The sequence below is a fragment of the Mauremys mutica genome, chromosome 7, assembly GCF_020497125.1.
Source record: "Mauremys mutica isolate MM-2020 ecotype Southern chromosome 7, ASM2049712v1, whole genome shotgun sequence".
NCBI lineage: Eukaryota > Metazoa > Chordata > Testudines > Geoemydidae > Mauremys > Mauremys mutica.
Window position 1 is genome coordinate 58,368,844 of NC_059078.1, and position 256,269 is coordinate 58,625,112.

Below are 256,269 nucleotides of genomic sequence, written 5' to 3' on the forward strand. Positions count from 1 at the left end.
ATCACTGGCACCGGTTCACTACCTCAGCACGGGCTGTGAACAGCTGCATACTAGCAAGAGGCCAGGAGGAGCTTTATGGCAAAACTAAAGCATTTCTGTGTCCACAAGAGCTCTGACTGCCCCACCCTGCTCAGTTCAGAGCCATTTCTTCTTAACTCTTTGCTGCCATTCTCCCCTGCAGCCTCTCTGCTGCAAGCCAACTTGGCAGCAACCTTCTAAAGGCTCCGTTCTCATTGGGGGTGTCCCACTGCACAGGGACATAGCCTGCTACATGCTGGGCCCAGCCAGCCTGGCACAGGGGGCAACACCCTTGCTCTTCCCAAAGCCCAGATATCAATGCCACTGACTTGAGAGAAAAGGAAGGAGCCACCAAGTCAGTGTGTTCATTTACAGGACATTTATTACACTGTAAAAAGTTCATTGGATTCCCAGCCATTTATTCCTTATGTACATTGTCTATCCCCTGCAGCTCTGGGTTTCCTCTGATTACAGAACACGCCGGCTCTGAGTCGCTCCCCGTTTCCAGTGGGATTTCTGCAATCAACCCGGAGAATTTATAAAACTAGTTCAGAAAACAGGAAGAACTGAGATATGGTACATTCCAGCTGGCTGGCTCCGCTTCGGGAAGGGATGGCAGAGAAGGTACCGGCATCCACAGCGTAGGGGAGAAGCAAAGTGCAATGCTGCCAGGGCTTTGCTGAGCTGCTGGAGCTTTGGGGGCAGGGAAGGAGGGAAGCTGAGCACCCCAACACCCACAGTGGGACTTGACAAGCAGCAGCCAGCTCCTCTCTCAAGCTAAGGAGCATGCAGGCCCGATGGCTGGAGAAGAGAGCACCTGCGGCTGGAAATAGGAAGGGGCCAGTGTAGTATCTAGGCAGGAGGATGCTGTTTATTTCATGGGAAGTTGCTCCCCAAGAGCTGCTGTGGGAGAGGCATTGCTGGGGCTGCTTTCAGCTGCTGGATTCCATCTAGTCCACCCAATAGCTAACACTGGTTGGATTCTCTCCCTCCTCCCAGAAAGGCCTCAGCGTGTGTCATTCAGACCCAGAGGGAGGGGGCAGAGTTGATCTCGCCAAGGGTGCCCACTCACGCCCTCTCGCCGCTGGGCTGAGGGAACTTGGTGATACGCTGCAGTCCGGAGCCAGGAGAGTGCAGCCTGCACACCACAGCCAGCAAGCTCAGAGCCATGCTGAGGGGGCTGTATGTTTCTGGGGAGAGGAACGAAAGCCAAACTCCTGCTGCATGGGGATGCCCAGGGCCTGCAACAAGAACTAGTGCCGAGGACAGTGGACATGGAAGATGAACCAGCTGGACTGAATGATCAGAGGGGTCCCAGGAACCCAGGCCTCTCTGCTCCCACAGCACGGAGCGTCCCTCTTCACCTGCTAACAGCAGTGGCTTGGTCACAGGCTGCTGGGTAAAGGTGGCTGCCTGGCCTCTGAGATTGCAAAGGCAAGGAGGCGCTCAGTGTTGGTCAGTGGCACTGAGCTCCCCCTCCATGGAAGGGAGCCAGTGACTCCTGAGCAGTAGCCATGAGAAGGGAGCAGAGGCCGACACGCTCCAGGGAGATTTTAGCAGCTGCCCTGCCAAGCACCCTGCTGCCCTTCTGCTCAAGCTACCGTCCTCTACAGCAAACGTGGCAACTACCAGGGAGGATCTAGCCAATGTCCTCCACCTGCAGCACTTCCTCAGCAAGCCGTCCTTGAGCCCCCTCACTCTAGTTGACTTCAGAGGTTGTCATGGGATCGGTGGGCCGTGCAGTGGCCAGGAGGGGAACAGGGGAAGTGGCCTCAATCAGGGCAGGGTTGAGAATGATTGGCAGAGTCATAGGCGGCACTCCGACCTGCAGGGGGGAAGCGAGAGGCTGCAGGATCAGTGGTGACTGTGCCATATGAGGAGGCACATCTGTGACGGGGCTCATCTTCACCGATGCCACCGCAGAGAGAGGGGAGCCAGAGGCGCCTCTGATGGCTGGACCGGGGCCTGGGGCTCTCTCAGAGTCTGTGGAAGGAATGGAGAGAACAATCCTTTGTATTAAACCCTCTCCCGACTAACCCCGAGGGAAGCAGGGATCACGGAGCCTGCCCCCATGCCAGCCTCCCACCCACGCCCATCAGGGATCGTAGGGCCTTCCTTGCACCACCCTCCCCTGAGCGGGGATCACAGGGCCGCCCACGGGCCAGCCTCCCCCCAAGCCAAGCGGAGATAGCGGGGCTTGCCAAGGCCAGCCTCCCTGAGCCAAGCAGGGATCACGGGGCCTTCCCCTGGGGCCAGCCTCCACCCAAGCCGAGCAGGGATCGTGGTGCCTTCCCCCGAGCCACCCTCTCCAGTCCCAGTCAGGCAGCCTGAGCAAAGACACAAGCCAGGCAGCTTGCGAGCACTCCCCCGTCACTACAACCGCAGAGGGATGGAGGCCTAGGCTTGTCCAATTGAAAACTGAAGCCCGCTCAACAGCTCAGAGCTTGCTCAGGAGACCCAGCCCCTGCAGACCCATCTGATTGAGGCTGAAAGTGGCTCCACTGAACCCAAGCCCAGCTGGACAATGCTGCTGGGGAGGGACAAGTGCTTGAGCCCACAGGAGACTCACCACTGGCACCCAGCTCAGAGGACTTCTCCGAGGGTGCTGGGTGGGCAGCAGAAGCAGGCAGGGCAGGGGCCACTGGTTTCTGAGGATGTGGCTCTGCTGGCACACTGGGGACGGGTTCTAGATACATAAAACAAGCAGTGAGCCTGCAGCCCCCCATGAGCCATACTCCCCCCAACCCCACCATCCAGCCTCTCACCACAGTGCCCTACTCACAAGACCCACCACCCCAAGCCTACGGGCTCACCAACAAATGCAAAAGGCATTCCCTCCATCCCAGGCTTTTGGGCTCACCAACATCCTGGCACTGGAGGAAGGCTCTCCCCCCTCCCCCCCAGGAAGCAAAGATCTGGCCTACAAGGGCCGGGCCGTGATGGCAATTCCCCAGCCCTGCATACCCTGGATGACTGTCTGTTTGAAGAGCTCATCACGCAGTCTGGGCAGGAAGCAATCTATCCGCTCCCAGGTGATCTCCCAGAGGTCCGAGTACCCTGTGCGTGAATCGGCACTATGGAATATTCCAGCTGTATCCATCACAAGCAGCATGTTCTTCAGAGACTCTGGGATGGCCTCTGGCTGCAAAGAGACACTCTTTAGAACAGATCTGGGGCAACTCAGGGACAGAGAAATGGAGGCACAGAACAGCTGACGGAGGGTCTTGGAGCACGAGACCACAGGGGGAGATGGGACCAGGAGGGTTTCAGAGCAGGGGCGGGGAGAGGAGGGAGCCAGGAGTAAGAGCGGGAAGAGAAGGCACCATGAGGCCCAGAGAACAGGGGAAGCATTGTAGCACCCACTCAGTGCCATACCAGTAAGTCGCTGGAGCCTGCATGCATGTACTTGTCCATGAAGTCCAGGATCGTCAGCCACAGAGCAGCGAACGTTGTCAAGGAAAGCAGCGGGGAGAGATGCTGCAGGAACACCTAGAGTAGCAACCACCACCACAGTAAGGGACACGAGTTAAGAAGAGGCAGCACCAAGCCACAGGGCTGCGACCCTCAGCTCTGGGGCCAAACCCTCCATCCCAGAGCCCTTCCTTTTTCTGGCAGGTTCAGGAGAGGGATAGGCAGGAATCCAGCCACAGGGCTCTGAGGGCTCCGGAGGCAGTGTCCAGGACCTGATCTCCCCTCCTTTACATCTCCAGCACATGCTGCTGCTCAGCTCTGACCTCCACACTTCCATGCCTTTGGGACCCACTTCCCCTGGGCCACGGGCCAAAAGCTGATCCAGGGCGTTATCACTGATCGCTCTGGAGGAGAGCGGAGTGTTAAGGTGCCTGTCTCCATCCTCTGAGAACAGGAATGTTTCTGAATGCTGGGATGAGGGGGACATGCTGCAGCCTGGCAGCAGGACACCCTCCTGGAAAGCAGGCACTGCACAGCAGCATTAAGTACAGCCTGTGCAGCTCAGTGAGGTGCCCATTGCCCAGGGCTAATGCCTGGCGAGATAACACACTGGCAGTCAACCTTCAAGCCCACCCCCACAACAGCAGAGTTGGGCAAAATCCAAGCACAACTTGTTAGCTAGACCCCAAGCAGAGTGTCGCCGAGCTGTCTGCCACAGAGCTCCGCACGCACAAGCGGAATGAGGCGCATCCTTGCCTTGGAGAGCAGTGTCGAGGCTCTCATTCTCGTCTCCTCCATCCCACCAACGTCAGCTGGACTGACGTTCTCCAGCAGTTTGGTCAGCAGAGGGAACAGCACCTAGTGGATCAATGACATGAACATGCTGGGGGTCACCACGGCAGAGGCGGTTGCTAACCTGGCCGGAGTGGCTGGCTCATGGCATTCTGGGGACTCTCACCCAGGCCAGCAAGCGCAGAGGCAGCTCAGGATATGAGAAGGACAGGGCTGCTTTCACACCTCAAAGAGGTTCGGCTGGGAGTCTGGACAAAGGGGTTTTCAGAGGGAGCCCAATCCCTCACTGTGAGTGGGCAGCTGCCTGGAACAGCTGCACTCCCATGCTAGCCTCAGGGCATGGGAAGCCAGTGCCCTCAGCCCCTGGACGACTTGCTCCTTGACTCCCCCATACAGCACTGCTAAAGCCAATAGGAAGCCAGCCAACTCCAGCTACAGTTCCCAGAGGCAGCGCTCCCCTGCTCAAGTGCACAGCCCAGCTGGGAGGTTACCTTATTGAAGCAGGACTCCCACTCCAGAGCATCCAGCGCCTGAAGGTCATGCACAAGGAGAGCCCGCTGCAGGTAGGTGAGCGCCTGCATCCGCACCTGGCGCCGGGCATCACAGCACAGCCAGGCGATACCTGCACACGGGTGAGAGTCAGAATCTCATTTCCGCATCAAACATAGGGTGGTGTCACATCCTCCTCTGCCACCCCGTGGGCGAGTGTAAAAGCTCATTCTAATGCAGAGCAACACTTTGCCGTGCAATCCGGAGCCTTGGGTGAGAAGTGCTAGGGAAGGGCATATGCTAACCCTTCTTCACCCCCCGGAGAGAGGCTATCCAGCACTGAGGTCACAGATGGGGAACCTGAGGCCTAGAATGATGAAGCGACAAGTCCAAAGTGAGCCAGTGGCAGCGATGCCAGGTTGGACTCGGCTCACTGCCCTGCTCGGAGCACTAAGTCACGTCTCTCTCCAGCCCCGTGGTGCTGGATGATGCTCAGCCCCGACCGTTCAGAACAGAAGTGCTGCTGCTCACTTAGTCACTGCGGCCCTTTCCCATGCTGCCCTGCAAGCTCATCTCAGCTGCCAGGCCCCTGGCCTGGGTGAAACAGGACGTTAGCCAGTGGGAGGTTACTGGTAGCAACAGCCATGTCAAAACAGCCAAGGAACAGGAGCAAACGCACTGATTTCTTCTCAAGCTGGGCCTGGACATCACTTGTCATACAGCTGCTGTCCAGTGTCCTTTTCCAGCTGGAGAGGACACGAGGAGCAGCCCTAGCTGAACTCTCCTCCTTCCCACCTCTGCAGGGCTTGGCCCTGTGTACCAGCCCCCACCCTGACACTGGAAATCTCCACCCCATCAGCACATGAAAAGGGGCGGGGGGAAAGAGGGGGAAGGAAGAGACTTTACCCTGCAGCAAGGGGCACCAGCAGTTGGACCACAGTGTTTGAGAGTCTGCTTCGATTTTCTTCCCTGCAGCCTCCAGGTGGCGCTGCTCCTCTGCCCAGGAGCTGTAGATGGTGGCAGCTCGTGTGTGGAGGGTGTGCATGAGGTCCAGCAACTGCAATTAAAAGCATCCAAGTAAGCAACACGCCAGGGATGCCGGGGGATGGGGGGGCAGGGAGAAACTTTAACCATGATTTCAGAGGCTACTTGGGCATCTGAAAACTAGGTGGTTTTTTTTCCAGATAACATCTTAGATACAGGTTTCAGAGTAGCAGCCGTGTTAGTCTGTATCCTCAAAAAGAACAGGAGTACTTGTGGCACCTTAAAGACTAACAAATTTATTTTAGCATGAGCTTTCGTGTGAGCTGCAGCTCACGAAAGCTCATGCTAAAATAAATTTGTTAATCTTAGATACAGTGCTCCTGTCAGATAATATATAAAGAAAGAAAATTAAATAAATATTATACCCACTCAGCTCTAATACTAACATGTTCTGATATCTTGTGTCAATTCACTTAATGGACACTGGTTTGGTTTAAAATTTTATTTGGTACTAATTCTTGAATACAACAATTGAAACAATTGTAGAAAAATCTAGATTACTTTCTATCACGTTTTTGCAGTTCATCAAGCTTGGGTCATTTAACTTTTGGAAACATCCTACTAGGGCCAGACCCCATGAGTTTATACTGCCTGGGGCTTTAGGGGTGTTACCCCACTACAAATAATAGACTAGAAACTGACTTTAAACAAGAGTGAAACTGACACTGTCAAGTCACTTTCATAGTATTGCCAACCCCAAAAGTTCATGAATCAGGCTCACCAAAAATCATGAGATTGGCTTTAAAAATAATGAGATTATGAATAAATAATACATTTGGTGTTTTTTATTTATATTCTGCTTTTTGAGCCTTTACAGTCAGTGCACTGGGGTCACATTTTGAAGCTTTCTCCACACCCACGAGGGCTAGAAACTTCACTTCTCTTTAAGAATGAAGGATGAAATCATCACGTATACACTTGACTCCAGGAGCTGGGGCTTTAAGGAAAACAATAATCATCATGAGACTCATGACAAAATCATGAGAGTTGGCAACACTGCCTTCTCTTTAGAGGCTAGTTATTTTCCAGAAGGGTCTTAAACACAAACACAACAGTGCTTGAGTTGCAGTTTTCACGGGAGAATATTTAAAACCAAACACCAAGAAAATTCCACATTTTAAAGCTGAGAAAAGAACTGAGACTTCTGAGGTATCTCAGGGCCAATGCAGGCAGGGAAGAAAAATAAACAGCACTGGAGTTCTCGGCAGCTCTTCCTCTTGAAAGAAAGTTGGAGGGTCAAATCTCCTAGACATTAATCAAGTAAAACTATTGCCCTCAGTGCCTCCACTCAGAGATATTAACATCACAGTGAACATAGATTACATGTGTAGTCAATAACTGTACACTTCATACTTAAATATCTGAGCCATCTTATCCAGAGTTACACACCATATATGCATTGGCTCAGGGACTACATTTTCCCACTAGGTGCCTTTGAAAATCTGGCCTTTTGTCTGTGTCCTAGAGTGACTAGACAGCAAGTTTGAAAAACTGGAACAAGGGGTGGAGGGTAATAGGCACCTATACAAGACAAAGCCCCAAATATCGGGACGGTCTCTATAAAATCGGGACATCTGGTCACCCTAGTGTGTCCCTCAGTGCCCCATCTGTACGATGGGGATAACAGCACTGCTGTACCTTACCGAGGGGCTGTGATGTGAGGCAGTCATACTGCGGTGATGGGGCCACATAAGTACCACAGATATAGAGAAGTTCCCACTCTATCTGCTATCCCTTCCCTGGGTTTTGGCTCCTTCTTTTTACATACCCCCTCACATCTCCCTCTTTTCTGAATAAAAACGGGGAATCTGGTGGCACTTTAAAGACTAGCAGATTTAGTTGGGCAAAAGCTTTGTGGGTAAAAACCCATTTCTTTTTTACCCATGAAAGCTTATGCCCAAATAAATCTGTTAATCTTACAGTGCCACCAGACTCCTGGTTGTTTTTGTGGATACAGACTAACACGCTACCTCTCTGATCTTTTCTGAATGTAAACTTGGCTCAAGGGCTTGGCTGTATTTCTTCTGAGTCCTCTGCTTTCTCTCTTCAACACCCCCCAGGGATTCCTGTTTTACAGGTTCATCTAAAGACTTCCAGATCCTTAATTTAATCACCAACCTTTCTTATCTTAATCACCCTGCCTCTTTTTGTAAACAAAACACGGACTCCCTGCCCCAAGGGCACAAGCTGCAAGAAGCACCTCTCCTCTGCGGAACTCACATTCCACACTAATTCTGTGAAGCTGAGAGGTCTGCCTGGGAACCCACCTCCTGTAGGGAACTCAGGGTGGGGCAAGACACTCCCGCCCTCCCTAACTGACGCCCTTGCAACTTGCAGGACTCGAGCGCCCAAAGCAATGCTATGCCCTGCCTTCCCCTAAACCAGGGCTAAAGACTTCCACTCCTCACCCCGATTCGCCCACACCAGTGCGCAGTGTCACCTCCCCCTATGCCCCCCACCATACACAAAGCACGTCTGGGTCATGCAAGAGAGGGGGACAGACACACTGGCAGAGATGAGCCTGTCTTTAAGGGATGAGAGGAAGAAGCAGTCCTCCGGGAGAAGGAGGGAGGATCAGGGGAAGGACTAGTGGGTCGCATGGGAAAGAATAGAGCCCTTCTAGGTACGTGGGGAGGGAGCGGTCCCGCTGGAGAGAGGGAGACAATTGCAGTCATGCTGACCAGGTACAGTCTGATCTTTTCTGCGTAAAGCCTGTAACAAGGCTATTGCTCAGGGACTAATGATTCAGTTACTGAACTCTACAGCATGACACCTAACTCCATCTCAGACACACCCCAGGGCTCACACATCCTTCATTCCTCTATCACAGACGTCCCTCACTATCTCATCACAAAATCCCCCCCCATCCCAGTCACATTCTTCAGTGACCCCCACAGCTCCAGACACAGCCTTCACCCCTCTTCATTAAACCTCCCCACCCCCACATCTGCCTGTGTCTCCCCTCATCACATAGGCATCTCCTACACTCCCCTTAACACTACGACCAGACACATACCTGCCCCCTAATTGAGCACTGATAGGGTGGGCAGCGGGGCCCCCAGATGGGAAAGGAAAGGAGGAAATCCTGGCTATACTTACGTCCTGACTAACCTGTAAAGACACAGTGTGGTAGCTGGCCGGAACACTCTCGTCGTCGTCCTCGTCGCTGTGGGAGTGGCTCTGGTGCTGGCTCGAGGCCCGCGAGCGCCTCAGCGAGTTCTCTTTTGGCTTCTTCTTGAACCGGTTGGATTTACCGTCATACTTATGGCTCTTCGCCCGCTTCTCCTGGGACTTGTACCCTAGGGAGCACCAGGGGCCATAACATACTCCATCATACACACTGGGATCCTAATGCAGACTGGCCTGCAAGCCCCTCTCAATCTACATGCTAACAACCATCTGAAGCAAAGGGCCCAACCTCATGAGGTGCCGAGTGCCACCCGAGGTCTGTGAATCCTCAGAGCCTGTTGGAACCAAGCCCCAGGAAGCAGCACCACCTGGCTGATGCTGCTCCTCTTTCTCTACATTGCAGTCACATGGTTCCCCTCACTGGCAGGAATGAGGGACAGGAAGGAGCTATGGAATGAGGTCAGCACTAGCTCACTACTCCAGCGCCCATGGCCGGACTGACCCCCATTGTGTGATCTGCCTGCTGCAGCCAGCCAAGCTTTAAAAGACCAAAGTGACAAGGCCTCCCCCGGCCTCCACCCCTGCCTCTGAGAAAATCCCACAGCCGGTTGGCTCTCCTCTGGGGGTGCGCTCTGCTTGTCCCTTGCTCCTCTATGTGCTGTTGCTGGACGCACCCTAACCAAGCCCCGCCTCACCTCCATTCAAACTCGCCTCTACAAAGATGCGGATGGTTTTGACGCAGAGCTCGAAGTTCTCTGGAGTGACATGAGCAGCATCTCGCACAATGAAGGACAGGGACTCCACGCACTTCATGAGAGATTTGGTGTCGTGTGGGCCCAGGTCCAGACCCACAGTCAGGCTATACTGGTTCACAAGAGGAGACGGACCCTGCCTGCTGAGCCCAGCCGTGGGTTTGGGGCTGTCAATGTCGTCCTTGCCAACCTGCAATGCGGGGCAACAGCAGTGTGAGAGGATGCAGCCCGGTGTGCACCGCACAGCACACATGCGTCAGCCCATCCCCAAGGCCAGAGGCAGGCCCTTTTCTCTATCGCCAACAGGAGGTACTGCTGCTGGCAGGACCCATCTCCCCTCCTTTCCACACTTGTCTCCTCCCGTTCACCCCCTCTCCACCTTTGCCTCTCATCCCCCTTTCCTCCCTTCACCCCCCTTGCTCTGTTCTCCAGTCCCACTCCCTTCAGACCCCATCCCACCCTCCACCCAGAGCTGTCAGAGAACTGCACCCACTCACTACAGGGCATGCACGAGATAGATGCACATTGAGGAGGATGGGATCTGTAGGGCAGGGAGCTCAATGACAGCTGCACCCTGACTCCAGTGGATACGTGTCCAGCTGTGGTGCTTACAGCTGTCTCACTTCTGTACACTCTGCTGCTACAGGGGATTGAGCCTTCGCCTCAGGCAGCCCTCGCCTCACTCACCACCAGCCAGCCGCTGTTCACAACATCCACGTCAGTCACGGAGCGATGCATCTTGCCTTGCTTGCTGTGATCAGCATACACCTCAGAATCAGAGGTGTAGCCACGGTCCAGGCTGACATCACTCGGGTGGTAGGACAAGGAGATCTCACTGTCAGACTGCGCACCTTCAAGAAGAAATGCATAGAAGTGAGCCAAAGCCAGAGCTCCAGAGGATACAAGCCAAAAGAGGCTGCTCCATCCCACAAGTTAGAGGAGAACCTGGCCAGGCCTCATCTCCTCTTGCTTTTCCCCCATGAGAGCAGCCATCAGAGCAGCACCCTCAGGGGAGAGAGAGAAAGACCAGATCTTTGTAACAGTTTATCCCTTCTGAGGGAACATGTGATTTATGCTGGGAACTCCCACAGGATTCCCCATGCTCCAGCTGGCTAACATGGCTGGGGACCTAGAAGGGGAGAAAGTCCAACGCTGAAGACTGGACAGATAAAGATGGAGCCCAGCCGGGGGTTCCCAAAACTGGCCTCCAGAATTGCATTTGCAAAATCTTTCTCTCATACACACACGCACGCACGTGCCCCCCGCACCCACACTGCCTGCTGCATAGCCACACTGAACAGGGGATACATGCAGATCCAACCAAAAACATGGCCTGAACCGCTGAGCCCCATTTGTACTCATGGAAGTGCTTTCATTCCAGGCTCCTCAGCAGCGCTCTACTCCAGGGGGACAGATCAGAAACATCACATGGAAAAGGGAAGTTTGAGGAGAATTACTGCAGTTGCTATGGTGGGACAGGGCAGCACAGCCAATGTGTTGGAGAATTTCATGCACCAGACAGGGCCTCAGGGTCATTCACCCAGCCCCACCTCTGCACTAATCTCATGCTCTCCAGTAGCCAGCAGTGTACTTTAGCGTGCTGTGTCATAGGGGCTCCCTTCTCTCCACCTGGCATTCAGTTTGATATCACACATTCCCAGCTAAGCAATCCTTGCTGGGGGCAGCACTGAAGCCAATGGAATCACTTATTTATGGGCAATTGCTGGGTGTTCTCCAGCATCCCACATTTGCTACAATCTAGCCAGCAGGGAGGGAGGTAGAGCTCGGCCCTGAATGTCCGAATGCATTTTGTGGTACAAGACTCATGGCAGAAGAGCTTATGGTCTGTAACATTGCCACTGGGTCTTGTTGTGTGCTTGTGCCACCAACAGATAGCAGTGCTAGAAGAGACCGTAGCAAACAATCCTGGGCTGGCCCCTGGAGAAGCCAAGATGAAAGGCCCACCAGCCCTGTCTCCAGCAGCTAGGAGTCTATGGCAGCAGGACTTGCCAAACCAGCAGGCATAATGCCCCAGGACCTCGCAAGTAAGAGCTGGGGAGAGGAAGGAGGCCCTGCATTGTAGCCTCTGACAATGAGAAGGCACATCATCAATCATTTTGCCATGTGCGGGGGGAGAGAGGGAGTTGGATTGGATTTGCCCACGCTCTCAACTGGATTGCTCTCACGTGATCGGTAAGTATCAAGGTGAGACAGTGGGGGACTGGTGAGCAGGTTTTGTATGAGTGGCCAGTGCCCTATCTATGCCCAAATGGATTCAGAATCACAAATGTTTGATTGCAGTTTCCCAGCACACTGCTCTTAAAACAGCCACAGATGAGCCAGTCTCTTCACTTCCTTGCTGTCTCCCCCTGTAAGAACATCTAGTAAGATGTGGACAATAGCTCAGTTTATATTACACCCCCGAAGAGGGGGATTAATCTGTACTGCCCAGGACAAGACCCCCCTCCCTCTCTTGGAACACAGCAGTCTCTCGCAGCAGCTGTGCAATCTCAGCTTCCCTTCCATTGTTCCCTCTGGTGCACGGGCTACTGCTCCAGGAGGAGATGGCAGAGCAGAGAAAGGGACAAATCATGAGTAGGAGTGAACAGCAGGTGCTGGCTTTTAATCTTGCTAATGTAGTTTAATATCAGCTTTGTTTTCCTGCAGTCCCCTTTGCTAATTGAAAAGCCCGGGGAAGCAGCTGCTTATCTGGCAAGCAGGCATCAGATTTCCTAGCAGCAGCCCTCTGTCTTACCTGTGTCGTTATCTGCCCTTGCTGTAACCTGCAGGGCTGGGGGCGGTTTCACCCCTGACCCGATACACTCCAGGAGGGTGAAGAGTGTGTACCAGTCATCCCCGGAGTGGATGTTGGCAGCATTGGTCTTCAGGAGCTCGTGGAGGCCATAGGCAACCTGGTGGCTAACTCTGGACAGCACGCTGGGCTTCATCATTAGCAGGATACGGAGTGAGAGGAGAACCTGGCCAGGGAAGGTGGCAGTGAGTGCTCACGGCCAGCGCTACATCCAGTCCCATTTCTTACCAGTCCTCCTCTCCCAGTTACTTAGAGCTAAAGGCTGCAGCTTCTCAGCAGAGTTGCGTGCACTGCAAAGCACTGTGAGATTAACCCAGCCCCCTTGCTCGCTGCTGTGCAGTAGTCACATACAGTGTCCTTAGGCCAGGCCCCTTAGTCCCTGGTGGTTGGCAGCAGACAATTTCTGTGAGCTAACCTGCTGTAGCAGGAGGTCAGCAAAGCAGCACAAGCAGGGACAAGGCCATTCAATGTGGTTTGTAAAGAGTATAAAACTCCCCATCACCCAGGCAGTGTGTTAGTACAGAGTGGCTACAAGCCCAGGGGATTGGAAGGGTGTCCCTTCAGGCACATAAGCTTCACACACAAACTTGGGTGAAAGCATTTTAATCACCACTGTTCCACACAACACCTTCAACCCCTAGAACTGAAAGGGTGGAGAAAACCATCCGTCTGCAGTTCAGTCTGTTCACTTGTCAAATGTGCTCTCAGATGCAAGTGCCCCACAGGGTGTGAATCTGTCAAGACCTGACACTACTTTTAACTGACTAGGCTTTAAGCAGAAGTGGTCCCTTTGGCTATGAGATTCCCCTCTCCCAGACCAGGTCCACCTACCCTCCTTCTCCATGACAAAGGGCATGTTCAGATGCCTTTGGGGGATGGGTCTCTCTCTTGCTAAGGGCCCTCATAGGGGAATTCTTCTCCCTCATCTTCATTGCTCTGAACCCATCAGACCAGACCTTTTAGCTGTAACTCTCCCATTCTTAGCAATTCAAACAGCTTCCAAAGTGCCCTGAAGTCTGCAGCAGGGCACCAAATCCCAAGACAAGTGAACAGGTGATGCCATGCTAGGATGACTAACAGCGGCAACAGATTCCTCATGGGCTGGTGAGTGTAGACACAAAACCCAGTGCACCGACCTCCACCACCCCCTTTACCTGGGCACTGATCTCCTCCCGGCGCAGGAGCCGAATGGCCAGCCTGAGCAGCCCTACCACCGCTCTTTCCACCAGGAAGCAGAACTCCAGAGCATGGACACACAGGTGATAGAGGTGGTCTCGTACTGCCTGCCAGACACATCCCACACGATCCCTAGCCAACACAGCAACAGGAGAAAGGGCAGGGTGAAGGGAGATGAACAGCAGGGCTGAGCGGCTTCTCTCAGAGACCTCGCAGGCCTGGTATCTCACTGCTTCAACTGGATGCTCCAGAAGAGTTACCAACAGCAGATCTATGGGAGCTCATTGCTTCATTATTCACAAGCCACCAGGTGAGGGAGGGCACCCTAAACTCAGCTTCCTTGGAACCTCCTGGCCCCTTTGCTCATTTTGCAAACCCCTTCCTCACCTCAAGTGTGCCAGACGCATGGGGGCTCCACCAGCCCCACCGGCCAGCCCTCCCATATTTAGCAGGAGATCTTTGCAACAGGCCACCCACCTCACCATCAAGGCGATGTGGGGGAAGGGTAATTCTTGATCATAAGACTTGGCACTGTGGCTACATTATCCTGCCACCGCTACTCTAGGAGTCAGGTCTCCCCAACCTCCCCATACTTAGCTGGGGCAGATATCATTTTAGTCTCCATGTCCTCTAGGTCTCCCTGTAGTAAGCAGAGATTCACAGGGGATGGCCCCTTTGTTTACAGGTACAGCTGGCAAACCAAGCCCATAAGGAACTGAGCCCCTGGACCTACACATCAGCTAGTCACTGCTGGAGCAGTTCTGGAGACTGCATTTGAAAGAAGGCATTGGCATACAGCTCAAAGAATCACCTATTCTCCAGCACGATCCTCAGCAGCATCTCCAAGCAGAAGGCAGCGTCTTCCTCATCATATGTCTCCTCATCAGGAGTCACGGAGATCAAAGCCTGAAAGAGCCAAAGATCATCAGTACCCATCATCACCTCTACATGCAGTAGAAACCCTCCCAGAGGGACCAGCTTGTGCATTCCCCCAGTCACACAGCACTTCGCAGCTTCTGCAACTGGATCAGCCACTTGGCAGAGCAGAGCCGCCAGATTCTTTTTCTGATGCGCTAACTAATGTTCAACTACACCTCTACCTCGATATAACACTGTCCTCGGGAGCCAAAAAAATCTTATCACGTTATAGGTGAAACCGCATTATATCAAACTTGCTTTGATCCTCTGGAGTGCGCGGCGCCCCCCCCCAGAGCACTGCTTTACCGCGTTATATCCAAATTTGTGTTATATCGGGTCGCGTTATATCGGGGTAGAGGTACCAGGCATTCAGGCATGCAGCTTGCCAAGGGAGGGCAAAAGGGAAGGCCCCAGGGCTCCTAGGCACAGCTAGCAGAGGCTTGATAACTTGCATGAGTCCCACAGTGATCCTTTAAGAAGCTATACAACAAATTAACACCTGGCTCTGCTCTTAAGGAAGTCCCTGGACCTAATTTCCCATCCCAGAGACAGTGAGAAACCTTGAGCCAAAAGCTGAACTGAGTGCTGTTCTTAAAGTACTCCTAGATAAGTCTTCTGTAGAAGGACCTGCCAGGGAAATATTCCACTGCAGTATGTGATACATGGCTGTAATTACAGTGTACGCTCCTGACCACTATCCTCCAGCTCTACAACCTGCCTGCGATGCCTCTCACCTTCATGAGCTCCTGGAGGGACTCCAGCTGGAGGAACTTGCTTTCAGTGATCAGCTTCTCGGGGTCACATTGCTGCAAAGAAGAGAAGGGAAAGGGAGAGTGCTGTGAGCAGGGACACAACCTGAAGAAACGCAGCTCATGCAGGTCTGCACACACAGAATAGATTGGAGAGGCCCATTTCAAGCCCATTTCTAGTAACTCAGTCCCCGTCCAACCAATACGCATCTCTAGAAGCCATTCCTCCTAAAGAACCTGGCCTCCACTGGGCAGATTTTAGGGGAGAGAACAAGTCACCTTCTGACTCACATCAAGGAAAATCTGTATTTGTTACAAATCTATTCTCAGCTTGTGCTTAGTTATGGGACTCTAAACTAGAGGGCACATCTCAGCTCCCTGTGGGAAAGCACCTGCATTTTTATGGACTTATGGAACGTGGCTCCCCCATGGGCGAGTGTTGTTAGACCTGTACGGAGTACACTACAGCTCCCTACAGCTTTGAATATGCAGGTATTCTTCAGGGTCTGTTAGGTCCTTGAAGTTTTCAAGTCCTCTGGGATCCTGGCTCCATCTAAATGGTCAACACTCCTCCACAGGAAGCGGGTACTTAAGAGTTACAGCCCCACTTCCCATTATCTGTAAAGATCTGTCCTCTCATACACACTGTGCTCAATGCATTGCACTCTGTGCCAGATTCTTTTCAGTCCTGTGCATTACCTTTATGCACTCCAGAGCCATTCGCTTTGCCTCCTGGTTCTCGGTAGATGGCCCCCTCATGCCAGATTGTTCTGTACCACTGAGTGTGAGCCAGCTAACAAAGCTCAGCACTGTGGATTCACCGCTGCAAACAGAACACACACACATCAACCACACAACAAGAAACCATGCATGTTCCCTAGCACCCACGAGGGACTCGCTGGGCTACATCTCCCTGTGCCACTCACCGGTTAGATGGGGTCTCTTCCCGCTGCAGAGAGATCTTGCCATTGGGATCCACAAAGTCTTCAACCTGGAAGTCAGACCAGAGTGCATGTCCCAGTGTTCACCTCTTTCAGCTCCGTCTTCTTCACATCCCCTAATCAATTTTCCACTCTACCTTCCCATTCCTGAAAGTCTACACTATCTGATCTATACACAGCAAATACCTCGGCCCCCACATACAGACACTGTAACCAAACCTGCAACCCCACAGGCAATACCACAGAATCGGGCCTTCTACAGTGCATTGTTGCAGTCCTCACACTATTGTATTTCCCCATACAGACATGTCTTGTCATTTATTTTAGCAGATGTCACAGTTGGAATTCATCAAATTCAGTTAAAAAAAAAAAAACAATCTGCCAATTTGAGAAGCAGGAGCCCACAGGTCACTACTGTGCTAACCTTTCAAGGGCTGTCTTGCTCTATATATGCCCTGCTAAAGCCATGTCTTTCCAAGTGGGCTCTCCTCCCCTTTGAACTGGGGCTCTGCAAAGTTGGGCTCCTCACTTGCCCTGTCTTGAATTAGCCAGGAGCTGGTTGTCATTACCTCCACCATGGCCTTTGGCAGCAGCTCTGCTCGGAAAAGCTGCAGCATGGCTTCCATGATGTTTTTCCAGCCCTCCCGCAGAATGTCGCCATGGCGATGTGCCAAGTGAAACACGGTCTTTGCTGCGATGTGGGCCTTGGGATTACTTCCAAAAACACTGGGCAGATTCTCGATAGACTGCAAGAGAGAAGAGTGGGTGGCGGTCTGTCAGCAAGACACATTTCCCTTTCAACACAACCCAGGACAGAGTGCATTGTGGACCCTGCTATGGGACAGACGATATTTCTAAGAAAGGCTATGGGTAAACTACAGCTAGCACTCAATTTTGGGGAAGGCTGGGATCAGCTGGCTTCTCTGACCCTTGCTGAAACATCGACGGAAGACAGACGCGCCTTTGTAGCACTTCAGTGACAACACTACTATGCTGACAGGAGGGGTTTTCCCGTTGGCATAGGTACTCCACCTACCTGAGAGGCGGTAGCTAGGTCAACGGGAGAATTCTGGGTTAGACTGATTTAACGATGTGTGGATTTTTCACATCCCTGAGCAACAAAGTTATACTAACCTAATTTCCTAGGGTAGACTTGACTTAAGACTTTGCACTACAGTAACTCATTCCAGGATCACAACGCTCTTTACTAATACTTCATTCAGCATCACAACTCCCCTGAGAGGCAGAAATTAACTTCTCTGTACCTCAGTCTTCCTCATCGCCCTGGTCTACATCAGGAAATTAGGTTGGTATAATTACATCATTAGGAGAGTGAAAAATCCACCTCCCTGAATGACAGTTAAACCAATCTAACCCACAGTGTAGACAGCACTAGGTCGGTGGGAGAATTCTCCTGTAGACCCAGCTACTTCTCAGGGAGGTGGAGTATCTATGCTGATGGGAGAACCTTTCCCAGCAGCATAGGTAGTACCTGCACTGATGCTCTACAGAGGCCCTGCTGCAGCATTTTAAGTCTAGACAAACCCTAAGTAACATGAGTATATAAGTGACTTGCTTAAGGGCACAATTATTCCCACCCAGTCAATGGCAGGGCTGGGAACAGAACCATGAGTCCTGATCTGAAGTCCCCTGTGCTAATTACTAGATCACAGTCCCTTCATAAAGGCAACCTGTCCAACAGACCCACAGCTTACCAACACAAAGTGTGTTATGCCATTCCATCAAACTGACCACATGCTGCAAAACTGAGTCGCTCAGTAAAGCAATATAGCAACCATATGAATAAGGGTCATAACTACTATGTCCAATGTTTTCGGGAAGCCCACCAACCTCTCAAGAGGAGGAACACTATGCCAAGAAATAGTCCGTGTAAGTAAGGAACAGAAAAGCCAATAACTCTGCTCTACTCCCAAGGCTAATTGAAAAGGGGTGAGAAAGATTGGACCAGTCAGAAGTGTGGCTCTTCAGATCTCATACTTGAAGCCCAGAAAACATGTGTCCCATTCTGTTATCCCATTGCCTCTGACAGAGGTCCAACTGCAAAACTACTTGCTTTGGCAGGGACTGCTGTCAGTGCTAGTGACAAGAGCTGTATTGCATGAGTGGGCTCTATGCGGCAAGCTTGGCAGGAAAGTTTCAGCTGCCTTTGTTCCATTTCCAGTGCTAGCCCCCATGTTATTATGACAGAACCATAGGAACAAACATCAGTGAGCTCTCACATCAAAATATGAAATTCAATATCCCTTGGCTTCCTCTGTGCACTGACCAGCCACATCCAACTCATCCCAACAGACAGCAACTCCAGAACACCCAGTGGGTGAGTGTCTAACTGCAGAGAAAGGCAAAAAGAATGAGACTACTGAATCCACTGGAGAGCAAGGTGATCTTGCTTACAACCAGCTGATTCCTTGCAGAGACCTCTTCCATCTCCTCTCTCACAACTGATCTCCAATATGGCAACATCTTGCAATTGCAGTGCCTCAGAAAAGATACCTGATCAATAAAATGTTTGCCTAGGGAAGTGGCTAACAGCTAACCTAAACTAAAATGGTCTCTCCTTACTTTTTCACTGTTGCTCTTAGTCATCTTCTCAACCCCTTGAAACACTGCCTTCCCCTCCACTATATTACCTCTCAAATATCTGTGGTCCCCAGGCTGTATGGAAATTTAGGGCTGCAGAATGTAATTAGTACAATTGGAATACAGCTAAGGATAAGACCCTATTTCTTGTGGAAGAGCTAGTGGCATTTTTCAGGACTAGAAGTCCTTGATTTTACATCTCCCACCAAAAGATACACTTGCTAAACTGCAACAGAACTCAGGTTGCAGCACGCCAAATTCCAGTCTCACATTTGAATGGGATGCAGCAAGCAATTGTTGGAGCCTTGCAGGGCTTAGTCTAGTAGTTTGGTACAGTGCTCTAAAAGGTTGGGATCAGCAGATTTACACAGTTCAACAGTTTTTTGATGGCATACACTCTCCTGCTTGCATTATCTACTGGCACTCTCCAAGCACTCCAGATCAGGACTATCAAGTGTTTCATCTTTATGGTCCTGATCTGTAGAAAAGGATGGAATCTAGAACACCCACTAATCTGATTTTATCTGCCTCTCTTTATAACCAAACTGGTAGGGTTTAATTGTTGCCATGCCACAATGCAAGTGCCCCCAAACACACAACGCAATGCTTGCACCCTTCTTCTCCTTCCCTCTGTTTCTTGAAGAAAAAAAAAAAAAAAGAAAATCCTCCAGCAACCCAGACTCATTTATCCGACCACGTTTCTGTAACGTCAGACAATAGAGAGAGAGAGAGAGTGAGTGTGTACACACACGTACTCTAGGAACTTCTTCAAATTCCTGCTCTATTATTTCCTAATAATATGTCTAAACTGCACATGCTTTACAGCAGGGTGGAGTATATACACCACTCCAGCACAGGTATAAACACCAATGCAGACAGTGAGACTCTGCTTAGGCGAGTATAGACACACCAGAACCTTATGATAGGTACCTCACATGGCTCTCTACAAGCCCAAGCAATGTCTTGTCTGTCCACATTGCTATTTTTAGCAGTGTAGTGTCCCGCTTTCTTCCTGCTGCCTGAGCTTTTCTCCACCTCAGGGAAAGACTCCAGCAGAGAGGAAAGGTTCTGGCAGAGGGAAGGCAGCAGGCAAAGGCTCCGGCAACTCTCCGCTGCTGGAGCCTTTCACTGCCACAGTTCCACACTGCCAGAGCCCTTCACTGATGCATGTAGATACATGCTGCAGTGTGGATGCAGCCTGTTTTTCACTGTGACATGTAGCCACACATACCCTACATGCTGCTGCCAGTGCTATGCTGGGTACGTCTACACTGAGTAGAAACTTCTGTGATTCAAGCCACCTGGCTAGTCTTCAGTCACAGAAGTTTGTTTTAGTTGCTTAAGTGTAAAGCATCCAGTCCAAACAGTTCCTTTTCTCTAGAAGAGGATCACCAACAATCCAAAATCCTCTTCACTGGATTCATTCCCAGGATCATCATCCTGCTCTCACCCAACAAGATTTCAGAGATCACTTGTCTTGATCTCTTTACTTCCCTGTGACAGTGCCTGATATCTTAAGTGATCCGGTGTGTTTTTTATCTGTGCACACAGTGTTCTTCTCAATGCGTTCAACTTGTAGGTTCATGAATCTTTCTTCAGCATCTTTGATCCTGGCATCAAAGTAGCATGCTGCTTCTGCTTAACATACTGCATGGTCCACCACTATCTATCAAATACACAGGGCCAGTGCAATCATTTAGGTGACCTAGGCGGTCGCCTAGGGCACTGGCATTTGGGGGGTGCCGTTTTCTTTGGCAGCGACCGTGGCAGCCAGATCTTCGGCTGCGCCAGTTGCCGCCAGCATTTAGGCGGAGGGAGCTGGGCAGGGGGGCGCGGGGAGGTCCGCCTGCAGCAAGTAACGGGGGAGGGCACGGCACGCAGGTGAACTCCCTGCCCTGCCTCCTCCCCGAGCACGCCATGGCCGCTTCACTTTCCCTCCTCCCAGGCTTGCGGCGCCAATCAGCTTAGGCACCGTAAGCCTGGGAGCCGGGAGAAGTGAAGCATGCTCGGGCAGGAGGCGGGGCAGGGGTGAGCTGCTCCACTTCTCCCGCCTCCCAGGCTTGCGGCGCCAATCAGCTTAGGTGCCACAAGCCTGGGAGGCGGGAGAAGTGAAGTGGCGACGGCGTGCTCGAGGTGCTCGTGCGCAGAGCAGGGGTGGGCTGGGGCGGGGAGGGTGCCTCAGGGCGGAGAGCTGCCGCAAGGGGGGTGCCAGGGCAGAGGGGGAGCTGTCGCGGGAGGGGGGGGCCTCAGGGCGGGGGCGCGGGGGAGGGCGCAAGGTGGAAGCTTCGCCTAGGGCGTGAAACATCCTTGCACCAGCCCTGCAAATACAGGATACCTTGGAAAACTTGGGCCAAGACTTACTAACCTGGGTAAGCAGAGGAAACTTCAGCCAAAAATGTATATAGGGCACCAAGCCCTGAATGTGACTATCTTCAGAGAACACCTCAGATTCACTGGCTTTAGCACTTGGGTTGGGCTGACTCACCTGATCTTCTCATCAGATTCTGTATATCAAGGGTCAGAATTCAGAGCATTTATTTTACTAACCCCCTAATACAAGGTAAATGCAGAACCCCTGCCACAGCACTTTACACTTAAGCAACTAAACTAAGGCATGTTTAAAAACATTTAGGTCAGAAAATGGCCATTCTCAGCACCAAATTACACTCAAAAGTTAAATTACAGGATGAACAGTTGCAATGTCTGCTCTGGTTTGGGATGTGTAAGGTCATGGCCTTGGTCACAGCAAGATGGACAGAAGTTTATTGAGTCCAAGCAAGAGGGACAGGGACTGCCACAAGTGATACCTTCCCATCCCTGACAAAGCCACTGCTGAAAATGCCACATAAGCAACACCTAGAAAGAAACAGTGGGGATATCAGGATATGCTGCTATGTGGAAACCCTACTTTATTACAGACAAATCACATTTCCCCATTCACTTGCACTGAAGAGTTCACTCCAGAAATCCCTGCACTGGGGCTGAAGAACGGGACAGACATACCTGCAGGGGGTGTCATCACTTGTAAAAGTTAACTCTCCAGAGCAGAGACTTTGAGACAGAAGATAATATATTACAAGTATTTGCTTCCAGACCCCTCCCCACAAACTCACCTCACTGCTGAGGGCAGTAAACTTGCAGAGAGAAATTATGAGATTGTCAAACACATCACTCAGGCCATAGTGTGCAGAAATCATTGCACATTTCCTGAAAGACAAACCACAAGCAATGTAACCACAACAGCACAGGATGTTCCCAATCTAGAACCCCAGGTCAGGTTCCCTCTCCACTGACAATGCAGGACCATTCTCCTGCATCTCACACCACCACCTCACAATGCATGAAAATGTTAGCAACCCACCTCTGTTCTGTGCTGCCACCCTCCAGCACAAACTACTGGCAGGTGCACAGAGATCCTGAAACCCTGATATTTCCTTGTGCTGGTACAGAAAACAAACTGCTGCCTCAGAGACCCATGCAGACAGGACCAAGGTCCCCAGTTCAACCCTTAACGTAAAAGTACAGGTGGTAAATTTGTTCATGGTGTTGAGGTTCAAAGTTCAAAAAGGCCCCAGCTACAATGGTGTAATAATTGAGCTTTTAAAATGTGCTTACACCTAATTTGAACTCAACTGTGACCAAAGATCCCCCAATACAGACTGCTCTGTCTAGGGAGGGATTTTTGCCAGACCATGGAATTTTGAGAACTAGGTTGGCCAAAAAACATGCTGGTTCCTACCCTGGCCACAACTAAGTTTAAATGGTACTCCGTCACTTTAAATAATTTATTACAACAATGTGGACCACACAAAGATTGAGTGGTACCAATCAGAAGTCTTTACGGATTGAATCCACACGAGCCCAGGGAAGAGCACTAGCCAGTACTATGGGGCTGCAGCCCTGGGAGCAAAAGCTTCTACGTTGCTAGGGAAAGCCAACAGCTGATCTTCTCTATGTGCCCTCCAGCTGGCAGACAGGAGACACTGCACAAAATGGGGATGATTTACACCCACAGACTGGAAGCCTACTAGATCTCTACGGAGGAAGAGTAGGGCTACCTGAAGCCAGAGATAGCCTTCTGGATGATTGTTTCATCTAAGCTCTTGTCAAAAACGTAGGATAGGGCTGCAATGGTGGGGCCCCAAGTCATGGTGAAGAGATCATGATCATAGCTTCCTGGAGGCATGTGCAGGAAGATGCCTTCATCAGTGGCACCACGATGCAGCAGTACATTCCATATGTAGTTTTCCTTCACCAGGCCCGTCTGCTCTTCTGGCATCACTATTTCATCATTTCTAGCAGGGATGGAAGGAAAGGTTAAGGTTTGGCTCAGAATGAAAAAAATCTAACATTACCCCAGCAAGCAATAGACATTGATCAAAACTACAACTTATTTGTTGAAATCTGGAGATGCCTCTTGAGGAACGTCTAGGTACTTAGCACAGGTGGCTGCATGACCCTCCTTCTGGAGGAGACTTGAAAGGCAGTCCCAGACTAAGAAGTCTGCCTCACTTCCAGACCTAGTTGTTGCATGCAATCACGGATTGAAACCAGCTGAGAGTCAGAGTCACATCCTGCCTCCTCAAAGCTGTAATCCCCTTAGCTTCGAAGTGGCTGGGCCTGGATTTACTGAATAGGATAATTTCTGAGCTGTTATTAAAGCCTCCTCACCCACAGCCAACTCTGCGCACGAAAGGACCACAGCAGTCAGGAATTCCCCCAAGCAGTGGTCTGTGTGCCAGGAGCCCCAGGCAGAGACCAGGAACAGACAGTTTCATGAGAAAGAAAGGGACAAATACAAAAGCAGAATATACAAGACCAAGACCTGGCCACACCATCTCAGGGCACCAATGCAGCATCAGAGAGGGACACTGCCTCCGGCACTACAAGTTCTAATACAGTTGGAAGCCTGACCCAGAGGAGTGGTTTCTTAGCTACAGTATTTCACATGTGCTGCTCTCACCCTGCCGTTCCTTCACATGTTGATACAAGCCATGTTCTTTTTAAAAAAATCTTTATCTTAAGCCTTGCGGATTAAAATACCATGGCAGGGATCCAACTATACAAATCCAATTCAGTAACTGTGACAAACCTATTAGCACAGCCCCAGATTGAGATGGAAGATGGTCCAAGGCAGACTGGCACATGATCAGCAGAGTTCTCTAACTGTGCTCCAGAGGTCTCACAGACCAAAACAGAGCCGCTATGCTCGGTGAGTACATGGAAATGCGATAGAGGCCCAAGTACTTACTTGATGGCGTGGTACATGTCCTCCAGTATGTCCTGTTCGAAGTCTTTGCCTCCATTCACCCCCTTCAAGTTCTTCCGGAATTCCTGGGAACATTACAGTTAGCACCAAGATGATTCTCTTAAGAATATTTCAAAAACGCTAACTTAAGTGGCACTCAGCAACTCAGAGGCCCATATGCAGCTTGCAGACTCCATGGGTCTGATTAATTGTCTGCTTGCCTTTCCTGGGACTCAAGAAACACTGACCAATACACTATAATTCAAGGAGTATTGAATAATCCTTTTAGTGGCATGGGAGCTTTCAGTAGCCTCCATCCCAGCTGCTGACAGGCAACGTTACATGGGGATGGTCCATTAATGTTACATGTGGTTAGCTTCAACTGTGCATCAGGATGACAAAATACACCACCTCTGTAAGAACACTGTGCCATCACTTTGAGCACTCTGCACTTCCCCAGTTGCTTATTCACTTAGCATCACTTCTCTAATCAACTAGTCTTTTTTCTATTGCTTCTTTTCACTCTTACTAGGTCTTATGATACAGCAGGTCACAAAACTGTGTTTACAGAGTAAAAGCAATTCAAACCTTCCCTGCATGTTACTGCTTAGCTTTCATTTCTTCAGACCGCGTCACTCTTGTACTTAACCCCAACACTACTGTTATTTACAGTACATCGAAGAGTGATGAGTGGGACAGACTAAACAGAAGATGGGAGGAACAGTAAACGAAAGAAAGCCAGAAAGGTGAAAATAGAACATAGTGCTATGAAAATGAAGAGAAGTAAGAGGCATCATAACAGCCACGTGCAGGGAATCTGCTCTCACCTCTAGGGTCATTGGAACATTCTGCTTGCGGACATTATGGTTATGCTGGTCAGTGTTCAGCATAATAACTGCGTAGGCCAGGGCAAAGCAGGCGTCACTACTAGCAAATGGAGAGCCATTTGATTTCTGAAAGGCAAATACAGCCACAAGTCAGATCCATGGGAGATAGATGCACACATGACCTGAGATCTCCATTTTCCTGCCAGCACAACAGAATCCAACAAATGGACTGTCCGAAAAATCAGAACTCTACTCCCAGCTTCTGGACAATGCCCCGGAAGAAGTCACTGTGCCATCCCCCACCTACACAGTAATGTTATAGAACACCGGGAGTTCAAAAGAAGTCAAATTCACACTGTGATATGACATGTCAAGGATGGCAAACATACAGAAGGGGTGGAGGGAGCATAATTTCTTCCCACCCAGTACGCACCCGCCAATGTTCTGTGAAGGCTTCCAATAGCCTCTGAATCACCGGTGCCTCTCCTGGTAAGCGAAATGCTTCTAAGTAAAGCCGTAATGCTTCATCCAGTCTTAAGCCTTGGAAATTGAAAGTCCTGCAATAAGAGCAAAATGCTATGAAAGACTGAAACAGACAGGAGAAGAGGGCAGAGCAGACAAAACAAGGCATGTGTGCACTCAGAGATTTACTGACTCGAAAACACTGACGATCAACATATAGGAACGAGCCATACTGACTGGTGGGCAGGGAGCAGAGGGAGATGGGCAAGAGTGGTAGGTGGAAGAAAGCGGAAGGAAAGGTCACCAATAACAGCCAGTGGATAGGAACAAGGAAGGAGGAACAGCGGTCATAGTAGCTGGTGATCTGTTTAGCTCCTGAATCAGTTCCCCTTTGTGACCAAATACAAGAAACAGATACCAACTATGGAAAAATACTCACCCCACAAAGCTCTCCAGCAAGTCTATGTTCTTACGGTCACTCACAAACTCCCCAATCATCTTCTTGTCTAGCCGGGGATTTTCTCGCAGCCACTGGGCCACCTCATTGTTGTCCATAGGGATGGCCAGAAGGTTCTTCTCCTGCAGAAACTGTATCCCTTTCCTTGGCTTCTGGTTGAACTGCTCTGTGCCAGTTATCAGGAGCTGCATGAGACAAGCCAACAGTTACCAGTTTGGTAGAAGAGCCCTATAAAGCGGAGAACCTCTCTATGGAGATTCACTTCCACTTTTTAATACAGGTGCTCTTGGGGGTCAAAAGCCACAAAACAAAATTACTTCAAAGGCACTGTGAAAAATATGACTGACTTCAGGACTGAATACGTTGCTATACTTGTGTGATCTTGCAAAAGGGATCACCCAAAGCCAGATCTGCAGACCTCCCTCCTCAGAGACGCAACAAAACAGTGAACAGCACAAACCACAAAAAGCTTCAAGTCTCACCCAGTGACCAATTCTGATACTACAGGGTATCCAGCCCTCCCCAACACTGTTAATCAACTAAAGCAGAGGAAGCCGCAAGATGAACTCCGAACAAATACCAGGAGATCAGGGCTACTCCTGTACAACAGTAGCCACTTTTATCCAGTTTTTTGGACTAGTGGAATCTCATTCTAAGCCACTTACAGGAGTGCAGGTAGCAAGAGTCCTATGCACCTATGTGGAACGCAGAATCAAGAGACACTGAGGGTTTGTCTACACTACCCAACGGGCAGTGATCGATCCAGCGGGAGTCGATTTATCGCATCTAGTCTAGACGCAATAAATCGACCCCTGAGCGCTCTCCCGCTGACTCATGTACTCCACTGGTGCAAGAGGTGCAGGCGGAGTTGACGGGGGAGTGGCAGCAGTCAACTCACTGCAGTGAGTAGATCTAAGTATTCACGTAGCCAAAGTAGTGTAACTTAGATCGATTCCCCTGCCCCCCCTCCCCTTAGTGTAGACTAGGCCTAAGGGCTTGGGGTATGTCTACACCTAAAACACTACAGCAGCATAGCTGCTGCACTTTAGTGTAGACACTACTTATGCCGATGGGAGGGGTTCTCCCGACAGTGTAGCTAATCCACCTCACTGAGAGGTAATAGCTAGGTCCATGGGAAAATTCTTCTATCAGCTTAGCACTGTCTATACCAGGGGTTACATTGGTACATGTGGATTTTTCACACACCTGAGACACACAGCTAGGCCAGTGTAAATTCCTAGTGTAGACCAGGTGTTAGAGAAGTAAGAACTATAAAGAGTTCAGCAGGTGAGACAGGAACATCTGGAGGTCCATAAGGACAAGCAAAACCAACTGAGAGTCTGGGATAACACAACAAAAATGGATTTTTTTTTAAAAAGATAACTCAATTCTGTTTATACTTACATGATTTGTGCTTCAGGACCAGGATTATATAACAAAATGTCTACAGTGCAATAGAGCACCCGGTTAAGGAAGGGTTAACTGAAGGTTTTGTCGTGTTAAGAAAACCAAATGCACAAACAGCTACATGAACTTTACTAAAGCCCCAGAATAAATGTCAGTTCCCTGTTAGTTCCCATCACCATGAAACCGCTAGCAATGACCTAGTGAACTAAATTCATGACCATCCCAATTCTAACTCCCCTGGGCTCTCAGTACCTCAGAGCCCATCCCCCACTCCTCTCTATCCCCCCATATATGCCTGTGTGAACTTTCTCAAAGTACAATGAGATACACAGCTCCTGTAGTGTAGAGAACACAGGGATGCAGTCAGGATAACATCTGTTAATGATTGTTAAGTGCTAGATGCTGCCGTGATGAAGCCCAAGTACCTACCTAGCCTGAGGGGTTACCTTGATATGGAAAACCATTACTATATATTTGGAGCTGCAGGACAAAAAGAGTTGCCTATTCCAGACTGTAGGAACCTTTGACAGTTATCTAACAAAAAAAAAAATTAATCATCTGTATGATATATGGCTAATTAAACCTCTGAGCAAAAGATGTGATCCACCTTTCTTAAACAATGATCCTCAAACAACCTCCTCTCCCCAACAGCCTCCATAAAAAGCAGCCTTACAGTGGGATGTGAAAGTCAACAAATTTGGTCCTTTTTAGACCAAGGGAGGAGAGCAAATTCCAAAGCGGCAAGGCCATTAGAGAGAATATCCTGCCAACAATTCCCTCTTTTATAACTGAGGGAGCGCAAACTACAGCTCTTACATTGGTTATGGGGAAGAAAGGGGGATCTGAGGTACTGCAAGACAGTCCCACACAGTTCAGAGCTGTCTAAATCAGAACCAATGCCTTAAACTCCGTTCAAACCCACAGGCAGACAAAGCGGATCATAAGGCACAGATGTAATGTGCTCACGATGAAATACCCTGCACATACACATTTTGTGACAATTTTGTTTCTGAATAGATGTAAGATAGCCCCAAGAAAGCACATTATTATCTAGTTGAGGTGACAAAGGCATGAATCACAGTAGTGAAATCTGCATTGGAGAGAAAAGGTTGCAGCCTTCTAGCCAGATGCATGTGTAAAAAGCCATCCTGGCCACCACTGAAAGCCAACTCATTCAACCCAAGTTGCAACCACCCATAAAGGGATAGTTAAAATCACCATATCTTTTGATTGCTTGCTCCAGCCTACCAACACCACCCTATTTTATCTGGACTGGGCCTCTGTCACTCATACTGAAATCATCATAACCCTGGCTTCCTCTCTAGGCCTCCTAACAGACTCATATATACGCTGAATGTATGTCTGCAGTACAACAGCTCAGCTACAGCGGTGCAGCTGTGCCACTGTAGTGCCATAATGTAGATGCTTCCTACATCAATGGAAGGAGTTCTTCCACTGATATGATTAATCTACCCCTCCAAGAGGTGGTATCTAGGTCTTCTGTTGACCTAGCTGGGTCTATAGTGGGGGTTAGGTCAACCTAACTACGTTACATGATATTTTTCACAGCCCTGAGCAACGTAGCTAGGTTGATCTAACTAAGGAGTAGACCAAGCCTGAGTGAGAGGGAAAACAAGACGGAACCCAGCAGAACTCCATACGAGCGCACCACTGAAAGAAGAGCAATTACCCAATGCTATCCTCTGGGATCTCTCTGAGCAGTCTCATCCATCTTGCTTTTGATATCAAAGACAGCTGATAGATCTAGCACTACCAGAATGGATACCTGACCTCCATCCAACTTGAGGAGGAGACCAACTACTAAGCAAGTGCAGTCTCCATGCCATACTCAGATTGGACTCAGATTAACAAGGGTCAAAGAAATTGAGGCATCTAGATATGGGAAGAGTTGTCTTGTCAAAATCTGTTAATCATCTTACCCATAAAGGGTACCCACAATTGGCCAGAATGCCATTTTCAAATGGGGACTTCTTGAGACCAGGCTGTACCAATGCTTCGATAAGAGTAGCAAGCAACCTACCCTTCTTGAGGGAGATGTTAACCATTTCCATTAACATTAGGCCCAGCAGTTTCCCCAATGGCCTCCAACAGCCTGGGGCACCACGGATCCAGAGTACAAGTTCAGGCATGAAATTTCCCCAACACTTCCAGTAACTAAGAGCACTACCAGAGTGAAACTCAAGTAGACACAAAGTAATATCTACTCCCTTAAGACACTGTCCTCCCTCCTTTGATGCAGTTTGGTCCTCAGTGTGACACTATGGAATTTATTATACACACAAAGGTCTCAAATGAACATTCTAAAGGTTTGATTAAATCAAGCCAAAATGTAAATACTTCATGGAGGAAGAAACAGGACAATGTGCAAAGAACCAATTTACAGTACGTTAACAGACCGCACCTTCTTTTTGCTCTTAATTTCCATCAGTTCCTGAGTTCTGGGCAGGAGGCCGGAAAACCTAGTAGGCTTCCTGGGGATGTTCTTCTCAGCTAGGAAGGAAAGTGAAAGTGTCATTACAGCCAACCTCTCCTCCACAACAGCATCGCTCACTATGGTGCACTGACTTATTTTTCAGTGCCCCCCTGCAATCACTAAGCTCTGCTGCACTGCCTTTTCTGCAAATGCCATAGTATCTCACTATACTACCTCCTGGTCCCTACCACACACAACCTTCCCGTCACTGCTCAGCAACTCCAGTACCATACATGTGCACAGGAGCGTCCCAGCCATGATAATTTCACACACCCTGTTTATTTTTCTGCCTCCTCTGGGGCTGTTGCAGCCTGAGAGTGATGATCCTGTCTTAGAGATTGCAGTGCTAACTGTGACTATCGGTTTTTGCTACAAGTAAAGGGGACCCACCAGTTCCAACCCTCTCCACACATACAAACATCAACAGTAGCCATGCTCTGTCAAATACACCACATCTAAAGTAACTTGAGCATCCCATGCACATGTGTTTCTGGCTCTGAGCAGGTTCCGTTAACACGTGTAGCACAGTCCACTATAAGTTATTAGTGCCAAAGAACATAGGTCTGAACCATTCCCTGCATGCAGATGTTCAGTCAGAGTCAAGATCCTGTGGGGACTATTACCTGCATCACTTCCTCCCTCCAAATCCTGGCAGCCCTGCTTCATCTGGTCAGCCATAAGACACCCACTGGTGGGTGGGCATGCCCCAGACAGCTCCGTGACCACATTGGGAGAGTTCCCTTCACTCACTCTCTCATTGTCTGTGGGCAAAAGAGAAGGCAAGAGAAATCAGCAATAGAAGATTGACAAGAGCTTCTGAATAATCATAATGCCTTTTACTTTAATTGCTGTTCACCACTTGAAGGGCTTTGCATGTCTTACCAAAATAAAAGACCAGTTACTGACCTTACAGGAACTGAGAGACTTTGAGATGTGTTGCCCTCATTGATTTTGTGACCCCACTCCTTCCCTGCCACTGCAGAGTCCTGCTCCTCTGGGATTCTGTATTGACAAAGGAACTGAGGGGCAGCTGGATCCACTCTGCCCTTTATATTCTTGGGTGAGTCAGTTTCTTCTCCAAGATTCTGCATTGGTGAAGGAACTGATGCATCCAAGGGTATTAAGAGCAGAATGGGTCTAAATGCTCCTCAGTTGCTTTTCCAATACAGAATCCCAGAGGAGCAGGACTTTGTAGCAGCAGGGAAGGAGGGCAGGTTGAGGAATCCATGTTGACAACACATCTCAAAGAACCTGTAAGATAGGTTACCATTTTTTCAAGTGATTTTCCACACAGATCCCACTCTTGGTGAGTAACAAGCAATTATCAGTTTGGTTGGAGATGGGTGCTAGGAGCCTTGTTTAAAACAATAACTGCAGGACAAAATAGGCATCTGATGTGGAGGCCTCTACCAAAGAATAGTGTTTTTTAAATGTTTGAACCAAGCTCTTTATAGCTGTCCCAGAAATTTCAGAAATAGGGACATTCTTCAAACTGGCAGCAGAGGCTGCATTAGGTCCAGTGAAATGAGCTCTAATGTGAGTAGGTGGATCTAACCTGGCTAATTTATAATATGTCCTTATACAATTGGAGAATTCTACCTGAATCGTAACACGCTCTGCAAAGATCACAGTCAGTCCAGGTGAGTTCCTGAATGATTTTGTCGTGGTAAGGTAGTACGACAATGCCCTTACTACATAATGTATGTGAAATTTAGCTTCCAGGAGGTTGAACGAGGCTTGGGGAAGAAGACTGGAAGATGAATAAATTGGTTCGTATGGAACCCTGAAACAACTTGGGGCAAGAACTTGGGATGAAGCCTAAGAGTGACCCTGTTCTTATCAAACACTATTATAAGGGGGACCCACCAGGCAGGTGTGACTCTTCCCTACCAGAGCTGATGTAATGGCTACAAAAAAGGAACTCTTCATTGTAGGTGGTAAAGGAAACAGGTTACTAAGGGCTCAAAGGAGAGACATCAACACATTAATACTACAGTGAGATCCCAAGAGGGTGAGGTCTCCCAAGCTGGAAGAAAAACACGAGTTAGGCTCTTAAGGAATCTAGCCACTGTAGGATGAGAAAATACAATGTGATCCAAGATTTGGGGGGGGGGGGGTGGAGGGGGGAGAGAGAGAGAATGTGCAAATATTGCTGCTAGTTGGATCCTTCTGGAATGAATAGAAGTCCCAACAGTTTCAGGGATAAAATAATCCAATATTGTTTAAATGAGTGTTGTCAAGGGAGACAGCTTGTGCTAAGATGCCTATATAGAACACCCCTTCCACTTAGCTTTGTAACTCAGTCTACTTGAGGCTCTCCTGCTACAGCTGAACAGCATGTTTGGACAGATATCAGCCAGCCAGCATCCAGGCTGTCTGACATAATGATCCTGGGTCAAGCTGTAGGATGTGACCATTGTTGTGCAAGACTACGTCAGGCACAGTGGGCAAAGTGACTGGGGGCTGCGATGAGAGGTTCCCTAGATCTGAATACCAGAACTGCCTTGCCCATGCCAGGGCTATCATGATCACTGATTCAGTAACTTGCCTCATTTCCTCAGTATCATGAGGATTGGGAGGGGGAAAAGCACATTGGTTCTAGTATTCAAAGGATGAGAAAGGCAAGTGACAGGGAGCCTAGACTGGAGACCACTCTAAAACAGATCTGTCCATTCTTGTTCTGAACTGTGGCAAACAAGTCTATTAATAGGTATACCACTTGCAAAAGATTCTGTATAACAAATGGTTATTTGCCTTATAGTAATTGTGGTATTTTGAGATGTTGTCATCTGTGCAGATCCCACTGTAAGAATAAAATTGTCAGACACATAGAAAAACAAACTGTTGAGCAATAGTCAACATGGTTTCTGTAAAGGGAAATCATGTCTTACTAATCTATTAGAGTTCTTTGAGGGGGTCAAACAAACATGTGGACAAGGGGAATCCAGTGGACATAGTGTACTTAGATTTCCAGAAAGCCTTTGACAAGGTCCCTCACCAAAGGCTCTTACATAAATTAAGCTGTCATGGGATAAAAGGGAAGGTCCTTTCATGGATTGAGAACTGGTTAAAAGACAGGGAACAAAGGGTAGGAATTAATGGTAAATTCTCAGAATGGAGAGGGGTAACTAATGGTGTTCCCCAAGGGTCAGTCCTCGGACCAATCCTATTCGACTTATTCATAAATGATCTGGAGAAAGGGGTAAACAGTGAGGTGGCAAAGTTTGCAGATGATACTAAACTGCTCAATATAGTTAAGACCAAAGAAGACTGTGAAGAACTTCAAAAAGATCTCACAAAACTAAGTGATTGGGCAACAAAATGGCAAATGAAATTTAATGTGGATAAATATAAAGTAATGCACATTGGAAAAAATAACCCCAACTATACATACAATATGATGGGGGCTAATTTAACTACAACGAGTCAGGAAAAAGATCTTGGAGTCATCGTGGATAGTTCTCTGAAGATGTCCACGCAGTGTGCAGAGATGGTCAAAAAAGCAAACAGGATGTTAGGAATCATTAAAAAGGGGACAGAGAATAAGACTGAGAATATATTATTGCCCTTATATAAATCAATGGTACGCCCACATCTCGAATACTGCGTACAGATGTGGTCTCCTCATCTCAAAAAAGATATACTGGCACTAGAAAAGGTTCAGAAAAAGGCAACTAAAATGATTAGGGGTTTGGAGAGGGTCCCATACGAGGAAAGATTAAAGAGGCTAGGACTCTTCAGCTTGGAAAAGAGGGGACTAAGGGGGGGATATGATAGAAGTATATAAAATCATGAGTGATGTGGAGAAAGTGGATAAGGAAAAGTTATTTACTTATTCCCATAATACAAGAACTAGGGGTCACCAAATGAAATTAATAGGCAGCAGGTTTAAAACAAATAAAAGGAAGTTCTTCTTCACGCAGCGCACAGTCAACTTGTGGAACTCCTTGCCTGAGGAGGTTGTGAAGGCTAGGACTATAACAGTGTTTAAAAGAGAACTGGATAAATTCATGGTGGTGAAGTCCATAAATGGCTATTAGCCAGGAAGGGTAAGGAATGGTGTCCTTAGCCTCTGTTTGTCAGAGGATGGAGATGGATGGCAGGAGAGAGATCACTTGATCATTGCCTGTTAGGTTCACTCTCTCTGGGGCACCTGGCATTGGCCACTGTCGGTAGACAGGATACTGGGCTAGATGGACCTTTGGTCTGACCCGGTACGGCCATTCTTATGTTATGTTCTTATACATGTGACACTGAAATCTTTTGAATAGCAGTATCTGTTGGGCTTCGCCTGCACCGTGCATAGCCTCCTACTTGAGGGCATTAAGGACAGAGTGACCACAACTGTCCCTCACTTCCTTTACTAATTCAGAGACCCAAATAATGGGGGTCCACACAGATGACACCACCTCAAAGAACCACAATCACTATTAGGGAAGTAACCTCTTCCTTTTCTTAGAAAATTTGACAGTGTAGATCCCACTGTAGGTGACTGCTAAGCAGTGCCCTATCTGGAAAGTGTGATTGAGGAGCCTTCATTGTCACTAACTGAATAGTGATGGTAACACTGCTCTACCACATTTTTGCATCTGATCTTGCATCCAGATCAAGGGCTTAGTGTTTAAATCAAAGAAAGGGGATTACTCCATATACTGCCTTGCAAATTTTGGATCTGCAATGCATAGGTTGCAGTTTTTGCTCTTGTGGAATGAGTTTTTAATATATGAAGGGAGAGGAATATCATAGACTATCATGTGATACATTGATGTACACTATGTGATCCGTTTTTATGTTCTCTGGGAAGAGATGGCTTGACCTTTGAAGCACCAGAGATGGCAATAAAAGTACAGGGAGACAGTCTGAAAGACTTTGCCCTCTGAAGATAGTAAACCAAGTCCCTTGAAATGGCCAAGATACAAAGTTCAGTCTCTCCCAGAGAGAAATGAGGTTTTAGAAAATAAACAGATACATTACAGATTGGTTTGAATGAAAGCCTGACAGAGCCCTCTGTAGAGTCCTTTCTTGACTACAATTATGCTACACAACGGGTGAGAGAGGGTACTTAGGAGATGAATCCCTACTGTGTTATGATGGGGATTAAGAGAAGTATACCTCTTCTAAAGATAGGCCTGTCCGTGTGCTGTGGTTCTGCTGTATCCTCCCTAATTGGGTAGGGGCTGATGTTGGTACTAGAGATATCTCCTTCATCTGCTGTACAGATGATTCAGTAACCATTGGCTACATTATCAACACCTTCAACCTCTCGAGAAGAAGTGACTCGAGTACCAGTTGTACAAATGGATCATTCAAGATTGAATATGCTCTAGGTACAGACCTGGGCAGTACTGAAGTGCTGGATACTTGACAAAGCATGGGCCATGGGTTTAGTAGGTACCACATGAACCAAAAAGAGCTATGTCAGGTCATTAGTTACCCTTCTGTTGAGCCCAAGACCTGTCAGATGCCTGCAGACTCTTGTGTCTTGACTTGGTAGGCAGCAAAGAGGGTGACCTATGCCTCGACTTATCTCTGGAGGGGTGCTCCTGCCTACTTCCATCTCAGAGTGACACTGGAATGAAGAAGACAACTGGGGCCTCTTGGTTGACTTAGCACAGGAGTTCAGGGTGGAATCTCAGCTGACTAGGGTGCTCATCGAGTGGGACTGGCCAGAGAAGCGAAGTCCAGCTGCGTCCTTCCTTTTGCCATCCAGAGGATTGCATAGATGGTCTAGCTTTCTGAGGCTACTTAGAGAAGGAATAATGTATGGAACATCACTCAGGGAATATGTCCCTCTCCTAGGCAAAAAAGGCACTTGGAGTGGACTTTTGCCAGAGTCAGTAAAAGACAGTTACTCACCGTTGTAACTGTTGTTCTTCGAGATGTGTTGCTCCTATCCATTCCAGTTAGGTGTGCGCGCGCCGCGTGCACGGCTCGTCGGAAGATTTTTACCCTAGCAACCCCCGGTGGGTCAGCTGGGCGCCCCCTGGAGTGGCGCTGCTATAGCGCTAGATATATACCCCAGCCGACCCGTCCGCTCCTCAGTTCCTTCTTGCCGGCTACTCCGACAGTGGGGAAGGAGGGCGGGTCTGGAATGGATAGGAGAAACATCTCGAAGAACAACAGTTACAACGGTGAGTAACCGTCTTTTCTTCTTCGAGTGATTGCTCCTATGCATTCCAGTTAGGTGATTCCCAAGCCTTACCTAGGCGGTGGGGTCGGAGTGAGACGTGGCAGAGTGTAAGACTGCTGAGCCGAAGGCTGCATCGTCTCGAGATTGTTGCACCAACGCGTAGTGGGAAGCAAAGGTGTGGACAGAAGACCAGGTAGCCGCCCGACAGATGTCCTGGATGGGGACGTGGGCCAGGAAGGCGGCAGAAGAGGCCTGCGCTCTCGTTGAGTGAGCGGTGAGACGGCGTGCTGGCACACGAGCAAGCTCGTAGCATGTCCTGGTACATGATGTCACCCAGGACGAGATCCTCTGCGAGGAGACTGGCTTGCCCTTCATGCGCTCAGCAACCGCTACGAATAGCTGGGGCGAAGTCCGGAAGGGTTTTGTTCGCTCTATGTAAAAGGCGAGGGCCCTACGCACGTCGAGGCTGTGAAGCTGCTGTTCACGACGTGATGCGTGCGGCTTCGGGAAAAAGACCGGGAGGAAGATGTCATGGTTTACGTGGAAAGCCGACACCACCTTTAGGAGGAAGGCGGGGTGTGCCCGAAGCTGCACCTTGTCTGCATGGAAGATGGTATACGGCAGGTCAGCCGTTAGGGCACGAAGCTCAGAAACTTGTCTCGCTGAAGTAATAGCGACGAGGAAGGCCGTTTTCCATGACAAATAGAGAAGGGAACACGTGGCCAAGGGTTCAAAGGGGGCTCCCATAAGCTTGGCTAAAACCAAGTTCAAATCCCAGGTAGGTGTAGGGCGCCGTATCGGCGGGTACAATCGTTCTAGCCCCTTAAGGAAGCAGGAAACCATCTGATTGGAGAAGATGGATCGTTCCCCTACGCCAGGTCGGAAGGCGGAAATGGCCGCCAGGTGCACCTTCAAGGAGGAGACCGCGAGCCCTTGCTCCTTGAGAGACCAGAGGTAGACCAGGATCGTAGGAATAGGGGCCACGAAAGGATTGAGACCCTTCTGATTGCACCAGAGTGCGAAACGCTTCCATTTGGTGAGGTAGGTGGACCGAGTGGAAGGCTTCCTGCTTTCCATCAGGACGTGCTGCACCACAGCCGAACAGTCACGCTCCGCTCGGGTCAGCCACGGAGGAACCAAGCTGTAAGATGGAGGGACTGCAGGTCCGGGTGGCGAAGCCTGCCGAAGTCCTTGTGTTATCAGGTCCGGCCATAAGAGGAGGGGGATTGGATCCCGTACCGAGAGCTCGAGCAGCCGGGTGTACCAGTGCTGTCTCGGCCAGGCCGGAGCAATAAGTATGAGGCGGGCCCTGTCCCTCTGGAGCTTGAGTAGCACCCGGTGCACGAGGGGAAACGGAGGGAAGGCATACAGCAGGTGACCCGTCCATGAGCGGAGGAATGCGTCCAACAGGGAGCCTTGCGAGCGACCTTGGTAAGAGCAGAACTGTTGGCACTTCCTGTTCTCTTTGGAGGCAAACAGGTCTATTTGGGGAAAGCCCCACCTTTGGAAAACTGTGTGGATAACATCTGGGCGAATCGACCACTCGTGGGAGAGGAATGATCTGCTGAGATGGTCGGCTAGCGTGTTCTGCACTCCTGGAAGAAACGATGCTACCAGGTGAATAGAGTGGGTTATGCAGAAGTCCCACAGTTGCATCGCTTCCGTGCAAAGCCGGGAGGAACGAGCTCCGCCCTGTTTGTTGACGTAAAACATCGCCGTCATGTTGTCCGTGAAAACGGTCACGCAGCGCCCTTGGAGATGGGCGCGGAAGATTTGACACACCAAGCGAATCGCCCGCAGCTCCCTGACATTGATATGTAGGGAGAGCTCTTGGGGCAACCAGAGACCCTGGGTGTGCAGGTCGTCGAGGTGCGCACCCCAGCCCAGTGCCGAGGCATCTGTGGTCAAGGTGACAGAGGGGTGGGGTGGGCAGAATGGACCTCCGGCACACACCACCTCTGGGTCCATCCACCAGTTGAGCGATGGAAGGGTTGAACTCGGGACTGTGACTACCATATCTATGGAGTCCCGGTGCGGTCGGTACACTGACGCCAGCCGTTTGAAAAGTGCGAAGAGGCAGTCTCGCGTACATGGTCACGAAAGTGCAGGCGGCCATGTGGCCCAGGAGGCTGAGGCAGGACCGCACCGTTGTCGTCGGAAAGGACTGGAGGTCTCGGACGAGGGAAGCTATGGTCTGGTGCCGAGCCCGAGGGAGGCAGGCCCTGGCTAAATTGGAATCCAGGACTGCACCGATGAACTCCACCCGCTGCGTCGGAGCTAAGGTAGACTTTTCGGCGTTGATCATAAGGCCTAGACGTTGAAACAGGGCCAAGATCTCGGTCATTTGACGCGTTACGAGTTGCCGGGATGAGCCGCGGACCAGCCAGTCGTCGAGGTACGGGTAAACATGTATGCGACGACGGCGTAGGGTCGCAGCAACCACTGCCATGCACTTGGTGAAGATCCTTGGTGCCGTGGAGAGGCCGAAGGGGAGCACCATAAACTGGTAGTGCATGCTGCTGACGACGAAGCGTAGGTAGCGTCGATGAGGGGGGTAAATTGCGATATGAAAGTATGCGTCCTTCATGTCGAGGGCGGCAAACCAGTCTCCCGGATCCAGGGAGGGAATAATGGTCCCCAGGGTTACCATGCGGAACTTGAACTTGAGCAGATATCTGTTGAGCTCTCGGAGGTCTAGTATAGGTCGTAGACCTCCCTTCGCCTTGGGGATTAGGAAGTATCGGGAATAAAATCCCCTGCCCCGCATGCCTTCCGGCACCTCCTCTATGGCACCCAAACTCAGAGTCTCGACCTCTTGCAAGAGGAATTGCTCGTGAGAGGGGTCTCTGAAGAGGGACGGGGAGGGTGGGTGGGAGGGAGGGGGTGAAATAAACTGGAGGCGGTAACCAAACTGCACCGTGCGAAGTACCCAGTTGTCTGTTGTTATCTGGGACCACGCCGGGAGGAAGTGGGAGAGACGGTTGAAAAACAACGGGGAAGGATCCAGGGAAGAAACTGGTGGGCCGTCCTCGGGCATCCCATCAAAAGTTGTGTTTGGGTCCCGAGGTTGGCTTAGAGGGCTGTTGGGACTGGTTTCCCTGGTTGCCCGATTGCCTGCGCCGGTTCACCCTGCCCCTGCGCCGATTATCGGGCCGCGGTCTGGGCTGGTTGAACGGGCGGTACGGTTGTGGCCGGAAGGATCTCCGCTGGGTAGCAGGAGTGTGCATGCCCAGGGAGCGAATGGTGACTCGGCCATCTTTGAGGGTCTGTAGCCTTGAGTCCGTTTTTATAGAAAATAGACCCTGGGCATCAAACGGCAAGTCCTGAATAGTGTGTTGGACCTCAGGCGGCAAGGTGGAGGCCTGCAGCCAAGAAATCCTCCTCATGGTCACCCCAGAGGCCAAAGCCCTGGCTCCTGAATCCACAGAGTCCAGAGAGGCTTGGAGGGACGACCGGGAGGCCTTTTTGCCCTCCTCAATAAGGGCCGAGAATTCAGGCTGGGAGTCTGTTGGCACCAGTTCAGTGAACTTTGACAGGGACACTAAGGTGTCATGGGTGTATCTACTGAGGAAGGCCAATTGATTGGCAATCCGCAGTTGGAGTCCACCGGCCGAATAGACCTTCCGTCCCAAAAGATCCATGCGTCGCGCCTCTTTCGATTTCGGCGCTGGAGCTGGCTGCCCATGCCGCTCACGATCGTTAACGGACTGCACTACCAACGAGTCTGGAGTCGGGTGTGTATACAAATACTCATACCCCTTGGATGGGACCGAGTATTTCCTTTCCACCCCCCGAGCAGTGGGAGGGATGGAAGCCGGCAACTGCCAAACTGTATCTGCATTTCGTTGGATCGTGCAAATAAAGGGCAAGGCCACCCGGATAGGGGCGTCAGCCCCGATTATGCTGACCACAGGGTCATCATCCTCTGCCACCTCCTCAACGGGGAGGTTAATGTTCTGGGCCACCCGTCGAAGTAGGTCCTGGTGGGCTTGCAGGTCAATCAGGGGAGGGCCCGATGACGATGCTCCCGCTACAGCCTCATCCGGTGAGGAAGACGAGGACAGGCCTGGAATCAGGGTGTCCGGCGGGGGCTCGTCAATCTGCTGCGAGGCCTCCGCAACTGGGGGATGCTCCCCAACGACAGGTGGCAGCGGTTCCTCTACCAATGACGTGGGAGGAGGTTGGCTGTCCGTAGCTTCAGGCGCCCTGTGGTCGGAAGTCCTGGGGCGCTGAGAGAAGGGCACCCCTTGAGCCTCATGATAGGCCCATGGGGTCCAGAAGCCCCATTGGGGGGGACCCTGGTCCTGCCCTTGAGGGTCGGCGCGTGGATCAGCTACACTGTCTGCTTGAGAGGAGACAGACGGCTGTCGGGAAGGCCACGGCGGGGCAGAGGCACTGTGGGACTGAGCCGTCGACGCTGCCGGTCTGTCCCTGGACGGTGCCGGGGAACGGTGCCGGTCGTCACGGTGCCGGGAGCGAGATCGGGACCATCGACCGTGCCGGTGCTGGGAGGTCGACCGAGATCTCGACTGTCGGCGGTGGGAGCGGCTGCGAGACGAACGGTACCGAGAATGGTACCGGGAGCCAGATCTGCGTCGGTACCGTCGGTCAGGAGAGCGGGACCGGGATCGTCTCCGGGAGTGCGACCGGTACCGCGATGGAGAGCGGTACCGGGACTGTGACCGGTGCCGAGAACTGGAACGGCGTGAAGGAGAACGTCTCCAGGACCGGGACCGGGAATACCGTCTCTCCTGTCTGTCAGGGGAAGGGGGCCGCATGATAGCCGGCTTGCCCACTGACTTCACAGCCCGCACCGGCGGTGCCGGGGGCTGGATACACGGTGGCTCGGTGAGCGCTATCAGCTCTCTCGCCGTCGAAAAGGTTTTGGGTGTCGACGGGAGAGGCAGCTCAACCACGGTTCGCACCGGGGAGCAAGGCGGTACCGGACTCAACGGCTCTTGCGGTGCCGGAGTCGACGGTACAGCGCACGATCTGGGCGCCGGCTGAGTCGGCGCCGGGGGTGTTGGAGCCGGCAGCTGGGCAGGCGGTCCTGGTGCAGATGCCTTGGAGGCCGTCTGCGCCGGCTTATGCTTCCTCGCTGGAGAGAGGGAACGGTGCCGGGACGTCGGTACCGGTAGCTGTTTTTTCATAGTCTCGGTACCGGACCGGCCAGGAACCGCTGGGGCACTCCGTACTGAAGAGGACTGTGGAGCGGCTGATGTCGGCACCGAAGGGCTAAGAGCCGACTCCATCAAGAGCTGCTTTAAACGAAAGTCTCTCTCTTTCTTTGTCCTCGGCTTGAAAGACTTGCAAATAGGGCACTTATCTACACGATGAGACTCTCCTAAGCACCGCAGGCAGGAGTCGTGAGGGTCTCCAATCGGCATGGGCCACTGACAGGCTGAGCAGGGCTTGAATCCCGGTGCCTTGGGCATGAGCCCGCACCGGTTCGGGAAAGGAAGGGTTAGGCCCCCCGAATTCCCGTAACTAACTAACTAATGAACTAATCTAACTATTTTTAAGAACTTTATACAATAACTACGAAGAAGAAATCAGAAAAAAGCTAGGTCTGTGGAGGTCAAAGGAGCACTCCACCGTTCCAACGGCCGTCACGGGCGATAAGAAGGAACTGAGGAGCGGACGGGTCGGCTGGGGTATATATCTAGCGCTATAGCGGCGCCACTCCAGGGGGCGCCCAGCCGACCCACCGGGGGTTGCTAGGGTAAAAATCTTCCAATGAGCCGTGCACGCGGCGCGCGCACACCTAACTGGAATGCATAGGAGCAATCACTCGAAGAAGAAATGGCACTGATTCTTCATGAGGGGCAGGAGGAGTGGAATCCATGTGGACAATCTCTCAAAGAACGGTATGTTTTCAAAGAAAGGGCAACATGCTCTAAGTGGAGCAACAACAGCAGCAAGGTTAGTGCACATGCGTATATACACAACATTAAACATTTTGTCCTGAAGGATGCCACAGATGGACTATAGCATTCACGGAACAGAAAAGCATTCCAGATATGTCTCTAGAACCGTTAACAGATAAGGCCATGCCTCCTGCCCTCTCCAGGCTGTATCTTGGGACAGACACTGAGCTCGATCTCCTTGATCTCAGTTGCCAGTGACTAAGTCCCTGAAGTGGAGTGATCTGACATCAAGGTTTTAAATGCTAAAGAGTATTGGAAAGCATGAAACTGGAAGAATGGAAATACATTATCTTGGAGTTCACTAGCTGAGCGACCAAAAGGAGGTATACAAGTGGGTTTAGAATAAAGCTAGGGCTGAACATGGAGATGTTAAAAAGAAAGGTCTCACTGTTGCTTGGTTCTTTGGTGCTACTGGCAGTTTCTGTGCTGGGTTTGACCACTTCCTTCTCCTGTTGGTGGATGTTGCTCAGCACTTTGGCTTGGCAGTGTGCTTCAGTGCTATCAATCACTGTCAGCAATGCTTCAAGAGACAGCAGATGGGTAGTGTAAAGTTGTCCAGAAACTGGAAAGGCATTCTGGGAAATCAAACAGTTGAATGTCAGATGGTCTCATATTTAACACCCTTCAAGGCGAGTGTGTCCCAGTGCTCTGAATACGTAAATGTACAATACAAACCCCCCAAAACTTTCCACATAACTTTTTGAGAACTCCCACTCATTTCCCCCCACTTAACCTTACTATACTTCTTCCACTTCTTTGATCTTCCAGAACCTAAGTGGTCTGTCTTAGCCATACAAAGCTGTTCAACCAGAACCTTTCATCCACCACCATCTGCTTCTCTCTCCTCCTCTCAGACTCTCTGCTATCCCTCTTCTAGAGGGACTTTCCTCTCCACATCCCCACCTACACCTCCCTCCCAGCCCTGTTCTAGCTCATGTTCTGAAGTCTGCAGCACTAGCTGAAGGGAAGGGCAAAGCAGAGCTTTTTCAGGACCTTGGAGAGCAGTTTGGTGAGGTCCTCAAAAAGGTTAGAGCAGTAGTAGTCACAGTCATAGTTTATATAAAGCTCAGTGACAAAGCTGGGGATCCTCCACAGCTGAACAATGGCCTCCAGGGCCATCTCCTTCATCTCATAGGGCATCTTGGGGTTCTCCACAGTGATGATCTCCATCAGCTTCTTTATGTACATCTGGCAGAAACACAGAACAGCTCAGGTTAGGGGAAGAGAAAGGAAAACAGGACAATACTGAGCTTTCAGGGCTATTTAAATGAAGATTTGCAAGTTCCCCTTTCACATGTGATTCACAGTGTGAAATCCTCCACATTTAGTGAATGCTCACGCCAGTGGAAGAACCTCTTCAGGTTCCTGTACATTTAGTAACTTCATACACATTTCAACAGCAAACTCTTAAGGTGCCACTGAATTATTTTACCATTCAGCGGACTGAGATTCACTATTCCAGAAAGCTAGAAGGAAGGCAAGGCAATGTGTAAGTTTCAAAAGCACTTTACTGTTTTAATAGGAAGGGACCCAGAATAGCCCTCAGAACCCCCCCATGCAGCTACTAATACCACTTTGGCTGTACCCTATTGAATCAGTGTATGTTGCCACCCCATTCTGTATACCCCTACATGTCAAGCAATTATTACTGACCTATCCCATGGGGACCATGTGGTTGTATTTCAAAAACTCACCTCCAGTTGGAACTTCAGGTGCTCTCTCATGCTCTCGAAGAGAAGGAAGCATACCCTGAGGGAGGCTGCATACAGATTGAGCCGTTCCACACTCAGCAGCTGAGCAACGAACAGAAACATAAGGAGTGAGAGGTCAAACCATACTATCTGCCCAGGTGAGTAGTGCTACTGTTGTATCACATAACAGATCTATTTTCTGGAAGCAATGCCCTCCTCATCTCAAGGTCTCTCCTGCTGTGAATGGCAATGGCCATGCTTCAAACACTCCTCCCCTGCTTTCAGGGAACTCTAATTTCTCCTTCAACTGCTACACTTGCTCTTTTGTAGAGCATGCATATCTCCTTTAAGCAGAAAGCTAGGTGACTAGCTGCCTGCAAGGATGCCACTCTAAAGAACGATTAAGTACTTATTTCCAAGTCTCCACCTGTTACCAGTCTGGTCACTTACCATCTTGGGGATGCATCTCAAAACCCCGTTTTCCCAGACTAAGCCATAGAGTGTTGTTACAAAGCTACTGAGACAATGGAACCAAGCCAATCACAACAGCTCATTAAAATCAGCTTCCTCACTCTCTACCTTGAGGTAAGAAAGGCAGAAGGTTTTCCACCTATTGCTTTAATGAGGGAGAGTGAAGACAGAGATCAAGAGGAGACATTTCTGCCCTTCAGAACCATTTGAGAATTTGATGAAGAGAAATGGTGAGGGGAAATTATCTGGTACCAGTTTGGGGGCTAGGGGTGATCCAACAGTGTTATCTGCTGTATGAGAGGAAAAGGATTCAGGAAAGGTCGGGGAGGAAGAGTGCCCATGTGTCATCTTCTCCCATATACAACAACAGTAAACTAATAGACTCTTGCATAAATTCTTATGAAGGCCTCTTTCTATCAGAGACACTCTCTCTCTCCTCTCACTGGGAGAGCAACCAGATTTGTGATCCTACATCACAGCTAACCTCACCTCAGTTTCCAAAATAAAAGTTCTAGCCAAAGTGAGCTGCGGGGGAGGTGTGTTGGGTTGCCATCATTCCCATCTGGTACACAGGGAAACTCACTAGCACAGCATACCCAGTAGCCAAGCCCAAACTCACTTGAAAAAGGTGCCGACACAACTCATCTTTCACAAGCCCCAGCAGAGACTGGCAGTTTGCAACAGGGGCCGACTCCAGAGCAACAGTGAGCAGCTGCAGTCCCATGTGGATCATCACCTCTGAGTTGTGGCGGTCGTGTGGGTTGGTGAGGGAGATGAGGAAGCGGAACAGCTCTCGTATACAAGGCAGACCGTAGGGGACCAGCGCTATTCCTGAGGAAATAAGAGCTGGTAAGAAAATGTAGAGCCTCTACAAGTTTGCTCCCATCTCTTACCGATGCCCATCTAGAAGTATGGAACAATTTGTTACAGAAAATAGTTCAGGAACTGGAACTCATCTCCCTCCTCTCAAGCTGTGGAGTAACACAGACAGAGGCAGAAAGGACACTGGCAGTATTCGAAAACTCTCACCTTCTTTTTGGGAGGACTGTGTAAAACGTACTCCTCGGGGATTGACATAGTCCATGTCATGAACAGAGGCAGAGTCAGAATGTTCTGCCACAGATGTGCACTCTTCTAGCACCTCTGGGATAGACTCTACTGAAGCCGACTGGATCTTCTCCACCCTGAGACCTTCATTCTTCATTCATACCAGTCATTTGGGAAGCAAGGAAAAAAACAGAGCAAGTATAAACTAATACTGCACCAGCTGCAGGTGAGGCTCATTCTCTTAGAGTGGCCAAAGTAGCACTGGGCACTCATGAGGGAGCAAAGTAGAACTCAAAATTCAGACAGAAGAAACCTTGTACATCACTTATAGTCCATCCCCCACAGCCAATGTGGGAACACCCTCTAGTGTGTGTCTCAGTCTGCTTTAGAAATGTCCACAATGATAGGCTTCAGCAGCTTCACTTGGAAGATTCTGCCACAGCCCAATCGATCTTACTGCTAGCAGAACAGATAAAAACTGATTTAAAAAGTAAAAACTGTATTTTTAAATTTAACACAGGTTTAGGTTTTAAAAATAAACCTATTTAAAATTACATTTGAAATTGACAATCCATATTATGGCCTAAATTCATTAGAATCTATCAGCGGCTAAAAGCCCATACTGTTGCATGGGTGTAATTCATAAAATCATGGGTGTAACAAAGCCAGAAATGGCTAAGAACTTAAAAGCTGGATGGTAACACACCACAAATCCCAGTGATGATTGAACCTGGGGATATTCTGAACAAAAAGGGCTATCAATAATCCTTGTTGCTGTTTCCATCACATCACACTGGCTCTACTGACATTCTAGGGTTCAGAGTGATACACACAGACAATCCTTGAACCTTCTTATATAGATTAAAATCATATAAATTACATATAAAAATAATATTAAGCAGTACATGTTTGTTGCCAAGTCTTAAAGAAACCACTGAAGACACCAGTTAAGCACCTGGAACCAGAATTTGCTGAAATGCTAAACCAACATTTGACGGCATTTGCCTCTTCTGAAAGCGCAGAGAAAATATTTTCATTTCAGTTTATTCAACTAGTTCATTTCAATGACTAGTTAATTCAAAGTTAAGAAACCAATTGGGAGTTCAAAAAGCAAGAAAGCTTGTTTTCCTCTTCCAATCTATGAATAAAACTAGGTGTGAGACGGTGAGATCTACTAGTTTTACAATCATGAAGGACATGGTTACCAAAAAGTCAGTTCAATTCACTAACTACAGATAATACTTCCTTTGTTTAAAAAAATCAGTTAATTCTAAATGCAAAACATGTTTTGAAAAAAAATTTGATAAAAACTTTTCTTCTTATTAATTCAGCACCTTTAAGGTTGCTCTGTTTAATTAAAAAAATTAAAATGCTGTTTGCGCATTTAACTGAATTTGAATTTCCACAAATTGACACAAATCACAAGTAAAAAACTTGATCTTCTAGTAAAGAAATGCATCATTCACCATTTTCTAACAATCAAAAAGGAGAAATTAAGAGTCTGAATAAATGCAAATTAAGGTATAATTGCTTAAATAAATGTATATAGATACAGTGTATCCTAGTTAGCAAAAAGAAGCAAACAATTTAGTGTAAAGGTTATCTTTAGTAGCAATTCAACATATTTTAAAGGTTACCAGCTAATGAGAATGAACCTTTCTTTAGGAAAATAACTAAAATGTACAAATGTAAAACATGATTAAAATCAATCATTTAAACCAAGGTTTCTGACTTGATGACTTGCATCACTTACATTTAAATCAATCTACTCGGCCTGCTAGTAAGTTTTTGATCTATACAAGTACACTTTTCTTTTTAATTGCACCACATTATATCTAGTCATACTCCCTGACTAGGCCAGACCAAATGCATGTGCACATGCACCAAGCAATCATCAAAAACTCCTCTACAAATTAAAAAATTGAGGCTGGAAAATTATTACTGAAGACAGCAAAAAGGAATCACAGCAGACTTCAGCCACCTCTGCCTTTATTAATTACTCCTTTAAGGCTGGCGTAATGGAAACATTGGAAAGGATACAGCTACACAGAAACTGGACCACACAGTTACTCTTTAACAGTCGCCAATGCCGGATAGTCTTGAGGAGAGTATGAACACATAATGCACCCAAACGATGCAATTCTATGCTATTAAGGGAAATTTCTTCCTGACCACTTTCTAAGCTCCTAACTATGTAGCACTAGTGACACTGACCAAAAGGAGGGCACAAATACAGACACTAGATCTACTGGGTTTGGAGTTGCCTCCTCTGCACAAGATCATGCTCATACCTGGGGTTCATGCTTGTGTGGATGCTCAGTAGCGCTGGGCTCAATTGAAGGCATTGCTGCACTAAGTCCCAAAGAGTTGATCTGCTCCAAGTCTGTAAGATCTTCCTTGGAGGTGGTTTGGGAGGACAGCTCTAAGCCACTGTCTGTAGCAGGACTGACTGCAGAGGAGGTGTTTTCTGAACTTCCAGATGAGATGGGAGAAGGAGCATCAATAAAAGTAACGCCATCTACTGAGAAGAAACAGCAGCAACAGGTTATTAAAACTGTGACACCACCCCTCCACCATCCTTATCATTACATGTCGAAACAGCAACAAATAACTGCTTTAACCTGGGTCATGCTGCATCACAAATGAACTCTCAAAATGACATAAGAATGCAGAAGACTCAGATGAATGAGGTATCAGCAAGTCAAACAGATCACAAGGAGAAAGACTGGCAACTCCCTGTTATCACATAGTAGATAGAATCTAGTAGACCTTGTGAACAAATGAAGATCATATTCAAACAGAATGCATACATTTAGTTAAAATGGGAGAGGGCAGGCAAAGTGCTTGTACTTGACACAATCTGGAGGGGAAACAGGGCAGAGCAGATGCCAGGAGGGATATCTATCAGAGACTGGAGACCCTGCAGGAGATGGTCCTTTCCCTGCACCCCAAGTTGTCTGAACTGGAGGTACAGACTAGCTTGTAGGGAGGCAGGGCAGGACAGACAGACACTTCATATGTCACAGCTACAAGGGGAAAGACCAGAGACGCTCCAGTCATAAGGCTTTAAGTACATTAAAATGTCTCCTTGCCCCTTCAAAGCATCGGTGGACACTGAGGGACTTTAAGGGAGGACTGGTTGGCGCATCCAGAAAAAGGAAGAAAGTCTAGAAGTGACAGCAAAGGACCTTCCGTACTCTGCAGTTGAGGCCAATATAGGATCGCTGTACCACTGCAGCTGCATTGCTGTAAGGTCTCCGTGTAGCCGTTCTATGTTGAGAGCTCTCCCGTTGACATAATTAAACCATCCCCAGTGAGCTGCAGTAGCTATGTCGGCAGGAGAGCATCTCCCGCCGACATAGCGTTGTCCACACCAGCGCTTTTGTTGGTGAAATTTATGCTGGCCAGGAGTGGTTTTTTCCACACCCCTGACTGATAAAACATTTTGCCAACAAAAGTGCTAGTGTAGACAAAGCCTTGCTGCGTACCAGCAGGGTCTGCCTGGGATAGTTAGAGCAAAGCATGTTAGAGTGCTTTAAAAATCACACCCATCTAGTGCATTTTGCCAGCACTGTATAGACAAGCTCTTATGCTCCTGTCAAGACCAAAGTTTGCATTTTCATTTTTCAATATTGCAACAATCCCTCTTGCCTTTAAGGACCCAAGTGCACAACCTTGCTCACCCAGAGAATTTACTCAATCTGAGACGTCCCCTTGGCTTCTCTGGTGCTACTGGCACAAGTGAGTGCCCTCCAGGAGTAAGAGTTGTACAACTGGGCCCTACATCACTGAACCCAAATCTATTTACTCCTGTAGCTACCCTCTGAGCAACATGTTAATCTGGCAAGTTTGCATCCTTATCAAAACTAGTCCAAATCATTCTTTCTCCCAACCTATCCAGGCCAGGTATGAAAAAATGCTCATGGTAAATAATTATTTGCCTGATTTATTTCGTCCCCATGGTCTGCTCAACTCTGAAGAGCTACACAAAAAAACAACAACAAAGCTTCCCAGATCCTAATTCTTTTCCTACTTTCAGTGGAAACATTCCAGAGAATTGCATACATGAGAAACTGGCCTGACTCACCTAGAATCTATTTTGAACAACACAGACTCTTGTATTGCTTCCGGCTCCAAATGTCTATGGTTAGAATAGCACGGGGGGTATACTACAGGACAGAAGGTTGATTAATGTTCTCAGGAATTACATTACCTCATTCTAGCGTTATTGCTGAAGCAGATGCAAGAGAAACTGTACACAATTATATATTATTCAACTCAGAAGCTCAGAAGCTAATTTATTCCCCCGGGTTGACCATGTCTGAAATGTGGCATACAAGTAGTGGACTGGAACCACTTGCGGTTGTTGTGCTTCCCACACTGGAGAAGACAACATCAACATTGTTCAACTATTTAGACCTTATAGGGCTTCTATTTAGAGAAGTGCCTGTACTACATGAGCTTCCTTCTTCAGTTAAGAACTACCTAAAACTGTTCCTTGGTGCAGCATGGAAAATAATCCTGGGACTGGATGGACTCTTCCCACCTTTATCGCTATTAGAGAGCAAACCTTGCAGGAACTGGTGACTTCTGTTCTTTATTCCTCTCCATAAACAGAATTTGAGACCATTTCTAAACTTTCTCCCTGAAACTATGTGAAAGGATGGCAGATTAAAGGAGAAATGAACTAGACAGATATGGAGGCATTTAGAGGGGGTGCTCGCACCTATTAAGGGAACATGATGGGTAGGAGCCTGAGTCTATTTATTTGCTTTCTATTCTTAACTTCATTTCAGCATATGACGAGCATGCAGATCCACACTGATCCATGCTTCCCTTCAACTTAATCAATAACTGTCATGAATATATAGAGTACCAAGATTAAATGAAAAATCCAGAGAAACAATATCTAATAATTTAGGACACAAGAATACAATATGCCTTGAAATAAGAGAAGGATGCATTTTCACCTTGCTCTACAGAATCTATAAAATCTGGCAGGTGTCTCAGATTCCAATGAAGTATGTTGGCATGACAAGAAAACTGAGTAGGAACTTTTGAAAGGAAAATGATTTAAAATAGAAAGGCAAGAGTTTTTCCTGTGATTCCTCAATCAAATTGAGTTTCAGCAGAAACCAAATGAACATGAGAAGAGTCAGAACATTTTCATCATCTCTACATGTCAGGTGGATGCTCCAGAATCTAAGTTTTCATTTAAGACAACCCCACACGTTTGTAGCCTTCATGGTTGTAAGGGAAAACCTTGAAAATGTGAAGCAAGTACTTAAAGTCAGACTGCAGAGCATGTTAACAGAATAAATGAACGAACCAGAGTTACACATTATAAATTTGCATATGAAACATGGGGTTTTGTTTAGTAGTGTATGTTGTACAGCTGAGCTGTTTTTTTTTTATTTTTTTTTAAGACAAAAGGCAAATATAAAAAAAAATACACAGACTTCTGCTACACAAGATAAATGGACTCTGGCGTCAACTTTGCATTTCCCCCCTCCCTGGTGTATATCCTTGTTGCAATTTAGAGATAATTGTTAAATAATGGCACAAGAGTGTCAGAGTTAAGGATCAGGAGTACTTGTGGCACCTTAAAGACTAACAAATTTATTTTAGCATGAGCTTTCGTGAGCTAAAGCTCACTTCTTCGGATGCATAGAATGGAACACACAGACAGGAGATATTTATACATACAGAGAAATATCTCCTGTCTGTGTGTTCCATTCTATGCATCCGAAGAAGTGAGCTTTAGCTCACGAAAGCTCATGCTAAAATAAATTTGTTAGTCTTTAAGGTGCCACAAGTACTCCTGGTTTTTTTGCGGATACAGACTAACACGGCTGCTACTCTGAAACCAGAGTTAAGGATGTGTGCCTCAGAAGGATTCATTTTTTTCATGTATGCACTGAGGGTGACAGATTGTTGAACTGAAATTGAATGTTAGAGAAGGTATTAATGTGTTGGTGCAAGGAGTAGGCTAATATTTGGATGTTTGTATTATGCTGGCTGTAATTTGCTCTACTTTATGATTTCCTTACTTTTCAATGTTTACACTGTTGTGAGGAAACACCCTAAATCAGTGGTTCTCAAACTTTTGTACTGGTGACCTCTTTCACATAGCAAGTCTCTGAGTACAACCCCCCTTATAAATTAAAAACACTTTTAAATATATTTAACATCATTATAAATGCTGGAGGCAAAGCGGGGTTGGGGTGGAGGCTGACAGCTTGCGACACCCAATGTAATAACCTCACAACCCCCTGAGGGGTCCAGACCCCCAGTTTGAGAACCCCTGCCCTAAATAGCCTTTTTGTGCATGCAGTATGCTTCAGAGCTGTGTACTCTACATAACTATAATAGCAACTTTCTTGTCTGCTTCCTTTCACTGCTATTGTTTACGTCTAATCTGTCAAAATTTAAAGAGTACATCAGACCAGAATCTACTCCACAGCCAACAGAACCCATGTACCCAAATTAAAGGTTAAAAACTGACACTGGGCAGTCTGTCTACTACAGAGCATACAAATTCTCCCTTCTCTCTGTATCACAGTGATACAGAGTAGCAGACTTTGTGGTTTCTGAAGGCAGAGCTTAAGAGACAAAAAAAGGGGCTCCTTGCATTTCTCTAGTCCCCTCACAAGTTCCCTCTGGGCCACTCTCACTTGGCCCTTCATTACAAGGACTTCCTGCAACTCCCCCCATCCTCATGCCAAGGGCTCTCTCCCCCTGACCTTCCATTCTTCCCCTTCCCTGAAAGCATGTGCCCCATCACATTCTCCTCTTCCCGTCTTGTGTGTTCCCATTCTCCCCTCCCCATCTCCACTCAAGGTCCATGCTTCCAAACCCACCTGCCCAATTCCCTCCTTTGGGTCTTTGCTTCCATCACCACCGCTACTTCCCACCCCGCATTCTCTTGCAGGTCTCTGCATGTCCCCCACCTTCCATCATGTCACTGTTTCCCCCACCTTCACCTAATCTCCCAATCTTCCCCAAGTCCCTGATTCCCCCCTTCCCCTTTGCTCCAGTCCCTGCAGCTTCCCCTCACCCCCACTATTCTCTCTATAAGGTTCATTACCAACAAACAGAGGAACGCTGTTGAGTTGCACATAGAGCAGTAAGTATTCCCTCTTTCTCATACACTTCTTTCTGGGCTTGGATCACTGTGGGATGTGTGCTTCTAGGATCTCTGAAGACTAACAGACTAAATACAGAAAAACTGAGTGGAAAAAGTGAAAAAAAAAATAAAGAGGTACAGCACAGGGCTACAAGATGGATGACACCCATCCTTTGGAAACAGGTTTCCACTTACCTGTGATGTTACTAGGCATAACAGTACCATTGGTGGCTGGTTGTTCTGTCCCTGGAGAGACCTTGGTTGCATGGCGAGTGGGCCTTGGGGATCTCTTCTGTTTTTTCCATTTAGATGAATCACTCATTCCTCCTGCTCTCATTTTCAGCTGTGAATAGTGAACACCAAGAACATCAAAACAGCAACATTGCGCAGCACAAAAGACCACAAAAATCTAGCCCAGAAAGGCTGCCCCAAAGGCACAAAAACAGGCACTCCACTATATCACACAAACCAAGCACCTCAAAGTCATGCAAACTAGCCCACAGCACCCTACTCCAAAAGTCCGCATCCCGACCCCAATTCAGGAGACAATTCACTTGGGCTTTGGCTACACTTACACTTCAAAGCGCTGCCGCGGCAGCGCTTTGAAGCGCTAAGTGTAGTCAAAGCGCCAGCGCTGGGAGAAAGCTCTCCCAGCGCTGTCCGTACTCCACCTCCCTGGAGCTGGGGCTTTGACCACACTGGCGCTTTGCAGCGCCGCAATTTGCAGCGCTGGAGAGGGTGTGTTTTCACACCCTGCTGCAGCGCTGCAAATTTGTAAGTGTAGCCAAGCCTTTAGTGTCCTTCAATCCAAGTCCCCAGACCCTATTTTTCACATCAATGTCTCCCTGCTTTACACTAAAATGCAGTCTTCTTTAAGACTGCCCTTCAGATGCATCTCAAACATTTTCACTTTTGCCTGTTAAGTCCCTGCTAATGTTTTAAGTAATACTGTCCTAACAACTCTAAAGACATTTAAGTAGGCACCAATTCAAACCTTTTAAGGGAGCTTCCATAAAAATGACACAGTAGAGTTAGGAATTAAGATTCTGTCATCCAGTGCAACTCCATATCTTTTGTAGTTCTCCTCAGTCACACTTATACCCTGTCATAGCTTACCTGACCTTGAATCTCTGCAGCAATGGGGCCTTCACTTTTTCCCTTTTGTCTGTTTCATTCATGATCAAGTCAATTTCCTTAATATCTTATTTTTCCTTTAGCTCTTGGGAAACTAATTCCTTTTCTTTGTTAATATTAACTTGATAGTATCAGACAGCAACCATGCCCCCCTTAATCTAGATTTTAACTTTTACTCCCCTTTGTTTCTACATCTAATCTAACCTTTGAATTGTTTTTGTCCTTTATACTTTTTCTAGTACTTGTATTCTTCCTAAGTTGTGCAGACTAAGACCATAGTACCTCAGAGACATCCAGACCAGGATTTGCAGTGTTGCACTATTACCCTGCTATGTCAACATCACACGCGCCCACACGTTCACATTTAGTAAATCTACGGCCACAGCTAGGTCTTGAAATGGCTACTTTCCAGACAGATGTCCCCCAGAGAGAGACTTAGTTCCTCTCACTGGGTCTAGGACTTAATGCTTGTTAGTACTGAATTTTGTTGCTACAGCCAACTGATCCAACCTCTACAGATCCCTTTACAGCAGGGTAGTTCTTCTGTGCAGCCATAACCACTCAGATTTGGGTGTTGTGAGCAGAGAGTTTCAACTAGGCAGCAAAAATATTAAACAGGTCCCAGTACTGATCCCTGGAGTTCCCTTAGTTGATGGTTTTTCCTTGCAAGCCTTACTATTATCCCTCTGTCAACCAATTTCTATTCCAGGCTTCAGTCCTTTATCTAGCTGGTATTTATCCAATTTTTCAGTTAACAATGTGGCAGTATATTGAATATCTGACTGAGATCCAGATGGACTATCCTCCACAAAAATGCACTTCTGATCAAATTTCTGTAGCATTAAGTCAAAGAAATTGCAAGTTAAGGCACAGAAACAGCCAGACCAACTCTATTTGCATGTTTTACCACCTGATCAACACACTTCCAAAGCCACTCAGACTCCTCACCTCCACAATTCCTCTCTGCGGCCACCAAAGCACCCATTCAATTGTTCAAGATCAGCCAGAAGTTCTGAGCTTGATGCAGAAATCATTTGGTTATATTCTATGGCCTATGAATAGAGGCCAGACTAAATAGCCTTAATGGAGCCTTCTGGCCTTAATCTATGAACCCTTAATTATGACCATATCATTATTAAGATCTTTTATCAAAAGACAGATTTGCCATGCCTATAACAGAGTTAAGGTTAGATCTCTTCTAAGCACAATTAAGTTTTAGAAGAACTGGATGTATACATTATGGCTTCCAGTATTTTTACCAATGTCATGAAAGCCTGCTCTTAGTAGCCTAGCACATTTGCAGTTGAATGTCTGTTGTGATAAAAGTACTAATTTCTCTATAGCATAGACACCCCACTGTATCTCACTGATCTAATGTTATCTAATGTAATTGTCCCCTTATTTTAGGTTTAAACTCTTTCATAGCATCTAAGGTATATTTTTTCCACTCTTCTCATTTTTCCATTTGCTATCAATTGTTTCGAGGGCTTCTTTCTTTCACCACCCATCCTTTCAGCCATTGTTTGAATCTTTGTATAACAGTTAGCATTTTGGAAAAAACAATACTGGAAGACCATCTCTCCCCACCCTCTCTTTTCTATCTAAGACTGTGTAACCCGTTTACATGGCCTATAATTTCTCTTATTTCAACAAAGCTTATGAAAATGTTATGTCCCAATGTGGCAACCCATTTGTGTAACTCTTCCTTGCACCACAAATTCTATTTGTTTGACTGCTAATCCCCAAGTTTTAGAGATGTTACAGTTTCCTTTGAGCTAGTTAATTAACAACAGATTTGGGACTGCACTGTCCCTTGCTATTTCCTCCAGTTTTTCAGTAAGAAACTACCCTTCCTTAGGTTGTAACTATTCCATACATGATAGAAAACATATACAATGTGAAATGTAACAGATCTCCATCATTTAAAAAGCTCACTGATAACATTTTTTCCATGTAGACATTCTGTTTGATGTCTCATCTCCCCTGCTTCCCAGTTCAGAGGGATACAAGCTATTATTCATTAACCTCCACGCTTGTTAATCCTTTATTTTAACCATAGGATTTCACTAGTATTTATTTGTGCTCCAGTGCTTACATACATAGCTTTGATCCACATCATTACACCAGCTGCTGATCTTTCCTATATAGACAATATCCTTCTATTCTGGTATTCTAGTCATGCACCTCATCCCACCGTGCCGCTGTATTGCCAGCATAGGTGCCTGCATGAGAATTTCCTGCTTAATGCCCTGACTTCTAGAATATAGCTAGACCGTAGACTTTTGCCAGTTCTCCTCCTTCATATTTCATCTCTACCAGTTGCATTTTCCTTTTTTAATTTCCCCAGAAATCCTTTAAGAGTCCCAATTTTCTCAATTATAAGGTCACTTCCTGGTTCTGTGCCCCTTAATGCTTGTAGAGGTTTGAAGACAGCTATCAAACCTGGTCAGTGTACTGTTATTTGATTATTTTATTAGAAATAAATAAGCTTAATTTCCTCATTTTTGGACCACATTTGAAAGATTTTTAGAGATTTTTATATGGTCAACTGCATGCCAAGAGGTGTAAGCATGAAAGAGAAAAATGGAAGCATTAACCATTAAACCCAGAAAGGTTTATTTCAAAGCAATTGTAAGATATCAGATTTTGCTTCTAGTTACTAAACCTTGTGCCTGTTTCCATGACTTGCCTAAGTAATTAACCATTCATTAACTGATTGGTAAAGAGTGAAAACAAAGTCAAGCCAAGCCAGTGGAACACAGAAACAAGATCTCTTATTGAAAACTAGCCATGTTGGTTTCACCTCTTCTACCCTTAATCAGGATTTTAAGAAACAGGGAACTTTACAAACACCATTTTAACATGGTTAACTTTAAAATATTTAAGATGCTAGTTTGATTGATCTAGCTCTGTAAACAGAAGTTTGCTTTAAATTCTATATCTTCCCCCATACACATATACAAACACACACTCTGCCAATTTGCACCACTTGCCAGAGGCTCAAATTCAACGCCATGAGCAGACATGTAACCTCTGGGCCAGGAACACAAGAGACTCAATGACATTTCTTTATGATTTAACTTTAACATTCATTCAAATATTATAAAATACAAACATATAAACCAAGGCCTATTTAAAACCTTTGGTTTTACAATTTAGGGGACAGTTAAGATTTACCCAGTAGGGCTTTTTCACCTCTACTCTCCAGAATTCCATATTCTGCTTCATTAGGAAAATAGTTTTATTAGGACATTTCTCAGGGAACTGGATAGCAAACGACTGCTGCTTAATCAGCACTGAATTAATGAGATTTATACTTACTGGGTACATGTTTGAAGAAGGTGTTACAGTATGAAATTCTATGTTTGGGAGGTTCTGACAGACAGTCAAATAAAGATGAAAAGTAAGATCCTTTTTGTTGTTCTTTTTGTATTGTACTTAATTTTAAAGGCGTCTCGCAAACAATTTAATAGTTTTATGCCCTCTTGCTTTATTATGAAAATATAAACACAACCTGAAAGGCTGTCCACAGCTTCTCCTCCTCCCAGAAGAGGTTCCCTTCCCTCATGCTTCTTTTTACATTGGAAATATCAACAACATAAAACCATGGTCTTTCCTGATTTTGCTAGATCATTTTGAACTTTTTTTTGGGTGGGAGTGGGGAAGAGGCTGAAGGAAGAGTATTCAAAAGCATATGTATTATTCCATCTGGCACCTTAAATAATGGGCAGGGGTGTTGAAACTTCAAAATATCCTTTCCACCCAAGGTTTATTAGGTATTGAAGTTGAATAGAATTTTAAAATGCTGTGTTTTAAACATTAAAATTTTCTTTCCCTCTTTAACTTTCAGCATCTTGTGATGTTATAATGTTAGAAGTTCTCCAGTCAACCAGTGTCCTTCAGAATAGCCCATAATGGAATTTCTAGAGTAAAAACAAGCAAAATGTGGAATTTGAAATAAAAAAAGGGAACAATCCTTTTTTTCCCATTTGCAAGTCAAGCTTCGGCTGGTTTGGATACATCCAGTGCAATCAATACGATATCTACAAGAATGTCCCAATTATACAGATTCCTCTACATTTGGGTTCCTTCAAACTCCAGTTATAACCAGGAAGTTTCTCCATCCTGCTAACTTGCTCTCTCCTCCTACTTTGTCTCCATGGCCACAACCCTCATCAGCTTACAGTCTGGGATAATTAGGGGAAATTGCCTCATGGTAAAAAAATCAATGTTTGATTTTCCTTTGCATAAAGAGAGGAAGTGCAACTAGCAGAGCCATGAGGCTCCCGCTCTTTCCTCCTTTGAACTGCCAGGCTTTGACAGTAAGATCCCAGCAGAGAGTTAGAAAAGTGGGGGTGTCCTACTACAGCTTTCTCTAAGAGGTCTGGGAGAGCCCATTATTCAACAAGCCACCTTACCTGCACACGTTTGGTTTTCCACAAGATATTGTAAGCCTCAAGAGAAAAGGGCAGGGGCCAATGATTAGTAACTAAAGCAATGAGACTAGCATGTGAGCTCATTCTAAATACAGCATGGAACTGGTCAGCGTACCGAGTGGCGTTCAAGACAATAGCATGCAGAGAGAATGCAGCCCCTGATCTGAGTCCTGCCCCAGTAAAGACACTGATGGGATCAGTCATCTCACACATCTCCACACCCTTGGGAAACATCATTTTACACATTTAATGACAGGTCCTTTCCCCGTTACCCTACCCCTGGAAAAACCCAGAAACACCAATCCCCATTCTCTCTTCTTCAGAGCAGGAAGTTCAACTACAATACCATCTATCAGCAAGAAAGGGGATTCACTTAAGTTTCATTCTTGTGCAACTCAGCATAAGTACCCCATTTGTGGAAGTAGCTCCAGCCATAGTCTTTCCAAACTGTCCTGACTACAGAGACAGATGAGGCAATGCTGAAGACCCCTATGCACTTTCATTTCTGCTCTATCAGGAGCAAAAGAAGATAGGCACAGTGAAAGAAGCTCAGCCTACACTGGTCTATGAACTCAATTTGAAAGCCAAAAAATGGCTCCAGCTAAATCGGTTTCTAATACTGTGTAGGGCCAATATGGACAGGGGCAAACTGTGGATCTAAAACACTTTTAAAAAATATTGTTCTAGTGGAAAGTATGGTTTCCAAGACATTTTTAATCCTGTTTGGCCCCATTCACACCCACTGGGCAGAATGGTTTAGCTAAGGCCATGTTAGAACAGATTAAATATGGCTCTCAAACACTATTCCAAAGTCAGTGAAGCCAGAACCAAAGAGACTTGGCCAATACATCACAGCCCCATTTGAATGTCTGGGAGGCAGATGAACTCCCCACCACTGTGCCATGTAAAGGTGCTTACAGTCTGAGTCTGCAAACCAGAGTTGTCTGACTGTGTCCTTGTCAAGTGACTCCTCCATCATGCTTCTGCAGCCATCACCCAAGAATGACATGCAAGACTTGGTCTTTGAGGAGTTACTTAGGCTGTGGGCAACAGGCTCCTTCTCTGTTTTCACTGGCCACTGGGATGATTCATCCCTTGCCCACGCCCTCCCACTTCTTTCCTTCTGAAGACTCCTCAACAGTGTCCCAATTCCCACTCACCAATACATTTAATGATCCAGTTAGAACAAGACTCTCTCCTTTCTGGTCCTGCCCCAGGCAGATCCACAACATTGGAAAGCAACCACTGCATGCATTCTCCCCAAAAGCCATGCTGTGTCAAAAGGGTACGGGGAGATTTGCTACACACAACATAACTCTATCCCAGGTGGTGTTTGCAGGAGAAAGGGAAGGAAGGAGAGATGGAGGGAGGAAGGGAGAGAGAGACCTTCAGGTTCTTAAAGAGCAGTACCCTCTCTAACTGGTTCAGGGCTTTGGGTTGTTCCCCACTACTTAGTTCCAGTTTGTTGAGGAGACATGGAGAGATCTGTGAAAGACAGGCAAATGCATGGTTTAAACAAAGCAAAATAAACCCAAAGAGAAAGAATAACCTGGCAGAGTGCAAGACTATGGGGGAGAATTGTAGCATGCGGTGAATAGACAGGACAAGGTGACAGTGTTTCAGAGATTGGACTTAGAGCATTGCCTTCATGAGCTGGGAGCAGCTATCACCTGATCACTGGATAGCTTGGGGGAGGATTTACTTACAGAAAATTACAGCTTGTGTATATGAGCATTAGGAATTCTGGCATTTAGAGTATGTCACATAGATCAGTTCTGATCTTTCCCTGTTCTCACTGTCCCATCTTATGCTCAGCACAAAATCTGTTGCTTCCTTCCATCAGAGAAGGAAACATGCAACAACAGTGTGTCACCATATGCTGCCATGGAAGTACCAGAGCCTCTGCTGGTTCAGATCCGTTATCATAAGCGCACACTGACAGCAGATTTTCCAGGACACCTCTATGTAGAGCACCAGTCTAAGAAGAGTGGTTCTAAAATGTCAAGGATCCAGAAGGAAAGAAAAGACGTATTACATTCTTAAACATGTGAGATCACATTTGTGGTATATACCCTACTGCATCCAGATGCTTAACACTCATTGGCAAGGCAGCTGCACATACAAGATGGTGCTAGGCAACAACCCAGAGCCCTACAGTCCCCTTTCTCCTCCAAGGGGGTGTGGAGGGGAGAAGGAACATCCTCTTCCAAAAGATAGAAGCCCTCTTCTGAGCTCAGATTTCCACCATGGAGCATCCCTCTCCTAGTTTCCTACCTCTTCATGAGAAAAGCCTCCAAAAACCTTGTCAACACTAGGGAATTTTTACAAAGTTTTCACAGTGCCTCACCTACCCTCAAGAAGGCTTCCTTTTTAGGTCGGGGAGCAGGAACAAGATGCACTGGTAAGCAATACAGACAAATGTTGTGAAAGGGAAGGATGAAAAAGAAGCCGAAGAGATGTCAGAAAGGGTTAAAACATTTGGAAGGCATCACCACCAAATCCCAGGGCCTGCAGGGGTTCTAGATGAGGAGCAGCTGTTGGCTACTGCCACAGCTCTGCCTGACTTGCCCAGGCAATAATTCATAGGCAAAATTCATTGCTGGAAAAAAGTGAGCACAACTCCACAGAGTTCAATAAAGCTGTGCCCATTTACACCAGTGGTGAATTCAGCCCTATGTTATTTAGCATGCTTTCTTCACTGAGCTAGAGATTTCCAGGAACAACATAACCATAGATGTGAAGGCAAAGAAGAGAGATGTGAGCAAGCAAGAGGAGGCGGAGGAGACAGCAGGGAGTGTACTGGCTCTTACCTTCTTCATGTTAGCCCCCACATAGCTTTTAGGTTCTTCCTTAAAGTGAGGCAATCTGAAAGACAAAGAACAAGCAGGAATGCACACAGCCTCCCGGGCACTGGTGCAGGAAGAGAACACCCTCTTCAGATCTGGCTGCAAACACTAAGGATGGAGGACCACCTTGGACCCAAGATGTTCTCCAGGAAGTGGCCCTCTCCCAGTTTCTTTCTGCTGTAGAGGATGCTATGGGAAAAGCCTTCTCTACACTACGGAACGTTCATAGAAAGCACCCCACTGCTGCTAACAGTGGTACAGCTACGCTGATGTTAATTGCTTCAGGAGCACTCATGTAGCAAATTCCAGCTGCTGGTTTCAGCACTGCAAATTAAACTTGTCCAGAGCAAGTCCAAGTAGCACATTGCTGAAAACGGCAGCAGGAGATCAAGAGCCACCTACACTAGGGCTCCCAATATTGTTAGTACCAGTGAACTGCGAATCAGTTTCTCTTCTCTCAGAAACAGCAGAGTCAGATTTAGAGTAGTTATTACTTTGAACTTATCCCACGGGACCATCTAGAAGTGGAGGATAACAGGACATTGCACAGTATATAGTCAGAAATCCAGCACTATTTTCTCCAGTCCTCAGCCTGAAAGCCTCACATTAAGCAGCCCCCTCATTGGGGGTAGAGTAGATGGGAAGGTCAGAGCTCGGCAGAGATGGGCAGCTTAAACCTGTCCTCCCAAATGATCTCTGCAATAAACAGCATTTACGTCTTTAACACCCACACACCTTGCTTCCTCTCATCTGGCTTCCTTACACTTCTGGCCTTCACATGCTGGGGAGACAGCAAGCCCATGCCCCAGCTTTGCCCAAGGACGAACAGACAAGGTAATATTCCAAAGGAAAGGCAAACAGAGCAAGCCCACCATCCAGAGGCAGTGCTCACCCTACTCATGCCCCAGTGACTGCCACAGGTATATACAAGTTCAGCTGCTCTCAGGAACTAGCCATGGTGGTGATATTTTCAAGTTAAATTGGGAGGGGGAAAGAAAGAGGAAGCTGCATATGGATTTGTGAATAAGAACTCTGCCAAGCTGCCAAATAAGTGAAAACAATACATTGATCGTTGTTCCTTTATCATACACTTGCTTCTGAACCTAGCCACAAAGACCCATAGACCACGGGGTGTTTGCATTCATCCAGTTATCTATGTAGTCAGAATCAGAGTCATATTTCAAGGCAGAAGGGACCAAAAGACCATCCAATATATCATACACCACGAACACCAACCCAACAACCAGAATTAGACCAAAGTATTACAGCCCACAGCAGGCAAAACTATTATGTGCCAGAAGCAGAGATTAGGCAGGGCCAAAGTGCACCAATACCCAAAGCACCCACAATGACTGGGAAATGATTACGTGAGAGATACTCAGAGAATCCTGGCAAGTGACCCACACCACACTCTGCAGATGAAGGCAAACTCTCCCCCCTGCCAGGTCACTGCCAATCTGACCTGGGGGAAAATTCCTTCCTGATCCCCCAAGTTAGACCTTTAGCATGTGAGCAAGAACCAGCCAGCCAACCATACAAGAAAGAGAATGCTCAGTCTACCTCCCAGCCCCTCTCCCCCCAATATCCCATTTCCAGCCATGGCCATCCCTGAGACTTCAGAGACAGGAGATTTTAAAAATCCAGAATACGTGGAGGGTATGGTCAGAAGGAATCCCTTCCTGACACCTGCAGGTCGCCAGCTGAAACCCCGAAGCTTGAGCTTTTAGAAATGTAAGACAAACTGGAATTGAGCCCGAGGGCTCCTGAGCCCTGACCCCCACAATCACAAGCAATCCTGTCAAACAATCGCACTCAAATTTGTCTCTTAAAATGAATTAAATTTTTGCCCTCAACTCCTAGTGGGAGGCTGTTCCAGAAACAACTCCTCCTGATGGTTAGAAACCTTTGAATTTCTAGCCTTTATTTATTTGTTTATGGTCTGTTTATGCCCATTTTTGTGCCAACATTGTCCTTTAGCTTAAATAGCTCTTCATCTCCCTGATATTTACCCCCGATGTATTTATAGAAAGCAATCATATCCCCTCAGCCTCCATTTTCTAACCTAAACAAGCAAAGATCTTCAAGTCTCCTCTCATAAGATAGACCCTTCCATTCTCCTGATCATCCTAGTATCTCCTCTGCACCTGTTCCAGTCTGAATTAATCTTTCTTGAACATGAGTGACCAGAATTGTACACAGTATTCCACATGAGGTCTTACAGGTGCCTTGTACAATGGCATTAATACTTCTCTGTCTCTACTGGAAATGCCTTGCTTGATACATCCTAAGATCAAACATGCTTTTTTCAGTCACATCATATTGGTGGCTCATACTCATCCTGTGATCAACCCACACGCCCAGGTCTCTCTCCTCCTCTGTTGCTTCCAATTGATGAGCCCCCAGCTTGTAGCAGAAATGCTTATTACTAGACCCTAAATGCATGACTTTTCACTTTTGTACTATTGAATTTCATCCCATTTCTGTCTCTCCAGGCCTCAAGGTCATCCAGATCTTCCTGTATAATATTCCAGTCCCAGATCTTATTGATCATCAATAATGCCTCCCAACTTTACTAATGAAATATGCTCATGATACAGACTCATACTTTCTGTGCTAGGGTCATCAATAAAAATACTGAATAAAGGTTGGTCCCAAGACTGATCTTTGAGGAACTCCACCAGTAACAGCAGCAAAGAGTCCTGTGGCACCTTATAGACTAACAGACGTATTGGAGCATGAGCTTTCATGGGTGAATACCCTCTTCGGCGGATGCATGTCAGATCCAGACTAACACAGCTACCCCTTTGATACTCCACTAGTAACTTCCCTCCAGTCAGGTAATTCACCTTTCTGCATAACCTGTTGCCTTTCTCCCCTTTAGCCAGTTCCTTATCTACCTTGTAATTCTTGTACTGGTCCCCATCTTCTCTAATTTAACTAATAATTTCCCACATGGTACCACGTCAAATGCTTTACTGAAGTCCAAGTATATTAGATCTACTCCATTGCCCTTATATAAAAAAATCTGCTATTTTCTAAAAGAAAGAAATAAGGTTAGCCTGCAATGATCTATGTTTGGTGAACCCATGTTGCTTTTCCTCCCCTTTATCATTTGCCTCCATGAATTTAATTATTTTTTCCTTCATAATTTGTTCTAAAGCCTGGAGTGCTACTGATGTTAGATTAACAAATCCAATTGCCCAGATCACATTTTCTCTCTCTCTCTTAAATATACGTATGACATTAGCAACTCTCCAGTCATACCGCATTACCTTTGAATAGATACATTTATTAAAAATCCTTGCTACTGGATTAGCAATTTCATGTGTCAGTTCTTTCAGTATTCTGGGATGGAAATTATCTAGTGCCACTGATCTGAGCCCATTAAACTCTTAAGTTTTTCTTCCACCTCAGATGTGGAACAGAGATGGGGCTAGCAGGGCCAGTTGCAGCGGCTCGGAATGTGGAAGATGGAAGGATGTGCTTGTGGGAACTGGGAGGGTTGAAAAAAAAGAGCAGAGGCACTGCATTCCCCAGTCAGCATTTCTTGGAACAAACTTACTGCACTGCTTCCTTTTGACCAGATCTCTATATTTGTATAATACCCAGAGAAAGGCTTTGATTATTTCATTGGCCAGGAAGAGGAGTTTAGGCATTGCTTACAAAAATGAATTAACGACTGAGTTTCAGAAGGAGAGGGAATCCTAGTTCAACACTTTGGCAGTGTTGGTCAGGGCACAAGATTCATCCAAATGACAAGCTGCCCCAAGTGACCCTGAAGCAGTTTAAATTCCTTTCAGCATCTGAGGTGAAACTCTGCTGGAATTAAGCATATGTCTATTTAACACGGTCTTTCTATTACAGTTTTAAAGAGAACTATACATTTTTAAAGCACAGAAATGGATTCTGGGTTTTTGAGTGGAATTTGCATTATCTGGCCAAAGAACCTTTTCTTAACCAAAAGTTCTTGTTTGGTTGTCTGTCTGTCCCTGAAGGGCACCTTAAATCATACAACTTGGTCTAACCCCCCCTCCAGTCTTGGTGAGACAGCCCAAGAGAGAAGGACCAAATCCTCCCTTCCCCACCACCCTGAAACCATGGTCTGATCAAACGGATTTTCTGTGGGCCCCTAAGTGGAAGTGTGGAATCTTCCTGTCCATAGAGGGCCATCTCAGCAATGCTGAGGCAAACACAAGCAGGTTTACCTTGTGAAGAGCAGCTGCACCATGTCGACCAGAGTGTGCTCTGCAGATTTTCTCAATAACTCTGCGAAGACAAAAACAAATAACACAGGTGTCATTACTCACTGTGATATTATCAAGAGGCTTCTCCAAGCAGACTCCCCTCCGAGCCTTGTTTACAGAGGATTATGGCAAATTTATTAAAACCAGCTCCAACTCTGCCTTGCTGCAAAATGGGCACATACTCACAAGGTGGCGCCACGGAGCCGGGGAAAAAAACAGAGGAGCCACTGAGCAAGAAGTTGTGCAGTGAACCTCTGACTAAGTTTCCATGAAACTGCAGAAGCTTGTGATGTTGTAAACTCAGCATATTCCCCTCGATGGATTTCATGCACTGGGCCTAGATGCAGAGGTCTGGAGAGCCCAGATCATTTATTAGGAGCCACCACCATGGGAATATGAAGAACAAACCTACCACTGAGTCTCATTTCAAAGCATATACGGAAGCAGGACTGCATGATCTCACACACTGACTCATTGGTGAGATGGGCTCCCACTGGAGTGAGCAGCAGGGTCCTCAAAACCTGCAAAAAGCAAAGTTTAAACGTAATGCAGCACCAATGCCATTCACCTGCACACTGAGACAGGGTCGAGGCACTCAGGAAAGGTCTGCTTGGAACCCAGGAATCACTGCCATGAGTGAAAGGAGGAGGGTTTCCAAAAGTCACTTCAAAGTGACTGTTGTGCTCAAGGGCAGGAAAGCTGGAGAGCAAGAGTGATGGCTCTGCTTATAGGCCTGGCACCTCACATGCTGCCCAACACTTGGGTTTGCTAAGATTCCTTAGCCCAAATGCAGATCCAAGCAATATACAACTCTAGGCTTGTCTCAGAATAACTCCTTTCACTCCCCCCTACAGCCCTCGGCTACCACCAAAGAAGCTGCTGGGTTCCCCATCCCTGCTTTCCCCACCACTGGAGAGGAACACACACAGGCTAGGATCAAGGCTATAGCACATCAAGAACTCTATTTAAAATCAATTCATTTAAGCTTTTAATTATTTTCATTTGGAAAAGCTTTTACCACAGGTACATGAGCCATCTGTTTAAAAATAAAGTCTGTCACTAAGCTCCTGCAGAGTCAAAACACTGCTCCCTCCCACCCGCATCTCCATGTAACTGGATCCACTCAGTGCCAGGCAGCAGCCATTATGGTAATTGCCACTTCTCTCCACTTACCTGCAGAATTTTCATCAGGACAACCTCATCGCTCGCCGGATCTGTGCCCACAAATCGGGCATGCGTGACGGCGTCCGCCATGTTCTCCATTCCCTCAGCTGTGCCCTCATGGCTGGGATCTGCACAAGAAAACAAAGAAGCCATGACAGGAAATGGAAACTGACAGGGAAAAGCCAGCTGCCGGCTGTCGCCTCTGTGCGGAGACACTGACCCAGAGCTGCTTCACTTACATCTGCTGTCTTTTTGTGTGGCTTGGGGGTAAACTCCTCTCCCTGTAGGGTCCACTCAACTTCCGTTAGCACTGATAGGCGTTTTGTTTATTGCTATACGTTTTCAGTATTGCACACAGGGCACTTAATTGGGGACAGGAACTGCCTTTTCTGTTTGCAAAGAGCTTATGTTCCAACAGACAAAGGACAGGGGAGAGGAGTAAGTGATTAAGCTGATTACGTCCCCTCGTCCCCCCCAGATCATGTTTTTGTTGGTAAGTTATAAGACTACTCCCCAAACACCCATGACCTAGTCAGCTGTTAACCGCATCACACTGGGGAGAGAAAAAATGTCAACATATGAAACCAGTTTCCATTTGCTAAACTCACTTCTACTACAGGCATAGGAGTCCCTGCCTGGGGTTTCTCCCCGACAGGGAAGGAAGCTGTCCTCTGCTGCCTGGGGTTTCTCCCAAGAGGCAAGAGAGGGAGAAGAGGCCAGCATCTCTCTCAGGGGGAAAAGGGTAGACAGACAGGACCATGGCTGAGATACCAGAGCTGCAACCCTCCCACTTCAATCAGTCATCAAGGCCCCTCTCTCCATTTCATTCTCTTGTATCTACAAACATGGGTGCAGCTGAGAGGGAGCTTTGGATTGGATTGTTGCCAGTAACCGTATTTTGTGCCACATTTCAGTGGCTTTGGGAAAGCTGCCTCTGGCTTTGATTTCATTCTCACTTAAACAATACCGCATTGAGCAAGAGTCTTGTTACCATCTTACCTAAACAGTCATTAGGAAAGAGAGGAGACAAACTAAACACTAGTTAATACCTCATTAATTGGGGACAGGGCTCCATGAACTCCAGCAAACACATATCTGGCAGAAGAGCCCTGGAAACGAATGGGCCTTGTGCACTTGGCGGAGAAGCTGCAGCAGATTCTCTCTTCAGCTCTAGTAGCATTCACACCTCAACCGCTAAAGTCTACATATTAAAGAAAGCTTCCCTTGTTGTGTTCCATGCCCTCCGTGTCCCTTCACGGAGAGCAGGCTCAATGGCGCTGTGCAGATTCTGAAAAGCTACTGTGTAAGAAATATTTTTCACAGCTACACGCACAGCAAGGGATGGCATCATGCTATGTAGCAGCCTGCCACTGGATGAGGCACAGATACTACTGGCTGAAGGGCAGTAGCCCACCAACACAGCATGCATCCCCATCTTATGCAGATCTTGCCTTCCTCTGATGGGTTTTGTTTTTACATATTTGGGCAATGCTTATATAACCCATCGTTATATAACGTCTTATTAAACTGATCAGAGTCTGTCAGAGATTTGGATTGGTCATTTATGACTCCATGTCAATGGCATCCTGTTGAGCACTGACACTTGGTGGCAAAAGGCAACACGTGGACCTAAATGTCAGAGAGGTGATAGAAACTATCTGGTGGCCTGACTTAAAAGTAGACCTTTCACTGCTTAGGATATACAATGGCTTCTACCATTGCTATCACCAGCTCAGCTCCACCCGTGGTGGTGCTAGTGCAGACTAACTGAGCTGGGTCAGGTGACCTTGTGGTTTTAACTACTGACTCTCATCTTTTGAGGAATTCAGGCAATTCAGGGGTCCTCTCAACAGGAGCTTTAAGGGAAGTGGAATAATCGGAGTGGGGAGAATATGCTTCAAACCTCTCAATAAGCAAGCTCTTCCGCAGCTACAAAGAGCAATGGAGCAAAGATAGGCACTTCCAAGTGACTCAAGTAGTAAATCAAACTAGCTGTAAAAACAGGTAGCATACCCAAGGTACAGTTGCTATAATTTATTCTCATCAATTCCACTGAGGAGGAATGTGGAAAAAGGAACAATTGAGTGTTTTTTATTTTAATAAATATGAGAAGGTTCAGGGACAATGCAGCATGTAAGAGTTAGGAACACAGAAAAAAAAAGCTTAAAGGCCTACCCACATGTTATCTAATAGATAGTCATAGCACAGCATGAAGTTAACTCATTCCCCAAAACTTGGACTAATTAGCTAGTCATTTATTACTGGTCAGACTGCTGTACAGGTTCTTAGTAGCAGATGTATACACCAGAAAATAAAACTAAAAAGAACCAGGTCAGAACTGGAAGGGGATTCTTATTCTCACCACAATATAAACCAATTCTACTACCGCAGGAGGTAGTTATTTCTCTCAATCTACACAAGATGGATCATCTCTACTGCAGCATACAAATTCAAAGAGTGGCTCCCCTGTGGTGCTGAAGATAGAGCTAAACTGGTGAAAATCCAGACTGCACCTATAGACATCAATGCTGAGCCCAGTGATGTTGAGAGTGAAAGTTTGTTTTAGAAGTGGAAATCTAGAAAGCTGCTATGAACATTCTGAAGTCCATGACATGTATGGTGATTGCAGCAAAGCAAATACATTTAAAAGGGAAAAGTAGAGAATATGCTTTTGAAATTCACTGCAAGCCTTGACTGAAGGTTAAGGACTACTCAAGACATCTAGATAGGTTTTGTGAAGTGCTGTGGAGGAGCCAGTGGTCATGGTACATGTTGGTACCAGTGAGGTAGAGAAAGGTAGGAGAGAGGTTCTAGACGCCAAATTTAGGTTGCTAGATAAAGAGAAGAAAGGATCTCCCTGGTAGCATTCTCTGAAATGCTTCTAGTTCCATGCCCAGGACCAGTTAGATAGGCAAAACTACAGGGTCTCAATGCGTGGATGAGACAGTGGTGTTGGAAGGAGGGATTCTGGTTTATTAGGAACTGGAAAACCCTGTGGGAAAGTGGAGCTTATATAGGAAGGATGGGCTCCATCTAAAGCAAAACGGAACCAGACTGCTGGCATGTAAAATGAAATAGGTTGCAAAGCAATTTTTAAACTAAGGGCTGGAAGAAAGCCCACAGGTGAAGAAGAGCACATGGCTTGGACACGGACATGCCTTCGGGGAGGGTTTATTAAAATGAGATACTCTATTACCCTTGTGAAGAGGAGAGGACAGAAGTTGAACACAGTACAGGCAGGAACTGAAGAGAAACAGTCAAATGAAAAAATCCCATTCAGTTACATTACATGAAGGTAGACAATTAAAAACTGACAAATTTAATAAATGCTTGTATACAAATGCTAGAAGTCTAAGTACTAAGATGGGTCAACTTGAGTGCCTTGTATCAAATTAGGATATTGATATAATAGGCATCACAGAAACTTATCAATGGAAAATGGTAATACCAGGGTACATAGAGTCAAATATAGTAAAAATCTTAAATGAATCAAATTGTACCACAGAATCTCTATAGATAGAAATTCTGTGCTTGAATAATAAGAGTATAGCAGTAGGAATATACTACTAACCTCCTGACCAGGATGGTGACTGTGAAATGCTCAGAGATTAGAGAGGCTACAAAAAAACAGAAAAAACTATAATAATGGGGGATCTCAACTCTCCCCATATTGACTGGGTATATGTCATTTCAGGACAGGATGCGGAGATAAAATTTGTAGACAATATTACTTTTGCTTCTTAGAGCAGCTAGTTCTAGAACCCACAAGAGGAGAGGCAATTGTTTAGTCCTAAGTGGATCACAGGATCTGGTCTGAGAGGTGACTATCTACCTGAACCAGTCTGTAACAGCAACCATAATGTAATTACATTTAGCATCCTTGTAAGGGAGAAAATACCAAAGACATTCACCACAGTAGCATTTAACTTCAAAAAGGGGAGCTACAAAAAAAAATGAGAAAGCTAGTTAAACAGAAATTAAAAGGAATAGTCACAAGGGTGAAATGCCTGCAAACTATTTAACAAAAACATACCAAAGGCTCAACTAAATGTGTATCCCAAATTAAAAAAAACAATGTGAGGAACAGCAGAGTAAAAGAGACAAAATGGAATCCTTTACAAATTGGAAGTCGAAGCCTACTGAGGAAAACAGAAAGGAGCATAAATTCTGGAAAGTCAATTGTCAAAAGTATAATTAGGCAGGCCAAAAAAGAATTTTAAGAGCAAGTAGCAAAAGACAAAAACTAATAGCAATTTTTTTGTTTAAGTATATCAGGGCTTGGCTACACTTGAAAGGTGCAGCGCTGGGAGTTACAGCGCTGGTCGTGCAGCTGTGCAGGGCCAGCGCTGGTGTGTGGCCACACTCACAGCTACCAGCGCTAGTGTGTGGCCACATTTGCAGCATTTACAGCGCTGTTGGGAGTGCTGCATTATGGGCAGCTATCCCAGCATTCAAGTGGCAACAACATGCTTTTCAAAAGAGGGGGGTGGAGGGTGGTGTACTGTGACAGGGAGCGGGGAAGATAGAGAGAGTGGATTTTTGGAGCCAACACTGTGTGTTAGCTTCCCTGGATTTAAAAATCACAAAATGTTTGCGAGCCCTTAGTCTTAACTCTTAATTGCAAACAGCCTGCCTCCAACACGGACTCCCCGCTGTTTCACTCACTCCCTGTGGTGTACTGTGACAGGGAGCGGGGAAGATAGAGAGAGTGGATTTTTGGAGCCAACACTGTGTGTTAGCTTCCCTGGATTGAAAAATCACAAAATGTTCGCGAACCCTTAGTCTTAATTGCAAACAGCCTGCATCCAACGCTGTTTCTCTGGGCTTGGCTACACTTACAAATTTGCAGTGCTGCAGCAGGGTGTGAAAACACACCCTCTCTAGCGCTGCAAATTGCGGCGCTGCAAAGCGCCAGTGTGGTCAAAGCCCCAGCGCTGGGAGCGCGGCTCCCAGCGCTGTCCGTTATTCCCCACAGGGAGGTGGAGTACGGACAGCGCTGGGAGAGCTTTCTCCCAGCGCTGGTGCTTTGACTACACTTAGCGCTTCAAAGCGCTACCACGGCAGCGCTTTGAAGTGCTAAGTGTAGCCACAGCCTCAGTCAAGCAAACTGCTTGCCTCTCATTTGATCGTTCACAGCCAGGTACAGATAGCTCCTGTTTGCTGTGATCAGTGTTTGTTTTTTAGATAAGCAGTTCAACGGAGCTCCGATCGGAGTTCACAACAAAACAAAGAGAGGCTGCATAACAAAACAAAGGAAGTAATTTAGTTAAAAGCATTCTGGGATATCTCCTTATTCCCTGGAGGCCAATAAAAGCGCTGGTGTGTGTCCACACTTGATGAGCAGCGCTGGATCACCAGCGCTGCAATCGCTACACCCCAACCTGGCCAGGTGTACAGCCAGCGCTGCAGCCAGGGAGTTGCAGCGCTGGATGTGCCTTGCAGGTGTGGACGGTTACTAATTGCAGCGCTGGAAAGCCTCTACCAGCGCTGCAACTTGCAAGTGTAGCCAAGTCCTCAGAAGCAGGAAGTCTGCCAAACAGTCAGTGGGGCCACTGGATGATCTAAATGCTAAAGGAGCACTTAAGGAAGACAAGGCCATTACAAAGAAACTAAATGAATTCTTTGCACTGGTCTTCAACACAAAGGATGTGTTGGAAGTTCCCACACCTCAGCCATTCTTTTTAGGCGACAAATCTAAGGAACTGTCCCAGACTGAGTGTCAATAGAGAAGTTTTTGGATAAATTGATAAATTAAAACAGTAGTAAGTCACCAGAACCAGATGGTATTCACCCAAGAGTTCTGAATGAACTCAACTATGAAATTACAGAACTACTAACTGTAGTATGTAACCTATCACTTAAATCAGCCTCTGGAATAGATGACAGAAGGATACTGAATGTGACATCGATTTTTTAAAAAGGCTCCCGAGGGGATCCTGGCAATTACAGGCCAGTAAGCCTAACTTCAGTACCAGGCAAATTGGTTGAAACTATAGTAAAGATCAAACACAATATGTTGGGGAAGAGTCAACATGGCTTTTGTAAAGGGAAACCATGCCTCACCAATCTATTAGAATTCTTTGAGAGGGTCAACACACACGTGGACCCAGGTGATCCAGTGGACACGATGTACTTGGACTATCAGAGAACCTTTGACAAGGTCCCACACCAAAGGCTCTTAAGCAAAGTAAGCAGTCATGGAATAAGAGGAAAGGTCCTCTCATAGATCAGTAACTGGTAAAAAGATAAAAACAAAGGGTAGGAATGAATGGTCAGTTTTTACAGTGAAGAGAGGTAAATAGCAGGTTCCCCCAAGGATCAGTACTGGGACCAGTGTTGTTTAACATATTCCATATGATATGGAAATAGGGATAAACAGCGCAATGGCAAAAATTTGCCAATACAAAATTACTCAAGATAGTTAAGTTCAAAGTAACGGATCTCACTAAACTGGGTGACGGGGTAACAAAATGGCACATGAAATTCAATATTGATAAGCGCAAAGTAATGCACTTTGAAAAACAATCCCAACTATACATACAAGAAGATTGGGGTCTAAATTTGCTGTTACCATTCAAGAAAGTTCTTGGAGTCATTATGGATAGTTCTCTGAAAACATCCGTTCAATGTGCAGAGACATTCAAAAAAGCTAACAGAATGTAAGGACTCTTTAGGAAAGAGATAGATAATAAAAGAGAAAATCTCATAATGCCACTATAGAAATTAATGGTATGCCCACACCTTGAATACTGTGCGTGCAGTTTTGGTTGCCCTATCTCAGAAAAGATATATCACAACTGGAAAAGTTTCAGAGAAGGGCATCAAAAATATTTAGGGGTATGGAACAGCTTCTGTATGAGGAGAGATTAAAAGACTCTTAGAAAAGAGATGACAAAGGGAGGATATGGTAGAGATCTATAAAACCATGCACAGTGTGGAGAAAGTGAATAGGGAAGTGTTATTTACCCATCTCATAACACAAGAACCAGGGCTCACCTGATGAAATTAACAGGCAGCAGGTTTAAAATAAACAAAAGGAAGTACTTCTTCATACAACACACAGTCAATCTGTGGAACTCGTTGCCAGGATATGTTGTGAAGGCCCAAAGTATAACTGGGTTCAAAAAAGAAAAACAAATTCATGGATGATAGTTTCATAAATGGCTATTAGTCAAGATGGTCAAGGACACAACCCCATGCTCTGGATCACTCGATAATTGCCTTGTTCTGTTCCCTCTGAAGTATCTGGCACTGGCCACGGTAGGAAGGCAGGATACTGGGCTAGATGCACCACTGGTCTGACCCAGTATGGCTGCTCTTATGTTCTCTACAGCGTCTATCAAAGAAATTGGTTGCTAGTCGTCCTATAGAAATAGCAAAGCTCAAAAAATAACTAATCCAAAAGCAAATGCACTGGGAAATAATGGAGATACATTCAACTGACGTTAATATTATCACAAGGTTTCCTGTTGCTGCAAAAAATTGCCATGGTATATACAAAATGTAAGTGTCCAAGCAAAGATGAAGTGTTTATTTCAGAGCAGAAGACAACCTGTGACCACATTCTGTAATAATGACTATTTCTACCAAAGTACATGCATGATGGATACTTAATTGTTTTACTTGTTTTGTTTTGTTTTTAAAACCATGATTACCTGTTCTGTTCATTCCCTCTGGGGCACCTGGCATTGGTCACTGTCGGGAGACAGGATACTGGGCTAGATGGACCTTTGGTCTGACCCAGTATGGTCATTCTTATGTTCTGACTGAACAGCAGACTTACAGGCTGCACGCTACACCATTAATAAATGGCTGCATTAATACCAACTCATAACAGACCTTTGCCAGTTGGAGATCAGATGTCAAAAAGTGCACTCAAGAACTGTGTTACTCTGAAGAGGATGTTTTCTGATTTAAGAGTTTTCAACCACTCTCTCTCAATACTGGTTAGACAACCAACCACCTGACTAGCTGGCAGAGATTCCATCTGAGAGAATGAGAAATACGTGTTGTCCACAAAATGCCTTTAGGAGTAGGAAGAGGGAGCTGTTTATAAACATACTGCATCTCAAGACAGCTCTTCAAACGTGTTGTCTTAAACACGCCAGTCCTTCCACTGCACGCTGGTCTTAAACCCCCAAGTGCAGAGCACAGGCCATCTGCTCCCACACAGATCTAACAAATGCCAATTTTGGAAAGGGTTCTGGTTTGGTCATTCAATTACCCAGAGTTAGAAAGCACAGCAAACATCAGCCACACTACATTTCCCCACTCTTGTTCCCTGTTTATAATCTGGGAAAAGCTTGCTTGTTAAGAAGAGTTTTACACTTTGTGTATCTTTATATAGCACTTTGATAGTTCCTGTGCTGGAGTGAAGTAAGTTAATATCACAAAAGGGAAGGTAAGAATGACAGGGCTTTCATATAACAATGCAGCCCCAGCCAGACATTCAATCAGCACCGTTAATCCCAGCCTCACTGATGTCTGGAGAAACACAAAAGGCAAGGCCCCTGCGAACATCACCTGAAGCAATCACTGAGAATTTGGATTACAGGTGCTGTTCCAAAACAAAAACCAAAGGATTCTGCCATTGCCTGCAAAAATCACACACCCCACACACTTTAGAGAGGGCCTCTTGCTGGGGAGCTCTGGTGTGACCTGTAGCTAATTAGGAAGTTAAAGAATGTTGTCAAACTCTCAATCATTTTCTGTCTAGCTTTGTTAAAATAAACAACTGAAATCCTAAACCAACTGTCTTTAGCCATTTATGCAGTTACTCTGCTGACTGAAACGCAGCATACCTACTGTACAGGTGACCCTACCTATTAAAACACAAAGCTAAAAGTGTATCTGACATTTTGGTCCTACTTCCCAGTTCACAAGCACACACACAGGAAGTCATTGTGTACTCATTCCACTTAGAAACAGTCATGTCCTCTTTCTACCAGGATACAAGAGCTGCACTGTTGCTTACATTTTCAAAGGTGCATGTGCTAGGAATGGTTTATGTGTTGCTAATGCATTTATTGTCACAGTACATTACACTAAAATTATATAAAAAGTTTGGAGATATCCCACCAGTTAAGCATTTAATTTTACCATTACACACACCACTGCAGAGACACCAAAGTACCAACCAGAAGAAACAGACTGAGATGCCCATTTTAATAGGTCACAAAGATCCCAGTTTCTTAGCATTTCTTTTCTTAACTTGGGGACTGGGTTTCTTATGTTGAAGTGATGATTAGATTCACCTACAATACAAAGCTTTCTGGTAACAAGTACCTGAAACCTAAGTAAGCAGGAGCTGTCATTTGTCACTAGATTCCAGCTCCACAACCACTCTACCCTATAAACACAAGATGTGGGAGACGACCTCAACTTTTTTCCATCCTTCAGATGCAATGCCTGGCTTTTTTGTTCCTGCTAGGTCTCTGCCACCTCAACACAAGCAGTGGCACATAGCATGTTCTGCGGTGATTGCTGAACACGACTCAGTGCATACAGCCACGAGGGGGTGCTACAGAACAACGCAACATGCACCACCCTCCACCTCTAATCTAGTGATGTTCCTAGAGTCTAGTAAGCACAGGAAGAGTTTCAAGTTTCCACTGAACCCTAATTTCCCAAATGGCTAATTTAAAAATATTAGTGACACAATTTGATATCCTCCCCACTGCTCCTAAAAAATACTCTCTCTTTATACAAACAAAGAAGTAATAGCAAAACTACTCCATGTCAACCGTGAGAAGAGAGTTTTTCAGGAGCTGACAGAGACAATGTAGGCCACTGGACAAGGACTGGACTATAAAAAAAACTACCCATCACAGAACCATCAAGATCTGGGAATACCTCCCCAAGTAACCTTGCTGAGTTTATTGTGTGTGTGAACCTATTATTGTAACCCTTGCCCTCATTTTCCACTCTCCCTTCCCACCTTGTTATACTGTGTCTGAAAGCACATGGCAAACACTCCAGTGCATGGATTGCTCCTTTATGTATTTCTGTGACATACCTAACACACTTCTAGGTGCTTAAAATAAATATTCCAAATGCCCTGAAATGCCTGCAATGGTTAGAAAAGACTAGAAGTCCTAGAGCTATTTACTACCATCTACTACCATTCTAAAGCTGTGAATGGCACTAGTCAGCATCACATGAACCAAGTTTACAGAAAACACACTTCCCCATTATTTCCTAAGTATTACTGAAGACTCTGTCACCCCCACACCGTCAGCCCAGGCAGACTTCAACCCTGCGAAGGCTGAAAATATGTATTACCCCATTATGCATGGGATTTCCAGAGCATACACTTGGCTGGCATTTTGGGAAATGCCAGTGATCCAAGCCCCATACCTATTAATGCGTATGAGAGGAACTTGTTCACAGATGTCAGGGCCAACCCAGTGATGGGACCTGTAGTGTCTTCAGAACGGATTACTTCCAGGAAGGGTCGGAGAAAGACGTTGGGTTCAATTTCCGAAAGCTCTGTAAGAAAAAGAGAACATCATTAGAGACTTAGTTTACCAATGGCCAGACCACAGAACTAAAAGCAACTTGTGCTAAAAACAAATTCTTGTAACAGGGGAGTAAGTTCTGTGGGACCTTGGTGTACAGCCAGGATGATCATCCCTTTGGTGACCGGCAGGATGATTCGAGCCTGAGACAATATGCTCGCAAACTCCAACAGCATACTACATACTAAGTCCTCACATTGCCAATTTGCTCATTAGTCTCATTCATTAGGTTGCATTTAATTTCCCCTCTAAGTAGCTGTCCAAGCTCAGTCTCTCAGGGAGGAAGCCGTATAAATGGCTCATTAGTCATTTCAGAAGATTGGTGGGAAGGTGGGGGCTGCTCCTAAAAAATGAGCACCGCAGAGAGAGGAAGGAGTTATGAAGCTCCTTAATTCTTATGCAAATGTAGTGATCTTCTAAACAGCCTTCTGGAGCCTCCTGTCTGAGCTCCCATTGTAAGAGCACTATGTAAACATCACAGAGCTGCTGCTCCTTATATTAATGCTTTAATTAATTGGCAGATATTGCAGCATTTTCCTTGGATGCCTGTAATGAGATCAAATTAGCTGTATAAAACCTGACTCATCCTTCCCCATTCCCTCACAATATTCACTATCTGTGTGCATAGTATATCCACCACCTACATCTACAGTGTGAATGAATACATGACCACATTTGGTGGGTGTGTCCCACGGGATTGTATTCAAGTCAGTGTTCTAGACCAATTTCATTTTTAGGCAAGAGAAACTGAGCCAAACCATTTTATACACCTTCCTCCCTCCCCCAAATAACCTTGGCCTTCAGACTATACATCTAAACTCGGGAGTGTAAAAGGGGCAGTTACTTACCTGTAACTGGAGGTTCTTCGAGATGAGTGGTCCCTATCTGTATTCCACTGAGGGTTATGCGCATGCGCCATGCACCCAGACCTTTTCAAAGTAGTAGCATCCATTAGCCCGTGTCTGTGCCCTTGCATTGCCTCGTGGTTTTGGCCAAGCAGATATAGGGCAGAGCAGACCAACCGCATCTTCAGTTCCTTCACTGCAGATCTACCAGATCCACAGCAGATGGGAAGGAGGATGGGATTGGAATACAGATAGGGATCACGAAGAACCTCCTGTTACGGTAAGTAACCACCCCTCCTTCTTCAAGTGATGAACCCCATTGTATTCCACTGAGGATTATTAACAAGCAGTAGTTAATTAGGAGGAGAGTGTGGGAAGATGACGGAACCATGGAACAGAGGACCATTGCACCGAATGAGAATCATGCACTAGAGCAGCAGTCACCAAAGTTTTGAGGGTTGCAACTCCCTTATTCTGCCCTCCCCCTTTCCCCCCCAGGAGTGGGGCTGCGTCACACGGGACGACACAAACAGGGTAAGGGGGCCGAGTCTGGGGTTGCAGCTGTTGGGGGGGTGGGGGGGGCTGGGGCCAGGGCTGGAGACAGGGATGGGAGCGGCCGCACTGCCGGGCTGTGGTGGGGCCCAGCACCAAGGTCCACAGCAAGGTGAGGCTCTACTCCCAGCCTGGGGCTGAGGCTGAGGCTGGGGGCAAGGCCAGGAACAGAGCCCCGGCCAGCAGACAAGGCTAGAGACGGGGCCAGGCACACGTGGGGCCGGTGGCTGGGGACACGGCTAGGGCCTGGATTGGAGCAGAGCTGAGGGTGGGGAGGGGCTGGGTGGTACTCCCACCCCACCTCTGTGGGGGCTGGTCCAGGCCCTGCCACACACCCCTCAGACGGCCCTCCACACCCCACAAGGGGGGGGGGGGGCACCTCACACTTTGGGGACCTCTGCACTAGAGCATAATGAGAAGAAAAAGTGTGTACTGGACTCCACGTGGCTGCCTTATATGTGTTTGTCATGGAGCACGGCAGTAGTTGTTGCCTGCGCTCTCATGGAATGGGCCTGTATCCCATCTGGTGGGGACTGTCCTGATAGTTGATTGCACAGTGTAATGCGCCCTAAGACCCACTTTGAGATTCTCTGGGTGGAGATGGCCTGCCCTTTAATTCTCTCCACTATAGCAATGAGTAGTCTAGATTTCTGGAAGGGCTTCATCCTGTATAGGTAAAAGGCCAGGGCTCTATGGACATTGAGAGAATGAAGCGGCTGTTCCTCATTTGAGGCATGTGATCTGGGAAAGAAGGTTGGCAAACATATGGGTTGGTTGAGGTGGAAGCGGGAAACCACTTTTGGTAGAAATTTGGGATGCAAGCACAGTGGTGCTTTCATCTATCCTTATGAAACGTGGTGAAAGGGAGGTTTACCATCATGACTCCAAGTTTGCGAACCCTCCTTACAGAGGTGATAGCCACAAGAAAAGCGACCTTCATGGAAAGGAGAGAAAGGGAGCAGGAGTTGAGAGCAAGCCCCAAGACCTTCAAAGAGAGGAAACAGTCCAAGAGAATAAGGATGCCAACAGCTTTTTGTTGGGCCCAGGAGGTGAAACGCACCCATTTAGCTCAGTAGGCTCATCTCATGGAACCCTTCCTACTACTGGAGAAGACATGTCATACTGCTGACGAACATTTTCATGCTAGCAGAGGAGTCCATCCAAAAAAACAGGCTGTCAGGTGAAGCATCTGTGGATTGAGGTATATGAGTCTGCCGTTGTGTTGTGAGAGCAGTTCCGGAAACGTTGGGAGTAGGAGTGGAGGATGTTTTGACATGCAGAGAAGCAGAGGAAACCAGAACTGGCAAGGTTAGAATGGAGCAATCAGAATGACCATTGCCTTCTCCCGTTGGAGTTTGTGAAAGATGCATTGCAAGAGTGGCAGGGGAGGAAAGACATCGCTGATCTGGTCCAACCAGTCGACTACCAGGGTGTCGCCTTCTGAATGGGCACTGACCCTTCCCCTTGTGCAGTACTGAATGCACCAAAGGAGGTAGGTTGGCAAGAGCACGGTGTGAAGTGGTTGATGGCTCTCTAGATGCACTCACAAATATTGCTTACACAAAAGCTAAGTGTGCTGCATGAAGGGCTGACCATCGGCAGACCAGGCAGGCAAGACCTGTGGACCTTCAGGCACTTCTGTGGAGGTTCGTAGGCTTGCTAGTGGTAGAATTGGGGAGTTCAATAGCATTATGTAGACGATGGCATATATATTTTCATTTCAGTGCTGGTGTATATTTGCCTTGGGATTGAAGGGTGGGTTTAGAGCAGGGGTCTCAAACATGTGGCCAGCCAAGCTCCCCGCTCCCCCACCCCCATCCCTCTGCCTACCCGCAGGATTGCCCCCTGTGGCGCTGCTAGCCCCACGCTGCTCCTCTGACGCAGCTGGCAGCACAACCCTTCGGTCTCGGGGGAGGGGGAAGGAGGCAGAGGGCTTCTGCATTGCCTCCTTCCAGGCACCGCCCCCCGCAGCTCCCATTGACCGGGAACAGGGAACCACAGCCAATGGGAGCTTCGTGGGAGGTACCTGGAGGAGCGGCAAGAGCAGCAGACACACAGAACTCTGAGCTCCTCCCTCTCCCCCAGGGGCTGCAGGGACACGGTTCCAGCTGCTTCCTGGAACAGAGCGGCACAGGGCCAGGGGCCAGGGCAGGCAGGCAGGGAGCCTGCCCTGGCCCCGGTGCGTGCTGCTGCCACCCCGGAGCCGCTCTAGGTAAGCGGTGCTGGGCTGGAGCTCGCACCCTGAACCCCTTCTGCACCCAACTCCCTGCCCTGAGCCCCATGCTGCATCGAGCACCCCTCCTGCACCCCATCTCCCTACCCTGAGCCCCATGCCGCATCGTGCACCCCTCCTGCACCCCAACTCCCTACCCTGAGCCCCTGCCACATCCCATACCCCTCCTGCACTCCCTGCCCTGAGCCACCTGCTGTACCCTGCACCCCGACCCCGTGCCGCAACCCTCTCTCTTTTGCACCCCACACACCAACTCCCTGCCCTGAGCCTCCGCTGCGTCCTGCACCCTTTCTGCACCCCCGGGGGAAGCGCTGGGGTGGGAACTTCGGGAAAGGGGTTGGAATGGGGCAGGGAAGGGGTGAGGCCTAATGGAAGGGGTGGGGGCGGGGCCAAAGGCAGCGAGGGGTGTGTGTCAGTGATGCGGCCCTTGGGTCAATGCACTAGTCCTCATGTGGCCCTCGTGGTCATTTGAGTTTGAGACCTCTGGTCTAGAGTCTTTCAGTGAGTGTAAAGAATTGCCAGTCTTCTGGTAGAAGAGGGTGATTCATCAAAAGGGAGGTCCTCAATTGTGCTCTATACCTCTCAAGGGAAGCCTGAGGAATGTAACCAGGATTCCCTCCTCATGCCTATTTCAGTCACCACTTTGTGTGAGGATATGTCCACGGAATCAACTGCAGCATGAAGTATGGTCCTGGAGACAAACTTGCCCTCCTCCAAAATAGCTTAGAAGCGAGCACAGTCCTGCTGAGTTAGCTTATCTGCAAAATCCACCATCTGCCTATAGTTCAAGAAGTCATATTTGGCCATCAGCGCTAGGTAGTTCAAGATACAGAACTGGAGGCTGGCTGAGGAAAAGACCTTTCTACCTATAACGTCAAACCTCTTGCCCTCTTTGTCAGAGAGGGTGGTGCATGTGTGCTGTTGTCTGGACCACTCCTTATCAGCCTGGATCGCCAGGGAATTAGGCAGAGGAGGGGAGAACAGAAACTCAGACCCCTTGGGGGGACACAGTACACCTCTTTTCTGCCCCCTTTGGGGTGGGGGTGCATGTGTCCACAGTATGCCACATGGTGCATGCCGGTTGGAGAATGGCATCGTTGATCAGTAGGGCCACTCCAGAGGATACTGATGCATGCAAGATGTTGAGTAGTTGGAGCTGACTGTCCTGCACCTCCTCCAACGGGATATGAAGAGCATTAGCTATTCTCCTGACCAGCTCCTGAAATTGATGGTAGTCATCCAGGTCAGAGGAGGACGTCAATGACATAGTCGCATCCAGGGACAATGAGGGGAACCTCTCTGGATCTGTCGGTACTGCCGGAGCTGGGCTGACTGGTGCAACGTCCAGACCCAGCTTCAAATGTCTCCTCAACGAAGCATGGGGGGATTCCTCTAGGGCTGAGCAAGACTGTTCTGAAGGCGAATATTGGAGCCAGGAGCTGAGTGCAGCCCCATAGCGACCTCCATGAGGTGCTTCTTAAGGTATAGGGCCCGGCCTTCCCAGGTACGAGAAGAGAAGGAGGCAGATATTGCACCTGGATACTACATGCACTTCTCCTAAGCAGTACAGCCACCACTGGTGCTTGTCATTCAGTGAAAATGAGCAAAGGCAGGAAGCACAGACTTTGAATCCCAGCATCTTTGGTATAATCCAGTGCCCCTGCACAGCTGGGGGTTGGTGGGAAACCACCAAAGCGGCGTCCCAAAGTCTTTAATCCTACAAAAATTACTATGAACACTAAAGCTACTACAAAAAAAATCAGTAAAATCCTAATTATGTACAAGAACAGAAACAGTTTTTCTGGAAAGTTTCGAAAGTGTGTCACCAAGCATAGTGTGTGTGGGCAGGGGGAGAGTGCTCGACCCCCACTCCGCCCCAGGCCCCGCCCCCACTCCACCTCTTCCCCCAATCCCGCACCTCTGCCCCCGCTCCACTCCCGGCCCCACCTCTTCCCGGCCCCGCTCTGCCCCCTTCCCTTCTTCCCAGTGCCTCCTGCACACCATGGAACAGCTGAACACAGAGGGCAGGAGCGCTGGGAAGGAAGGGGAGAAGTTGATTGGCAGGGTCATTGGTAGGTGGGAGGTGCTGGGGAGGAGCTGGCTGCCGGTGGGTGCTAAGCACCCAATTTTTTTTTTCTGTGAGTGCTCCGGCACTGGAGCACACACGGAGTCGGCATCTAAGTCACCAAGGACAAGAGAAAAGCAGAAGCTCCGACTCGGATTATGTGTTGGTGAGAAGGAACTGAAGACATGGTCAGTCAATCCTGCCCTTTATCACCTCGGGCGAAACCACGAGGCAATGCAAGGGCACATGTGCGGACCAACACACACGACTACTTTGAAAAGCTCTGGCTCTGGGTACATGGTGCATGAGCATAACCCTTAGTGGAATGCAATAGGGACCATCACTCGAAAAAGAATGTGCTATTACCCCAATTCTTGTTGCTTTGTACAACATCCCTGGCTGGGATGATTTAGTTGGGTTTGGTCCTGCTTTGAGCAGGGGGTTGGACTAGATGACCGCCTGAGGTCCCTTCCAACCCTGAGATTCTATGAAAAGGAGTTCTCTGTACAGCTGCCACAAAAACAGGTAGATGCATGGAGTTGTATGTTGAGAAGGGAACTTTCTACCTCGGCTTGGAGATGCTTTAAGTTTAGGCTTGTGAGTTACAACACAGGCATAACTTTGACTCAGATTGGAGCCCACTTACTTTTCAAGCTAAATCATTCTAGTGCTCATAGCTCTCCAATGTCTTCCCACAATTCCCCCTGAAGGACAGACAATTTATCCCACAGCTGACAGGGAAAGAATCCTAGAGTGTCTCAGCATACAGAACTAGAGGCAAGAGCAGAAACAGTGAGGACACAGTAACAAGGTTATGGCTTTGCAGTGGAATTGCTCACAGTAGGATTAGGACAACTTGGGCCCTCAGACCCAGATGCCAATTACCCAGGTTAACTGTGTAGACGTAGCCTAAAGCAAAGTAATATGGTTTCTTCTACTCCATTTGTAGTGAGAAAGAAACCCTGTAGACAAAAAACCACAAGGAGCACAGAAAGGGTAATATTCTGATATGACATTACAACTGTACGAATTCTCAATAGCTCATGGAAATGCAGAGATCATGAGACATGCTTTCAACAATGCTTAAGAGTAGGGCTACACTGCAATTAGACACCCACAGCTGACATGTGCCAGCTGACTCAGGGTTGCAGGGCTTGGGCTAAGAAGTTAATTGTGGCTTAGATGTTCTGTCTAAGGCTGCAGCACAAGCTCTAGGACTCTCTCACCCCACAGGGTCCTAGAGCTCTGGCTCCAGGCCAAGGCCCCACGTCTACACCACAATTAAACAGCCCTTTAGCCTGAGCCCCACGGACCCGATTCAGCTGGCACAGGCCAGCCATAGGTTTTAACTGCAGTGTAGACATATCCTAAATTTGCTTTATAGAATTGTCACAGGGTGACTGGCCCTTTAAGAGGGAGCAGGGCCAGTGCACCTGTGCCTGGTCATATGACCCTAGTTAGGCTTAAGAGTGCAGCTGGGGCTATAAAGAGTCAGAGAGAGACCCAGTGAGGGGGAACTGGCTGAGAAAGAGGCAGGAAGCTGCAGCAGCAGAAGCAGCAGGAACAAGAGCAGGACTGCCAGGGGAGGCAGTGAAAACCAAAAATGTAACGGGCGAGCTGAAGAGCCATTTTGTTTAAGTTTGGACAATAAATGTGCCTACAGGAGACCGAGGGCGTGGCAGTGAGTCATTAGCAAGCTGGGGAAAATCCCTGCCTTCTTATAAGCGCACTTTTCTAAGGTTACAGGCACCTATGCAATATTAAAAATATACAAAAAACTAACGGATCTATATTGACAGACTTAGGATCAGCTTTGAGGAGGATGGCTATCTATCAAAATAGTCACCAAGTTAATCAACCCATCGTACATACCTCCCAAACCATTCACCCCTCCCTTACAAGAATCCAGAAAGATAGAGGAGTTGTGCTCTGAATGTTAATAAATCAAGGTTTCATCAGGCCCGTGTATACTAACAGTCCCAGCGCTGAGGCTCACTCTCAGAAAGAGCCCTTAACATAACTAGACAGCTTCCTTTTAAGCCAAAGGCGGATCGCTCAGTGTCTGTTTCACATCTGCAACAGTACCACACTGGGAGAGAGTGGGTGTCTTAGGTACCCAAGACCCAAACCACTTGGGGCCTTTAAGATTGCTTGGCAAGAAAAGCAGAGATGAAAAAATTGCTCCTGCCCACCCAAAGGAAGCTTAGGACCTAACACAGTCCTGCCTCAGCATGGGAGGCTGACACACATGACATCTCAAGGTCCCTTCCAGCTTCACTTTTCGATGAATCCCAAATTGAGATCCTGAGTAACAAACAGATGCACTGCCTCAGTTAAGGGGACTTGTATAAATCTCTGCTGTTTCTTCCCTTACTAACAAGCTTCTCCTTAATCTTACCTGTGTGAAGCCTCAGTCAGCGAGTAACTAAACTGCATCAACTATATTGACAAGACAGAAACAAAGCTGGGTATCAGGATACAGAACACACCATAGATCACCTCTCGCTCTCTCTCTCTCTCTCTCTCTCAACAACCCAACAAAACACCACATATACTATTTGAACAGGAGGGATGAGCATACAGAGCCACAGTGTGTTAGTGCGTATCACACGGTAATACGTTTCTTTATCCCGCATCTAGCGTCTGGACCACATATAGGCCTTGTCTTCACTAAGGGCATGGCTACACTGGAAACTTCAAAGTGCTGTCATGGGAAAGCTCCCGCGGCAGTACTTTGAAGTGCGAGTGTGGTCACGTGCAAGCGCTGGGAGTACAGCTCCCAGCACTCGGAGCCTGTTTACACTACGGTGTTAAAGTGCTCAGACTAGCTGCGCTCAGGGGGTGATTTTTCATCCCCCTGAGCCAGAAAACTAGAGCGCTATAAAATGTAAGTGTAGACAAGCCCTAAGAAAAGAAAAAGAGATGTTCTCAATCCAATTTAACTCTGGTTAACGAAAATCCTAGTGAAGACAAGGCAGTCTGTAGCCTTCACATAAATTAGGAGTTTAAAAACGAGTCTCACTCAAACTATCTGCTACCTCATATGAAGGACTACAAACTGCCTTGTCTTCACTAGGATTTTATCTTTTGTTAATACACCATTTTCCCCACAGTGAAGACAAGATCACAGAAGATTACAAGTCTGCTACTGCCTTCAAGTTAGTGGACCTGATCATAAATCTTATGCTTTTACATCCAGAGGTCCTGGGTTTAATCCCCAAAGACAAGCCTATCCAGGAACATCACCTACATATTAGAAGCCTCAGGGTATATGAACCTTTATCTTTTGGGATGTCTCTGAAAGGGAGCACAGCCACTCGCTAGCAACCCCATCTTCTACTGCTAGAGACAGCAGCAGATGTGTCCAGCAATGTCACACAATCAACAGTATCACAGGCAACTGACAGATCAAAATGAATCAGCACTGACACCTGATCAGTCTTCAGAAGATCAACTAGTGTTGTTGCTCTATCATACCCAGGCCAGAAAACAAGAACCAAGAGAGACTAAAGTCCCCTATGCATGCAAAAGCCCAGGCTTATTTCTGGATACAGCACTCAGCTTCTAGGGTAGTGAGGTGTTTTACATGAAATTTGCTGTAAAAGACTTTACAATATAAATGAACACACTCTAAGCTGATGGTACTACTGTGGTACCAAAAGGCTCAGAAATATCAGAACCCACGGAACAAAGAGCTGCAAGCAAGTAATGCAAGCAACTCCGGTTCCATCTCTGACTAAATATTGGATTTTCCCTTAAAACCCTACAGAAAAGCACACAAGTCCTTAGCTCCTCAAAGGGCAACTCTCCTCCCCACACTTCTCCACTATTTAAATAGTCAAAACTGGCCCCCATCCCAGTGGGGGGAGAAGCCTTCTGTTCTCTACCTGCCTGCCCTCACCACTGGGCAGCGTTTTCAGCATGTTCTAGGGAAGCATCCTCTCCTCAGCTGCTGCTGGCTGGGCCACCTGACCCATACTGCAAGGGGGGCAGGATCCAGAAGCAGGAAAAGATGGGACAGAGTCAAACCAGCAGAGGACAGAGGTTCCCTGCCAGGAGAAGATGGAGCTGGATGGAACCAGGTGCACTCTAGATTCTCAACCAGTCTCTTCCTCCTCCCCAGTTCATCAGTCTCCTACAGGCACAAAACTCAGGTAACAAGCCATTTCTGAAGGTATACAACTACTCAGGATTGCCAACCTTCTTAAGAGTTAATTTGGGGATAATCACTCACTCGCTACACACTAAAATAACTGAAGGAGGCATAGTCTGAGAAGAAGATAATCTAAACCCTTTTTGTGAAAGTAGCATAGGGAAGGGAAGAAGGAAAACTACACGTTCCTTTTCCCACCAACAAACCAAAATCCAGAGCAGAAAGGCTTGTACAAAGATTCACAGCTAGCAATCTTCCCTTCCCTGTTGCAAAGAGATACTATTTGTGGGGAAGGAGAGAAGACGAGCAGACATTAGTAATCCCCTCCCAAAGACAACTGTTTGGGAGAGAATGGAAAGATTGGACTGACAAACTACTTGCCATTGCAAAATCAGTTGCTCTGTCAACTTCTCATTTGGGAATTTGAATATGAATAGAGCTTCTGATTTAAAGTTTGAACTAAACAATACTGTTAAACACCCCGATAAACAAAAAAAAAAATCTGTGTTTATCCAATAAACATCACATTAACACTGGAAATACTTACTTATATCTAAGGGCTTGTCTACAAGAAGCAGTAATGCAGATTACAGGGGTATGATTTGTACAGTGCACTAACATGTTGTGCATTAATAGGTCCATCTAGACCCTGCTGGTGCGCACTAAAGATTCCCTAGTGTGCTACAATGCAGTGCTGTTTGAAACAGTACTACATTAAAGGCCACTAGGAAACATTACAAAGAGATTAATCATTACAGCATATACTACTGTAATGAGTGAAGAATATAATATACATCAGAAAGTCCCCAAACCTCCAATTTTTGGACATCTACATAAGACTCACAAATTGCTAAAAATAAATATCCAAAAATAGAAGCTCTAATTATGAGATGGTGCTGTCTATCTTTGTTCCCCTTCTTCACTGAGTTCTCTATTAATATGATTTTTGCACTATTTAAAGATCTACTTCCATTAGGATCTCCATATATAGTTAAAAATATTAATATGCAAATAAAATGGTATTTGATATTTGGAGTAATTATCTATATTTTTTGGGAGGGGAGTGTAAGGAAAGGGATTGCTCCCTGAGCAAATCCAAGTACCTTCAGAGAGAGACTGAAACCCCCAGTGAAGTTTCTAGTGATCATCATCTGAAAGCTGTTCAGGGCCTGTGTGATATCTCTGGTCTCAGTCCAGTTCTTTAGAGGACTAGTGTCCATAATGTCATTAGAGGCCCCTTACTGGTTGCACTGGCAGATGCACCAAGGATTCAACATGCAGGATGACTGAAATCTTGTACCATCTTTTCATAAGAGGACTGAAGCTCAGTGGCAGTGCAGAGAAACCCATAAAAATAATTCTACATTTATTCAGAGCTATTGTGCTTTGATAATGTAGTTCAGAAGGTCTCCCATCAAAGGTTCACACAGCACTATAGCCAATATTGCAGAGAACTGTCAAGTTCAAAATCATATGCCCAGTACTTCCAGCCCACATATTGCAATTGCCATCTGTGCCCCTTCGATGTAGCTTTCTCAGCCACTACGCCAGGGGTTCTCAAACTGGGGGTCGGGACCCCTCTGGGGGTCATGAGGTTATTACATGGGGGGGTCGCAAGCTGTCAGCCTCCACCCCAACCCCGCTTTGCCTCCAGCATTTATAATGGTATTCAATATATTTTAAAGTGTTTTTAATTTATAAGGGGGGGGGGTCGCACTCAGAGGCTTGCTATGTGAAAGGGGTCACCAGTACAAAAGTTTGAGAACCACTGCACTACGCCCTCATCCAGTCTCTACTGATAACAAAAATTGGACAAAATATCAGAGGGGTAGCCGTGTTAGTCTGTATCCACAAAAATAATGAGGAGTGAAGAAGTATGTTTTTTACCCACAAAAGTTTATGCCCAAATAAATCTGTTAGTCTTTAAGGTGCCACCGGACTCCTTGTTGTTTTTGTAAAAATTGGACATTATCTTCCATTTCCCTGTTCTATTACTGGCTTAGGTTGAAGGTTCATGTACTGCTTGAGGGAGAAGGTAGGGGTCACATCCTTAAAGGAGTAGCTCAGCCCTGAAAGTTAATAGAGAAGAACTTTTGATCAAGAATTGGGGTGGGAAGGGAGACAAGGAGCTGAAAAGCAAAATTGTGCGATATCCTGGCAGCATGGGAACGTCAGGGAAGAGACAGTAAAACCCATTTCCAACCTTAGCCATCATAAAATCTGTTTAAACGAAGTATTGGGTGTTTGAAAGTTCAGACTTAAAAATTATGATAGCTAAGCCATTATTTAAAGCACTTTGGAAAGGCATTCATGTGTTCTTGTCCCTAGGGTTCCTGCTCTGCCAGGGTCAGATGTCACATCATTTTTCAGTGAAAGTGGCCACACCAGCAAGAGGCTCAGAAATACTGATAATTAAAGATGTCTCTCCAAGTGAGCTTTCCAGCAAGGGGCATCTCATTGCATGAGCTCTCAGAAACATGGGAAATTTCTCCTCTCATTGGGCACCTGATTTCAGCTGTGCAATAAAGACTGCAGCCACCACATTAATGTTGTGTACTATGGCGAACAACAAACTGAGTGACTGTCAAAAGCAGAAAAAAATCTCACCAAGGGTCCCCATTATCTGCAAACTGCTCAGAAGGGGTGGGGGGGAGCTATAGTAAAAATTGGGTTCTAGTGATCCATAGAGGGGTTGGGTCTCCTTTAGGAAACAGCTCCACGACACCTTCAACTAGCATTACCATACATCCCGGTTTTCCCAGACATTTCCTCTTCTTAGATCCTCCCCTCTCTGTCCAGGCGGATTTTTCAAATAAGAGAAAATGTCCACGCCGCAAAAATCCGGACATCACAGCTCAGAAAGAACTGGCTCTGTGTCCTGATTGGTCCCTCCGCTGCAGCTACTGGCTCCCAGCCCTGAGGAGCAGAAGAGGTAGGGAGGTGCTGATGGATAGTTGACACTGCATCCTAGGCCAGCCCATCTGCCTTGCCACCATGCCAGGGAGCGACAGTGCCCCCCATCTTGAGAGTGAGGCCGGAGGTACCACCTCTAGCACCCTGCAGGTACCCTTCCCAGTACACACATCCCCTCCAGCACCCCCCCCAAATACCTCTTCCCAGTACACACGCACTCCCTCCAGCACCCTGTTAAATACCCCTTCCAGTATCCTCAACTGTACCCCCATCCTCTTTTGGGGAACCTGAAAGATGGTAACCCTACCTCCAACTCTCCATTAACCAAAATTTCAGGAGTCACTGTAATGCAGCATCAAGAAGGCAAATAAAGACGCAAACCACAACAGCTCTGTGGTAGGCTCAGATGACCCAAGGCAGTGTGTGTGGATTGAGCAAGTAATGAAGGAAATGTCCCTAGTCACCTTAGTAACATATTAAAGCAGCTTAGCCAAAAGAGCCAGATTTTTAGTATGGAGTTAGAAACCCTGCAACCACCGTGCTTTCACTTTCAGATCCTCTGGACTATTTCCAGTTATGAGAACACCAGACCCATTCCGTTTCAGGTTGTGCTTTTACAACAAAGTTATAAACTCTCATTCACATTGCAGCACAGCTGTATAGTTAGGGACACTTATTCCTCACTGAAGCACTTGCTTTTATTGCAAGTTTAGATCTCTCTAGTACTGAAAAAAACTAGGAGTCATCCCACCACTGAGCTCCATTATATCATGCCACCTTCAATAGCAGACTAGAAACTATTCCTTCCTCTCCCTCTCTCTCCAAGCAATAGTTAATTTCACTGAGGGCAAACGTCAGTCTCCTCCTGTCAGGCGACAATCCCATCCAATTGCACTCCAGGGCCTAGCTGGTGAATCTAACAGCACCCCAGAAAACGAGGTGTATTAAGACCACTCATTCCCCTGCATTCCTGGTATAGAAGATTGGGTCCTTCTGTGAAGAGATTTCATCTCATTGCTGATACACTGTTGGCACATTCCTGATCTAAAATGCTCACATAAGCTGCTTTCTCTGGTAGTTAAACTCTTCACTCCTGAGTAACTCTTATCAGGGTCTGCTATGCGTTTCGAATCAGATTAGATGAGCAAGAAAAAATAGTTTATGACAAGTTATTTCAACATCATTTATCCACAGGACAGGCAACTGCAATGCAAACCACATGACCTGCCTGACCCTTTCCTATGCAACAGCTGTTACCCTTTGATGTTGAGCCTTAAGGAAGGCCGTTGAAACCTTCTTTATTATGTGCACCTCACTGTAACGCACACCAGACAACTCAGACAAGAACACAATGTTTCCAGCATGAGGCACTTTCCCTAATTAAGCATTGACTTACATTACGAACAGGTCTTTTTCTTATTAACCTGAGCAATCGGTAAAAGCAACACTAAAATTCAGGCAATTCATCCATTTGTTCCAGGACATGTGGTTTTTCCCGGTTGTGGTGCAGCCTAGTCTGAAGTGTCCCTGAACAAATGTTTGTGTAGTGTCTAGATTAGCTACTAAAGCAGGTCTGTAACTCAAGTTAGAGTGGAACAAAACATCTTGTCTAGACTAGGCCTCTGGAATCAAAAAGAGGACTGCTACTTCTACAAAGACTGATCCTACCTCAGTGAACTACCTGTTCATCTGGCCACAGAATCCCATAGCATGAATACCTTCAAAAAATGGTAACTGGGTGCCTAGGTATAGCCCTCGAGCCCAAGGAATCATAAGAGTCCCTCCAAAGAGAACTTGTAACCACCTGACCTTCCCTAATGGTCACCAAAAATGCACTCTCTCACCCCTACATAAACCCCCGAGGGGAAAAGATTGGGTTCTGCATCCACCCAAGCTGGCAGCAAGAGAAGAGACTGAGGGCCAGCTGTCAAGTGGGAGACTTTACACCCTTGGTTCTAGTATGCTGAAGAGAGGGCCATACACACATTCCCCCTGGGTGTTTTAAAATGGGTTCTGTTGCTGCATGGCAGAGCATGCGAGCTCACTGTGGGAATCTGCAGAAGCAATGTTGTGAGGGAGAACTCTTAGTTTGTAAATCTCTGAAGTCAATACTTCACAATAATAAATGGGAATATAACAGCAGGTTTGTATGGGGCAGAGATATATATGGGTCTAAAATGAAGGATGTCCCAGCTAATGAGGGAGAGCTGAGAGGTTAATTACCAATCCTTTTCAGAAAGTCTCTAAATACACTCTCCAAGTCTAATTCCCTGTGAATTAGCGCAGGCATTCAGGGGCCCTGCCTGTGTTACTGAAAGGAGAACGGTGCCATTCACAGCCACACATGAATGGAGGGCTACAATTACAAATGCGGTTTGACAGGGAGAACCCAGAGCTGCCAAGCCCGTTCTGTTTGCCTAATTTCATTACAATGGCACAAATGCTTTCATTTGTCAGATTGCAGCTTCATGCGTTTATCTCCTTTTCACTAAACATGACTTTAACAAATGACTGCTTCATTGTGCTGGGATCTCAAGAGCCGCTCAGAATTGAGATTTTATTTTGGGGGAAGGGGACATACAATATATAATGAACATTTGCCACTCTTGCTATCTTCTGGTCAGGACACCTTCGCTCATTTAAGGGCTTGTCTCCATTAGTGACTGTTAAAGTCTCCCACTTTAGCTACCGTTTGTACAACTCCACCAGCGGTAGCAATGCTAAGAGTCTGGCTTAGACTAGCTGCCGTGTTTTAGTTTTAATATCTGCTCCTCCTTATTAAAAATCCATTGACTTTTTTCATGAGCAGGCATTTGCCCTGGCATCCTCAGCTAAAATATTATAAAAACACTCCACCACCAACCCTGTTACACAACATGCTGTCCACCTGGCTGCAGTATTCTGCTCCAGAGGTGGATGCATTTCAGTGACATTATAAAAATTTGAAAAGTATTAATTACTCCTTCATAAGGAAAACAAATGTGTTAAACACCAACGGCAAGCATGGAGCTGTACAAAGCACAAACATTCCTTGTTCCTGCTCAGAGGTGCTTACAACATGGGAGACAAAAGAGAAGAAATGCCCTCCAGCGGAGGGCAACAAAAATGATTAGGGGGCTGGAACACATGACTTATGAGGAGAGGCTGAGGGAACTGGGATTGTTTAGTCTGCAGAAGAGAAGAATGAGGGGGGATTTGATAGCTGCTTTCAACTACCTGAAAGGGGGTTCCAAAGAGGATGGATCTAGACTGTTCTCAGTGGTAGAAGATGACAGAACAAGGAGTAATGGTCTCAAGTTGCAGAGGGGGAGGTTTAGGTTGGATATTAGGAAAAACTTTTTCACTAGTAGGGTGGTGAAGAACTGGAATGGGTTACCTAGGGAGGTGGTGGAATCTCCTTCCTTAGAGGTTTTTAAGGTCAGGCTTGACAAAGCCCTGGCTGGGATGATTTAGTTGGGTTTGGTCCTGCTTTGAGCAGGGGGTTGGACTAGATGACCTCCTGAGGTCCCTTCCAACCCTGAGATTCTATGATTCTATGATTTACAGACCAAGATGATACACCATTCACATTTCTTTGGATTAAAAAAACCCGGTGGTGGTGTTTTCCTGATAAATAGGATGACCAGACAGCAAATGTGAAAAATCAGGACAGGGGGTTGGGGGATAATAGGGGGTCTATATAAGAAAAAGACCCAAAAATTGGAACTGTCCCTATAAAATCGGGACATCTGGTCACCCTACTGATAAAGAATTGAATGCTTGGGCCTTGTAGAAGAAGTAGGTTTGGGGGTGGATTTTAATTCAGAAGTTGAAGAAACCTGTCTTAATTAATTGTGATCTTAATAATTAGCACTAAAGAAACACAGAATGGAATTACACCATAAAAACTTTTCCTTAAGCTATAGTTGATATGTAATTAGCTGGATGTCATGTCCAACTAGCTCTATTCCAGAACTAGGGCAGCAGTAAAACTGAACTGAATAGCTATTTGGCATGGAAAGGTTGAAGGTCACTGGTAGAAGGATTTAAAATTAATCCTATAGAGCTCACTCTCACCCTATGACCTGAATACCTCTTCAGTGACTTGGAGGCTTTTCTTAATCAAGTCAACAAATCAATTACTCTACACTATGCATTTGCCCAGTAATAATCTACTTGTACCATATAGCCTCTCTTTCAGATTCCTAGGGGAATACTGAGAACCCTTTATGAAGAGCGGTACCCACCTACATTAAAGTTTAGTTTAAGCATAGCTCCAACCCAGTTTCTAAGAACTTTCCTCTCTTATCGCATACAAGGTAGAAGTTGCGCACAACGATCAAACATTGCACTGCTGTATTCCAGGAAGAGAGACATTAGATCAGGGCACAATGTTTAAGACCCACAGATACAAACTCTATACACTGCTTCACAACTAGATCTCAACCTCAATCCTGGAGAGATCAATTGCCCTCAGGTCAAGAAAAGAATTCAGACAAGCTCATCCTCTCGCAGGTTCTAGAATACTAGTATTCTAGTTTTTTCGAAGACATCAATACATTTATAGTCTTAGCTCCCAATGGTACTGGAAAGGCCTCATTACCTACCCAAGGAACTGGTCTTTTGAAATTATCTTTCTTCACAAATGCTGGTGTGAGACCCTATTTTCAAGAGGCCTTTTTTGAAGAATTCTCTCCCAAAGGTGGAAAGTTACCTGAGAGACTTGGAATTGCAACCATCTTTCAGAGAAGATGGGTCTCATCTTCACCTTTGCTCCAAAGAAATTCTGTGAGCACAATGGGCAAATCAGGCTAAAAATTGAAGTCTTCATGGATACCTGAAAGTTTGAAATTGGGGGGGGGGGGGGGGAGTATCTGGGACTAGAGATGAAAAGTAGAATGTATTCAGAAGACAGCATATGTTAACAATAATGGTATAAAAACTCTCATGCACCTCTGTACTTTACCTGAAATACCTCATCAGTGGTAACTCATCAAAATCCTAGCATAGAAACACTGTCTACCATGTTACAACACCATGGTAGTTTTCAGGCTCTGTGCTATATGCTGATCCCTACACTGGATCATTATTGCCCTCCAAACAGTCACCAAGGCTTTGACTATACTTGACAAATTTGCCGTGACTAGCACTGCTGCTTCTCTTTGCATGACTGCAGTATACTCTGCTCCTACACACACGAGCGCTGCAATCATTTACTGAAGGTGGTATCAGCCATGCTGGCAGCTTACGCTCTTTTAGGGGTTATCAACTGAGCTTCAATCATTTGAAAGAGCATAAATATAGCTACAGAAGACTGGTACCATGCCTGAACCCTGCAGGGCTCAAGAACAGGGGATGAGTATTTCTCGGGGCAGGTTGGAGAGGAGGCATTTCTAAGCGGAGGGAATTGCAGCTGAAGCAATTTAGGACAGCGTAACTGTGGATACACAATAAGGCCTAGTCTATTCTAGGAAATTGGGTTGTTATAACTACACTGCAGAGGGGTGTGAAAAATCCAGGCCCCTGAACAATGCCATTAAACGGATCTGGCCCCCAGTGCGGACTGTTTCTCCCATTGACCTACCTGCCACTTCTTGGGGAGGTGAATTACCTATGCCAACAGGAGAAGCCATCCCACCAGTGTAGGTGATGTCTTCACTGAAGCGCTACAGCGGTGCAAGTGCGCCGCAGCAGTATTACAAGTGTAGACAAGTCCTAAGAGTCCCTCAACTGATTCAGTACAGCTAGAATAGATAAACTGAATCATTTGTGAAAAATCAGTGCAAAAACGATCAAGTGAATTACAAACTGTCTGCTCCTTCGTGTCAAGGCCCCAGAAGCAACCATGTCTGTGGGCTTAAATAAGGTTTTGTAAACTTTAGAGTTCATTAAAACAAGAGAAAAAAACTTTAACATTTTCTTTTAACTTGGTAACATTTCATGGCTACTTTAATAAAAAAGGCAAGATGATGTCTTAAAGACATTATTTTATCACTAAAATAAAAGCCATAAACTCACAGTAATGTACTTCACAAGAGGCACTATCATTTGATGTATTGGACAGCCATCTTTCTAGTCACTCTGGGGTCAACTCACTGTGATATACAACAACCACCTCACCTTACAGCAGATTTCTAATAGTGGTCTACAAAAATAAGGGCTTCCTATTCCGTCACTTGAAGGCCAGCAGTCAGTATTTACACTAGCTCAGCAGCACCAATTACTGAAAAGAAGAAAGGAAAGCATCATTTTGTAAACTGTTTTTCATAAATCACTATTGAAAATGGCCATAAAGCCAAGTTAAAGTGCACCAAAAGCACAGATAAGCTTCAAGCTGTCTCTGATTCCAACTAACTGAGACTGTCTGGGTAGATTTCTTACCCAAAGTAAATAAACACAGGAGACTGGCCAGCCCCTGGACTGAACTTGCCCCAGCTCCAAGCTTCAGTGCCCATGGCAAGCCAATACCCTCTGAGGTAGTGACTTTCAACTCCAAATGAAATTATTAAATCAGACTAAACCAAAGTAAAAGCAGCCACCCCATGACAAATTCATCTGCCCATGACCAAACACTGATAGTTATTGATCTTGCTCCTGTTGTGAATTAGGGCCAAGTTTCCCAAGGTTTCCTCCTAATATGAGAAAGAGAGAGCAGCCGCTTTAACAAGGCTAGCTGGGCTAAATGAAACCCACAGGGAATTGCATTGCGCACTGCCAAGTTCAGAGGATGGACTGATCCATCTATCTTACTGACAGCACAAGTTTGATGTGTGTCAACTTTAAGCACTCTTTTCCCCTTCTTCGAAAATTGGCACATGTCGAAGAAAGAGCAATTAGGTTGTAACACACTACAGAACTCTATTCAGTCACTGTATTCGTTCCACAGAGGCATTTTATACGTGCTTTGCACAATACCAGACGCAAACTAAGCAGGCAATTTGAAAGCCCAGGAGAAATTAAAACTTCTTCTACACCACTTTAAAGCACAGTAATTCTCCGCAGCTTTTTGTGACCAGCACACTATAAGTAGCTCTCTGATTGCAAATTCACCATGTTGTCAAAAGGAAAGCTCTATTGTTTTTGAGAGGCTGGAAAAGGAGAATTACAGTTTTATCATCAATTAGCTTTCTGGCTGTTACCTTGTTCTGTTTATGCCTTTCTCCTGGGAAGCACAGGAGCAGGAAGGGGAAAAATTAAAAGGAAATCAAAGGGAAAATTTCCAAACAAGTCAAGAGACTTTCTGATGCCAGAGAATCTGAAAAGCAACCGGTAAGCAAACAAAACCCCAATAACCAAAGAAGGGAGTGAAGAAAAACTTGATGAGCCCAAAAGGAAACAAAGGAGCTTTTTAATGGCATCATGTACGTCAGGCACAAAACAACTTCTTCACCTAGTCATTTTGACTTTTATACAACATATCTCTAGCAGACCTGTAAATAATGAAGGAGATGGATTGTGCTTCTGCACCTTGTTGCCATTAGCAATTCCAAATGCTAACAGCAAACATAAGTTCCATGAGTTCTGAATTGCCTAAATACCAATATTAACTTTTCATACATGCAAATGGATAAGCTTCAACAAAGGGACTTCAAAATACCTTAGAAACACTACAGCTCCAAACTTTTGGAGGTGGATGAGGGACATCAGAAAATAAAAGCAACACCAGACTGCCAGAGTGGGGATCTAGCGAATTTGGGCTTTAAGATGTTCCCATAATATAAAATGTTAACAGAATAAGAACAGTTTTAACATAGTAACAACTGAAGTGAGCATTATAAATGCAGCATAAAGGGCCCCAGAACAAAGTCCAAGCAGCAGGAGACTCCTATTAAAAAGGAAATGGGCTCCCGATCCTCAGAAAGCAACAAATAGATATTGCCAGACATTCTTAAAGATAGGTTAGGAAAGAAGGGAAAACTTCAGTGCCAATCCTGTGTGTTGTAGTGACCTGTTGGTAGAGTGCACTCGTGTGCAGGTTTGAACTATTAGCTCTGTCAGTAAACCAAGACTTACTTTGCTTCCATAGTACCTGTGAAACTGACTAGGCCCAGATACAATGAAAGAATGATAGGTCTGTGAATTCTTAGATTTCAGCTAGGATCCTCAACCAGAATAGTATGTGTTACCTCAATGCACCTGTATGTTAGGGAAATCACACCAGCTTCCTAGTCACTACATAGATCTTCCACCCCTCTCAGAACCAGGGCCAGAAGGCAGTTGTAAAGAGTTTAAATATCTACTATGTCTTAAAATGATCTCAAATCTAACACTGGTTAATGATTAAATTCCATTTAATAACAAAAAGGTATGTTGACTGGAACCTGAGCGTAGACCAGATGGGCTCCCTGCAGCCTAGACAATGGAGCAGGTGGGCACTGTATCAGTTAAGAGCCTGTGCTTTATCTTCTTCACATTCAGATATAGGGAATTATAATAATCCAGCCCCAAAATAAATGCATGTCACTATGGGCAGGTCTATATCCAGGAGGAAGGGGAAAAAAGTTTTCTGGCAAACTGGAAAAGAAGGTATTTTGAGACAGTTGACTACTTGACTACTCAAGTTTAGTGATGAGTCAAACAAGACCCTGAGGCTTCACACCACTTAGATGAATGAGGACTGAATTCCTTCAATGGAAAGTTGGGTCAGCATCTCCACATTGGTCTTGCCTGGGTTCAACTTAAGCCACCTCCTCTTCATCCAAGAGCTTATCTCTTGTAGATATTCTAACATCTTAAGAGTGGTGGTGGTTACATCAGTAGTGACAATGGTTAATGAGATCTAGTCTAGTATCAGCAGCATATTGTTTGTTGCCAGCTGAGCTTGTGGAATCTCACCATCTCTCCTACTGATTTCATACAGCTGTTGTACAAGAGGGGATAGTATGGATCCTTGCGGGACCCTGCAGGTGAGGCTTTCAAAGGAGCAGCAGCTAGCCATCACCATTAAGTTCTGTTGGAGAAGTGCGAGTGGAGCCACTATAAAGCAGAGTCATCCTTGTACTCCTGCCATGCCAGGTAGAGGTTAGTAATACCTTTCAGTCTACTGTATCAAAAGCTGCAGAGAGAGCCTGCAGCATGAACATGGTTACCTTGGCAGGAATAGGAAGGAAGGCAGGCTCTGACTTTGCCTGGAGTAGGAGGAGGTGGTGAGACCAAGACAGCAGTATGTTGGCGATGGGTCTTCAATGGCCACACCTCTGAAAACAGGATTGATCCAGTGTGTCCACAGCTACATGTTCAAGCCCACAGACCGTCTAGGAGAATCCTATTGTTTCCATTGGTCATGAGATTAACTACTGCTCTATACTTTACATTATCCGTAAAGGATGGAGTTCACCGAGGACTAAAAATTTGGAGTATTCCAGTACCATGCTCTACATAAGCTCCTCCAGGAAGTTGATACGGTTTCTATCTGGAGGTCTGCACACCACTATGAATATTATTTCAGATGCTGCCCCAGACAGCGAGCCACAACATGTAGCCTGTCGCCTACACCATCAACTTTTTGGCACAACCGTTAGAAAGAGGGCAAGTAGCCAATACACTCTGAGCAACACAGCAAGTGTGAGGAGTGACAGAAACTCTCCTGCACACAGGGCATTGGCACTGTAACCAGTTTACAGGATGAAGTTAGTGGTGAAGAAGCAAAATATTTGCAATTATATGTGTGGGCCAATAACTCCTCCAATCCTTCTACCCACAGCAGCTGAATCTGTGAATGTGCTTTGGAAGCTCAGCTGGGTGTCCTCCTCCTCACTTTATTAAGGCCATCATTGACTGGTTGGCCAGTGACAGCACAGCACACATTTTAATTCACACAGAGAAACAGAACCTGTTTGCTCAAGCCACCTCCCAATTCACACACTTGCGGGTTTCCTCATTTCCCCGCCTTCCCTTAGGGCACAGAACTGCCCAGCCCTCCAAATGAATTATAAAACACACATTTAATCTCCTTGCTTTAACCTCTCACCCTCAGAATTTTTGTTACCATGACCTTTGGGATAGAATCATTTATTTCAAAAATCCTGCTCAAATACAAAGAAAGGAGAGTTTCTTTCAAAACTCTAATCAAGATACCACATAATTTTGGCTCTGACAGTGCTGAAGTGTGTATACAGATAAGATAACCATCAGATGGTGACATGGTCCAGTGGAAAGAATACTAGACCAAGAATCTGGAGACTAGTTCTAATTTTGACTCTGCCACTTTCACCTCCTGGGTGATTTTGGGCAAGTCATGTCACTTCTGCTTCAGCTCCACATTCTTGCCTTTCTCTCTAAAGTGACTCAGTAGGTGAAATCAGACCAAGACCCCACCAACTTGCTGTTGAGACTGCATAGCAAAGAACTCCTCTCCCTACTTTCTCTGATACAGTGCATTTTTGCTGGGTGTTTCTAAGAAAACTGAGAGGAGGAAGGTACCTGGAAAAAAACACTTTGGAAGAGACATCACAGAACAATTACTCATCACAATCTAGATGCTTACATATCTATCCACACCCCCTATCCCCCCAGTTCCACTGGGTTTATTATATGGTATTTAGGATTCTCAGTGATTTCATCAGTTTTCTACTATATATATTATAATTACAATACTGAGTGTTATAGTGACCAGAAGTAAAAATTAAATGGAAAGTTTTTGTTGTTATTTTTAATAGTTTTGAAACCACTTCAAGATCTCAAGTCAATGCCGCCCCCTTCCCATACACCCCCCGTCAAAGCATCATTAGCTTAGAGATCATCTTGCTCAATTGGTTTCCAATCAAGGAAATAACCAAATACTGCAACATTAACACCCAGACCAAGCATAATTCATCTTTCTTCGATACCTCAGCAACTCCAGTGGGGATTTTATTTATTAATGGAAAAAGTATGGCCATCCTCACCCTCCAGCCTGCCTGCTAACATCCGCCTCTCCCCATTCAAACATCCTCTCTCCCCACTCCATCTTCCTAAAACCTGTTAACCCTGACAGCAGAAGTCCGTCACTCTGCAAATGTCTCTGATACACTGTTTAATCCTTGATAAATTATGCCAACATGCATGTCTGAAAGGAGAAGCAGGCAAGTTCCTGAGCAACATTTAGATCACTTTGTTGTATCAGGAGACTAGATATTATCATGATGGGCACATTATTGCCAAGCCCAAACATTCAAAAGTCATGAGCAAGGCTCCCCAAAAATGTGATTTTTAAAACAATAATAATAGTTTGGGGATCTTTTTGCCTTCTAGTCTGAGTCTCAGTTTACCAGTTTCTCTGGAATCATGAAAGCTAGAAAAAATGGTTACTCATCTTCTCGTAATTGTTGTTCTTCAAGATGTGTTGTTCATATCCATTCCAGGTATGTGCACGGTTGTCGGAACGTTTTCCCTTAGCAAGTCCAATTGGGTTGGCTGGGGAGCCCCCTGGAGTGGCGCCTTCATGGCGCTCAATATATAACCCTGCCAACCCGACCCTCCTTCAGTTCCTTCTTGCCGGCTACTCCAACAGAGGGGAAGGATGGTGGGTATTAGAATGGACATGAACACATCTCAAAGAACAACAGTTACGAGAAGGTGACTAACCGTTTTCTTCTTCTTCAAATGATTGTTCACATTGATTCCGATTAGGTGACTCCCACGCTCTGCCCCGGAGGTGGGGTCGGAGTTAAGGAATCGCTGACTGGAGCACCGCTCTGCCGAATGCCACATCATCTCTGGAATGCTGGGTGATAGCATAGTGAGTGGTAAACGTATGCACCAATGACCAGGTTGCCACTCTCCATATCTCCTGAATGGGGATCTGGGCTGAGAAGGCCACTGAAGAGGCTTGTGCCTTTGTGGAGTGTGCCATAATAGCCGGGGCTGGGACCTTATGTGGCTCATAACATGTGTGGATGTAGTCCGTGATCCAGGAAGAAATGCATTGGGAAGAGACTGGGAGCCCTTTCATCCGGTCTGCCACCACAACGAACAGTTGGTTCGATTTCCTGAAAGGTTTAGTATGCTTGATGTAGAATGCTAGTGCACACCTCTGCTCCTGTGCACTGTTATGAGGTTTGGGATAGAAGACTGGTAGAAAAATGTCTTGGCTAGTATGAAATTTGGATACTACCTTGAGAAGGAAGGCTGGGTGAGGTCTGAGTTGCATCTTGTTGTTGTGGAAAAGAGCGTAGGGTGGGTCAGAGGTTAGTGCTTTTAACTCAGACACCTCCCTAGCCGATGTGATGGCAATCAGGAATACCACCTTCCACAACAAATACAGAAGTGAGCAAGTCACCAATGGTTCGAAAAAGAGCCCCATTAGCTGGGAGAGGACCAGATTGAGGTCCCATGCAGGTACAGGTCGTCGAGTCTGTGGATATAATCTTTCCAAGACCATGAGGAAACATCCTACCATGGGGTTGGTGAACACGGAACGCTCCAACTCTCCCGGGTGGAAGGCCGAAAAAGCAGCGTGTATCCCGTTGGATGACCCTGCTAGGCCCTGTTTCAGGAGCAGGAGGTAATCCAGGACGAGTGGTATACGCCCTTGGAGTGGAGGTGTGCGATGTTGGGCACACCAGCAAGTGAACCTCTTCCACTTCACTAGGTAAGTGGCCTGGGTGGATGGTTTCCTGCTGCCGAGGAGAACCTGCCTTACCAGTTCAAAGCACAGGGGCTCCAGTGGGTTCAACCATGAAGTTTCCACGCTGTGAGATGGAAGGACTGGAGGTCTGGGTGGTGAAGACAACCTTGGTCCTGGGTGATGAGATCTGGGTAAAGCAATAGCAGGATTGGGGTGTCCACGGACAGCTCCAGAAGTGTGGTGTACCAACGTTGGTGTGGCCATGCTGAGGCCCACAGAATTATTTCTGACTTGTCTCTGCGGATCTTGAGCAGTACTTTGTGTACGAGTGGGACCATCGGAAAGGCATACACAAGATGGTCCCCCCAGGGTAGCATGAACACGTCTGAGATCGAGCCTGGGCTGCGTTTCCAGAAGGAGCAGAATGTTGGGCACTTTCTGTTGCTCCATGTAGCAAACAGATCTACCTGGAGAAACCCCCACCTTTGGAAGATGGAATGTAGGACATCTGGACAGATGGACCACTCGTGATTGCGGAACGACCTGCTGAGGTGATCCTCTAATTCATTCTGCACTCCCGGGAGATATGACGCCTCCACATGAATGGAGCAGGCTATTCACAACTCCCATAGCTGGAGGGCTTCCCGACATAGGGAGGAAGAACGGGCTCTGCCTTGTTTGTTGATGTAAAACATGGCAGTGGTGTTGGCGGTCATCACTGCCATGCACTGGCCTTGTACTCGGGACAGGAAGGTCTGGCAGGCTAGTCACACCACTCTGAGCTCCTCGATATTGATATGGAGTGAGAGCTTGTTCTGCAACCATAGGCCTTGCGTTCGGAGATCTCCCAGATGAGCCCCTTATCCCAGAGCTGACGTCCATTACTAGGGACAGAGAGGGTTGTGGGCTGTTGAAGGGCACTCCTTTGCACACTGACCGAAGGCTGAGCCAGCATCGGAGGGACTTGAGTACTTGCTCTGGCATGGTGACCACTGAGTCCAGGCTGTCATGCCCCAGGTGGTAGACCAATGCAAGCCACACTTCTAGGGGTCTGAGCCTCAATCTGGCATGTCGGACCACATAAGTGCAGGCTGCCAAGTGGCTGAGGACACTCCGGTATCCCCTTGGCTTTAGTGGCCGGGTACCGCCTGAGGTTTTGAATAATGTCTGTTATGGCTTGGAATGCCCTTGCCTATACTGAGTCCAGCATCGCCCCGATGAATTCTATTCTTTGGGTCGGTGATATGGTTGACTTGTTCACGTTGAGGAGGAATCCCAGTCTCTCGAAAGTGTCTCTGACTTATCGGACTTGAGACTCTACCTGCTCCCTGGAGTGTCCCTGTATTAACCAGTCGTTGAGTAGGGATATATCTGCACCTGCCTCCTACAGAGGAAGGCTGCTACAACTGACATACACTTGGTGAATACTCAGGGAGCCATTGCTAGACAGAATGGGAGGACTGACGTTTCAAACCATAGGAACCATCTGTTCACAGGCCAAATGGCTATATGAAAGTATGTATTTTTCATGTCGAGGGCACGTACCAGTCTCTCAAATCCAGGGAAGGGATGATTATGCTCAGGGAGACTATGTGGAACTTCAACTGCACCATGAACTGGTTGTGTCCTCACAGGTCTAAAAAAGGTCTGAGACCCCATTTTGCCTTGGGGAATAGGAAATAATGGGAGTAGAATCCCCTGCCCCATAGCTCCCAAGGAACCCCCTCCACTGCCCCTATGGCAAGGAGCGTTTGCCCCTCCTGGATAAGAGGTAGAGGAAAGGATGAATGCGGCAAACCCTCTTTGGATCTATTTCAACTTCTCTCAGTAGATCAACCTGTAGGTTAACCTGTTTCCAGATACACCAACTGTTTCAACAACCCAGACAGTTAACATGCTCCCATCACATGCTCAAATTTGCTTTCCAACCATCTCAATAATGATCACATACCTCAAAGAGGCATTTCAACACTAATCTACATCTACTAGCAGCAAGGAAAAACAGGAGCTAGGAGCAGGCAATTATTACTTCTCCCAGTGCAGAATTTCTAGATTCACACATAAAAAACACTCTGAAAAGATGCACATTTGGAAAACTGTATGGCCAACCAAGTATTACCCAGGGAAACAAAGTCTCACTCCTAGAAATCCACAGGGCACCTAACTGGCTAGAAAAGATGCAGGACCTGCAGAATAGCTGGGACCACCAGTTCCTACACCCACAGCTCAAGAATCAGAATTAAAATATAAAGCACTTGAAAAGGTTCTATTGAGAATAGCATATGCAGATATGTCAATATACAAAAAAAGATTTTGCTTAGTTTTGAGGCCATTTGTCTGAATGTCTGACTATAGGTAACAGAAGGACTTGGAAGGCCCTTCCAAAAAACTTGGGATGAAATCCCAAAGCTCTGAGAGAGCAGGCCCAGCACCTGTTTTCCTGAACAGTCCATTTTTTTATGCTGCATACTTTACACAGAAGCTGCATTATTCTGGCAAAGCTGAATTCCAGCCAAAAGTGCCCAGTTAATGTTTTTCACAGCCCCCAGCCTCCCGGTGATGGATGACCGTTTTATAATGAAATACTTTATGCTCAGTCAACTTACAAATAACGGATGTTTTATCACACTGAATTAAAAATTGACCGAAAAAAGAGCAACAGACAAGAGGAGCAGTGACGAGCAGAAGCAAGAGTTGTTCCTGGTAGAGGCGAGGGGAGAAGTGATGCAAGTGATATTCCACTTTAACTCTTTCACCACTCTCCTAAGTAGTATTAGGTCATGCTTCCATGTTACAGGAAAGTACCTACAGCTTAGTCCAGGTCCAGGTTATTCTGAGACACACAAGTACGCCAGACAGAGTTCTACCTGAGGGCTCTGATCTATAGAAGCAGACATCTGAACAAGAGACTTCCGCAGTTTTCATAAAACTAATAACTAAGCTATGAAAAAGGATAAGCTCCTCAAAACACTTTAATTTTTAACTCCCTCTTCTACCAGAGCAGTGTTATAAAAATCTTTGCTTAGACAACCCCCAACAGATTGTGGGGTTTTCTCCTCCAGTGATAGGAAGCTCTACTGATCTCTGCAGCCACAGTCTCACTAAGCAGTTACTTTCTCCAACAAGTACCCAAGAAAAGCCTGGCAAAGTTTCCAAGGATGTAAAATAGCCCAAACAAGGCAGAGGTGGAAATTCAGAAACACTTTCTACCTTTTATATATAGGAGATAATCACATCTCTCCAACAGGAAGAGTAAGGATCTCTAATTTTTGCTTACTCCAAAAGCAAATAGCTCTGCAACACTTTTTACACTAAGAGTGTGGTTTATTATACTATTCACTAACTTAAGCAATTCCCTTCTTCTCAGCCCCATTAATGGTCAATACCATGAGTAACAGAAAGCATGCTTTGTCTACACTTTAGCACCCTTGCCAAAAAAGTTGGTACCAGAAACAAACTCATAATTTTCTTACAAAGACTCCTAAACACAAATACAGAGTCAACAAAGGAACTCAAGCTTTTTCCCCACCCAAGAACCACATTAATAGCTTGCCAGAGTCTGAGGGCCTCACGTGAACTAGAATTAGTTGCTCTGGCTCTCTTGTTTAGGAGGTGTGGTGTGCAGAACTCAAAGCCCAAACATGGAATGCTCTGTTCTTGAGCCACATACCCATGTCTCAATACAAAAGATGAGCCACATCAGCTACACTGTAGCCAACCGTGATCTCCAAGAAAATGCAACACTATCAACAACCCATAGAATCTTTATTCTGCTGTGTGAGAGGATTAACAATATTAAACATGTTTATATTTTACTGGCAATAGAGGCCCCGTCCCCCACTCTCAGTTGAAAGCTGGCACTCAATGAATCACACCAATGGGGGAATAGGGTTTCCAGCACCTGCTTCAGCTTTTTAAGTGTCCAATTCAAACTGCTGTGATCTGGCAGCAGACAGCCTGAAGATGTGGTTTTCCAGCTCTGCTAAAGGCTCAACCTTAACGGAAAAAGAATCCAAATGCAGAATTGAGTGAAAAGAGCAGCAGCAGACAAAGAAGACCACATGACCTACATCAGTACAGCCAAAGAGAAAAGCAGCTGAAGAAAAGTGTGCCACAATGTCTCCACTCTAGAACTGGATGTGGTATTCACTCCCTGCCAAAGACTGCTTAATAGCGGGCACTATTAAATACATGCTGCTTTTCACACTAGTCATAACCGCATTTCAGAGTTTGGGGAAAAGGATTTCTATATAGCATGCCAATTGCTTTGGAATTCTTCAGAATGTAAAGAACCATATATATGTAAGTTATTACTAAAATGGGCTTAGATTTGGGCTCTCCCCCTCTCTCCTCCACTGACACAATCATAAATTTCAAATTTAAAGTTACAAAACTACATACCCTCTTTAGGTTTAAGTTTAGAGGGTTGGCTCATGGCGTCCATTTATCTCATATTTTATTCCAATGCACTAACAGGAAGTCTCCCACGTCTGGCTCAATAAATATACTGGTAACATGAAAACCTGCTTTAGAAGAAATGCCACTCCCACCCAAGGAAAGAAAAAATGCCAATACATTCATTCTTCGTCAGTAACATACTTAACAAGGGATATAAGAGGCATCTATCTGCATCAGACAGGAGAAAAACTGTACTCTTAGCACAGCACCTCTTACTTCAAGGAGAAGTAGTATAGGATCCCTTAGGCCTGGGGTGTACACAGTTTTTGTACCAGGATAACTATTTTGGTTAGGGATGTGATTTTACTGAAATAGCTATGGTGGTACAATTCCCAGCACAGATGCAGTTAAAAGTACTTACTCCAGTGTAACTGCATCCACATTTGGTAGTTTGTTCTGTTTTAATCATTCCAGTAAAGTTACTGCAGTACAACTTATTTGCAGGGTGATTGTAGTCATGTTGGTCCCTGGATATTAGAAAGTAACAAGGTGGGTGAGGCAGTACAAATTGTTTATAAATAAGCCCTTAGCATGTGCAGAAACGGAAGGCTAAAGGGAAAATGGTATATTAAGGTATGTATGAAAAAGGAAAACTTGTAATTCTCCATTATGTGAAGAAAACTAATAAGAGTATCCCCCAGCATGCCCTACCAATCAACCACAGCTTACTGTTTTCCCTTCTCCCAGTCAGATCACTAAAACTAAAATCTTGCCTCATTCTCTCAAGACTACTTTTGGCCTCAACCATTCCCCTCATTTTCCAAATATCCTGAACTACTGAAACAGAAGGAAGATGCAGAATGGGGAAAGGGTTAAAGCCACAGCTGGAGGAGAGTTTCCCTGGAAAATTGGAACACATGCTGTGGCTGTGACTAAATTTCACACTAGTTCTGTGAGTACAAACATCCACCAGTGTGTGCGTTTGAGAGAGACAGAGAAAAAGAAATGCTCCTTATACATTTGCTTCACCTGCTGGGTTCCTTCAGATGGATGACATGCTCTAGGGAATGCCAGAATCCTTTGCTACTCACTCCACATTTCAAGCAAGGATGAGGTGCCAGAGAAAGAGGGAGAATGAATGAGAGGAAGTAGCCTTCCTTTCCTCCTGCTCCCCTAGTTTTTCTGCAAACATACTATAAAGCCAAGACGAGAATCCGGAAGTGAAGACTCCATTACTAAAGATTAGATATGCCAGTACAGAGACCACATGAATCAAGAGATACGATGCACCTGTTCCACACATTACATTAAGAGATAAACTGACCACAATGACAAAAGTATGTCTATATTAATATACTATATTTTTCAACATCAACCTAACATGTTTTTAAACACTAAGACAGGGTTTAACCACTTCAAGAAGTATTAGCTGGTCATGGTCAACTGTGGGGGAAGCCTACTGTTGATCAGAACCAGTTAACACAGTTGTGGTGGTTGGGGGAAGGATGAAGTGGCCGAAAGTGCTAGGCAGTGAAAAGAACAGCCAAAACAGACTGGTTCTGCACCAACAATGGACAAGGCTATACTGTTCCCCTGGTTTCAGGGTTAAAATAATTTTGCTGTTACTCTGTACAAATTCAAATTGGTGAAGCTAACTCAGCTTGCCCCAGCATCGGGGCAAGGAATCCTTTACTAGTTGGACCAAACAGAATGGGGGTGTTGCAGAGGTGACATGCTGCCGCCTGTTCTTATTCATTCACAGAAATGGTGGGTAGGTGGAACTCTGGGGGGAGGGATAGCTCAGTGGTTTGAGCATTGGCCTGCTAAACCCAGGGTTGTGAGTTCAATCCTTGAGGAGGCCACTTAGGGATCTGGGGCAAAAATTGGTCCTGCTAGTGCAGGCAGGGGGCTGGACTTGATGACCTTTCAAGGTCCCTTCCAGTTCTAGGAGACTGGTATATCTCCAATTATTACCTTTATTACCTTTACCTTTATCCCCTACAGTGATAACTGTAGAAGGATGACAACTCTTCCTCTGGAGAGTCAGATTGCTGCTCTCAGGTAAAGAGCACTTCCAAGTCTGGAGAAAGGGATGATTGTAAAGAATAAACTGGCAGCTTTTCAAAGGTGTGGGGTTTTACCCCCACGAATCTCCACCTCAGCAGAAGACTCGTGATGTGTTTCTGACCCACACATGTTCTGTCAGAGTGACAGGGAAGGAATAAAAAAAAAAAAATTAAGTCAAGAAACTTATCAGGAAAAAACATCACAAGTTGATTGAAGTGGTCAGTTGCAAAAAGACAGGCACTGTCAGATGCAGAGACCTTTTATTGAAAAAACTAAGGAAGGTGTCATAAAAGTGACTGATTAAAGAGATAGGGAAAATATAAAAAAGACACAAAAGTGACCACCTGTACTCAGCCCAAAGCAGGGGTCTCAAACTCAAATGACCACGAGGGCCACATGAGGACTAGTACATTGGCCTGAGGGCCACATTTACTGACAACTCGGCCCCGCTCCCACTCCACCCCTTCCATGAAGCCGCGCCCCTGCCCCACCTCTCCCCACCCCTTCCCTGCTCCCATTCCAACCCCTTCCCCGAAATCCCCACACCAACTCTGCCCCCTCCCTGCCCCCAGGGAGTGCAGGAGGGGTGTGGGGTGTGGCAGGGGCTCAGGGCAGGGAGTTGGGGTGGGGGTGCAGGAGGGATGTGGGGTGCAGCAGGGGGTCAGGGTAGGGGGTCAGGGTGCAGGGTGCAGCAGGGGACTCAGGGCAGGGGGTCGGGGGGCAGGAGGGGTGCGGCAGGGGGTTCAGCTGCAGAACGGGTTCGGGGGGCGGGCTCCAGCCCGACGCACACCGGGGGCAGAGCAGGCTCCTTGCCTGCCTGCCCTTGTGCCACTCCGAATGGGGAATGGGGAATCACGGCCAATAGGAGCTGCTGGGGGCGGTGCCTAAAGCAACAGCCACACACACCCCTCCTTCCCCAGCTTCCGGATGCTTCCCGGAGCAGCGCTGGGGCAGGGCAGGCAGACAGGGAGCCTGCCCTGCCCCCGGTGCAGATCGGGCCAGAGCCACTCTAGGTAAACGCTGGGGAAGGGCCATGAGGAGCTCGCAGGCCACAGAAAATAACCTTTCGGACTGCATGTAGCCCGTGGGCCGCGTGTTTGAGACCCCTGGCCTAAAGCATGATCCACCAAAACATCCAATGACACACAAGAAAGTAGAAAAGCCTAAAGCTTAATATTGAAGCCAGGCACTGCCTAACCCATGCTGAGAAGTCCCCCCAGAACTTCTGCTCTGCCCTTATCCTACGAGATTACCAAAATCCCCCACCCAAAAGAATTAACAGTTTCCGCCTTCATTAAAAAGCACATAGTAACTCATTTGCAATGAAATTAACCATAATTTCACCATTAATGAGATTGTTCTTTAATGCACATTCTTTTCTTGACTCAGTCACAAACATTTGTGCAACAAAAAAGCCACTCCTCTCCCCCACATATTGGATTATATATCCCAGACTCACAAGAACCTAAGGTCAGATTCACACCATCTTCCTAGGTGTATATATACACAAATCCCCAGTTTCTGACTTTGTTTTGTGTCAATATCTGGCTTACCACTTCCCTTCCCCACCGCAAGGTTGGGCAAAAGAGTGTTGATCTCAAGTATCTACTTTCACCCTAAAACTCCTTTTACTTAAAATCCCCCCATCCCCAAAATATTTCCTCACTGGAACAAAATAAGACTTGGGTTAAAACAGGCATGATTCATCCCTAGGTCACACCAAAACAAGCATTCTGTTGGCTAGGTAAAGAAAATAACCACCAACGTTCACACACACAAACCCTTAGACATGCCAGTAGTGGCCCAAGCTTCTGCTACAATACACAGGCAATTACTGGATAATATTTATAGTGAATCTTTGAAAGCCAAATAAAAGAATAGCAAACTAATTAGCTAGTGACTCCCATGTCTCACATTCCTTCCTACCTAAGGGAAGAGTGGCCACCTGGCCTGTATTTTAAGAGGCATTTCTTACTGGATATGAGTGCTAGGGTGTTACTTACAAATAGGGAGTTACTATGTAGTATCTGATCAGCTTAACCTTAAAAGCATGTTTTCAAGCAAACAAGTAGCTCATCTCAGGCTCAATTAGCAATCAGGGCCCTGTTTGGCTAGGCTCTGTACACACATGTAGCAGAGTGAAGACAGTGACAGCGCGCACAATCTGGAGTTACACCCCCTATTGTAACTGTATTAATGGGTTACAATCGGTCACTAAGATAAAAGTATCTGCTTGGTAGTGATATCTTAAAACCTCCACATCCCATTCCAAAGTGAGACATTGCTGCTCAACAGTAGAATCTGTTTTTCTCCCTATGCAATAACTTCTGTTACTTTACCTGGAGATGTTCATGGCCTAATTCTAAAGAGCTCCCATACCCACTGAACAAAGTATGTAAAAAATATCAGATACTTGGATTGCATGTGATTGGTGCAGAACACAAAGGTGTCCTTTATAGATTAAAAAGTTTAAATCCATTTAGGGTTATTTTTATGAGGTGAGCAGTTATTTTAGAAATAACTGGTGACTAAAGTGCTAATAACAACCCGCTAAACCCAGAAGAAACCTTACCTTCTCCTTCTTCCTAAGCTGTTTAGCCACCACAATTGCTTTCATCTTGTTCTGCTCTACCTTAGCATTTCAATTTTCCAGAAAAAAACCTAGCTGGTTTCTTTACAATATAGCATGCTTGCAGATTAACAGCGATCCAGATTCTTCAATGTTTTACAATAACGTTCAGAGCAATCCTCCCCAAGTCGTGCTGAAGTTCACTATCAAGGTAGAACACTGCATGCTTAAGCATCATCACTCAAAAGATTATTTATCATTCTCTGAAAAGTTGCCGGAGCATCATGGAGTGCAAACTGAACAGTAAACTTTTCTTTTCTTTCTTTTTTTTTTTTTTTTTTAAACATGAGGCATTCAGCATTTGCCAATATCCTTTGGTAAGATCCAATATCTAGATTAAATTTAATGCCAACTGACCTGATAATTCATCACTTCTTGGCACTGGATAGCAACTAAACTGACATTAATCTTACAAAAAGTACTAAATTGCATCTGACCATCCCTTTTCAGAACCAAGACAACAGGCAAACACCAGAGACAGGGACATTTCAGTAAGTTTCATATCCAGCATATTTTGAATTTCCTTAGCTATAACCAGCTTTAGTCTTTCCAGATTTGTATATGGTCTCTGAAGAACTGGTGCATGAACTTGTCTAGCTTATGAAAAGTCACAGCTGTATTCCCACACTGACTGGTAAAAGCAACTGAATATTGGTGCAAAAAGTCCCATCCTCTCTTCAAAATAAGCTATAGCTACTTTCACTCATCTCTTCTCTAGAAAAAAATAGTTGCTACTTTTATAATTGGGCATTTCTAGCTTTCCAGTGCGTGCTTTAAAACAAAACATGTACTGTAGCTGAGCAGCCATTAGCCACTGATATGCCTGGTCATCCTATATTTGGTATGGCCACATCTCTGTTAGTGGAATACGAAGATCCCTGATTGGTAGCCACCTTGAGAGGGATAATTAACATAAGAGGTGTTGCCACCCCAGATAGCCAAATAACTGCTAAATACCAGAGGCCGCTGAAAACAAATGTCTGATACAAAGAGTCTGCTACCATAAGAGCACTGGAGGTTCAACAAACTTCACTTGCCTAGTTTGACAGATCCTTGTCCGGGATGCGAGAATGACAGGGATGCTTCTTTATTCTGAAACATGTAAACAGGCAGGAGAGGAAAAAACGGCACATCTATCACTAATAGGGTGACCAGATGTCCTGGTTTTATAGGGACAGTCCCAATTTTTGGGTCTTTTTCTTATATAGGCTCCTATTACCCCCCACCTCCTGTCCTGATTTTTCACACTTGCTGTCTGGTCACCCTATCTGTGAACAGGTTTCCCCATCAGCTCCTGAAAACCCTGGCTAGTAAGCCCTCTGTCAGTTAAGCAGCACATACAGTCTCCGTCAGGGTACCTCCACCAAGTAACTTTATTACTGTTTATGCTCTAGGTACACCACAACATAGCAGCAGATATGGGGGGCTCCCTTCTGCTTCCTGGCTCAGCCTTTTATACTGCTTGCTTTCTTCCCAGAGCTATCCAGCTAGTGAGCTAGTTACCTCATTAGTTCATCAGGCTTTCTACAGGAGTAAGTGTTCCCTTCTACCCTTCCAAGCCCAAACTACCTTAAGCCCCTCCTACTCTAACTACACGCAGAGCCCTGAGTGTTGTCAGTGACCAAGATGCTGGCTTCCAAAGAGCTCAATTTATAGCTGCTAACAGCACCCCGTCACACCTATGTAGAATAAAAAGGAAGCAGAAAGAATCAGAGCGGAGTTAAGGCCATACAGACATGTTTGAACAGGAGTGGGCAAACTTTTTAGCCCGAGAGCCACATCTGGGTGGGGAAATTGTATGCAGGGCTAGGGTGGGGGTGCGGTGTGTAGGAAGGGGCTCAGGGCAAGGGGGTGGGGTGCAGGAAGGGGCCCAGAGCAGGGGGTTGGGGGCTCAGGACAGGAGGTTGAAGTACAGGAGGCGGTACGGGATGGGGCTCAGGGCAGGGCATTGGGGTGCAGGAGGGGTGTGGCAGGGGGTTCAAGGAAGGGGGTTATGGTGTCATGGCAGGGGGTTGGAGTGCGGGGTGCAGGAGGGGTTTGGAGTGCAGGCTCCGGCCCAGCGTCACTTACCTCAAGCGGCTCTGGGGTGGCAGTGGCGCACAGCAGGGCCAAGGCAGGCTCCCTGCCTGCCCTGGCCCGCATCACTCCTGGAAGTGGCTCCTGGGGTGGAGTGGGGTGGGGCAGGGCAGGCAGGTCTGCCTCACTCTGCTCTCGCCTGTGGGCACCATCCCCAAAGCTCCCATTGGCTGCAGTTCCCCATTCCCGGCCAATGGGAGTTGCGGGCGGTGGTGCCTGCAGGCGAGGGCAGTGCAGAGAGCCCTCTGCCTTCCCAGGTGCTGCAGGGACATGGTGCTGGCTGCTTCCGGGAGCGGCGTGGGGCCAGGGCAGGCAGGGATCCTGCCTTAGCCCTGCTGCGCCACAGGGCTGGCAATCCCGGGGGCCGGATTGAAAGCCCTGACAGGCCAGTTTGCCCACCCGTGTTAGAAAGTTGTCTGCCTGAAGGCTGAAGTGTAAAGATCTAAGCAACTTACCTTGCACTTTGACAGCAGCTTTATGGACCTGCAGGCAGCATCAGTTAATACAAGGCTAGCCTTGCCAGCAGAAAGGTGAACACCAAGACTCTCCAATGACATAAATATATAAGACGTGATATATAGCTAAAACTTAGGTAAACCTAGTTTCGTCACTCACCCAGAGGGACACGGTTAAGACAACTTAAGCCAAGCTATAGACGCTGCTACGTCAACAGAAGAATTCTTCCGTTGACATAGGTACCAGCTCTTGAGGGGGTGCATTTACTACAGGGACAGAAAAAACCCTTCTGACACTGTAGCACATGTCTATACCACAGTGCTACAGCTGCAGCTGTACCATTATAGTGCTCGCACTGTAGACCTACCCTAAAAGTAACAGGAAGGATTTCATCTCCAGAACTCTGAAAAGAAAATATCAATACTACAGTTGTGCATTACTGTCTTCCTTCTGTTCTTTTACTGTGAACCATAAACAGTAGCAGGTTGACCCAGCTTCATTCTTGGCAGGGAATTTGTAGGGTTAACTCTCTGCATGGATTGTTGTGGCAGCTAATCTGTGTTCCAGGATCTCAGAGTGATCCATTAATATCCCTTTAATTTTCATGAAGAAAAGTTAGCAGGGAGATTTTTTTAAGCTACTTGCTCAACTCTTAAAGAAATGTAAACATGTTTTTAAGCTCTGTCAAGAACTGTTCATAATTTACACACATGCACATCCCCCCAGAACGAGAGGAGAAGGGAAGGAAGGGAGGGGGAAAGATGAAATAAGGGTGAAGCTTAAGACTGAGAGTCCAACAGGGCAAAGATTGTAACTGAGGAAAGGCCAGTAGTGCAGTAGCTGTCACAGGAAGATGCAGAGGTTAAACGGGGATTTGTGAAGCACACAGATAAAAAGGGGTGATTGCAAATTTTGTGGAGGCAAAAAAAAATGGAGAGAGAGTAGAAGAAATTAGAAGAAAATATGAAGATACCTGGGAAGGAGAGGAAAGAATGAGGTAGGGAAGAGGTGTGGTGAGCATAGTGGAAGAGTTTGGCAGCCATGATCAATGACCAGTGTGGCAGTCAAGTGAGTGAGTGACTGGCACCAAAATTAGCAAGTTGTCGCTAATGCTAATTTTTCTCCAGTGTACAGAAAGCCCTGGTCTGTTTATGTGACAATGAATAAAGCTCTAAATTCTCTAGGCAGGCACTTCAATATGAAATGCAATTTATGATTCCCACTAATTTTGGAGTGGAGTGAACTGGTAGGCTCCATTTCCCTCAAATGGGAGGCCCCATCCAACCTGACTCACTCTTTAAATATATGCCTCCTTCCTCACGTACTTTTTATTTTTCATTTTAACAGAAATCAAGAAGAAATACCTTCAATGTTGGAGTCATAGGTATTTTGAGATCTCTTGCTAATGTTAATTAGCCTAGTACTACTTAACTCACACCTTCCTACTCAATTGTTTGAATATCTGCAGAAAAGAGTTTTATTAATTGGCATATTCCACTGCCCTGTCCTGAATTTGAGGCTAGCAGGATTGGCTTTCTCCACACAGTATGCCAAAGATCTTGAACAGGTTTTCCTATGAAGTGCATAGCGTAAATTCCGCTGTGTTTCATTTACTTTCTAAATCCTTGGAGCAAAAATAAGTCTTACTTAAATGGCAGATTTTAGGAAGTTTCTTCTTACATTAAGCCCTCTATCCAAATTCACTTCTTGACATATGCAGCCTCCAGCTATGGAAGTCACTAACACTAATCCTAACAAGATAGAAACTAGTGAACTTTGCGATAAGCATCCCTTCCACTCCTGTTTCTTCCCAGCCTGTCCTGCAATTGTGTCCCAATCTGCCAGCATTAACACAGATACACAGAGGTATTTATTTGATGCCTATTCCACCAAACTGTATTCAGACTAAATCCTCCATGTGTATTTAATAAATCACACTAGTTAGGTGGGCAGGATTAGTTCCAAGTCACCTAATGACTATATCATGAGCTGCAGTATTAGAGGGATTAATATTAATCTTGGCCATTTCCATTCACTGAGAGAGGCTAGTGCCTGCTCCAACAGGAGCTGCAGCAGACAGCATGAGAAATCCTAAACAAGAGCAAGAAGATTAATGAGAGCTTCCTCATTCTGCCCAGGAGTCTTCACCCTCCGGGTGAATCCCCGGAAAAGACAGGCTCATAAATATATACACATCAGCACAAATACTTTGGGCAGCTGAGCCCAGCATAGGATTGTGTCCCCTCACTATATGCGTCTCCTGTAAGCCGCACCTCCGAGTGCACTCAGGAATTTAAAAGGCCTGCACAGTGGCTGGTTTGTTTTCTTTCACATAAGAGCACACACCTCATAAATTACTATAATTTTTAAATGGACTTGTGTGCAGAAATAACTGCTACAACAAGTTGTCTGTGCTCAGAGAGGGCCATAGCCCCTTGTTTTGAGTGCTGACACTAAGCAGAGCTGTGGGATGGGCATGAACACCTGTGAGCGTATTTCATTTTACAGAAGAAGTTAAAAGGATACGTAAGACTCCAAGCTATTGAATCTGCTTTATTCTCTGCAAGTCCAACTGTTACAAGTGGAGGTGGGGGTTAAACTTCATTACTGAAGCACTTTCCTGAGACATCAGAATGGTAAAACAGACGTGATTGTTAAGAGATCAGCTATCTAGACAAGTGTTGGCTTTCACTGTAGGCCTAGTCCCAGCAAAGCTCATAGACTATGTAATGATGGCGGTATCTATTTCTAATGATACTGAGCAACATCAGTAGAAAACTCTGGCACAAAAAGAGTTCCAGATACAAATCCTGGTTTATTTACATGTGGAGATTAAACTACATCTAGATGAAGGAGTAACCTTTTACAGATTCACAGTTATTCAGTGAGATGGACTGCAGAGAGCTTTTCAGAAAAAAAGTCAAACAGCTGCATTCTTAAGCATGGCTGAGAAAAAAAAATTGAAAGGGAGGACAGGAGTTAAAGCAGGCAGCATCTTTCTTTCACAGTGAAATTCCAAATCCTGTCAGGCACCACAGGTCTTGAATCCTGGCTCAAGGTGCTGAGCAGGAGCCTTACTCTTCCCCTGTCTGGGCTTTGCAGCGCAGTGGTGCAAAGGTCAACTGGTACCTTGCAAACAGAAGCGATACCCACAGACTCAGCAGGATCAGCTGACTAGCTGCCAACTGCTGATTGGTCACCTCCTAGCATAAAGCTTCCTGTTCCTGCCACACCTTTTGTCTGAGCAACTAGTTACTAGGCCTGCTGCTGACCAGATCCCTAAGACTAAGTTCCTGCCTCCTTGCCTGGTTCTCAATTCCTTGTTCCTGCTCCCACATCCTGACCCCAGTTATTGACTCCAGCTCCGACCCTTGGCATGGCTCCTGCCTCCGACTCAAGCTGTGAGCCTGAGTCTGACTTCTGACCATGATCCCAAGTCTACACTGGACTTTGATCATTAGGTCAGACTGTCCCGGTACATGCCCTGACAGATCCTTACTGAAGTCAGAACAGATAAATCGGGAGGGTAGGCCTATCAAAACTATTATTAACTCAACAGGTCTTCTCAGCCCACCAGCTACCTTAATAACTCAGTGGATACAGTACAGAGGTGAATACGGTATAGACACTGCAAACATGTGGCTTATAGCCAATAGAGTAAGAAAAAATACTACATTAAATAGAAGGACAGAATAAAGTCTTGAACTTTTGTTACACTAATGTGTAAGTGATATGAGGGACTGGTGCCAATTTATCTGAAGTTTATAAACTAAACGCCAGCAGACAGACAAAGTGGAGCTGCACTGCACACAGCTGAGCAGATGGGAAGAGATCCATTAAGTGCATTATCCAACAGTCCTAAAGGCAGAATGGAGCGGCAATGGAGTTGACATTTTCTGTATTTGTAAACATTCCACAGCACTTTCACATGAGAAATATCTGGCAGTGAGGAAGGGGCATGGCTCAGACTCTTACACCTGGCTTTTCTTTCTTTAAGTAAGACAATATCTAAGAATCTTGATTTTCATCTGAAATGCAGCACACACTAAAATAGTTGATTAGTCTGCAACGATTCAGAGAATTTCAATGCTTTGCCTACTTCTAACGTTATTCCCACAGACCTAGTTGCACATATATTCATGGAATTGTGATGGTCTCAGGGCAGCCCAGAACCGTAAGCCATTGTGTTACCTCACTGCCTTAGCAAGAAGGAGCTTCGATGGAGATTAGACTTTGTGTCAGCCACACCAGTCTGTCTGCTTCACTAGCAAACTGCTTGACACTCTGCCTGTCTAAACCTTGCCTTGCAAGTAACAATCAGCAAACCCCAGCTCCCGAGTTTCCCAGAGACGTCTCCCTGCAGTCTCCAGTCCCCCTCACTGGGCGCTCTCAGAAATCTATGTTTGCTGCCTCCAAAGAGACAGTGACAAAGACACATCAGACTGTTGGGTTAGCTGAAGACTCATACTTAGTGCTATTAAATTGAAGTGAGATGGTTTATAGTAAAACTAAGTTTATTAACAAAGAACAGAAATTTAAGGGACACTAAGCAAGAATAAAAAAAAAAGATATGCTTGAAAACAAAACATCTTTCTAGTGACTAAAAGTTAATTTTAGCAAGTTACAATCTTTGCCTAAGCAGTTTTCTTACTTACATCAATTTACTAGCACCCCTCCAACTTTTACAGGCTCAGAAAGTGACGTATCCTGTCCCCTAAGTGATGGTTGCTAAAATGGCCTTTTGCTTCTGCTTATATTTCCCAAAATTCATTGTTTTGTCCCCAGAGTCAGAATAACCTCCTGCTGGTCTGCCCTTCCTGTTGACTTCCCATCCCTCTATTGATTTGTGCACAAATGAGGCTTCCATTGTTTTGATTCCATAATGCTTAATTTACATTGGAGACAGGTAGACAGCTGCCTTCCCATCTGTTTGGAAGGGAACCTGTTTCTCCCTGTTTGGTCACAGAATAAGTATCCATAATTGTTCCTATAGCGTTAATGCATACATTACACAGGTATATAGAACAACAGTGTGTCACTGGCTTTCACAAAAGACCTTACTCAATACAGTTTTATAGTACAGTAATATTGTATACAACCAGTTGATTCAATTGCTTGTTTTCTGGGGTTCAGACCCTCTGTTCTCCCCCTACGGTATCTGGACCCTGACCATCACAGGAATACTAGAATGTTTCTGGTCCAATCTTTTCACTTATATGATCCTGTTTCACTAAAGTGGGGGTAGGGAGAAATCATCATCAAATACTCAAAAATATACCATCCAAAGCTCCTGTGGTGCAAGGCAACTGAAAAACTGTTTCAAGAAATTTGCAAGGCTTTTTGTTTAGCTGGCTTTATATTGTGTCCCCTTTTAGAATAAAACTCCTCGACTCTGCCATTCCATTTTCAGTAGTATGTTACATTTAGAACTTGTTAAGATATATGCAGATCTCTTAACAGATTTTCTTCTTTCATAGTCCTAGGACAAGTAAGTATAAAGCTAGCCTCACAAATGAAACCTTAACAGGTTTCAGTCCCAGTGTTGCCAAATTAAACATTCAAAAATCATGAGTTAGGCCCCCCAAAATCAGGCAATTATTAATTTTTAAATCCCATAATTAAGCCAAATTTGGGGCACTGGAGAAGGTATTTGCCTTCTGATTTGAGACTCTACGGTTCACATTTAAGATTCTCTTCAGAGCCATGAAGGCTAGCAACTTTCATTTTTTAAAAAGTAAGTTGTGATTCCCAGTCACACAACTAGGAGTTGGGCCTTTAAAAAAAGGCCTCAAAATCTCACGAGACTCATGTTAAAAACTGAGATATGACAACACTGCAGCTCTCAAAGAGAATGCCTGAGGAAAGGCCTCGCCAAGCCAATAGTAATAGCAACATCAGGATATTTAATTATAGAAGTTTACACAGATGAGTGAAGGCATCAAAACCTTTAGCAGTCCAATCATAATATTTTACATTCCTCTATGCCTTTCATCCTGCAAGACACTAGAGTGATTTACAAGCTTGATATTATACTTACACACACACACACACACACACACACACACGGGACAGCCAGACGGAGGCACCACTAGGACTGAAAAGAAAGCAGCACACTACATAGCACTGGGGAGTAGAGGGCAATTTTGGCCAAGGATTCATGGGCCAAAATGTTGTCATCCTATTACACCCCTACATTTACTTTTACAGTCCGTCTAGTTAAATGATTCAAACATACAAACATACTAAAAAGCTGTACAGTGGAAGATGTCCAGTAATTCTATTTACAGGGTCTTCTAAATGTGAAGAGGTTGTAAGGGCACAGTTTTCATCAGCTCTCTTTCAGAGGATCCCAATGGAAGATGGATGTTGAGCTTGCGGTGTGTTTTACCACTGAAAAACTGAGCAAGAGCTATACACCTCTACCCCGATATAATACTGTCCTCGGGAGCCAAAAAAATCTTACCACGTTATAGGTGAAACCGCATATCATCAAACTTGCTTTGATCCGCCGAAGTGCGCAGCCCCCCCGGAGCACTGCTTTACCGCATTATATCCGAATTCGCGTTATATCAGGGTAGAGGTGTAGTTCTAATATTCCTGATCACAACATTATGTATCACTTCAGCTGAATTAGCTGTTTCCTTCCACCTGTTCTATTAAATTGCACTGTGTAATGCTGTTTGTTACCCAGTATTCAAAGGAATAAAATAAGTTTAAATAACAGTTTCTGCACAGCTATTTTTGTTTGTTTGTTTTAAATCTTTGTGGTGGAGGAAAATTTTGATTTAGAGCCATCCCCCACACGTGGGACATAATCAGTAACTATCACAATATTGTGCATTAACAATGCAGTAAAGTCTGCTTACAGCTTCAGAGGTGGGGTGGGTGGTGGGGGTGTTTATAGCACTCTGGCAGAGACAATCCAGTAACAGACATTCTTGTACCCTTAACAGGCTGAAAAACCCTCATACGAAAGACGCTATTCAGACCTGCGGACACTGTATAAATATAGGCGTATGTGAGAAAAAATTTTGTGCACGATAGCAAATTTTTCCTCCACATAAAGTGCTCTATAGATGAACCCATTCTGCATGCTGCTGTGTCCACAGTCCATTCTGCACACACAAGGTCAGGCCCATCCAGTTGGGCTGCATCAGTCTCCTGGAATGCTGAAGTCCACATATTTACCATTCAACATGAAAACTGCTTTTCAAGTTCAATCAGCTATAAATGTTGCTTTGTTTTAATTTTCCACTGAACTTCCTGGAACCTATTATCAGACTGTCAGGGATGTATATTTAGCAATGGCAACACGGCCTCTCTGCCACTGCCCCATTGCTCATGTCACCTCCAATAAACAGAAAAACAATCCCACAGCAAATGGCGCTTTTTTTGCAAGCTGTTTACCACAAGTCCTGGATAGTGGGTGAAATGGGATATGGATGTTGAAGGGAGCCTCTATTCTCTCTCCTTTACACCAAGTGTTCCCTATGGAGAGGGACAAGCATAGTAATTTAGCTCTCACTCTTCAGGACTCTCCTACCGCTGCACTGAAGCTGATGCTTAACACAGCATCCAGGGGCTCTTAGGATTAAAAGTGAAAAATGTCTGTAGAGAAAAGCTGACTCAAAATAATCAAGATATGTTCTCTTTACTCCTGAAAATTTTGACATTTCAGAGAATTTCTTTGACCTGCCTCTTCTCCCCACTCGCACTAGAACAATCAGTGCTTTTGGGACACAACATTTTGGCCAGAAAGACCAACAAAACACTGGCATTCATAGAAGGGATTCTTCTCCCAAAGCATGGGAAATAGGTTCGTTGGTAGATCTGTTTGAGTGCAGGACCTAGACAACACTACATGACAGAGAATTTAAACACAAGTGAGGTGCAAGTTTCTCCCCTTAGTATTTTATACTGTCTCAGTGGAAAGGGTCACATTCATGTTATGGCTAAAAAGTGTTTACCTATAGAAACTGCTTTTTCCAAACTCCACAGGAGACATCTCCAATTTGAGCAGGACCTTGGTGGGGTGTATGAGCCACAGAAAAACTGATGGACAATGAAGCAATGGGATATACTTCATGCTAGATATAATTGTAACTTACCCCCTAAAAATGACTGAAGATGGAAAAGGAAGGATACCTCTTGCATCACTTTTTGGTCCCAAGCAGCAGCTAAGCTGCATGGTAAGCAGCATTGCTGAAATGCCTCCATATAAGCAATAGCAGCAGCAACATACAACTGACTCATGAATTTGAGTCCACCAGAGTAACCATCCATTCTTTTATTTATGGCACTCTTCACCTTAAAGCCTTACAGCAAACACTGCCTTAAACTTCTGAATTTATACAGTTAACCTTCTGGGTTAAGACATCAGAAGTTTAATCTCTATTCAGATTAAATTTCCAGATCTTGAACATGAAGAAATTAAAGGACATATACAGACCCTGTTGGTTATTTTAACTTCAAGTTTGCCTGAACAGTAGCACCTCAGTTAAGGAAAAGGAAGCCAGGGGAAAACAAAGACTGAGTGAGAAATTCCAAGATCTCTCAACAAATTGGTACAGTTTGAACAGTGCTTTAGTCTGCTGATAAATCAAAATCTGTACAGTATTTGGTAAACTTGCTGAATTATTGCTGTAATTGTTGTATTAATCTCCTGAAACAAACTGATTGCTACATACGTTTATTAATGTAATCTTTCCAAAATAAATTTGCCTCTGACATGCTTTCACTATCATCACAAATATATTGACATTAAAAGGCACACAGCAAGGGAAAGAAGGAACTGGCATGCCTTCCATCTCTCTTCCCCTCTCTATGCACCTTCCTTGGGTATCCTCGGCCACACAGAAGTCATTCTCCTTAATGCACAGGTAAAATGACAAGTTGAAAGGAGAAGTGCAACAGGCAAAAGGGTAAGATGAAAAAGTGGCAGAGAAGGCCAACTCCCCAGCGTTCAGCTTTCTCGGAGTTAACGGGCAGCTGCTGCACAATGACTAGCAAGAGTTTTTCATTATCGTGAACTATATCAGCCACAAAACTTCCTTGCCCATAGTACCTAATGCCAGCTAGCAAAAACCTTAGAGCAGCATGTTCAAGTCTTCCATTGCTAAGGTTCTCTTCAAATCACTTGCAGACTGATCAACAATTACAAAGAGGGCACCTATCCACAGTAGAGCACGGAGCAAAATTAAACTGGCATTTTAATGTGCCTAACTACTAGATAGTTTCTGCTGTGCAGTAAGTGTCCTTAACATCTCTCCATAAACAGTAATTGGCAGAAATAAGCTAATTGTATGCCATCTTCATTACTATCACCACAAGATGGCTAATCCTCCTTGCCTGACAATCAGATCCAATTCAGAGCCAGTCATTTCACATCAATTGCCCCTTCTCTAGTGGTCGGAACACTTTCGCTTTGATAACCACCTCTGCAAAAGTAGTGCAAACAGCAAGCATGAATTCTTGACTATATAGAAATCTACAAGCCTCAGTAATGCAAGAAATTAACCCTATCAAACAAGAAAAAACAGTGCAACTTCAAAAATGTGTATACTCAGATTAGAGGCCAGATTACATTTATGAACTGGAAAGAAAGCATTTCTGTTTTAGTCATTTTGATGAATGTCTTCCTGAAGGCCCACTTCAGGACATCTATAAGGCCCACTTTGTGACACCTACAAGAAATTAGCTGACTACATAATTTATATTTAGTGTACTTATGAGATAACGGTTTACACTGAGGAAACAGGCTGAACATTGGGTGAAACTCAAACTGAGATGGGGGTGGGGTAAAAACTGAATGGTGGAGAGAGATTTAATGCTGAATTTTTATTTTTTCTTACAAGTATGTACCTACCATGATGCCAACCTATGCTGTACCCCTTTCCTTCACAGCAAAGAATCTAAAAAGACAGTCCATTTCCTGTGTTTGCAAAACACCTCACAAACTGAGAAACGGTGCAACAACAATGTTCTTATACTAATACTTTCAGTGGAAGCAACTCAAAAGGTAGAAAGTATCATTAGAGGAAATATCCTAGTAATATTCATTGGTTTTGAATGATTACTCACGAGCTTAAAGTTAATCCCATTGACTTCAATGGGGCTCCACTCACTTGCTTAAAAATTAAGCATGTGTGTGTTTTTGCAGGATCAGGGCCTTAGAATGTAAACTCTTCTGGGAGTGTCTTTGGCTTTATTATGTTTATATAGCACCTAGCAAAATGGGCCCTTGATTCTGATTGGACCCTCTGGATGCTACTGCAATATAAATATACTAAACACATTCATCAAAAATACAATACAATGTGGGGCAGGAAGAGCTTAGTAAACACTCAGACCTCATGCAGCCAGATTAGTAAATGGAAATTCTATGTGAACTCTGAGTGAAATCTCCTTCCACCTTTCAAATAATTCATAGCTTAATGTCAGCTAAACATAGTAACTAATCCCATTTGTCCACTGAAAGTAAATTCTTGGCTGGTCTTCCAACGTCATTGCAGACATTGTTGTCAATCCCCAAAATGTGGCCTGTCCAATCAGAGTGTCAGCACTTACCTGCTGCTTGACACTCTGGACACATGGACTGTCATATCAGTCAGTGACTGATCAGGCGCAGAAATTAGAAAGAACCTCTCTTGACACCCAGATTTGATTAGAGTCCAAGCCATGCATCAGTCTCTGAAGCCTTACAAATGCATGCCAGCATTAGCAAAAGGCAGCTTGAATGTTTGTGCTGTGGGCTGTTGTCATCTTTGTGAACACTTGGGCAAAGCCAGACTAGGGAGGATAATGATAGTTGCAACAGCTTGAAACAAATTTTTAATTTACTTTATCTGCCCGCCCAGGAGACTGAAGTCCTTAGTAGACTCATGGACTGAGTAAAAGAACAAGCAGAGGCAGGGAACACATTCTCTAACTTCCCACTAGCAAGCTGTAAACTCTGAGCTGGAAGGGCCATCTCCAGAGTCAGGAGTTTAGTCTCCATCCCCACTCAGTCTTCGGCTTCTCTACCAAGAGCGTAAACAGTACCACATCAACTGAAAACTTGCACTAGAAACAGGACTAAGACCACCCATTTAATACAGGCCACTAAACAGCTGCAAGATTAATTCCAGTTACTAGTGACCTGACCAGGATTCATATCAGAACCACAGAGTTTAGAACAGTGGTTTTCAAAGTTCAGATCATGGAATGCAAGGCACTGGGTCACCTTGCTCAGCACCCAGGGACCCTGGCAGCTGGCCAGTAAAAACTAGTAGTAAAACTAGTAGTCCCTACCCAGAAGTGGCCAGCAGCAGGTCTGGCTCATAGGCAGGGGAGCCACAGGGCTCCGTGTGCTGCCCCTGCCCCGAGCACCGGCTCCACACTCCCATTGACCAGTTTCTGGCCAGTGGGAGTGGTGGTGATGCCTACGGACAAGAGCCACGCAGAGCCGCTTGTGCGCCTCCGCCTAGGGTCTGGACCTGCTGGCCGCTTCCGGGGCACCGCGCAGTCCGCGGTGCCAGGACAGGCGGGAAGCATGCCTCTGCACCCCAGCTGTGCCGCTGACTGGGAGCACTGGAGGTAAACCCATGTCCCAACCCCGTGCCCCAATCCCCTGCCCTGAGCCTCCCCCCAAACCTGGAGCCCCTTCCTGCACCTCAACCCCCCCATCGCTGGCTCCACCCCAGAGCCTGCACCCCCAGCCCAGAGCCCTGACCCCCTCCCGCACCCAACCCTGTGCCCCAGGCCAGAGCCCCCTCCCACACCCTGAACCCCTCATTCCCAGCCCCACGCTGCAGTCTCACCCCTGCACCCCAACTCTCTGCCCCAGCCCTGAGCCCCCAACCTAAACCCCTCATCCCCAGCTTCGTTGGATTGCGGGCACGAACAATTTTCTTCAACTGAGAGTCATCAGAAAAAAAAGTTTGAAAACCACTGGTTTAGAACACCACATCCATTTAACAAATGCTGAACCATCCCTTCCCCTGCCCTCAGCAACACTTGAATCAGTGACTTATTCCTTTACCAATCCATCAAGCTATTTATTACTAATTTTCACTTGTCACATTAGCAGATAGGATGGTGCAAAAATTAAAAATAGAATGCTCTATTTTCAATAACTCCAAGCTGTCAAACTGCCTTTTAACAAGCTTCTTTCGAATCTGGCACTCTTAACTATACCCTCAGTCTTTAATGACTGGATAACATCCTATTACTCAGTAATATACAACTGCTATACAACTTTAGACATGTGTACCACCTTATAATGTTGTGTACTACTTTGCACATGCCAGATAAACAGTCAATGGAAGTCATTCACATGCAACATCCAGCAGGAACAAGACAAGTGCTCCTTTGCAAGTTTGTGGAAAGCTATAAGCTGCTGATTCCTCACCTTCCTCAACCGAAGGCACCACTCAACAAAGGCAGGCTAAAAAGCATTACATGCAGCAGCTACTGACCCAACACACATCAACCCCAATAGGCAGCATGTCTTCAGGAAAAAGAGAATGATCTTCCAACCAGACTGACCTTAGCAGTGTTAAGGTCAACACTTCACTTCTGAACTTCCTCCTCCCACCACGAATGCAACAAGCCAATGCCAGGCTGACCTCAGATTATTTTAGCTCATGAGTCAAGTTTGCCCACTGCTGTCATCTTCTAATACAGTGCACGAGGCTAGCAGCAGGAAATGGCTCTAGAAGCCACAGCTGTTGCATAGTCCAGTCTTCATCTTCCAACTATGAGAATCACTTCATTTCCTTCTTTGATCAGCATGCCCAGAGCATAAGAACTAACCTACCATCAGCAAAAGGAGCTGTTCCCAGATAACCCCCATTGTAGAGGATCAAAGAAACCCACTTGCTGTAACAGTAACAAATCTCCACAGTGCATGCAGAGATTTCAGTGATATAAAAGGCGTTACAAGAATTAGCAACACACCTACTCACCCTCTGCAGAACTTCAAATCCTCAGCCAATCATATGTCTGTAGCACCGTAGATTCACATAGTGCCCAACAATCCAAAAAGCTCAGGAGGATGCAGTACAGATTACCACAAGAAGAACAATCCTCATTCTGTTCTGTGATAGCTGAATACTTCAGATAAAAGGTTTCAGAGTGATAGCCGTGTTAGTCTGTATCAGCAAAAAGAACTATAACTGGGTTCAATAAAGAATTAGATAAGTTCCTGGAGGATAGGTCCATCAATGGCTATTAGCCAAGACGGTCAGGGACACAGCCCCATATTCTGTGCCCTCCTAAACCTTGGACTGCCAGAAGCTGGGACAGGACAACAGGGGATAGATCACTTGATAATTGCCCTGTTCTGTTCATTCCCTCTGAAGCACCTGGCATTGGCCACTGTCAGAAGACAGGATACGGGGCTAGACAGACTACTGGTCTGACGCAGTATGGCCATTTTTATGTTTTTATATAGGCTTCTGTTCTTAAGAATTCTTCAGTCAACCTAGCGCTGTCTACACCAGGAGTTAGGTCAGCTTAATTACATCGCTCAGGGGTGTGGATTTTTCACACCCCTGAATGATGCAATTGGGTCAACCTAACTTTTTAGTATAGACCTGGCCTAATATGCTTGAACATCACACTTTTAGTTAGGCTTGGCCTACACATAAACGTTACATTGGTCAGAGGTGCGAAAAACACACTCCCCTGATCAACATACCTATGCCAACAAAACCCCCAATGTAGATGCAACTATGCCAGAGTCATTATAGTTAATGTCATTCAGAGAGCTGGGTTCCAACACTGACAAAACATTCCTCCTGCCAGCGTAGGCTGCATCTTCACAGATATCTATGCCAGCATAGGCTTTGTAGTGTAGATATACCTCTCTTAACTTTGAGAGTCCCTGTTGGGGGAGGGGGGAGGAGAGGACACAAAATATGGAACTTAACATGAATGGAGAATGGGATGTTCCTGAGGCCAGGTCTACAATAAAAAATTAGGTTGACCCTCCTATGTTGCTCAGAGGTATGAAAAATCCACACCCTGAGCAATGCAGCTAAAATGACATAATCCTCAGTGTCGACAGCGTTAGATCGATGGAAAAATTCATCTGTCAACCCAGCTATCCCATCTCATGGAGGTGGATTAACTATAGCGATGAGAGAACCCCTCCCCTTGCTGTAGTGAGTCTACACTGAAGCACTACAATGGCACAGCTATGCTTTCATCTCTACAGTGTTTCTAGAGAAGATGCAGCCTTACACTAACCACAGCACTCCCTTACTGAAGGAGACACAGGGCGCAAGGGAAGATCTGCATATAATTCTGTAATAGCACATTGTGATAGAAAGTCAAAGTGTTCTGAAGCATAAGTGCTAGTCTAGCAGCCCATGGGTGCCTTTAACTTACACTTCTAATTTATCCAAGGTCTCTAAAAGCTCAGGGGGTCAATTCTACTTTCTCTACCTCATTGCACATTGCTCTCCTCACTCCACCCTTTATTTACTTAAGTCCCCCAAGTTGCACTCAGCACTAGAAGGAAGGGCACCAACAGGGCGGGATCAGAACCAGAACTTCACCATCTTTTGGTTGCACACAGGTAATCCTCCAAATTTTGCTAGGCAACAATGAAATTAGGAAGATGCCCTTACTCAGTTATAGAACTGCTGGCCCAAACTTCCCCTTTCTCTCCTTGACTACACCATGGTATTATCTAACTGGAAAGGATATAGCATTAATCCTAATGGTTTCTGACAGCTGATCAGAATAAAGAAACACAAAGAGGCTTGGTGATGTGTTATTTAACGCATGATTGTTTTAATTGGGCTGTCTAACTTTGAGGCACAAGGCCCATATCCAGTGCCCCTCATAGCAACCCAGCAGTTATTTGCCACATTCCATTTGACACATCACATGATTGGACAATTGGCAGTTCCTGAAGTTTAGTTTAATTTTATATACTGCAATAATTTTCTGGGATAGAAAAGGTTAATCATCAGTACAACTGACAACAGCAGAAAAGTTGATTTATTGCAATATTATGAAGTTTTCACTGTCATACAGAAAAGCTCAATTTTTCTAGCATCAAGCTTTGATTAAAATTAATAGCTCTGCTATAGCAATTTTTCTCCATAGATCTGGAAGGTGGGTAGGCATCTTTATTGTCATTTTACAGATGGGAAAACTAAGGCAGAGAAAGAAGTGACTTCTCCAACTTCCCTTGGCAAGACAATGGCAAATCCTCAAATACCAGAAAATTAAGAATTAAGGGCTTGTCAAAGCAAGAAAGTTGCAATTTAAACAGGTCTTTAAAAAAATAAAAATAAAAAAAAAAATCACACTTTCATTTAAATCAGTGCAATCCCCTGCATGGACATTTATTTTGGTTTAAGACTGACTTACTCAGTTTAAATTACATTTTAAAACTACATCTTTGGGTTAAACTTGCGCAACTTTGTGTAGATAACTGTCTTTCACTCATATTATCCCTTGATATTTTATCAGATATTGATACACAGTATATGCAGTTTTAATAAGTAAGCATGGTGTGGTGAATGGAGGACAGAAACATAGTTAAAACATCCAAACAACCTTAACTCTGTCCTGTAGTGATAGCATTAGGAGAAAAATGTGAAAAAGTATTTAAAAATTAGTTTCCTCTTACTCTGAAGCACAAATACTAACATACCTTAATCACAACCGTGTGGTTATTGCCTGGCATCACTACAAGGCAGAGTTAAAGTTGTTTGGATGCCTCACTCTGTTTGATTTCTTTAAGTGTAACCTGACTTTCCTGGCACAGTAATACTTAGTTGTAACTATCCCAACATCCCTGTATGTTTACCTTAGAGTTGACAGTATATATAAAATATACTATATAATATATAATAATGACAAACTACATTTTAATAGTGTGTCTGGGGAATTCTTTAGATGTCATGTATTAATTAAAAACAAACTGCACAAAAATCCCAAGGAGTGTTATACCAGGTGATTTTCTTATGGTGTGAAGATATGTAATATCAACTTTAAATCTTATTTAAATTTTAACTTGCAAAGGTAGATTCTCTGATACACCAGAGCAGTGCAAAGCCGTCTAAGGGTTGGTCTACTAAAAGTTATGTTGGCATAGCTACACTGGTCAAAGGTGTGAAAAAACACACCCTTAACAGAAGTAGCTATGCAGACAAAAACCCCTATTTATGTTGAAGGAAGAGAGCTTCTGCTGATGCAACCGTCATCATACATGGAGGTGGCGTTCCTATACTGATTGAAAAAACTCCTGTTGGTATAGGCTGCATCTACACTATGCCTGCATAGGCTGTAGTGCAAAATGTACTGGTGAATCTCTCACTAATTTGCAAGAAGGTATTAACAGAGGTTAGTGTTGTGTGAAAAAAGAAGAGGGGATGCCCACACCCCAAGTTCCAATGTCTTGCACTTTAACCCCTCCATTATGTTCCTGGTTCAATTCCTCCAGCAGTGCTCTGCCTTAGTGTGCAGTAGAGCTGAGACAGAAGAGCTATGGGGTAAGCCTTTCTCACACAAATGCCCCAGCTAGCATACAGTGACTCAACCTTTAAGAAGCCATGGCAGTTGGCCAAGTCACCTACCAATAAGAAGTTTTACATGTGTCCAGTCAATCAAGTTACAGCTGATGTCACTGTGCCACTTAGAACTCAATAAGCTACAGACAAGTTGAGGTCCTACAGCTCAGGTAACATAACAGACAGAATAGTTAACTTCTTAATTATAACACAATTTCTTCAAATATAGCCTATGCACAGGATTTCAGTAAGTTTAACTATATGGAAAGTTTAACAGAACACTGTCTTCAGGCTCATCTGGGTCAAAGACCGTCAGATGCAACATTTCTATTTTTAAATTAATTTTCACGTAAACTTGTTTACTTGTGAATCATCAGAAAATTCATTTTGAACTCCAGATGTGCTATGAGTTTGCAGAGAATATACTATATTTTTCCTTACATATGCGCTCAACATCCCTACCTATGGAGCTATGACTGGCACCTCCATCATGAAAGCAGAAGTTTTAGCTATTGTTATTTATATCAAATAAATTTGGTGAGTTTGTCAAGTTCCTATCAGCTGTGGTAGAAATTTTGTGAGGCAAATGCCTGTCTGATACCAAATGGCTCCATGCTTCAGCAGACAAATCCAAGAGAGACAGAGAAATTCTCACCCAGAGGTAGTCCATCCAAGTCAGGATCAAGACATCAGTGGAGTAGGTTAGTGAAGTTGGCAGTGCAGCTGCCCTTGTCCTTGTAACTAAAAAAATTAATTCACTGTGTGGTTAACTGGATACCTAAACTCACCAGCACTAGGTTTGCTTTTGAATGGTTATCAAGTTGACTTAAAGATTCAGCCATCTAGTCATTTGATTGGCTGGCAGATTCCACTCCAATATTGGACCTTTCAAGCTATCGAGCATTCTAAACTATGAAGAATTGTCTGGTGGTTTCAGGGATAAATGTCCTACTGGGACCAGGCTTAAGTCAAAGGTGGTCATCCTAGAAATTCTTAACTTCCTTGAACACACACGGTCCTTCCCTGTGAATCAACATTTTAAGAAGTGAGTGAAACATGACCACTCCCAAGGGCTGGGATCTCTGCTGTTCAGCCAGTATTCTCAAAATGATGCCTATCCCCTTTCAAGTAGGAGGCTTAACCTACAGCCAATGTTATATACATAGCAGAGCTAAGGTATGCTAGAGGAGAGCACAGTTACTGTTTCACCACTACCCTTCAGCCTAAGCCATATTTACAATTATTTTATATAACTGCTGGCAGGCCAATTGTCAAGTAACTGCCGTTATCCCTCTGCAAACCCAACTGGTCAAGTTAATCCAGTGATACAGCGGCTGCAGTTCAGAAGTTGGTTTTGCAAGTGTCTTGCACAATGTTTCTGTCAGCACTTCAGAGACCCCAAACTGATTAATTACTCTTGTCCAGACCCTCCATCCACTCAGCACATTGTTGAAAGCTGTTGAAGCAGGACAACAGTTGCACCCCTCTTCTAAGCCAAAGCTGTCACTCTCTGTTTAAAGTGCCATTAACTGACCGGATTTACAGCTCCTAACCACCAGCTCAGTGGCAGCTCACTACAATTGTTTCTATTAATTACTACTTTTCACCCCCAAGTTAGATGGAGACTTGTATTCTCTCTTGCTCCCTCCAGTCTGCACTCCTAATGAGTAATGCACATGACAAGACCTCTCATCCCAAAAGCCAAGTTTACTGCTCTTAGCTACAAGCTCCTTTAGAAGCCACACAGGCACCAGCACCGAGCCATGTGTGTCTGTGTCTAGTAACATGAGAAGTAACAGAAATTCCACTACAATTCCAATCATGGGATTTACAAATAGAAATAAAAGTATTTGGACATGTAAAACAAACAAAAAAAAAATCTTAAAGCCACTAACCGAGATCACTTTTTAAAATGCGATCCTCAGCGTTACACTAACAGCTTTATATTTCAAAGAAAACTCACTATTCCCCTTTTTTATACAAGTCCCATTTTCCTAACCAGGCACATCTCTATTTAAAACTGCACTTTACACAGGGACAATCTGCTACGCTCTTCTTCTTTATACACTTATTTCTAGCGATCAAGGTGGTGTCTGAAACTTAATCCGAGTGAATAAAGAAAAAACAGGATGTTCTTCAAATGCACCCATTTGTAGATAAACCATTTGTACCATATCTACCCATTTGTAGATAAACACTGAAAACAGCCATGAGAACTAACAAGGAGGAAGCTGAAGCTGTAAGCAAGAGACTGTCCCAGCCACTACCTTTACAGATGCATCAAAGCTCACGCTAAGGAAGCCCCAGCTTCCCTTTCAGATGGTCAGACCAAGGTGCTACCTATGAGCAGTGAACAGCCAAAGTGATTATTCTGAAAAGATAAATCAAGTGTGCACCACGTTCAACTAATCCCATTTGTTTCTAAGGAATTAAGAGACTAATCCCTCATGCTTCCACATAGTCAGTTCTCCACAAAATAATCTCTCTCTCATGGCTTGTTCCAGCCAGCATCTGGCCTGCATTATCTGCACAATCAAGATTTCTCAAGCCAGGTTATCTACACAAAAGGCAATTTCCCCTTGTTTTGTTTTAATTTTATTCATGCTTTTTTGGTTAGCTGTTACCTTTGTGCCCTCAAAATGCCCTTCCCCACCAGTTTTTGAAGGCTCCAGGAAGTTGGGTGGAACAGATTTAAAATTGATCATTCAAAAGAAAATAAAATGACTTAAGATACCAAAGTCTCTTAATGCAATCACCAAGAAGGACAAGCTTTTCACTCTTTACTTCGCCTTTTTTCTCTCCCCAGTTCTGACTGATTAACCATGACCTTATGTTTAAAACGTCTGCTCGGGTCAAACCCTTTTGAAGGACAGGCTCGCTTAAAAAGCACCAAGGTTAATCTACAACAGATTCCATTACAGTCCATTCAGCTATTCCAGCAATGCTGTTTGAATGAGCTTCCTCCACACAGCAAGTCTTTTTCCAAGGTGGTGTTAGCTGTCTCGTTATTTTGAGAAAGCCGCCTGTGTCCTTTCCTTTCCAGCCCCTACACATGCCCTTGTCATCCTGGACAATATGGAGCCCAAGGCAGGGTTTTCCCACACCAAGAATGAGAAGTATAAACACAGCCGATGCAGTTACTAAGCACAGCAACAGGCCAGGCTTCCTTTTGCTGGCGTCAAGCTCCATTTGTCCTTGACTACTACATTTTTTCACTCAGCAGCAAGAAACCTGCTTGCACAGGAGAGGCGATGAGTAACACATTAGTACAAGTGGTTGAAATGGTTCTTCATTCCCCAACCTCGTTTGGCTGGCACAGAGCAGACTAAAATAAACTTCAACTTGGGACTAGCACATTTCTATTTCAGAGCATCAAATTTGAAAGTGGAATGGCATTCCAGTCTTTTGGGGCCAGTGGAATACAAATCCAAGATTCACTTTTCTAAACAACAGCCATCAGACATGGCCCCAGGACTCAGCCTACTCCAGTCAGTCATCACAAGGTCTGCAAAAAACAGTTGGCCAGTTTCATTGTGTGGGCAGGAAGTTTGCTGAAGGTGACTGGGAAAAGCTAGAGATGGTTAGCCATTTCAAACCTAGTCAGGAAATCTGAGTGACAGGAACATTTGGCTAATTCCAGAATGCCTGCAGGAAGTCCTTTTGTGAAGGCTAAAAATGAAGGGATACATTCCATTTTCAATTTGCTTTAAATATAGGTATTAACACTCCTTGATCTCTTTTTATTTTATATAGAAATTCCTGTGTTACCAATGGTTCAACTGAATTGGTAGCACTGATGGGAGCCCTAACTTAGACAGAGTTCCAGCTGCTTTTGGTATTTATTACAACATTATACCAGATAAGCAAGAATAATATGCCTTTTTTGCTAACATTTTAGGGTACAATACCCTAGATGGGAGGCCAGCAGAAATAAATCCCCTTATGCCACCCCAGTTGCACCTCCAGCCATGGCCAACTAAAATAAAATAAGATCCCACATGTCTTGACAGATGCAGGAGCTAATCAAGGAAAGACAGACTGTGCATGAACAGTTTGAATTAGAGAATACCCCAATGATAAAAACCTAATACCACCAATCACCTTAAATTCCCATAGACCTGAGGATTTCACCATCAAGCCCAGATTAGTGTCAGCCTTTCCTAAGAAAGGCAATACACACAAGTTAGGTCTTTATACACTTACCAAAAACCAACTGTACTCCACATCACTTGTTCAAGGTTGAGTAACAGTCGCACATAATTACATAAAAGCAAGCAAAATAGCTTCTGCGAGGATCTTCCAGTTAGGAACTCCATTACTTGAATGACTGGACCAGAAAAGGAAAACAGATCAAAAAAATATATTTTGCTGTGTCACCATGATTAACCAGGGTTAGATAAGAGAATGTGATATATCCAAGTATGATAACTCTCAAGGTCTGCATCCTAGCAACTGAGCTTCAGAATATGGCTACATCCCTTTCGAGGTACCTGAGTTTCCATTGACCAGCTAAGCAAAACAATACATTCACATTTGTGAAGGGGTTAGTTTTACTTAGTACTAGCACTACACAAAAAAGGGCAAGCTGCTGCTACCCTTTACCAGGACAGCCAAGGGTTAAAATCCAGATGGAAGGTTCAGCCCTGAAGAAATGTCTCTAAACTGAATTTAGGTTCACAGGGCTTGTGGTGAGCTCTATCTGCCTCTGAATCCTGGGGTTACTCTTGATCACTAAACGCCGATATTTGTATGAATAAAAATGAAGGGATTTAGCAAATCTTGTTCCTGCACACAGTTGTCAAAAAATCTGACCTTTACAACAGCAAAAAGAGGGGGGATTTAAAGCTTTAAAGAAAAAGCAGTGGCTGCCTGATGTATAACAAACCTTTGAAAAATTATGAAGCAGTGAAAATCCCCTACAGGTCCCAACAAAATGTGTCCAATTTGCATTCCGGCAAGCCTTCCATACATACCACTCTGCTCCTGTGTGTACACAGGCAAATAAATCCCTAGGAATAATACAACTGGGACCTGAATCTGATCTCCGGTATATTACTGCTCCAGAGCTCCATTCCAGCCTTCACAAACTGCCTTTTTTGTTCCAGATAACTAAATCAAAGCAGTCCTGATAAGCTTTCAAAGCAGGGAATGTGAGGAATGGTTTAATGAATGTTACAACTCAACCTATTACAGGCTACAAAGTATTACAGAAGGGGAGCAGGGGGACACAACAAACTCCATGTCTGGAAGTTTCATAAGTTCAAATCCAGAAATACCTGCCTTTCTAAGCTCCTTTGTATAAAAGCCTAGCAAAAACGCATTGTTGATTATGCAAAGGGATAATGAGGATTTGGGGAGCAGGGGTGAAGTGGGGGGGACAATATTAGAAAGAAGTGCTGCATTTTAAATAGGAGAAAACATTTACCACCCCAGGGTTTTGGCCTTACTGGGTTTGTGTGTGGAAGATGGTGAATGAGACCTCATTTCCAAAAAGGGCGGTGACAAGAGATCAGGAAAGAACTAGGGTTACGGAGAACACAAATGTCAAGAAACAGACTTCAGGGAAAAACCTTCTTTTGCTAAATGAACTCTGGGTTTACAAAGGATGTGGGTGTTGAAGTCTCCAATTTCATCCCAAGTGCTGTAAGTTATAGTACAAGGACGGTACACAACTTTACACAATTTAAGTCATATTGCAAAACTGATCCTAAGATTGCTCTACATTTTAGCACAATGGTCCATGTGTGCCGATTTGGGGAATCCGTATATACAACTTATGAATTCTATTCAATATGGGGGGCTCTATCTGTATCTGTGGTAGACCCCAGACTATTTTGGATGTGGGGTTCATCACCTTCTCTGTTGTCATGTTACTTCCACGTTGGACTGAAGTTCTAAGGGATAGTAATACAGGACTTACAATAAGGTGTCACTGACTTAAGGGCTCTCCCACTGAAATGGAATAGCTCTTAAGAGGCTGGCTCTTACCCAGGAGAACTAGTTTATCAGGAGAGGGGCAGTCTAGCAACTAAATCACCTAGCATGAGTCTGGGATCACCTGAAGAGGCTGATCCAGGAGCCACCCGACAGAGGTACCAGAAGGTTATAAAAAGAGCAGGAGCAGATCTATTTAGAACTTCGGACATTATCATTAGCTCAAGATGAGGGACATTGCTGCAGGAACCTGTTGAGGTGGAGGAAACCCTGCTACCTGAACAACAATAGTCCCCAAAGGAAGAATAAGCTAGAATGCGGGGGCATTGCATTCAGGATGTTTGTTGTTTCCTTATTATTGTACTCTCTGTTTCTTGAACTTGAGTAAAGAGCAACAGTGTTAGAATCTAGTGCAGTCTGTCTGTGAGCGTTAAGCATTTATACCTACCATATGCCTCTGTGAAGGGGAAAACCAGAAAGTTCACACCTTCAGATGGAGTTCTGGGAGAGGGTGTGCTTGAGCTATGGTGGAGTCTGAGGAGTTAGCACTGGTGCCAAGGACTTGGGAGAGGGACCAGGGAGAAGGACCACATGGTCTATGCTTTAAGAAAGGATTCTAGACACAGGCTCTGCATCTTGAGACCGTGCCTAGAGACTCCAAAACAGGGGCAATACCTGGATTCTCTTCAGTCTCCAGAGGTTTAAAACACCTGGGGAGCAAGTAAATGGATTCCCTTACAGCAGTGATCAAGAGGGGGCTCTCAGTTGGAGCTGTGACACCCTGTCTCCCACTTCCAAGATTTTCCTTCCCTTGCTTTTATTCCCAAAGCAGCCCCTCTGGATTTTGATTTTCCTTTTTTGACAAGGAAATCAGGTTGCAGCCTAGACACACTTTGCAACCTTTTTATTGCAGCCACAGACTCTGAACACATATGGCTTTAGTGAATTCATACTGAAAGACTGTACTAAGCTAACACTCTTGGTACTTTTTATCAACCAAAGTATTTAAATTATCATTTGAATTACCTGGCATTGTTGCTAAGAGACTGATAATGGTGATCTGGGGAGTTCCAATATCCATGAAAGCTACTTCCTAGAAAGATACCCAAGTGGAGGAAGAGAGGTGAAGAATGAAGGACCTGAGCCACAGACCAACAACAACAAAAAAAAAAAATCAGCTAACTGTCCCTGCTTGATCTCTTCTTTCCCTGAAGTTTGTTGTTTTGATGCTTATTAGTTGTTGTAACAATGGCCAATAGCTTGAATGAAGGAGGGTTATGCTTAAATTGTGAAATGCCTACAATCTTTAAACAGTGAAAGTAATGAGGTTTTCAATATATGCAAAACCACTAAACAATTCATCTTGTAATCTAGTAAAAATACAGCCAGTTTAAAAAAAAAAAAACAGGGCTCAGATACGGTAAGATTTCAACATCATTTGGACAGCTGTAATGAAGTTTATTGCAGAATGCAAAAATTTATTCTTTACAGTACAGACTAAGGCCTTGTTACACAGGGAAACTGACCGGCATAGTTAGAGCAGAACAAGCTATTCAGCTATAGCTATTACAGAATAGTTCCAAAAGGTGGCCAGACTATTCCAGAATAAAGTCACTTGTATTCCAGAATATTGTCCATATGGGGAGCCATTCGGGAATAGTTTATTCCACTGTAGCTATGCAGGTCAGTTTCCCCATGTAGTCAAGACCTAAGACAATAACATTTCAGAACAATTGAACCCTCCATGGTTTTTAGCTATATTCCCCCAACTCATCCCTGTTTGAAGATAAATACCTCTATTTTCAATGTCATGTAGGAGAAACAACCCATTTATATGCCCCCTGGGTTTTCTATTCCCTGTTCAGTTTTCCTCTTTCAGATGTCTCTCTATGGAATACCATGCTACAAGGTGGGTGAGGTAATATTTTTCACCAGACCAACTTCTGTTGGTAAGAGAGACAAGCTTTTGAGTTTACATGAGGCTCTTCTTCAGCTTGAAAGCTTGCCTCTCTCACTAACAGAAGTTGGTTCAATTAAAGATGTTACCTTCCTCACCTTGTCCCTCTAATATTCTTGAACCAACATGGCTACAACATTGCATACATAGCACTGCATGTAAGAATAGTCTGTTTATATGATGTCATATCTCCCATATTTTCTATCCCTTTAACACATCCACTCATCTTGTTTGTTAGTAGAGCAAAGATAACTGCCTAATTAGACTGGCTGCTTGGTCTTTCCTCTGATGATTCTGCAAGTTCAGAGCTCACTAGTATTGATGAGAAGTTTAGACTTGGTAATATACAAGTTACTTGCTGCTCTTGTACTGCCCAATACTGGTAAACAATGGTAGTGTTTGTGACAGGTGTCACCCCCAGGATGCAGTCTGTGAGCCGTTGGAACCGCTGTGCCGTCTAACAATTCAGTTGGGTTAGTCCCTCTTACACTGCTGCTGGTGATTCAGCCAGCCTCTCCAGGTCCTGTTGTCACCCAACACGACAGCTATGATGCTACACACCCGACTGAGCTACCCGAGTGCTTTACCTAAGCCACTCAAGGACAAGCAAGAGAAAATAGCCAATTTTCCAGCTTCCTAGCCTTGCACCCTTGCCGTAGTATAAACCCAGTATTATACTGTGTTGCACTGCACAGGGATCTGTACAATGCAAACTCATTAATATAATTTGCTTTTCCCTTGATGTGGGAAAGATATGCACAACAAGCCTGTGGGAAAATCTCAGCTTGGCTAACACACACTTCACTTAAAGACACGCTGGTTAAGATAAAACAAGTTTGTTAGCTACAGAAAGATAGATTTTAAGTGACTATAATTAATAGCAAACAGATCAAAACAGATTACCTAGCAAATAAACAAAACTGCAAACTAAGCCTAATATACTAGATAGGATTTGAATTAGCAATTTCTCACCCTGACTGATGATACAAGCAGACTTCAAGATTCTAAAGGCACAGACTGAAATTGCTGTGCAGCCTGGGTTCCCCTTCCCTGTTCCAAGTCCTTTGTCTTTCAGAGCTTCTTTCAGGTGTTGTGGGGGAGTAAAGACAAATCATAATGTCACTGCCCACCTTACATAGTCTCTCCACATGGCAGGAACCCTTTGTTTCAAGCTAAGTTCCCAGCACAGTTTATGGGAAAATACAGGTACCAAAATGGAGTTCAGTGTCACGTGGTCTGGTCACATGCCCTTGCATTCCTTGCTGAGTCATACCAGCCATTACCCATAGGCTGGTTGAAACGTTCACAGGAAGACTAAGCACTTCCATGGTCCACTGTCTTTGTTGATGAGCCATTAGCACTGTCTAGCTTCTTCACTGTTGTACCGGAAAGGCTAGTTGTGAGTGTTACCCAGAGTAAGCTCATTTGAAACAGATACATAGTCAATATTCATAACTCCAGATACAAAAGTGATACACGTACAAATAAGAGAATCATATTCAGCAAATAACTTTTCCAATGACACCTCACGACACATCTTATACAAAATGCATCATAATTATGTCATAATCATACCACTATGATGCACAGGGGGTACAGTGTCAGTGTTTACTGTATACAATGCTTTATATTTTCAATGGCCTGTACAAATATTAATTAATCCCTTTTGCTTAGCTCTTTCTAGCATTTTTTCCAAACTTAACAGTAAATACGTTTCCACATCATAGGGTGTTGTGACAAAGATACAACAAGAAACTTACTACAGTAAAAGCTGTATTATCCGGCACTTTGTCAACCGGAAAGCTTTATTAACCAGCATTTCTGATATCTCCCAATCAAATCTGCAGTCTAGTAAACAGGACTAGTATACTGCCCAGGAGGTTATGCAATTGCACATTCTGCACTCTACTTTTATGCAAAAGAGGCAGAAGACAAGCAAGCAAGCTGATATCAGGAATTTATTCAAAAAAGCAGCTTCCAGGGTACATCATAGGGTCTTACAGATTCAGCCCAATCTCCTACTCCTTCTACATCTACAATGATAATTGATGTTAATGACGACGACCCTGGGGCACTGCAAGATCCTGAAGTGCCTTCTGACTCAAAGAAAGATTAAATTATGTTCAGTACAGTTTTAGTGTTAAGTGTATTTTTAGTGATCTGGGTGTATGCCATGCACTGCCCATAGTGATATGTAGTGTCATAAGATAACCTACTGTATAGAAAACTTTACCTGTATACACCTAAGTGCTTCAAGAAACCAACCACTCTGCAACGCAGTACTACTACTGGATTGGTGAGTACCTGTATACTATTTTATACTTTATTCATTTTATTGTATTCTAATTCTTTGAAAATTGGTATTCAAGTAGTAAGTATAACTCTTAGATAACTGGAATTTTTGACTAACCGGCACCCCCGATTCCCCCAACATTTCAGATAAAGCTTTTACTGTATCTTTTTTTGTTTTTAAAAATGGCCAAGTCCTATTGTGTACTAAAGGAAATATATTCCCATAGGAAAAGGAGCACTGTCTTTTTATACAAGACTGAAGGACATGGGACCTGCCTATAATATTTTATGAATATTATCTATTCTGTTTGCTCCTGTGTTTGTTATATGATTCCAGGAGGCTCTGACTGCACATATGCAAGAACTGCAGACAGCAGCTTCTGATAGTCCAATTTTCTGATACCTAAAGAACAAAGCAGGTGGCATTCACTGTGAAGTTTCACCTCTGTCTGTGCTGAGTTCAACCATCTGGCACATAACTTGGGAGGGTGGTGGGAAAACTAAGCAGGAAAACCTTGGAACAAAACTGTGGGGTGTTTAAAAAGACAGCCCCTGAAGAACAGGAGGGAGTAAGGTGGAGACTTCTGGGGAGCATCTGAATCCCATTCCCCAGAAGTTGGGGCATCTGGGATAAGCTAGGCCTACCTAAGCTTTTAGGTAAGCATGATGTGTGTGTAGTCTTATTATTGCATTAAAACCCCTTCTCCCAGTACACATTGTTCCCACTACTGGGGTTCAACAACATTTTGTTCTGAAGAGGCTGTCTGGGTCACTGCATTCACTAATGGTCACAGCTCCCAAAGGGAAGCCTTATAGATGACTGAGCCCAGTAAGATCTGCTGAGCAATCATGGTTGGTACACAAGGTATAGAGCCCTGGACCTGGTGTACGAGTGGAAGAACTGTGGGATTAGAGGCCTAATACCTGTCAGGGGTACACTCAGAAGAGAGGACAGAGGTACAGCTAGCCCTGAACTGCGGCAAAGACTACTAAAGGATGTATTGCAAGTCCCACCAAACTAGTATAATTCTTCCAGTTAGCCATGCAAGTTTTACTTCTAAATTTTTGGATTTGAACTCTGAACTATGCAGCTGTGTTCAGCCTCTTGCTTCACTGGTGCTGTCATGGAATCCCACAATTCTTCCACTCTTAGACGCAATCCAGGGCGCCGTACCTTGTGTACCAACCATGATTGCTCAGCAGATCTTACTGAGCTCAGTAAGTAACTAGTGAATGCAGTGACCCAGTCAGCCTCTTCAGAACAGGCCTGGGGAGAGGGAGGTGGTAAAGAACTCCAAGAGCTTTCTGAGGAGCAAAAGTGAGGCTCTGAGGGTACAGATGTGGGAGGAGAACTGATATGGGGGTTGCTTAATTGCTGGGCTGGGGAGGGACAGATGTGAGGGTCAGGGGACAGAATTAATTGGAATTTTGAAATCTAGGGAGAAGTGGGAAGGTCTGCTCCATTAAGAGCTCTTGCTCTGGGGGCCAAAATCACCTTACTCAATAAACCGGCAGAATTGGCAACATTACACACACTGGGGACGAGCAGGAGGACATTTTTTTTCTCTCTTTTTTGTTTGTTTTTATTAATCTGCTGCATGATTTTTGAACTTTTGCAGTTGACAATACTACTACAGTTTCCTCAGCTCAGTTCAGGGGTCCTACCTCCAAGAATACTTACTTTTACTGCTAGTTGCTGCTTGCTGTCTAAGGGCTAACTGGGGCCTAGAAACTTAGAAACATTAGAAACTTTTACTGGTATAGTAATGTGTGTTAGAGGTGTTTTGGTTTTGGTTTTTAAGTGACATTTCTATGCCAAAAGAATCCCTAACGTAGATGCAGTTATACCAGCATAAGTGTTTTTGCCTGTATAGTTTATTTCATTGGGAAACTGGTATAAGGTATACCAGAAAAAGCACTTTTTGCTAGCATAAGCTTTTCCCAGTATAGCTACATCAGCAAACTCTTTAGCACAGACCTGGCCTACTTTAAAATACAAAATTTCTGTTTCGTAATTCAAGTATTAGCTTGTGGATACATTGAAATCAAAGTCAAGGACAGTATAATCTTACCAGACACCTCCCCACTTCGGCAAACTCCCAGAAGGTAAACTGCTTTATCCCACAGTTTACTTAATAACATTTACAAATTTCAGGAAAAAAGCAGTAGCAGGTCAGGTGACAATACTGCTAACCACCAAAATCTTGAGATTCGTTAAGCATGAGATTTTTTCACAAGTTGGGGATTCTTTTTATTTTATTTACCTTCGGATTTAATCTTTAGGATGCACTTGGGTCACATTTTCAACCAAGAGGGCTAGACACTTCATTTTAAAAACAAAATTTAAGTTGAGATTCTTATGTATTCTCATGATTCCAGGAGATGGAGCTTTAAGAAACATGACAAATAGTGAGACTCACAACAAGCAGTCCCAATTCTCACTCTTATGATCTTCTCAGCTTGAATTAACACTCATACTAACTCCCTCTATTCAAGACAGAACGATGCAGTCACACCAATTTGTATTCTGGCGACATTTTAATCCAAGGATCTCAAGGATACACTGGGCACAGAACGAGTCTTTTCTTCTCACTCCCAATTTCCTCCCACCCCAATCAACTCTCTAACACACTTATTCCAATTTCATCCTAGTAGCTCTCCACTTGGCATTTCTTAGGTCAGCTTTGCAACAATATTACCAACACTTTCCCCCTGAACCCACCCCTAACTGTTCTCCAAGCAAAGGCTTATTTTCCCTTCTTCCAAAGAAGCTCAAACCACAGTGAAATAAACGTCAATGCTAATTAAACATATGTAATTGATCAATGCCAGTTTTCTGCATCTTAGAGTATTCCTACCACAATGAAACAGCTATTATTGTTTTCACTACACCAATCACATGAACAAACAGTGACACAGATAGAATGTGACAAGTGTGCCAGCCCCCAACAACTCCTCCTCTATACTGAAAGAAAGAGAACCCCCAGAAATGTAGGAAATTGTTATTCGGATAAAAGATAGACAATGCTTCCTTTCCCAGAACAATCTGTCTCCTGCTCTGACATCCCGTGCCTGCTATATTTACCCAACCAAAATTTGCCAGTTATATACTTCCAGCTGTACTCCAGCCACATGTCCCTGTCAATCAGCCTGAGCACAGAGGAATCTGAACGGCTCCTAGAAATCACTACATGCTAATCCATGCTGCTGCTGGCCTTTGGAGTACAAGACGACAAAAACGTGTAATGCATTACTCCCCCATTTATTTTGGAAGAGTTGTGGGACAAGAGGTACTTCATTTGACACAGCTGTTCATTTCAACTCCTTTCTTGATGGCTGAAGGGGACACCTGAACAGTGAAAAATCTGAAGTATGAAGTTGAAAATAACTGCCTGTTCCAACCAATTATTATTAGTTCTCTAGAAAGCATCTCTCTGCTTCCTGAAACAAGAGGGCTGGATGCTAAATCAGGAGGCTACTGGGTTATTTTGTCAAGGGAGGACCAACTCCAAATGACAGAAAAATGTATTGGACAAGTTGCCACTCTAGTGCATGGAGGGGGAAAGGACCAAATGAAGCAGAAGGATCCTTGATTTTATAGTTCAAGTTACACATGCTGAGCAATGATAATCCCGATTATTTTCCTGGCTGGGATGATTTAGTTGGGGTTGGTCCTGCTTTGGGCAGGGGGTTGGACTGGATGAGCTCCTGAGGTCTCTTCCAACCCTGAGATTCTATGATTCTATGTATTTTACTTGTATTTTCCTTGAGCAATGGATCTTTCCCATTTTTTATCATTACTTTCTATATATTCACCCCTCCCCCCGCAACCTTCCCAAAAAACCAACAACATATATGCCTGGGAGAGACAGAATGAGAGCCAAGGCACATGCGCACATGTATGCACCCACCCTTGTTCCAATTCTGTCCCTCCCAGGCATAACTTCATAATAGGCAGCTTACCCTTGTCTCCATCAGGAAGTCATTTTGTAAGATAGCCAGGGTCCTTGGCTTGCTGCTACAAACCAACAAGAACTATGATATTCAGTCCCATTAAGACAGAGGTGGGAAACTATGGCACAGGGGCCGCATCCGGCCCTTCAGACATTTTAATCCGGCCCTCAAGCTCCCGCTGGGAGAGCAGGGTCCAGGGCTTGCCCTGCTCCAATGCTCCGGCTAGGGAACGGGATCGGGGGCTTGCCCCACTCTGCACGTGCCGTGGCACCGCGCAGCTTCTGGAAGCAGCAGCATGTCCACTCCCCAGCTCCTACACGTAGGGGCAGCCAGGAGGCTCTGCACGCTGCCCCTGCCCCAAGCACCACCCCTGCACCTCCCACTGGCCTGAAACTGCAGCCAATGGGAGCTGCAAGGGTGATGCCTGTGGACGGGGCGGCACGCAGAGCTGCCTAGCTGCCCCTCTGCGTAGGAGCTGGAGAGGGACATGCCACTGCTTCCAGGAGCTGCTTGAGGGAAACGCCGCCCGGAGCCTACAACCCAGACCCCCTCCTGTACCCCAACCCTCTGCCCCAGCCCTGATCCCCCTCCCACCCTCCAAACCCCTCGGTCCAAGCCCAGAGCACCCTCCTGCACCCCCAACCCCTAATCCCCAGCCCCATCCCAGAGCCCACACCCTGACCTCCCTCCCTGCACCGTACCCTCTACCCCAGCTCAGAACCCCCTCCCATACCCTGAACTCCTCATTTATGGCTCTACCCCAGAGCCCGCACTCCCAGCTGGAGCCCTCATCCCCTCCCACACCCCAACCTCCAATTTCGTGAGCATTCATGGACTGCCATACAATTTCCATACACAGATGTGGGCCTCAGGCCAAAACATTTGCCCATCCCTGCATTAAGACTTCAAAGAACTGTTCCACCTCTCTTCAACTTCCTGTCCTTTGTTTTTAAAGCATGCTTATTCACAAGCTCTGCACAAGGCTTTGCCCCATGTGGCTCCACTCCTTAGTGGGGCCTCTAGGCACTGAACAGTTTTTTTTAATTGCAGAAGGCTTTGGGATTTCTATCTAACCATAGACCTTATTGGCAGGGGGAAAACCACTTTGAGATCTTATTGGGAGCTGAAGATCCAAGAGTAGTCTTTTCACTCCCCTGAGCACGATAGCTGTGCCACCCTAAATCCCAGAGTAGATGCAACTAAGTCAACGGAAGAATGCTTCTGTCAATTTAGCTACTATCATTCAGGGAGGTGGTGTTCCTACAGCAATGGAAAAAAAACCCTTATGTCACTGTAGGCTGTGTCTACATAATGGGATTATGCCTCCATAGCTATGGCGCTGCAATTATGCCATTATAGTCCCCATAGTGCAGATATGGTCCAAGTGATGCAAGAGGAAAGGAGGAAGGTAGAAGAAAGAGCAAGAAGAAAAGTTGCAGGGGAAGAGTGAAAGGTTTTTTATTTCTAAAAACTTTCTTCCTTTGGCTCCCTCCTCCCCTCCCCTGGAATCAGCAGACAGGCAGTTTCAACCTTTCCAGGGTTTATTTAACAAGCTTAACTGAGAGTTTTTACAGCTCACAATTAAGCTTTTTAAATAAAAAGTAAAAGTTGAAATCAGCTGTGGGTAAATAATATTAAAACTCATGGTCAGACCAATTTTATTATTCAAGATGGAGTTAAAAATCATTGCAACCTTCTCTTAATAGCACATTTGTATAAGCAGCCTTCCCTGGCTATCTGATTTCAAGTGGGGAACACTGCAAGGAAGAGGGCCCCTCTTGATGACAAAGGATACCCTTCGCTTTAAACAAAAATTACTTCTGGATCACAGACCTAATATTTTTAAATTGTAAGTTATTCACTTCATGAGTGTGCAATCATGAAACAGCCTACAGAAATATATGCTAAAAAAAACTACTCCCCTTTACTTAAAGCCTTCTACGCTACTAATTTTTCAGATGTTGTTCTTTTTAGGTTTGGCCCATAATAGCATCCTATGCTCATCTATGATTTGTGTATCCCTGGGAGAGGTATCATATGTGGGAAGACTGGGAACCAACAAGTGAGGGGAGAAACCAGTATCTTGTGGGGGGGGACAGTGAAAGATGTTTGCGTAAGAAATGCTGACTGCTGCAAAGTAGGGTCAAGTGAAAAGTGGTGAAAATTATAATTTAATAGCAGTCTACAGATGCTCAAATTCAGACATCTAACAGATCTGAACAGCTGGTATTGTCACCTGTTGTTCCTTTGGAGTGAGAGCTAGTGTGTGACCTTCCAGTGTGGTTCATGTGCACCAATGCCCCTGTACAACAAATATAAGGATGGGCTGTGAAACTCCATATAACTGAGAAGTGCCACAAAAAAATACAAATGGTAAAACTGGGGACAGCTGAGTGAAAAATTTCACTTGGAGATTTCTAATGGGTTATTAGTAACATATTAATAGTACTTAAAATCGTCATTTCAGTTGACTGTGCCTTTAATACAACAGTAACAGTGGTGAGTTTCTAATCTATCACTACAATAAATATTCCAGATAATTTTATAGTGGTTTCTCTCTATTATTTCACTTTAGTTTTCTGTTGCCTGAGAACCACACGTTAAGAGTGTCTAATGATCTACTCCAATCTGAACTAGATTGTTAGAATGTTTTATTAAAATATTATTCATTAATTTTCACAAGATTATATATGCTGTTTTCACCACAGAGTTAACTTATCCTGAGTTAGACTAAATTCAAGCGAGGGCAGCCACACTGCAAATTAACACTCGAGTTGCACAGGTTTCAGAGTAGCAGCTGTGTTAGTCTGTATCCGCAAAAAGAACAGGAGTACTTGTGGCACCTTAAAGACTAACAAATTTATTTTAGCATGAGCTTTCGTGAGCTGCAGCTCACTTCTTCGGATGCATAGAATGGAACACACAGACAGGGGATATTTATACATACAGAGAACATGAAAAGGTGGAAGTGTGCATACCAACAGGCAGAGTCTAATCAATTGAGATGAGTGATTGTTTTAGCAGCTGACATGTTGTGATAACTTGAGATGTGGCCTACAGGCTCCTGATTGGCCAGTCAACTTGAAATTTGAAAGCAGCACCACCTCAAGTTAAGGGTTTGTATGTGGACAAGACTCGAGTTAGGAGTAATACTTGAGTTACAACTAGAGTTAACTCTGCAGTGAAGATGAGACCTTTGAGAAATTTTATACACACATTTTTTTTTAAACTTGTATTTAGGGGCGAGTCTACACTTAAAACGCAGCAGTCGCGTGGCTGTATCGCTGTAGCACTTCAGGGAAAACGTCACTGTGCTGACTGGAGCGCATCTCTAATCAGCGTAGTTAATCCACATCAGCGAGAGGCAGCAGCTGTGCTGACATGAGAAGCCCTTCTGTCGACACAACACTGCCTACAACAGGGGTTAGGCTGGTATAACTACATCACGCTCAGGGGAGCGGATTTTTCACACTCCTGAAAGAAGTAGTTATACCAATGTACATTTGCAGTGTAGACCCGGCCTATGACAGATAAGCTTTATTTCATTAACACAGGTTACAGAAAAAGAAAGAAGAGTCACAGGTTATCTTGGGAAGTAAACACTGGTTACTAAAAACTGATTATGAGTGTAAGAAAGCCATACGAGCTACCTTATTTATAGCTCTAGGGCAGGAGTGGGCAAACTACGGCCTGGGGACCGCATCCAGCTCTTCAGACATTTTAATCTGGCCCTTGAGCTTCCACTAGGGAGCAGGGTCCAGGGCTTGCCCTGCTCTGGCGCTCCAGCGAAGAAGCAGCATCAGAAGCTTGACCCACTCTGCATGTGCCGTGGCGCCACGCAGCTCCAGGAAGCAGTGGCATGTCCACCTCTCAGCTCCTACGTGTAGGGGCAGCCAGGGGGCTCTGCATGCCACCCCGTCCACAGGCGCCGCCCCTGCAGCTCCCATTGGCCTGGAACCGTGCCCAATGGGAGCTGCAGGGGCGGCGACTGTGGACGGGGTGGCATGCAGAGCTGCCTGGCTGCTCCTCTGCATAGGTGCTGGAGGGGGACATGCCGCTGCTTCTAGAAGCTGCTTGAGGGAAGCGCTGCCCAAAGCCTGCACCCGACCCCCTCCTGTGCCCCAACCCCCTGCCCCATCCCTGATCCCCCTCCTGCCCTCTGAACCACTTGGTCCCAGCCCAGGGCATCCTCCTGCACCCCCAACCCCTCATCCCCAGCCCTACCTCAGAGCCTGCACCACCAGCTGGAACCCTCACCCCATCCTGCACCCCAACCCCCAATTTCGTGAGCATTCATGGGCCCGCCATATAATTTTCATATCCAGATGTGGCCCTCAGGCCAAAAAGTTTGCCCACCTCTGCTCTAGGGAAAAGCCTAAGAGAACACAAATGCTGGAAAGTCTCATGGTTTTCTGATTCCTTTTAATGAACATAGATGCAACTGACGCTAGGTTGATTTTGCCTAACTACAGCAATTTGGGTGCTCAGCAACTAACTTCAAATTCAAGCAGTTTTACCAAACAAGGCTCTTTAATTTTATCCCAGGACACAGCTAATTGAAAGAAGACCTTTAATACATCAAAATGAGAGTTAAGACTACATTCTGGTACTTTTTTGGACTGATACTTTCACCTCTCAGGTTTCATAATATCCTTCCTGAAGGCACCGATTATGCACTGAGACCAGCACAAGCTGATCCCTGCACACATGTAGAGACCCAGGCTTGGGCTATATTTAAGTTTTGCTGACAATGCTGTGTCAGTTCAAAGAGAGGGGGAGGGGAAATCATCCCCCAACTGACACAGCTGTGATACCAAAAGCCCTAGTGTAGACAGTTATATAATATATATATATAATCCCTCATTTTACCAGTAGAGCTTATTCTGATCAGTGCACTGGTATAACCTATACTGGCAAAAGAAATCTCTGCTACTATAAGCTGCATTTCTATTGGGGGGGGGGGGGGGGAGTTGCTAGTATAGTTCTATTGGCTGTACTGGCAAACCCTTTTAAGTGTAGACAAGCCGCCTCCCCTCCTACCACCTGTGACTTTAATGGGATCTTGCTTAAACCACAAGAGGTCTGTTCAATTGGTTCCATGTTAAGAGAGGGAGCCAAGTTGTTTCCCAAAGATCAAGGTTTAAAGCAGGGGATTCCTTTTTTTTTTTTTCCTTCCATCCTTTCCTGAAGGCCATAGAAAAGCAGTAACAGATTGTCCTTGTGATATGTTGTTGTTTTTTGACACCATGGAAAGGACTAAGATGCCATAAATTGAGCATTAAAATGTCTCTGAAGCATCCCTCAGGAGAAGTTAGACTAAGAGGGAGAACTAATTAAAAAGGAAGCCTTCTGAACTGGCAGCAAGTGGGAATACATAAAGGAATGGCCAATAAACTTGCTTTTTGTATTAATGTTCTCTTCGCTCTCCCAAGTTTGCAAGTATCTCTTTGAATTAATAAAACAATAGCTGTGCCTTTTAATTTGTTCCTTTCCACTGTTTCCAATATCCTCTGAGACACTAAAAGGCAACATACATTTCCCTGACGAGATGCTCCTTTTCCATTTAGCAAACATTGATATTTCTTCCCCTGTGTTCCTAGTGGAGCAGAAGCCAACAAGGTAGGATTTTGCTTACCCCTCCATTTGTGTACCAGCACCAATGACTGGGTCAACAGGAGTATGCCTGGCTCAGGTTACAGTGGTGTTCAGTAAGCTGAGTCTTCTGCCTCACAATAAGCAATTACTTTTTCCTGAACAAAAAAAAAATTGCTTTTGGGGGGTAATTTCTCAGTGTTAGGATGAGAGACTCTTAAAATAGACAGATATTTAAATTCCAGCAGACACTGCTTGCTCATCATAAACTGTTGGTAAATGCCTGAACAAATATGTTTAAGAATGTCCCTTAAAAACAACAATGTCACTGGAATACATGTCAGGAACGTGGTTTCCAATTTGCACCAGTAATCTGACCACTTTAGAATTTAAGAAGTAATTTAATGTATGAGCAGTTAGTCCATTCAGCTAGGGCAAAGCATTTTTAAAGAGTGAATGAGGTGGGGAGGAGTACAGGAGAGAAAACTTTCAAAATATTTACTAGACCTGAGTGCTGAGTCACCATATTTGCTCCTCAGAGCAGGAAATCCCAGCTATTTTGTGTAAGACTTAAACATTAGAAGAAATACAGATTACCCTTGAATGAGTAATGTGAAAACATCAGATTGGCATGGACAATCAGCCAGCGATGTCTCCTCCTATGGTGCCACAGCAGCCAGTTCAGTTCTTATACACAGAGTTGAATAATCATTGCCCAATATAAACTGTCTAATCCGGCCCTGAAAAACATCCAAACTCCTAAGTGCAGTTAATGAAGCATCTTATGTAAACAGCTCTTGCATGATCTTACTGCAGTCAGCTGCGGAACACCTCCACCACTCCCTTCTGTTCTAGTACAAAAGCTCCTCCCAATTTCATATCCAGACCTAGTGGACTCCAAACCTTGAACAGGCCATGATAAGGATGTAAACAGAGCTCGGTAAAGCAGGCAACCACACCCCTGGCCTCCACCGCTACTACTCTGGCCATTTTCCAACTGTGTATTAAGAACTTCACTTTGTAAACATAAGGTATTTTGTTAAAGAATGTAAGTGGCTAATATTTAAGTAACTACTAAACCTGAATCAAAGCAAGACAGAATCTAGTTTTACAACTCCAGACAGGCCTCCTCTTGCTACGTGTCTCATAAATTAAGGTCACTTTCCTACAAGCTACTAGGAGTTCTAGAAAAGCCATTTTAATTACAAACTTCAAATAGATGAAGTTAAAATGGATCAAAGATGAGCAGTGTTTTGATGTTTGCTGTGTCATTTAAGATTGTGCAGTGTCTTTTATTTGTTACACATTGAGAAGAGTTTCTGATCATGTGAGTGTTCCTACAGCTGCACTGAGCAAACTGGGCACATGGTTTCTGAAAGGTTGCACTGTTTTGTAACTATATCCTAGCAATGCTGACACTATAGTCTAGTAGTGCAACCACAGGATGGGGAGCCTGGACCTCCCAAGCACTAATTTATATTCTGACAAATTCTATGACGACTTGAGGCTGAAGAGAGTTTTGAAGTGAGGGTGACTTGCCCCTCCACCAGAAATTAATGTTCCAAATGCTTAGGTATTCATGTTGGCCAACTGAACGTCTGATGCAGCTCACTTTTATAAAATACTGATTTAGATAATAGTTTCTAAAGTAACTGCTACAACTATTTGATGAAACTCAAAAAGTAGATAAAAGGCACTTCCTGAAATACATGTTATTCCACTTGATTGTATAATGAAATTTATTTACCTACTGACCCACTGATATTTACATATGTCTCTAACTCAAGTATAATTGTTCCTTATTCTATTAACATATCAGATTCCCAGTGCATTCCCCAAAGTCACACTCGCTTCTCTTTGGTACCTGTGACACCAGGGTTCCACATTTTGATGCACTCCCATGCATCTATACTACCATTCTGCACTCCCCACTCATACTCTTCCACTGGGCAATCCACGCTCCTATCACACTGCACCTCATCAGTCCTCACCCTTACAAGCCATGTTAAAATAATGCACAAGGTGTGCCCCAAACCTGCCATTCTGTACATCACTTGGAGTCATTGCAAAGGAGGTCATTGATTGGAGATATAGGTTACCCCTTCGTGGGCCTGGAGGAGAACTTAGCCTGAGGAGGGCCTGTATTCTCTGGGAAGAAATGAAATTCTCCTTGAGCACAGAAAAAGGGTCTCTAGTTGCCCTGCAATTCTCAGGACATCACACAGCACTTGGGCAGCAGAGACACAAGATATAATCACCTTAGAGAGAATAAATTTGTGTAAACCAGCTTTACATTGGCTAACCAACAGCTGCACATCCATCTTTTTTAAGTAACTAACTGGCTGTTGATGGGATTTATCAATTCACAACACCTAGTTAACCTTCTGATCACTTGCCCCCCCAACTTGCTGGCTCTGGTCTTAACTCGTTTGTCAGTTTACCACACACCATCTCTGCATTTTCTTCCACACTGCCCTTCAACCAGAGTGCTCTTCCTTAACTGACCCATTAGGCTACTACCTTCTTCCTTCAAATCCCTCCTCCAAACCCACCTCTGCTGGAACATCTATTAGCAATCTGCCAATGATGGTCAGGTTGAGGGGTTAACCACTTGTTTTTTTAAGTGTGTATAAAAACTGCATAATTTGTTTCCTTCTGCTTCCACCCTTTGTATGTCACTTTGCTTGGACTAGAAGCTCTGTGGGGCAGGGGCTGTCTTCTTCGGTGTTCTGTACAACACTTAACACAAATAGGGGCAGAGTCCTGAACCAGGACTTCTTGCAAGTAGAATCATAGAAGAATCATAGAAGCTCAGGGTTGGAAGGGACCTCAGGAGGTCATCTAGTCCAACCCCCTGCTCAAAGCAGGACCAAACCCAACTAAATCATCCCAGCCAGGGCTTTGTCAAGTACGGTAATATATTGCATACAAAATTATGTCCTATTCTGCTAATGAAGATATGCACCAGCAGAAAATCCTCCCCTTTGTTACCTGATTGAATGTGAGAGGAAACAACACTTCTTTGTTACTGAAGTTTAATCCTCAATATGCAAAATTTTAATGTCCAGCAAGAAGGGGGGAGGAGGGAACAATAGGGGAAGAGTTATGTATTCCATGAACCTCTACTGAATTCAGCACAATTTCATGAACACTTTTATTTCCAGAGGATTTTTGGTACCATACAAATATCTTTGGAATCTGCAATCACCCACAGTCCCTTTTATCCCAAGATTCCAGTGACCAAGACAAAGACAACATGGTCACAAAGCCCTGGAACAAACCCCCCATGGATGACTTACGAGGAATCTTGACTTCAGCATCGCATCTGGCCCAGCCTTTCCACCAAATCAAACCGCAATTATTCCCCTCTAATGAACAGTACATTAGGCCATTTCCTTTATGGCCCCACTTCACAAAGAAACAGTAACTGAAGAAAATAAAGGAGTGCTCAACAAGTGGGAAAGTAATTGCTCAACAAGCATGGAACAAGAGAGGGTCAGTTGTGAGCTGTGCACATGTGGCAGCTCTTCAGAGCCCAGTCTTGAAGTGGTAACAGAGGGCTGGTGTTACAGGACACCATACTGTGGGAAGTCTACCAAGGAACAGCCAGGAGTGCTTGTCTATCTAACTCCTAAGGGTCCCGCAGGACTAGAGGGCAGGAAACAATTCCTTCCACCAGCACCGCCTCCTCCCACTACCCGCCAGGCATTAGCCATTAGATAGGAAGGTAAATGACTGCAGTGTTAATCTACCCCCATCATTCTTTAATTACATCCCAAAAACTATATTAAAAGAATGGTAAGATTACAAAGTAAATAATTCAAAAGGCAGGAAGTGCCAGTATTAAAGGTTGCCTGTGCATATGCATTCTGTAATTAAAGACTGTAATTAAAATCTCATACTATTTTTTTTCCATAAGAACCCAAGTTCATTAGTGGTTTGAGCATTGGCCTGCTAAACCCAGGGTTGTGAGTTCAATCCTTGAGGGTGCCATTTAGGGATTTGGGGATTGGTCCTGCTCTGAGCAGGGGGTTGGACTAGATGACCTCCTGAGGTCCCTTCCAACCCTAATAATCTAGGATGGACGATGCTCATTGAATGAGCAGCTAATTCAATGTCTGCTTATCCTCATTATTTAGTGTGGTCCATCCCTGATTTACCACACACCATCCAAATCCTGCACTGACAGAATTGATTTCTTCATGGGCTCTTCTATGTGCTTCACAAACATGAAAGAATTTCTCTTCATGACACTCTTGTGCGATAGGGAGGTATTATGCCCATTTTAAAAATGGAGAACTAAGACCATGATTAAAGCCAAAACTGTCAAGTGTCCACTAGTTATGGGCACCCAGCTTGGACATCTATAGTCATTTTTTCTAGAGTATTTTTATAGCTCTTCGTATGTTTCAAATAGAGCTCTCATTGATCTCAGCTGGAACAGAGTGGGTGCTCAGTACTTTTGCAAATCAGCCCCCAGGTGTCTCATGTTGAACACTCAGAAAGTGAGGAATACACAATTAGTGGCCTCTATGAAAATTTTTGTTTGTGATTTGCTCAGCATCACATAGGAACTCTCTGGCAGAGGCAGGGATAGGATCTGGCTCTCCAAAGTGATATTCAAATGCCTTAACCAAGAGACCATTGTCTCTCCCTGGAACCCCCTGTGCCATTCACTACATACCTTCCAAGTTCTACAACAAACCATTAAGGAGGTCATACAAGCAGCCTCTTTCATAGAATCATAGAATCTCAGAGTTGGAAGGGACCTCAGGAGGTCATCTAGTCCAACCCCCTGCTCAAAGCAGGACCAAACCCAACTAAATCATCCCAGCCAGGGCTTTGTCAAGCCTGACCTTAAAAACCTCTAAGGAAGGAGATTCCACCACCTCCCTAGGTAACCCATTCCAGTTCTTCACCACCCTACTAGTGAAAAAGTTTTTCCTAATATCCAACCTAAACCTCCCCCTCTGCAACTTGAGACCATTACTCCTTGTTCTGTCATCTTCTACCACTGAGAACAGTCTAGATCCATCCTCTTTGGAACCCCCTTTCAGGTAGTTGAAAGCAGCTATCAAATCCCCCCTCATTCTTCTCTTCTGCAGGCTAAACAATCCCAGTTCCCTCAGCCTCTCCTCATAAGTCATGTGTTCCAGCCCCCTAATCATTTTTGTTGCCCTCCGCTGGACTCTCTCCAATTTATCCACATCCTTCTTGTAGTGTGGGGCTCAAAACTGGACACAGTACTCCAAATGAGGCCTCACCAGTGCTGAGTAGAGGGGAATGATCACATCCCTTGATCTGCTGGAAATGCCCCTACTTATACAACCCAAAATGCCATTAGCCTTCTTGGCAACAAGGGCACACTGTTGACTCATATTCAGCTTTTCGTCCACCGTAACCCCTAGGCCCTTTTCTGCAGAACTGCTGCCCAGCCATTCGGTCCCTAGTCTGTAGCAGTGCATGGGATTCTTCCGTCCTAAGTGCAGGACTCTGCACTTGTCCTTGTTGAACCTCATCATATTTCTTTTGGCCCAATCCTCTAATTTGTCTAGGTCCCTCTGTATCCTAGCCCTACCCTCCAGCGTATCAACCACTCCTCCCAGTTTAGTGTCATCTGCAAACTTGCTAAGGGTGCAGTCCACACCATCCTCCAGATCGTTAATGAAGATATTGAATAAAACCGGCCCCAGCACCGACCCTTGGGGCACTCCACTTGATACCGGCTGCCAACTAGACACGGAACCATTGATCACTACCCGTTGAGCCCGACCATCTAGCCAGTTTTCTATCCACCTTACCGTCCATTCATCCAGCCCATACTTCTTTAACTTTCTGGCAAGAATACTGTGAGAGACTGTATCAAAAGCTTTGCTAAAGTCCAGAAATAGCACATCCACTGCTTTCCCCTCATCCACAGAGCCGGTTATCTCATCATAGAAGGCAATTAGGTTAGTCAGGCATGACTTGCCCTTGGTGAATCCATGCTGACTGTTCCTGATCACTTTCCCCTCCTTTAAGTGGTTCAGGATTGATTCCTTGAGGACCTATTCCATGATTTTTCCAGTGTTTCATTATACAACACTGATTTGCTTCCTAAGCTAGTGAATAAGGTAGGGGTTCTGTGGGAAAAAACAGCATATGATCAAATAATTAGAGTATATCATAATGCATATCCACAAGGGGACCAAGACAAACTCAAGAAAGAAACCAACAGGACTCCTCTGGCCATCACATACAGTCCCCAGCTAAAACCCCTCCAACGCATCATCAGGGATCTACAACCCATCCTGGACAATGATCCCACACTTTCACAGGCCTTGGCTGGCAGGCCAGTCCTCGCCCACAGACAACCTGCCAACCTGAAGCATATTCTCACCAGCAACTGCACACCGCACCATAGTAACTCTAGCTCAGGAACCAATCCATGCAACAAACCTCGATGCCAACTCTGCCCACATATCTACACCGGCAACACCATCACCGGTTCATTCACCTGCACATCCACCAATGTAATATATGCCATCATATGCCAGCAATGCCCCTCTGCTATGTACATCGGCCAAACTGGACAGTCTCTAAGGAAAAGGATAAATGGACACAAATCAGACATTAGGAATGGCAATATACAAAAACCTATAGGAGATCACTTCAACCTCCCTGGCCACACTATAGCAGATCTTAAGGTGGCCATCCTGCAGCAAAAAAACTTTAGGACCAGACTTCAAAGAGAAACTGCTGAGCTCCAGTTCATCTGCAAATTTGACACCATCAGCTCAGGATTAAACAAAGACTGTGAATGGCTTGCCAATTACAGAACCAGTTTCTCCTCCCTTGGTTTTCACACCTCAACTGCTAGAACAGGGCCTCATCCTCCCTGATTGATCTAACCTCGTTATCTCTAGCTTGCTTATATATACCTGCCCCTGGAAATTTCCACTACTTGCATCCGAAGAAGTGGGTATTCACCCATGAAAGCTCATGCTGCAAAACGTCTGTTAGTCTATAAGGTGCCACAGGATTCTTTGCTGCTTTTACAGAACCAGACTAACACGGCTACCCCTCTGATAAAGGGGACCAAATAAAGGTGGCATTGGCAACCTTAACTCTGGCACAGTCAAGCCTGATTTGTAACAATTATGTAAATAGTTACTAGCACAAGGATTAATATCCACCCATTGTATACACAAGCTGCAATTCATCCTAGAAATGCTGCTGTTGGTGTGATGAAACAGAACAATATTACAGGTTCTGTAAGGAACTGTTCGGAGAGAATCAGCATTCCCCTTTCTCTCCCATATTTCAATTTCACACCCATTCAGGAACAGTTGACTCATTCCCTTTTTTCTTGTTTTGAGGAACAGAGACCAGCTGGCCCAAGCTTTAGTTTGAACAGGTCAGAGAAGAGTATTCGCAGGCCTACAGCTCTTCAACGAGAGCAAAGACAAAATACCAGCTGCCTTGCCTACCCTTTATTCTCCTTATTACATACATATGGAATAATCTATGAAGTGTAGATGCAAAATGAGAAGTATTCCATGTACCCACTGAATGTCCAATATTGGGGAAAGAGAAGACAGTGTGTGTGAGGAGGCCACCAGTATGAAGCATCCCCAGCTCAGGCTGCTGTGTAATGTATGAGGGGTAGATTCACCTTAGACAATCCAGCAGGGAAAGATATTTTAGGTACAAGAAGAATTTTTAACTCCTATTTACTGAAATTGCTATGGCACTTTACTCTGTGGTTTGGGCATTTCTGATTCATCTTTCCTAAGGTCCCTGATTTGGTTCCTGTAAGTTACACTGTGGCTAGTCAGGCATTAGCGGTGATGAGGCCAGAACGGAATGAAAATGAGGAGGGATTTTAAGGGAAGGAAAGGGAAGAGACAGAAGGAAGAATGAGGCAAGAAGAGAGGAAAGGGACAACGATAGGCCCATTAAGGCTAACCCCCCAGCCTAATTATTTGCATTTCTTTTCTGGCTTTTACATTTAAGAAGTTTCATGGAACATCACTATCCTCACTACATGAACCAAAAGATTCATAACTTCAAGGGATGGGAACCGGGCCGCGAACCAACCCCTAGGCGGCATGTCTCCGGCGGGGCCTGCGGCTCCAGTGGAGCTTCCGCAGGCGTGCCTGCGGGAGGTCCAGCCGAGCCACGCGACCAGCGAACCGTCCGCAGTCATGCCTGCGGGAGGTCTACCCGAGCCGCGGGACGAGCGCCCCCTCCGCAGTCGTGCCTACGGGAGGTCCGCTGCTCCCGGGGCTCCGGTGGACCTCCCGCAGGCATGACTGCGGACGGTTCGCTGGTCGCGCGGCTCAGCTGGACCTCCCGCAGGCACGCCTGCGGAAGCTCCACTGGAGCTGGTGGACCTCCCACAGGCATGACTGCGGAGGGTCCGGCAAATGCCACCCTGGGGGCAGGACGAAACCGGTCCCTGGTGCGAAAAAGGTTGGGGACCGCTGGGTTAGATGACTTAATAGGTCTGCAAAGGACTAGTTCCATGTCTATTCTCAAGTACAGTACTTCCAGTTTAATATTAAACGACTTAAACAAAGTGCTTTCTTCTATCCTTACTCTTGGGAAAACACAAATACATCTAAATACATCTCACCATTAGGAAGTCCTCACTTGCTCAGACTCATCTCATTACTCCCAGTTACACTGACTGGCGTATACTATCCTTGGTGTAGACAGTTACTTTGAAGAGTACAAGTCTCACGCCTCTCCTTAACTCAGCTGCAGCACTAATGTTGCAGATGTTTGTATAAATACAAGAAATTGCCCTAGATGACTGTTTAGTTGAGACCTGTCATCAAGAAAGGAAGTCCATTAACCTCCTGCAAAATCTCAGAACTTCAATAGTAAATAGAATGAATTATCACTTATAACTGCAGACTGAAACCAAATCACCAAGAGATGGCAAAATACCATCAAAGACAATTCATGTATTCACGTCATCTAACTTTCAAACTTTTAAAAGGGATTTTTCTTGCCAATATCAACCACTTTCAACTGTGCCATAGCTAAATGCCCATGCTCTGTTTAGCAACAGTCCAACTGCACTAAGAATCAAAATAACCTATGTCACAAATCCATATACTCATTTTTGCTGTCGTAAATTACTGGATCTTAAATGCTGAGTCAACATTAAGGTTTCGGAAAATGTTTTTGAAATTAATTCCAAACCAAGACAGAATTTCTGCACTGTTATTGCATGTGGCTCTTTGACCCTTTGCCTCCCTCAAGCACACATTTGGACTTCCACTTAAGGCAGAACAAGAAGTAATGGACTTAATCTGCCGCAAGTGATATTCAGATTAGATATTAGGAAAAACTTTCTAACTATAAAGGTAGTTAAGTCTGGAATAGGCTTCCAAGGGAGCTCATGGAGTCCCCGTCATTGGAAGCTTTCAAAAACAAGTTGGACACACACCTGTCAAGGATGGTCTAGGTCAGGGGTTCTCAATCTTTTTTCTTCTGAGGCCCCCATAACATGCTATGAAAACTCCACAGCCCACCTGTGCCATAACAACTGGGCCAGAGTTAGGGGGTAGCAAGCAGAGCAATTGCCTGGGGCCCCATGCCACTAGGGCCCCCACAAAGCTAAGTTCAGCTTCAGCCCCAGGTGGCGGGGCTCAGGGCCCCAGACTTCAGCCCCAGGTGGTGGGGCTTCAGCTTTCTGCCCTGGGCCCCAGTGAATCTTACACTGGCCTTGCTTGGCGGACCCCCCTGAAACCTGCTTTTCCCCCGCAGGAGGCCCCCAGACTCCTGGTTGAAAACTACTGGTCTAGGGTCATTTGGTCCTGGTTCACTTGGTCCTATCAAATCCAGCCACCTATGCTGTGATAACTTCTTGAGGTCTTGTCCAGCCCTAAATTTCTATGATTCTATGAAAAGTTGAGACTTGAGAAAGTGAAGTTTGAACCCAGTTTTAGTACCAGAAAACTGATGGCTACCACAAGTGTATTAAATTAGCAGGCTGGGCAAAGGTTCTCTTATGGTTACAACTGTTTGACCTTTAGCCAGCTCTTAACTGCACCCAGCTAACCCCCTCAGGATGGAGATTTTTCAACATCTTCTTGTCTGAAATAAGCCATGGAGAGATTCCTCTGCCCCGATATACACACATTCATTTAAAATTTCATGAGTGTGCATGAAGTCAGAGTGCTTCCAATGGCTCACTTTGCAGCTTCTCTTGAAATGCTCTAACTCAGAACTCCTGGGCCTAGAGGATGAAGGGACTCAAACCTCCCAAGCATGGCACTCATGGCCCCCTACTCCAACAGGCACCTTCTTACAGCTGTGTTTATCCAGTATAAGCCTTATTTAAATAGAGTTGATGCACACAATTTCCACAGACACCTGCTTCTCCCACTACAGCACTGACATGCACAAGATTCTTCTGTGCAGGAGAGTTCAGGACAGGAATTGACTGCGTACAAGGCACTGTACACAGCATTAAGAAGCAACTCATTCATTAAAATCCTAGCTTGCTCCAATTATGGGAACTGAGTGAGGAAAGCATTGGGTGACAAGCAGTGCTATCAATTTCAGTTTTCCTTATGGGTTGTTTCTGATAAGCACAGGTTGCTACAAGCCAGCACCTTTAGAATAGAGTACCCATTCATAACTCATTCCAAAAGGAGGAGACATACAGCAGTAGCTACAGCTCTGCTCAAGCTTCACAACTATCAGCAGTGTCCCACGACTTAAACAGCCACAAAAGTTGCAAGGATAAACATTTTTATGCGCAAACTATGGCATTAATGTCTCAAGTTTATTGTCAGCCTGAAATCATCATTCTTAACTGTGTTAACTGCTCCATTCAACTCAACTGGGTCTTACCAGGAAGTTTCCCCAGTGTAGACTGAAGTTGTCTTTGATTTCAAATAAAAGCTTCTACCAGTTCGGCTGAACCCACATTAGACCTGGCGGAAGCTCCAATGTAGCCAAGGCTTTGGCACTTGGACATATTGCTACCAGCATTTAAGTTCAACTTACTGAAAAGCAGGTCTAAGTTTAAGTGGTGGTAAAAATAGGCTCCAGTCTCAAAAGCCCTGTCTATACTATGGCTCTAACCTGTTTCTACTGTGAACTAAGCCTAGATGTCACTGTTTATGTGTAGGTGGTTCAGGACAGAGAATCATAGAAATGTAGGCCTGGATGGGGACCTCAATAGGTCATATAGGCCAGTATCCTGCACTGAGGCAGGACTAAGTATTATCTAGACCATTCCTAATAGGTATTTGTCTAGCTTGTTCTTAAAAAACTTTTTTCTACAACTGAGATTCCACCTAGGTAATTTGTACCAGTGCTTAAATACTCCTACAGTTAGGAAGTTTTTCCCTAATGTCTAACCTAAATCTCCATTGCTGCAATTTAAGCCCTTTGCTTCTTGTCCTGTCCTCAGTGGATAAGGAGAACAATTTATCACCCTCTTTATAACAATCTTTTATGTACTTGACATCAGTTGCCCCCCCTCAGTAGGGTTGCCAGGCGTCCAGTTTTTGATCAGAACGCCTGGTCGAAAAGGGACCCTAGCAGCTCCAGTGAGCACCACTCACTGGGGAGATAAAAGTCCAGTTGGCGGCGCATCGGGGCTAAGACAGGCTCCCTGCCTGCCATGGCTCCACGCAGCTCCCGGAAGCAGCCAACATGTCCCTGAAACCCCACGGCACAGGGGCGGCCAGGGAGATTCCACGCGCAGCACCCGCCCCAAGTGCCAGCTCCACAGATCCCATTGGCTGGGAACCGTGGCCAATGAGAGCAGTGGGGGTAATGCCTGCAGGTGAGGGCAGCATATGGAGCCCCCTGGCCACTCCTGCGCTTAGAGGCCACAGGGACATACCAGCCGCTTGCAGGAGCTGCCTGATGTAAGTGCTGCCTGGAGCCCACACTTCCTCCTGCACACCAACCTCCTGCCCCAGCCCTAAGCCCCCTCCTGGAGCATGCACCCCGCACTCCCTCCTGCACCCCAATCCCCTGCTCCAGCCCTGAGCCCCCTCCCACACCCAAACTCCCTCCGAGAGCCCATGCCCCCCCCACACACTCCAAACCCCTCGGCCCCAGCCCAGAGACCCCTCCTGCACCTAAAACCCCTCATCTCTGACTTCACACCAGAGCCCTCACCGTCCCCCCCACACCTCAACCCACTTCCACATCCCTGAGCCCCCTCTTAAACCCCAAATCCCTCATCCCCAGGCCCACCCCACCAGCCAGAGCCCTCAATCCCTCCCACATCCCAACCCCCTGCCCCAGCCCAGTGAAAATAAGCGAGTGAGGGTGGGGGAGAGCAAGCAACAGAGGGAGTGGAATGGAGTGAGTGGGCGACAGGGCCTCGGAGAAGGGGTGGGGCCTTGGGGAAAAGCCAGGGCGGGGGTGGGGTAAGAGTGTTTGGTTTTCTGCAGTCAGAAAGTTGGCAACCCTACTCCTCAGTCTTCTCTTCTCCAGACTAAAGAAACCCAAATTTTTTTTTCAATCTTTCCTCATAGGTCATGTTTTCTAGGCATTTCATCATTTTTGTTGCTCTTCTCTGGACTTTCAAAAATTTGTCCACATCTTTTCAAAATGTGGTACCCAGAACTGCACACAATACTCCATGTGAAGTCTTATCAGTGCTGTGTAGAGTGGAAGAATTACTTCTTGTGTCTTGCTTACAACACACCTGCTAATACAAAAAAAAAGCAATCATTCTGGGATGTAACAGGGTTACACTGTTGACTCATATTTAGTTTGTGATCCACTATAACTGCTAGATCCTTTTCTGGAGTACTCCTTCCTATGCAGTCATTTCCCATTTTATATTTATGCAACTGATTATTCCTAGGTGTTGCACTTTGCATTTGTCCTGATTGAATTTCATCCTTTTTCCTCTCAGACCATTTCTCCAGTTTGTCAAGATCATTTTGAATTGTAATCCTGTCCTCCAAAGCCCCTGCAACCCCTCCCAGCTTGATATCGTCCGCAAACTTTATAAGTGTACTCTCTATATCATTATCCAAATAATTTGTGAAGATATTGAATAGAACCGGAACCAGGACAGATCCCTGTGGAACCCCAACCAACATACCCTTCCAGCTCTATTGGAAACCACTGGTAACTGCTCTCTGAGTATGGTTTTCCAATCAGTTGTGCACCCACCTTATATTAGGTTCATCTAGGCTCTGTCTCTAGTTTGTTTATGAGAAGGTCATGAAGCCATTCATGTTTGTAATGCCTAGCAAAACAAGACTCCCAGCCAGACTATGAGCAAAAGTATTTAACTGATTATTTTAGTAGAAATGTTCAGCTAATAAGCTTATCCCAGACTGCCTCCCAAACTTCCCCATGTGACAAAAGCCCCAAATGCCCCCTACCCACTGCCAAGACCTCCTGTGTACCTAATATTTTTGTTGCAACTGTGCATCAACACAAAAATCTGCAGAACACTGAAGAGCAAAAATGATGATTGAAAAGGTGAGAACATAAAGTAAGCTAAACAGAAGAACATAAGAATGGCCATACTGGGTCAGACCAAAGGTCCATCCAGCCCAGTATCCTATCTTCCAACAGTGGCTAATGCCAGGTGCCCCAGAGGGAATGAACAGAACAAGTAATCATGAAGCGATCCATTCCCTGTCGCTCATTCTCAGCTTCTGGCAAACAGCGGTTAGGGACACCATCCAAGAGAACGCACTGGGTCTACTGTACTAACTGTATTATTCATTTTCAGCTTATTAAAAACATCTTTAAAAATTTAAATTCTGAGGCAGCTTCAGTTTAAGTTTCAGCACCAAATTACTGCAGAATCCAGGGCTCATGCCACAAAGTTTAGGTCCAAGGAGCACAAGAGGCCTTTGGTATGGAAGTTACATGAACTTCAGAAATTTAACAAATCCCGTGCTCTACATCACTAATATTTCCCAACGAACAAGAGTCTCTTCTACAGATACTACCCTTAGGAGTCTGCTTGAACATGGTTCCACCTGAAACTCTGCTTATCTTGTGAATAGATGGGCTCCCACAAGTTAGTGGGGGCTTATCATTATTGTTGGTAACTCAGATTATGACTGTATTATGAAGTTTACTGATTCCTGAAAAGCAACCCTTTGAAGTGAAAATCTTGAGCTGCTGGAGGCAATGGGGTGCACCTCTACACCCCAGGCCTGGGTATTTAAGCATTACAGTCAGGACAGAGTTAAATACCCACCAGCTCAGAGGAGAACAAAAGGTACTCCACTGCAACTTGCCTAACATTTACATTGCCTCTCTCTGCTCATTAAACAGGTTTTGGTTAAATAATGAACAAACTGTATTACAGATTCCGATGAGAATTCCAAAATTATAAATCAACTGGTAAAGCCCAGAGGAGAACGAAGGGAGTGGGAGGGAGGGAAGGATAATATTGACTAATATAAAGGGCGCAGCTTGACAGTGGATATTCCTGCCACACCTGATCAAACATGCTCCGTGGGGGGAGGAAAGGGGGAGAGCAAGAAGGGAGATGGGACAAGGCAGTCTGAAATTTGCATCCGGAACAGATTAAAATGGATTCTTGGGGGACTGAGAAAATACATAATATATATTACTATAAATGCAAAACTGTACTAAAAGCTAACTCAAATGTCAAAGATTACAGCTTGAATAAATTTAAATATAAAAGCCATGTGCTTCCATGAGTTAATGAAAGAGACATGAAAAGAAAGTCTGGACAAGAACTAAGCTCCGGCCTCACTGCCCAGAGAAGGTGCTGGGCTTAGACAGTAGTGGACATCCTTCAGCAGACTCCACCAATACTACAAAGCACTGCTTGGATTCCGTCGCATGTCTAAGGCTCAGTCAAGCTGGGCAAAGCATATGTCTCCTACTCTCAGGCATTAAAGTCAGAGGCCGTCACTGGTGCTGAAACTGCCTGTTTAGGAGAGCACCTTGTGATCAAAGTGAGATCACACTCCAATGTAATACACAAGCAGGCACTCTTTTGACACCACCATGGCAGAATGAACATAGGCCATTTTTGCATAATCCCTCAGGAGCTCACAGGAAGCTTCTGGGTTACTCAGCACATGGAACTTTTTCTCTTTACAATGAGCAATTAGTGGTTTGGGTTGAATTCATTCGAGAGAAGTTATTGTGGACAGTGCCCAAATGTTAACCAAGCCCTGCCAGCTACTCATTGTGACTGTATGAAAATATCAGGACTCTCCAGTTCAATTTCGTTATTGCTTGACACACCATTTCTGATAATGTCTGTTACTCTTGTTACTTTCCTGTTACTGCCAGGAAAGGGCTTCAGGAGACCCACCTGAGAGAATCACAGCCTCATTCAAGTGAGAGCCATTGCAGTGGTAATGTATGAAATCACTTCTTACAACCAAGAAATGGAGCAGAACGTCCCTATCCTTTCAGGTGTTAGACATAAAGGGATTCCAGGGTGTAGTTCTTCCCATGGTCCTTAAGGCAATGGGTATGTTCATCCAACTTAGATGATGACAGAAGGCTCCAAAGCATTTAAACCGACTTGCTCAAGAACTTTGGGTTCTGACATGATGCCTCAGAACCAAAACATAGTCGAGAAATTTAACTGGGCAGAAACTACCTACCTAAAATGTCTGTACTACAAGCTAACAGATTCTTTTTTAAGACCAAGCAAGTTCTCCAGGCACAGAGCAGAAGCCCCTATGCCTGCAGATAGTCATGAAAAAAAAAAGGAATTATAGCTCTCCATTGACTCACTCCTATAACCTTTCTTCGATTCCAGGAAATGATGCTCCTGGAGTTTCAATAAACACTGCTTTCTTAGTGGGTTCCTAAACTCAGTGCCAAAAGAGTAGTGAGCAAAGCCCACCAGTGGGAATGTGCAGAAACCAACTCAAAATAAGCTTAACATTCTTGTGGCTCTAGACAGAGTTCAGTAGTGAAGCAGCCATTGCATAATATTGCAAAGTTTGTTTCTCTGTTATGTTCAGTCATGAGACAATGGGATCTGGTGAGATCTAACAGAATGCACACCTGACTTGTGAGTCTGAGACACATGACTAGCTTAGGGTAATGCAACTGCCCTGACACTGTTAGTCAGAGAAGACATTCTGCTCCAGAAGAAATAAAGTTAGCAGAGCTCACATTCCAGAGAGCTACTGTCCCATTAAATGTGTACCAATGACCCATTCTGGCTCAGAATCAGGTCCTATCAGACTGGTTTATATGTACCATAAGAGTGACCTGTCCTCTCAAAGCTCGGGGAAATTAATCCACATAGGTTCCCTTCCAGAAAGAAGGAAGAACAACAGTGAAATTCTAGCAATCATTGCAGGAACATTTATCACAGCTGCTGGCCTCCCTTCAGTACAAGGCTAACCAGGGTTTCATCCCTGAACCCAGGAGATTTATGTTGAAATTGCAGTCTGTTTGCCATTAATTACAGGCAGCAGGTGACCAAACCTGCAGTCCTGAGAGATGGGAGGCGGAAGAAATCAAACAATGGGAGGCTCCTTTCCAAGTAGAATTTTCCTGTCACTCATGACTACGTACAGGAACAAAACACACTGTTAGTGAAGGCAGGGGGCTGGACTTGATGACTTTTCAGGATCCCTTCTAGTTCTATGAGATGGATATATCTCCATATATTACTTATCACAGCTTGGACAGAAAGACTACATATGTTTATGCACTGATCTCATATAATACTACAAACATACTGGATTATAGAGACAAATCAGGGTGAACAGAGAGGCATGGGTACAATGGCTACAGATTGCACAGAAATATATTTTGAAGCGTCCCTCACATGTACTGTATAAACACAACACAATATATAAAAAACAAATGGTCAGAGGGTAAACTGTTGGTCTAAAGCTCAGAGCATATGGTCATGAAATAACTTCAAGGGGTCAGAGATTCATTAGCCAATGCTATAGAAAAAAAGTTATAAAAGCAATACCATACCTCAGAACAAGCAGGTATGCAAGACACCAACATTTCTCAGGTGGATGAAAGTCTAACAATACAGGCAAGATGTTTGAGTAACTGGTATAAGCACATAAATGGCATGTGATTAGTCATAAGCATGTGTACACACTCCCAGTAAAAAGGCATTTCCCCTATTTATGGACTGATTTACTATTTTCTATAAAGGGTGTACGTGTTGGTGCTTTTCCATTACTAAATATCTGATCCTTGGGTAAAAAGTGACAGTCATAAGAGGCTATATTTGTGCCCGGGTACAGACATACCATATTATATTGTATATTCATACCTGCACATTGCACTTACCGGTTATGTTATTTAGCACTTCTTTCAATAAACTAAAGCTGTGCAGCAGGGGATCCCGTTCTTCATCCTACAGGTTACACAAACAAAGGAAGTACTTAATGAGACAGATAGATACCTAAATCACACAGTAAAAAAGATATGCAGGGTCCACAAAGATATCATCTCCTTTTAGTTTTCCTTCAGGACAAGCCGTATTGAGAGATTTTCCAAAGAGGGGAAGATAGGTAGGTTGGGTTCATTAGCTTCAATCTCCCTATTCCATCAAGATTGAGGAAAGTATTCAATTTTCCTTTATTATTTTCCACTGCTGTATAGCTTGGGGGTCAAGAGCAGAATGCCCTCTCAAGACTCAGCACTCTGTTTTCGCTTTACTGTCGTAAGAAAGAATTCTGATTTGCTTTCCACTACTCAATAAAGTTCAGGGTAGATATGCGCCACATTAACACCCATAGCAAATCTTTATAACCAATTTAATCCTCAGAGTGATTTATAATGGGAACACACCAACAATACTTGGCACTGCAACAGTAACTTGAAAAAAGAGCCACTGTAAGAAAGTTACCAGAGTAGCTACTTCCTACAGCCATAATTTAGTATGTCTATTTTTATGAGCACAGGCAGAGGTTCCTCCAAGCCGCATGCATATACAGCCACAACTCCTACTGGAAGGCACCAAGCACTAATGAAGCAATGCTTCTAAGAAGGCAAAAGGGCCTGCCATTTGAGATTAAAGCCATTTATGCTAGATTAGAACCATCTGTGTTTCATGTGCCATTTTACAGTGCATCACAGGTATAGTACAACACATACACATTACAGTGCTAAACTGAAATGCTGGCTGAGAACATCATGTGAACCAAAAATCTCGCATTAGTGACCTTTTTAACAAATTGGGTTTTGAAATATTATTTCAGTCAATGGCATAGCTAGCAGTCACAAAACAGACATAAAAAGATAAAGTGACAATGCACCACACAAAGGGTGAAAAATGCCCCATTTTTATAAACTTACTCTATGCCCCAAATTTACATTTCTTGGCTCTTGTAGTTTTAAACTGTCAGCCACGGCAGAACACAAAAGGCACGTAAAAATGATGTTAAAATGAAACAGGCAATATTTTCAAACACCCCCTATGACACCAGGAGAGATTCCTACAAAAGTCTGAATAAAATGTTAAAGTGAGTGCGAGGATGTATAATCATATCCCCAACTCAGTCACTTTTCCAGCCCATGGGGAAATAGATTTCCAGCTTCATCTCTCAGTGCTCACCAATACAACATACATGCTTACAAGCACATAAAGTTAGAAGGTCAAAGCTGTCTAAAGAAGCAAACCATAGCAAATTATTATTCCTGTGTTACCTAGAAAACTACTGTTGGGTGCTTTAGTTTGAGGAGACAAGAGGTTTGATTTTATTAAAATTTACAGTTACTAGGTTCTTCATAACACAGACAGATCTCACCAACCCAAGCAAACTTACCAAATGTGTGTGAGTATTCCATCGAGCATTGCGTTTTATGGCACCCACCACTGTATTGATTTCACCTTGGACAATGTAAATATTCTTATCCACCATCCTGACAGTCCTAACAAAGAGAATCCAGGTTAATTCCTAGTTGTTCAAAATAAGGCACACTGAATCACCCCATGCCTTGGGTAGGAAATCAATCTGGTCCCCAGGTCTGTGAGGGACAGGGTAGGGATGCAATTGACAAGCGAGAAATATTTGTAGAGTATAGGTTAATTACAGGAGAGTTCCCAATAGAACCATTTGGGTATATTCCCAGTTTTCCACCTGCAGACCAATACAGTTATTCTACTATGAGAAAGACACCACACTTTTCCATATAAGAAGCATTCAAAGCAGCTAGCTAGATACATCGGGGATAAGTGCAGTAATAAACAACTGCACTTGAGCTACCTGTCTCACTTATTTCCCAGTAACCACAAGAATTCCTGTTATTTATATGTATACATTTACCCATGGTATAACGCCATGCACACCTATGGTGCTATGTAAATATTGCAGCCCTATATAGTACAGGAAAACAGCCCTTAGACTTCTTATTTGTGCCCTTTATATAGGCTACTGCTATTTGAGTTGCCTGGGAAAGCAGCTCCTTGGGATGCTAAACTTTTAAAGATTAAAGCCATTTGTTTTAGATGTTGCTTTCACATGCACCTTAAGAGGAGGAAGAACACAAGCATGAAAAGCATGAAGTCAAGTTCAGGACAACGTCAAGGAAGAAGTAAGGTTTACAGAACTGGACAGACCAAAGGGAGGGAAAATGGGAGCAGATAAAAGCAGAGATGTAGTCCAAGACAGCCTGAGGTCATGCAGGGCCTTGAATACAGGGACAAGAAGCCTGAATTTGATGTACTGAGATAGAAAGCCAATGAAGGGATCTGCACAGGGAGGGGTGAAAGAATGGTATTACTGGAGCAGCAGCAACATTTTTGATGGACTGTGAGGTACACAGAAGTGAAGAGGCACGGATAAAAGAAGACAATGTTACAGTAATTAATGCTAGATATGACCCAGGCATGGACAAAGATAGAGAAACGGGGGTGGTAAGTAACACACAGACTGATTAAAGTTATGACAAATAAGCAACAGGACTGATCAGGAGACCAGAGTTACAGGACACCATGCCTGCAAACCCAGATGAGTAGGAAGTGGAAGGCTAGCCAAGGAATGAGGATGTATAAAGGGACTGGAAGCAAAGAGGAGAGGTTTAATTTTTAATCAATTGAGTTTGAGACATCAACAGAACATCCAGAAGGAGTTGAGAGACTGAGCAGAGGGGTGGAAAACAGAGCAGTAAATCTGAGTATTACTGGTAACATCATGAGAGGGGAGTGGGTCACCTAGAAAGAGTGTAAAGGGAAAAAATGAAGAGACAGCAATGGAAGGTAGGAAGCAAACTGATGTGGAGCTACCACAGGAGAATTTGAAATAACAGTCTGTGTATATCACCTGAATTTTTAGTCGTGTTAGCACATTTGTAAACTTCAAACGTGTGACCAAAGAAGTCACTTAACCTACTGCATTATCCTTAACTTGCCAATAGTGTAGCAATTACAGAATTCATCAAATGCAGACACGTCAAAAAAAAATCAGAGGATCTGACACTTTCTTATAACCATGATAAAGTTTTTTGCAGAATTTTGTTCGTAGAACTTTGAACAGGCAGGGTTAACAACCACCATTGGAACAAACTACCAAGGAAAATGGCAGATTCTCCAATGCAACATAGGATGCCTTTCTGGAAGATATGCTTCAAACAAGTTATTGGGCTCAATACAGAAATAACTAGATGAAATTATACGGCCTATGTAATGCAGGAGGTCAGACTAGATGGCCCCTTCTGGCTTTAAAATCTATAAAAACTAGACACCTGTTAAATTTCAGCTACTTTTAAGGAATTGAGCTTCTTGAAGCAAAAGCTCATCCCTCCCAAATACATATTCCTTTCTGGTGAAGGGTCTGTCTTCCTGAATCTAGCTCTACTCAGAATCACTGCAGCTTTATTCAGATCTTTAGAGACAGCAGTGAAGCTATAACAAAAGTCATACCACTACCACTGCTAATATGCAGGAACATTATGAGTGGCAGCAAAAGTAAACATTGGTGTTATTCACATGGGAACAGGACTTGAAAAGAGAGGAAGAAGTATTGAATCCCCCAATAGTCAGTAGGTTGGGCAGTGTGGAGGGAGGAAGAAGAAAGTCCCTTACATGGCCCTCGTTACTGCAATAACCAAATGTCTTCAAGATGGACACCATATGAAATAAATAGTGCCCTATTCAGAGTACAAGGACATCCTTGAAAAGAAAAAAAGTCTTCTTCCCCACCTCAGCAGATAAAGTGCTTCCCACCAGATGCTGTCCTGGCCCTTATACAGGTGAGTCGCATCTTACACGGGGTTAGGTTCTCAAGTCAGCGTGTAAGGCAAAAATCGCATATAGTCAAACATTCATTGAGTGGAATGGTGGGTGGAATCGCCCACACTACAGTTACAGTATTTAAATTGTTATTTTTCTCTTTTTTGCCGAGTGCGTATACTTAAAATTGCAAGTTAAATGTGCCTATGATGCGACTCCACTGTAGATGCCTATCTTATTTTGTATCAACCTCTAGCTAATAGGTCTAAATCCTGTGGCTAGAATCAGTCTGAAATGTTTTACAAGTTTCAGTTAGTATGTTCTTGTCTGCCAAATCATTCTGCTGATGAGAGCCTTCAGCAATGTTCTCTAGCAGCCAAATGATCATCAATTGTAGTACTTGTGTGTGATCTTACATCATCAATTCCACATTCAAAAATGCTTCAAATGTGTGCCATCAAAGGTACATGGTACTATCTCACACCCAGATGGAACCCTTGGTTACTCAATAGTCAAGTACATACGTACATCTCATGGGTACAGACATCAAGAGTCAGGTGTGCTATTTTGGGTAACCACTTTGAGTCCTTTTGGGAAGCTAGTGCCTTGGGAAATACAACCAAGAAATAGCACCATCCTCTGGTTAGATTTCCATCAAGTCACCTCTTTCCATCACCTTTTTTGACCCTTACTGAATACCAATTACCTGCAGACCCAATGCCAATGAAACCACCACAATGGACCGCAATCACAGAAATGGATCCAATCCACTTCTACAATTGGGAACAGTGATTTAGTTCAAAACCAGGCTGCTGTTGAGCCAGATCTGTACTTTTATTAACCCAAGAGGTTTGGTTCTTATTTCACTATACTGTGCAATGGTCTGATGACACAGAACAGACATTGTGGCATTTATACTTGATGAGACAATTTAGGGTGCTCTCAAAAGTAGTTGTAACATACTACTTGGTATAAAGGAGAGGCAAGAGTGGTATAACTCCTCTGCAGTGCTGTTGTAAGCCTAAATACAATAGCATTGAGTTAGCACATGGGAACCAAGAAGTGAAACGGAACACCCTCTTTTAACTATCAAAACTGAGTGAAAAATAAAAATTAAACAGCGTGAACAGGAGGGTGAATGCTTTTTCTCTACTTACTTACGACTGATTAAATTGTCTTAGTTTTTACAGTTCAAAAAGTCTTGTATTGATACTGTCCATTTAATAAGGCCACTGTCTTTGATCCTTCCTCCTCCAGGAATTAAAAAGGTTATCTATATGTTGTGTAAAGTAGTCTTCACTTTCATTTTTTTAAATTACTCATACTCAGTGAATTATTCATAACTGCTCACTTCACGAAAGTCCCCTCCAACTCTTTCCAGCCTAAATAATCCTAGAGTTTGGAATTCAGTCATGTGTATATACCACCATCCTGTTGATTGACCAGACTGCTCTTCACTCAACCTTTTTAATCTGTGCTCCACCTAAATTAGGGGGAGGTGACTAGAACTAGACAGTCCTCCAGCTAGGAGTGGGCCACATTATCGTATTTTATTCTCTCCCCACTGAACAATTCCAATCAACTTTCTTAGAACTGTCGCTGCAACATGGGCAGACATTATCACGCAGCTGACCAGTGACTCCAGGTCTGTCCCCTCCAGGGGATCCCATATGCAGAGAACCAATCAGTGTACAGGGCTGGTTTATATTACTTTGGCCAGAGTTTGAGTAATCTGTGTTTACCTTTGAATGAGTTTAATCCAAGGCAAAACTGACCCTGACCCCACAGTTATTTCTTGACACATTCAGAGGAAAAGCACTTGGCAGATACATATGTCTCTATCTCCTTGTAGCCAGGGAGGTTCACACAAGAGAAAGATGAAGCCTGGGGGGGGGGGGGAGGGGGAGAGAAATCAGGCCTAAAATGGGATAAATATCACGGCAGGAAATTGTGGCAACATGTCCCCACCCCCCATCGGCTGGGGATGGCCAGGACACACCAACACCACATACACACATACGGCTAGGCCGAGCACCCCTCTGGCAGCACCATGCCCAAGACACACCGTCACTTCCCCCCACCCCTGCATGGCTGGGCCAATACCCCTTCTGCCAGCACCCCGCCCAAGACACACCATCTCCCTCACCACCACATGGCTGGGCCGAGGCCCCCTCCGCCAGCACCCTGCGTAGGCTCCACTGTCACCCACAATGGCTGGGCCGGACCCCCCTCTGCCAGCACCCTGCCCAGACACACTGTCACCCACCCACCATGGCTGGGCCGGACCCCCCTCCGCCAGCACCCTGCCCAGGACACACCATCACCCACCCCCGCATGGCTGAGCCCGACACCCCACACCCTGCCCAGGATACACCCAAAACCGGGGCCCTGCAGCTCACCCCGCTGCCACCGCCCTAGGGCCCAACCCGGCGCCTCGCCCCCGGGAGCTCCCAACTCCGTCCCCAGCACGTCCACACACCGCTGCTCACAGGGCCAGCCCACAGCCTGGGCTCCCCCGGGCCCAGCTCCCCATCCGCGGGATCTCCGCACCGCGTCAATATCGCGATAGGGGCTCGCCACCCGTCACTACTGACCCCCGCATCCAAAATGGCGGCGCCTGTTGCTAGCGGGCCGGCGGCTGCCTCACATATCGGGTCGGCGCGCGGCGCTACGGGGGACGCGACAGCGGAGCAGCGATTCCGGCCGGCCGAGGGCTGCGCGCGGGGCCGAGACAGAGCAAAGGCCAGTGGGGAACAAGCAAGAGGAACCGGCTGCGCTCTGCTCTCACTGACGTGGAAACAGACTCAACCTAACCCGCTGCCTGGTTACCGCGCCGACGAACAAGCTCGTTGGCCAACCAGAACATTAACCTGGCGCGGTAGTCGCAGAGTTATCCAATAACTCATTGAGCGAGGAGGCGGGATCCAAAGTCTAGCAGGCCAACGCCCCCAGTGACATAGGGATGCGAACCAATCACATGAAAGTAAATAGAGTTGGCAATAGAGTTCCCAATAGCGAGAACAGACTGTGCTTGGGGAGGCGGGACAATACAGGAGGGTGAATCAAGTGTGGTAGATCTGCAGCAGGGTCCTGTACGATGCATTGTGGGTACACCGCGTACCACAGGAAACGACTCGGCAGGGAACAATTTCGCAGGACAGCGAGTGTAAAAGGTCCCAGGCCTCCCGGGGGTGGAGCTACCAGCCAGCGCGGCGCAGCGAGCGTGGCTCCCAGCCTGAGCCCAGGAGCGGTGCACGGTCAGCTGCCATCATACCGGGCGCGCCGCCAGCCACAGCCCTTGGAGTGGGGCGAGCAGAGCTGGGGTCTGCCCCTGGCGCTGCCTGCTGGATTGGTTGCTTTTCCTCGCTGCCCACAGCCTCGCCACCCCTTGTGCTGGCTGTTTAGATTGTAGCCACTTTGGGGCAGGGACTGCCCCAGTGGGACCATACAGCACCTAGCACGCTAGGGTCCTGCTCTCACTTGGAGCATCCAGGGGCATGGGTGGCAGGTTTGTAGAAATTTTGGTGGTGCCCAGAATCTGCCCCCCCAAAACTCTGCCCCCCACCTGCCCAAGGCTCTGGGAGGGAGTTTGGGGATGGGAGGGGGTGTGGAGGGAAGGTGTACAGGCTTCGGGAGGGAGGAGGTGCAGGGGTGGGGCTGGGGGTGAGAGGTTTGGAGTGTGGGAGCGTGCTCAGGGCTATGGCAGAGGGTTGGGGTGTGGGGTGAGGGCTGTGGGGTGGAACTAGGGATGAGGGGTTCATGATGCAGGAGGGGGCTCAGGGCTATGGCAGAGGGTTGGGGTGCAGGTGGATGAGGGGTTTGGGGTGTGGGAGGGGCTCATGGAGAGGGTAGGGGTGTAGAGGGTGAGGGCTCTGGGGTGGGGCAGGGCTGGGGATGAGTTTGGGGTGCAGGCAGGCTGCTCCGGGACAGGGGTCAGAGAGGAGGACTCCCCCCAGCCCTTTCCCTGCCGGCAGCAGTGAGCTCTGAGGGAGAAGCCCCCCCGTCCTGCCCCCCTCCAGCAGCACACTCACCCCCACCACTGTCACTGCATGTGCTCCTAGGGCCCCTTTCAGGTCCAGGAATCTCCCTCGCCTTCCCCATGGTGGGTGCCGGGGGGTGCTGCGTGCGCCTCCTCCCTTGCTGTTGCCCCTGATTGTAGCCTCACTGAGGGTGGGGGATGGGGATGCCACCTTGCCCAGCATGGGGTAGGAGCAGTGATTGCGGGTGGGGGAGGGAGTGCTGTGCTGTGCTGGTGGAGGGTCCCACCGGAAAAGGGAAGGGTCTGAGGGGGAAGGGCAGGCTCAGAGTCAGTCTGCCCTGGCAGTTGAGATGGGGTCACTAGGACAGGCTTGACAAAGCCCTGGCAGGGATGATTTAGTTGGGAATTGGTCCTGCTTTGAGCAGGGGGTTGGACTAGATGACCTCCTGAGGTCCCTTCCAACCCTGAGATTCTATGATTCTATGACCCATGCGGCAGCAGTTGCTGCAGGGAGGCAAGCTGCATGGAAGAGGCAGGGACACTCTGCTCTCTCCGGGGCCCAGGGACATGCACGGGGCCAACAAGGGGGAGCTGGGGGACACTTGGGGGAGACACGGAGGGGGCGGCAGGTGGGGCCACCCGGCCCCAAACATTGGTGGAGCTGGGCCCCTGGGCTCTGAATATTGCTGGTGCCCGGGTACCACGTGGGTATATAACTTGCCGCCCATGTCCAGGGGATACAAAACTCCCATGAGTAGCAGTTCCCAGCATTCACTACTTCATCCTACCCTTTGTTCTGAGTCATCTGGAGACAGCTATGCTGGCTTCAGGCCTCCAAGGTCCTTTGTTGTCAGACCCATAGCTAATTAAGCTTCTGTTTCCTTTTAAAGTCTCTCTTCTGCCCCCCCCCAGCACCCCCATAACTCTTCAGCCTCTCAAGAACCCCACAATCTTTAAGCTCCCCTAGCTCCTCATCCCTACAGTCCTTACATTCTAACTCTTTCCACTCCCCATCCCTGCTTCCAACAACCCTAGCCTTGACCAAGGAAAGATGGTTGTTTCTTGGTGCTTCCTCTCTCCCCCAACCTTTTCTACAGTGAAGGGGCACAGCAGAGTCTGCTGCTGGTTGCAGTGATAAGGAGGCAGTAGTTTTGCTTCCCCTACCAGTGGGAGGCAGGATGGAGAAGTATTTAAAAACCCAGTTTAGGACTGGTAGCCTGCCTGGAGAGGTGGGGCAGGACCCAACAGCACCTCTCCATAACATCTGGCTGTCACAGCTTCAGGGTAAATTATGCCTTAGGCAGAGTTGTAGCCCTTCTCAAGTTCAGACCCAAGGTGCAAAGCCTGCTTGCCTTCCCGTACCTCATTCTGGGTGCAACCATGTGGGCCAGTCATTCAGACTGGCTCTCTGAGCTGCAGCCCCCCTGGTTCCAAACCATGTTAGCTACCCTGGTGCAGTGTACTTTTGGCAACTGTAAGGTTCTCTTTCGGAGCTTGTGACAATATAAATTTGCAGTGATGCAAGAACAGCGTCTTTAAATCAATCAATGCATTATTTATTCATTCCTCAAATGTACAAAGAGCAAAATGTAAAAATAACAAAAGGCAAACCTCCCTGCATATTACATACATCTTTGTAAGTTCCCTTCAGCCCCACTAACTCCATCTCTGGCAGGGAGCAACTCCCCTTGCTGCAGTTTCTAGCTCTGTGTCTTTGTCAGCTTTTCACTGACATTCTGGGTGCTTCTCTTAGCCTCTCCCACCCAACTTCCCTCCCTTTCTAGGGTCTTTGAGGTTTAGAAGCCCCTTTAATCTCAGCTTTTAGCCTTGGGAAGAGTAATCCATTGTAGCCTGGATGGGGGCAGAGAGGGGGTTTTCCCCAATAAACACCATTTCTATTGTTTCCTCCAGGACTCTTATCTATGTCATTGTTTTACCTTTCATGGGTTCATACATTCTAAGGCCAGAAGGGATGCCTGTGGTCATCTAATCTCACCTCTTGCATAACACAGGCCAGAGAACTGCCTCACAATAATTTGTAGAACAGATCTTTTAGAAAAACACTCAATCTTGATCAAAAATTGTCAGTGATTGTATTGCCATCACAACCCTTAGATGAAGGTTTCTAACCATCAGAGGAGTGAAGTTCTGGAACAGCCTTCCAAGGGGAGTAGTGGGGGCAAAAGACATATCTGGCTTCAAGACTAAGCTTGATAATCATAGAATATTGGGGTTTGAAGGGACCTTACGTGGTCATCTGTCCAGCCCCCTACTCAAAGCAGGACTAATCCCCAGACAGCTTTTTGCCCTAGATCCCTAAATAGCCCTCTCAAGGATTGAGCTCACAACCCTGGGTTTAGCAGGCCAATGCTCAAACCACTGAGCTATCCCTCCCCCTTGTTTATGGAGGGGATGGTATAGCCTAATTTTGGCAATGAATTGGTCTTTTATATTAGCAGTAAATATGCCCAGTGCCTTGTGATGGGATGTTAGATGGGGTGGGATCTGAGTTACTACAGAGAATTCTTTCCTGTGTGTCTGGCTGGTGAGTCTTGCCCACATGCTCAGGGTTTAGCTGATCACTATATTTGGGGTCAGGAAGGAATTTTCCTCCAGGGCAGATTGGCAGAGGCCCTGGAGGGGTTTTGCCTTCCTCTGCAGCGTGGGGCACAGGTCATTTGCTGGAAGATTCTCTGCACCTTGAAGTCTTTAAACCATGATTTGAGGACTTCAATGGCTCAGACATGGGTTTGATACAGGAGTGGGTGGGTGAGATTCTGTGGCTTGCGTTGTGCAGGAGGCCAGACTAAATGATCATAATGGTCCCTTCTGATCTTAAAGTCTATGAATCTATGATTGTTCCAATGGTTAATTATCCTCCCTGTTAAAAAAAGTATGCCTTATTTCTAGTGTGAATTTGTCTAGCTTCATCTTCCACCCATTGGATTTTGTTATATCTTTGTATGCTAAATTAAAGAGCCCATTATCATTTTTTTGTTCCCTGCGTATGTGTAACCAAGTTACCTTTCACCCTCCTCTTTGAGCTAAATAGATGGAACTCCTTGAGGCTGTCACTATAAGGCCTGTTTTCCCACCCTTTAATCATACAATCACCTCCTGCTTGGTTCCTTTAACAATCGCTATTGATCTAACTCCCAGCAGTCAGGCAGGTTAATATCAAAGAGATAACCTGAGGGGAATATGATATCTATAACAAATATACATAACTCCCCCTTCTCCACGCCAGCTTTACTTCCACCACATTGCACCTACCCTCTCAAGGATTCCTGCCTTCAGAACTGTTGGTGCAGTTCCTGAGTTGGCCAGAGGAGCTGTAGGCTACCTCTGCAGCACACTCCTCCCAGCCTGCCTGGGAGCAAAGGGCTGGTCCACACTGAATTTAACAATGTACTTGGATTGTATACCCTTTGGGCACGGGCAGTCTTTATTCTGTGTGCACAGTGTCTAGCATAATCAACGCCTAGTCCAGGACTAGGGCTCCTAAGAATTACTGCAATAAAAATGCTTTTGAATGCACAGTGTATCACTGACAGTAATTTGATATTCAGACACACTGCTTTTATAATCACTATTTTTCATATAATTCAACTTTGGGAGAGAGGGGATTATGAAGCATTTGCAATATTGCAGTGGTGGCTATGGGCCAGCTAGATTGGGGTTCTGTTTTGCTAGGCATTGTGCCCTGCTCCAGAGATCTTACAGTTTAAGCCAAGACAACAGGTGGATCAGACTAACAAGCAGGCTGGGGACGGGGGGGACGGAAACAGGATGTACAACATTTAGCCAGTCAGAAGCAGTAATCACAACTCTACCTGCCTAGCCATGTTTTTGATGAAGAAACAAAGTTTTTGGAGAAGACTCTGAAGCATAGGCCTTCCCTAGTTAGCTGGGCCCTGATCCAAAGGTTGCTGCAACTTCTCCCTGTTAGGTGACTCAAGCAAAACGTTTCTTCTCTCCAGGGAGTGACCTCCACCAAGGCTGACTGCAATGTCCTTCCATCACTTAACCAGCAGGGGTGCGCAGGGGACTGGGTCACCATTTCCTTCTAACCCCAAATGCATCAACCCTCTTAAAACCGCCTGAGTATTGCCTGCCTGAGAATCAGAGGGAGAACTTAAGATCCATTGAAAATGTATGTAGGACACAATTACCCTACTTTTAAGAACAGTCCAGTTCTGGCACCCCCTGACCAGCGAACCTGCCTTTCCAGGGGTGTACCAGTACCACCCATTTAAGGGACAGTCCAGAGCTTATGGCCAAAATATTCGGCAGCTATCATGGAGACCTATCCCGTGCTGGGGCAGGGTCTATAGCTGATTTTCAGTGGCACTCACACTACCCGGATCCTGGCCACCGGTCCGGGGGGCTCTGCATTTTAATTTAATTTTAAATGAAGCTTCTTAAACATTTTAAAAACCTTATTTACTTTACAACCAACAATAGTTTAGTTATATATTATAGACTTATAGAAAGAGACCTTCTAAAAACATTAAAATGTATTACTGGCACATGAAACCTTAAATTAGAGTGAATAAATGAAGACTCAACACACGACTTCTGAAAGGTTGCCGACTCCTGGTCTATAGAAACAGGAAATGGAAACTGAGCAGGGTGGGGACTAGAAATTATGCTGTTTGTTACAGGTTGCTACTCTGACCTATACCCTAGAGATTTTAGTTTTCTGCCACTAAATTTGGTTGCTCTGACTCAAGGTTCTGAGGTAAGGCTCTTATGGACTGAGTTAAGTGGCTCCACCCCTGACTTTATGCTTAAGGAAAAGGCAGGAAGCCTGTCTGCCTTCTAGAACAATAAGAGCACTAGGCAGTCTGCTGGCTGGTGTGATTTGGAGGTCTTCCCAAAGTGGACATTGATTCTTTTGTGAGTAGTTCGATTTTGGCCTCCCCATTCTTGCCTTCTGTACACCGCCTCAGCATGGACAGCGATGAGAATATTTAGAAACTTGCAGAACTACAAGTTTCAGGCCATCAGTGGTAATTGCCACCAGCAATCAGTGTTCCAACCAAGAAGGGTGGAATAAGAAACAGTATTTGCTAGTGACCTGAGCATAGACCAGGGACACCTAACACTGTGGCCTTAGGCAAGTCACATAACTTCTCTGTGCCTCAATTTCCTCATTGTAAAACAGGCATTAGAATACTGACCTACTGCAGAGGGGTTGCAAAGGTTAGGTAATGAGCAGAGTTCTCAAGACAGAGGGTCAAATGCTGGGCCTTGGCTCCTTCCCTTTGGGACTGCTCCAGCAGCATAAAGGGGACAGAAAGATGTTTCAGTGAGGTAGCAGTGGATTTCCCCCAGCCATATGTGAATTCTCAGCTGACACAGTCAGCTTGGCCAGTTTTGTGCCACCCACTCCTGGTGCTATCCAACCTCAGAGATGGGGGCATAAGAACATAAGAACGGTCGTACCGGGTCAGACCAAAGGTCTATCTAGCCCAGTATCTGTCTACCTACAGTGGCCAATGCCAGGTGCCCCAGAGGGAGTGAACCTAACAGACAATGATCAAATGATCTCTCTCCTGCCATCCATCTCCATCCTCTGACGAACAGAGGCTAGGGACACCATTCTTTACCCATCCTGGCTAATAGCCATTAATGGACTTCATCACCATGAATTTATCCAGTTCTCTTTTAAACACTGTTATAGTCCTAGCCTTCACAACCTCCTCAGGTAAGGAGTTCCACAAGTTGACTGTGCGCTGCGTGAAGAAGAACTTCCTCTTATTTGTTTTAAACCTGCTGCCTATTAATTTCATTTGGTGACCCCTAGTTATTGTATTGTTGGGATGTGGCTGGAGCATGCTGAACTCAAGTCTGCAGTCTGGCTAGAAGTTTCCAAACAGTAAAAGCTAGCTCAAGCCTCCAAGATCATGGGGTTAGGGCCTGGAAATCCCTGATATCCCCTCACTGTTGGAGATGGAAGGAGCAGAGTTCAGGTGCATATGACAATCTGTCCTGTAAGGTGCAAAGCTGTTATTTATAGAAGCGTGTCATGGAACCTGAAACTGAGCCATCCAGGAACCTTCCACATGCACCCAAATGCATCTCAATGTGTTGATAAAGAGCAAACATTGCAACGTGCTTTGCATTGTTGGGAGACAAAAACATTAATATGATACGGCACCACAACTGTCTGGCTAAAAGAAAGTTCACACATAATACAGCACTGCATTACCCACACTGAAGAGCCTTCAGCTGCAACCCAACCATTGCACGCTCCTGATCTGACATCATGCTGATACGGTAACACAGCATTTGGACAGACAAGTTCTTCAGATCAGATCAGCACCACGCTACCACGACCAAGTGAGCACAGTAACAATAACCTGGTACTGGACCAAGGAACACTGACATGACACTGTATCACTCTACTCAAACCTGTGAGCATGCAGGTGGCACTGCTCCCTCAGACCAAATTTGTTAGTCTTTAAGGTGCCACAAGTACTCCTGTTCTTTTTTGCGGATACAGACTAACACGGCTGCTACTCTGAAATCAGACCAAAGAGTTTGCAGATGTAAGAGCAACACACAGCCCTGGACAGGCCCATTGTTTTAAGGGTGTCCCTTGAATTTTAAAGGTATTACACTTGGTTCTTATAAAGCAGTGTTATTAAATCAAGGCAAAGAGGATACGAATATGCATGAATGCCTCTGACTCCTATTACCACCACATCTGGGTTCTACTCCCAGAACAATGATGCTGCCTCTGAATAACTTCTGTGCTGTATGTTCTCCTTAAACCAACAAGAAGCATATAGAAAGTCAGCCCCAGGGACAGCAAACTCACTGAATATAGCAAGCCTAGATCTTGCCCAGCAATCTAATTAATCCAGTCATTGCCCCTGGACCTGATCTCACCTTAGACAGCTGAATTGCTGATCCATCACACTGACTCCATGAAGAGCTTCAGGAGCGGTAGGCCATGTGATTCTACCAAGCAGCCCACCATCGCTGCTCTTCAGTATGGAGGTGCAGTCTATGGACACTGCATGCTCCAAACTGCCAGGCCTCTGCTTTGATCAAGCTGGAGAATTCCAGGCTGTCGCCATAGGGCACATCTCTACTGTTAGATGACTGACAGCTGCCATACTGGCCCTCATTTGGACCAAGTTTGCCCCCCGCCCTGCTCTCTTGTTTACCTCACCCTTCTCCAAATCAATATAAGCCTCCTCCACGAATTTGTTAGCAATGTTTACTAGACCCATAATTTGCAGCCAGCCATCTCTGTTATTGCAACCTGCATTGATGGACAGGACCAGCTTTGCAAGTTCCATTACCCTTGGCAAACGAGCAAATGTCCACCCCTGCCAGCCCACAATCACCCATACAAAGAGTTACTGAGTATTCTGCTGCCTCAGTTGGCTGCTAAACTGCTTGTACGAAAGAGCCAGCCCTGCTGATAGACATTTACACATGGTCAAGACGTGACTCAACAGGGCAGTATTTAGAGCTGCCACTTTATTTTGCCATTCAGGATGAGCTATGCACAGGTCTTTGTCAGCAGGGCAGTGGAGAGGACCATGATGACAAACCAGATGGAGGGTTTGAATAGTGTATAGTACAGACTATAGACTACAGTATATACTATATGTATAGTCATTTAATTAGGTTTCACTTTTTAGCAATTCTAATCTGAATTGACACCAAGGAGGAATCACTCCTTTTCTGTCCAAAGGAGGAGTAACACCAGACAATGTCTTAGCTCAGGGCACCAATGGACACTATACAACATGTTCAGGCTGTAGCCTGTGAGAAGTGTGCACACATTCCCAAGCTACAAGGAGATAGCTGTCCTCAATGCAATATGCTACATGCAATAAGGAAATGATATGAGCAGCAACTTCATCCTGCGGCTATCACTGGGAACCCTGTGCCCAGAAAAGTCATTCCTCAATAAACACTAGCTGAATGAAAGGTGCAGTCTCCTCAAGAAAGTGAAGTACTGGGCTCATGGACACGTGCCACAGAAACACTATGACATGGTATAGTCTGGGATATCTTGAACCCATAACCTTCCCTTGAAATTTGTTAAGATATCCCCAAGGGAAAGTCGCACACTTTCCTAAGGTGTCAAGAGGTAGCTAGTGAGAAGGCAGCAAGACAGACATCTATCCAAGGTACTCATTCAGCACCAACCCTTGTAGCATCTAGAAACGAACTGAATCCACACAACCTTATTCTAAGGAGGAGAGCAAGCAACATCTGAAGCCTATTTCTGAAATATGTGAATGTTCAATTATTTAATATGATGGTAGCCTGTCTGTTGAGCCCCACGGGCTTCCTTCCAGGCCTTTCCTCCATCCCAGAGTCTTGTTTGGTTACAGTAAGAGGGATGCTGTAGTGAGAATGATGTACTCACCTTTTCAGGGGCAGTTACTATTCAATAAAAAAGTGATCACACTTGGGGGAAAAGAAGTTTTGTTTAGGTCCAGAATGACTTCCTTCTCTTTGTTCTCTGTGCATGTCATCTCTCTGCTGAGAAGAGAGCTACTTCCACTGTGGTTTTAGTTTGCTTTTGTTTTTACTGTGTTTGTGTAAAGTAATAGCATCTGTCTCCTGATCTCAGGTGAATCCCTGGTCTTCCTCTCTGGCAGTGAACTGTAGGAAGACAAGATGATAGCTAAGAAGTCTTGGCACAAAGCAGCAACAGCTGTTACTACAGGGTATTTTCAAATCAATGGCTAAAGACAGACCATGATAAATCCGAGAGAGACTATTAGAGGGTGAGCCTTGCACTTACTGGAAATTTGGCCCAGTTAAAGATTTCCTAGCTCAGGTCAGGATCGTCTAGTCCAGCAGTTTCAAAATCATGGTCCATGGGATACCTGCTAGTGGTGCATGGAGAACCAGCCATTGACATGGTGCTGGTTCTTGTTTCCAGCAGCTAAAATTAAACAGATGAAAAATCATTTTGTTTCCTTATTACTTTTCAATATAAGCAGTTACTGTAGCTGCTGCAGCGATGTTACACAGTTAGAAATAGTGACTGTGATTGTGAAGAGGCTCACACAAGACAGTCTCCACTAAGAATGTGGTCCACACCATATAACCCCCTGATCTAGCCCTTCTCCTTGCACCAGTACAGAAAACAGATCCCCAAGAGGAGAGGATGTGCAATGCATCAGTTATCCTAACCATGGTCATTTCCAGGGTGTTCCCTCCAACTCAAAACCTTATGTTCAAACTCAAGTTGCCCCAGGACATTTGTAGAACTCAGGAGCGGCTCCAGGCCCCAGCATGCCAAGTGCATGCTTGGGGCGGCAAGTCACGGGGGGCGCTCTGCCGATTGCTGCGAGGACAGCAGGCAGGCTGCCTTCGGCGGCTTGGCTGAGGATGGTCCACTGGTCCCACGACTTCGGAGGGAGGCCTGCGGGAGGTCCGCCAAAGCCGCGGGACCAGCAGACCCTCCTCAGGCAAGCCGCCGAAGGCAGCCTGCCTGCCGTGCTTGGGGTGGCAAAATGCCTAGAGCCGCCCCTGGTAGAACTGATGCTGCACTGTCTCCTCTACTGTGATAATGGAACTACACTTGCCCATCCCATGACTGAGACAAGTCTAAATAAATATATGGAGATATACCTATCTCATAGAACTGGAAGGGACCCTGAAAGGTCATTGAGTCCAGCCCCCTGCCTTCACTAGCAGGACCAAGTACTGTTTTTTGCCCCAGATCTCTAAATGGCCCCCTCAAGGATTTAACTCACAACCCTGGGTTTCGCAAGCCAATGCTCAAACCACTGAGCTATCCCTCCCCCAATAAAAAGGGATTACTCTTTGTGAGGGGAAAGACTTGGTTCAGTTTGCTACCCTGTCCCTCAAAGTTCTCATTTGGAATTCTGCAGAAGGCAAAAACGTTGAACCAAATCCTGGAGTCTTTGCACAGGCAAAGGTCCCATGGAGGGCTATAAGCATTTTGCCCAAGTAAGAAAGGACTTCAAGATTTGACCCGTCAAGAACTAAAAGAGAAAGATGAGATCCAAGCTCTGCTAGCTGAATTGCATGACAGACAGATCCTTTCCTAAATCAGATAAACCAAAACATGTCTCCAAAGGAGCATTTATGTCTGCACATTTCTATCACGTTCAGCACAATAGTACCTGAGCATCATACAGTTTGTACACCTGCCAGCTGGCATCTTCAGAATCCAGAAGAAGGTTGAGTCACAAAACACCCTCTGTCCAAAGAGCAAATATGTTTTCGCTGAATTATGTGCAATCAGATGTTAGGTGGAAGAGATCTACTAAATCTAGTCAGTCCCTCTGTCAGTGCAGGATTTTCCCTGGGGCTCAGGTTTTATAAAATTTAGAGCGAAACCAAATTCATCTCTGTTACGACTATTGACTTCAGAATGAATGTGGCCCCAGTCTGGTCATATAGTGGTAATAAAATGCCAAAGACACATGTCAAAAACTTAAAATGATTGCATGTTAAGAAGAAAGAAAAAACACAGCAGCTTCCAGTGACAGTCAATATTGTGATAAGAAATTAATTTTTTACTATCCAGCACTGTGTGTTGGATAAACATGTTCATATTACTGAACTTAATCCATAAAGCCTAAATCCTTACAACCTGCTTGTTGTAATATGCCTGCTTTTGGCACATTCATCTTTCCATACATATCCATATGTCATGTTATGCATTTAACAGGCTCTCTAAATACAGCTCATAAATCACAGAGAGTTAAATTCACTCCCCACAACATTACTTCCTAATCTCTAAAACATATCAGGGTGAGAGCTAGAGGGTGACCTTTGGCATCATAAATCTCAGGAAAGGCTGACATGGAAGTGACCTCAAGAAAAACTGAATACAGAAATAGGTATTCCCCCATCCAGTGCCAGAAACACCTTCCACTGGTAAACCCATTCCATGCAGTAATCTCCAGGAAAGGGGAGACACCCTAGGTTGGAACATGCCAGCTAAAATGCCAGTCCTGCACACACTTGCACACATGCTTAGTCTGTGCATTTGCAAGTCCCAATGAAGTCCATGGCACTATTCCTGTGCCTAAAATTAAGCACCAGATATGTGCAAGTATTTGCAGAATCAGGCTTAACACTGTACAAACACATCAGGACAGGACATGAAGACAATATCCATTCAGCTAAGGGCCAGGGTCCTGCACCACCATACAGAGAATGGAAGTTTTGCAGTTTACTTCAATAGGAGAAGAACTAGACTGTAAAACTGCCAGGGATATTTAGGCTGGCAGAATGTAACTGAATTAGAAAATATCACATATATTCTAGGGTTAGTCGCCCTAGCTTTGGAGAAAATGGCATGTATTGACAGTGCAAGTTATTACTATGTTATTGACTTCCACTTTGGCCCTTTATTACAAGCATTCCACCAGTATGATCAACCACTTGTTTGATATGTTACGTTTTCCCTAAACAACCGTGGCGGTGGTTCCATCTGTGAAGCAGGGAAAATGCCCAATACAGCTGCAAAAGTAGAGGAGCTTTCCCTCCTAGATCTCAAAATATTTTGCAAAATCTTATTGAAGTGAGCAAGCCTCTGAGAAGGATTTTAGAGAAACCAAACTTTAAATGCTAAACTATGGAAAGAAATCATTATACATTGGATGGTGCAGCAGAGCAGTTAACAGGATCAAACTATGGCTGAGAAGGAGACTTATTTCCTACATTTCTTTCAAAGTAAGCTGAGATTTATATTTGAACCCAAGGAATACAATCTGTCCTGTCTTTCTATGGTGTTTATAAAAAACACCATTGCCATGGTACCGAATATTCCCAAAGACCCTATCCCCATGCAGGTCTCCAACAGGATAAAAGATGCCGGCATCTCTGCAAAATCAGCTGGTTGACCATTCTCGCCTTCCCCAGGGACAGTGCAACTGGAGGGAAGTCTCTGCATTCGGGCACGTGGTGGAAGCCCTGCGCCTACTGGGTGGGAGCAGCTGAAGGTTTGGGAACGAGAGGAAGGGACAGCCCTTGAATGGGGGGCTAAGAGGCGGGGACCAGCCAGCTGAGGCCTGGGCAATGCGCCGGCTCCCCCGAAACACCCCCGAGTTTTGCATCCCAAAGCCTGCGCAGCAACTCCCCTACCACTCACTTCGCGCAGCTCTAGTGGGCGGGGATAGAGGGAGACGGGGCGGAGCCTAACCACCCCAGCGGGCAATTAGATGGGCGGACCTCTGAATGCAAATCAGCGGCCTGTGTTTGGGTCCCTGCTGCTGGGGGCGGTGCCTGAGGGTTCACAGCTGGACAGGGCCGGTGCCTGGGCTGGGGCGCGCAGCTGGAAATAGGGCGGGCTGAGCGCGCAGAGCCGGGGAGCAGCTGGCTGGGGGCGCCTGCTGCCTTCCATAAAGTGAATGGCCACAGTGAATGGGAGTCAGTCGACAGGAATCCGCCTCCTCCTCGCCTCTCTCCATGAGTCACAGGCTAACAGAGCGCAGAGTGCCCAGCAGCAAGCCAGGGGGACTTACCGTCTGACAGGCGCGGAGGAGCCCGGGCGCTGGGGCGGGGGCAAACTGCCCTCCTTTGCCCAGGATTAAGGCCACCCGGCAGCACCAGCATCTGGAACCGCTGTAAGTGCTCCCCAGCCACTTATCGCCGCGACGCCTTGCTGCGGCATGCAGCTCTCCGAGCCCGTTTTCCCCGTTAAAACTCAGGCGTCAGCTCCCTGCAACTTCTGCAAAGCTGCCCTCGCGTCCCGCAGAAAGAGCACCCGCGGGAACGGATTAACGGAGAGGTGTTTGTCCGTCCTTCGCGTCCCATGGCACTGCCAGGTAGCCAGCTCTGCCACGGGCGCAGCCCTGCAGTCCTTCTGCACCTCTAACTTCCCCGCGGGCCCCCCTGTGGTGGGGACACTTACGTGGGTCAGCAGGAAAAGGCAGGATCGGGCCCTGAAAATCCGGTTTTGGAAAACAGACGGGCATGCTATTCACCGGGCTTTCTTAGCCGGGCTGGTAGCAGGGCGCAGCGCCTTCAGCATGGAGGCCTGCGGGGAGCTGGGCTAAGCCAAGCGACCCTTCTCCGAAGGTCTAGCCTATTTTGGTCTGTTTATGTTGCTCCGTTTCTACAGCCTAGATCGCCTCCAGTCCAGCCAGGCTTTACTTCCTAGGGCACTAGCTCGGGACACCCGGCCGCCGTTTCTAAACTTAGTCATTTTCCACTTAGCCGAGAGAGAGGGGCAGAGCTGTTTAACTTAGCTGGGGTTTCGCTGTAAATAATGCCATTCCGGGCTGCTAACTCAGCTGGTGGCAGAGTCCAGGGGAGAGGGTTTGGGGGAGCAGAGGCGGGGAGCCACCGCCTGGGAAGAGGAAAGCAGCCCGACGGCTTTTGGACAGCTGGATAAATGATATTTATGTAACGAACTAGCTCCTGTTTACAGCAAAGCGACCTCCCTGCAGCTCCCAGCTCGGAGGGGAGGGAGGGCTGGGCAGTTCTCCTGCACCCCCTCGCATGGGTGCTGCAGCCTTGCATACCTAGCCAGAGTCACCCCCCCTCCATAACCCCCATTATTTCTGCGGAATCCGGATGCTGCGCTGAAGTTGCTCCCTTGCTTTAAATAAAATCCAGAGCTCACTGAACGAATCCAGCCCCGAGCAGCGGTCGGCAGGGTTTCCTTTAACATTAAAATGTCCCAAGTAAAGAGCGAGTTCTAAGGCCTGCGTTCCCCGGCCGAAATGCGGGCACTGAAACCGGATTTCAATCCTATTTCGCTGCGCATTTCGTTACAGACAAACAGCGGCTCCAACAAACTCCTTGCCCGGCGCGTCCACCTTCTCCACATCCAATTATTACGCATTTCCCCACGCCACGTTTTCATTCGCCTCACATTTAAACATCAAGATTTGACATGAACTGAAATCGCCACCAAAGAGCTCTTAAAGAGACCTTCCGTTTAAAAAAAAACCCGTATTATAATGTGTGCATTAGCAACGAGGAGTATTTGTAATGGACAGGAGTAACAATTGCTACGTAATATTAAATTTTACATCGTATACAATTTAACGCTAAATATGCACGATTTACTAGTGCTAAATTACGTATATGTACACACTATATATAGTACCAATCATTTAATTTTAGTAAAGTTGTTTAGATTTACTTTGAACAATACAGACGAGTAAATAGCGTGTATACAGAACAAATCATATCAATTCTAGTATAAAATAATACGTAAATAGTGTGTATATTAGTTGTCTATATTCTACTAACAAGGAAACCGTGTGTGTATATAATATAGTATCAATTCTAGTATAAAATAATTAAATCCTGTGTATTAGCTGTTTGTATTCTACTAATCACAGAAAACAGTGTATAATATAGTATGAATTATAGTGTACAATCAGTAAATAATTGTGTATATTAGTCTAATAACAGGGAAATAGTGTGTATATAATATAGCAATAAATAGCGTGTTTCTCTGTACACTATTGACTACCTGCAATAATCGAAAGCGATAGAAATTTTTCCAGCCCAAGTTAATTTTCATTCAACGAATATTTGGTAGAATCCTGCAGCGTGGCCTCTGCTTTAAATGTTTATTACCCGGTTCGGAGCGCACCCACGCGAGCCTGTCTGTTCCTTGCAATTCTCTCTCTAGATTCATGCCCACAAACAGGGCAGGTATATGCCCAGGACTCGCCCAGCACTTTCACGGCGGAGAAAAGCATTTGCACCGGGCCGTATTATAGCAGGCCAAATCACAAGCAGATACTATATTTGCATCCGATTGTACGGAGTGACTCTAGTGTGTGGCCTTCTAGAGTTGTGTGTATATATAGTTCCTTTAGGGTGACCCTCTAAGAGAGTGTCAGGCCCCCCTACCCCATCGCTGGGGAAAGGGGATCTCCCGCCATTGCAGCTGCTGGACCGGGGTCCCCAGGGGCTGGCTGCGAGAAGCGCTGTCCTGTTTCGCTGCTTTGCTCAGGGGGCTGCAGATGCCTTCCCCAGTGTCACACCCACCAGCCCTGTGCGCTTTCTCTGCAGAACTGGCGAGCGGAGCAGAAGGGGAACCCGGCCCCCCTAGACTTGTTCTCTAACACCGCGGGGGTCCCAGAAACCAGCATCTCTCCGAGCCGAGCAGCCGGCAGGAATAAAACAGCCCATGCACCACTAAGGAGCACGGACCTCCCCCAGGGCCGGGCCCTCCAGATCAGCCCCCACGGGGCCCTCCATGCCTGTGGGTCTCCCGGTCTCGGGCACCTGGCTCGTCCTCAGGGCCCTGGAGGTGCCAGCGCCTCCCCACCTGCCTCCACAAGCCAGGAGGAGCCTGGGAAGAGCAGTGGTTCTTTCCCGGGCCAGGCCCTTCCTCTGGCTGGGGGAGCGGAGAGGAAGGGTGTTCAGGGGGAGGAGGGAGCAGACTAGTGGGGCCCTGATCCGGCCCTACAGAGAATGCAGCTTGCCCCCCTCCACCTCCAGCACGCAGCCGGAGGCCCCCTCCTAGCAGCCCCAACCGGGGCAGGGCGCCGCGGCTCCTTCCTTCCAGCCTCCACTGAAAGGAGCCGAGCGCTGGTGGCAACGGGGCTGCGGCCTGTCCTGGCCACCCGGCTTCAGCCATTGCTCGGCGGGTTGATGCGCCTAGTAGCCAGCTGGCCGGTGGGTTCGGCTCCCAGGTCCGCCGGGGGGGCTCCCGATTGAGGTGGAGCGGCCGGGCCCCCGGGGCTCTGCAGGATGCGGAGCGCGGGGCTCTAGCCGCAGGGAACGTGCCAGGCCCTGCTTGAGGCAGTCCCGAGACGGGGTGAGCCCCGCAGGGACAGCGGGGAGGGTTGGCCGGGCCCCCAGCCCCTGGCTGCAGCCCAGAGCCCGTCCTCTGCCCGCGGGGCTCTTTCCGCGGCCGGGGCCGCATGCACCAGAGCTGCCCCGTGCTGCCCGCAGCCTCTGCCGGGGGAACTGGGCCGCCCCACGGCAAACTCCCCCTTTATAAGCAGCCACTTACCCCGCGCCCTTCCCCCTGGGAAGGGACCCGCCTGCCGCCCGCTCTGTGCTGCCGAGCCGGGCCCAGCCCGCTGGATCGGGGCCTCTCCTGCAGCCGGCTTCTCCCCCCGGGAAAAGCGCACCCCGGGGCAGCCTGCTAGGAGGCAGCGAGCCCGGCCTGGATTCTCCCTTAGGCCGCGGTGGAAGTAGTCAGCGGGGCCGATCGCTGGAAGCAGCGTTTGCTCCGTGAAACCCTGGGCCTAGGGGAGTGGGAGAAAGGCAGAAATACCAGGGATGGGCCTGGTCCGGCTGGCGGGGAGCAAGCCCAGCTAGGGGGTGAAATTTACCCCACCTGCATGTACCGGTGCACTGAGGTTCTGCCCCAGTCCCCTCAGCCTTTGCTTTATTGCCTAGGGCTGGTCCCTGGAGACCCCTAGCCAGAGGATCTGTCTTTCTGCACTTCGCTGTGGCCACTGGGAGGTTGCTTCCACAGGTTTGGGGTTACAGTCTGGGGACCTTTCTCAAATTTTCAACAATGTTACCATGAAAATTCCACCACTTTCTAGCCAGCTCTTTGTTATTGTTAAACACAGCTTTTGATTTTCTTGGGCAAGCCTAGAGCTAACCCCCAGAGGAGGTAATTGGTTTGTGTGCATGGGGTTAACCTCAAACTCTTGCAAGACCATTACTCTGGTTCGTATACCTCTGTTCACAGCTAAATATCAGACCAGACATCTAGCTAGAGCTAGAGGCTCTATGAGGCTTATGCAGCTGAAGCTCAAGGATTTGAGTTTAGGAGGGGCCACTTGAGCAGACAAACCCTAGTTCTCCATCTGCCAAAAGCCTTGTCCACACCCAAGTTGCACAATCGAACTAAATGGGTTTAGCTACACAGAGTCACATTGGCACCTCCCCCCAAAAGGTGGTACCATTAAAACTGCTTGCAGACCTTCTATCAATTTAGCTTAAACTGGCATCACTAAAGCAGTGCAAAGACCAAACCCCACTGTGTATGGGGAGGAATGGATATCTTTGTTGTTAATCTCTTGGAGGAGGTAGCTCATAGGTTCCTTTGGGATGGACCAGCCCGAAACATGTAGTGCATTCCTCTGTAGCCCATGCCCTCAAAGAAGGTCAAGATTTCAGTGTCTTCATTAAATTCCCTGATGTAGATTAAAGGAGACAGCTGCTGAGATGCAGCCAGACCCTCTCCTGGCAGAGGGTAGCGAGAGATGCCCTTAGTGATGCTCACTCGCAGCTTCTTTAGCACTCCCTGTGTGGGTAAAGTGCTGGGCTGAGTGGCTAGCCAACTGAAATCTATTGATCCACAGAACAGGTACAGCTGGCAGGAGGGGAGTCACCAGAACAACTTATCCATACGCTGTCCTGCCAAACCTCCACTATGACCAGGAGGACCCACATTGATGGTGCGGAGGGGAGTTGTGCCTTCATAACATGCTGAATCCTTGGCCTCTGTCCGCTGTGATATGCTAAGAAGGGGGACAAGTGGTATAAACTGGTGGTGATGTGTGGTTGTGTTGGACACGTGCCTGCTGGGAACTGGCCCCACATACCAAGGCCACCAAACCCCTGTCAGATAGTTACAGCTTGTGGATATGTTGAACGTGGGGTAAATTTGAGTAAGTGACAAGGCCCTGATTTCTATTTGCAATTGCCTGAGCTATCCCTAACTCTCCTAAAAAAGAAGGGCCCAGATCCTCAAATATATTTGGGTGCCTTCACAACAGGGCAGAGTTGGGCACCTAAATACCTTTGAGGGTCTGAGCCAGATAACAGTTTCCCCTGCCTTTCACAAAGGAGACCTTTGAGGAACTGCAGTCCAGACCCTCCACATTCTTCATTCAGAGCCCATTTAAATTTTCATATCTGAGTTGTATTCCTCTTTAGAGCCAGTATCTTTTCTTCTGGCAGAGAAATAGTTACAATGCTCCTTTAATATATAGTCTTTCTCTAGAGTATAAAGCAGGTAATCAATAGCTCTAAAAGCTCTGAATGGATTGCAGCTGGATCAGTTAATATTCCCTGCGTGCAATCAGAAACAATATGAGGAAATGCTCCTCTCTCTGTGAACAGCGTCCCAAAAAACTTATGATAGAGGGGTGAACCTGAGTACAGAGACTGCCAGAAAGAAAGAGAGAGGAACCAGAAATAGGAGATCTGGCCCAGAGGATGGGATGAATATGGGATCTAAGCCCTGACTCCCACGGAAAGGATTTCACCCAGAATATGAACCTTGGCTTGTAGGGACAGGAGATGAGCACAAATGGTGAATCTGGCCTATTAGACGGTGAATGAGGGCTGGAGCCCTGGTTCGGGAATGGGGCATTATGGTGGTTCTGCAGACCTGGTCTAGGGAAATGGTCGTGAATGCGAGAGGAGACTTGAACTATAAGGTAGCCTAGAAATAACTGGAGTGTAACTGGGTGGGGGCTCAATTATTTCCTCCCTTTTTTAAAGAGGAAGATAAATGCTGTTAGTTATTTGGGGCCTGGTTCTAAAAGGTACTGAGCACCCTGCACATCTGTTGAGCTCACTGGGAGCTGAGAGGACGCAGCACCTGGCAGGAGTGAACCTCCTATTTGGAATCGGTGCAGAGAGGGGACCAGGAGCAGAAATTCTGTGCAGCATTCTGTCACTCCATTCATCTGCTCATGCTCCATGTTTACAAATTGGAATCAAAGTTAATGCGAAGGCTATTCAGAAAGACTCTCCTGTCAACACATTGCTGAAATTAGTTGATTTTCTAGAAGACTAGAAAAGAGGATTCTGATGACACCAGGCTGCCGTTTGATTTCCCCTCTTCCTATTTGTGCTCCCCCTCCCCGGCACCCTTGTCCTCCCTCCCATTTCACCTCTGAATATTAATGCCTCTGGCAGATTGGATAATAATGTGACTGGGAATTGAATGAAGCTGGTTATTAGCTGCTGGACTCCTTGATGTATTTAAGGGAGCCCCATGTCTGTTACTGAAGGATCAATAGTCTGAGGGCCAACAGAAAGGCTGGGGGGGGTGTATGGGGCAACATGGCTCTTCTCTGGCAGAGTTATCTGAAATCAGCATCTCAGTCTAACCTAAGGGAAAGCCTCCAGCAAGAGGATGAATATGATTTAGCCAGAACAGAGATTCCTGTTATATCTTCATATACAGAGCTGTCATTTTGCAGTATGTACAGTAATTAAATATTTAAACATTGCCTTTCTGTAGGGAAATAGATCAGCTCTTTAACATTAGAGAGCTACTGAGAAATGATCCTGTTACTGTTAGATTTAAAAAGCTTGTATGGGGATCACCATTTGCAAAATGAGGATAAAGGTACTGACCATCTTTGTAAAGTACTTTGAGCTCCACTGGTGAAAAGTGTTTAGATGAGATATTAATTATTATGGGAAGTCTTCCCCCCTCTCTCACAACTGGGTCAGTCAGGACTTTCATTCTGTTTATTTCCCTAAATATTTGCACAAAAATGCCCAATCCTACACTGATGAATCCAGGGGTAGCTTTGCCACTAGTTTCAGTAGGAACAGGATTGGGCCCATACACTTTTAATTTGCTCTTAGGTGCCTTTCCTTTAATAACACTTCCTAGTATTTTGTAGCACTTCATCAGTAGCTGTCAAAGCCCTTTACAAGGGAGGTGGGTATCATTATCCCCCTTCTGCAGATGGGGAAACTGAAGCACAGAGCAGTGAAGTGTCTTGCTCAAGGTTACCCAGCAGGCCAGTGGAGGAACTGGAAGTAGAACCCAGGTCTACTGGGTGCACCGTCCACCATCTCTGAATGCTCTGCAAGCAATTACATTTCACAGACTGTCTGTGAGGCAGGCAAGTGGTGTTATCCCCATTTTACAGCTGGAGGAGCAGGCAGAGACAGTAAGGGTACATCTACACAGTAAACTGACCCCCAGCAGCAGTGAATCTCAGAGCCCAAGTCAATTGATTCAGGCCAGAGCCTGGGCTCTATCATCTGGAGATGAGGCTGGATCTCGGAGCCTGGGCTCCAGCCCCAGTGGAAATGTCTACACTGCTGGTTTTAGCCCGGTAGCGCACCCAAATCCCTTTACCCAGGCTCTGAGACCCGCTGATGCATTTTTTGTTTTTGCAGTGTAGATGTACCCGCAGCCGTTAATTTCCAGTGCCCAATGTCACAGTTTGGGCTGGATTTTGCCATGATGCCAAGCACTCCACAGCTCCCATTGCCCTCGACTGGAATTATGGGGGCTTGCCAATTACGACTATTGGGCCCTCGATGTCTCAGACTGGCCCCTAAAATCGGTGGCTATTTGAGACATCCTGAATGAAAGGGACACCAAATTTTAAAACACCATTTCTCTGAAATAATGTTCCGATTCCAGTAACTGAAGGATTGGAGAAACATCTCTGTTTTAGTTTATTCGTTCTGTGCATTCAGTAGCGCTTTGTATGGTCTGTTTCATTGTTTCCGCACATAGGGCCTGAGCCTCCAAACTGTTCCACACAGGCAGTCTCCTGCCTCCATTTGCTGCCACTCAGGTCAATGGAGCTTCCTAGGAGTGCAGGGATCTGCCTACCCTGTGCTGCTTGCTAGATCGGGCCCACAGTTAGTCTGCTTCCTCTCACTGGTTGGTCCTATCACACAGCGAGAGGGGACTGAAATTTGAAAATAGGAAAGTGCGATTGTTAAATCAAATGAGCCAGCATAGGACCGGAAATTACTTTTAACTTACATTTTTTAAAAACACATTTCTAATTAAAGGTACCCCTGATGTCTGCACGCCATCTCTATCTATCCCCACTGCATCAGGGAGGGACACAACATATTTTGTAACAAGTCTTTTTTTAGTGATCCTTAAATATATAGTGGTGCTAAATGACAAGTGATCCTTGTATAAAATATATGGTCATAGGGGAGAATGGAGATTCAGCCACCTAGTTTTGTGAATTTAAAGAATTTGTCAATTTAAAAATCTTATTTTAAACACATTTATTTACCCATTTTTACTAAAAAGACCACAGATTAGAACACTTTTAAAATGCTTTATTTATTTGTAGCCATTTTTTTCTGTTTGTTTCTGAGTTTGGACATGGAAAATCACATGAAATTAATTTCCCCTTTGTTCCATTAGTTTCGTTTTTGGGTTTTCGATGCTGCTATGTTTGGTCTGCAGATACTACAGGGATATTTGCATTTGTTTAATTTGCTGTTAAAATAAATTCCTGGCTCGTTTCTGTGGGGGACTGAGGTTTTGTATTAGGTTGGCTTTGATCCTGGTGCAACTGAAGTTAATAGCAAAATGTCCATTTTACAAAACCTAAATGTTGGACTAAATTTGAATCAACACCTTCGGTTTAAGTTTGATTCACAGGGTCATATAATACTCCTGATCTGTGTACAGAATCCACGCTAAGGTCAAAGGAAATTTTAGGTGTAAGATAAAGGGTCATATATACACTTTCATGTCAAGTTTAAAAGGGTTCTGTGGATTAATTTTTTGTTGGTGGGTTTAAATGACAGTATTAAAAAAAATGCCTCTGCCTCCTATTCAGGACGCTCAGTGTATTGGCTCAGATGTCTGTTAACACTAAAACAAACTGGGGATTATGCACCCCTACCAGTGAATGCAGGGTACAAATCCTTAGGAATCTGTACTCAGTGCCACTAAGTTGTGTGTTACATTAGATGGTAAGCAATTACACGTTTTGATTTTGATGAGGCCAAGATATTTCTCAGGGCAACCATTTTAATTCCAGAAGTAGGAGGAATCATTGAATTGTTTAACTAATGTGGACATAAACTAGCAAATGGGAAGTTTTGGTCATTTAACTGTTTTGAAAAGATTTTCCTAGGCACAATAATTGTTTGACAAATTAATTATGGACCTGATCCTGTTTTTCTTACGCACCCAAAATTCCATACCTTCCGAGGCTCAAATGTAGGAAGCAATGTATGACAGAGTCTCAAAATGAAGAACAAAAAAATTATTCTAGAATCTCACCATCATGATTATTTTTGATAATTTGCAACATTAAGCAAGAGGGACACTGCTTTTGTGTGTGTAATGTAGTTAGCTTTGGACTGTAAGCAAGGACATTTGAGGGTGTGCTGCACAGGGAGTTCAGAACCTGGGATTGGGCCCTATATTGATATATTTTGTTGTGATGGGTGCTCACTAGTTATTGATAGATTTTAATTATCCCCTCTCTTCCCCACTATTTATAAACATGGATCAACTATCTTTTGGCACATTTACAATGCAAGATATCAGCTAGCCCACGGACCCAATCCTGCAAACCTTCTGTACACTGATTTGCCAAGCGGGAGGGCTGTTCATGGAGGAATTACAGGATCAGCTAACAAGGAAGCTCCTCCTCACTACAAACAGTAACTCCCCCCCACCACACACACACACTGCCCCCCCTCAAACAATGACTGCATAAACAAATTGACCTTCAGGGCATGTTGCAAGGTCCATAAACTCCAGCTTTGTCAGACTGAGGAGTTGGGGAAGCAAGTTCTAGCATAGATCACAGAGATGCGCTCTCCTGAGTCATACCAATCTAGGGACTGTCCACGGAAGTGTATTGTATCCCCTTTTCTTCTGTACATTGTGCTCTGAGATCATCGGCTTGTTTTATTGTCAGGTGATCTGTGCTGCATAATGGATTTATTGCCAGATTTTTTTTTAAAGTATGAATCGCTTGGAGAAAATAACACTCAGGAAATCTTGTTGCCAGATGCAGTTGACACTAAACCCCTCCAATGCTGTGGGTTTGCACTTTAAGACCATACACCTCCTTCAAAGCAAACCACCCTCTTGTGCAATCTTGCAATAACCAATTCAGCCTGTCTTTGGAGAGGCGGGCACATAAGGGTATCAAACTCCACTGGCATTTTCAGTATTCTCCCTTCAAGACACTGCTGCCGATTCCACTCCACACTGATTTTGAAAAAAAAAGTCAGCTCAGCCCCAAACCAAAATTCCACTGGACTGTGTTGGTCTTTGTTGATATTCATCACAAAATAAATGTCTATGTAAGTTACAATCCCCTCTCTTTCTCTCAAAAGAAAAAGATGCATTACAGAAATGCTGGCAGATTGTAAAATAGATCAGCTCCACGGCAGTCACTCCACCAAAGCTAGAGATAGGTAGAGTGCATTACACCCAAATTAAGTGGCTCATTGTTTCTTACCTTTGGTGCTGTGCATCATTCTCATTTCTCTTAATTAGGGGCTGCCTTAAGCTGGCTTACTAATTGTAAGGCCCCTTTATGTCTTCAGCAATGTCTGAGTCATATGCTGCCTTTCATCTGCATACAAAGCTTAGTGACATCAGCTGAAGTTGCATGGCTGGACAGAGGGTAATATACTTCTATACTAAGGGCTTGGCTGCAGTTTTGGTACCACTATCAGTTGGTTGAGAAACTCAGTTTACAGGCATAAGCTATACTGATTTAAGCACCTTTATAGCAGTGTAACTGTATCCATTCTAAGAACTGGCCTGGTTTGATTATTTCAGGATTAAAAAAAAACAAAAAAACCACCAAAATAGTGTATTAGTCCTAAAAAAACCCCCAAACCTGCTTAGTCCAGGCCTAAATCTTCAAAGCCAGTATCTGGCCCTAAATCTTCATTCCATGAGTGGAAGAGACAGTTCTTGTGTGTTTCATTCAGTTGAGTATAGGATGTTGATCTTAGGTTGTCAGAGAAAGGGCTTTAACAGGTGGTGTTTGGCTCTCATTTCTCTGCATGGTTCTGTGTGCAATCTTTATTTCTGACTGCTGCCTCCACCTCAACCAGGGTGTCAGAGTTCATTGTACATTTTTAGCTTCAGCAGTGCAGTTTCTACCATGTTGATATAGGCCTGGTCCCGAGGCTGTACATGTGAGTAACATCTTTGAAATCAATACGAATATGCCTATGAGTGAGGGCTGCAGAATCAGATGAGGCATCAGTGAATACAGATCCGTACTATGGGTATGTACAAATTAGACAAACACGGAATCTCTCTCCATTTTACCAGGTCATTTGTTTAAATCTCAAGATTTTCTTCAGACAGAATTTCTAGGTAAATGAGCTTCAACCCCACCCCCACCAAAATGAGTGTGATTATTTTTTCTTAAAAAAACCTCTTCTGTAGCACCTATTGCCTTATGCCATGTCTACGCTAGGAGTGTTTTGGCAGTATAACGATACCAAGATACTATATCGGCAAAGTGCTCCCAGTGAGGACATAGCTTATGCCAGTGAAAATGCGCTTTTGCTGGTGTAGCTTATGCCTGCCCCCCACCAGAGCATTTTGCTGGTATAAACACATCCATACTAAGCATTTTTGCAAGCACCGCTTTGTTGGTCTGGGGTCACACCTCTTTACACCCCTGCAACAAGCTAGGCTGGCAAAAGTTTGTAGCATAGATCTGGCCTAAGTATCCACGTACCACACAGGAAAATTGTCCGGCATAGCAAGATCTATAGTGGGTTTTGCAGATTCTTAAAAGGTATATTCTACAGCAAAATATAACATTAGGTGTGGAAAGAAGCAGGGAGGCCAAGTTTCTGGTTGCTGCTTAGTAACTACTTTACAATGTGTATCTATTGGGTTATCTGGGAGAGGGGGTGGGCGGAAGCCCGCCCCATGCTAACGGATCCCCCCGTCCAGCCTAAGGGGAGGATCCACAGGGCCACGGAAACCCACTAAGTGCGGGAGACAAGGAATAAAACCTACATTTCCTGCTTTGGTTGACCAGTTGGTCAACCTTCTTGATACCTTTTAACAGTAGCATTAAAGAGTATAAAGATTCCTATTATCATCATATTACTTTGCAAACTGCTTTGGGATATCCCAACTAAGGAACATGCTGTATTCCAGCTCTATTCTACTCTGCCCTCTCGATTAAGAGATTCTTTCAGACCCAATACAATTTCACTTCAATGGAGCTGTGAATGTCCCTCGGGGCACTAGATACATCACGGTTTCAGTGGAAGCATATAAAACAGCATTCCATCCCTTCTGGGGTGGATGCTTATTATGTATGGGACACTAAGTCACAGTTCTTCCCTTGGGGCACACAATACAGACCATCAAATAAGCATAAAGGACATTTAATTCCATCCTAATTCTTTGCCCTGGACACACTGACATGAAGCTGTCAATCCTTGGGACATTTCCACAGTAATCATTACAATCCACCACCACATGTCACCAGTGATTTATTAAACCTCTTGTCCTGGACCAAGGGTTAAATGATCACCCTCCTCCCCAGTGGCCTGCCCATTAATAGGGGCAAGAAGTAAAAGAATAGCCCATCCTTTGAGCTGCCTACAGCATCGGCACTCTTTATTCAACAATGCATTAGGCAATATCTGATAATTACGTGCATTTCCCTGTTACCTCTTCTCTGAGGACCTGGAAGCACAGAAATGCAGCGCCCCTGATAGGTCAGGATGATTAGCACCATTTTAGAGACAGGAAATGGAGGCCCAGAAGAGCTGAATGACTCACTAACTCAGTGACAGTGCTCCTGGCTCCCAGGCCAAGTGATCAGCGAGCTAGGGCGACACCTGAGAGTCAAACGTGGCTGGAAAGTCAGCTTGTCCTTCTGTCTCCTGAAGGCTGGGAGTTCCCTTTGCCAGGGGTTAATGTGGCACTTTCCCAGCAACGCTCACAGTGACAAACCAGTGTTACAGAAATATCTGCACGTGCGAGGGAGCCACTTGTCCAGCCATATAAACAGGCAGTTAAAAAAACACCCCAACAACCAAACCTAAGGCAACAAACATCCAGGGGCCCAAGGACTTTGGCAGGGGGAAAAGTGTCCCAAAGCCAGCAGACGTGTCATCTCCCAGCAAGCCCGAGTTTGGGGTTAGAGCCCACCGGCAGTTGGGAGTGCAAGAGCCAAACCAAGAAAAAGGGTTTATAATAAACTGACTCAGCCTGAGCAGAGGGATGGGGAACCATTTCATCCTGAGTGCGCCTGCACATGCTGCTCAGCCAGTCCAGCACTACACACAGCCGCAAGGCTATAGAGGACAGCAGATTACTCTCCTGTCCTGTAATGGATTTGTACTCTGGGTAACTGGTTTGCTGCTGCTGTTTATCTTCTAGTGATTAATGGGCTGCCTCGGTTCCTGTTGCCATTCCATTAAGATCAGAAACGTAGGGGAGTTACACTGAGCGGTTTTGCAGCAGAAGATTCTGTTCTGCCCTTAGTCTTATTCCTGCAGTCCTGACAAAATTGGGAGCTAAGGCCCAGCAAGGAGGCTGTGACCCCTCTGTCCCTGCCCTCCTTTTTTAGCTGTAGCTTCACTATAAAGACACTGCAGCTGAAACACCTTTGAATGAGTTTTTGTGCTGGATTCTCCTGCTTACATGTGTTTCTGGGCCTGGGGTGCAATGGCACTTTAAATCCAAGCCCACTGAGCACCCCATGCCTGGCTGGCCTACCCCCAAGCTGCTGAACTCCCTGAATCTGGATCCCTGAGTGTTCCTCCTGGATCGGACAGGCAGGAACCTCAGTTCCCCTGCACACCCTCTGCCTATTCCCCTGTGATGAGCCGGAACAGGAAGGCAGAGCTGTTCTACCATAGGCCAGCGTCTTTCAGGAACCAAAGTGAAGAGAAACACATTGTCCTAATGAAACTGCAATTAAATAAACCTCAGAATGTTTATCACAGCTAAAAATAAACCTGCCCGCAGGAGAGGGGTGAACAGGAGTGCAAGGGGAAAAGGGACTTGTAGGAGAGAGAGGGAAATTAATCAACTAAACTCCATCAGGAGAAGAGCCCTTTCCAGCCATCTGATATCTTGGCTTGATGGAGAAGAGGAAGAGAGGGTCCTTCCTTAGGAGATCCAATGTAATAATTCAATTGCACCTTAATCTCAGATGATAACTAGAGGTGGGCTCTTCTCCTCTGCCAGTTTATATTATGACATTTAGAGACTGCTTTTCAGCTCGAAGGTGGATCCTAAGTGGTTATTGAGACAGCGTATCGAGCCAGTACTGAAACATCGCCACTTTGGGGGTGAGCCACAGCACCTACCTCATAGCACCAAGTAACCAGACAGACAACCCTGTATCTTTAAGTTACTAGTCCAAGTCTGCCCAGCGTTGTCATGTGAAAAGGCTTTTGCTATCTGATGGTAGTTAAATAGGGTTACTAGATAGCAACTGTGAAAAACAGGACAGGGGGTGGGGGGCAATAGGCGCCTATATAAGAAAAAGTCCCCCAGAACAGGACTGTCCATTTAAAAATGGGACATCTGGTCACCCTATAGTTAAGGCATGAGTTTGGCAGTCTCGAGCAGTTCTCAGTGGACACCAGTGGTTCTCAAACTAGGGCTGCCACTTGTTCAGGGAAAGCCCCTGGCGGGCCGGGCCAGTTTGTTTACCTGCTGCATCTGCAGGTTCGGCTGATCGCGGCTCCCACTGGCGGTTTGCCGCTCCAGGCCAATGGGGGCTGCAGGAAGCAGTGTGGGCCGAGGGACTTGCTGGCCGCCCACCCTGCAACCCCCATTGGCCTGGAGCAGCGTACCACGGCCAGTGGGAGCCGTGATTGGCCGAACCTGCGAACGCAGCAGGTAAACAAACCAGCCCAGCCCACCAGGGGCTTTCCCTGAACAAGTGGCAGCCCTAGTTTGAAAACCACTGGTCTACACTACATAAACCACCATTGGCTTCCATGTTAGCTGCTAGATTTCAGTCAAGATGTTATGGTGCATTTGCCATGGTGTGACGGAGTATCACTAGAATTAGGAAAGAGAAGCCATATTTTTTAAACAAATGGCTTGATCTCTATTGGTTTGCTAGGGAGGGGAGCCCTTAGAGAAGAAGGAATGCTCCTCTTTCCCGCCCAGTATTGCCAGGCTAGGATAGAGTTTTTTCCTCAAAACTAGAAAAGGGGGTAAAATATGAAGGTTGAAAAGAATAATGCTTGACAGGAAACTAGACAGTACACGGTACACAACAAATATACTCCTCTCCCAGAGTGGGAGACGGAAGGGCTGCTCTTCCACTGCCTCGTAAAGCACACTGGGAAAGGAAGGGGAAGAGTCTGAAGGCCTCTGCAGTGGAAGCATTTCTCTAGTATTTGAAAGAACAGGAGCAGGTGGTGCCAGAAAGCCTCTGAGAGAGAAAAACCTGGGGTGTGGATGGGTAGCAATTTGAAGGAAAAAGCCTCTTGTGTATATATTTAGGAATCTGTGTCTCTGAGCCCTATGGCTCACTTGGCTATATGTAAGTAGTTGTGTCTGTTAGAGCATTTGAAGATCTAGGGTGTCTGTTATATTTTCTATTCTTATTTATCCTACTGCTGCAGCTGCTATAATGGGTAGGATGTCTTGACCCATCCGTAGGTGCTGGAAGTAGGGGTGCTGCTGCACCTCCTGGCTTGAAATAATAATAACCCAAATACATGGTTTCCACTTTCAGTACCCTCATTGTAAAAATTGTTCTAGTACTGACCCATCTCTTGATAGTGACACAGACTGATCATTTTCTTGCCTCCTTCTACAGCCTGGCGGAGGCACAGTGGTGAAGGTGTTGCCTGCTCTTGTGATTATACTGTGAGGCTTGTGATACTATTTTTTTCTTAAAGGCCCGGCTCCTGGAGTCATGTGACAACATGAGAAGCTTAGCTTTCCTTTTGAAGAAGTAAGCTTTTTGTTGTGGAGAGACGCTCGTACCTATAACAAGAGTGTGCCCTAAAGGCTCCGAAAGCACAGGCAACACACAACCCCTCCAACTTTTTTTAAACCATTCTTATGAGTCAGGCCCCATTATGAATGCTTGTGGGGTGGCAATACCGGAGCAGTGCGTGAAGAACACCTGCCACTGTCCATGTTGTGCCAGTCTTAGGCTGCTTGAGAACTTTTGTCTCCAGGACTGTCACGCCATCACCTTTCCCCAGTACTAGAGTCAAACAAACACACAAACAAACAGCGTGCATGAACTGCGCGTAATACGTTGGGGGAGGGACTGAAGCTTGTCCAATGAAAACACTGCAAGGAAACACATTTATTCTTTGCTCTCTGTTCTGTAAGGACTACAGCACCAGTCACTCTGAGCGAGTCTGGCTTTCATATTACTACTACAGTAGCTACCCTTAAAGCTGTGGTTCTTGAACTTTGCCATGCTGGACCCCCTCTCATTTAGCAGTAGGGGCACGTTAGAGTGGTCATGACTTCCAAGGTTGAGAACTCATGCTTTAAAGTTGACATTACCTTTACGATACAGTGATATTTCAAATGTGACCATGTGGTAACAGAGCAAATGCTGACTTCAATGGTAAAATCTTTCCCCAAGGACAGATAAATCACAAGGTAAAAATCCAGTGATGCTGTGTAGTGTAGCTCAGATATTCTTGCTTGGTGTGTTCTTTCTGTGTGTAAAATCTTCACCTAAGATGAAATCTGCCCTGACCTGCATACAGGAGCGGCGCCAGGGTTTTTGGTACCCTAGGCGGGGGTCCTTCCGCGCTCCCGGTGGTTGGCAGCAATTCTGAGGCGGGGGGTCCTTCCGCGCTCCCGGTCTTTGGGGCACTTCGGCAGCGGGTCCTGGAGCGAGTGAAGGACCCGCAGCAGAATTGCCGCCAACCACCGGGAGCGAGGAAGGACCCCCCACCACCACAGAATTGCCACCGAGAGTGGCAAAATGCCGCCCCCCCAAATCCTGGTGCCCTAGGCGACCGCCTAGGTCACCTAAATGGAAGCGCCGGCCCTGCCCGTATAAAGCTCAAGTAATTAAACTTTATGTAAGTCTGTGGTCTTGAAATAGTGGCTATGTCTCCTCTCTACCAGTTGCCTGAGATGATCTTGGGGAAGCTGTATCAATGTAAATGCTTATGTTGTGCCACTCGCCCCATCACAGATCCTTTCCACAGCATGACGGGGTGGGCAGATACTCTCAGGTGTTTGCTAACCTGCAGTCTGCCCCGTGGTGGAGTTTCAGTGGTCTGAAAGACTGAGACCTTTCATTGTCCTCCCTATATGAGAGGGGGAAAATTCACCCATCTCTTAAACTCCACTAAGCTTCAAAGAAATCTAACCACTCTCTTTAAAGACAGTTCTAGCTAAATGGTTTCTAACCTGATTCGGTAATAGATGGAATCAAACTGGGTTGAAACCACTTTTAAAAACAGGTTCTAGTTTAGTTCCCTATCTAGTTAAAAGCATTTTAACATGATTTAAACAGATTATGCTGTGTCCACACTACTGGTTTACCCTTGTTTATACTGTCAGCCTGAAGCAGCTTAAAAATGAATGTGTTTTTTGAACCATGGGGACTGGATTCTCTGTTTTACACCTAGGCGTCACTTACAGCCAGGCAAAGTGGCTGTAAAATGCTCCTGTTCTGGTCTGCTAGTGTTTCCATTCTAGTTGGCACAGATGTAAATGACGCCACAAGATGCAAGACAAGAGAGAATGAGGCCCCTATGCAAATAGGACCCCACATAGGATGAAAATGTCCTTTAGCTGCAGACAGGCAGGAGTCTGAATTCCTCCTTAAATCTGGTCCAGTGCAGAGTCAACCCCTAGAAGAGAGGAAATTGTGCTTGACAGATGCAATCATATGCAAATGGCTGTAGAAGAGGGGAAATTATCATCTACAAACATTGGGCAGAAATTCCATCTGCCGCCTCCTCAGGAAGGGCTCTTAATAAATTCTGAGACAGCAAAGTGACACACATCTTAATCAAGCCTTAATCCAAGGAATTAATTCACTGCGCGTTTCTGCATAATTCCAGGAGTAATGCTAAAAGCCTTGGCAATATCAGCAGCAGATGGACTCCCTCCAACTCCATGCAAAGGTATTAAAGAAAACACAGCCCCTGTCACATCACTTCGTGTACATACACATGGTGAAAAGCAATAGGCTGTGCCCTGCCGCTGCCTGGAGTTTATGCAGTCTGCAGACATCAAAGGCCAGGCTTGCAATGTGGTGGAAACTGGAACCTGCCTCAGAACAAATGAGGGGCTCCTGCCACACCCTCCCTGGACAGGGGATCGGAAGCCCGCAGCAAGACAGATGACTGGAAAATGGGCACTAGGGCAACTGTGTCCATTCGGGAAGACACAGGCCTTACAAAGTGAGCAGGGAAAAAAGGGAGGTTGACTCAGACCAGTGCCAAGACGTGTGTTGGAACTCTGGGGGCTCTTTGAACCAAGGGGCTGACTAAATGAGAACGTAGGAGGAGTGAGGATAAATCGCCCATGGGTTTAAACCGAAATCTGTCATCGGAGCTATTGGATAATAATCAGAATTAATAAGACCCTGCTCTTCCACTCCTGGTGGTTCTCAAAGCACTTAACACACACTAAAGGCACTCAGCAGTGGCCTCTCTCCCTGTTACACTCAACGGGAGTTCTTCTATTGACTTTAGTCGGGGCAGAACTAGGCAAATGCTGAGTGTTTTTGAAAACCTCACCCCATGTAATTATCATCCACACCACTATGAGGTAGACAAATGATTATTATCCCTGCTTATGATATACATGTTAGAGAATCCCATCCAAATGCCCTGGATTAGAAATCTCAATTCCTAAGCCACTGAATTTTGGGAATGTAGGAGATGTTTCCAAACCAGGATGCAAATGTCACAAAACTCCAGGTCTGAACAGCCCCACACTCTGGAAGCTTTGAAATCCTACTCTGGATCCCAGTGTATTGCCTCAGCTCAGCTGCTATTCAATTTTAGTGGGGCTTCCTGGCTATAGAATGGGAATAGTTAGCACAGGTAAAGGTCACTTTAGAAAACAGCGTGTTCTGTTCACTCTTAATGAAACAAGAGCATAGAAAATATTGCACATGCGCACTTGGATAAGACTCTTAAGTGCTGCCTGACAGCAAGGTCACAGGTCAAATTTGAGACCTTAGTGCAAATCTAGAGAAACTTTCCTTTCTAGCCACAAATGGTAGGGCCTTTAACTCTTACTAGTCTGGAAGAAATGTGAAGCTGACCCCTGGTAACCTTCAGATACCCTAAATTAGGATGAAAGCTTAGCTTTTCCTTAGCATAGAGCAATCTGGTGGGCTTTGGTCCCTTCGTAAGAGCGTGGCAGGAAGACACTGGGGTTGAGGAATACAAAAGGCAGGGGGTGGGGGTGCTATGCTTTCCTGCAGAGCCACTGATCATTACCAGCACTCAAACTCTGATACTGTAGGTTAGAGGGGGAAGCATATGGGCACATAGAATCACCGTTAGAGAAGAACCTGGGGCCATAAGGAAAAGCTAAGACCTTTTTAGGTTAAAAGTAAGGGGCCATCTTAACCAAGCTTGCTTTGTCCTCAGTCACCCAAGGGTGTTTACTCTTATACTAATGCAGGGTTTACAGGGATCTGGATGGGTCTGGCCTGTCACCGAAAAGAACGGCATTCACTTGTAACATTCTAGCTCTGTGTCAGCACTTGTGCACGTGTATCTGCCCTCTTGTTTGTGTCCCTCTGTTACTGTGTCTCTGTGCATATATGCCTGTGTATGTGTTCATGTTATGCCTAGAGGTGATTCTATGGGACTCCCTAGTCCTGTTTTTGTATGTGTCTGTAACATTATTTAGACTGGAGCAGCTTGTTAAGAAGCAAAGGAGAAGGCGAGGGAGCCCAGGGGACGATAGGAAAGAGGACAAGAGGGAGAGCTGGATGTTTTGGGAAGGTGCTAACTGCACTTGGCCGGCCACAGGGCCACTTCCTCAGATCTCCATTACGCAGCCTGCTCCCAATGTTTCTATTTCAGTCTGAATGTCACCTATAAATTGGAGGCTCTTTCTCTGAAGGCTGCAAATAGAAGTGCCATTAGATAATCTTTGATTTATAGGGCAGCTAAGTGTGGAGTTTAGTGAGGGCTGCGGCCAGTCTGCCCACTTCCCAGCCAGGAAACCCAGACTGGGCTGGGGTCCTGCTCCTGCAGGTTTCCTTTACTTTTCCTAGCAGAACTTCCTCTGCCCTGAAGTGGCTGGTCCCTTCCCAGATGGGGTAGGGAGGGGGCATGATGCGAGTTCTACCTCCCCACTCACTCTGTGCCTGTTTCTGCAGATCTCTTCTCCTCCCCCACCACTGACTCCTGCCAGATGGATTTCAACCTGCTGACGGACTCAGAAGCTCGCAGCCCTGCTCTGTCCCTCTCGGATTCTGGGACCCCTCAACACGAACACAGCTGCAAGGGGCAGGACCATAGTGGTAAGTGCAGGCTCTTCCCTTGAGACCCTTCCCTTCCCCCTCCCTGACATTGCTGCCTGGCCAGAAGGGGTGGCACAGCTCTCCCACATAGCACCTGCACTGAATGGACATGGCTCTGTTTTGCATGCTCCTTGGTGATAGTGCCAGGAGTCTCTCTGGCAAGAAGACCGGCTGTGTCACTGCCTCAGGTATCAGTTCAACATAATGCTAGAGGTTTAGGCTCCTGGGATACTCATCTGGTTAAATGGGTGCCGGGCAGATGTTTGGTGCTGTATAAACAGAGTCAGTGACAGTCCCTACCCAAAATCATTGCAATCTAAAAGTGGGCCCATTAAAAAACACCCCCAGCACTTGACATTTAGATCTTGGGCTCTTCCTTAAAAGGCTCCACCCTCTTCTACCTCCTCCAGAAACTCAGCAACTAACACAACAAGGGGCCATGGTGTCTTCTTTGTAAGCCTGCAGATAGATGATGGTTTCCTAGAGCTGACTGTGTAGCTTGCAGACAGGCTGGAGGGTTTGATTTCTGCTAGGAATTAAAGCAGGCTAACGGCTACAAACATCTCAGTGGGCATGTTTCAGGGATGCTGATTTTGATGACAAGGTTAGTCAGGAGCCTGACAGCTTCAGATCTGTCCTGATCCCACACCTGTGTCCTGGGAAGGAGAGATGAGAGCATATCAAGCAGCTCCTTGGGAGATGGAAAGGAGAGAAGGAAACCAGCTTATGAATGGGACAGTTTATTATCCTATTCCTAGCAGCACACAGGGAGGCGCTGCACTTCCTTACTTTCTGATTAGAGCATCACTCCAGATCTCAGTTGGCCATTCCCATAGACCCACATTGACCTACGGAAAGCATAAAACACGTCCGATCCAAAGTACGTCCTGTTCCCTTCCGATCCAATCACATCACCTGGAGTTTAGCAGTTGACTTCAGGGAGAGCAGCATTGGGCCCTTGGAGGGAGCATGGTCCAGCATCTAGAGCAGGGAAATCGGGAGACCTGGGTTGTGCCACAGACTTGCTGGGTGCCCTGGTGCTAGACTGCAGACGAAAGGCCACAGAAATGCAAAGTCTGTTTAAAAGGTTTGTCACCACCATGTGTTGTGGGTGGGTGGGTGGACCTTGGCAGGCTAGGCTGGGAAGAGACACACCCTTTCCCAGTTTAAGCCATAGACAGAGGGAAGGTCCAGCTGTCCCTAAGTAGTGTGATGTCCCCTCAGTGCTCGGGGCCCTCTGGCTGAGAATGGCTTCCTCCTTCAGAGGCATTGCAGCTGGCTGCTTCCTCTGCTGCGGTTTTAGCCCCATGAATGAGTTGGATCCAGGGGCGGCTCCAGACCCCAGCACGCCAAGTGCGTGCTTGGGGCGGCATGCCACGGAGGCCGCTCTGGCGGTTGCCTGGAGGGTGGCAGGTGGCTCCGGTAGATCTCCCGCAGGCATGCCTGCGGAGGGTCCGCTGGTCCCGCGGTTTCGGGACCGGCGACCAGCGGAGCGCCTCCCGCGGCATGCCGCCCTGCTAGAGCCGCCCCTAGTTGGATCAAAGCTGGAAGTGGGAAAAAGGGCATTGAAGACCCAGGGAGAATCTCTCAGCAGAAAGGCTCCTCCAAAGAGTTACGTTCAAACCTCCCAGATCACTTTTGGTTTAATGCTCTTTGTACACTTAAGGCCCCATCCAACTACGTTGGAAGCCAAGGGCCAGGTTCCCACTGACTGAGAATCCCCCTTCCTAAGAGAGCAGAACCCGGAAATGGCCTGCACCGCCCAGGGCCGGTTCCGGAGCAACGAGGGATGCAGGCACATCTGGGTACCGCGCACAGCCAGGCCATAGGGCTGGAGCAGCGAGCCCTGCAGCACTCTGGAGAGCCCCTCCTTCCGGTAACCCTGTAGTGTCCCGGGGACACTTGCTACAGAGGCTTTAGTAGCAATAAGCAGCCGGGAGACGCTCCCTCTCCTCCTACTAGCAGCGGCTGCCAGATTCAGCTTCCACTTGATCTAGGCCCAAGTTACAATCTCTGCTGCAAACTCAGCACCCCTACAGCGCTCTCCTTCCCAGGCTGACCGCGATAGTTGCTGCCCCAAAAGGCAACCCAGCACCCCAGAGAGCAGCCCCCACACGCAGGGCAGTGGAACGCGAACCCTCCTACCCCCCTCACGCTGTCACGCCCGCCCCCACGAAGGGCAGTAGAACGCGCAGCCCCCTCCCCCCCACGCTGTCACTCCCGCCCCCACGCAGGGCAGTGGAACGCACAGCCCCCTCCCCCCCACGCTGTCACTCCCGCCCCCACGCAGGGCAGTGGAACGCGCTGTCACCCGCGCTCACAGCGCACCCGTGTCCACTGCGTGAAACGGCCACTGACACACGGGCAACTTCGGACAGAAATCACACGCCCTGGGCAGCGCCCAACAGGCAAATCAAAGTGCCTCATACAGAACGCATGTGGGCGCCAGGCAGTGTCATCCAGTGCGCCCACATCCACCACACTCAGCTAACAGTTCCACCTGCCTGCTGCCCCGCACAGCCCCTAGCCACACACACTGCACCGGCACTAGGGTGACCAGACAGCAAGTGTGAAAAATCAGGACGGGGGTGGGGGGTAATAGGAACCTATATAAGAAAAAGACCCAAAAATCGGGACTGTCCCTATAAAATCGGGACATCTGGTCACCCTAACCGGCACACCCCCTGCACCGCCCACACACCCCCTGCACCGCCCGACCCAGAGATACCCCCGTATTGCAGACACAACCAGCTCAGCTCTCGACACACAAACAACTCGCCCCAGACACCCAAACAAAACAACCCCTGGCTACACCCGCTTCATTTCGTCCCCCGATCTGCGCTGCTGTCCGGTTTTCATTTTTGCAGTGAGCTTTTATTGTTCCTCACGCGCTGTTTATGTTTAAATCCTGTTCCACGGCCCCCTGTTGGGGTTTGTTTGTCGATTTCAAATTATTAATCCCGGGTCCAAGCGTCTGTTTATTGTTCTGGTTTCATAGGACCCAATTCAATTTGGTTTCAGTTTTTTGGGCGTTCGTACCGGTGTTTTCCATTCGATGCTATTCCTTAGCTTTCTCCGCTTCCCCTTCGCCCGGGCTGGGATTTCACACGCGCTTTCTTGCTTTCCAATGACATTTCCCAGCCCAAATCTAACTTGTTTCGGGTCCCACCTGTAGACTTTGGTCTCTTTCCCGGAGAACTGCGCGATCCGGTCAGCTTTGCCTCCGTGCAGTTTCCTGATGAAATACTCTGTTCGAGGGACTGGGGGGTAGAAGGAGATCTTTGTGAATTAATCTGGAGCCGAGGGCTGGATCTGGCGCGGAAATGCTCAGTTTCTGGGCTCGATTCTGCGCCCGCCGAACCCGGGTTAAAACTCCCTCCGCTCGCACTGACGCTGCCAGTCTCTCGCCTTTATCCCCAGCCTGGATGTGTGCGGGGCAAAGGGACAGCAAGTGGGGGGGCAGCTGCAGCGCAGCCCGAATTCCCGGCCCGGCTCCGAGCAGACACCCGGCTTCGGATCCTTCAGGGTTTAGCGCTGACCCGCTGTGCGGAGACCGCCAGGTGAGCGGTGCCACCCGACAGCAGGGCTGGAGCCCGGCTAGCTAACCCTTGCCGGCTGCGCTGGGGAAGGCAGGGGGCTAAGGCGAGCTAGGGCGGGGGGCTGCAGCTTTCCCTGCAGATTGGAGAGGGGAGCAGGAGAGAGCTCGGCCCGGGAGCAGCCCCCAGTGGAGATACTTGGTTGCAGGGTCAGCGATCAGGGTAGGATCGAGAGCTGCAGGGCTGAGCCCCCAGCCCAGCGCTATTCTCTCGCGGTCGCAGGGAAACCAGCTGCGTTGAAAATGGGGCGCAGTCAGTATTGGTGGCAGGTGTGTTAACAGCCATGGCTTCCTCGGGCACAGTTGGTGGAAGCGCAGGAGCGCACTGACAGGGGCCCAGCCCTGCTCTGATGGCACCTCCGCTAGTGCACCTGCCGGGGACAGGTTAGAAGCAGATTGCCAGGCGCAGAGCTAGGGGCTGAGAGCCGGACGCTGCCTGCGCGGGTACGTCGTTTTTTCAGACCCTCGGAAAAGCATCCGCTTTCTATAATTTGGGGGTTCTGACTGAAGGGTGTAGGGCTCTCAGCCCACAGGACCGCTTTCTGCTCTGCTGGCGGCTAATTATTAAATCAACCTGTCTTCCTAAAACCAGGCCAGGCGGGTCATTCCCTGAACCACAAGGATTTATCCTTACCCGCCTTCCCGCATCCTCGCTGGCTCATGGAACCGGCGCCGATCTCACCCGTTGTAAATGTCCAACCCCATATCTACCCAGCTCTTAGCCTCACCTTGTGGCAGTGAGTTCCACCGGATTCCGGGGACACCCGGAGATGCCTCGCCTGCTTTTCACTGAACGTGGGCTGGTTCTTGTTAGGAGAGGGAGCGCAGGAGTCGGTCTCCGGCTTGCCTGGGAATCTACCGCCCTCCTGTCCCCTCCACCGGCTGTAGGACTCCCAGCGGTTCGGGACATGTGCGCCACCAACAGGCCTCCTGATCGCTGCCTTCCCTGCCCATCGCCTCCCGCATGCCCTGGCGGATCCCCCTATCCCTAGCCGATGCTGCGCTCCCTCTCCAGAGAGCTGGGCGCTCCGCGGCAGCCTCTGAGCTAGCGAGCTGCAGCTCCACAGAGCAGAAACCTGTACCCGTCTCCCCGCCGCTACCGGGGCGCACACCGCCGCATAGGGCCCTTCCTTCCCCTGCTGCCTTCAGCCCCGGGGAAACTCTGCCAGACTCGCCTGCCTGCGGCCCGCCCTCAGGAGCAGCCTAGGTTACAGGCAGCTTTACACTGAACCAAGCATCTTCTCTGGGGCGCTTCCGCCTGCTGGGCCCAGATTCCGCTCGGGCTGATCGGATAAAGGCGTCAGCAAAGGACACTTGCAGAGATCAGCGCGGGTCTGCCCCCGCCCCCAGTCTCCGCTCCCCCAAGCGCCCCTGCCCCGTTTCTGTGGCCAGGGCGGGCCCTTCCAGCAGGTAACGCGCCCCTCGGAGATCTAGCGCTTCGCCTCTTCAGTCACCGACGGCGGCAGGCGGCTCCTGCAGCGGCTGAGCAGTGCTTTCCCTGCAACAAACGGGCTTTCTGAGCCCCCAGGGTCAGCAGCCTGGGGACTAAAACTTCTCCGGACTCCCCCACCCCCATCAAGCCGGCTAAACCCGAAGCGGAACGAATCCAGCCTCTGTAAACTGCTCTGCCCCTTACCCTGGAAATAAAGCTTTGAGAACAGCCCCTCTCCCAGCCCTGCCCGGTTCCCAGGTAACCCATCTGGTTGTTTTCAGGCAGAGTGCACCGATCCCTTATCTGCCAGAGCTGGGTTTGGAGCGTCAGCAGCTTCCTGTTTAGTTCTCGCTGCTCCGGCTCGGTTTACACAGGCCAGTGCCAGGGGACCAGGGAACCCGTGGAAGAGCGAAAGCAAAGCGATCCATGCCCCTAATTGTAACTCCAGCGAGTGCCACGTAGCCAACGAACAGGGCCAGCGGCCAGCGCGCTGTTTGCTCTGCCCCGTGTTTCGTTAGCACCAAATCTGCGCTGCACAGAAGTGGCAGAACTCACCGCAACGGCTCAGCGTCTGAACAACACATTGACCCCACCCTCTGCGCTCCGGGACGTTCCCCACCCCTGGTCCCCGATCCTTCCGAGCCCCTGCCTCACATGCACCGCCCCCAACTATCTGCCCTCTCGAGGGCTCCGGGCTCTCCCGTCCATAGGCACCAGGCCGCGCTCCTTCCGCGACAGAATAACAATTCCTGCGGGCCTTGACTGGCCCACACTGTTCCTTCTCTTCTAATCCCACCCCCCAAGGGACCAGCTGTCTCCGGCTAGTGCCCCTAAAGTAACCCCCGCCCCCGATTGAACAGCCTGCGCAGTTAGCCCGAAGTATCTTCATTAAAAGCCGTTTGTTTGGCCTTCGGTAGAAAATAAGGGGCAGGGGAGGAGGAAATCACACAGCCATCAAAGCTAAGCAGCGCCTAGATAGAAACAGCAGAACCGGCTGAGCCTTAAACTGAAGTGCAAATATTGGTTAAGTGAGATGAAAACCTCAGTCTTCCCCTCTGCCCGTGCTCTCAACCTACCGATCCTCTCCAGCGTCCCAGCGAGGTGTGTCTCCGTGCCTCCCTGACGCGCTGGCCAGGTGTTACCAATTGCCATTAGCACCTTGATCCTTCCTTTGGAGCCAAAGCCTCGCTACCTAGTTTCCCAGCAGAGCCTTTCATGACCACACTTTAAATCCCGGGAGCCCGTTTCAAAGGCGTCTAGAATCTCGGTGTAAAGGGAAATTGTTTATATCGGAGCCACAAAAGCCATTTATCATCTTGGGGTTTGTCGGAGTGCACAACCCCTGCTAGAGGTCTGGGCAGATACCCAGAGCAGGCTCTTTCAGCATGATAATTACTTACTCTCTCTGGTTTGCAGCCAGTGGCATAACGAACAGAACAATCCTCAAATCAAATTGATATTGGACAGTCTCGATCTCTCCTTTCTTCTAACCTATTGTCCCCTGGCCTTAGTTTTTCTTCCACTCAAATTGTTGTTTCTAGTTACCTTTCTCTCTCTTTACCCTCATCCCTGGTAGCTGCCTCCCCATGATGTCACCATTTCTCTGCCTTGTTCTAAATTGGCTGGCTCTTCTCTTTGCAAGAGCCCAGGTCCATTCCTCCTCAGTTGAAAAACCTTGGCCAGATGAGCACCTTCTTCTCCAGTGCAAAGAATACCCTGCTGCCTTACACTCCGTTGCAGCTAAGCAGCTGTGGGTACTGGTTGGAACTGGGGATGGGGATTCAGGACTTCCATTCAGGATTCTGCTCCGGATTTGCTTTGTGATTTCAGGCAAGTCACTCCACCTGCTCTGGGGCTTGGTTACCCCAGCTACCAGATAGGACTAAATTCTTAAGCTTCAGTGTCCTGGGCAGCTGTGAGGTTTAATCAGTGTGTGTTTAGTGCGTCCATCTTTGGATGGAATGCACTAATTAAATGGCACCTTTCTTCGGGATAGAAAAGGCAGCCAGCTAGAGAGAAATCAGTTGAACTTGTCCCACTGTAAAAGGCAGTCTAGAGTCAGCTAAGCACATGCAGAACGTTAGGTCTCTTTATCACCTCCTCCCCCATTTGCCACTGTTTTATTGTATTTAGACAAGTTCATCAGCGGATTTGTGTGGGTTGCAGAAGGGTGCTAAAGAGAAGTCCTTCTGAGTTCTTCAGCTGCATCTGGAATGACAGGCTGTGATACTTGCAGTTAAGCTTGCCTGACCCTTTCCATTATAAATCTGTTTTCAGCTACTTAGAACTTTGCCAAGCTTGAATTGTTCAGGCTAAAGTTTTCCTTGCTGGAGATCTGCTCCAAGCTGAATAAGATTCAGCCATTTCCAAGAATAAAGTGTGGATTGTTTGCCCATATTAAAGTTTTACAGTTGGGAAACTCTAGCACCTCTGTTCTGTGGAGCAAGGAGGTCAGGTTTGGCAGAGGCATTGCCCTGGTGTCAGGGATGCATTTTTACCATCCCTGTGAAAGTTTGTCCAAATTGGGCCAAATTATAAGCCCCTGAGAAATCTCCATTCACATATGCTCAGACTTGTAAGAGTCTGGTAGCTAAATTCTCTGAAGACTGCATTAGTACTGGACATGCTTCATTCCCTCAGTTCTCCAGTGTATGACTGGGCCATATGGGCCAGGCCCACAGAATGACTGAGCATGATCTGGCCCAGCATTATAGAGGCTGAGCAGGACTTTCTCTGAAATTGCTGCTGCAGGTTGTTGGGGGACTGGGCCCAGCTCTGAGGCCAGGGAAACTCTCTCCTGTGCTTTCCATGTAGTGCCCAGCTAGGCTTGAGGAGGAAGCTTAACTGAGTCAAATGCACAGAGATGAGGAAGGGTGGGAGGGCAGGAGAAGAGCGGAAGAGTGTAGGGAGAGGCTGGGAGGCAGTATGGTTCCACATGATGGATTTTTTTTTCAATTTAAGTTTTTAAAAAAGTTAAATTACATAAACTACATTTAAAAGAATGTTAGAGTTGCAAAGTCAAGGATTCAAGTGTTAGAAGATGCCAGAATGATGGCTGGTTGTGTAACCTTAATTCAGCCCCCTGGTGTGTACACCTTGATACTGGCTAATTGCACAATCACTATGTTTTTCCACAGGACCCCTCCAATGGGAGCTGCAGGTGCTCAACACCACCACAAATCAGGCCCTTTAGCACCTAAGCCTAATTGTCCCATTGTGTAGCCTCCATTCACAGTCATACTAGGCCGTGACAACCTTGTGCTCCCTCTTGCCCATTGTGCAAGGTCTTGGGGCTGGTCTACGTGGGGAAGTTAACCGGCATAACTATACTGCTATAGCTATACTGGTAACATCTTCTGTGGACACTCTTATTTCAGAATAAATAACTGTTCTTGTTACTATGGTTGTACCATAAATTTCCACATGTAGATAAGCCCTTAGCTGGGCAAATCCTTAAGGATGTACTGGCTTCTAGTCGCCTGCTTTGGATTGGAGCTGTTACTGTCCATTCATGGGTTCTGTCCCATTAAATCATCTTATTGCACTGACCTGACTGACTGTGAGTGACATTTCCCTTACGCCAGGCAGCTAATTCCAGCCATGGCTCTAGTAGTTTAATGGAGGGGGAAAGGCGCATGTAATAACTCTATGCACTATTTGCGGTTACCAGTAAATGCTCAGCTATTGTATGTGTCGGTTTCCACTGCTGTCAAAAACAACAGAGTGACCTAGAAATAAAAACTGTCCATTGAATGAACTAAAGGGGGCTTCGTTACCTGGGGTTATTCACTCAGGGGGCTGATTCTGTCTCTGACACAGCTGTGAAAGCCCTCCTGCTCCCTCATTCCCATAGGGTCCCCTGTGCCTCTCCACACTGCAGCGGGGAGAGACTGCGGTAATTGCACCGAAGCTAGAACTCCACTACTTCCTTTCCAACTGCACAGCATGATCCCTTCTTGGTTCTGCCATGCAAAAAATCCTTCCCTACAAGCACCACACAGGGGAAGCCAGGGCCAGCAAGAGTGTGAAGGAAGATGTTTTCCCTGAAGCATGGCGCTCCCATGGCAATACTATACTACCATGTGAAATTTGCTCGGCAGAAGCCACTTGCAACATTAGCTGGTAGTACAGAGCTTCTGTCTTCTGGGAGCGGGGCACTGCGAACAGGGCACCAAGGGCACTGGGCATGCTGCTCTGCAGATGTGTGCTGAGATTTGTAAGATTCCCCTTATCTCCTTGGGCTCCACACAATTACCCGGACAGTCTTGCACCCCTGCTCAAAAGTGCTTAGATGGTGTCAAAGTCAGATATTTCATGAGACTAGGGATGATCTAGCCCATGAGCAGTGTGCTATGTCTACACCATCCCTCTATGTCCCGTGCATTGCAAGCTTCCCCTACCCTCAGTAGGCATTCTGAGCAAAGCCTGCAGATTGCGGCACATAATTACTACCTTAGCATCAATTCCTTTGGAAGTTGGTGGTGTTTTGCCATTGACTCTCACAAGCAGGCTCTTACACCCATGCTTCTCTCTTTGAAGGGTTTCAGACCTAATAAAACAAATGAGGGTTAAACTGAATATTGTCTCCTCGTGGGTAGTCAGACCATTACTTTCGTGCTCAGAAATGGCGGCATCTACCATCATTCCCTTTTTAATCTGTTCAGAGGCCCACAAAGGCTGAGTCCCTCTCCTCTGACACTGGTTCAGACCAGAGGAATAAGAGTATAGTCTCCACTGGAACAACAACTGTAACATACACATTAAAAGCATGTGTTGTTATCAAAGAGCATCAACTCAAAGGGGGCCAGAGAAATTTATCTGCTTCCAAAGCCCTGAGGCAATGGGCAGTGTCCCCACAGCTAGATAATTATAGCAGTGCTTAGAGTGTCACAAGGGTACAGCAGTTTCCTGTGGGTCTATTTTTAGGTACTACATATCTCCACCTTTTGAATACACATCTTCAGTGTTTTTCATAGTCTCAAACAACATTAGCTGAAGAAGCTGGCTGAGCCTGAGGTTTGATGATGGGGCATGGAGCCTTCCTCCACTGCCAGACCATGTCTGGCTGTTGTGAGCTGATGTTTGGTTAGGTGCCTATGTTGAATATTTGGGGGTCTCACTCTGCTTCCTAATGGTCAGCTGTCTATGCCTATGGACATGCCCCCCCATGACGAACTGGGACTGTTCTTAATGTGGTCTTTGAATGCTGAATGGGGAGTGTTGGCCTGGGAGGATGGTCTGCATTGGGGGGATGGGAGACTGGCCTGGAGGGAGGAGACCTGAGCATGTAACGTGAGAACCCAGAAAGGGGTTAGAGGCCAGATGACACCTTTGCCCGGGAAGCTGAACAAAGGCTGTGGGAGGAGACGCTGGGGAGTGAGAGAGTGGCAGGAGCTGGCTGGGGAATGGAGGGAAACCCGGACAGGGCTCTGATCTCCCAATGGGGCTGTGGTGCTCCTGGGACCCCAAGATGGACTTAACTGGGGGGGATCCTGCTGTCTGTGCCTGCAAAACCTGTCTTGGACTGTGTTCCTGTCGTCTAAATAAACCTGCTTTACAGGCTGGCTGAGAGTCATGGTGAATTGCAGGAAGCTGGGGGTGCAGGACCTTGTGTCCCCCCCACACTCGGTGACACCCCCTTCTTCTAAAATGCAGCTGAGAGGCCAAGGGTTAAATGGGCAATGGAGAGAACTAACCTCCCATCCTTAAGAGGCGGCTGGTGGGACAGCATGAGCGAAGCCTGTATTGCCACTGGATGTGCTGTTGATCAGTAGAGAACGTCCCTATTCCAGGGGATCAATGCGATGTCTTTTGCCAGCACTCAGTTCACACATTAACACTGAGACACATTTGCCTGGAAGGTTCAGGTTGGGTATGGGACTCCTCTTCCTTCCTGTACTAGTTCACTTTGCTAGTAATAAGCTGTATTCACAGCTAATTCCCTCTCATCCAGACATTGCTCCTTCAGCCTGGGCCATGGATTTCCAACAACCTCCTTGACAAAGGCTGTTTGCAGCCTAAATGATACTTTCCTCCATTGTGGCTCTCAAAAGTAATTAGAAGCGGGTTTTCACAGCAATGGCGTATAGACGGCCCTACTGTTTGTGCAGCAATGGGATACCACAGGAAAGGGTCGGGGATTAGTAAAAGCAGAAGCTGATCGGGACAGGGACTGGGCCTAGCAGAATGGCCTGATTCAGTTAGGTGCTACTGTCATATAACCAGCCAAGAATATGCATAGCACCATAAACACAACTACTGTTAGAGGACAAGCAAAGAGAGAATGGAAATATGGGAACTGCCAAGTCAGACCGAAGTCCATCTCTAACAGAGCCAGAACCAGACACTTCAGAGGAAGGGACAAAGAACCTACTAATGAACTACTATGGCATAAGCTTCCTAAACTCTGTCAGTTAGTAGTTGGCTTATAACATGATACATAAGTGTTTATTATATCCTAATTATGTAACTGCAGGTGTTTTCCTGCTTATCCAGATAAGTGTCCAGTCCTTTTTTGACTCACTACTAGCTTCAGTGGTATCCTGTGGCATGGAGTTCCGCAGGCTAAATATGCAGTTTGTAAAAAGGTATTTCCCTTGGTCAATTTTACATGAGTTCCCTTTCCATTTCATTATATGTGCCTTTTTGCTCTTTAAATGAAGAAGGGCAGAGAGGAGCACCCAATTTAGTTCCCATGCAAGAAGAGAATCTATTGGACCAGTGGGCTCCTTAATAAGTCCCTCTTACCCTCTCTCCCCCCCCCACCCTTAGTGGTAGAGCCCTGCAAATAAATGATTTGTTTTCTCCAAAGTGTCCTTACCTTCCTTAATTGCACACTTTACACTCTACTAATTCAACAGATCCACTGATTTTTCTCACAGGTTTCCTGCTGCAGCTATATTTAAATAAATTCTTGTTAGCAGTTCGTATCTTTGGCTATTTGCCCTTCAAATTCATCCTTAAACCTTCCTAATTTCTTTCTTATATTTTACCAGCCATAGTTAATATACTCCATTCTGCTGGCTTCACTAGGGCTGAATTTCCATTTTCTGAAGGATAGTCATTGAATTTGAATAACCTTTGTTACCTTGCCATTATATCTTCCTGTATTTCTTCCAGCCTTCCTATTTTTCTGGGTGAGTAGACAGGTCGCTATAGCTCTATATAGATAAGTAACATCTCTGACAAGTTTGTTATGCTTGGACTTGCATCAATTTTTTAATCTCCCCACCTGAAGTTGAGTGTCAGTGCTAGTTTTTGTTATGATTCCTCCCCCAATTCAATTGTGTTGTGATCAGTTATGGTTAGGATTGGTTGCCTCTAGATCAAAGAGGGGATAAAGCCAGGATTATTTCTTTATTTATTCCCCACCCCCAAAATATCTTTCTCCAGCCTGTAACTGAATGTTATCTTTATTGCTCATCTTCTTCTTATGTGGCCTCTCCATTATTGGAGATCTGCAAATATGGTAGCCTATTCTGAATGATCCTCTCTGCTAATCTCTTGGTGGATGGATTGTCCTTTTGATCCATGCAGGATACCACCCCGTCCATCAAGGATCCTCTTTTTCTGCATCGTGTTCTTCTGCCATCAACTTTCCCCTCTGGTGCCCATAAACATGTGTCATGCACTGAACCTCTTAAAATGCTTCCTGCAAATCAAAGATCTCTAACTAGTGATTGCTGACTTCCAGTACTCTCCAATACTTATTAATTGGTTATGCGATCTCTTTAGATCTTTGCTCATACTAGAAGATTTTTAATGCATGCTGCTTTTTCCTCCTCACACTGTTACTCCATGAGGTGGATTATCCCTGCACACGATTAAAACACTCGGTTGTCTCTCAACAGAGGCAATTTTGTGTTCAAATTCTGTCCTGATTCACAGGGCACGTAGTCCCACTGGATTCAATGCAGGGAAGAATATGGTTGCTGGGGTTGTTTTTGTCTTCAAGGCTTGTATTATGAAGAGATTTACAATTTGAAAATATTTTGGTTTGAACTGATTTATCTTCACTTGCACTGCTACAGACTAGGGACTGCACTGCTACAGACTAGGGACCGAATGGCTGGGCAGCAGTTCTGCAGAAAAGGACCTAGGGGTTACGGTGGACTAAAAGCTGAATATGAGTCAACAGTGTGCCCTTGTTGCCAAGAAGGCTAATGGCATTTTGGGTTGTATAAGTAGGGGCATTTCCAGCAGATCAAGGGATGTGATCATTCCCCTCTATTCAGCACTGGTGAGGCCTCATTTGGAGTACTGTGTCCAGTTTTGGGCCCCACACTACAAGAAGGATGTGGATAAATTGGAGAGAGTCCAGCGGAGGGCAACAAAAATGATTAGGGGGCTGGAGCACATGACTTATGAGGAGAGGCTCAGGGAACTGGGATTGTTTAGTCTGCAGAAGAGAAGAATGAGGGGGGATTTGATAGCTGCTTTCAACTACCTGAAAGGGGGTTCCAAAGAGGATGGATCTAGACTGTTCTCAGTGGTAGAAGATGACAGAACAAGGAGTAATGGTCTCAAGTTGCAGAGGGGGAGGTTTAGGCTGGATATTAGGAAAAACTTTTTCACTAGTAGGGTGGTGAAGAACTGGAATGGGTTACCTAGGGAGGTAGTGGAATCTCCTTCCTTAGAGGTTTTTAAGGTCAGGCTTGACAAAGCCCTGGCTGGGATGATTTAGTTGGGTTTGGTCCTGCTTTGAGCAGGGGGTTGGACTAGATGACCTCCTGAGGTCCCTTCCAACCCTTAGATTCTATGATTCTATGATTCTATGATTGAACATGAGTGGGAATACTAGGGTTTACAGCTAAATGCAAAGGTATACATCTAGGACCAAAGAATGTAGGCCACTGTCCTGAGAAGCAGTGACTCTGAAAAAGATTTGGGGGTCATGGTGGATAATTAGCTGAACATGAGCTCCCAATGGGACATTGTGGCCAAAAGAGCAAATGCAATGCTGGGATGCATAAATAGGGGAATCTGGAGTAGGAGCAGAGAGGTTATTTTATATCTATATTTGGCACTGGTGCAACCACTGCTGGAATATTGTATCTAGTTTGGGTGCCCACAATTCAAGAAGAATGTTGATAAATTTGAGAGGGCTTAGAGAAGAGCCTCAAGAAGACTAAACGATTAGAAAACTGCCTGATAGTGACAGACTCAAGGAGCTTAACCTATTTAGCTTAACAAAGAGGAAGTTAAAGGGGTGACTTGATTACAGTCTATTAAATATTTTTTCTCCATGTAGGTACTTCTAATGATCTCTTCAGTCTAGCAGAGGCAGGTTTAACACGATCCAATGGCTGGACATTGAAGCTAGACAAATTCAGAGAGGAAATAAGGTGTACATTTTTAACAGGGAGAGTAATTAACCACGGGAACAATTTACCAAGGGTTGTGGTGGATTCTCCATCACTAACAATTTTAAAATCAGGGCTGGATGTTTTTCTAAAAGAGCTGCTCTAGGGATTATTCTGGGGAAGTTCTCTGACCTGCGTTATACAGAAGGTCAGACTAGATGATCACAGTGGTCCCTTCTGACCTTGAAGTCTACAAATCCAGTAGAAGGGATTTCTAGATGGCCACTGAGTAGAGAATAGGGAAAGAGTATTCACTTGTAAGGGACATGGCAATGGGGTGGGGGAATCTTTCGTAACCTGGCCATTCTCCATGACAAAAATTCAAGACAGGCCAAGCTGTCATATCCATCGTGTATGTACGTGCCTGTTACATCGAAATAAAATTGAACCGAGTGTCCTGGAAAGTCATTACTTTCATCTGTGGCTTCCACTTACTGTAGGAGCCTCAGTTTGTGATCCTGGCAGATTGGCTCCCCTCCTCTCTTGTCTCTGCTATTCCCTCAAGCCAGGGCTTGACAGTTCTATTCTATCCTGGCTCTTATACAGCTGCCATTACCGCGGTACCCGGGTGCTTTCCAGAAACGCAATAAATGACGTGACTAACGTTTCTCCCATGTGGCTCCCACCGACTCCTTTGTCCATTTTCTTTCTCCGTTGGCATTCTTCCTGATCTGTGGACTTTGTATTTGTAGTCTCTGGGGCCTTGTCTGGATGTAAAATTGCACCCGGTTTGCTAAACGTTGTGATTGAAAATTGCTTTAGTTAAGCAAGCATAAGAAACACTAAGTGAACACTTTTAAATTTATTCAACCCAGGCTTATATCAATTTAGTGCTACATTACAATAAACTACTCAAATAGAAACAAGAGTCCACCCGTCAGTTTAAAACAGTGCAAGTTGTGTGTAAACAAGGAATAGATTTTTGGCTCCTCTTACACCTAGACAGGAGTGGCTCTAGGCATTTTGCCGCCCCAAGCACGGCAGGCAGGCTGCCTTCGGCGGCTTGCCTGCGGCGGGTCTGCTGGTCCCGCGGCTTCGGCGGATCTCCTGCAGGCGTGCCTGCGGGAGGTCCTCCAAAGCCGCGGGACCAGCAGACCCTCCGCAGGCAAGCCGCCGAAGGCAGCCTGCCTGCCGCCCTCGCGGCGCCGGCAGAGCACCCCCTGCGGCTTGCCGCCCCAAGCACGCGCTTGGCGTGTTGGGGCCTGGAGCCGCCCCTGCACTTAGAGATGGGTGGGGCTGTAAGGCTGGGCTGATGAGAGAAGAGTTTAGTCTAATAGGATGGTGCCTGCTCCTGAAGCCCTACATAGTTACCATAGCTGGCTGCATTAGGGAAGGAAGGCAGGTGACTTTCATGTATGCCTGGATTACATGCACCAGGAATGAGGTGCCCTGGAGTCCTGGGACTCCGAGATGCAGGCTGGAAGCCTGGAGCAGGTAGCACCAGGGTAATGAGAAAGAGTTGCATCCCAAGCCACTGAGCTTTGGGGAAGTTGCTGTCCTGGGGAGCGAGGCGTGTGCCAGAGTCCCAGGGTTGCGTTGTGATGGGTTACCTGCCTTTGCATTTCATAGACACAGAGAAGTCCCAGCAGAACCAGACCGATGACTCCAACCCCGAGGATGGCTCTCTGAAGAAGAAGCAACGGAGGCAGCGGACTCACTTTACCAGCCAGCAGCTCCAGGAACTGGAAGCCACCTTCCAGAGGAACCGCTACCCAGACATGAGCACCAGGGAGGAGATAGCAGTCTGGACCAACCTGACGGAGGCACGGGTCCGGGTACGGCCGCCAATCTCCTGTTCCACAGTCTCTGAACACAGCCACAGCTTGGGGGAGGAAGGGTCCCAAGACCAGCTCTGCAGCAAGCCACCAAACCAACCCAGAACCTGCCTTTAACAGAGAGCCAAGGGCACTAGAGGCTTCTCTAGCACATCAATTCCACCCAACCCTGCTCTCAGTGCCCAACAGGCCCCAGATGCAGACACGTTGCAGGCTGCCATCTTGGATTCAGTGCAAGTTCACAAGAACGATCATTCTGGCAGGTGTTTGAGAGGGAAATCTCACTTGATTTCCTTGGGAATGATTGATTTGATGGCAGGCTCCTTCCCAGGCAGAGAACTGCCCATCTTCCTCCAGTTCCATATAAAAACAGACCTCTCTCCTGTGCTCTGATCCCCAGGGAAGATAAGTCTCCCTGGGCTGCTCTGGGTCAGAGGGCCATGGGGAAGAACTTTCACCCAATACAGAGGAGAAGCCATTACTCAGTTCAGGAAATACCCCTCTTCCTCCGCCTCCCGCTCCTGATCCCCTGTCCCCCCACCACTGCCAATCCCCTCTTTTGCTTTCATCCCTATCCCAGGCCTTGTCCACCCCTCCTCCCCCTCAGTGCTCATCCCCCATTCCTCTTCCCTGTCCATTCGACTGTGTCTCAATGGTTCCTCTGCCTTGGGACAGCATTGCCCAGTGGCCAGAGCATGGGCCTGGCAGCAGGCTGGAAAAAGTGTGTGTGGGGGGGACAGTCTGTCATTTCCTACACAAATGGAAGTGACATCACATCTGCCAGTCCTCCTGTCCCACATCAATGCTGCCCCACCAGCCTCATCTCCGCTCCTCCTGCAGCTCCCTGGAGCCCTTCACCCCTATCTCACAGGCCTGTGGTGTGGGGACTGCAGCAGGGTCCCCTCTCCCCTTTCCCAGACCAGGTGTTGCAGGGATGGAGTAGGGAGGAGGGAAGGAGCAGAGGCCAACCCCAAAGGTTCAACAATCATGAGTTGGACACTAGAAAATCAGGAGATTGATCCAAAACTCATGATTAAAAAAAAAGTCTGTGTTTTTCAGTCTGTTTTTTGACTGCAGAACTCTCCCTGCCCATGCTCTGTGAGTGTGAGACACACACATTTAGTGTTTCCAGTGCTCCTGAATGTATTGGGTAAGGGGATTTTGGCTGCCGCTGAAGGAGCTCTCATCCCCACATCTACTTGGCCCATGCCCAGCATGTCTGTCCTCCCAACCTCCAAATTCTGTCCAGTTCCCCCTCAGTTCTCCTTCCCAGCCTCAGCTCTGCTCCTCCTGGGGTTCTTCACCTCTTTCTCCTTTCTCAGGCTGGATGTTGCAGAGAGAGGAGGAGGTTGGGAGATGGGGGAGTGGAGCCATCCTGAGCTGCTGGTCAATTTCTGCTCCCTGCTCCCCTCCTGTAAGAATGTGTCAGCTCTGCCCGCTTACTGCAGCAGCTCTGATTGGCTGCTCTTGCCCAGGAGGTGGGGCAATGGGGAATGTAGCCAGTCAGTGGGGGTTTTCCCAGGCAGACATGTGCACCTCTCAGTGACATGGCTGGAGTTGTAGTTGTAGAAGGCTGGGTCTACACCTAAAAATTAGCCCAGTCTAGCCCCTGGTGTAGACACAGCTAGCATGTTGGAAAAAACTTTTCCATCCACATAGCTACTGCCTCTTGGAGTGGCAGATTAACTACATTGATGGGAAAACCCCTTCTGTCATTGTAGGAAGCATCTACACTACTGCATGATAGTGCAGATGTACCTGAAATTTCATTTGTGGGTCTGCACCCCCTTTCCACCAGATGCACGTTAAGCCCTGCCTGGGAGACAAGACACCTGGGCTCTATAACTTGCTCTGTTACTGGCCCATTGTGCAACCATGGGCTGGTTACTTCTCTTCTCCGGGCCTTCATTCTCTGCCCTTCAACCTCTAGCTTGTCTATTTGGACTGCCAGCTCTTTGGGGCAGGCCTGTCTCGCTAAGTGTAGCTAATGGCAGGGCTCTGATCTCAGCTGGGACTACAGATTAACACCACAACCCTTATCGATGCCCCTGCTTCATCTCCCTCTGTATGTTCTCATCCCCTGGACTCTTACCCTGCCTATGCCCCGTGTTCCTGCCTTTCCCTTGTCTATCCCCCTCCCTTCCTACCGTTCCCCCTCCTCTTTACTCTTCCTGTCCTGATGTGGCCCTTTCCTCTGGTGCAGGCTTCAGGTTTCTCTGTCCTGGTGAGTATTAGTTCCCAGAAAAGCAGGGGTGTCACATTTTAAAGGGAAATCCTGCCAACGCTCATGATTCTAGCATGAGTCTCATGACATTTAGGTGGTTAGGTTTTTTCTAAAAAGCGTTTGTATGAATTTCCCATTTCTGACTTCCTCTCACAAATCTGTACCCTTATCCGGAAGGGCCTCTGTCACCCCATCAATGAGACTGAATTGCATGCTGCCCTCAACAAGTTGGCTGACATGCCCCTTGTGACTGTGTGTATGGGTATGAGATTGCCCACTGCAAAGATGGACACCATTTCTAGCTATTACCAATGGGGCTGAAGTCATGCTCTGAGGGAAAATGGTGGCCCTTTAGGGTATGCACCAGCTGACACCGGCTCAGGCTGAGGAGATGTTTAATTGTGGTGTAGAACTTCCTGCTCAGACTGCATCCCAAGATCTGGGATCCTCCCACCTTGCAGGCCTGAGCCTGCATGTCTACACCACAATTAAACAGCCCCTTAGCCCGAGCCTGAGTCAGCTGGCATGGGCCAGCCGCATGTGTCTAACTGCAGTGTAGACATACGCTTAGTCACCATGTGAGGCCAGGCAAGAGCCAGGAAGCTGTGGAGATGCTGGGAATGGGGCAGTGGGGGCAGCAGAGAGGGAGCTAAGGAACAGGACAGGAAGCGATATCAGGAGTCAAAGGACACGTGGATAGTGTGAGGCAGACTGAGGGTGAAAGGGCCTACGGGTGGCAGAGTGAGAGAGCATGACGTGTAGGAAACTGAAGGGGATGCTGCAGACAGCCAGAGTTGTAGGAAAGAGATCTATATTGATCAGACTGAGAGGCCAGTGTTCCATGCTGAGGCTGTATAGTTTGTGTGGTAGCAGCCTACCCCCAGCATCCATCTCTGAGCCCTCAGTATCACCCCGAACTTAAATACAGTCATAGAGTTGAAGGCCAGAAGGGCCCCCTAGATCAGCTACTGACTGCCTGTGTATCACAGGCCACCTCGACCACCCACATGCTAAACCCAACAACCGAAATTAGACCAAAGTATTACAGCCCACAGGAGACTAGACTATTGTGTGCCACAGGCAGAGAACAGGAGGGACCGAGGTGCACCAACGCCCAAGGCCCCTGCAATAGCAGGGAAATGATTAAGTGAGCTACACCAGATAATCCTGGCAAGTGACCCGTACCCGATTACACTTCTCTCAGGGTCAATATGGGGGAACTACTGAACTCTATCACACAAGGTTCCCCTGGAGTCTGACCCTCTTTCTCCAGTTCCAAACATATGAGAAAAGGGAGCATGTGCGTAGGGCAGCTGCCTACCCTGTCTAGTTAGGGAAGAGGTAGAGAGGGCTAGAATGGCCCCAAGGGATACAAGAGGGTAGGTGGTATTTGCAAACAGGGAAGTTGCATTTCTGTGATTGAATTTTGAACCCAACCTGATCCTACACAAGTTGGAAATGTGTGGCTTCCCCCTAAGGTGGGGTGGGGGGAAGTCAGATGGCAGGCAAAAAACAAAACAAAGTGACAGTTTTTCAAAATTATAATTTAAGACACATGATGGTGGGAATTGGTCCTGCTTTGAGCAGGGGATTGGACTAGATGACCTCCTGAGGTCCCTTCGAACCCTGATATTCTATGATTCTATGATTCTATGTTTTGGGTTCTGACTTGTGATTTTTGAATGCTTGGAGTAGGAAGCGGTGGAATTACAATTCTCAGAGAGGGAACTTGTCAAGTAGTTTAAATCCATACTAAGCAACTACACTGGGCTACAGCATAAGAACCCAGGAGTGAAACGGACCAGTCATTTCACCATCCAAGCTGACAGAAATGCCAAGACAAAACAAAGTGCATCAATGGCAAAACGAATTATATTTTTTAACTGAGGTATTACTAGTAACTTAAGAAAAAACTAGTTTCAAATAGGGTTTTTGACAGTGTCCCATTAATAGTCTTCAGTCAACATTTGGATTTATTTCCTATGGGATTATTTTTATATTTGTTATTTGTCTTTGAAGAACTCCAGCAAAACTAATCTTTCATCACCTTCTAATGAATACAAAAGATTAATAACACAAAATCAAGCTGATTTTGAGATACAGACAAAAAGTGAATTCCCCTAGTGCAGCAGTTCTCAAACCGTGCACCTCAGAGCACTTGCTCATGGTCTATGAAGATCTACAAAGTCATACGATACCGGCTCCTAGCTGCTAGATCACAGTTAAAAATACACAAAGTATTTTCCTAATATTTTCCTATGTAAGCAACTGCTGTATTTGTTGTGTGATCGAAAATGGAAGGCCAGGTGGGTCACATGATCACAAATGGTCGTGGAGGGGGGGTCTGTGAGGCACTCTGTCTAGTAAGTTGTGGTCCAGCCCAGCTTGAGGTCCCCTGCCCTGGTGGAAATCCCCATGGAGAATCTCCAGCTGATCTCCACTAGTGACAGAGAACCAGACTAAACTAACAGAGACCAGAAGGGGGATGGCAAGGGAGTCTGCTGAATTTTCCACTCCTGTAGGGTCCAGTCTCTCTCTGATAACTGTGGAAACCGGGTATGTACACAAATGTACGGCACTACATTAATACTGCAAATCATGGACGTTAGAATGTGAAAGGACCTGCTAAGTCACCTACACAGTCCCAGGATTCTCCCTGTACTGCATGCTCCAGTGCTTTGTTCTGGTTTTAGGGGGGCTATGTGAGGGGGGCCTCCACCAGCTCCTCTTGGGAGACCATGCCACAGCCTACCATACGCCTGTTAAGTAACATTTCCTGCTATTCAGCCAAAATTTTCTTTGGTTAATTCTATCTAATCACTCCTAGTTACAAGCCCCTCGCTCACCTCAGCCTGTCCTTTTCCAGATGTGCTCAGTTGTCCTGACGTCCATGTTGGTACAAGGAGGGATGACTGACAAAGGCAGAGGCTTCCCCATTAATAACTGGAATGACCCTCCCCCTCTTCCCTTCCCTTGCAGGTCTGGTTTAAGAACCGCAGAGCCAAGTGGAGGAAACGAGAAAGGAACCAGCAGGCAGAGCTTTGTAAGAACAGTTTTGGAGCTCAGTTCAATGGACTGATGCAGCCTTATGATGATATGTATTCTGGCTATTCGTATAACAATTGGGCTACCAAAGGGCTTGCTACCAGCCCCTTGTCAGCCAAGAGCTTCCCCTTCTTCAACTCCATGAATGTCAGCCCCCTCTCCTCCCAGCCCATGTTCTCCCCTCCCAGTTCCATTGCTTCCATGACCATGCCTTCCTCCATGGTCCCCTCAGCAGTGACTGGCGTGCCAGGATCCAGCCTCAACAACCTGGGAAACATCAACAACCTCAACAGCCCAAGCCTCAACTCTGCCGTTTCATCCAGTGCCTGCCCTTATGCCTCCACCGCCAGCCCCTACATGTACAGGGACACGTGCAACTCTAGCCTGGCCAGCTTGAGGCTGAAGGCCAAGCAGCACGCCAACTTTACCTACCCGGCGGTTCAGACGGCAGCTTCCAACCTGAGCCCCTGCCAATATGCCGTGGACAGGCCCGTATGAAGGGCCACCTGCCACCAACCAGGGACTCGACCTTAGCCTGACGAAAGGAGACCTTTAGCCCTACAACAGCGTACGCCCTGCAGGAGAGAGAAAGACAGATGGACCTCTGTGAAGACTTGTCTAACTATCGTATGGTGAATTTTGACTGTCTTTTTTTTTTTTTTTTGGTAAAGCAACCGAAACTGCTCATTGGAAGACCCACTGGGAAACAGGAACCTGTGACATTCAGTTTGACTGGCTCCTGGGCAGCAGAACTGAGCATATGTCAATCTGCCCCTTCCCCCCTCCCCTCGGTGTGATAGCTGTCCTTGCCCCTCCCTGGCACAAAAGCCCTGTTTAAAGCATAGGCAGCCAGGTGGCACAGCTGTAGGAAGCTGCCAGGGACCCAGGCAAAGTGGCGCAGCTTCTCAGTGCTTGGCTGAGAACACAGATACACCCACAGGTGTGAGCGGTCAGATTTCATTTTGAGGCATCTCACCCATTTATTTATCACATGGCCAGTCTCACCAGCCACCAGTCAGGAAAGTACTGTCTCAGCTGGCAATACATTTTTATACTGCAGATATATGCATGGCCAGGTAATTGAACCCCTTAGAGATCGGGAGTTGTAGGGATGTAGGATGTGTGTGTGTGTGTATGTGTGTGTGTGTTATATAACACACACATATACACACACAAATAAATATATATATAACACACCTTTTTGTTTTGTATGTGGGATAATCCATGAAGTAGACCTTACAGATGAAAAGCCAAGCATGTCCACCACAGTGGAGCATTCAGCCTGTCCGCTTTACTGCTTAAGTCATTTCCACTCGGGTAGGAATTCCTTTGCCAATGTACATCCAAAGAATCCCTTTTTTTTCCTTTTGCAACAAATTGCCCTCTTTTGTGCACCCGCCTCTCCGCCTCCGAATTCCATTTTCAACAATAAAATGAAAGTTGGAGCAGTCCTGTTAAAGGTTTCCATCTGTCTGGTTATTGCATGCACAAGATAAGAACATGGGGAAAAGAAAGACCAGCGACCGTGTCTAAAGGGTCCAAATCAAACCCACTTTGTGAAAGAGGAGAGTCCGCAAGGGAGCTGCTGTTTATGAGATGCCAGTTCTTGGTGAGGGCCCAGTAATAGAAGGGGAAGTGTCATCTAAGCAAAGTCAAGGGATGGGGGCCCCAACATGTGACTGAGCCATCTTCCTCCTACATGTTTGCAATTCAGATGCTCTGGAATTCTTTCGAGAACACAGTGCCAGTGGCCTAGCTCCCAGGATCCCTTGCAGAACTGTCCATTTCATGGCTCTCTCCTCACCCACCCTGGGAGGGGGCATTAAGGAGAAACTACACCAAGCCTTCCCCCATGAACTAATGGAAGCCCCTTCCTGGGGGTCCCTGCAGGGTTTCAGGTCCATGGTGCTATAGACTGGGTGGGCTGGTAGGGAACCAGACCTGGGCTCTTCTGGATTCCCCCTCCTCCACCCACACCCAACTCTTAATAGAGGCAGAGCCTCCATGAACTTACACTACCTTGCCCGGCCACCCTGGGGGATGTGCCCTTTGAGGACAGCTGCCATAGCGGGAGCAGCTAAAGGTGTGGCACCTACGCACTGTGCTGTGCAGAGTCTAGGAGGAGCTGGTGGGGCCTGGCACCACAGCAGAAGCAGGTTGGTTGTACAGATCACTCTTGCTTCCACTGGGTCATAAGGAATCTGCACATGTGCAGAGGGAGCAAACCCTGCCTTTCCCAATGGATAAGTATGAAGCTGTTTAAAAACTGACAAATGAGGTGTCCCCTGCCCTTTGATGCTGTCATCTCAGAGCAGAGGTTCCCGAAGCATGGCCCAGGAGCCAGCGATCTGCTGGCTGGGCACATGGTGTTGGTGCTTCTTCATTTTCAGCGGCTCAGTTCAGTTAGCAGACAGCTAGAAACACAGTACATGCTTGCTGGCATTTCCACATGCACAACGGCTGCATGTGCCACAGGGGGGCGGAGACTCTGCTGAGGAGAGGGAGAAACCTCCTTCGGCTTCAAGTGCCTTATCCATTTTCACACAGTAACCATTTCTGGGACTCACACAGGCAGCCCTCAGTACGTCCGTTCCCTTCGTGTCCGCCATGGAATAACCACAGGCTATTCTTGCTATAGCAGAACCCAGTCAACCTGACGTAATCAGAAGCTACTCAAACTAATCATTTGAGACAAAGTAGTTCAGTGTGGCTGGGTCTGACCGTACCACCGTGGGAATGCAGAGGCCACCTCGCTTTCCCTGCTGCTGTGCTGGTTTGGAGCGGCTTTGCCCATGTTCTGTGGTTGGCTCTCTGGCTCAGCTGAAGCCACTCCTCTTCAGAGTACCAGAAGACCAGATCAAGCACACAGTCCTAGTCTCTCTCTGGGTCACGGCCTCTCTTTAGAGGGCCTGTGCAAACCTCATAGAATCATAGAATCATAGAATCCAAGATCAGAAGGGACCAATATGATCATCTAGTCTGACCTCCTGCAAGATGCAGGCCACATTAGCCGATCCCCCCACTCCTTTAGCAAGCGACCCCTGCCCCATGCTTCGGAGGAAGGCGAAAAACCTCCAGGGCCACAGCCAATCTACCCTGGAGGAAAATTCCTTCCCGACCCCAAATATGGCGGTCAGCTGAACCCCGAGCATGCGGGCAAGACTCTCCAGCCATACCCTCAGCTATACCTCCACCCTTGATGCAGTGGTGTGAACAGCAGATTTCACCCACCCACTGTCGGCTGCTCTGGGCTCCAAAGAAGGAAGCAAGCACCCAATCTGGATGCCCCCCCATGCCCTTTCAGCTCCCCTGCCTGAGACACTTTTCTTCTCTCCAAGTCCTTCCCCTCACTGGAGCTCCTAACAAACCCCACAAAGTCATCACTAACTGCAGCTGCCAAACCCTCTTTCCCAGGGTGCCTCCGCAATCTGAGACTTTTGTCAGGTGATGCCAGCACCTCCCCTAGCTCCAGTTCCCATCTAGTCTCTCTCAGGAAAGAATGGAGCTGCTTATATAGTGTGTTCTTTCCCAGCATGCTTTATACCTCTTGCCCCAACTGTCTCTTGGACTACAATTCCCAGCATACCTCTTGTTTGGGACTGTGACCAGGCTCAGGGAAATGCTGTCTGTCTTAAAGGGCCTGTTGCATCCCCCCACCCCAGGGGTGAGGAGCAGAGCTGAGAGCTCCCCCTTTCCACTGGTTGGTGCTGCTAAGCATATAGCCAGAGCTTCCCCACTGGCCTCCTCTCTAGCTAATGTGGGGAGAGCTCCCCCCATTTCAACCTGCTTTAACCACTGCACCTTCCAATGTGCATACTCACTCTGTCTGAACAAATTGTTTCTAAACAGTTTGCCCTCCTCACTGCTAATGCGTCATTTGTGTGGGTTCCCTTCTCACCCCAGAAGCTAGACTTCATGGCCAGGCTCAGCGCCATGGGTGCAGCAATGTGTGGGGAAAGTCTAGGTTTTAGGGAGTGGCGAGCCCAGGAGAAGGGATTCTCTGCAAGTCAACACTAAAGCCTATTGGTGGGGATCATAGGGAATGGCTATTTGCAATGGGATTTCATGTCCATTCTGCAAATGGGCAGGGAAGGGAGTGCTGTCCCCATAGGTCAGGAGGTGGGATTCATTGGTGGAGCCAAAGGAAAGGTACCCAGCCATGGAGACTAAGGAGGCCCAGCAAGGTGACTCCAGAGCAGGAACCATGTTCCATTGGTAGGGACACCTAGGGCTGGAGGAGTAGCTGACAGTTCAGCCCTGTCTCTAAATAGCACAAACTGAACTTCAGAGTCACACTGGATCAAGGACGATGGATATGACTTTTCAACCACCTCGTGCTCATGTAGATCTCACTGAGTTACAAGTGAGATAGCTAAGTAGCTTTCTTCCTGATTCTCCACATAGCGGATCGAAGGCCCCGGCATCACAGTATCCTGGTCCTATCAGCAGCAGTGTTCTTTTGGTGCGCTGAAGGCCTGTCAAGGACCACCCATGGCTGGGCCCTGTAAGACAAAAGGCTGGTCCTGAGCTGTTCAACAGTTTGGTTAATAAAGCTCACCTCCCAGCTGTCAAAGCCTTCCACACAGACCTTTGTCAACAATTTCATCCCCCTTCGAACTGCCAATCCTTCCCCACAACCTCCTTGCCCCATGTCACCATTGGGAAATATGTCCTGGTTTTACATTTCAGAAGCTTGACATTCTATGCAGCCTGGCTTCTAGCACCAGGACCCTAGCCATGCCCCGGTGGCTTGCATACTTCCCTAGTGGCACTCTTTGATTGAGCATGAACCTTAGTTGAACATAAGGGTCCTGGGAAGAGATGCTATTTGAGTTGCTCTGGAGAGCTTCATCCCACAGATCTTCCTCGGCGCCTCCATGTCACTGGTTGCCATGGTCTTCCTAACTGTATCGCCTTGGTATCTCTGCCCAGCTGGGTTGGGTTTCTGGCAGAGCATACAGAGTTGGTTTGCTTAGCCCCAAAGAGATGGTTCTCCTGCTAGGGGATCTGTGGGATGAGTAACTGGATCCCAGAGCACCTTTCCATGCTATTTCCATAGCTACTTTTGGCGTTAACACAGTGACAACCCCTCTTCCCTTTAATCTATGGCCATGAGCTGGTGACAAGATGACAGGCTGGATCTGACCAGCCTGGTTCCTACCTGGAGATGCCAGAGACTGTTCTGGGGGCAGCTCCCTCCTCTTCTTCACCTATCAGGGATGAAGCTTTGTAGCCATCTTCTTTCATGCCTGCAGAAGGGGCTGCAGTCTGCCATGGGAGGGGGGGACCTGTGCCCATATGTTCCGATGCTTCTCCATCAGGATTGAGTCCATCTGCTTCTCCTGCAGCCACTCAAAATGGCATGCAAAGTGTCAGCTGCTCTGGGTTAGAGGGGCCAAAGGAATGGAAATTTTCAAGATTCATGGCAAACTGTCAGAACAAACCACTTCCGAGCAGGATGGCAATTCAGAAGAAAGACAACATATGAAAGAAGGGGCGAGTGCTGCCTATCCTGGTGCAGCTACTCCAGCCTGCAAGGGCAAGAGGGTCCTTCGGCTAACCACAAAGGCAGGACCTGCCACTTGACCCCAATTTCCTTAACTGAAGGGGAAGAAGAAAGAGGTGGGGGTGTGACATACCAGGGTACAATCCAGACTAATGAGTAGCGGTGTCACCCCTGCCCTCTAACATGAGGTGCCCTTTACAATGCCTTGCTGCTGTACCCTCCAGCCTGGACTGCTCGCAAACAGCTCCAGCATGCAAGTCACTCCCAGCTGTGTCTGCATGTGCTGCAGCCAGCCAGCCACACCTTGGCTCTTACCAGTCTTGGTTATACTGTTGGCTTTAGCAAGTGCGGGGCCTGATTAAAATAATTTAGATGGGGCCCCGGCAGGGATGACTCACCTGGCGGCGTGCTGGGTCTTCGGCGGCACTTTGGCAGCGGGTTCTTCACTTGCTCCAAGTCTTCGGAGGCACTGAAGGACCCGCCGCCGAAATGCCGCTGAAGCCCGGAGCGAGTGAAGGACCCGTCACCAAAGTGCCGCCGAAGACCTGGAGCGCCGCCGGGTGAGTAAAAATTAAAAAGGCGCCTAAATTAGGTGCTCTTCTTTAGGGCGCGGGACCCTTTTAGGCGCGGGGCCCGATTCAGGGGAATCGGCTTAAACCCGGCCCTGACCCCAGCACACCGTCAGTCCTAGATTTCCCTCTAGAAATGTGTGTACTGTACCGCTCAGCCCTTTCCTGGACAATACAAATTCATATGAAGTCTGTATTTCTTTCATAGAAGTAATAGGCACACTTTGTTACTCCAAATGGAGTTTCACCGATGCTCCAGTTTAAACACACTGGATTAGACAGAACAATCAAACATGTTTATTAACTACAAAGAGAGGGATTTTAAGTGAGTACAAGTAATGAGGCATAAAAGTCAGAACTGTTTACAAGAAACAAAGAGAAAACACTACTGGTGCTTAACTTAACAAACTATGTTAAATTCAAAGCAAAGTTTTTCTCCCCACCTGCTCTCAACAGTCTTACTGATCAAACTTCTTAGGCCAGGACCTCTTTTCCAGTTCAATGGCTGCCTCCTTTATCCCTTTATCTTGCGCAGTGAATCGATGGACAGAGAGAGAGGTGTGCCTTATGGTGTTTGTAGTGTCTGTTCTCTCCCCCCCCTCTGCCCTCACCCCTGGGGAAAACATTTCAGCTGAGATTCTGAAGACCAAAGGTCTATGGAGAAGGATGTTCCTTGCTGCTTTTCCTCACCTGTTTGAGGTTTCTTTGTCCACCCTTCCTGCTTGATGACTTTGTTTACTGCTTAAATGCAAACTAAGCAAAGCACACATTCCGTTGTTTGAGACAGACCATGTGTTAAAAGCACCAGACAGTGGAATCTTATAACTTCCCATACAATGTTGCTGCACATATTTTATCAGGACAATAGTGACCAGCAAATTATGAGTTTTCAAATGATCCCTCACAAGGCAAAGTCTTTGTACAAAGATGATTACTCTAGTGTGTAGGGTGTGGACACGGGTACATTGTGTCACAGGGAGGAGGCAGGGTAAGAGAGGGAGAGAAGCAGTTCTGGATGGCTTCTGATAGAGAAAGCCACCAGGAGAGCCAGGAGATGGAACCCAAGCAGTGTGTCATCTCAGGGAGACAACGACAAGGCCATTCGTTGTGATCACAACTCTCTTATTTGATAGCAGTGCCCCTGGTTTTCCTCCAACAATGAGACAACACCTAACAGCCACTGCATTGAGCCAAGTCAAAGCCATAGCACCTTCTGGACTGGCAGACACCTTCCCCACCACTGATACATTCTCTCACATAAAGCAGAGACCCTTCCATCCACTAGAGCCAAGTCTTAAACATGACCGCCAAAACTATCCTCCCTGGTGAGTGGGCTCAGAAACCGACATACCCAAAGCAGGGAGAAGGAACCCCCTCTCTGCCCTGGTGTGTGTTATATCCTTGGGGGGAGCCGGTTTAGGAAGAAATAAGTTGAGGCCAGAGAGCTGACAGCTAACAAAACCACCATTTTATTTACAGAGACAGAAAGCTCACTCAGCCGGCTGAAGCTGGCTGAGCTAACCCATAATAATCTAACTCAGTTGCCATAGCAACAAAAACCATGACAACCAAATACACAACATATTCCTCCCCCCCAATAAGAACGTCCCCTAAATAAGACACACACTAGACTAGAGAAGGAGGGTAGACTGCCTCCATTCCCGGCTAACCCCTGGGGATTATTTTGCCCCATAACCGTGGGTTCGCCCTAGCTAAAGATCCAGCCGATGAGGAGGCCTTCTGTCTCTAGGTGGATTACGGCGAACTTCTGGTGTTATTGCACCCAAAAGCACTAGGGGCTCAGGGTCCGCAGCACGAACGGGTGAGGAGGTGGTATCAGCTCGTGCTGGGCAAAGGGGTATCTCAGCCGCCGGCAGTAATGGAGGAGAACAGTCAGAAACAGGTGACTCGTGATTCGGTGCCTCACCAGAAGAGGTGAAGTCAGACCCCTCAACTGCAGATGGATCCTGAGGACTGGCATGACCTGGCAACAGCTGATCTACATGTCGCCGCCAGGTAAGATTCTCTGCAGTCCGGACTGTGTAGGAAACAGGTCCTGTTTGAGTGATGACTGTGGCCGGGACCCATTTAGCTCTGGAAGTATAATTCCGAGCCAAAACTGGCTGTCCCGAGCTAAAGATTCGGTCTTTTGCTCTGGGTGCCCGTCTGATGACTTGATATTGCTGCTGATGTTGCACAATTTGTCTGGGTTCAGAAGGTTTCAGCAGATCAAAGCAAGTGCGCAGCTGTCGTCCCATCATTAGAAAGTCCGGAGATGCGTGGGTCGTAGTATGAGGTGTGTTTCTGTAGGAAAGTAAAAAGGTATCCAGACACTTTTGAATGGAGCGTTGTCCCCTTGCTGATTTCAAAGCGTTTTTCATTGTCTGCACAAATCTTTCAGCTAATCCGTTGGTGGATGGATGATATGGTGCTGACGTGATGTGGTGTATCCCATTTGCCTTCATAAAATTTTGAAACTCCTGAGAAACGAACTGCGGTCCGTTGTCGCTCACAAGTTGTTCTGGCAGACCAAAATGACTAAAGAGTCCTCGTAGTTTTTGGATAGTACTCTCTGCAGAAGAGGACTGCATTATAGAGACTTCTGGCCATTTAGAATGGGCATCTATTGCCACCAAGAACATGCTTCCTTCAAGGGGGCCAGCAAAGTCAACGTGAATACGTTGCCACGGGTTTTCAGGCCAGTCCCATGGGTGTAGGGGTGCCCACTGGGGTGCATTCCTCACACCCTGACATGACATACAAGCTTTTGCCTTCTCTTCAATAGCGCTGTCCAATCCAGGCCACCAAAAATAGCTTCGTGCGATTTCCTTCATGCGCACTATTCCACAGTGACCGGAATGTAGCTGTTCTAACATCTGTGATCTCAGTGGTGGTGGAATAATGACACGTCTCCCCCACAACAAACAACCAGATTGGACCAATAACTCCGTCCGCTTGGACATGTAGGGAACAAGGTCGGATGAGACCGGAGAGGTTTGTCGAGATTTTCCATGCATCACCAGGTCCATAACTTGGGACAATACTGGGTCAACGCGAGTTGCCTTCTTTATCTGAGTAGCAGTGATGGGTGTATTCTCTACCTGTTCAAAGGAGAAGATTTCCTTTTGGGCACTATCTTGGTGTTTGACCGGCAAAGGCAACCTTGAGAGGCCATCTGCATTGCCGTGCAGAGTGGATTTCCGATATTTGATTTCATATGTGTGTGCTGAAAGTAACAATGCCCAACGTTGCATACGACTAGCAGCTAATGGGGGAATGCCTGTGTAGGGTCCAAAAATTGACGTCAGAGGTCGATGGTCTGTGAGAAGAGTAAACTTTCGCCCAAACAGGTACTGATGAAACTTCCGAATTCCAAAAACAATTCCTAATGCCTCACGTTCGATTTGGGCGTAGTTAGTTTCTGCTTTGCTTAGAGTGCGTGAAGCAAAAGCAATAGGTCTCTCTTCTCCTGAAGGCATAATATGTGACACGACTGCTCCCACTCCATAAGGGGAAGCGTCGCAGGCCAATTGCAGTGGTAAGGATGGATCAAAGTGCATTAGAACTTCAGAATTTAGCAATGCATCCTTAGCTTTGTTAAATGCAACATCACAGGCTTCAGTCCACTTCCAGGCCTTTTTCTGCCCAAGGAGCTCATGAAGTGGTTTTAGCAGTGTGGCTAACTGTGAGATGAACTTTCCATAATAGTTCAGGAGTCCTAGAAACGAGCGCAGCTGGCTTACATTTCGAGGTGGGGGAGCCTCCACAATAGCTTTAACTTTTGCAGGGGCCTTATGAAGACCTGCAGAATCAATGATGTGTCCCAAATATTCAACAGAGGGCTTGAAGAATTCACACTTGTCTTTGCGAACTCGTAGGCCATACTCTTCCAGTCTTTGTAGGGTAGCCTCTAAATTCTTTAAGTGATCCTCTTCATTTCTTCCAGTGACCAGGATATCATCCAGATAGCACTGAACTCCTGACAAGCCACACAAGATCTGGTCCATAGCCCTCTGGAACTGGGCGGGAGCAGATGTTATTCCGAAGGGTAGGCGACAGTATCGATAAAGCCCCTTATGAGTCGCAATAGTCAACAGCTCTTGGGACTTTTCATCGACGTGCATCTGTAAATATGCTTGACTCAGATCAATCTTACTGAACTTTTGTCCCCCAGCCAGGCCTGCGAAGAGGTCATCGATGCGGGGAAGCGGGTATTGCTCTGCACACAACACTGGGTTGACAGTGACTTTAAAATCACCGCAAATCCGGAGAGAGCCATCTTTCTTCACGATTGGAACGATAGGAGTGGCCCATGAGCTATGGGTAATTGGTATTAGGACTCCATTGGTGACCAGGCGCTCCAGGTCTGCTTCAACTTTTGGCCTGATGGCATATGGCACAGTTCGGGCTTTCAGATATTTTGGTGGACTGTCAGGTTTAATGTTCAATGTCACAGTGATTCCCTTCATACTTCCCAAATCATCTCCAAAAACAGCAGCATGTTTCCTTAGTATAGGGGTTAGACTGGTTTCTTCTTTAGTCATCCGGTGCACTTCTGCCCAGTTCAGTTGAATCTTCCCAAGCCAAGACCTACCCATTAGGGCTGGGTAGTTACCTCTCACCACAAACAGTGGCAATTTAGCAGCCTGTCCATTGAGCTCCACCTTAACATCAATAGTGCCCAACATGGGCACAGCTTCTCCCGTATACGTCTTCAGAACAGTTTTTGTTGCCTTAAGTGGAAGATGCTGTAGCTTTTCTTTATACACAGTCTCTGAGACCAGCGAGACGGCTGCACCGGTGTCCAGTTCCATGCGTATAGGTTTGCCATCCAATAACGGGGTTACCCAGTATTCATGTGAGCCCATTGCCAAAAACAAAACATGCAGTAGCACTTCCTCTTGCGATGAGGTGTCACCTTGATCATCCTGGGTCTGCTCTAGGGTATGCAGGGTTCCTCTTTTTGTCGGCCAGACCACAGGCCTCTTTTTCTTTTGTTTACAGGCACACTCAATGTGTCCCTTTTTGCCACAGTGTCGACACACCAGGTCCTTACACCAGCATTCTGATGCCTGGTGACCCGGCTTACCACAGCGGTAACATTCTTGACTCTGCACAGTTTTGTGGGTCGGTTCTTGTGACACTTTTTGCACCCTAGGGGATGCACCAATGTATTGCGCCTCCCTTGTAGCCAGTTCCATGGAGACAGCAATATCAACAGCCTTCTGTAAGGTAAGCTGAGCCTCTGTCAGTAGGCGCTTCCGTATAGCTTCACTGTAGAGGCCACAGACTAACCTGTCACGCAGGGCATCATTTAACATTTCTTTAAATTCACAGTGTTCTGCTAGCTTTTTTAAAATGGCTACAAATTGTACAACTGTTTCATCTTCCTTTTGGTCTCTTTTGTGGAACCTATATCTTTCAGCAATTACCAGTGGTTTAGGGGAAAAATGGGACCCCAGGATTTCCACTATGTCATTGTAAGATTTAGTTGCTGGCTTAACAGGGTGTAGTAAGCTGCGTAGCAGGGAGTAGGTTTTAGCCCCTACAACACTTAAGAATATTGGCACCTTCTTCGCTTCTGTAATGTCATTTGCAATAAAAAAAAGCTCAAAACGCTCAGTATACACATGCCACTGCTCTATATTCTCATCAAAAGGTTCCAGTGGCCTGGACAGAGTAGCCATGATTTTAGTTTCACTTTCACAGTCAGTGCAAACAAGCAGCTTTTTTGTTTGTTTGTTCTTTACCTTGACTTCTACTTCCTTCTGTTACTGGAGCAGCACCGGAATCTCACCCTCGTCGCCACTTGTTATATCCTTGGGGGGAGCCGGTTTAGGAAGAAATCAGTTGAGGCCAGATTGCTGACAGCTAACAAAACCACCATTTTATTTACAGAGACAGAGAGCTCACTCAGCCGGCTGAAGCTGGCTGAGCTAACCCATAATTATCTAACTCAGTTGCCATAGCAACAAAAACCATGACAACCAAATACACAACAGTGTGAGCATCCCAGGGCACTTCTCTGGCTTGCCAGTGGCTATCTACTGTCCCTGTGTGAAACCAGTTGGTGGGTCTCAGCCCAGATCCTGTGCTCGCACTCCTGAAACCTCTGGCAGTCTGAGTGAGGAAGCCCAGGACTGAACAGGCTGGGGCACTGACCAAAGTCCCCTCTCATCTCCAGAGCTCTCTTTCCCCCAGGGATGGGCTGGTGCTAGCCTTGCTCCCGCCCAGGCCTCCTCTGGAAACTGAGATCTTCAGACTCCAGCCAATCAGGACCCGTCCACTAGCACAAGCAAGGAAGCCTCCATTACAGAGGGAGAACGCTGAGGGGAACCTGCAGCTGATCCCCACTCAGGCACGCATGGGGAAGAGAGGCCCTAACAGACCAGGATCTAACAGAGGTGCACTGATGAGATGGGAGTGAGATCTCAAAGCTCTATATCTACCCAGGACCTACCTGGGTCTCTCCCCGCTTCCTCTAAATAGTGGGGATGCCAAGAGGCCTGGACCTGGAGAAGAGGAACAGGGCATGGTGGCTGCTCACAGAGATACAAACCTGGTAATTGGCCCTGGCCCTCTCCAGTTTATCAGTGAGGATTCCTGGGGCAGATAATGGCTCCCATTAATTTGGCACAGTGGGTGGTCTCATGCAATGCCCTCTTCCTCCTACCCACAGCACTCCCTCATTGTGAGGCAGGGATTGTCTGTCACTTTGTACCCTGCTCCTTCACTGGGGAGAGAGGGAGACATCACAACTAGAAAACCCCAAACCCCAGCCGGAATGGCACAGGCTCAGGCTGGCTGCCCCGCATGGAGCAACACACCCCCTGACCTTCCCCAAAGGAGGCAGTGAGACAGACTGCAGGCCGCAGTGACAGACATCTGGGCGGGGAGCAGGAGAGAGGGAAGGGGCTAGCGAGTCCACATGGAATATAGTGAAGAGAGCCTGGAGGAATGCACAGCCTTCAATGAGCCCTGTGACTGGCCTATCAGGTCCTGCTCCCACCCACCAGCCAGCATATGCAGAGCCCCCCAAAGCTCCGTGCCAGTCTATCAGTGCCTCTCACGCCAGCCAGCACAAGCACTGAGCCCCTCACGGACCTCCAGCCATACCAGCTGGCTCAGACCTGTCCCCAGGCCAAAACCCCCCTAGCAGCCTCAGATATCTGCCAAAGGTGGCAAGAAGGGGCTCCATGGTGGTGAGGTAAGGTGATTGTAGCTGGCGATGCGTCGGGAATGCATTACCCATCCCCCCACTATGGGGCAAGCAGGTTTCTAACTACAAAGCCTGGGGAGAACCGGCCCCACTGGCCCAGCATGACACCGCTGGAGGCTCCAGGTCTGCCCACATCACAGCCATACAGAGGGGAGACACCGGGAGAGGCCCAGAAACACAGGCCCCAGGGGCCCACTCCTGTGCTGTGTAGAACCCTCCAGCACAGACTGGGTGTCAGACCTGCAGCACTGGCCCCCTCTCACACTCACTAGCAGGGAGCTCGCCCAGAGTCACCACCTTAGCACTAATCCTACAACACAGCCTCCTGCGCTCTCCTTTACTACCTTCTCGCCAGCTGTCCCCACAAAATTCAGGGGCCTGAGGACAATGATGGGCCTGCTCCTTGAGAAGCCCAGAGCCCTGAGCTCCACTGAGAGGACATCCAAGGAACCCAGACACCATGCCCCACCCTAGGAGGAGTCCCTATGTCCCTGAAACAGAGTTTAGCACTAGCTATAAAGCCCCATGGCCAATCGGCCTTGGCTGTTCCTAGGTGGGTCAATAGAACCACCTCACACACCCAGGAGAGGAGGTGGTGCTAGGGATGGGTGCTCCCCGCCATGCACACACAGCCAGCACTGCTGGAAGAGATCCAGCCCCAGGCAGCAGCCCCAGAGAGCCAAGGAGCCAGAGATGACATGGGTAAAAAGGCCTCTAGGAGATCAGGCCCTACCCAGGCAGTAGGAAATGACTCAGTTGTAAAACCAAGTGCAATGGTGCCACCTAGTGGTTGCTTCTATCCCGGGTAAGGTAATTACTTCCCCGGCCTCTAAAGTTCACCAGACTTTGAAAGGTTTTCCCTAAGGACCAGCCTCCACATAAGGCAGAGCTCCAAGGCCATGAATCCTCCAGAGGGTTGTCAAAGCAGGGCTTGCTTTCCAGCATCTTCACCTGTCAGACCCAAGCTCCCCCACCCCTGCGTTCTCTGCCCTGTAGGCTGTCAGGACTTTGCATTGTCCAAAGGGGCCAAAAGAGGCAAAGGACATGGAAACCATGGACACAGCATGGACCAACAGTACAAAGCCCCCAAAGACCCCAGTGACAGGGAGACCCCACGGCTCAGAGTTCAGAGACACACCCTACAGCCTGGGTGGGGAACTCCCAGCCCACCCCACACTAGGCCCCTTCCACCTGTACCTGTCTTCTTGAAGGGAGGCCTCTCCAGTGATGAGGGGGCCCTTGGGCTGGTACTCCCCTTTGGGCAAGCCATTCTCCCCCACTCCACCATCTCCCAGGGCCATCACCCCCAGCTCCTCACCATTGTTCATTCCCTGCAACAGCAACCCCGCATTGAGCACCACTTTTTGTCCTCCCCTTGGGGTTTTGCACCCAGGTGTGTCCTCCACTTCCTCTCCCCCCTGCTCTCTTCCTCCCACCCTCTGGCCTCCCCCACGTGCCCCCTCGCCTCTGAGTCTCTCCCCCAGGGGGTGAGTTGCTGGCTCTCATCTGTGCTCTCCACGGTGGGCACCCTTGAGCAGTGAATGGAAGGGCAGCGTCTGGCTGCACAGGCACCAGCTCCCTCTAGGGGCCAAATGTTAGAACTGCAGCCAACTTTTGTTCCCGTGTCCGGCTGTCCAGAGGAAAAACGCAAAAACTCAGGACTGTCCCCTCCAAAATCAGGACCGCTGGCAACTTTCGGATCACAGAACAGCTGCTTCTGAAGGAGACCTTTCTCCTCCACCCAGTCACTGGCCTGAGCCTATTTCCAGGAGCCTGCAGGGAAAGGAAGAGGACTGTGGAGTGTGGATTATTTGTTGCCGCATAATGTTTAAGAAAGTGAGCAAGGACTTTCTCAGCATTGCTGGTGTCTCAGCAGGGGCAGCCTGGACTGGCACTTCATCAGGCTGGGTCTCTTGCTGAAAAACAGGAAGAGACCCAGAAGCTGCAGATCAGTGGGAGAAAACAGGAGAAATCAGATGCTTTCAAAGCTGCTGAAAGCTAAAGTCTTGGGCTGAATTATTGTTTAACATTTAGTTAATTGTTGTAGAAAATTATAGGGCAGGGGGAGTGATAAGTGGTAGGTAAGACTGAAAGCGTGAAATCCAATAAGGTTTTTATTTAGACAAAACAGCCACACTGTTCCAGAAATAGTTGCAGCAGGAGTCCCTGACCCCAACTGTTTCTCTCTCTCACACACACTCTTCCTGCTTCCCGTTAGATTTTCTAAACTCAAAGACTACAACTCCCAGCATGCCACACTGGCTAGAGCAACACCGCATTTCTCTGTCTCAAGAACAACCCTGATCTTACATCAGTAATAATAATGTAGTAACTTGCTACTATATTAAAAAATGCCAATTAAGTAATTAGCAAATAAATAAACAATAACTAAGAAGAAACAATTAAGTAACTATAAGTAAATTTCTAGTTATAACTGAGGACTAATCCCCTTTTTCGTTAATAATTATATAACATTGTCTCTAGTTCATCCTGATGGTCATCTGACTCTGATAGCATGTCTGTCAGGTCCAATGTTCTGTCTGTTCTCCTGCCTTGTCAGTGGCAAAGTAAAATCACTGGGACCAGTTAGATGGTCTGAAACATCTCTGCTTCACTCTTGGTAAGCAGATGCAAGTTGAATGGTGTTCCATAGTGGACCATCTCACAGCTTGTAAGTGCCAGGTTCTTTTTATGCAACAATTTTCAGTGGAGATGTGAACCTGGGGTCTCCTTTTCATAAGATGTTGTACTCTTACAAACGAACCACATTTGACTTTGGGTTCTTGGGCCTCATGATGTTTATCTGTATGTCTTACATTTGTGCAGTTTCTGTTGAACGGTTTGTCTTATATCCAGCTGCAGGGATATATCAGATGTATATTCCTGTAATTGAGCAACATTTTATTTAATATACATCTCTCTACCATGCAATAATTCAGCCGGTGAGGTATGCACTGTGGCACCATAGGTTTGAAAGAAATCTGTAGTGAAGGTCATCTATGCTTTTCTTTCCAAAGTAGCTGTCTGCAGACTGCCTTCCAAGCTTCTGCTGAATCATTCAATTTCTCTGTTAGCTTGAGGGTAATACACAGATCTGCTATGTCTAATATTCCTGTGTGCCAGGAACTTGATCACCATAGCAGTGGAGACCTGTGATGTAAATAACACTTCAGCCATTTACTGAAGTAGTCTATCAGGCTGATCGCATGTTGGGAATAGAATGTGAAATGCTGAGATTGTTTAGGCTTCTGGGACGAGCCGATAACGCTGGGAATTGTGTATAAAGGGCTGACCTTGGGCGCGCTCTCATCGGCCAGCTAACTGTAAATAGGATGATAAGTCAAACAGGTGTGTAGGATGTTAATTAGGATGGGGTTACAGCTGCGGCTGTGTATATTTTGTTAACCAATTAGCAACTGTCTGATTGCTTGCGATAATGGGATATAAGAGCATGCTGGAAATGAATAAAGTACTCTCTCTGCTTATGATCACATGGGTTGTCAGACTCTGTCCCTGCTCCTCTGCGATGCAACAAATGGTGACCCCGACGTGATTGAATGAGGACAGTGTTGGTGGCCTGAACTGAAAGGAGGAAAAGGAGGCGCACCTGAGTCTCAGTGTCGAGCGGCTAGGAGCCGCAGGGCGTCCGAAAAGAGGGGCGCACCTGAGCTCAGTGTCGAGCGGCGGCCGCAGGGCGTCCGAAAAGAAGGGCGCACCTGAGTTCAGTGTCGAGCGGCTAGGAGCCGCAGGGCGTCCGAAAAGAGGGGCGCACCTGAGCTCAGTGTCGAGCGGCAAGCCGCAGGGCGTCTGAAAAGGGAGGCACACCCCAGCCCAGAGGTGAGCAGCTAACATGGGAACCGCTGCATCAGCGGAAGAAAGGACGGTGCATGAATATTTGATGCGCATCGCGGAGCGGCAGGGAGAGAAGCTCCCCTCTGATAAGTTATCCCGTCTGCTGCGGTGGGGACGGAGAAGGGGACTTTCTGTTCAACCAAGTACAATTTTTGATAAAACTGTTTGGGAGCGGCTAGGCTCCGAGCTTTGGAAGTCGGTGGCTCGGGGCGATAAGGAGGCCTTCTCCCTGAGTCCAGTATGGAATAAGGCGAAGGAGATAGTAGAAACTCTCGCGGCCGAGGCAGGAGTGCAGGCGGCCCTTTCTGAGCTTTGCCGCCCAACGCCCGGAATGCCTTCTGTGTTGCCGGTTGGAGCCAGAGAGTTTTTCGGTGGTGAGGACACGGTGATACCTTTGGCTTCCAACCCCTACCCTATGGATGATGTTGCCCCTGCTACGGCCCCACTACCCTCCAATGTGGCTATCGGCCCCGACATGATTGATCCTGCTACGGTCCCGTTACCCCCCGATACGCCCGAGCCTATGGAGACAGCCTTGCCGTATGCACCCCCTCCAAAGCCATGCCGTGTCCACGGGGCCTGGGGGTGCCTCGATTGCGGGGGGACAGAGGAGGCTCGGGTGGAACGTGTGCCATCAAACCCATATCCCGATTTGACTACGTTTACTCAGTTTGATGCCTTCTATAAGGAGATGGAGCGCCAGGGTTGACAGCTGCAGCATATGTGTGATAAGTTGGACCAATTGGAAAGTTTTCCACCTGGATCATTGCGGTCGCATCTTCACAAGTGCTTTCATTCAACTCGCCCCCCCGCCCCGCCTGGCCCCGGGGACCCTCCAACTGGAGACCCTCCGGATCCGGTACAGCGCTGGCATGGGGTTTTAAGAGAAGCCATCCTTGAAGGTCTAACACCCAAGGCCTTTCCGGTGATTACGCCAGACCCTCAACACCCTAATCATAGACGGTGGGCCCCTTTGGACTGGAAGTTGATCCGTGAGGCACAGAAATCGATCATGGCTTATGGACTAGATAATCCGTATGTACAGTCTATCATTGAACAGGTATTTGTTGGCCAAGCAATGTGTCCGTTCGATGCGATTAAGCTAGCTGATATGCTTCTTACACCTACACAGAAACTGTTGTGGAAAGATGATTGGGCTAAGAGAGTTGACTTGGCTCTTGTCCGCAATTTGGATTTACCGGATGATGATCCTCGGCGCCTGGCCACTGCTGATATGTTTTTGGGAGCCGGTCGCTTTGTTGACCCGCACTTGCAAGCTCGCCTTGAGCCCCGGATCCTGCAGCAATCACAGGAACTAGCTTTGGCTGCCTTTAAAGCGGTGCCCCAGATGGGAAAGCCGACCCCTCCCTATGCTAAAATTACACAAGGCCCATCGGAACCGTATTCCACCTTTTTGGATCGCCTTCGAGAGGCTATTGATAGATCTCCTAATCTGACGCCAGAGGCCAGAACTGCAGTTGGACTTGATCTTGCAACCCAGAATGCAAATCCCACTTGCCGCCGTATATTAGCCACCTTGCCCAAGACTGCGACCCTGATGGAAATGATCGAGGCATGTGGTAGGGCCGCTATGCTTGAGGAGACGGATAAGGCGGCAATTCATGCTAAGGCACAGGCCTCTGCACTGGCCGTGGCGTTACAACCCCTGCTCGGGGGACAGCGGGGGGCTAGAAGACCGACCCGGCCAGCCGGCCCCTGTTTTGGTTGTGGAAAACCCGGGCATTTCCGGCGGAACTGCCCTATGCAAAATGGGCAGCGGGCCTCTGATGTGTCACCTGAAGCTGCAACTGGCGCTTGCACACGATGTGATAAGTTTGGACATCGCGCCGCCGACTGTTGGGCGCGTTACACGAAGGATGGAACACCGCTGCCGGGAAACGGATCACGGAGCGCCCCTCGGAGGAGCGCGACGACACAAGTGCCTCCACCCGCCAACCCGGCTGCCTGGAACACCTCACCGGAGCAACCCGTGGCAGTGCCGGAGTGGACTTGGCCACAGCGACAGATGTAGTTTTAGAGACTGACGAGGTTCAAGTTCTTCCTTCCAACATCGATGGTCCATTGGGATTTGGACTGAGTGCCCTTTTGATTGGCCGTTCGTCAACATCGAAACAAGGTATTTTTGTTTTGCCTGGCCTTATTGATGCCGACTATACGGGGAATATTGGGATAATGGTACGTGCCCTCTGTCCCCCTGTGACTATAACTGCTGGTATACGTCTTGCTCAGTTAATACCTTTCAAGGGATGTGTGCCCCGATCGACCCCAATTGACCGCGGGTCTCGAGGGTTTGGATCCACTGGCCCTCCCCAAACTGCCTTTGCTATGGACAAGCCCACCCGAACTGCTCGGCTTCAGGGATCCGATGGGCGGCAAATCACTCAGGAAGCTTTTATTGGGGATGCAATGCAGAGTGGGGTAACTGAGGCACCTGGGACGACAGAGGTAGAAGATACTGTGTTTACCTTGGAATCAGAGCACACTGAAGCGGTTGCAGCTGAGGCCCCCATGCAGAATGATGTAGGAGATGCGCCATCTAACCTAGTATCAGAATGCCCAGGGGCAGTTGTAAATGGGGCCCCTCTACAGAGCGACATGTGTCCTCAAGAACTGCCTGTGTGTGGAAAGGGAGACGAAGAGGAGCAAGGGAATTTAGCTGTGCAGCTGGCAGATACTGGCTCACCCATTTTTAGTATTGAAAGCTCTGGGGCTCAAAAAACATTTGTGCCTGTTACAGCTGCAGCAATTGAAGAACAAATCATTGCAGAAACTGTAACATCTATGGAAACCTCAGCTGAAACTTTAAAGCCTTTAGAAGCAGTGCCTGGAAAACTATTTCCTGAACTAGTCCAAGATATTACCACTGCTCATTCGGGATTTGAGGCTGCAAGCAGTAGCAGTGAAGCAATTGCAACTGTGTTAGTATCAGAGATGTCTGCTGCAGTGGTGGATGGAATGTCTGAAAGAGCCACACGATGTACACAACCTGGGCCCCTGGAGGAAAGTTGCTTGTTTGCTATGCCAGGATTCTTTTTGTTTGATCCTCCCTGAATGATTTAATTGATTGAGATAATTTTTGCTTTGCCTGAATGTATAGGATGATGTCCTGATAATTTCCCCCGTAGAACTTGAACCACGATGGTGGTGGAACAGGAGAAAAAACACTCACATCATTGATATTGCCAGTGTCTAGAAATTCCTGACTAAAAAGACATTGAGAACTGACCCTGGTAAAGAAGCAAAGAATTGCACACTGGCAGGAAAAAATTTGGGACTCCTGCTAAAAACTGTGGTATTGATTGGATTTTGGGGTTTATTTTGCAGGCTGCGCCCTGTGTTGTGGAATTTTTTTTTAGCATGTATTGCCCTCCCTAATTGGATTGTAAATGATATTACCCCTCCCCATTACTAACCCCTGTTTTTTAGAGCCTATTTGTTTTTTGTTTTTAAAGTTTGAGAAAATTCGGCCTAAAGGTTTGTTGAGTATTCTTAAAGCGGGGAGTTGTAGGCATAAATCTAGGAAATTTGGGAGAATGGCTTTGAATTTATGTGACCCAAAATACCTTTATGTAAAGTGCTTTGGATCGGGCCCAGGCAGGCACGCAATAGATAGAGAACTTGAAGAAGAAAAAAGGATCGGGCCCAGGCGGCGGGCAACAGACAACAAGCTTGGAATACTGGTTGATAACCTTGAGGGTGTAGTTGATAGAAAAGGTAATTAACTACTAGCGAGTAATGTTAGGCAGAGTACAAAGTTAACTCTGTGGTTGCTGGAGGGAATAGCAGTTGAATTTAGAAGTAAGTCAGGATGCAATTGTATTACTGTAAATGATTTAATTGATGATGTAATTTTCCTTTTTTTTTGCCTGATGGTACTAAGGGTATTTGTATATTGTATGTAATGATTGATTGCCCAGTAGGGGTAGTTTTGTTTTGTTTTTTAGATATTAAGAAAATTGGTGTTAGCTGCATAGCATTTTATGTACCATGCATTTATTTACAGAGTTAAATTTATGTTATGTGTTTTTTGTTTTGTTTTGTGGTGTTTGTTTGTTTGTTGTTTTTTTTTCTCTCTGGCCAGAATTGTTTTTTGCGTTTTATGTGGTTTATGTTGTGTTTTTTCTAGGACCCCCCCTCCCTCAGTGTCAGTTTGATCGCCTGACATCTGAGGGATGATTTGGTAATAGAAGGTTGCCACAAGTTGGTGTGCAATAGAGAAGGGGGGAATCCTGTAGAATTTACACCATTTATTTGTTGTGCTTTGTTTTTGTTTGGTGTTGTTGGGGTTATGTTAAGAATTGCATGGTTATATAGGTTGGCTTTATAAAGTTTTAATTTTGGTTTGTGATAGATTGTGGTGTTATGTTGTTATAAGTTGGAAATGTTTTGCTAATGTTTTTATCCCTTTTTTTTTCCCCTCCTTTTTGATTTTGGGTGGAGGGGGGAAGTGTTGGGAATAGAATGTGAAATGCTGAGATTGTTTAGGCTTCTGGGACGAGCCGATAACGCTGGGAATTGTGTATAAAGGGCTGACTTTGGGCGCGCTCTCATCGGCCAGCTAACTGTAAATAGGATGATAAGTCAAACAGGTGTGTAGGATGTTAATTAGGATGGGGTTACAGCTGCGGCTGTGTATATTTTGTTAACCAATTAGCAACTGTCTGATTGCTTGCGATAATGGGATATAAGAGCATGCTGGAAATGAATAAAGTACTCTCTCTGCTTATGATCACATGGGTTGTCAGACTCTGTCCCTGCTCCTCTGCGATGCAACAATCGCATAGTAACAGTCACTTGGTGCATTGTCGAATGAACCTGGCAAACTCTTCCTGTGCTGCAGCTGGAAGAGGAACAGGCTGTAATAAATGCAACTACTTCTTTGTCACCATCCATCTGTACGTCGGGCAAAGGCAAGGGAAGGTGGGACAAGTGATCAGCAATTATGTTTCATTCCCAGCCTGTACTCTATCATACTGGAAAGGCAATACTTCTGCTGACCATTGAGTAATTCGGCTTCCTGCTTGTCCGAGTCCTTTAGATGTTAACAGTGTCATCCAAGGGCTGCAATCTGTATGCAATTTGAAAGTAAGTTTTTCATTTTTCCATAGCTCATATGCAGGGGCGGCTCTAGGCATTTTGCCACCCCAAGCACGGCAGGCAGGCTGCCTTCGGCTGCTTGCCTGCGGGAGGTCCCCGGTCCCGCGAATTCGGCAGCAGCCTGCAGGAGGTCTGCCGAAGCTGCGGGACCAGCAGACCCTCCGCAGGCATGCCACCGAAGGCAACCTGCCTGCCGCCCTTGCGGCGACCAGCATAGCGCTCCCCGTGGCTTGCCGCTTCAGGCACGTGCTTGGCGTGCTGGTGCATGGAGCCGCCCCTGCCCATATGCAAGCAAATGCCACCTTTTCAACAAATGCAACAGGCTTCTCCATGTTGCCATGGTGGAGTTGAATAAGTATTGCTCCCAGTCTGTAGTGTGAGGCATCTGTAGCCGCAATTGTTGGTAATGCAGGTGCAAACAAAGTTAGTGCTGGGCTATTTACAATCAAAGTGTTTCCTGTCTCAAAACTAATTTGTGCGGCCCTGCTGTTGTGATACAGTGTAGTGCAACCTGGAGATGTTTTCATGTTTCTCCGGAGTCTTGCTGAACAAAATAATATTGTCCAAACAACACTGGACTCCAAGCTGGCTCTTTAAAATCACCGCTATCATTCTTTGGAAAGCACTGGGTGCTGATGCTAGTTTGCACGGCACAGGTTTAAAGCAGAATAGTTCAGCATGCGTAATAATGAACATGGTGAGAGCCGTGCTTTCCTTCTGTAGCATAATGTGGTGAGATGCACACTGTAGATCAAGAGTAGAAAACATCTTTGCACCACAAAGTCCCTTGACTGCTTCTTTTAGGGGGAGTGGATGGCTGTCAATCACAACAGCTTTATTAGGCTCCCTTAGTTCTATGCAACGATCAATACCTCCATTTTTCTCCTTCATCACCTTTATCGGTCAGACCCATTCAGAGGATGCCATCTCTTCAATAATCCCATTCCGTACTAATTTTTTAAGCTCCTGTGATAAAGCGTCCCTGATTGGGAATGGAAGACAGTACAATTTCTGTGCTATGGCTGTCACATTAGGTCAAAGTTTACTTTTGTGAACAAATCCAAATGCACAGCCAAGGGCCTCTTCTCTACCATCCTTGTTAAGAGCAGAGACTGGCGTTTGTGCTGTAATGGTGCTAGTGGCATAGGAGTAACCTGCCCATTGACCACCGGCATGTGGCGTGCATCAAACAAATCTCTGCCTAGGACAGGAGTACCCCTCTGCACAATACATTCAGCTGGTACACAGCATGTATGAAAAGTCACAGTTACAGGTAAGCAGCCAAGCACAGGAATGCAGTTCAGCAAGTAGTGCGCTAGACGTAAGCTTGGTTCAGTAAGTGGCACACGTCCAAAGTATTGCAAGTGAATTGATTCAGGTAGTATAGAAACTGCTGAGCCAGTGTCCAACATTAATTCCACCACCTGGGGCTCCCCTCCTGCTGCAGAAGGGCTTGAACAGTAGAGGTTATTTTATCCACAATGCGTGTGGAGCTGCTTCTGTCCCCCATGGGTGGCAGGGGGACCCCACACCTCCCAGCCCCTGTGAGTGGCGGCAGTGGTGGGTGCTGGACCCCAATCCCTATTTTGTCATGGTTATTTTTAGTAAAAGTCACAGACACATCACTGGCAATAAACTAAAATTCATGGAAACCTATGACCTGTCCATGACTTTTACTAAAAATAACCATGACAAAATCTTAGGCTTAGCTATGGCCTCCTCCTAGCCCATGGAAAGGAGTCAGCTCACAATTCCCGTGCCTCTGCCAGTGGCCATGGTGCCAGTCAGGAAGGTTTGAGTTGGAGAAATTACTGAGGTATTCACTCCGCACCAGGTCCTGTCCTGAACAGGGGACATGAGAGCTCTACTCCTGGGGGAGTTCTGCACCAAAAAATAAAAATTCTGCACACAATATTATAAAAATCTGCAAATTTTATTTGTCAAAATAACACTACACAATCATGGCAGTTTCAATTATTTGGGTAATTTATTTCAAAATACCTGTCAGCGAGTATGTTTGTAACAGTACAGAGACACAAAAATTCCCCCAGGAGCCGAGAGTTAAAGAAACCCCAACGACAATCCAGTTCCTGTTTCTCTAATCCCTTCCCTGCCCCTCCAGAGCCCAACCAGGGGGCCAGACACCCACAATCCCTCCCCCAAAGAGCCCAGCTGTGCCCCCACACCAGATACCCACATCCCCTCCCTCCCTAGAGCCCAGCCATGAGGCCTCCCTTGCCCAGATATGCCCACTCCCTCCACCCAAGATCCCAGCCATGGCCCCCACCAATGTAGGGCTGGAAGGGACCTCAGCAGTTCATCAGCCCCCTGCACTGAGGCAACACCAAATAAACGTGGCACGTCCTAGACGGTGTTTGCTCAACTGGGTCTTAACAACCTCCAAAGACAAATCCCACCACCTCCCTTGGAAGCTTGTCCACAAGCTTAACTACTCCTATAAAGTTTTCCCTAATATCTAATGTAGATCTCCCTTGCTGCAGATTAAGCCCACTACTTCTTGCTCTTCCTTCAGTGGACATGGGCCCTCTTTGTAACAGCCCTTAACATAGTTGAAGACTGTTATCATGCCTCTCCCATGCACACAAACCCAATCATCTTTTCTCAAGACTGAACATGCCCAATTTTTTAACCTTTCCTGACCGATCAGGTTTCCTAAACCTTTTCTCATTTTTGCTGCTCTCCCCTGGACTCTTGTCAGTTTGTCCACATCTTTCTTGTGTCCAAACCCAGACACAGTACTTCACAGTACTTCACCTGAGGCCTCACCGCTGCCTAGTAGAGTGGGACAATTCACAGATTCCAAAAGCAGAAGGGACCATTATGACCATCTAGTCCACTGGTGCTCAAACTTTTCCTCTCACGCCCCCCTTACCAGCAATGGAATCTGTCTGCTGCCTCCTCCATTACAGCACAGGGGGCTCAGCAAAGAAGCCTGGGCTGAAGGCGGAACTGGGGGCAGAACTGGGGGTGGGGGAGGAGCTAGGGCTAGAGGCAGAGCTAGCTGCAGGGGGAGCAGAGCTGCAGCTGGGTCTGGAGCGGGGCTGGGTGGTGCTCCCTCCTTGCCCCTTGTGAGGGCTGGCCTGGGCCCCACCGTGTGTCCCTTCAAATGTTCCTCTGTGTCCCACCTTGGAGGGGGGGCGGGGGTGTCACACCCCATAGTTTGGAGACCAGTCTGACTTCCTGTATAACACAGACAATAGACGATCCCCAAATAATTCGTAGAGCAGATCTTTTAGAAAAACATCCAGTCTTGATTTAAAATATTGTCAGTTATGGAGAATCCACCACGATTCTTGGTAAATTGTTCCAATGGTTAATTACACTCACAACTAAAAATGTATACTTTGTTTCTGGTCTCAATTTGTCTAACTTCAACTACCAGCCATTGGATCATGTTAGACCCCTCTCTGCTAGATTGGAGAGCCCATTCTTAAATATCTGTTCCCCATGTATACACTTATAGACTGTAATCAAGTCATCCCTTAACTTTCTTTTTCATTAAGCTAAATAGACTGAATTCTTTGAGTATCACTATCAGGCATGTTTTCTAATCCTTTCATCATTCTTGTGGCTCTTCTCTGAACCCTCTCCGATATATCAACATCCTTCTTGAATTGTGAGCACCAGAACTGGACACAGGATTCCAGTTGCACCAGTGCAAAACATAGAAGAAAACCAAACCTCTCTGCTCCTCGTTGAGATTCTCCTGTTCATGTATCTGAGAATCACATTAGCTCTTTTGGCCCCAGTGTCGCACCGGGAGCTCATGTTCAGCTGATTCATTACTGCTCAGGGTAGAATCTCCTAACCTGTAAATATGGCCTACATTCTTTGTTCCTAGCTGTGACGTTATTGACATAAACTGTGACCGTATAGATCATTGTTGCAAACAGGGTCCTATGGTTGCACCAGTTCTTATACAGAGGAGGCCAAGTGGGGTGTCTATGGGAAGGTTGTAGTTTGCTGGTTATGATTATGCTGTCCATATGTGTGTACCATTTTTGTATTTGAAGTTATGAATATTGGCTATGTATTTGTTTGATTCTAAGTAGCCTCAGTGAAGCATTTGTTCAACTTCTTGAGAAAGGACTATTCTCAGTAAGTGCCCAATCAAGAAACACAACTTACAATGGACTTTGGAAGACGCCAATCCACATCTGTGCTTCCCTAGGAACGTTTAAACTACCATGTAAACAATGGCGTCGGCCTGGAAAAAGCTGAATCATTCATAGACATGTAACTTGCCCAGGTGACTGCAAACTCCATCTTGTTGAGGGGATTTTACACAGGAGAACAAAGGGGTTTCCACCCACAAAAGAAAGACTATATAAGGCCCTGGAAACCTCTCCATTTTGTCTTCAGCTGGCTCAAAAGATAGCTTCTCCACCCCCAAGAGATGCCTGAAAGAAACTGGAACAAAGGATAGTAACTACGGGGGTATGAGTAATTGCTGGATCCAGACTAGGAAGGAGTCTAGTCTGTAAAAGAAGCTTATTGGAACATATCTGAGAGTGAGATTTACCTGCATTTAGTTTCCTACTGTGTTAGGCTTAGACTTGCATGTTTTTGTTTTATTTTACTTGGAAACTTACTTTGTTCTGTTTATCACTTGGAACACTGAAATTCAACTTTTTATACTTAATAAAAGCACTTTTTGCTTATTAATTGACCCAGAGCAAATAATTAATTCCTGGGGGAGGAAACAGCTGTGCATATCTCTCTATCAGTGTT

The 256,269-nt window shown here is 46.6% G+C and overlaps 2 protein-coding genes across 7 annotated transcripts; one reads left to right on the forward strand and one right to left on the reverse strand.

The window, feature by feature from the left end:
* Positions 1–1,575: 1,575 nt before the first annotated feature.
* Positions 1,576–173,649, reverse strand: GBF1 (golgi brefeldin A resistant guanine nucleotide exchange factor 1). Of its 6 annotated transcripts, none has more exons than XM_045023623.1 (40): positions 173,623–173,649; positions 168,348–168,453; positions 166,867–166,933; positions 76,300–76,431; positions 65,953–66,071; positions 65,192–65,300; positions 64,741–64,801; positions 60,500–60,554; positions 52,315–52,462; positions 47,285–47,514; positions 44,976–45,144; positions 44,566–44,777; positions 43,479–43,577; positions 42,778–42,972; positions 42,173–42,359; positions 30,351–30,488; positions 29,656–29,744; positions 25,809–26,011; positions 25,341–25,464; positions 24,908–25,033; positions 24,084–24,166; positions 22,891–23,127; positions 21,946–22,039; positions 16,801–16,977; positions 16,217–16,281; positions 15,990–16,113; positions 15,276–15,347; positions 14,435–14,529; positions 13,602–13,755; positions 12,391–12,613; positions 10,323–10,486; positions 9,579–9,825; positions 8,854–9,053; positions 5,617–5,767; positions 4,713–4,843; positions 4,186–4,287; positions 3,394–3,507; positions 2,983–3,160; positions 2,588–2,704; positions 1,576–2,001 (listed from the first exon to the last, which is right to left on the reverse strand). In XM_045023623.1, exons 2-40 carry the CDS (start codon positions 168,441–168,443, stop codon positions 1,718–1,720), a joined length of 5,571 nt encoding a protein of 1,856 aa, XP_044879558.1. In that variant the 5' UTR covers positions 168,444–168,453; positions 173,623–173,649; the 3' UTR covers positions 1,576–1,717. The 6 variants fall into 6 exon arrangements, with proteins under 6 accessions (XP_044879558.1, XP_044879556.1, XP_044879557.1 ...); XM_045023621.1 differs by lacking the exon at positions 173,623–173,649 and adding an exon at positions 173,347–173,610; XM_045023622.1 differs by lacking the exon at positions 173,623–173,649 and adding an exon at positions 173,232–173,349.
* A 13,468-nt stretch (positions 173,650–187,117) lies between these two features.
* PITX3 (paired like homeodomain 3) lies at positions 187,118–230,741 on the forward strand. Its single transcript, XM_045022687.1, has 4 exons — positions 187,118–187,318; positions 207,677–207,820; positions 223,779–223,984; positions 229,188–230,741. Exons 2-4 carry the CDS (start codon positions 207,712–207,714, stop codon positions 229,749–229,751), a joined length of 879 nt encoding a protein of 292 aa, XP_044878622.1. The 5' UTR covers positions 187,118–187,318; positions 207,677–207,711; the 3' UTR covers positions 229,752–230,741.
* Positions 230,742–256,269: the final 25,528 nt, after the last annotated feature.

What these genes read in the sequence shown, in the direction of transcription:
- GBF1 (XM_045023621.1), bottom strand. An exon ending in GGAATACTCACACACATTTG is followed by an intron (nt 166,934 to 168,347) that starts GTAAGTTTGCTT and finishes TGTAACCTGTAG; the next exon opens with GATGAAGAACGGGATCCCCT. An exon ending in ATGTTCCAATGACCCTAGAG is followed by an intron (nt 24,167 to 24,907) that starts GTGAGAGCAGAT and finishes TAATGTTCCCAG; the next exon opens with GAATTCCGGAAGAACTTGAA.
- PITX3 (XM_045022687.1), top strand. Translation starts at nt 207,712, where the DNA reads ATGGATTTCAACCTGCTGACGGACTCAGAAGCTCGCAGCCCTGCTCTG. An exon ending in CAAGGGGCAGGACCATAGTG is followed by an intron (nt 207,821 to 223,778) that starts GTAAGTGCAGGC and finishes TGCATTTCATAG; the next exon opens with ACACAGAGAAGTCCCAGCAG. An exon ending in TGACGGAGGCACGGGTCCGG is followed by an intron (nt 223,985 to 229,187) that starts GTACGGCCGCCA and finishes CTTCCCTTGCAG; the next exon opens with GTCTGGTTTAAGAACCGCAG.